The sequence below is a fragment of the Gobius niger genome (genome assembly GCF_951799975.1).
Source record: "Gobius niger genome assembly, chromosome: 21".
Taxonomy (NCBI): domain Eukaryota; kingdom Metazoa; phylum Chordata; class Actinopteri; order Gobiiformes; family Gobiidae; genus Gobius; species Gobius niger.
The window spans coordinates 20,046,393-20,283,858 of record NC_136872.1 but is presented as its reverse complement, the minus strand read 5'-3'; the positions used below and the strand labels follow the sequence as shown (position 1 = coordinate 20,283,858).

General features: G+C 42.0%; 3 protein-coding genes across 4 annotated transcripts in view; all 3 read right to left on the bottom strand.

The window, feature by feature from the left end:
- Positions 1 to 13,597: 13,597 nt before the first annotated feature.
- nhsl2 (NHS-like 2) lies at positions 13,598 to 202,914 on the bottom strand. 2 transcript variants are annotated; one of them, XM_079579864.1, is made up of 10 exons: positions 202,349 to 202,914; positions 79,016 to 79,249; positions 46,781 to 46,926; positions 38,738 to 38,996; positions 26,632 to 26,829; positions 24,384 to 25,311; positions 21,487 to 22,612; positions 20,313 to 20,631; positions 18,371 to 18,488; positions 13,598 to 14,538 (listed from the first exon to the last, which is right to left on the bottom strand). In XM_079579864.1, exons 1-10 carry the CDS (start codon positions 202,632 to 202,634, stop codon positions 14,214 to 14,216), a joined length of 3,939 nt encoding a protein of 1,312 aa, XP_079435990.1. In that variant the 5' UTR covers positions 202,635 to 202,914; the 3' UTR covers positions 13,598 to 14,213. The 2 variants fall into 2 exon arrangements, with proteins under 2 accessions (XP_079435990.1, XP_079435991.1); XM_079579865.1 differs by lacking the exon at positions 202,349 to 202,914 and adding an exon at positions 135,952 to 136,623.
- Positions 202,915 to 214,869: 11,955 nt separating this feature from the next.
- On the bottom strand, positions 214,870 to 220,993 carry rps4x (ribosomal protein S4 X-linked). The gene is made up of 7 exons (XM_079579973.1): positions 220,919 to 220,993; positions 220,290 to 220,367; positions 219,572 to 219,752; positions 218,733 to 218,830; positions 218,139 to 218,310; positions 215,299 to 215,456; positions 214,870 to 215,005 (listed from the first exon to the last, which is right to left on the bottom strand). The coding sequence occupies exons 1-7, from the start codon at positions 220,919 to 220,921 to the stop codon at positions 214,904 to 214,906; spliced, it is 792 nt and encodes a 263-aa protein (XP_079436099.1). The 5' UTR covers positions 220,922 to 220,993; the 3' UTR covers positions 214,870 to 214,903.
- Positions 220,994 to 228,389: 7,396 nt separating this feature from the next.
- Positions 228,390 to 237,466, bottom strand: part of cited1 (Cbp/p300-interacting transactivator, with Glu/Asp-rich carboxy-terminal domain, 1) — a 15,674-nt gene continuing 6,597 nt past the window's right edge. Inside the window, exon 2 of the mRNA XM_079579988.1 lies at positions 228,390 to 229,255. Coding sequence (XP_079436114.1) covers positions 228,691 to 229,242 — 552 coding nt within the window. The 5' untranslated portion in view covers positions 229,243 to 229,255 and the 3' untranslated portion in view covers positions 228,390 to 228,690. The remainder of the gene's footprint in view (positions 229,256 to 237,466) is intronic.

Genomic DNA, 237,466 nt, shown 5'->3' with positions numbered 1-237,466 from the left:
GTTGGGGCTGTGTGGGGATATACTGGCCCGGGGTGGGGTGTAGTTGTGATGGGGGATGTTGGGACTATGTGGGTGATTGTACTAGTCTGAGCATCACATGCCTTTTTTTGGTAATTTTTTATTTTTTTTTTCATTTTTTGTGGTCGAGTTTTTTTGTCGTTGTTTGTATTTTTTGTAATTTTTTTTTTCAATTTTTTTTGTCGTTTGTTATTTTTTGTGATTTATTATTTATTTATTTATTTTGGTCATTTTTTGGTCATTTTTTGGTCACTTTTTTTGGTAATTTTTTCAGCTCGGATCAGGTGGGGGTTAAGAGGTTAACATAGCTTTCAAGTGTCCAGAATTGGCCAATAAACTTCATTATTTCACCCCTCTTTCTCGCCATCCTCCCTTATTAATAACATTTCCCTTAATAATAAATTTTAAAAAATCGAGAATCTTTGGGATGTGCTGGAGAAGGCACTCAGAGCTGGTGGCGTGTTCTCTGCGTTCTCTGCCTTGTGGGTGCCGTCAGCTCTTCCTGTGCTCCGCCGCTCGGTTTGTTTGTGTTTCGCAGATAACGCTTTTCTCTCTCTCTCTCTGACAGAAACAGGAAGACGACCAGAGCCTGCCCACAACTCACTGCTCTCTATAAACAACTGAAGGTAATTATGCAGCGGCCGAACGGAGGGTCATGACCGGCTCCATCTGCAGCTTCACTCACGGATACAATCAAATAGATTAGATTGAAGGGGAATGTTTGATTGAACATTTACAGCAGGGTTCGACTGTGTGGGAAAGTAACAAAGTCAATTCTAGTCAATTTAATACATTCAAAAGTCAAACCATCGCCTCAAAAAGCGTCTGCAGTAAATTAAATGATCTTTTCACAGTCACTACTGCAGTAAAATATCTTGTAAACCTCTGTAGACTTAATTTTTCACCAAGATCTTGTTCTGATGATGGGAGAGTGTGACCAAGCCTCCTCCAGCACATCCCAAAGACTCTCAATGGGGCTAATGGTCCGTTCAACTGGTAACTAAATTTGAAGTTCGATATATTGAGGCAGGAAAGTATTGCGATAAACGATATTATTGACGCTAACAATACTTGATACTGTCAACTCTCAGGTGTAAAAATGACAGCAAACGTTTGTTCTAAAAGTTCTTCATCATATCCTAAAATACCACACAAGCTGCAATAAACAAGAAATATATATTGAAACTCTATTTGCTTCTGTGAAAAATGTAAGTTTTACAAATAAAGAATGGGGAGAAATACGAATAAATATACAGACGATAAGTATCGAGCCCAAAAATGTATTGTTTTTTATCTGTTTCTTATTGAATGATAAGTTGATCGTATTTATCGTGACAGCCGTACTTGGAACACCGCTCAATCTGGTAATTACAGCTTGTGAACTCAGACACCTCGAGTTCGTATACGAGATGAAGACAGTGGTGTTCCTCAAGGGAGCTGCCTTGGTCCACTGCTTTATGCCATCTTCACAAATGATCTACCATTAGTACTGAAATTAACCATGTATGCAGATGATACAGCATCTGCAAAATCAATACCTGAATTGCATTAATCTTAGAAGATGAATTGAAAATTGGTGAGCGATTAAATAATAAATTGATATTAAGCATAAAATAATTGAACAACACTTACAGAGGCAAAGCTTTTAGGCATCTACTGTATCTGGACAATAAGTTTTCTTGGTCAAGACATATTGAATTTATGACAAAAAATATGGGAAAATCTATGTGACTTTTTTGTGACGTTCCATCCCTTCATAGAGCTATGAAGGGATGGAACGTCACAAAAAAGTAAATTATGCACCAATATAAAAAAATTTCCTGCATTAAAAGTTCCATAATGCACCTTTAACCCCTTAACTCCCACCTGAACCGAGCACATTTTCTCCAGTTTGGCTTTACCCCAGTCCAAAAGCTTCTGGAAAAAAGCTGTGAAAATAGCAACAAAACTGAGGCGAAAACAATGATGGAAATGTGACAAAAAAGTGAGAAAACATTGACAAAAAAGTGACAAAAAATGTAGGAAAAAGTGGCAAAAATGTCACAAGAAATTGACAAATATGTGACAAAAAATGTATTAAAACATTTCTAAAAAAATTACAAAAAATTGACAAAAAATGACAAAAAAATGATTAAAAAAATACAAAAAATTGACAAAAAATGACAAAAAAGACAAAAAACAAAAAAGACAAAAATGTGATTTAAAAAAATGAGGAAAAAGTTACAAAAATGAGTTGACAACCCAACAAAAAAATGATGGAAAAAAAATCTGATGACGTGAGGAAAAAGATCCTCTCGGTTCAGGCGGGAGTTAAGAGGTTAAGTAAATGTGTTGCTCCTATTTGGTAAGAAAACGTCTTCCAGCACAGCTTCTGCCTAATATGAACAAAAAATATGCTAAATAATGCGCCCTATCATGGAAAATGTCGTATTGTAACCTGTGGCGAACTGTATCCTGCATCTTGAAGCACATTTGCTGTTGATGTTTTACTAAATATCACCAGTTCATCATTTATAATGCTCACACCGTCCACTAGATGGCCCCATGTTCCTCTAAATAACACATGAACTCTCTTTTCCACTGTTCTGTCAATGTTCCCCATACAAACTTGAAAGAAGCCAGACTGGTTTTGAATACATGCATCTATATTACAAAGTCTTCTTCTTTTCCTCTTGGCAGGTCAATTACGGGGGTTTGTTTTGGAATATAAGCCTCGTCTCGCTGCGTCTCTCGGAGGTAAAAGATAATTATCCGAGCAGCAGCAGCTTCTTCTCGGCTCCACACAAACGGCTGAGTGTGCAAGGCTTTCAACGCAAACAAACACCAATTTAGAGTTTAAGTCGGTCCCATGGGGTGAACTTTACCTTAGAATGAAGACAATACAGTGCAGCAGCGCTCCCAGTGCGTATAGGGAGAGTCCAATACAGAAACACCCACAATATAGTTAGAAAAGCTCATGTTTTTGCACTAAGCCATAAAGGAAGGAGGGCAGATCAGAATCAGAACGTGCAACATGAAACATATAACGCATAAGACATAACTTAGATAAATAATAAACTAACTATAAGGGTATGAGAAGATTGAATTTAAGCTATGATAAAGACAACAACAATTTGACAGCAGATATGAGTGTGGACACACCTGAAATAGAGCTTTGCAAATGGCTGGAACAGGTTATTATGTTCATGAGTCTGATACAGAGTTATTCAGTCTTGTTATCGCTCATGAGTCTGGATGGACCGTAGCCTCCAGTGGTGATGTCACAGCTCTACTTCCGGGTCCGCCAACGTGCGAGAAAGTACAAAAAACTCTTCAATACCACGATCAATATTTCTGAAACTCAACAGAGAGTTACTGAACATACTTATTTATCAGGCCCATTAGCCAAAAATGCTGAACCTACTGCTATAAAAGTAATATTTACCAAAATCGCTACATCCGGGTTAGCGGAGATAAATGCTAACGCCGCAGCAGCTACGCTAACCCCGGAAGTAGTGACTTTAGTAAATGGTGCCTTTATAGCAGTAGGTTCGGCATTTTTGGCTAATGAGTCTGAGAAGTAAGTAGGTTCAGTAACTCTCCATTGAGTTTCAGAAATATTGATGGTTGTTTTTAAGAGTTTTTTTCTCGCATATTTGCCGGTCTGCTAGGACCCGGAAGCGGAAGTTGTGACGTCACACTTCATGTCCAGGTGGAAAAGGGTCAGCTGTGATCTGACCTAAACGCCTACGGGTCCTCGAGTATGAGTGGGTCCCTCTTTTTGTCAATTAACATCATCTTAAGAACACTAAAGCATTCAGATAATTCAGTGATTTTTAAAATTAATGTTCCAATCTTATTTAAATTAAATGTGTGTTTTTAATGATGTCAAAACGTATAAATCAATGGTCAAGTATTTATCTACATTTAAAATCAGCTTTTGTACTGTAAGATCAATCTGTCCAGGGACTACAGGTGGAAATTATCATTTTTGCTATAACCTGGTACAATGCATCTTTCCTTTTGGTCAATGTTAAATTGTGCACTGTCCTTGTCTAAATAAAAAACACACCAAACCATACCATTTTCTGTCTCGCTAACCTCTCTTCTTATTAGTGTTTCTATGTGTTGTGTACATGCACTTCCTTTTCAACTCCTTTTCTTATATGATGTACTTTTAAAGGGGCTAGGTGCAAGTTAGCCATTTTATACTCACTACTGCCACCTCAGGTCATACGTGTAACTGCATCTTCTATATCAAGCTCGTGCATGACGGCACTTTGGACCTGAAGTAGCATCTTTTTGAGTGACAGAGAAGGACTTTAAAGGCAGTTGTGGTGAACAGGAAAACACTGAAGTAGATGCATCACAAAAGAAACAGAGCAGACAATTGTTACATTTGCTTAGCTGACTCTCAAACTTCAAACTTTTAACCTCTTGAGATTTATCCATGTGTTTCTACTTGTCCTCTCTCAAAGCAACGCATTTCCCAATAAACAAGCTTCCTCTGGCATTTCTTGGGCGCAATAACCTATGCTTACATACAGTTTTAGGTAACTTTTTGTCTAACACATGTCAGCAGCATAATGTACTGACTGGAAATAAGGATGTCAGTGTTAAATTATTTATACCAACCTTTGTATTCACTGCAAAAAGTAATTAACTAGATTAGTATAAACATCTCAATTTGAGCATAATAATCCAAATTGTAGTTGTTTTGACTAGTTAAGAAGTTGTTGGGCATTTGTCCTAGATTATTTCACTTGCTCTGAGATGTTTCTGACTCGTTTCAATACATTTCGTCCTTATTTCAGGTAATTTTCTTTGCCAATGGGGTAAGAAAATTGGTCTTGTCTCATTGGCAATTTTACTCTCTTATTTCAAGCGAGATTTACCCTAGAACTGGTCTGAAATGTCCTCAAACAACCAAAGTAAACTTGGTCCGATCAGGAAAAATGTCTAAATTAGTGAAAACCGCTCTAAACAAGATACATTTCCTGATATTTACTTTTTGCAGTGTTGCAGCTCCAACATATTTTGGACCTGCAAACAAGAAAATCATTAAAGCCTTGCTAGCTTTCACCTTGAACATCAACATTCAGAATCAAACACAAAAATGCAGACGTCCCGAAAAATAATTTATTTGTAGGATATAGTCATTTGATCACACGTCAGGCTGTGCAGAGCTCCGATGAAGAGGGCCTCGGCCGTTACATACAATACAATAATACAGATAAAGATGTCTCAGGAAGAAATGACAAAAGTATAACCACTCCAAGAACCTTCTCTGTCTCCTTTTGTGTCTTCATGCGCTGCCGTACTGCTGCTTTGTGTCGAAATAAAGAGTTTTATTTTGCTTATATAAAAAGAAAAATGTCTGTTTAAGTGCATTTTGTGAAATATCTCTCTATAATCTTTAGCCCAAATCTGCGATCATTGTTATATATCTGTTTAAACATGTTATTATCTTTATTCTGTTATATATTATAGAATTCTCTTATAACATTTGCAAACTTTAAAGTGCATGTGACTGGTGTTCATGTGTTTCCAGTTATTGTTTGATCGAACAATGGCAGTGAAGAGGCATTTGTTTTTAAAGAAAAGTTTCAAGGGAATAAAGTTTTAGGTAATTGGTCATTTCTTTAATCCTGTTATTTGTGGCCTGTCATATAAATGAGCTTTGGGATCCTTTCTTTTCTCAACCCGGCTTTGTAATACAGGAAGTCAAGCGGCCCTTGCACTGTTCCCTGTGGGACGCCCATGAACATTTAAGTAAAGCCTTGTGTACTGGTGGTCAAAGTGCTTCATGTCTGGAGTAAAAGTACAGATACTACTAGTCAAATATTTCTCCAATAAGAATAAAAGTATCCCATGACTTGAATGTTTTATTGTAGAAAATACTTAAGGATTTTTGTCATAGATACAGACGGCATCTCGTCATAGAAGGGGGCGTGGCCTCGTCAAGCCATTTTCTGGTGGAATATGAACTTATTTATCACATACAAATAAAGTCAAGTGTAAATTGGGTCCATATAGATATTTTCTCACAGCAGATTGTTCTGTAGAAGTGAAAAAAACGCAGTTGTAGCAAGCGCTAGCTAACGTTAGCATTAGCCCGATGCTAACATGTAGCATCAGGTTAGCATTCTCCGTTTTTTTATGTATTTATGGGCTGTTGAACCACTTTGCTCATCTCCATGTCTTTGTATCTTTATTTAGTAGAAAACTATATTCATATTTCAGCATTTGTTCAAGTAGTTATTGAATAATTAGAGAAAGTTTAGATTTTTTCAAAATTGTTTTCCCCCTTAACTGTTTTCAAACATGACCATATATGGGCGATTCGAGAGATGCCGTCTGTATCTATAGGGACTCATTTCCTAGTTATCCAGAGTGAGTTTTTGTGTTTTACTTCATGCAGTCCTTATATTTGAAAAGTTTAGTGGTGCTAGGCTAGTGCTAGGCTAGTACCAAGCTAGTGCTAGGCTAGTGCTAGGTCTGGTGTTAGTAGTCTAGTAGTCTGGTGTTATAAGTGATTTGCCTCAGGTGCACTGTGCTTGAGTCAGACTGTTTTTAATGCAGGCTACTAGTTACCATAGACATGCGCTAGCCTAGCATTAGCCTAGCACTAGCCTAGCATCACTAAACTCTTCAAATATAAGGACTGCATGAAGTAAAAAACAAAAACTCACTCTGGACAACAAGGAAATGAGGCCCTATGTCAAAAAGCCTGAAATATCCCTTTAAGTGTTGGGAGGTGAGCGCCGACATGGAGGCATTGACAGCACAGCGCCACCTACTGTTCCGGAATGAGCATGAAGCTGGGCTAAATATGCTGCCATATGTGTACTTTTTATTACTTTGGAGGCTTTTTAGAAATGTAGTGGAGTAGAACGTATTACATTTATCTTGCAAATGGCCCCATTTTTTTTTAACTGATATTGCACTATTTCTAAGCTATTGCACGTTACATTTCACAAAAGTGACGTCTCCTTGTGTATCTGTCTATCTGCTGACTAACTTCAGTGCCAGGTCCCGTCAGGTTTCTGCCATACACAGTCGAATTAATTACCGAGCGCGTGTAGAACTCACACCTCTCTGCTTGTGTAAAGCTCTGGGGAGAAGTGTAAAAGGCTCTTAACGTGATTAGAGCTGGAGGAGGAGGAGAGAGAGAAATGACGAATGAGAATAAATGTCAAACGTTTATCCCGGTATTCAGCAAAAGCCCAACTCGACTTCCTCTTTCCGCACATTCCCAAGAGTTACAAGCGCGCTAATATCTGACGGCTTTATGGGCATGTCCTATATCGGATTTTGTTTCTGTCCTTCAAGTACAGGGCCGTTAATTCACACTCTGCATTGATAAGAAAACACAAAGCATTTTGATTTCTCTTATGTTTGGCTGGTTTAGTTTTGGGAAGTGTCTTTCGGTCGTGGAGATGGAATTTTTGGTACAGAAGTGCAAAAAGTGGAGCCTTGAAAAGTAAAAATACCTGGAATTAAGAATATTTTTTCCTGAATTTGAGTAATTCTAACTCACCCAGTTAAGAAATGTGCCATGAGAACAAGTATTTTTGCACATTTTGTCACATTTTGTGGCTATTAACAGAAAGTCAAGCGGCCCTTGCACTGTGCCCTGTGGGAGTACCCTAGCGAGATCAGAAAGAAACCCCTGTATTTGTTTTTTTTTAACAGAGGGATATCAGTCTGGAACACACACCCTCGTTGGCAGCTTCAGAAAACCATAGGCCATGGGTAGGCAACGTCAGGCCCGAGGGCCAATACCGGCCCTCCATCATAGAACCCTAGCCCTTTGAGATATTATTACACAAATCAGAGATCACATGCCTGGTAAAGTTCTCTACAAATGTAAAGAAAAAGAAAAAATGCTGTTTTAACATTTTAAAGTCTTTAAATGTCTTAGCAGAACACCCATTTAGGCCATATATGATGTACAACACAGGCATAGATAGAAAGTGATGCTTTACTCCAGCCTATAATTTGAGGGTCTTGTCTTTGGTGATGAAGAAAATTGGCCTCCACCAAAAAAAACTTAATAGACAGCTTCTGCTCACTCCTCCCTGTTTGCCATAATAACTACGTTCGAAAGGGAAATCATGTCTGATTTACAGACTCCTCCTACCCTGCTGTGCCGGAGCATGTTCCTAAAAAGTACTTAAGGGCGGGATCTTCACTGTAGACTCGGCCCTAGTTCGTAGTTCGGTCATAGCCACGCCTGCACCATTAGCTCTAATGCTAACGGCCTGTCAATCAAAGTCCGACCCTCATTAGTACGTGAGATTTCGAAAACGTTTCTTACGAAAACCGAAATGTTTTTAATAATTTGGCACCAGGCTTTACAGTTGTTTAGAACGTTTCTAAAGTGCAGTGCTTTCTAAAGGAAAACTAGCTTGTTTTGCTGCCGCGGTCTGAAAGCAGTGCAACTAGCGGCCATTGCAGAAAAGTCAAATGATCCTGCGCAATCAGATTATTTTAATTGGAATCGGAAATCCCTTCAAAAACAAATGTAACGGCGCACAAGAGAGAGAGAGAGAGTGAGCTGTTTTCCAATCGGCAGAAAATGACCAAAAATACATCGACAGTATTATAGTTTCGTGATTCATAATCCTGTGCGAATATTAACTGCTAATAACCTTCGCTGATTGGCTGACTCCACTTCCTGTTTGCTTGCGTACGTACCACTGTGGAAATGCAGTAGTTGCCACGGTTACCAGACTTAATCGCTAGTACAGGAAACTGTGGGACGCCTATTTAAGAACAGCCTTGTGCAGTGGAGGTCAAAGTACTTCATGTCCTTACTGGAGCATAAATACAGATACTGCTAGTGGAATATTACTAATAAGATACGGCAAAAGTGCAAAAATACTTGTTCCGTTGACACATCATTTTACTTTGAAGAAGACAATTCTGGATTTGTTTTTGCTATTCTTGTTAAAAGCTTATCAGTAGAATAGAATGATAAACTATAAGACGCAGATTTGGGCATGTATCTATTTGTGCAATTCATTTCAATAAATAAACATTATACATATATAGAATTATGTTATATCTTGGGCGTTTTATATAAAAATGTGGTACTTCTATAAGATCTGGAATAAACAAGCTCTTGGATCAGTACAAGGCAAACCAACAAAGATTTCGATCATTTCCATTGTCTAAATGTTTAAAACAAGCTTTCTTCATATATCTTTCTTAAACGTAATCATTAAAATCTCTTGGACGGTGAACAAATCTGTGATAAAGAGAAAACTATGCACGGTGCAGTTCTGTTTTGTCCCACCAGGTGGAGCTCTGTGTTTATAAGAAGATGGAAAATCCTCATTTGCTTCAGTAAAGTCAGAACACAGTGAGCTCCAAACCAATATCAATACAGTTTTCTATATAAATCATCTCATAAACAACAGTTCATATATCATTTATATCTTGATTTGATTTCTGAATTAAGATAAATTACCATTATTTGAATTATAGATGAAGTTAGGGCTGCACAATTAGCATTAGGTGAAGCAAAACATCAGTAAAAGTCACAAAATATCACAAAATCAGAAGTCTTTTTGCAAATTCGGACTAAAACATAACCACACGGCAACAGTAACAAGTGCCAAAGCTCAGTTTAAGTCTCAATTTTCCCAATTTAGTTCATTTTTTGCCTTGTTTTGGTCCGGATTTAGCATTTCCTAAGCCTTATTTTGACACAGTTATGGATTATTGTGATTTTTCCAATATTGTGCAGCCCTAATTCTTGTTATAGCTCACGAGCCTAGTGTTGTCTTTCTTCTCAAAAATATAGCTAACAGATTATTGTAGCTTTTCCTAAACCAAGTCATCATAAGTTTGGATTTAAAGTGTTAAAGACTGTTTGACTTTTAGGTCCATTCCCTACATACAAACCCTCCCACTTTTGTGCACTGTGCCTCCCTGCCTGTCACCTCGATCTGAAATGAAAAAATGAAGACCAAAAATTCTACTGAGAAAAGTGTCATGAAATCAAAAGCACTGAATGGGAGTTACATTTCGAGCTCTTAAAACAAGCACAGAGTATAGTATTTTTAACAGTCATCCATGTACATTCATACGGTGTTGATGCATAGACTCGATGTTGAGAGAAGGAAACACAGGAGGAAACACAGTGATGGATAAAAACGTGCTTGGCAGTGACAATAATTTAAATCATATATAAATGGATCAAAAATGTACTCAAATGATGGTAAAAGTTGCTAAAAGTACTGTATTTGCTGTAGAAAATACTATTCAAAGTGGAAAGTACAAATCTGTTTAAACAAGCATCTTCTTACTCGCTGTAAGTCAGTAGCATTTGACAGTATGTCTTGCACAGCACCACCTACTGTTCTGGAGGACACACTGTTAGGCTTTTAACATGAGCAAAACACTCAAAATTGCCAATAGATACAGACGGCATCTCGTCATGGAAGGGTGTGTGGCTTCGCCGAGGGGGAAAATAGAATCTTTAGAGAAACACATTTTTTCACTCTTTATTGTCATTTTCTGGTGGAATATCAACTTATTTATCGCATAAATAAAGCCAAGTGTAAATCGGGCCCACATGGATATTTTCTCACAGCAGATTGTTCAGTAGAAGTGAAAAAACAGCAATCATAGCTAGTGCTAGCTAACCGCTAGCATTAGCCTGATGCTAACATATAGCATCAAGTTAGCATTCTCCGTTATTTATGTATTTATGGGCTGTTGAACCACTTTGCTCCTCCCCATGTGTTTGTATCATTATTTACTAGAAAACTATATTCAAAATTCAGCGTTTGTTAAAGTAGTTTTTGAATAATTAGAGAACGTTTATAATTGTCTTCCCCCTTAACTGTTTTAAAAAATGACCGTATATGGGCGAGTCGATGCCGTTTGTATCTATTGGAGACTTTTTAGAGGTGCATCATGTTTATCCTTCAAATGATGTGGAGTAAAAGTAGTAGTTCTCAACACAAATACTACTTGAGTAAAGTACAGAACTTCAAGTAAGTAAAGTAAATTAGCTATTTCAAAGAGAACAACAGTCATGTAGCTTTTTAGCACTGTTACTAACTCCTCTTTTTGTGTAAATGTCTTTTCTGTGTGATAATCTCAGAAACAACTCCTTCACTACATGTTGTTTTCTTTTGTAAACACGCTGTTTTGGGAGATAAAATAAGAGGCAGCCTTTGAAGTGGACATATCAGGCATAATTGCAGCTGATAAACTGCTTTTGGGCGCCTCCGCAGCAAAGATATTTCCCATGATTATGAATCCAAATATGGACAGGACACTTGATCACCAAGGGCAGCGTTGGTTTGCCAAAGCTTGGTTGGAGCACCTTTTGCTGGCAGTAGGGGGAATTAAGCGTGCCAAAAACAAGGATCGGAGGACTCTTAACAGTAGAAGAAGAAACGACCAAAGTGAACAGGGTCACTCAAAACAACTACAGTATGTTTTTGAGGAAGGAGCAATGGTTTAAAGCTCAGAAAATGTTTTGCATGATGTGTCCACTTTAAGACCACAATGGCGTCACATGGCCGAGCCGAGAGAAAGTATGTTTTGGGAATTGCAATGTTTTACTTGTTTGAGCCATTTTCTGTTCTACTATGAACATAATCAGCCGAATGCCCATCTCGACTGCGCATGCGTGGGTCAATCAGGCTCCTAATTTTGGCCCAAACAAACCACACCGCCACTGAAATGTGTGAACGAGTTCAGGTAGCGAAGCGTGAACACTGGAGAGTATTGAGCCATAACCGTGAAGTGTAAGACTTACGGGCATTGGTTTAAAGACTGAAGTCTCAAGTGACATTTCCTGCAAATATTTATGTTGTCAATATCTTGAAAGCGAGGGAAGAGTCAGGACGGCGGCTCCGTAAGCAGGAGTGGACCATAGTGGCCCATAGTGGACCATTGTGGACCATAGCGGACCATAGCGGACCATAGCGGACCATAGTGGACCATAGCGGACCATAGCGGACAGGGGAACGACAGGATCTGGGATCAGCCCGACACAGACAATGTCACTGACATGAGGCCACAGATTCAGATCTGGACTTTGTCCTACATATGAACGGCTGTTCAGTTCTTTCAGTTTCTGTCTATCTCCGTTCGCAGCCCTGGTGTAAAAACAGACTTTAAGCTAATATTGTACCAGCTCCACGGCGACGACACAAACGCTTTAGATGATCAACTTTCCAGCGGTTAAAACGGTCCAAATCAGAGCTTTCTTCGTTGCTTTACGCTAACTATCAAAATTGTTTGGTAGCCAAAAGAAATTCCATTACAACGGGCGACCCGAGATGGGCATTCGGCTTACACACACAAAAAAACAAGTGAAAAATTGTATTGTATTCATGGGCTGTTGACCACTTAGCTCCTAGAAAAATATACTCATAATTCAGCCTTTGTTAAAGTAGTTTTGGAGCAATGGAAGAAAGTTTAGTTTTTCTCCATTGTTTTAGGCTGCTTCAAACATGACCATTTAATATGAGCGATTCCAGAGCGATGCTGCCTGTAACTATGGAAATATTTTTTTTTTTCCACTCTTTTTAGCTGTTTTCTGGCAGCATGTTTAGCACACACCAATGAAGTCAAGTCAAAATCGGGTCAATATGAATGTTTTCACAGAGCAGATTGTCCAGTAGAAGTAAAAAACAGCACTTGAAGTTAGCCGTTAGCTTGTAGCATGAAGCTAATGTTTGAATTCCCCGTTATTTTTGTATTTATGGGCTGATGATCCACTTTGCTCCTCTCCATGTCTCTGTATCTTTATTTGGTAGAAAATAAATCAGTAATCCAGCATTTGTTAAAGCAGTGGAGGAGTAAAAGGAAAGACGCTGTAGGCTATCTGTGCTAATATTATGCTAAACACAAATAGAGGGCACCATTTTTGCAAAGTAAAAATGTAAAACATAATGAATGTAAAAACCAAAGGAAGAAGCAATGAAAACAAAAATGATATGAACATGTTTAATCGCTTGCAGCTTAAAAACTGACTCAAATCTGAATGTACAACAAAGAAAGGCCGGTGTTTCGAAATAAAAGGTTGTAAAAATGGGACACACACACATGCATTTTTAAAACATGCTCATTTAAAACAATCGACTTTCTCTCCCTGCTTCATTTCGGCTTCACTCGTACAAACCCCACACTCGCGCCGCCTTAGGTCCCCTCTGGCTTGCCGTAGCTTCTGAAAGTCCGTTGGTCCCTTCACCGAGGACCTAATTATTTTTGTGGATAAAAACCCTGTTACAAAACCAACCCCTGCTTCATTCTCTCTGGAAAACTCCGCTGGGCCGGCCTACTCTGTTTTTTTTTTTGTTCTTTTACATTTAAAACATAGATTCTTGCATGACGTTGTTTTACATTTTTCCAAAGTTTGTTCCCCTCCGGTGTGAGCGAGTCTGCCGATTGATGCGTTAAGATAGAGCCGAACTTTGTACACGATGGTTTCGATTTGTTGAAGAATGGCAAACATATACTCGGGGGGAAAAACTGTATGGGTAATGTCTTGACATGAAAGTTAGCGTAAACCAACCTCCGATGCCAAAGGAAATGGGGGAGGGGGAAAAAAGTGCTTGGTTTTTTGGGGGGAAATGCTCCATTGGCTGGAGTCTGGTGGAACTCTCCGAAATCCACGGTTGAATCAGCGGCGTCATCGTCTTCGGCGGCGAGAATCGGACAGAAAAGATCACCAAAAATGGACAGAATTTGTAAATCCAGTTTCCTCGATCACGGTTTTGCTATGGTACGGCAACTACCATGTAATCCAAGCCGGGAATTCCCCCCAAAAATAAGGACATACTTGAAAAGGTCCAGTTCAATAGACTCCACGATTACGTCTACTTGGCACTGTTTGTTTTCGCTGATGACTTTTTTTCCCACTCAAATTGATTTTTAACGACTACTTTCTTCACCACAGTCCACGTAGAGACTAGGACGAAATACACTCCTAATTCAGCCAACACTTTCCCAAATTGAGGAAATCCGCCATCTTTGTCAGGACTACCGGGAATACTACACGCTCGTCCAGTTGCAGGGACAGCAGTGCTCCAACCGTGTGTGCGACCATTTTTGCCCACAAGCCCTCCGTTTTTTTCCAATAGGACGTTTTCGAAATGGTCAGTCATCGGGTTGGAGCGCCCGGGCGTGCCCCCCCTTGACGGCGCTGCATCGCTGGGGTTTGCGTCGATAGTAGCGTTTCGTTACTATTGGTTGGTCCCGTTCCCGGAGTCCGCCTCGTCGTTGGGCGTGCCGGAGAACTCCGTGACCCGTCGGGCTAAAGGATTTGTGCTTTTGAGCAGCTCCATGGCGGAGACGCGAGTGCCGCCGCCGGACGATTTGCTGCCCTTCTTCTGCAGCAGCGCCATGAAGTTTTCGTTCCTCGAGCTGCTGGACCGCTGGGCGCCACCCAGGGTGTAGCTGCGCAGGTCGGAGCCGCTGGTGTTGTGCTTTACCGGGGAAGAGGAGAGGTTCTGCCGGCTGCCGAAGGAGTCCGTGGGCTCCTTTCGGCCCAAGACCTTCCTCTTCGATCTGGAGAAAGAGAAAAGAGATATCAAAGACTGCAACTGCAATTTCTCAGTGTTTTTTCAAGAAGAACGAAGTTAGACACATGAAGGAGGTGCGTTATGACCCTGTTGACCATCACTGAACTTCTGCTGTGTATTACTCACTGCCTGAATTAACTAACTTGGGCTGCTACAGTTGGTCAGGTCAAGGTTCAGCAACACAATGTGCCCAAAGAATGAGATCAAGTGAACACCTGGACATCCTGAATGACCAGGGTTCATGGAGGCATCATTTTCACACATGGATCGGTCACTAGAGTCCTGAGAATCTTTGGGATGTGCTGGAGAAGGCTTTGTGGTCACACTTGCCCATCATCAATACAAGACCTTGGTGAAATATTGACAACTCTGGGTCTTTTGACATTGCAGAAGCTTATTGAAACATCACCACAGCGAATGTGTGCTGTAATCACAAATCTGAGATAATTGTTTTTGGCTCACAGACACAAGGACAAAGTGTTATTAGTCACCTTGAGTCTCTCTCTCTTTAAAAGCAAAAAAATCATGGTTGAAATCTAGGAGTAATCGACTTAAACAGCCACATCAAAGCAATAACATCATCCACTTTTTACCATCTGAAAAACATGGCTAAGATCAGAGGAATCAATCACCAATCAAAACCAGACTTAGAGAGATTTATATATGCATTTGTGTCCAGCAGGTTAGACGACTGCAACGGCTGCTCATTGTCAGAGCTGCAGAACATCCAGAACGCTGCTGCTCGAGTCCTGACAAGAACCAGGGAATACAACCATATTAGTCCAATGCTCCGGTCTCTGCACTGGCTTCCTGACACTCAGAGAATAGAACTTAAAACAGCTCTTCTTGTTACAAGTCTTTTCATGGTTTAGCACCAGAGTCCATCTAAGACATGTTGTGTATGAACCATCTCGGGCCCTGAGAACTTCAGGGAGGGGTCTCCTGGTGGTTCCCAGAGTCAATAATAAACACAGTGAGGCTGCGTTTCAGTGTCATGCAGCTAAAATCTGGAACAGTCTTCACGAGGATGTGAGACAGGCCTCAACTCTGACAATGTTCAAATCCAGGCTGAAAACAGTTCTTTTTACCGATGCATATGACTGAAAGTATTTTATCTGCACTCTTGCCTTTTACTGTAATTGATTCATTTTCTTGTAATTTTATGCAACTGGGAAGCACTGTGTATGAATTGCGCTCTGCAAATAAACTTGCCTTGCCTCTAATCAAAGCTAAAAGTGTTCCAACCAAATATTAGAGCGTGTGACCTTTTGTTTTAATCAGGCAGTGTATATTTCAAGTCTTTTTCTCCCCTCTGCTTTGTAGAATCTTTTGTTTGCCTCGTCCTCGAAAAGCCCCTGTAGACTAGAACACTTTTCGGGACGACAGTGGTGCAGTTGGTAGAGCGGGTAGTCTCATGTTCGGAAGGTCTCGGGTTCGAATCCCGCCTCCTGAAGGTGCACTGTTGTTGAATGAGAGTGTGAATGGATGCGTGGTTCTTTGCTGTAAAGAGCTTTGAGTGCCTAATGTACAGTAGTTGAGACCATTTAACATTCACATACAGTGGACCATTTTGTCAAGTACTTTTGGAGTATTTTGAGGTGTTCTTTACTCACAATCACTCAAAGAGGGCCATACTGTACATTTTTTCAGTGGTAGAGGTGAGAACATGCAAACTTGACACAGAAAAGCTCCACACACTCAGTGACAGAAAGCTGTGCAACTACCAAGGTTTTCCTGTTAAATATCCTCAGTGTTCTGGTCATTAAAATCCCAGAGATTACTGTCTAAAACTGTGATTAAAATATGTATACACTACAGCTATATTTTCATATCATTTCCAAACCTCACAGGTGCAGGAGAGACTTTCCTTTCAACCTGCACATAAAACCATTCATTCCTTGTGTGCGTTTCCGTCTATTTTCAGATGTGCATGAGGTAAAATCACGAACACTTGTTGCTTGGAGACTGGGCCGCTCTCGTCCAGACACACAGAAAAACGAATAAAGCCAATGGACGCACACAGGCCTGGAGTAAACGCCGCTGTTGCTAGGGAAGTTTGCTCAGACTCACACCTTTGAACGAGCGCCTGTATTATCGTGTGATCTGGAGCTGCAAAACACCACCAGGCAGAGGTTTGTTTGGGGTCGAAATCAGTGGCGGAGAGGGACTTTTCGCTACTTATAAAATAGTCCATGGATGTGAAATGTGGGCTTTAATAATGACACTCAAAGGGGTTCATTTACCAAGCTTTTTCCTTAGGGGAGGCCTGTTTGTCGCATTGCTTTTTATAGCCATACTAGGGGGCGCTGTGACTTGATATTGATATTGGTATTGAACATCAACTAAATAGAAGCCTCTTACGAGAGACCAACAGGCCCGGGAGGAGCTTGTTGACCACCAGAGGGAGGAGCCATAAGGGGCTGGTGCAATGTGATCACGACCCGGAAACGGAAAAGTGAAAGAAGATGGATGGATGTATGGCCTGCTATGGGTGGGTTTTGCCAATTGATGTTGTGTTAAAAACCGAGAGGTGAGTAGTTTCTGAAAAATTCTATATCCGGCAAAAAGCTTTAGATCAGGGGTAGGCAAGTTTGCATCGTGGAAGGACGATTTTCATCATTGCCGAAACACCAAGGGTCGAATCTCAGCCCGAAGTAAAGAACCATTTTCTGCAAATGCTACTGTTTTACATTATATATGACCTAATGGGATATCCTGTAGGAAAAAAAAAGGACAGCATTTCACACATTTTTAGAGTACTTTAAAGGGACTATAAGGAGTTTAAAAATGTTCAAATTATGTATTTTCCTCCCCCTACCCCCCCTATTTTTTTTGCCATGTTTTAGTTGCGTTTTTGGAGATTGTTCTATTGCGTTCTTGTCCCTTTTTTGTTGCGTTCGCATCCTCGTTTATGTCTCGTTTTCATCGCCATTTTGGCGCTTATCTTCAAGAAACTTCTAGAAGAACAGGGACAACCAACCCCACTCATTGTGACGACCTCCCCACACATGGGGCACATTGTCTCAGTCAAAGACAGGAAGATTGTCAGTTAATAAGTATTTAATGGAGTAGTTACAACTTGTTTACCTTAATAAATCCATTCCATAGTCCCTCTGGGGGTAATACAAGTGTTAATGGGATGATTGAGGGGTCTTTCATCTCCCCCTCTTTCCTGTCTCCGGGTTGGAGGTGCAATAGACACTAATGGAATCACGAACAAGAAGAGAACAGGCTAGCGGGCAAAGCTAACTGTGGGCTAGCACTAATTAAATAGTATTTACAGCCAAGTTTGTTTATTTCCATTGTGTAATTGGATGTACAATATCCCTCTGTCCCTTTGTCTTTTCTGTCAGCGTAGTATTTACTCTCACTGCAAATTAATAAGTAAAGAAACGCAACATGCTACGTCCCCTGCAGTGGCGCTTATGGCCTCTAGGGGCATGAGTTACTTAGTGCTGCTTTAATGCAATGATATTTAACGAAGAAAACAAGACGTACACCAAGCCAATAGTTTAAGCTTTAATTTAATGTACTGTGGCTCTCGTGGGATGTCGTGTTGACGAGCAGTGGACTCTATAAAAGAAAGTGTGATAACCAGCTCCGGTCTCCCCTCGCACGTATAAAACGAACCAGCTGCAGAGTCTCACACAGTATTCTCTCATTTACATATCAGATTCAGGGCCCTCATACTGTAATACAGGCAAATGGTAAATCAGATGCAACATGCCTACAAAACTGCTATATGCTATTGGACTCGCTCTTTAGCACCTGTGTGGGCAGATGACCCCTTCAGTACATTCTTAAAGAAGTGTCTGGACCTGTGAATGATGGTGAAGAGGTCCTCTGTGGTGTGAGTCGAGGCTGTGCTCGTCCGAACATCGTCATCCGCCTCCTCCGCGATGTGCAGCACCGTCTTCTCCCCCAGAGCCGAGTCGTCTGGAAACAACAGGCAAATCATTAATTTCATTCATTATCTGTTAAAAATCTGACTTTTTCCTCCTACATCTCTGTAAGTCATCCTCTTTATAAATAAACTTGATCTGATAATTAAGTCAAAGCAGTAAATGTCACCCTGACTTTTGCAAACAGCAGGAGGCGTAATTACAAAACAGTCGGCCTTGGATTACCTCAAATCACTGAAGCCTCTGCTCTCACAATAACAACAACAAAACTATGATCAAAACTATGCAGAAATCATTATTTGGATGTTTGAAATCAGCATATCACACAGACAGATGTGATTTTGTGTCTGTAGACAATTAATCATCTTCATTACAAAAGAAACATGGGCTGACCCTGAAGTTCAAACCTCAACAAACATGAAATCCATGTGATTCTTGTTTTAGGTTAGTGGTTCATATTTCAGTTTCTCTCAAAGTAGAAACCCATGGACTCATTTCACATGCCACCAGAGGGCACTGCAGGCTAATCGAGCAGCAGAAACGGGCTAAAAGCTAGAGCCACAGATAGAGGAACGAGTTCACAAATGAGAGCTTGAAAAACGTGCTGTCGGGAAAGGCTTGTCAACGGTGCTCAGTTCGTTGCCATGGCGATTGTTCAGAAGTTACACCGAGGACGAAGATTTCAATGGATTTAGTGATTAGGAGTGAGATGGAGAGTTTGGTCTGTACTTTATGCTATAGTTACTGAACTGTTTATGTGACGTTAACATACCAGACTATTTAGTTTGTTGTTTAGCTTCATGTAGCTAACCATCAATGTGTTACGTTAGCATATCGTACGCCTATGACTGTTGTTTGTTTCTTCATTAGGCGATTTTTGGCTTGTGCGTCTTATACTCCAGAGCGACTTATAGTCCGGAAAATACGGTAATGTAAAGAAAACACAGTAAAGAAATAAGAGACTGGGCTGACAAGGATTTCAAATTGGTCTTGAGCGCCCTCTGCAGGAAACAATGTGAATGACTTGTTATAAAGGTTTACGACATGCTATCAAATGTATGGTTCTGTGATTGACACATTTTGAGCACTAAACAAAGGTTCGGTAATGGCTTATCCTTTATAAGAACATGGTTAAAAGCTCAAAGCTTTGCAGAGTGAGTGGTGTGTGGTGTAGCCGGGCCTGGTCCGGTTGGGGACAGAGGATGGAAATTAGCTTGAGCTATAATCCTGCATTTTAAGTATACTGTACTTTGTGTAAATGCATTGTCCCTTTTAAATAAATAAATACACACACAAAAATACAAAAAAAGAGTTTTGCATACCTTTGAAAACCCCATAGAAATAATAGAAATGCATTTAGCTATCTATGCCTTACTTCTGTAGCAAACAGCTATCTCCCCATACAAATGAATGGTGAAGCCAGGCCCTATATTAAAATATGGCGAGGTATCTTTAATACATTTTCTGTGGTTTCTCCATCAGTAACATTTCATAAGTTGATGTTTAGTGGCCATTGGATTTGTATCCAACCCCAACAAAAAGCAGAAACTTAATGGAATCTGAGTTAACATTTAGCTCAGAGGACACTTGTATGCTAATTCCAATTCAAAAGGTCTGACAAGCATCAAAGACTTCTGACGTGGCTTTGACCCCACCGAAATGTGAACGATGGGTTGAAAACAGCTGAAAACACCTGGATCTTTCATAATTTGTGATGTTTGATGGCTAAATGCTAACGGCTAAAGCAAAAATACATTGACCAGGCAAGTGGAAAAGTTTCCCAGACTCACAGACTTACTCACTGTCCGCATTCGTTAGGATCAAACACCATTTCTACTTTTTGCACGGAGAAACCTACCCGCTCCAAACTCCGCGGCGGCCATCTTGTTCTCCAGCTCGGTGAGGGAGGAGTCCTGCAGCGACGACTCTTTGGAGCTGTCGGTCTCTGCCTCGACTCTGTAGATCTGCTCCTCCTCTTCCTCCCGCTCCTCCAGCAAACATTCGGGAATATTCGGGGAGCTGGAGAGGTCTTCGAGAAGAAAAGTCCCGATGGGGGAGCGGGCACACACGGGGCTCTCAGCCAGGGAGGTCGGGCGCTCACTGCCGCCGTTGGACGAAGAGTGGCCCGAGGAAGGGAATAACAGGACATTGGGTTTCTTGGGGACAGGGGGTGGGACCTGGAGAGAGAGGAGTCGAGAAATTACAACTGATGCTCAAACTGGAGTATATTCTCGCTACTATGCTATGGGATTGACTGTACATCTGCAGACAGCACATCATAAGGCTTTTAAATGGGCCATTTGGTACTTTGGTATTGACCACCTCTGTTTGCAACATAATATTGGAGTTCTCTTCAAAAGAATACCATATAACTTTGAAAATCCTGCTACTACGTTTCAAATCCATGTTAGGCTTTAGTAATTCTCTCCAAACGGAGAGAAGTTGGAAGCTACCACGCTCTTCCACGGGCACAAAGACCAGACAGGTACGTATCAACTCGTCTAAGCTCAGGTAAGAACATATCACAGTATGGAAGAACTGTGTGCCCTTGGTCACGCAACAAGACCAAAGATTTTGTTAGCATTTGGCCTCTCCCAATGTATTCCTATAGCTCCAAACGGGGGTGAAGTATCAACTCGTCTAAGCTCAGGTAAGAGCATATCTCAGTATGGAAAAACGGTGGCCTGGAGGGGATATGCTGAGTAACTCTAAAATGATTGGGAATCACTGATACAACCGAGTGGTAGGCGTTTCAAACAAAGATTTTTGCTGGCGCAGATTGTCAATGTGTCCTTGGGAAAGACCCCCCCCCGCCTGTATGAAAATAATGTGTGGTCGGATGATAGAGATTGGCAACCTCGCTTCATTGAGTCTAGCCCAGGGCAGCTGCGACCACAGTGTAGCGCTTTAAAACCTTATCACCACAGGCTTGTAGAGAGCAATTATTGTAAACCATTAATACAATTGATTTGAAATGAAAACATTGTATCATAATCTAAATTACAATACCCTAAGATTGCTACAGTCCATACCTTGGGTTTCTTCTTATCCGCCAGCTCTGCCAGGCAGGGGCCCGTTATCCTCGTGGGCAGCGTTTTGTTCTTGGTCTGTAGCTCTGGCGCCTCCTGGTGACTGCAAGGGGACGGCAGCGACCCGCCATCCCCAGGACGTACCTCCAGATCGGGGTCAAACTCTGGCTCCAGCGCCGGGTCCTCGAGCAAAGGCTGCGGGTCCGGAAGCGGCGGCAAGTCGAAAAGCGCGTGCGGCATGAACTGGCTTTCGTAGCTGGCGTTTTGAATCGTGTTGGAGTTGACGTCGGGAGCTTGCGGAGGCGGCTTCTTGGGTTTGGGCTTTCTCATGACTTTGTAGATGTTTCCGAGCGGGACGGGACGATCCACGGGAGAACCAGGCGGGGAGTCGGTGGAAAGGGAAGTCGATGAAGGGGATGGCGGTTTCAACTGAAGGTTCATCGGTCGCTTTGGCAGAGGAGGCTTGATCGCAACGGGCGGCCTCGGTTTTGGCAAAGTCGGCGGCGGGCTTGGGTTTTCGCCGATATCCCTGCCGATTTCCTCTTCGATCGTGTCGGACGCGCCGTCGGGACAGTCCTCCAGATCGCCGCGGGACACGGAACGAAGGCGTATCGTCTTGAGTTCGTTTTGCGTGACCACGGGCAGCGCTTGAGACGAACTGGGGCTGATCTTCCCGGGTTTCTCCGCCGTAGACGTGTCCGAATGGCGCCGACTCGCCTTCTGCTTTGGTTTGATGGAGGACAACTCGAGATGCGCGTTCCCCGGCATTTCGAAAGACAGTCTGGACCTCGCAGCGGGGTCTTTCGGCGAAGGGAGCGACGATTTCCTCTCTGGGATTTTCGGCCGCATCTTGCAGCCGGTTAACATCCCCGTCCCATGGCCAGTTCCGTGATTGTACGGGACGGTCGGCGTCGGGGCCTCCGATTGGCTGGAGTAACCGCTGGAGGGAGACATGAGTCCGTGGGGTCTGAAAGGGGAAGAGGCTTTGTTTTCGGGTTCTGCGGAGAGCAGTGAGGGGGAAGTGGCGCGGGAGGTGGAAGGCGAGTCCAGAAGAGACTCTGAACTGCCCCGGACCTTCATACATTCAATGACTGTGGTACCTGTGGCCGTGCTGGAGCCAGAGAGAGATCTAGGACAAGGACATAAACAAGAAGATAGTTCAGTAAGAGTGAACCTTTATCAAAACACACGTTGGATTTAGAATTCCAGTTATGATCTTGGTACTAAAATTTATACTACAATGAACAATTAAATGCATATCATAGGAAACTGATACGATTGTATGATATTCACAAGAAGCTGTCCCAAAGATTTACATAAGAAACTGTACCCCAAAAGAGAAGTTGATTACTTTTCCACAAATGGCAGGCATGTTCAATAACTGGATAGAAAAGGTAAAACCATCTGTTTAAACCGGGCTCTATCCATTATTCCGATTTCTACACTGTCTTTCGGAATGCCGTAGATCAATCAGGTAAAGCTATCCTCCATCAAACCAAAGCAAAAGACGAGTCAGCAACATTCAGACAATGTTTTGGTAGAAAATATATGTAATTTTGGCTATTCCCTTAATGGGAAAACTGTGGGGCCTTTCATCTCCCCCTAGTGAAAACCACCCTTACAACTTTCCCTGCACCGGGTCTGAGGCCCCAATACACACTAATATAATCAAGAAGAAGAAGCTAACTGTGGGCTAGCACCACTTAAACAGTATTTACTGCCAAGTTTGAGTGGAAAAAATGTATCTCCATTGTGTAATTGGATGTACATTATCCCTCTCTCCCTTTGTCTTTTCTGTCAGTGTAGTATTTACTCTCACGGGCAATTAATGAGTAAAAAACCGTAACATGTTACGACGCCTGCAGTGGCGCTTATGGCCTCTAGGGGCATGAGTTACTTAGTTCTGCTTTAAATTGAAAGAAAACTTGGAACACATTTGTCCTCATATCATTGTCACTAATCTACAGCAAAAGTTTCAAATTGCTCCCTGTAGTGTCTCACCGCCTCCATAAATAGTTTGCAAAAGAACTGGTTGTCTTCTGTGTAATCCTTTAAGGCATCCTCTTTTGAAATTAGATACAATGGAACTCAAAAGGCATCCATGTAGTTTCCATCTTATAGTCACGGTGTGGACCAGTCCTATTGTGAGTGTCCCTGTAGAACTGTATGCAGGGCTGGACTGGCAGAAAAAATCGGCCCGGGACTTTTGGGTCAAGACCGGTCCTCTAAAAAAAAAAAAAAAAAAAAGATCCCACTGTAGATTGAAGATGAAAACTCACCACAAAGTTATGGAGGTGTGGAGTGAGCATAGAAGTCCCAAAAAGGCCAAAATTTGTAAATCCTTTCAATGGAAACTAGAAGATTTCCAAACTGCACGCACTGACGACGAGGGGCAAGGCGGAGTCACCTGACAACTCCCAGCATGCACTTCTTTGCAAACATTTGTCTAAAATGTACAAAAAATAGAGGTCTATGGTTCTATGGGTCCTGGAGGGTGCTACAATAAACTATTTCCTCTTATATACGCAATGTAAGGGGCATGAGTGTTACGTCCCAGAGGCCCATAGCTCATTATACGAGATTATCTGGGAACCATAACTCAAGAAAGCGTGCCACCAGAGGGGTATAAAAGGCTTCGCATCCCTCTACTGGAGGAGTTGTGTAATTGCATCTATGTAATGATAAATATTCTAATGGATTTTCCCGCTAATTGTGGGCTGGTGTAAGGTATAATGGGCCTGATCTCGGTCTGACTGGGCCAACGGGCCCAAAAGTACATCGGCCCACTGGGAAAACTCCCGAATCTCCCGATGGCCAGTCCAGCCCTGAATGTATGACTCAGTTCCAGATTTTCAAATCCATTCACATTCTTACTCTTAAAAAATAAAGTTCATTTTTACCTGTAGGGGTCGTTGTTGTTCTTCCACTCTCCCAGCTGCCAGTGATTGGGGAAGTCAGTCTCTCCCTCATTGTCCGGAGCTTGTATCTCCAAACTCGGAGGCCTGTCCACCCTCCTCCCCTCTGCCCCATCCCCGCCCGACATTTTACCCGAACTCGGCAGGAGAAAGTCGGGCTGGAAGTCTGTGTACTGCTCCCTGGGAATGTGCAAACTCTTGGGCCTCCCGTCTCTGTAAAGACCCCTCTCGTGGTGTATCCTCCCCTCCGCCTCCCCCAAGTTCTTCATCAACGAAACGCTCCTCACCGGCGGCGGCGGTTTGCGCTTCGACTTCTTCAGCGAAATCGACCGCGAGCGTAGCCTCAGCCTGCTCTCGTTGCTGTAGTCCGAAGCCGCCATGGAAATGGTGTCGGTCGTGCTCGCGCTGTCCTCCGAGCTGCCGCTGGGGTACATTAAGGCGTAGTTTTCGCCCATGCCTAGATAGTTGTTGTGTCTTTGGTCGCTCGTGCCGTTCCCGGTCGGCAAACGTCCGTCAAAACCGAACGAATCCGAGTCGGTCGGCGTGGAAAGCGATCGCTCTCGGAATTTGAAGGCGTTGGCGGCGGCGATGGAGCGCGCCGACCTCTGCCTGCCCCGGCTGGCCTCCCCTCCCTCGGTCTCGCTCCTCTTGCCGATCGGAGGCCTGTGGTCGGAATGGACGGATTGGATGGTCCCTCCGATGATGGTGTGCTGTTTCGGCGGGACGGCAGGGCCCTTGTTGGTGGAAGAGTGGTAGTTGTTGCTGTTGTACGGTTCGTTCCACGCCCCGGGGGAAAACGTGGAGCCCTTGGGTCCGTTCCAGGACGAGGAGGGGGAGGTCGAGCATAGCAGCCCCGAGTGGTCCATCGCCGCTGGGTAAAGGAGCTCCTTGGAACGCCGGTCCGGAGTGTTGTCTGGAGGAAAGAGAGGACATTTGAAGAGACTATATTTCGTAATAACTTTGTTGGCTAGAAAATGCAATATTAATCCAAATACCCGGTACTTTCACGCAATCTCACCATAAGCCCTGCAAGCCCCCTGAAGCTATGGCGAATGTTTTTACTTCACGATCAAAGGATTAAGCTTTGCAAGAGTGAGGAACATACTACTAGGACACATAGGACCTCAGAAGAAGCTTTTTGGGACAGTAACAAAGATAAAAAGCCGTGTCAGGGGCAATTAGATCCCTACTTGTTCATTAAGGAAAGGGCAGCGGGAACAAAACTTTTCTTAAAACGGTTCGTTATGGGCATCAAAAACCGACGCCCAGATGGAAGCAATCGAAACTCTGAATGTAAAGGATGCTCAGTGTCTTTTATGATGCTTCGTGGCATCCTTTCTAACTGTCTATCATGCAGAAAGTCCAAACTGGTCTGAGGCCAATGACTTTCTTTGACCACTTGACCAGCTGATTCAAGGCAGAGGAGCTCCCATACCAGGCGAGGAAAGGAACCAGGAAGAAAGTGAGGGTCGCTTCAATGAACGGCCGATAAAAAAGTGTCATCACAACTTAGTGGATCCTAAGTTGGCCTTTGGGTATCCGGTCTCTGTCATTTCCCTATGAGGTCTTGTCTAAAAAAAAAATAGCTCAAGGTAACACAAGTGCCAATGTAGGGTCCATTTTGAAGTCATGTTTCATTTGCGTGCATAGAGCCTGTACTCCCCCTTCAAACATACAACACACTTTTTGGAATCTTTCTGAGAAGACTGGGTTTTCTCTGGGTCACGCCCATCAACCTAACAGACGCAAACATCACTATGTCCTAGCATGAGGCCTGTTAAATCATATAGGCAACACCATTTCCAGATCAACTAAATTCTCAGACATCCATAGACAACTTGACAAAATCCGTAAATTGATTGTACTTTTTCGTCTACTCTTTTTAGTTAAGAGTTTTCTGGCAGACTATGAGCAGATTAATAAAAACTGGGTCTTTAGGGATGTTGCGGACACTATATAAGCCAAGAAAATTGAACAGATTGTCGAGTAGAAGTGAAAAAATGGCACTCAAAGCGAGCCGAAATATGTTCAGCTGTGGGACCGCTTTGTTCTTCTTAATTTCTCTGCATCTTTATTTGGTGTGAAAGTACATCTATAATTCAGCATTTGCGGCACTAGTTGTGGGAGCAGGAGGTGAAAGAGCAGCTCTCCTCTCTTAAACTGGATTGTTTTCTTCCACAGAAGCTTCGAACCCCTCAAGAGACGCCTCCTCCCCCCCTTTACAAACGCTCACCTGGGTTCAGCACCGCCTCGAGGTCAGAGTGGGTCTTCCTCAGCGGGACGCCCTGGTGCGGGGTGTCCGTGACGGGCTCCAGGGACCGCGGCTGGTGGGGCAGGTCTCCGGGAGAGGGGCAGGGCGAGTGCTGCAGCAGGTCAACGCCGTGAAACTTGGCCCCCCCTCCGCCTCCTCCTCCGACCACTCCAGTTTCACCTGCGGGACGACAAACAGCTCCATTCAGAGACAGGAAGCTTCTTAAGGTGAAAAGTGGGGCAGGAGGTAATTCGAGGACTGCGATTTACTTCCCGGCTCTAGGAAAACTTAGATGCAAATGTGAAAAGATTTGTTTACAGCTGGATACACTGGATCTGAAGAAGAGTTGCTCTGTTAGAGATAAAACAATGGTTTCCCAGAGGATAGAAGAAAAATAGGAAGGAGTCTGGATGTCTTACGCAGGAGAAGTTCATTTAAAGACTCGGGACACTGTGATCGTCTGACCATTCAAGTCTGGCTTTGCTTCCGTACAGAGAGAGATAAGTAACCTCTGGTGTGCGTCATACTGATATGCAAGCCAAAACATACAGAGCCTGAGAGCAGGTGATATGGCTGCACAACAGAGACGTTACGAACAGCACGACCTAATGTAAGAAGTCAAGTCAACTCAAGCACGATTACTGTAAGATTTAGTGAAGGGATTTCATAGGCAAACTACTTGTGAAGGCTCTCATTTGTCCAGGAAGGATTCATCACAGTGAAGGCTTGTGCGAGCCGATACGCGAGGAAGAAACCTGCAATATGTTTTAAAGATTTTATAACTCAACAGCCCAGCACAAAAAAGGCTTTATAAATGTAAATAGAGATTCATGATGTGGGAGGATGAGTGACTTGGTTTTTGTTTTTGTTTTGAGACTTAGTTCCCCAAACACCAAAGAGCTAGTCTCGCCAACCAGACTCCGCTTCTTTACAGAAGAGGGTCTGGCAACACTCCATTGCGCGCTTTCAAAGGAAGTGACGCAGCGATATGGAGCCTACCGACCAATCAGAGCAGCTCCCTCAACGGGCGTCACGTTGTTGCGCCTTTGTTTTGTAGTTTTTCAACACAAGCAACCACTTCACGTAATGCTCCATTATGCTTGTATTCTTAAGTTTTTCTGACATGAACGACATTTACTGAACTCCGTGTGGCAGGAGCGCCATTGTTAATGTCCGAATGATACAACTTTCTTGTTGCTGTTTCTGTCGTCACATCCGTTATGTTCTCATTGGCTGCTATGCGCTTCGGTTGTCCCACATTAGTCCCGCCTCCAGCAGTAGCTTTTCTACGACAGGGTCGCCAGACTAGTCTCCTGTTTATTAATTAATAAACATCGGAGATCAGTCTGGATGCCAGGCTACCAAAGAGCACCTCCCCCCCAAAAAAACACATTTTCTTATTGACTTCCTGAGCACTTTGTGTAGTTTTTTCCTTTCTTGTGTGGAGTTTGCATGTTCTCCTAGTGTCCAGGTTTCCCCTACCTCTAAAAACATGTACAATAGGCCAGGATGAATGATGTGTGTGTGAATGAATGGTGGCCGTCAGAGGCACCGTTGGAGCAGACGTGTGCAGTCGTGACAGCGCTTCTGTCAATCTCCCTCCAGGGGAAACTGAAGATACTTTCATCTGATCTCAGTGGCCGCGTTACATCGGTTGAATTTCAACCAATCATTCAGCGAGCGGGGGAGGCGGGGCTTGGAGGTGATGTCAAGCATTTGCACCGCATTTGCTGGTTGTAGTTTGGAAATGGAGGCGGATACGAAAGTAAAGGAAGCTCTTCGATCCGTTCTGGCTCAGCTCCCAAATATCCAGAAATTAAAATTGAAGCCTTGGAATGTGCAATGAAAGAGTTATGACAGAGTTATGATAAAGTTATAATGGCTGCTTCACGACCAAACGCTAGCGAAAATCAGATCCAATAGTTTCAAAGGAGTTCACCCCTCCTACCTGATAATGGAGCTCAATTGTGAAGGTCCAGACCCTTGTACGAAATGACTATGAGGGTCTGGAAAAAAACAAGGCTAAGTGCTTTGTGACTATGTCTGTGAAAGGGCGCTATACAAATAAACTTCTTCTTTTCTGAATAGAGGCGAAGCGTCCTCATCTCAACCAAACCCAGTCCATTCAACGATTTAACCTTCATTACGTTGTACAAGAACCCAACCAGTGTTCTGAGCTATAATAAAAGTAGTTCCAGGAAAGAACTTCATGAAATTACTCAGGAAAACAGAGGCTTCTTTCCTTAAAAGCTTCTTGACTGCACTAAACCAGAACCCTTTAGCAATTTATACACTGCCTGACCTGAATGACCAGGTTTTTCCATTAATGGATTTCTTCTTCTCTGATGGTACAGGCATATTCCAACATGACAGGATTCATCCGGCCCCAATTAACCTCATTGAGAATCGTTGGGCTGTGCTAAAGAAGGCGTTGAAGCTTCAGTGATGATAAAGTAAGAAAACCATGTGCTCTTAAGCGATATGTTTTTTGTTGTTAATAAATCCACCAACACTAATTTACAAACAAGTTGTAACAGACGGCATGAATCCAACTTCCAACTCGTGTCAAGGCCTGGAATGGGAGAAACCGGGTGCAGCCGCATTGAAACCCAAACAGTATGAAGAGTTCCCATCTGTTCAGCTCCCATAATTGCTCTTTCTATACATATCCACATCAACAATCTGTCATTGGAGTTGATTCCCAGCGTGTCATTCACCCGTCTCCAGCTCCTGCCATGATTGCATACAGCAGGCAGCGGCGTCTGGGCTGTGACTCGACTACAGAAGCTTCCTAATGCGGCTTCCTGTCTGAACACGTATCCATCCGCCACCTGCCGCCGTGTCAATGAGCAGCGCACCCGATGTATAGGGGCTAATTATACAGACGTGCTTTTGCATACGTCCCAGAGCGACCCCCGTGGTTTCATCCTCGACGCCGGAAGAAACGTTTCACATCGAGCATGACATTTCAACCAATAACTTGAATAAGATACAAGCATTTTATTGAAGAAAAATATTTTATATTTACTGTAATATCACCTGGAGAGTTGTGTGGCTTTAAATGAAAAGGCTTTCTACCATCACCAGATCTAAAGCAGGTAAAACATGGGACTAAACCCTGAGTAAAAGAGTTCTAAAGGCCAGACGCCATGGCACATCATCTGATGCGTGTCCATGTGTCACTGCACTTTAAAGGGCTTTTCTCAAAGCGTGCGGCGCTTTAAACACGTAATTTATCCATTCATCACTGATGAAATAAAACACCTCCGCCAGAGCTGAGCAAAGGGTTCTTCTTTTGCATGTTAACAGGTGACAGGCAGGAGTTTACTGTCTGAAGCATGAGTCCTGGTGATTCTTTCATTTATTTAGTTTCAAGTGGGACAATATGCATTAAAGCGGCTCGATGCAAGTTGGCCATTATATACTCATTACTGCCACCTCAGGTCATACGTGTAACTGCACTTTCTATATTAAGCTCATGCATGACGGCACTTCGGACCCGAAGTGACACCTTTTTGAGTGACAGTGCAGGATTTTCTACACCTTAGGACATTGCTGGAACATTTAGGGGGAGGAAAATAAATCATTTTTACATTTTTAAACCCAGTATAGTCCCTTTAATGAACATTAAGACAATGTAAATGTACCCGAATTAGCTAACTCCTCCTCACTTCTCCCCGTTTGCCATAATGACTACGCTCGAGGGGGAAATCATGCCAGATTTACCAGGCTTTAAAGCACAATGCATTCCAATGGGGAACTAGCGGCGATATGGAGGTACTACAGCAATGGCGGCCCCTAGTGTGGTACCATGCCTGAATCCAGTAGATCAGAATCGTGGTCGAGTGTCGTGGGCTCGAGCACTCACCCATATGAGTCAATGAATCTAAACGGCAAACACTGACATTTTTTGGTTATAGTCTGTTTATTTTATTTTTTACCGTCTATACTTTTGTCCCCATAAAGTTCTTCGTAGTCATTGTATATAAGACACCACTATTTTTCACATTCCCTGCCTATTCTGCACACCTCAGTGTTTCTGTGAATGTCTCCCATCTTATCTTAGATCCCAAGAGCCAGATCTTTTCTCTTCAATCCGAGCGCGGGTCACTCCATTACATTAATATAAATGCAGCAGCAGCAGCAGCAGTATCGTTCATTTAGCTCAATAATGAGTGCCCGACTTACAGTATAAACAGTAGACTGGGCACCCTTTGGGGAAAACATAATGTAAAGCACAACAACCACATTCAGAAATATATAGGTCATATAAAATCTTCATACACATATCCTGTCCCAGTTTCTTCCTTTAATGTTCCCCATTAGCCTTCACCAAGTTAGACCTCTACAAACCGAAATACGTGAGATTCCTGCAGTTATTGTGATCAAATGTTCCAAAACACAAAGATTGGAGCTCTCACTGCCGTCTCAATCCCTGTCAGAAACATCACAGTTTGACATTTCTCTAAAATCGTCCAGCCCTGGGGGGGACGAGGACCTTCAAATGATGTCAAAAGAGTCGACCTCATGACCAAAACGCTTTCCCTCTCCTCCCGCTCCTCAGACGCCTCACCATTCATAAAAAAATAAACCCCCCTTCTCCGCCCTTTTCCTGAATCGGTGCGGGGCAGAAAGCGGAACAGCTGTGACAAAATGTTCCCACAACGCGCCCCATTCATTACCGGCCCCGTCTGCCATTCTCAACTCGCCCTCCTCCGCTCCCCATGTTTTATTTCTGTGCTCCTCTTCTTTTTTTTTTTTGTCAATGTGTTTTTTTTTTTCTTTCCTTCTTCTCTCTTTTTGGGGTGGAGGGAAGAGTGCCGTGTTTCCATGGCAACAGCAAGTGGACCGAACGGGAGCTGCTGTACCTGTTCAGTGGTTCAGAGCCGACGAGGACCGACAGAGGCTGAGCAAAGACAGGGGGGGGGATCCAATGTGATAAACAGAACAAGGCTGAAAATGACAATATTTGACCTGAGATTTCAAGGTGTACAGGTAAAGGGTGCCTAAAACAAGTCAGATTTGAATGGGCAGGTCAAATGATCTGTATTTTGGAAAGTAAGCACATAATGCACTTTAAAAAAAAAAAGGATGTAAGTTGTTTTATTGTTAACGTAATTCAGCCTGTATAGAGCTCCACAGTCCCGCCCCTTGCGGTCCTGTTGCTCCGGTCCGGAAGCAAAAAAATCCCTGTCTACACGACCGTCGATTTTCCAAAAATTCGTCACCGCAAAAGCTAATCACCTATGTAGCAATTCGTGACCATAAAATGTTTTAATTCAATCCAAAAAGAAGACATAATGTTGAATAAAAGGCAAAGGTACAAGGCTGTGACATAATTCACTTCCTGACTATAGAAACTCCGTATCCCAAGAACCATTGCGACATCGCGCCCGCTGGTCAAGGCAACCAGGTTTTCAGCAAACACGGCGAGTTTCTTTTACTTTGCAGACAAAAGTTCTATATTATTTCACTATTAAACAATCTGAATCCTGCTCATTGGAATAAAAATGATAGGTGGTTTGTTTAATTGGATCGTTGGGAAAACATTTTTGATCCATCTGACATTTTTCTTACTATCAGTGTTAGATCTGGATAAAACGTCAACTCTCTGCCTGCATTATGTTTTAATACATTGTTTATAATATGTTGTCTACATTACAATAAATAAATACGCGTAGGAACGTGAAGCTCCACCAATCAAAAGCCTCGTAGTAGATCATGGGAAACTGTATTTTTTCGTAAACTAGATCGATCTCATACGTGCTTTTTTCACCTGCATCTGACTTTGCGGTCGCTTTATAACCACAGAGCTGGATTCAGCCCAAGATGACGTAGTCACGGAGTTAAAGACTTTATTCGAAATCAATACGGTCTCAAAGCAAGGGGAGTTTTACTTCCGGACCGGAGAGGAGGCGGGACTGTGGAGCTCTATAGACTCAGAGACAAAAGCATCGATGAGAAAGATTGCCGGTGAAGGGGTGGAGGCGGGTCGCATCACAACTGGGAAGCTGACGAGTCATGAACGCTGGAGCTTAAACGCAGGACTGTGGGGGATGATTGGCTGTGACGAAGATGTGGCTCTGCGCTGATAGGCTGAGGTGGAGGTGTGACCCTCATCATTAGCTGGAGATGCTGTAGGAGATGCTGAAATGAGTCTTCCAGGCTGAAATCTTATTCCATTGGCTGTTTTTTCCTGACTTGTCAGAATTACTCAATTGAAGGTCTTCATTTCTTAATTCCAGACATTTTAACTTGCAGGAAGCCATTTTGCTGCCCAATTGACCTTTCAATGCCTATTTGAGAACATGAGGATTATGCCTGTTGTCTTTTCAGTTATTTTGAAGAAGTAGTACTATTATTTTAATTTGATCAACTTTTATTTTTTTTTTTAAATTTCTATTATTTTATTGAACCTTTATTGTATAACTTTCTGTTTCATCTATGTATATTAATGGATTTATTTACTTGGTTATTTATTATTTTTTGTCTGTTTGTTGTTCTGCTCGTTTTTTTTTCTGTTAGTTTTGATTTATTCACTATTGTTGAAATATTCTATGTTGGTCTGGGTGTGCGCTTGTGAATGTGTGTGGGTATATGTGTGCATTGCATTAGTGTTACTGTTTTTCAGTCTTGTCGTTTGCCAAGAGTTTCATGAGCCGTCGTTGCTGGAACGTTTACTCTTTAAGAGCTACAGGAAGCGGGGGAGACAAAGCCACAGCAGCCTCTCCCTCCTCCACAGCAGGAGCAGGGGCAGACCCCAGACTGGTCACATTTTATTCAATACTGGACTAACATAAGAAAAGATCAACTTTCCAAGAGCTTGTCCACACGACGATGGTGCCTGTTATCTGACAAGTTGTTTTTTGGCTTTGAAAGCGGAGAAACAGGGCACACATCACTACTTTCTATGGCAGAAGATCCGGAGAATGTCTGATAGCAACGTTTGCTATGAGGTATGATCGATACAGACGGCATCTCGTCATAGAAGGGGGCGTGGCCTCGGCGAGGGGGGAAATAGAATCTTTTGGGAAACACAATTTCCACTCTTTTTAGCCATTTTCTGGTGGAATATGAACTTATTTATCACATACAAATAAAGTCAAGTGTAAATCGGGTCCATATGGATATTTTCTTACAGCAGATTGTTCTGTAGAAGTAGCGTTAGCATTAGCACGATGCTAACATGAAGCATTAAGTTAGCATTCTCTGTTTTTTTTAATGTATTTATGGGCTGTTGATCCACTTTTCCCCTCCCCATGTCTGTGTATCTTTATTTAGTAGAAAACTATATTCATAATTCAGCATTTGTTAAAGTAGTTTTTGAATAATTAGAGAAAGTTTTGATTTTTCTCTTCGAACATGACCACACTTCAAAAAGTGAATATCAAGCATTGGCTTAAATGACTTGAATTGAGGAAATGTATCTTGTTTTGAGCGGTTTTCACTCATTTAGACACTTTTCCTGATCGGACCAAGTTTACTTTGCTTGTTTGAGGACATTTCAGACCAGTTCTAGGGTAAATCTCGATTGAAATAAAAAAGTAAAATTGCCAATGAGATAAGACCAATTTTCTCACCCCATTGGCAAAGAAACTTACTTGAAATAAAGGCGAAATGTATCGAAACGAGTCAGAAACATCTCAGAACAAGTGAAATAATCTAGGACAAATGCCCAAGAACTTCTTAACTAGTCAAAACAACTAAAATTTGGATCATTGTGCTCAAATTGAGATGTTTATACTAGTTAATTACTTTTTGCAGCGCATCTATAGGCGATTCCAGAGATGCCATCTGCATCTATTAGACAATGACCGTTTTGGGGGCGGGGTTTTAGACTAGGTCGATTCCATATCCAATGAGAAACTCTTTCAATCTAAACCCAGCGCAGATACTTTTTGGAAAATCGTGTTTAGTTCCACTGAGGCTGCTGTAAGTTATTCATTGAAACTCACATAAAAGAAGTGCAAGTCTATGCATTATTAAAAACCAAACGCTTACATCCCCATGTGATCGTGTTGCATCACCGGCTTTTGTTTACTACTGTTGAGCATTTCCCTCCGCAGACTGGATCGTGCCGCCTTGTTCTTATTGACTTCTCCCATATATTCCCCACCTCCTGCCTTATCTACTCCTCTTCAAACACTTCTCCTCCCTTCACCAGTGACATCTCCGGCGGGGTCCAAGCACCGACGTTCAGACATTCAATAAACTATTCATCGGACGTTATGGAAATTCAAAGCACAAATTGAAGTCACGGGCGATTCGCGATGACTCGATTAGCCCCAATTGCCTCATTACTTGTGCACAGCGTGGGGGCCAGACCGCGGAGCTCGCCATTCTGACACTATACGAGGAGAGGACGAGGGGGGGGGGGGGGCGAAGCAGTTGCTATGCCAAAGCCCCCACACTGGTCACGTACGATCTCCTATAGAAGACGGAGCAAACACGAGAGGAAACAGGAGTGTCAGAGGGATGTGGACCGCAGCATACTAACACGGAGAGAGAGGAGAGCGGCTCCACGTCATGGTTTTCACATCAGAGCCGAGCGAGGGAGGGAGGGAGGGAGGGAGGCAGGGAGGACAGAACTTGCGTCAGAGTCGGAGAAACCTGTGAGTTACAGCTTGTACCGGACAGAAAAGGCAGAGCAGGGCTAAGTGGACTCGGTGTGCCTGGTGTGAAATGTGACCTGGTTCATTGTTTGGTGCATTAAAAGTCTCACTCAACCATGCACAGCAAAAAGTAATCCAGCAATTAGTCAGATTATTCGGAAATTAGCAAATTTGCTCCTGATTTGAGAAGTTCATATCAAGAAATGTGTCTGTTACACTATAAAAAGTAAATATCAAGCATTGGCTTAAATGACTTGATTTGAGGAAATGTATGTTGTTTTGAGGGGTTTTCAATCATTTAGATCTTTTTCCTGATCGGACCAAGATTATTTTGCTAGTTTGATGACATTTCAGATGGTTCTCTGGTAAATCTCGCTTGAAATAAGAAAGTAAAACTGCCAATGTGACAAGACCATTTTTCTTACCCCATTGGCAAAGAAACTTACTTGAAATAAAGGCGAAAAGTATTGAAACGAGTCAGAAACATCTCAGAACAAGTGAAATAATCGAGGTCAAATGCCCAACTACATCTTAACTAGTCAAAACAACTAACATTTGGATTATTATGCTCAAATTGAAACATCTAAACTAATGTAGTAAATTCCTTTTTGCAGTGTATGCACTAACAATTAGAGAAAAAAAACCCAAACAACTTAATTCACTTGAAATAAGATTGATGTAGAAGCGAAGAGTAAAAACATAGATGTCTCATGTATATATGTCTTTAACCCCCGCCTGAACCGAGCACATTTTCTCCAGTTTGGATTTACCCAAAACGAAAAGCATAAAAATAGCGACAAACACGAGGATGAAAACAATACAAAAATGTGATTCAAAAGCAACAAAAGAGCGAGAAAGACGCACCGAAAAAGGAGCAAAAAGACGACAAAAACAAGATGAAAACACGACAAAACCTTTTCAATAATGTGACGACAAAGATGCGATCACTTTTGTAGGTCTTAGCTTTCAAATGAGGCGTTACACTGGTGCTCTCAGGTCGAGAAGATTTTAGATTTGGGTAAAGTCAAACTGGGGAAAATGTGCCCGATTAAGATGGGAGGTAAGAGGTTAAATTAGTTCAAGAAAATCTGACATGTAGATTACATATTACTATTTTGATCCATAGTTTAAAGCAGAACTAAGTAACTTCCCTCTGGGGGTAATACAAGTATTAATGGGATGATTCATCTCCCCCTGGTGTCTCTGGCCAGAAAACCACAATTGTAACACCCCTGCTTCCGGGTCTGAGGCGCAATACACACTAAAAGAATCACGAAGAAGAAGCTAACAGGCTAACGGGCAAAGCTAACTGCGGCCAACGCCACTTAAACAGTATTTACAGCCAAGTTTGAGTGAAAAAAAAAGATCTCTATCGTGTAATTGGATGAACAATATCCCTCTGTCCCTTTGTCTTTTCTGTCAGTGTAGTATTTACTCTCACGGACAATTAATAAGTTAAAGCCGTAACATGCTACGACACCTGCAGTGGCGCTTATGGCCTCTAGGGGCATGAGTTACTTAGTACTGCTTTAAAGAACAGAGATCAGGTCAGATAATTTGACATTATGTATCGTCAATAGCAACAATAAGCAGGATATTCTAGTGGCTATATCTTTTATCAAGGCAAAACAATCCAATATATGCAGCTAAATATGTAAAGAGTTCAAGGTAAGCATTAAAAACAAATCAATGTATGCTTGTAATTCTTCTCTTTGTAGCATCTTTGTAGACAGTGACAGTAAAAAATTGTTATAACATTGAGAGAATTTGACCTTATTTTGAGTCAAGTAAAAAAGATCTGCCACTGGATTGTTATTTTTGCACTTCCCCGGCAGATTTATTTTAGTCGCTTACTCATATCAAGGGCAACTATAATTATTTAAAGATTCTTTTTGCAGATTTCTTGGATTCTTTTTGCAGATTTATTATATTACGATTAAAATATTAAGCCACTTTTTGTTGATCAAATGAACTCGACTTTAGTTTCACTCGTCCACAATATAAATTAAATATCATTCATGGATTTGAACGACTTGAATTGAGAACTAGGGACGTCACAAGCCCAGATTCTCTTCCATTTTCAATTTTAAGTTCCCGATTTGAATTATTATTTCTGTTTAATACAAAATGAATATGCCTCATTACATCCCTATCTTGTTCTCCTCATCTGACCAAGATTGCGTTGCTGATTTGATTACGTTTAGACTGGTTCTAAGGTAATGTAGCTTGAAATAAGAAAGTAAAACTATCAAATTATGTAGGTCAAATGCCCAACTAAATCTTAACAAGTCAAAACAACTCTATGGGGCTCATTTACTAAACGTTTGCTCATGTGAAAAAGTGAATCAGCTGCAGAGTAATTTATGTAATTTTTATTCATGCAGAATTATATCAGATTTGGGGCCCTAAAACTGTAATACAGGCACTTTAAAGCAGTACTAAGTAACGTGTTTACCTTCATAAATGCTTTTCGTAGTCCCTGTGGGGGTAATACAAGTGTTTATGGGATGATTGGAGGGTCTTTCATCTCCCCCTGGTGTCTCTGGCCAGAAAACCATGTTTGCAACTTGACTGCCACCGGACCAGAGTCACCAATACACACTAATGGAATCACGAAGAAGAAGCTAACATGCTAATGGGCAAAGCTAACTGCGGGCTCACGTCACTTTAACCCCTTAACTCCCACCTGAACCGAGCACATTTTCTCCAGTTTGGCTTTACCCTAATCCAAAAGCTTCTGGAACAAAAAAGGTGTGAAAATAGCGACAGAACTGAGATGAAAACAATGATGAAGATGTGACAAAAAGAGAAAAAAATTGACAAAAAAAATGTGACAAAAAAATGACAAAAAATGAAAAAAAAAATGATTAAAAAAAAAAAGACAATAAATGTGACAAAAATGTGACAATAAATGACAATAAATGACAAAAAATTGATTAAAAAGATGGAAAAAAATCTGATGACGTGAGGAAAAAGATCCATTTAGATGAGTTTTGTAGCTTTCAAATGAGGTGTTACACTGGCCTACAGGATTTGGGTAAAGCTGAACTGGAGAAAATGCTCTCAATTCAGGCGGGAGTTAAGAGGTTAAACAGTATTTACAGCCAAGTTTGAGTGAAAAAAACACCTGCAGTTGCGCTTATGACCTCTAGGGGGAAGAGTTACTTAGTACTGCTTTAAAATGACAAATGTGGTGCAAAATAACTACAAACATGTACTATTTTTCAGCTTGCACTCGCTATTTAGCACCTCTCTTGATAAATGACCCCCAAAGAAGAAGAAGAAGAAGAAGAAGAAGAAGAAGAAGAAGAAGAAGAAGAAGAAGAAGAAGAAGAAGAAGAAGAAGAAGAAGAAGAAGAAGAAGAAGAAGAAGAAGAAGAAGAAGAAGAAGAATGTCAAACAGAGCTAAAGCAGCAACAAAAACAAAAAAAGACAGTACATCATTTCTAAATCTGTCCAAAGTCCGGTTCCGTTACCTGTGATGTCGAGCGGGATGAACTGAGCCGGCGTGCGTCGCCCGTGGACCCAGCGCGGCTTCTCGGCGACGGGAGGAGGAGGAGCGGCTGAGGTGGCTGCGCTGCTGCTGCCGCTGCTGTTGTTGTTTGTGCTCCACACCAGCAGGGGGCGGTCCGAGCCGCAGGGGGACGGCGCCGGCGAGGGGGAGGCGTTCGCGATGGACCTCAGCCCGAACACGGAGGAGGAGGTCTCATCCTCGTACAGCTGCTTCGACGCCGGCTGTGGAGGGAACACAGAACCGTCATCTGTACTGGGGACCTTTTCTGTAGTGACTGTTTTTGGTAGGGACGCACGATACAATTTTTACCGATACGAGTGCTTGCCGATACCGAACACCGATACGAGTACAAGGCAGTTTCTTCAACAGATTTTTTGGTTTATAGACTGACTTTTCCACAGCAGATTGTTCAGTTAATTTGCTCATTTACATTTCCTTGAGTAAAGTAGAATAGTTAAGATGAGTTATATCAAGGTTGAACAGATGCTATTTTTTTTTCATTCAATATTATTTTTCATTTTTATTGCACTGTCCATCATAGACAGAACAGCTCATATCCAAAAGCTCCTCAGTGCTTGTGCTTTATTCATTTATCTATAGCCAGTAGCTTCAGAATTTTGATTGTTTCGCTGCAGCTCATTTTGGCTCAATATAAACATGCTGTGTCTCTTTATTTTGGATTTTCGGAGGACTTTTTAGTCGCTGGGTTAGTTTCAGATGAATAAGCCCCTGGATATAAAACGCAGCAAGAATTGCCTGAACTGTTAGTGGTGAGTTAGCGGCTAGTTAGCAACATTAGCAACATTAGCAACATTAGCTTCTATGTTGTAAACACTGCAGACGCTGCAGCACTAACAATATTAAGCTCTGGTTAAATCCAGCACAGACTCTGATTTAGGGAGTGTCGTCTATAATAAAGTCAGCTCTATGTGGAATATTGGATTTACACCAATGGGCGCTGGCTGCTCTGCTTTTTGACAACGACACTCGGGGCCGCCATTGCTGTAGTACCTCCATATGGCTGCTAGTCCCCCATCGGAAAGCATTGGACTTTAGACACGTTAAAAACAACTTTCAATTTTTTTTTTTACTATCTATAGCTAGATATTCCTCTTGTGATAACGCTGGGTTAGTTACAATTAAAGAGACCAGGCTGGTTTTTGTAAGAAATTTCGAAATCTCGTACTTAATGAGGGTTGGACTGTTAGCATTGGAGCAGCGTGAACTACAAGTCACTTAAGGGCCGAGTCTACAGTGAAGATCCCGCCCTTATGCCCTTTTTAGGAACATGCTTCCTCAGAGCTGGGGAGGAGGAGTCTGTAAACCTGCCATGACTTCCCCCTCGAACGTGGTCATTGTGGTAAACGGGGAGGAGTGAGGAGGAGTCGTCTATTATATATACAGTCTATGATTTCCACTAAAGAACTCTCCAGTTTGTTGTTAGAGAAAAGGAGAGAGAAAAGGAGGCCACACATTAAGTGGTATCGGTTTCTGGTATTGGGACCTCATTAATGAGTTCGAGTATGAGTACAAGCATGTGATATCGGTCCGATACCCGACACTGCACAAAGCATGTGAGAACTAGGAATGTATCACTTTTTGAAAATGGTAAAAAATGGACTGAACAACAGTAGAGGGTTCGATATGTTTTAAGATTAAATTAAAAGAGTTTTAAAGTACGATTATGATTTGGAAACCCTCTGACTCTCTTTCTGTACCACAGCAGTGATATCTGACGTTTTACAATTGCAAATAATGTTTTTGTGAAGAAAAGACGAGGGAATAACGTTGTAAAAAGCTGTTTGTACGACTTCTTGACATCTTCTGCTGTCCGACTTTACCACCGCCGTTGTCCAGAAGAATCTATTGATTATTTGTCTGACCGACGTGTGGAGCTGCGAGTGCTTCAGAAAATGCCATTTTGTTCCGATCCCGTCCACACCGGAGCTTTGACACTTTGACAGTTTCAGGCGTTAAAAATGTACGAAATCTCTGCCCCGGTTGTTCGACATTTCGGAAACATTTTGTGGGTTATTTCGCTCCACTCTTTCAGGCCCGTGTTGTTAATGTCTAAAGGCCGATCCATTTCTAAAATTAGTCTATTTCTGCAGTGTCACCGCTTGGCCGTTTTACAAGAAGAACCGCTGTAAATCCAATTAAAGGTGAAATCGATCGAGACAATTCAAGAAGGAGGAGGAAGAGGAGGAGGAGGAGGAGGAGAGGGAGAGGAGGTCATCGACGCCAAAATAGGCCTGTCCCGTTCGCCTGATTCAGGGCAGGGAACGCACAAGGACGCGGAGATAAGGCAGGAGAACATACTTTATTTTTAGGCGTTAGAAAGTTTGGTGGGAAAGGTTGCGGTCACTGGAATCAACAACTAAACATTATCTGTGTTGCACATTATCAGAACGATCTTTGAAATGAAGCTTCAGCGCAAATTCAACCTGGAAGACGTACCTGCAGCCTCATTCATCGCCTCAACATCACTAATCATCCAATCACGGCCCCCCGGCTCAAGCCACACCTTCGAATCAGCCAATCATCGCAGCTGCTTATCCCGCTTCCGCCAATCATCCCCTTCTTAAGCCTCCTGGTCAATTACTCGGCCTTTTCCCAGCCGTCCTGTGACCTTCCTCCACCCCTCCTCTGCTTGGCCTCTCCTCAGGTCGACCGGCCGCCCCGGGTCTCGCCCTCTGACCACCACCAGTGCCACCAGGCTCCGGGGGAAGATTCTGGCCATCATCCATCGGCGCCATACTCCACATCATTAATGCAATTACAATTCACGTTCAATGAAAGCGTTCTAATGCAGTCTGTCTCTGTGACTCTCTTCAGGTTGAAATCATTTTACTCAAGTAGAAAATGTAGACCCAAATAAATACTTACTACATCAATAAATAAACAGTTTGAGTGTAAAAGTCTGATTTATGTCAATGATGAGAAACAAAAATCCTAATATATCTACAGAAAATACCATAAAAATATATATTTCGGAAGAAAAAGGGGCACGAGACACAAACTGCACTTATTTTAGCTCGACATGAAGCTTTTGTAACTTTAGAAATTCACTCACAGCGGCAGAAATAACTATTTTTATTACTGAAGTATGTAAGACTATAAAAATACTTCATTACAATTTTACTTAAAGGAACAGGCCACCATCTTTCCATACTGAGATTTGTTCTTACCTGAGCTTAGACGAGTTGATGCGTACCTGTCTGGTCTTTGTGTGTGCGCTCAGTCACACAAAACGACCAAAGATGTTGTTAGCATTTGGCCTCTCCCAATGTATTCCTATGGCTCCAAACGGGGAGAAGTTAGAAGCGACCAAGCTCTTCCACGGGTGCAAAGACCAGACAGGTATGTGTCAACTCGTCTAAGCTCAGGTAAGAACATATCTCAGTAAGGAAAAACGGTGGCCTGTTCCTTTAAGTAGAAAATACTGAGTGACATAACTATTCAAGTACAGTTTCTTCACAAAGTTACCGAAGTATTTGAGTAAATGTGACTAGAACTACTCGCCTCTGGTCCCAGGGAAGCTCCAAGCAGACACACTTGGAATTATGGCTGTAGAATGTGTCTTAAAGGGGCTAGATGCAAGTTAGCCATTTAATACTCACTACTGCCACCTCAGGTCATACATGTAACTGCACCTTCTATATTAAGCTTGTGCATGACGGCACTTCAGACCCGAATTAACACCTTTTTGAGTGACAGTGCAGGATTTTAGAAGCAGTTGTGGTGAACAGGTCTGGGCTCATTCTACACATTAGGACATTGTTGAAACATGTAGGGGGAGGAAAATACTTAATTAAATCCTTATAGTCCCTTTAAAGGTACACTGTGTAACATTTTGGACTATACTGTTGCCATCAGTACAGAACATGCCCCTAATGACCAGCTCGACACAGAAAATGCTGTTTCTGCAGGGGATAATCAAAGAATGGATCTGGATGAGAACAAATCAGGACTAAAAACACACTTATTAGCATCTACGCCTGAAAAACACCAAACTTAACTGCATAACCATAGCATTAAATGAAGTTATCTCCACTTAATAAAGCCCAAAAGCGGCTTCACAGAACAATAATGACACCCGTTAAAAAAGACTATGTTCATTTCAACGCTATCATCTACTCCAGCACTTTTACAGCTATTCAGACCCAATCCCAGTCCCTTTACAACAAAGAACACACGGTCGTAACGTGAGGCGGGAACGAGCCAAAGTCATTGTTGTGGGAAACGCCGTGAATTTTTATTGAAATGAGCCCAAACAGAGAGAGACAATAAGTTCAGAATTCTCTATAATGGGTTTCCCTGACGTTTCTGTATACGAGCTGTGCCGCAACATCAAGCTAACGACACTTCAGGGAAATAGCCCATTAGCTATTAGCCACACAAGCTAAAGCAAATGCCTTTCTGATTACATGCATTATTTGTTTTATTGGGTGTAAATGTAAAGTACTCAGGTAACGTTTTCACCAATTACTCAAGTGTTTATCGATATTCCCTTCGCACGGCGGTGATTTCCTTCTCACAGTCTGGCTAATTACTTTCACGGAGGCCAACGTCAGATTCCTCCTCGCGTCGGCTGATAATTTAATTTGGAAACTGACACAACTGTACGACAGCAGCGATGACGAGTGTGGGGAAACGGCGTGACTAAGAGCGGTGGGCGTGAGGGCTCCAGAGGCTTTTGTTATGAGACGAGTGACGGGTTTCTGATACGATGACTGAGTGAAACGGAGATAAACCACAACAACAAAAGCAGGAATTGTGAACTGGATGTGCAGCGTGCAGGTCCCATTCTGAACACAGCACTCGAAATTGTGAATTGTAGATCAGGGGTAGGCAACGCCCTTCACCACAGAACCTCTGGCAACCAAGATGATTTTGAGAAATATTATTATGCAAATAAAAGATCAAATACCTGTTAAAGTAAGTCTTAAAATGCGAGGAAATAGTGTCAGTGTTTTAAAAATGTCCTGTCAGAACATCCCTCTTGGTCATATAATGTTAAGCAGTGATTCTCAACTGGTGGGTCGGGATCCAAAAGTGGGTCACGGAACCATTTTCAGTGGGTGGCGAGTCTATAGGGAAATTTTATTCAATATTGTCCGTCTGAAACTGCATGGAAACACTAACTGTGTCTGTTAGAATGAATGTTATTGGGTTGTTTGGATCATAATTTCATGGAAATCTACTGCTTGTTCAACAAAAACGTGTGGAAAATACAACATTTTATACAATATATGACAGATTACAGTTTTATTTGGGTCCTCAGCTTGTCATCCGAGGGTAATGGTGGGTCCCAAAACCACTCGGGAACCACTGATGTAAAACATTGGTATTTGCAGAAAATAGTTCTTTACTTTAGGCGACAATATTGAGGTTCGGCCCTTGGGTGTTTTGGCAATGAGGAAAATTGGTCTCCACGACGCAAACATGCCTATCCCTGATATAGATTGTAGGGACAAAATATCATTTTGGAATATATCGCGATACTTCTTGCCTTTACACCGATACTTCCAATACTTTCATAAAATATGTTCAGTTAAAAGGATGAACTCGTGAAAATAGTCGTAGTTAATGCATTAAGCTGGATTTTTTTGCATTTTCAGTTACAATGTGTGTATGCTGTTCCTCAAAGTTTGTGTTTAGAGGCATTTTTATCTTGCACTCCTTTTCTATTTTTCCAGGAAGTTACAGCACTTTGCTACATTTTGTTGCAACCTCCCTCTCTCTTGCATTTTTTGCCTCTTTCTGCAAGCTGCACTTATGTTTCTGTTCCACATTGTTCCACACTGGATACTTTTTGTGGGGTTCGGTGGATTTTTATTACTGCAGAAACTACATAATATCCATCCATCCATCCATCTATTTTCTTCCACTTTTCCATTTCCGGGTCGTGGGGGCAGTTGTTGGAGCTGCCCAAATCACATTGCACCGGGCCCGACTACATAATAGTCCTTTAAAAGCAAACAAACAGCTAGCTTGTGAGCTAGAGACGTTTGTGACCGACACATTTCTTCTTCTGAGACACTGAAGAGGCACCAAGAGCCCCCCACACCTGCAGCACAGTGGAGGCGTCACAAGAGGAGCTACAGGAAACAAGGAAGGGACAAGCGAAGAGGTATCCGGGCAAGACTCACAGCTAAGCCACACATAACAATAATAATGCCTTACACTTGTATTGCACTTTACAAGCCTGTATCAACAAGTTTCTCAAAGCGCTACAATGTCGTCATTATTCGTTCACTCCATACTCAGTGGTGGTAGGCTGCTGTTGTAGCCACAGCTGCCCTGGGGTAAACTGATGGAAGCGAGGCAACCAGGAAGCCTGACCAGGAAGCCAGTCAGGCAAACGGTCTCCCATCCAAGTACCGACCAGGCCCTTCAGTTTGGGTGCCTTCTATTGTTCTGGCCAATGGACGCTCACTGGAGAATAAAACAGATTAACTGCTAAGCTCTTCCCCGAAGATGGTGAAAGACTGTTGTGGAGCGGAAGGAGCTGCGCAGGAGGAAGAGGAAGGAGGAGGAGCTGACCAGTGCAGGACACAACGCTCTGAAACAGGGACAAACCCGGGAGGAGCTGCACCGTTTCAGAGGATCAGAGGAGACTGAAGGCAGCCAGGCTTCCTCCGGGAGCTACGGTTTCCCTGATCTCCAAAAACATGCTGGTCAGGTTTACCCACAGTGGCGGCTCAGTCGCAGCGGCTCAGGACTAACACCTGAACACTATTGTGCAATGACAAATAAAGCCCTTACTTACTTAAAATGTTTTAAAAATCATGTGTCCAAAGTGCTGTTATTGGAAAAGAAAGGAGTGATGATAAAAATGCCTAGAAACTATTTAAAGCAGGCGGAGGCAAGTTTCCTTGGTGGAGGGCAGGTTTTCCTCATCGTCAAAAGACAAAGGGCTGGACCCTCCAATTGAAGCAATTGAAGTAAAGCATCACTTTCTACATTTGCCAGTGTTGTACATCATACACACTGGAAAAATGTCCACCTTAAACTAGATAAATTATTAAAATTTGCTGAATAAAGTTTTTTTCTATGTTAAATTTGAGTTGGTTTGAACTAATCTAAGATCAGATAAAAACACCAACGCCAATGGAACAAACAGAAATCCCACTGGAAATCAAACAAATTAACTTTTACTGTAAAAATTATTTATTTTTCACTTGAAATTATACAAAATATTCTGAATTTAGAAAAAACGTGTGCTTGTTCCATTGGCAAGAACAGGTTTTATCTGCTTTAAGGCCAAATCTACTCAATCTTTAGATTGAGTAGATTTGAATACTAAGTCATTTCTTAGTATTCTTAGAGCATTCTTTTAGGATTATGGCCTAAAAGGGTGCTCTGCTAAGACATTTTAAGGAATTGACAGTATTTTTCACATTTCTAGAGTACTTTAACAGGCATTTGATCTCTGATTTGGGTCATAATATTTCTCAAAATCAGCTCGAGGGCCAGTGTTTGTTGATATAGTATTACTGCCTGGTATTGCGATATGATCCGATATTTTGTCGCAGCCCTCGTAGGTAAGTTTCATACATAATTATTGTTCTACACAAGTAAATGGAGACTGTGCCCATATTGTGATCCTGATTGGACTTGAGATTCATCTTCTGGCCTTACATTCTCCATCGTGGTCATTATATGAAAATGAAGCGTTGGACCGAGCAGAAAAACCATAACCGTGTCGTCAGAGTAATAGAAAGTATTACCGAGCCGCATTAGCAATTAGCCGAGGAGGTAAATCAGCTTTGTGCAGTGTCATGGACTCTGCAGGAGTTCATATCGACGGCGCCGAGGCCTCGAGACACAAATCGGAGATGATTTTTAATCAAGCAGCGAGCGCACAGTTCAACAGCGCGGCCGTTACTTCTCTCACCGAGACTAATCTCCTCTGATACTATTTTTGAAATGTCTGGGGAGCTGCAAGACAAAAGTCACAGTCTTAACAGCCAAAATGAAGATATGTTTATGTATTTATTACCAAGAAGATGAAGTCCGGCCTCTTGTTGTTGACGGACACTGGCGACCTGCTCAGGGAGGTGGTGGTTTCATCGGAGCTCTGCGACGACGGCGGGTGGCGGAAAGTCTGACCGGTCAGTTTAGAGTCGTACAGCTGCTCCTCAAAATCTGGACAAAAAACAACAAAACAAACCATGAATATGAGAGGAGATTTTCAGTTTCGCCGATTTCTCAAAACACTTATGCATGAACGAAGCAAAACGAGATCTGATGAGTGGACTACGGTATTAGATATGATCAAACATGAAAACCTTCCTATGAAATAAAGGCAAAGATTTACATTCAACAGAAATGGCAGAGACTCATGAGTAACTGCGTAAAAGGAAATCGCTCGATCTGCCCCTGCCCCCTCTGTTAGGAAGGTGATTATTGTCCTTGTGAGAGAATCATGTGCTGTGAGTAAAATCATACACAAAGACAACCTTCTTCAACGTAGATTTCTTCTTCCCTGATGGCACGGGTATATTCCAAGATGACGATGCCAGGATTCATCAGGCTCGCACTGTGAAAGAGTCCTCTGCACAATCGACCAAGGACGCCTCTCGTTCTGCCCATTGTTGGCGTTTCTTATTAATAACTCCATCTCTGCGTCATCTTCCAAGCCTTATCGGCTCCTGGCTCCCCTTTGACTCGAGGACTATTTAAACCCTCTTCTTTGGAAGCATAGTTATACCTGAATGACCAACACCACCACAATGTGTTAACACATTGAGGCTGCGCTGTTTTGGGGATTTAGCTGTAGAGTGCCAACAATCCAGACCATTTTTCATGATATTTGTAGCATCACAGTGTATTCTATGTTATAGCCGTGGACACATGCTGTGGCTTGTTTGAAAGACGAAACTCTAAGCTCTCCATAGGTGGAAACAGTTTAATTTTACGTGACTCGGTTCCTGAGAAATCCCAAGTTAACAGAGGCTAGTTTTGATTTTTTTTCTAAAAACTGAGATATTGTGTGTTTTATGAAACACTCTCCTTTCTGATAACTCCTCTCTCCTCTCTGGACGGACACTAACGTTATGGAAAGAGGCAAATGCCTAAATATCTCTGTTTCAAGTCAATTTTCAAGGAGAACATTGTGATGGATAACACAACCGAGTGTTATCCATCGTTTTTTATGGCGTGTTCATTTAAACAACCTGGTTCTCAGATAAAAGACTTTAACAGGATGTTTCTCAATCGTACTTGGACTGATTTTAACCATTTCAAATCTCAGAGAAATGTTAAAATCTCAACTGTTTCAGTATGTACATGGGAAACCGCTCTGCTTTGTCAACTCAGAGAGCGAGAGAGAAGTGTCGGGACTAAAAAAAGAAAAGAAATGCAATAATATATTTAAAATCTCCAGATCGTGACTTTTCACAAGTTTTTGATCGTCATTTATTTCACTTCTGTTCATCACAGAGCTACCAAAATCTTAGCTTTCAAATGAGGCACTACTGTTGCTCTCCAGTCGAAAAACTTTCAGATTTGGGTAAAGCCGACCTGGGGCTCGGTTCAGGCAACAACAGCAGGCGATTTCTCACACGTTACAAACTCCAATATGAATTCCTCAGACTATTTCACTATGGCAGGATTACGCTGGTCCCTCACACGTCGGCCTTTGAAAGCCCATCGTCCAGACGGCGTCCCGCTGACAGCGCCAACCTCTCACCGGGACGGGGCGGGTGTTGCCCGGAGACACGAGGCCAGCGGCGACGATGAAGAAGAGGATGTATCTCAGCAAACCCGCAGTGAAGAGAGATCTGTTCACCGGAGCCAGACCTTCAGGCACTCGAGCGGATTCCCGTCAAAATATTGTGACATAATCCGGTGGTTAATTACACGGACGCACTAATGAGATGTCAGGCTATACGTGGAGGTGGAGGAGCTTATGTAACGCTATTACATCATGCGGAGTCTGTATAGGAGGAGAGAACAGGGCGAGCAAAGGTTTTCCCTGGATATAACAGAAATGAGAGAATGTACAGGGTTTTTTTTTTCTTGTAGAGAGTGGATTTCAACATTTTCCCCTCAAGTTACAGCTCAAAAACCACTTGTGTGGAGGACGCTCATTGAAAGCTGCAGAGTAAAGACATTGCAGGTGAATGGGAGGGAACAAAATTATGTAGAGATATCGATTTGAATCTTTTGCTGTGTATTACGGACATTAATATGAGAAGAAAATGTATTGCTAGTTTTCTGTCATTTCATGTTTTCATATGTGACGATGCCATAATGTCAGGTGCCAATGCAACTCTATGGGAGAAACACATTTCTTGTAAGAAATGTCCGAAAAGAAAATCGTTTTTCATGCTACGACACCTGCAGTGGCGCTTAAGGCCTCTAGGGGCACGAGTTACTTAGTACTGCTTTAAGATTTCCCCATAGACTTAATATTGATTGACGTCTTGCGCTCACTCCTCCCCATTTACATTAATTACTCCATTCGAGAGAGAATCCCTGATCCTGTGGTTAAAAATATGATACTCATCCCAGTGTTGTCACAAGGGGCACAGCAATTATTATTAGAAAAAAAATGTTCTTTGGAGCCAGGCTTTTCACCTCTTAACCCCCACCTGAACCGAGGACATTTTCTACAGTTTGACTTTACACAAATCTAAAAACTTCTTGAAAAGAGCGTCAACATAGCAATGGAAATGAGGATGAAAATGTAACAAAAAGGTGACAAAAAACAACAATAAAAGCAACAAAGAAGCAACAAAAAACGTACCAGAAAGCAACGATAATACAACTAAAAAGTGACTTAAGAGCGACAAAAACGTGACAAACACATGGTGAAACCACGACAAAAAAGCAACAAAAGAAAGGATGAAAAAGCAACAAAAACACAACCAAAAAAACTATAAAAACATGACATATAAGAGACAAAAACATTACAAAAATGTGACAAAAAAGTTAGGATCAGTACAGGCCTGAGCTTTCAAATGAGGCGCTACACTGTTCAGTCGAGAAGCTTTTTGATTTGGGTAAAGGGTTCAGGCGGGGGGGTAAGAGGCTAAACAGTGTGAGTGGGAGGTGTAACAACTCAATTGGAATCCCTTTTAAACAGTGGCTGTTTGTGGAGTCGCTCCAGGCCACCAGGGGGAGGTATTGCAGGAGTGTCAGCTCCCGGGCCATGAAGACGAAAGAGCAGTGTGTTCCTCACCCACTGCCATGGCTCGTCCTTAATTGCTTTATCTGTCTTTAAAGGGGCTAGTTGCAAGTTGGTCATTTTTATACTCACTACTGCCACCTCAGGTCTTATGCATAACTGCAGCAGCTTCTATATTAACAACCGACCCCAGAACCTCCACACACTTACCAACTCCACACAGTCATAGATCGTCTTGCATTCCCGTTGATATTCACAGTCTACATATTGTAAACCAGCTGTTCGCCTTCAGAACTGTCCCCGTTTCTCGCAGCCGTGCAGGATAAACACGCTGCCTTTATATCATAAGTTTGCCGTGTGTCCGCCCACGCCCGCCCGAGCTCATCTTCCCTCTGTGGCGTTTGGGAGAAGCGCCAATGACACGCTCCCTCGTCTCTACGTGAGGCTTTGAAAACCGCCCAGCAGGAGGAAACGTCCACAGAAAGTCACTTTGTGAGCCGCAATTACTGTACGTCTCAGGGCAGCGGCGGCTTCTGCTCACGCCGCATGGATGTTCCGCCGCGTGAACCGCTTATTTACAAACACACGGACAGCTCGGCCGCGGTTGTGTAAAGGTTACTGTGGCTATAAGGCTGGTACAGACAAGCCCCAAACAGAACTGAATTATAATAGTGTCTTTTCCTTAAAAATGATTGTTTGATAAGCCTAAAAATCCGAAACCATGATAATAATAATCAAAGTGGTCAGGGAGAACCACCTCATGGGAGAACCACCTCAGGGAGAACCACCTCATGGGAGAACCACCTCAGGGAGAACCACCTCAGGGAGAACCACCTCATGGGAGAACCACCTCAGGGAAAACCACCTCAGGGAGAACCACCTCATGGGTTGCTTATGTCGGCACCAAGAGCAACAAACACATATATAAATATAAATAAAGGCTAGATGTCTTAAGGCAGAGTCACTTCCGGCATAACGGGCGGCCATCTTGCCACAGGGAAGCTTTCTGGCGAGCTCAAGTGAAGAAGAATGATGGAACATGTTGAAATAAAGATTTTCTTTTTCTATTCATATGTATGCAGTGTCATACCTACCTCTGAGGTTTATAACAAACCAAGCCGTTTGAAAATAGGTAGAAAATTTAGCAAGTTATGGTTATTTAAAGGTACATGTACCGTAAAACATAATGTTACGAGTGAGCGAGCTCCCTGTGGCAAGATGGCCGCCGTGTGAGACATCTAGCCTTTATATATATCTATGGCAACAAATACCATTGTTGGATCAGAGAAGCCATCGAGATCCGGAAGGGCGCCCCCCCCCTCCCAGACTGTGAACCGGGACAAGGGGGCGTGTCTTTCTGCGACTACAAGCAGGAAGACAGAGCCAAATACTGTTTCAATCAGCTGATCAGACACGTCACAGCAACACCACGTGACGACCTCTGAGGAAGGCCACAGTTGTAGCCGAAACTGTCAAGTATGAAGTCAATATAAAGGTGAGAGGTAGTAAGAGAACATAACAGCATCATCACGAGAAAACCTACAAACTACAGTCATTTTAAGACATTGTTTTTGAAAGAAATGGTTTGTGGGAAAGGCTCACTGTTCGTCGTACTATCTCTGCCATAGCCTTGACTGTGGTGCTCAGACTCTCAGCCTCTGAATGTTTGCTTGTGTATCAGTATGACGCCTGAAAGGGCATTCATCCCTTTTCTGTGGAAGCATAGACAGACTTGAATGGTAGGACTAGCGCAAAGTCTCGAGTTCATGTCCAATGGTAAATAAACTTCTCTTGTATAAGACATCCAGACTGCTGCTTCTTCTTCATCTATTCTCTCAGACACCATTATTAATCTCTAACACTCACGACCCACTGAAACTATTGGGCCACCAGTTAGAAAAGCGTCCTGTTGGAGATCCCTGTTTTAGAGTTTAAAGCATCCAGTATCTTCGAAGTCAATTGTATCGTTTATTGTGATATTTTCCTGCTTCAATACATTAAATCAAACTTCAGAATTTGCTATCCCGCCACGCCTCGATACAATCAGCCCAAACCTCCACCGTCTCCTCATCCTAAAGAGAATAAGTCGCTCAAATGATCCTTCTGAACGGGAAGAGATGAACTGAGACGACTCCAGGATTGAAAGAGAAGAACACACCTCTCCTTGAGCTAATGGATTATATCTTCATCCTGCTTGCATCAGCATCTGAAACTTAAAGTCGCTTATTTCCAGCATCCATCACTAAATGAAACCCCAGAACATCAGGATAGTTTATAAAATACATGACTGGTGTTGTTTTTATCTTTGTGCATGTAAATGTAGCTTCGATCACGTCAGTAGTGATCTCAGAGCGGAGACACAGATGGACGCTGTAAGTTTTGAAGTCGACGCAGAGGAGGAAGTGACTCAGGCTTGTTCTATCTAAAGTCCAACCAATTACCTCCCACTCACACCAAACCAAACGCCATTAATCTCCATGAGGAGGCTCCTCCGCGGACACGGGCAAACTTTCTCCATTCAACGCCAAGAAGTTACACAAATGAGCTCTAAAGTTATAAAAGGAATGTTAAAAATAGCCTGGTGTGATGGTTATGCAAAACACTGCCCCCGATCCATGGGTTTAAAGGGATGTAGAGCATTATAGCACTGCTTTAGAATCGGCAAAGGGTTCACAACCGGAAACAGTAACGGCATGAAAAGGCTTATGTGCAGCCAAACAACATCTCAAACACAAAAATGATTTCAACATAAACTTGCCATTCATTAACCGTTTATAGGGAACTCATCGAATACTTAAAGGAACAGGCCACCGTTTTTTCCATACTGATATGTTATTACCTGAGCTTAGACGAGTTGATGCGTACCTGTCTGGTCTTTGTGTGTGCCCTCAGTCATGCAAACAGACCCAAAGATGTTGTTAGCATTTGGCCTCTCCCAGTGTATTCCTATGGCTCCAAACGGGGTGAAGTTAGAAGCGACCAGAAAGGTACGTATGAACTCGTCTAAACTCAGGTAACAACATATCTCAGTATGGAAAAATGGTGGCCTGTTCCTTTACAATATAGTCCCCCCTTTTAGAAAATCCCCATTTTAATTTTGTGTAATTATACTTTGTAGTGGAACACTTCACGTAACCATATTTAAATAGGGAAAACGTGGAAGAGCTTGGTAGCTTCTATCTTGACCTGTTTTGGAGCTATAGAGGAGAGAGGGAGAGGCTAAATGCTAACGCCGTCTGTGCTGTGTTTACGTGACTGAAGGCACGGGTGAAGATCAGACAGGTCCTGAAGAACTCGTCAAAGCTAAGGTAAGAACATATCTCAGTATGTAAAAACGGTGGCCTATTCCTTTAAGAGTGTTATTGGGGGACATAACACAAGTTTATTTCTGTTCTTGGGGGGTGATGGTATTCAGGTTTTGTGATATTGATGTTTGAATGATCACACCTCATGTGATTGTGCTTTACGTGCAGTGGGCGGGGTCAGGCACCGCCAATATCGTTTGCCTTTTGTCAAGGAAATACTGTAAGTATGAATAACAGGTGCAACGAACTACTTAACTTTAGGTTTCTGTGAACAGGGCGTATGATCAAATATGGTGCCTGCCTTTTTCATGCTGTAATTTCACTAACTTCACTACGTCCTCCAAAACCAACACATACATCATCACTGAGCACAATTATTCACCAATAAAATGTGTGAGTTTCATCAACTTACCAAGGTTAGTTTTGAAGTTATGTAAAGAAATGTATCATGAATATAGCCAGACTTGGGTCTTTTTCAGAAAAACAGGAAGTTGAGAGCGAGACCGGTCTCTGCTGATTGGTCAAATGCTACAGAGGCGGGATCTGTGATGTCGGGTGATCTCTTCTGATTGGCTGAGTGAGGACCACATGCTTCTTTAACGTTACGCCATTATAGGCAAGTTTGGACGTGTTTTTGTCACATTTTTTAAGCGTTTTTGTCATGCTTTTCGTCTCTTTCTTTGTCGTGTTTTTATTTCGTCACCTTTTTGTCGCTTTCTAGTCACTTTTTTGTTGTTTTTTTGTCACTTTTCTGCTTCTCTCTTTTATTGCTTTTTTTTACCTAGTTTTCATCACTATATAGTTGCCTTTTTTTCGAGAAGCTTTTAGATTTGAGTAATGCCAAACTGGAGAAAATTTGCTTTAACCGAGCTTAACCCAAATCTAAAAGCTTCTTCAGTGGAGTTTTAGCCTTTAGGCCAGGGTAATTTGTAATCTAAGGCCTACAAAACTTACTTTTTCATCATATTTTGTTCCTTTTTTGCTGCGTTTTTGTAGCTTTTTTGCGTAAAGTCAAACTGGAGAAAAAGTGCTCGGTTCGGGCAGGGGCTAAGACATTAATTAGGATTCCTTTGTGGTTTACCAAGCGCTCGCTCATGTGCTAAAGTGTATCAGCAAATACAATACTCCATAATCATCCCAATCACTTCTGTTTGTAATATACTGAAGCCCGGCCTGTCAGGGTGTCTGTTCTCTCTCTGTGTGGACCGTAGTCTCTATCGATGGCGTCTCAATCCCCTAATCGCTCCAAATTGATCAGGCGTGATCTCTTAACTCCGCACAGGCTCTTCATCTTTGTTTTGTGCTGAAGCGATTCTGGACGGATCCGTTTTCCAACAAGACGACGCTAAAAGCTACAAAGCGGTTCCACAGTTAAAGGTTAATGAGGTGTTTTTTAAAGGTTTGGGGCGATTACGTTTGCAGACGAGAGTTATTGTTATATATTTACCACAGCGCTAAATGACAGGGCAGAGGTCACCATGGACCAACAAAAACTTTAAGGGCCAGATCTTGTGGTTCATAGCACAGGCTGTAGAGAAGACGAGTACGCAGACGGGGGGCGCTCCTTGCAATCTTCTGTGTCATACCTGGCGCAAAAAGTGGGCAGGACAGGAGGGGGGGACAGACTCTCATTGCGATGTTGTGGTGCCGCCCCCTCCCCATGCTTTCCCCAAACCTGCGGAAGGCGGTGGTTTGCGAGGGGGGGTTCTCCTGTACACGCGTAACATGCTGATGCAGCGCGCATGTTTAATAAAGATTAAAGAAATAAAACTGTCCCTCCGCTGCTGCAGATCCAAGATGAGCAGGCGGGACAGAGAGGCAGCAGCCTCGCGTTGGACACCGTTCGAATGCGCAAAGTTACGAAATGTACAGGATTTAATTGATCAGAAACTGTCATATCGGCTGTGGAGGAGTTGCAGAGTTATGCAGCAGTTGCAAGAAAACTGTAGCGTAATGGAACATTTGCGCTACAGCTGCAGGATTCTTGGAGCGGCTGAATTTGAAAAAAAAAAAAAAGTTGCTATGCGCCCTGAGCTGTGGCTACACAAGGAGCATCATCAGGAGGTAAACACTGAAAAACGATGGAAATGTCACCTTAAAATGCAGATCAGACCTGATGTTGTTGCACTTGAAGGCACGTGTGGTTTATTTATGGAGAACTGTTGTTGTTTTGGTGTTGGGGGTGTGCGCGTTGATCTACTGTAGAAAGTAGGCCCGTGCGTAACCTACGCTCAAACAGACTTTTCAAGGCAATTTTGCTTTTGTTTTCAATTTGACAACGATCCTAAGGCAGACAAGGCAAGGGATGTAAAGAGGAACATAATGTGAAGGTTGCCATAGAAGAGTAGCGCGAGTGCTGCTTGTAATGAACCATGCCTCAGTCGGCCTCTTTTTCTTAAAAAACGTCCTCTCCCTAGCGGCGCAGCAAAACCTGCGTTCAGAGTTGCGCACGGACTGCGTCAGTCACAAGATCTGGCCCTAAGTCTCTGTCTCTTATAGATCCGAAATTATCCACAAAATTCAACATAAAATCCATAAGATAGGTGGACAAACAGGTCCCGCCCCCCTGAGGCATAGGAAGTTGTGGGTTGGCTATTGGCCGATACTGAAAATACCTAAATATCGGCCCTGCGGCTGATACCAGACAACCTTCTTACACAGACAGAACATGCTAACTCCACACAACAGGTCCCATGTGATCCAGGGGTCAAACCCGGGACCTTTGTGCTGTGAGGCGAGAAAACTCACACTAACACACATTCAAGCAGGGATTAAAAACCCTCCTGTAAACTGTGACTGAAAGGACTCTCTAAACAGCTTCAAGCTGTGGGATCAGTCCACAGGGAGGATGGAGTAGCAGGATAGTAGCCCGGCAAGCCAGACTACACACTTTTCCTAGTCCGGGACCGGGCATGATTTCTTTGAGTTTCCAATGGCAACGACAAATACATTAACCAATCAGATCGAGTTAGTGGTTTTACAGTGTCATCGACCTGTGGTTGTGCGGCGTGGTAGCGCAGTGGTTAGCATGTTCTCCCCGTGTCTGTGCAGGTTTCCACTACCACTAAAAACATGTACAATAGGCCAGGATGAATGAGAGTGCATGGGGGACGACGGACGAGCCATGTATGTTCATTAACATGCACTGTCCCATCAAATAAACCCATAAATAAAAAAATAGAGACAAATGTGAACGATCTGTGCCACAAAAACCAAACCAGACACAAGGATTCGGGTCTGAAGTTTGATCATGTGATATTATAACATTGCCCATAGTTTAAACTCTCATCCCCCACATTGTCTCCTGTTCGACTTTACCCAAATCTAAAAGCTTCTGGACTGGAGACTTACCGGCCAGTGTAACGCCTCATTTGAAAGCTAAGTCCTACAAAACTGCACTGCAAAAAGTATTTAACTAGATCAGTATAAACATCTCAATTTGAGCAAAATAATCAAAATCTTAGTTGTTTTGACTAGTTAAGAAGTTCTTGGGCATTTGTCCTAGATTATTTCACTTGTTCTGAGATGTTTCTGACTCGTTTTGATACATTTCGTCCTTATTTCAGGTCATTTTCTTTGCCAATGGTGTAAGAAAATTGGTCTTATCTCATTGGCAATTTTACTCTCTTATTTCAAGCGAGATTTACCGTAGAACTGGTCTGAAATGTCCTCAAACAAGCAAAGTAAACTTGGTCCGATCAGGAAAAGTGTCTAAATGAGTGAAAACCGCTCAAAACAAGATACATTTCCTCAATTCAAGTCATTTAAACCAATGCTTGACATTTATTTTTTGTAGTGTGAGCTAGTTTTTCCGTACATTGTTGCCATGTTGTCGTATTTTTGGCGCTTTTTCTGTCACTCTTTATGTTGCTTTTTTGTCTCGCTTTTGTTGCATTTTTACGTTTCTTTGTTATTTTTTTCCATCACTTTCTTCATCGCCTTTTTGTAATTTTTTTGAGGCTTTTTCCGTCATTTTTTTTGTTTTGTTTTGTTACATTTCCTTCCTTGTCTATGTCTCGTTTTTTGCCGCTATTTTGACTCTTTCTTTCAAGCAGCTTTTCAATTTGAGTGACACCGAACTGGAGAGGAAATGTGAGGTTAAACCGAGGTGGAACAGCAGAAAAGTCCACGTCGGTAACTATGGCAACTGTCAAAATCCAGATTTCTAGTCTAAGTTCATGGCTTATTTGTCTGTACATGAATCAAAAACTGTCACAGAGTCAAAGTCAAGGTCTAATAGTAGAATTAAACTGCCTGTTGTCGTTGGCAGTACCATGAATGAGCCCCTCAAAGGGAATCAGCAGCTGAGACTAAACGGCCGCTGAATGAAAGGACACTAAACTGTTCTGCCATCACCTCCCCCTGCTGTCACGGCCGCTGTGCCCACGACACATTTTGATATATGAAAACTGCCTATTTAGCTGTATTGTTGGCGAAAATAATTGATTTAAAAAGTGCCTGGCTCCCGCTCCTGAACTTGCAGAGTCAGCAGAGGCTCGGTAAACAGCGAGAGGCAGAGAGCCGAATGTAACTCAAGGCGAAAACACTCGGAGCGTTACAGAGGAGTCAGCGAGAGGCTAAACGGGGATAATGATGGAAATACAGCGGAAGTAAGAGAAACCGTGGGATAGATTGAAACTTATATCCTATTTTTGTGACCAGTTTATAGATACAGACACATCTCCTCATAGAAGGGGGCGTGGCTTTGCGAGGGGGAAAATAGAATCTTTAGAGAGACACAATTTTCCACTTTTTTTAGCCATTTTCTGGTGGAATATGAACTTATTTATCACATAAATAAAGTCAAGTGTAAATCGGGCCCATATGGATATTTTCTTACAGCAGATTGTTCAGTAGAAGTGAAAAAACGGCAGTTGTAGCTGGTGCTAGCTAACTGTTAGCATTAGCCCGATGCTAACATGTAGCATCATGTTAACATTCTTCGTTATTTATGTATTTATGGGCTGTTGAACCACTTTGCTCCTCTCCATGTCTTTGTATCTTTATTTAGTAGAAAACTATATTCATAATTCAGCGTTTGTTAAAGTAGTTTTTGAATAATTAGAGAAAGTTTAGATTTTTCTCCAAATTGTTTTCCCCTTTAACTGTTTTCACACATGACCATATATGGGCGAATCCAGAGATGTCGTCTGTATCTATCCGAAAAGGGGAAACATATCAGCTCATCTCACAAAACTGTCTTATCTTTGATCCGTAATCCTTCACAACTGATGTCAACAATTGAGCAATACGCTAAAATATACACAGTAAATAATAACATGGTTAAGTTTAGTTAACTTGGAATAAACTTTTGCTGAATCTTAGACACTTTATTGATCCTCTGGGAAAATTGCGTTGGCTGTACCTCAATAATAATACAAAAATAAGCAATAGAGAAGTTAGGTATTATTGATTAAAATGACGAAAGGTTACAAAAAATGACTGAAATGCGCGATATAAATAAAGTTGCTATTGCAAAACCAGACCCTCTAATACACCTGATGTGTGGTTTTGGGAGCTCTGTGATGAATAGTGAAATAAACGATGATCAAAAACTTGTGAAAAGTCATGATTTGGACATTTCATATATATTATTGCATTTCTTTTCTTCTATTTTTAGTCTGAGGGGGTGTGGTCTAGCGTAGTGAAGCTGTAAACCCGACACTTCTCTCTCACATTTGACAAAGCAGAGCAGCTTCCCATAGACAGATCGAAACAGTTGAGATTTTAACATTTCTCTGAGTTTTTAAATGGTTAAAATCAGTCCAAGGACGACTGAGCAACATCCGGGTTAAGACTTCAATCTGTGCTGTTTAAATGCATAAAAAGCGATTGATCTGCGGCAACACAACGGAGACATTGAGGCATTTGCCTTTTCCCATAACGTTAGTGCCTGTCCAGAGAGGAGAGAGGAGTTAATCAGAAAGGAGAGTGTTTCATCAAACACACAATATCTCAGTTTCTAGAAACACATCTGTGATCCAGTTTGGCTTTGGATTTCTCAGGAACCACATCACGTGTCCACAGCTACAACATAGAAGACACTATGGTGCTACAAATATCATAGAAAATGGTCTGGATTGTTGGCACTCAATGTGTTAATATCTTGTTCCAAAATGTTCTGATTCAGGCACGAACATCACATCACAAAGTAGAGGGAAAAAATCTCTTCAACCAACTCAATACCTGCAAATAATCACTTCACCGTCAGAAAGAAAGCCTCTTTTCATCGATGAATGGCTTTAAATGTGCCTGAATTAAGACAATGAATGCTGATTTCGTGTCATGAAATAAAATCGCCGATGGAACGAGCATTAATCTAAAAAAACTTTGAAATGAGATAAAGTGAAGATGAATCATTCTTCTTCCATTGGAAACCTACTCAAAACCTGCACAAATTCCGATAATTCAAGCACTTTGAGTCATTCTAAGACATTTATCCACTATAGAAAGTCTAATAAAGATCTCAGACACGTACCTCGCCTTATGGCCTCATCCCCAAACTCCCTCCTCCGATAGCGCCTCGTGAACCTGCCCTTTCGGCTCCACGCTCGCCTTCACTTCGCTAACGTTTGCAGAGAGAGACTAACTGTTTGCAGATGCACGTTGTTGATGGAGTGAGCTTCTCTCCGCGACTGCAGGCCGAGTCAAAACAACAGGAGGGGGGGCGAGGAGGGGGGGGGGGGACGAGCCGCCGCCGCGTCATTGGCCGGGACTTATAAAGGTATGTTACTCCCACCCCCTGCCCCAAAACAGAGAAACCACCCCCTGCCCCCGTGCCCTGGAGCCAGACACGCCGGGCAGCCGCTCATGCAGCACTAACCGGGATATTACTGACAAAGGGGGGACTGGTTACATGAAACACCCGCACCGGACGGGTTTGGGGATGAAGTGTTCCACATTTACTGAGGAGGGAAGGTGTGAAGGTGAAGGCGAGAGGCTGCAGATGAACAGGGGGAAAAGATAAGACTTAGATATAAGTAAATCATAGATCAGTGAAGTGAGGGGGGAAAGTCGAGCAAGTTTTCTGTCACTTTACACTGCAAAAAGTCATCTTGAGATAAGTGCTTTTGTCCTTGATTTGAGGGCCGAATTTTAAGAAATCTGTCCATGGAGATACTTATACTTAAAATAAGATAAAACAACGACAACAGTTTTATTTCAAGTAAATTCTGATTTTTCATCTAGTTTTGAGTGCGGTGAGTTCAGTAGTTTTTGTAGTTTCAGCTTTGAGTCAAAAACATTTCTACAAACTCATTCCTAACTTTACTAATATTTGTGCCCTGCAAAAAGTAATTAACTGGATTATCTTAAACGTCTCCATTTGAGCGTCATAATCCAAACGTTAGTTAAGATGTAGTCTGGCATTTGACATAGATTATTTGATAGCACTTTATTTTGATACATTGTACCTAACAAAAATTAGTACAATAGAATGAGCTCTGTAAAAATGTGTAATAACTTGTACCTATGAGTTAGATGCACAATGGAATAATATGTATTTGTAGTATGTAAGAAGACATAACTCTAAACCTAACCATAAGCACTAGCCATAAGGGTCTCGTGTCCTATTACATTACATACCTATGAAGTAATACAAGTTATTCCACTGTGTATCTAACCCATAGGTACAAGTTATTACACATTGTTACAGAGCACATTACACTGTATTAAATTAAGTTAGGTACAATATATCAAGGTAGTGTAAAATAAAGAGATACCGATTATTTCACTTGTTGAGTGACTTGTTGACTGAGATGTTTCTGACTCGTTTCAATACGTTTTGGCCTCATTTCAGGTCATTTTCTTAGTCTTTTCCAATTGGGAGTTTTACTTTCTTATTTTAAGTTTTACCCTAACCCTAACCCTAACCCTAAGAGTGGTGCGCACTGAATGGGTGCTGCTGCCGGATGCTCTCTCATCGAATGCAATTTCTCCATCTGTGAGATCAATAAAGTACCATCTTATCTTATCTTATCTTATCTTATTTTAAGCGAGGTTTACTATAGAACTGGTGTGAAATGTCCTCAAACTAGCAAAGTAAACTTGGTCAGATCAGGAAAAAAGTCCAAATGAGCTGTTAAACGCTTGATTTAAATTTTTGTAGTGCACACTGCAAAAAGTGGATTCTAAGCAAGTAAAAAATGTCTTACTTTAAGAAATAAGTTCTTATTTTTTTCCATAAAAAGTAATAATGTCTTGCCGAGCAAAGGAAATAAATCTAGCCTTTCCTTGTTGAGATATATTTGCTAAAAAACAAGATATTACTACCTCAGGTCATATGTGTAGCTACACCTCCTATATTAAACCCGTGCATGGTCTTTATGGTCATTTTCCAGGGTCACAGAAATGCTTAAAAACTAACCTGCAATTTTATGAAAATGATACAAAGCCTTTATAATTAGAAGCACAGTGTTTTTTGTTTGTTTGCTTACAATATACTAAAGTAGGACAATACAAATTAGGTTGCAATACTAAAAAAATCAGGTATAATGCCTTTAAATGCAGTTATGGCGAAGCATTATAATCCTCTAGTTTTGCTCCTTATTGGCTTGATTTGTTTTGGATTATCTCTCAGTCGAGGTGTCCGCTGCAACAGAACAAAACAAAAACATCCTTATCTGTTTTAAGTATTTTATAATTTGTCCTTGCTCGTCCTTGATCGACTCGACCCGCCCACACTGTATCTTATCCAGGCCTTAAACCCAGCCGTCCTTGAGGATCGTGTCAGATTTGGGTCAGCCTTTTGTTTGGGGGGGAGACGGGACAGTGACAATGGCCCTCTTTCAGCGCGCCCTGTTTGTCTGTATCCATTCAGTTATGCTGTTTGTGACTCTGTGTGCTTCCCATTGAGCAGGCACAATTGATCGCTCCGTTAAAGTCCATGGGAAGAGGCTGAGGGCTGCAGTGACCCATTGGCATTTGGAGACGGGGCACAAGAGGAGATTGGACGTGATTATATCAAGGCAGTGTTTGGCCGTAGATGACTTTTTATCAAGCTGTCACTAAGAACTCTTTACGTAGTTACAGAGAAGGTTTGAAATACCCTGAGTTCTGGCAGTGGAAGCCAGCGGAGGTCACGGAGGACTGGGGTGATGATGAAGAGGGTCGGGCCAAGGACAGACCCTTGAGGGACCCTGCATGCGAAGAACCACAGAACATCCTGACTGAAAGCACCTTTGACTGAGCGAGTGGCCTCTGAGCTCAAAGCTAAATCCTTTTGGTTAAGTTTTCTGCTTTTTGTGGGGTCGGACACGCACCCAGTGGCAACCGGACCTCCTGTTTTAAAGTGTTACTTCTATAAATGTTATGAAGCTGACCCGCCATACTTTCAGACTCGAGAAGCTGCTACATGTTCTCCTGTGCAGTGTTCATTTGGAATCAGAATCAGAATAGTTTTTATTGCCATTGTTTGAGAACAGGCTCACAAACCAGGAACTTTTCTCGGTTCACTCGTGCAACATGAAACATAAAACACAGAATTTAGATAGAAATGAGCTATAAAAACTTTAAAACTACAAGGCTATAAGGGCAAGCATGAAGAATATTAAAATAAATGAAGCAAAAATAAAAAGTTAACTATGATAAGATGACAACAATTTCACATTGAACAGCAGCGGGATTGTATTTACAGATGTGTAGGTGCATAAAGTGAAAGCAGCGGATCCAAGTTAGAATCAAGAATTACCTTTTGACCATAATGTCATTTAATTTTAGTCAAGATTAAGGCCCTGTCCATGCGAAGTCAAGCTGAGGACCAAACGCAAAGATATTCAATCAATCCAGTGTATCGTCCATACGAGCCCGGCGTTTTGGGGGTTTGCAAACGAACATTTTCCAAACTAGTTCCCAGAGTGGAAAGATCTCAAAACGCCGTTCACGTGGCGCTAAAACGATGACATCACAGCTCCAGAGTGGTGTCTGTTATCCATAATCTACTGACTCATGGATCTGTGATGGTTTGACTCCGCTCCTCTTTGCTCCACTGCAGTCCACAAGCCACAGGTGACAAGTAGAAAAACACGAGTCAGTCTGTGTTTTTGGACTGACAGTAAAAGTCACTGACAGGTTTTTCTGCTTTAGTCCCGTTAGGTCTGAAGAATAAACTCTCCTCCTCGTCTTTTCTGTAGATCGTAAATCCTTGAATCAGTTTCATTTTGTTTACATTCCACAAAAAGTTTACTGCACATGCGCCTCTACATCCTGTTCTATCATCTGTGTTAGCATCACAGAGTCGACCCATGTGGACGCACACATTTACTGAGCTGGCTTCATACTTACAAAGAAAGTTTCTGAAAGTGTTTTGTCTTTGTGTGGATCTAGTCAAAATTCTCTTCAATTTGACTTTTAGGCGAATAAAAATTGCAAGTATTTAGTCACATGAGTCTAAGATTAATTCAGCCAACTATACATCTATAACATTATAATCAAGATCCTCTGCTTCATGTTTCTTCTCCCACATAAACAAAGCACAGACCTGCTCCTTTGGCAGAGGATTTAAATTATATGAGGCTCTTTCAAACTGTTATTGGAAGTTTTGATTAGATTTTTGCCTCTCATAAACATGTTAAGTCATAGTTTTTGTCTCATGGAAAACTAATTTTAGACTAAAAATATCACTTTTACTAAAATTATGAAGGAATAGACTTGTTTGCATAGTACAATAAATCATTATGAGAACCGAGTATAGTCATATAGTAGTGATCCTTCTACATTGATGTGGCTTTCCTCCTTTATGCTCGAACAGGAACTCATTACACTCGTAAATGACACTTTTCCTCTAACTTGAGGAATTCATTGGACGGGTATTCTTCTTGAGCAAAAGTATTACCGTAAACACACTCCTGAATACCAGAAAGACCGACATATAAACCTCCTAATGCCTCCAATTAACTTTTCACCATCCTTCCCCTCAATGAGCTTCTCTCTTTTGTATCCGCCAGTTCATAAACAACAAGTCTAAACACTCCAGCTCTGTTAATGCGCAGCCTATTGTCCCGACAGACCTCCTTTATCCTTTAACAGCGCGATTCAACACAGCCATTTGTCCAAATACTCTTAAAGCAAAAGCCTCCAGCAGAACAACTCGCTTGTCTCGTCACTCACTGCATTGTCGATCCAACAAAAGCTTGAGGAAGACGAGAGACAGGCGACATAAACGCGGCGGAGTGCTGATATTCAGACAGAAAACAGTCAATTCAGAAACCAGCGGATAAAGGATGGATCCTATTGGTGCAGAGGATGAACTGTATTTTTGTATCGCGGCGATTGTTCAGGAGCCAATGGGATTAACACTGGCTTTGGGTAAGAGAAACACCGGGGAACAAAAGCTCACTCATTTGCTCAAGAAACGTTCATAGAATTTCTTCTAAGACTTTTTACGGGTAAAGCCAAACTGCTTGACAAAAAAGCCTCCACAAATAAAAGGTCACATGTTCTAATATTAGGTTGTTGCACCTTTAGCTTCGATTACAGCTGCATTCACTGTGGCATTGTGTCAATAAGCTTCTGCAATGTCAAAACTTCCAGTGTTGCATTCTTTTTTTATCAAGATCTTGTATTGATGATGGGAGAGTGTGACCACTGTGCAAAGCCTTCTCCAGCACATCCCAAAGATTCTCAATGGGGTTCAGATCTGGACTCTGTGATGGACAATCCATGAGCGAAAATGTTTCCTGAACTGCTCTTTCACAATGTGAGCCAGATGACTCATTGTCATCTTGGAATACGCCTGTGCCATCAGGGAAGAAGAAACACAATGATCGCCTGGCCCTGCCATACTATTCCCTGTCCAGTCTAAGCCATGAAGATAGTCTGGTAACAGAGCAATTTCAGCAGTTTGAAGGGGCGGGCCTAGCGCGCACAGATTGTCAGTGAAATAAACCAATCAGCTATTAGCGGACGTGAAGACAGCTGTACTCCAAATCACAATACGTGAACTGAATATAAACTCACAAGAACACGGAGGCAAAATCCTCGACTACTTCATGCATGATTAGTTTTGGCTCTTAACTACCGCGCATGTCACTGTTGATAGAACTACAAGTGGTGCAGCGAGTGACGTAACCTTGTCAGTTTTCTGTGACGGTTGTGACTGGTTCGGCCTCAGCCGCCAATCAATCACTTGTTTACCGTCCAGACCACCTTCTTTCACCCAGTAAAGAAGTGGGTGTGGTTTACCAGGTTTATCTTTGTTCTTACACTGAGAGCCGCAGGAGCAAAGTGTCATTTTTGGCTTAAAAAACATGGACATGTCTTCAGTTACATTTCCATTGTTACAAGGCAAACGTGACTTCATTTTGTTCTCGCATTTTGTTCTATGGGTGAGCCTTAAGGCCTATTCATACTCCACAAGACGCAAGAACTTTGAAGTCAGTCAGGATGTTCAGCTGATCTCATTCTTTGGGCTGAACCTTGACCTGACCAACTGCAACCACCACTGACCAGAACAGTTTAATCCAGATCATGACTTTTCTTTTGGTCAAGAAGTCAAGAAGAAGACCGATATAGGGGCGTTTTACAATATCGACTATCAGCGGCTATAATGCTGATTAAAGGCCGATATCTCCGGAACTGAAAGTGATAGATAACACCTTTGGAGCACTTTGACGATATAGTACCCTTTGTTATCCGCTTAGAAGATCAACATGTTTAATTTTGTGTAACTATATAAAACCGTATTTAAATAGGGAGACCGTGTAAGAGCTTGGTCGCTTCTAACTTCACCCCTGTTTGGCCAATAGAGGAGAGGAGCAGAGGTTAAATGCGAACATCATATTCAGTCTTTTTGCATGACTGAGCGCACGCGTAAAGAGCAGACAGGTACACATCAACTCGTCTAAGCTCAGTTAAGAACTCAGTATGGAAAAACAGAGGCCTGTTCCTTTAACAATTTCTTTGTATCGGAAACAGCTCAGTCAGAGCCTTAAAATGAAGCACCTTCTAAACTTGAATGTCCTTAATGAATCAGCCCTTTGCCTCTAATAAAGCGCCCCCTGCTGTCACACTTCAACACATTTTACAGTTTAGAAGCATCACACAGGATTATGTACAAGACATTTAAAAAATTCCCTCAATATCGGCCTTAGAAAAACCCATGTTGGTCGATCTCCAGCTCATTGCACATATAGAAATCCCACACAAACAATTATTAACTGTCCTGTCTTCTCCTGGCTCAGAGTTCTGGCTCTAAAGCACAGCCAAACCTGCTCCACGGCTCGCATCGACGACTGCTAAACCCACTCACACCTCGTGCGTCACCGCCAGCATCCACCACAACAACCCCCTGTCTTTATGAATACGGCCATCCCTGAAAACAACCAAACTCTAAACGGTTTCAGTTTCAGCTCGACTTCTCGTTTTCGCTGATGCAACACAGTCAAGTGTCTTCCGTGGCATTTTAAAAAGTTGTATAGAAATGCAGAAGAGAAAAGGTTGCAGCTAAAGCAATAATGAGGCGACGCGGAGCTTGTTAGAACGAAGAGAGGAAGTGTGTGTTCAAAGTGCGGCCTTGGCTTTGAACGATGAAAACAAAGCATGAAAAAGGATCTAAACTTGTCACAAAAATGTAAATGTAGCTGGTAACAGTTATCTCTCATTGCCTGAATTGTGCTGTAGATGTTTTAGTAACAGTATCACATTGTTAAACTAAACTTCTGGGTGGATAAAATCAACATACACACATGGAGAGGTCACACAAAAATCAGGAGTAGGGAATATTTGAATAACAGTGTGGTTATTTGTAGAATCCGAAAATGACCTTCACATAACCCTTACACCCCTCCTGGAACCGCCACCTTAATGTGGTGGAGGGGTTTGAGCACCTGAATGATCCTGGAGCTCTGTTGTTGGGGGCTTCGTGCCCCTGGTTGGGTCAGAAGCCCCTCATGAGAGACCAACAGGTCTGGTTAATCGTGAGGGCCGTCCTTCTGTGGACCCACCACCTGCAGGAGGAGCCAGAAGATGGATGGATGGATGGATGGACGGATGGATGGATGGATGGATAACCCTAGCACATAAACCTGTTCACCCACTGATTTGTTAGTATCTCCAAACAACATTAGAGCAGTTCACCCTCATGTGTTTTTCCACGCACACACAATCATTTCCATAACATTGTTACGAATGTGCTAATGCTAGTGGCAAATCTGCTCAAAAGTAAGAATGATCTGGAGTTGCTCTTCGCTTTGAACATGTAAACTCTGCGTGAGTCCTGATCTACAGCTCAGGGGACCAGCCCGCTCGCTCCACTGCCTTTGCAAGTCGCTCCCCAAAGGCTTTCAACATTTCTACAGAAGCTCCATGAGTCAAGTTTGATTACAGTGTTGGCAAAACAACTCTTCTTCTCTTCTTTTCTCTCACCAAATGTAGTTATGGAAATGCCGAACGCAATCTGCAAACATGTAGGCAAAGTGAGTTGGTTGAAATGTTGTCTGCTGGGGTCTGGAGGGGTTTGCTTGTTGGGCTGGTTTAGGGGGAGCAGGAGCAGGAGGAAGAGACGCAACATTATCGTAAATTCTGGACTATTGAGCACATCTGAATATAAGCCACACAAACAACACTGGTGCACATTTAAAGCAACATCAGTGCTGGACTTTTCTCTTAGTGCACGTTCTGTTTTACCAAGAGAACGGTGGCCTATAGGTGCATTCACTTTTGTAAGTGTGTTACAAAGTTCCATCCATCCATCCATCCATCCATCCATTTTCTTCCACGTTTTCCGTTTCGGGGGCGTGGGGGCTGTTTGGGCTGCCCAAATCACACTGCACCAGCCCCTTATGGCTCCTCTTGCAGGTGGTGGGTCCACAGAAGGACGGCCTCACGATTAACCAGACCTGTTGGTCTCTCATACGGGGCTTCTGAACTGCTCTCTGTCTGACCCATCACCTATAGGACCTGTTTGCCCTGGGAGATCCTGCCAGGGCCACGAAGCAGCATAACAGAGCCCTTAGGATCATTCGAGTGCTCAAACCCCTCCACCACGTTAAGATGGCGGTTCCAGGAGGGGCAAAGTTACATTATAGTATTCCTTAAACGTGCGTGTGTTCAGTGAAGCCCAAGTGCTCCCGCACAGCGACTCCTCCTCGGGAGTATGGCCGTGTTTAGAGCCGCCCTCCTCGGCCTGTTAGCACACATACTGCCTCGGGAGTGCAGGAGTTTCCCGGTGTTGGAAGCTGCTCTGAGCTGGGTTTGTGGAGACCGGCGTGTCGCTGAACCCTCCATAATATTTCAGCAGTGAGAGAATGCACTTATTTTGCATTCGGAGCCGCTAACGGGCATCCTGCTGCAGACAGATGTGGAGGAACTAAGACAGCAATTGAGTGACACATGGCATGATATTCATTAAGACCATAAAAATCTATAAATTAGGCGCACCATTGTAAGGGTGGGAAAAAGTAGAGGCATTTTGTCGGAAATGACGGTGCATTATGATTTAGATAAGAGAGAATGCACAGGAGCAAAAGCATATACACATATTTAACCACCTGTTTTGGTGATCAGCGTCAAATCTGAGAGAATGGCAACTTAAGCTAAATGTTTAGCAAAGCCAAGCTATTAGCAACAGCTGTTTACAGTCTGGGAATCAGAAGAGACGATGCATCTCTTTTTGGGTTTGTTTGGAAACATTTAGAAAGCATCTACCGCTTGTGAAATCCACTGCTTTGCTAAGATGTAGTAACGAGAAGCAGACACTTGAAATTAATGTAAAAAAAACTTCTCAAAAAGTTCTCACTCTGCATTAACCGGCATGAACGTAGCCCCACAGCGCCTCCTGTTGGCCAATCCCTCAAAGAAACTGGTCACAAGTAAGGCTGCAACTAACGATTATTTTTCTATCGATTAATCTATCGATTATTTTTTCGATTAATCGATTAATCTATCGATTATTTTTTCGATTAATCTATCGATTATTTTTCATGTTACCGATTATTTTTTCATTTAAAATGAAGAAAAAAACATTGATGTTTCCAAATGGCATGGCTTTTATTTATTTATTTACTACTAGTCTATTTTCCCCACTTTTTAAAATGGAAAAAGGCCCATTCTCTCACTTCTGGCCCTGACCCACAGTTTGGGAACCGCTGATTTAAAACTAACTGAAACCTGCACCTGACGGTTATTTCTGTCTGACCGCTGAGAATTAGCCTGTGAGTCGCCCAACTCTTTATAGACTGTGCACATTCAGAGAACCAGAGTTACTGTAAGTTACTGTGCTCGTGTGGATTCAACTCCTCTTTGAGACAAAAAGGCCACGGACACGGCTTTACTCTCGTATATTCATCAAACTACTGTCCTGATTCCCCGCTAGACACAACAAGAAGATAGTTTAAATGAGTGTTTTAGCCGATGCCCCGAGTCCGCGCAGAGAAAACATGAGAGCTGCGCCCGGGACACGGGGACGTGATGCAGCCGCGCATGAGGCGAAACGAGCACCGGGAGACAGACGGCCGAGCGGGACACGAGCGGAGAAGTAGCCTACTCGCGTATTGGGAGAGACGGGGAAGGCGGTCAGTCTCTCCTGCTCATTCACTTCAGCAGACTGCTCCGTTATGGTTTTATTTGCGCCAAAGTAGGCGGAGAGTGCGTGCGCGCTGTCAGAGCCTGTCCCCGTAACAACGCGTTGATTAATCAGTGAAACAACACCGTAGTTTGACTGAGATGCGGGGCCCTTGCAGCCGCGGGTGTTTTCGTTTCACATGTTCGTTCATAGCCGTTGTGCTGTAGCCTGGCTAACGCCAGACTAAAATCACAAGAGATACTGCAGTTCGAAATGATTGGAGCGCACACAGCAGTCTGGCGTTAGCCAGGTTAGTTTTGCTGCTGTGATATGACATTTCCGCTCGACACAGTGTGCAAACAACAACATTATTAGGTCGTTTCTGGAAATACTCCCACACTTTTGACGACTTTTGGCGTGCTTTTTCCCCCTCGCTCGCAGCGTCCGCATTACGCGCAGCCACGCTGGAAGTGAAATGTAAACAAGTGACGCGTCGACGCACAAAAACGGCGTCGACGTATTTACGTAATCGACGACGTCGACGACGTCGACGCGTCGTTGCAGCCTTAGTCACAAGTGTCGAAATGGGGCTTTACAGTACTTTAGCTCCAACCTCCCTTTCCTTCTTCCTTTCGAGAGGCTGTATCGACCAAAACTGAGAGACAAAAAGCAATCAAACGTGCCAATACTATCGGGCCATTCGGGTCTAACTGTAATGCGCGCTAACAGCCTGGGAACAACAATGAAGAATGGAGGCTGGCAGTCAGGTTATCTGCTTTTAAAGAGACCGAATTATCAGTGAGAGGTCGTCAATGCAAGTCTTTGAGAGTCTATTGAGCTGCTGTTACATCCTCCGCAGAGCTAACAGGACGAGATCAGAAGAACAGAGATCCACTGTACTTTATACAGAAGTTCATAGCTGGTTTATTGCATGAAAATGTCCGCAAAAAAATCATTCATAGTGTTCAATAATGTACAGACAATGTGAACCGCCAATTTTGTATTTAACCAACCAGGAAACATTAAGAGAGTTGGGAATTTATCGTGTCAAGCGTCGCAACCTTTGGCAATTGGCGCCCATTTGCTTGGCTGATGAATTTGCACACGACCATTAAATGATTGTCAATTATGCAGAGTTTTCAGGGCGACTTGGCAGGTTCCAGAGCAAGGGACTGTACAAAGTCACTTACAGTGTTTGCTGAATAAGAGATTCACCACGACACTGTTGAAGAAAACAGCAAGAGAGAGAGAGACCGTTAGAGAAACGCTGTTTACGAGAGGCGAGAGATTCATCATTTATCGTTAGTGTAAAAACGGGTCCAAACTCATTCACAACTTTCCAGGTTCAGGATTAAAGGAAAGCTTGTTTCACTATTGTGGTGGGAAGAGGCTTAAGACGTGACACGACAGGGGAAAAGATTGTTATTTTTTTTTCAATGTTGAGATGCTGTGAATGCTAGTTTTGCTGGTTACTTCAGAATTTGCACTGCCGACATTTTCTCTTTATTTGTTATTATTTGCATTCATTGTAAGATACCTTTATTTACTATATAATTGATTGTACATTTCCTGTCTTTTTTTTGCACATCCTGAGTGTTTCTTGTGAGCTGATTTAACAAGTGAATTTCTCCATTGTGAGATCAATAAAGGATTATCTTATCTTATCTTTCTCAAAATGAGGTTTCCTTTACACTCTTGCGACAACATCTTTAGCAGCTCCAACACACTTCAAACTTTCCAGTCTTGGGCTTAACAATATTGAAGACTTTTCAGGAAACTTTTAATATCTTCCTGCCTGGTTTATTAACCTCTTAACCCCCACCTTAACTGAGCAGATTTTTTCCAGTTCAGACAGAGTAACGCCTCATTTAAAAGACCTACAAAACTCATATAATCTGATCTTTTACCTTGCATTTTTGTTGCGTTGTAGTCACTTTTTTGACATTTCTTTTCATTGCTTTGTCACTTTGTTACCACTTTTCTATTCCTCTTTTGTGGTGTTTTTTTTGTTGCTTTTTTGTCACATTTATGTCACATTTTCATGGCTTTACTGTTTTTTTTTTGTCTTTTTTTATGTGTCTTGGTCTCATTTTTGTCGCTATTAGGTCGCTATTTTTTATTTTTCTCAGTGTTTAAGCTGCTCAAGATGATAGCATGCTACCGGTTAGCAACTGTCAATCAATTGTCAGTGGCTTCAACACGATAAAAACATGTGTGGCTCACATCTATGAGGAAATACTACAGTAACAGCTCAGCTCTGACCTCTGTCACATGTTGTATCCAAGGTTTGGAGTTTGGTTCAGGGCTTTCTCTTGGGGAGGTCAGAGCTGAGCTGCTGAAGCTAAATGCTAACCGGTAGCATGCTAACTTCTTGAGCAGCTTAAACACTGACACTGGTTTCTTCACATAAACGTGCGTCTCTGGGGCCATGTTTTTACCTTATCATCTTGAGCAATGATTAGGAGTATAGTCTTCATTTTTCATCCTGAGTAGAGATATAGTAACATTTCGTAGTACTGCATAATTCTACTTCAGTATTCAAAATAGCCGCCAAAACAACAAAAGTCAAGGCATGTATTCGCCTGAAAACAGTATTGAGATTCGAATTGAGTTTGTAAAGTCACGCTGTAGCCGTCTTCCTTGAACCACTCGTGCATTTGTCAGAGGTCCCGCCCTGGCCTTGTAGCGCTTTGATTTCCCCCCGCGCTCCCTGACATCTCTGCCCCTCAGACATGCTCCGATCGCAGGCTCGACATCTGTGACAGCCCCTTAAGGTCCAATCTTGGTTTACGGCCATTTTGACAACACACAGCAGCCTAACAACGGAGAGGCAACGGCTACAAAAACATAAGAAATATATAAATAAGAAATACGCCAGTTAGCTACGACGCCACATTGCTACAAATCTCCCACAGTGGGGTTAGTTACAGCGTGGAAAAACAGCGCGTATGACAGCGAGATTCATAAATATGGAGGGAGCTGAAGGGAGAGAGAGAAAGGATATGAATATTTTACCGCGGCGAGAGGCCGGTGGGAGCGCGCGGCGTGGACGACCAGAGCACAGAGCTGCCGGGTTCAGTGTTATATAACTGCAGAAACAGACGGACAGGTCGAAAACCCGCGCGGACGGACACCGGGGTCGGAACTGTAAACCATTTATACTCCAGTGGCTCTCAAAGAGTAGGAGAGAGCTGTTTATTCGAGGAAAAGACAATATTACAGTAGTCTGAGATGTAGTAGTAGAAGATATTGCATGAAATCAGCAAAAGCAGTAGCCGTAGTGGTAGTAGTGTAATACAAGTACTATTAATGGTAATTCGTCTTAATTTATACAGTGTTTTTCCACCTTCATTCTCCAGCTCGAAGCGCTTTTTCATCAAGGAACTATTCACCACTCACACTCTCATTCATACACCGGTGTTACACATACGCTGGGAGCAAAGTGGGTGGAGTGTCTTGCCTGAGGACACAAAGGCAGTTACACTCGCCGTAACACTGTTTCAGTCAAGGATGCATCCCACACATGGATTGGCCACCACAGAGTCCAGATGATGATGCTTAAAATAAACAAATGTACTCACACCCACACTGCCATAAAGGAGCTTCTTTTGGAGACAGGCTCAGGAATCGATTACACCGATAAATAATACACGTAGGAGACCTGAATTTGATGTTTTAAATGGTCTTAGCTCAATAAGTCAACATTGCTTGAGGTGGCCCCCAAGGATCAGTGTTAGGGTCACAATTGTTTCCGGTTTAACATTACAAATCCAGTTATTTATCTAGGAGAAGAAGGGGACGCTGAGGCAACAAACCTGAACCCCATTGAGAATCTTTGGGATGTGCTGGAGAAGGCTTTGCGCAGCGGTCACACTCTCCCATCATCAATACAAGAGCTTGGTGCGAAATCAATGCAACGCTGGATCTTTTGACATTGCAGAAGCTTATTGAAACAAGAGAATGTGTGTTGTAATCAAAGCTAAAGGCGATCAAATTAAATATTAGAGCATGTGAAGTGGAACATTACAATATTCTAAACCAAATTGGACACAACTGGTAACTTTTTTGGGGGGGAATGGTGTAAAATCTCAGCTAAATGTGTTTTATAACATATTTTTTTCTGTTTTTGATGAGCATATGCAATAAAACTAGTCATGCAATGTCATTATTTTCAAGCAATTTAGATTTAATGCCAGTTGTAATCAAATTTAACAATATATTTAATGCATTGCGGAAACCTCACCAATCATTTGACAATATCAGCTCTACCATCTGTCCCTCTGTCAATGTCACAAACAAAAACACCCACATTTAGTTTGTCCAGTGCTTTGATATTTCCTCTTGACTGGTTATACCATGTTGGAAAGCTGCAACATTACATCTTCTCCTCGTCTTGTACAGTCTGCACTTGAATGTACACAGTGTACGCAGGGAGGAAATAGACAAATCACCAAGGCAGCGCGGTTATTATAACACCAGGCGACACGGAGACGAATGGCCATAAGGACGCTAGCTGTTGTCCACCCACCACTCGTTCATCCATCTTGTTTTTAGCCAAACACAGGATGCCAGCGCGTCCCAGACAATAAGTGCAAACGGGAGCTCGTATGGCGCTTCGAGACGAGACAATGAGAGGCTTAAGTCAAAACACAAATTAAATGTTGAGGTAGTAAATTGTGTTAAGAAGTAGTTAGGAAAGGTTCTTTATCTCTATCTTACACTTTGTTGGTTAAATAATGCTCAATTGATCTAAAACAGCTGAAACAGAACATACGGTTGTTTCACTTCTTGGCTATTAAGCATTGTCTCCGTAATCCCCTCTTCTTGCTCCCCTTTGCTGTGTAGCTGCTTCAATAAAGAGAGGGCTTTAGGACTTTGCGATAAATTAACCTCTTACCTTTTCTCCAGTTCGACATTACCCAAATGTAAAAGCTTCTTAACTGGAACTTACAGCCTATAGGCCAAAGTAACGCCTCATTTGAAAGCTAAGACCTAAAACAACTGATGTAAATGGATCTTTTTCCTCGCACCGGTGCCGTGTTCTTTTTCATCACATTTTTTGCCACTTTTCCCATCGCTTTTCATGTCACTTTTTGTTGCTTTTGTAGCATTTTTGTCTTTTTGTTGTCTCTTTTTCAGCACATTTTCATCCCTTTTTCAGCACATTTTTGTATTTTTTTGGTCACATTTATGTCACTTTATCGTCACATTTTTCTTATCCTTATTTTCTTGCTATTTTCTTTGCTATTTTGATTCTTTTTCCAAGAAACTTTTAGATTTGAGTTGTGCCAAACTGGAGAAACTGTGCTCAGTTCAGGTGGGTGTTAAGGGGTTATTAATTAATCCTAGCATTTTAGGAGAAGCTTTTCGGAAAACAAGAGGAGGTTTTTGGGAGCAATGCTAAAAAAATAGCCAATAGAGAAGATTCAAAGGTGATTCAAAGATGCGTGAGTGGGTTGAAACACAACTACTGGTGTGTTTTTGATGAAAGAACAATATTGCCCCCCTTTATGTCAATCTAGAGGCTACAACAATGCCTTATCACCACCAAGTATGGAGTGAAGTATGGAGCTTTTTTTAATTGGCAGAAGAGTGAAATCCATTTTAGCCCCCTGTGGCCACTTTAAAGTAGGTATGTTGTTGATCTTGTAACTTATCTTATTATGTATTTCACTGTACTACAGTACGCCCACACTCAAACAATCTAAAGATGTCTTCCTGATGCCTCCCGTCACTCCTTCCAATTTGCATGTTAGCTTAAGCGCACCGATGTTTACAAGTTTAAAATCTTTGCCATGTACCCAAGGCTGTTCAGTGTTTATTTACTTAACCAACACTAAAACTAGACAGGTTTTTTGAACGGAACATTTTGTCTTTTTACTCCTTTCCTATTTGTAGACAAGTCCCAGAAGCCATTCAAGTGTGTTCTTGGCGACGTATCAAATGAATTAATCTGATGCTTAAAATAAACTCAGACAAATGTACTCAAACCAGCACTGCCAAAAAGGAGCTGCTTTTGGAGACAGGCTCAGAAATCAAGTCGACGCCGCAATAAACACAACAAGGAGGCAAGAATTTGAAGGTCTTAGCTCCGTAAGTTGAAATAGCTTGAGGTGTCCCCCAAGGATCAGTGTTGAGGCTGCAATTATTTATGACGAAAAAATAAAGGTCAACATTTTCAGCAACAGAATCTAAATTATACTGAGCTAGGTGTGAACTTAAGGTTTACTTTGTTGATATATTTGTTAGTTAGAGGAGTTTTTGGATATCTCTTCCTCATGATATCAGCCTGCAGTGAGATGAGTGTTTCGAGTTCCTGAAAAGGACGTACTGAATGACCTGGTTTACTTTAACTGTTTGCAGAAAATGCTCGTAATCCATGTCAAAACAACCTGATCTTTACTCCCTGCTTACAAAACAATGGCTAAAAATACCCTAATATCTGTTGACTCATGTAACATTATTGCTCCAGGTTGTTGTCTTTACTCCTTTCAAGTGTGTTCTTGGCGACGTATCAAATGAATTAATCTGATGCTTAAAATAAACTCAGACAAATGCACTCAAACCAGCACTGCCAAAAAGAAGCTGCTTTTGGAGACAGGTTCAGAAATCAAGTCTACACCGCAATAAACACAACAAGGAGGCAAGAATTTGAAGGTCTTTGCTCTGTAAGTTGAAATAGCTTGAGGCAGCCCCCAAGGATCAGTGTTGGGGCCGCAATTATTTATGACGAAAAAATAAAGGTCAACATTTTCAGCAACATAATCTAAATTATACTGAGCCAGGTTTGAATTTGAGGTTTAAGAGGGGATTTTGGATCTCTCTTCCTCATGATATCAGCCTGCAGTGAGATAAGTGTTTCAAGTTCCTGAAAAGGACGTACTGAATGACCTGGTTTACTTAAACTGTTTGCAGAAAATGCTTGTAATCCATGCCAAAACAACCTGATCTTTACTCCCTGCTTGGAAAATAATGGCTGAAAACACCCTAATATCTGTTGACTTGTATAACATTATTGCTCAAGGTTGTTGCCGTATCTTTATGCCAGTGTCCATTCAGCTAAAACAGTGCGATAGTTTAATGGATGAGCGGACAAAGGGGTCAGGCACGGAGTGAAGGAGACGGCGACACCTGCAGAGCTCAAACCAACTCCCTATGGACCTGATTTACACAAAACAAAACAGTCGCCCTATAATTGAATAAAACAGGGCGCCTGACACCGCAATGTAAGCACGCCTTTGGACAACCCTGCGCTAATGTCGGGAATTAACTTTCACAAGATGTTAAGGTTTGCAAATATTGTGACATGTGTTTAATGTGTTCATCTCCAACTGCAACTTCTGCTTCAGCGATAGCACCTTTAATGAGATCGTTTATTCTATGTATTGGAAGCATTAAAAATACCACCTCCGCCATATGAGGAAAATGCGCTAATTCCTCTCGAAGCACGACCACCCAGCTCGCCCACCTCACATGTCACATCTAAGTAGTAACATCACATGACACGTTCGCTAATCTCTGGTGGGAAAATCCATTAACCTGCCCAGCTCCACGGATGAAAATGATCCCCCAAGATGTCAGGCTAAATCTGGCATAAAAGAGCTCATTTCATAAAGTCTCCTCTTTTGTCACGTGTGAGCAGGATTTTGGAAACTTTTCGGTCTTCTTTGGAGCATTTAACTTTTTGAAGCAGGTCTAGTTTTTGGATAGGGGATGATATATTAAGAGTTGAAATCTCCAAAATCTAGTCAGTGCGCTTTAACTCGAGGCCTTAATTAGGATTTAGGATTAAGGAAAAAGGAGATAGTCCCTTTTCCTCTTTCAAGCTGCTTTTTTTGCAGTAGCATGTGAGTGTTAGGCTTCCTGATGAGTTAATTGTCTTGATTTGAACACGCTTAACTCAGATCTGGGGGCAATTTTCTGAAAAATGTTCCCCCCAAAGAACTATTAACACTACCTTTAAATATACACGACTGAAGATCTGACGTTTGCTTTGTAAATTTGATACTGCAAAAGTAATTGCCCGTGAAGTACAGACGCAAGTGCTTTTGACTTGAAGTGATGGAGCATTTGGGGGAAAACTGGAATTTTATGAACAGCTAAACTAATATATGAATCACCTGTTTGTTTAGGTCTGAACTTCAAAGTTAGCAGGGGTTTTTTTACATGATAAGACCTCATTTTATTGCTTACAGAGGACATCATATTATAGCCTTTGTGACTGGCTTTGCGTTTCCATTTCAATATCAATTGATCGCCCACGAACACGACCCAAATCATAATCCAGCTTTCCATCGTCACATGAAACAGTTTGCAGTGATGGACTTGTCACACGCCTCCCAAAGGGTCAAACAGCTGGAAAACATCTCTCTATGAAGCCCATGCATTTGCCGAGCTTACACGCCTGATCCGTGTCATCTGCGTATTCGACATGCCCGCTGCAATAACATCTCCGCGGTGCCGTCCGCATGCTAACTCCGAATGACGGCGCCCGACACACACCCAGATCATGCAGTGCGCGGCATGTAAACAGTCTCCCTCCTCTCCCTCGCTCTCTCTCACTGCTCTGCCTCTCAGCTCAGCTCCCGCTCGCGCCGATTCAGCCGTGCACCACCCACCGACGACCAAAACATCACCGAAAAACAGGGATAAGACGGGGACAAAAACGGGGTCTAGAGCCGGACTGAAGGAGGGGAAACAATGACTGAAACAGGGCTGGTTAAGACGCTGGACCAAAGGCGGTACCAAGACTAAACCAGTGTCTAATCCAGGACTAAAGCGGGATTTAAACAGGACTAAGACTGGACTAAATGAGAGGAGTAAAACCAGGACTAAAGACTAGGACTAAATAAAAAACAGGGCAAAAACCAGGACTATAATAGGGCTGAACAAGACACTAAATCAAAGACAACACCAAGGACTAAAGCGGGATTTAACCGTGACTAAGACTGGACTAAATGAGGAGTAAAAAAGGTAAAGACTAGGAGTAAAGCTGGACAAAAACAAAGCGATAACGAGGACCTTATAGGGCTGCTCAAGGCGCTGAACCAAAGGCAGAACCAGGACTAAATCACGACTAAACCAGGACTAAAAAAGGGGCTCTTCTATTTCCATTGATGCATCCGTTCCCTCCAAAACCAAAGCCTTATTATCTGTCAACCTTGAGTGTGCCGATGCATCTTCTTACTGCAAAACATTTCACTTTCAAATCTAAACCCATCTGCGTTCAAGATCATGCTCTTCATTCAAAAACAGAAAAATCACATTCTTCGATAAAGATGTCCCCCTCCTCGTCCTTACCTTGTAGCAGGCTTTGCAGGTTTAGCTGCGCTTGCTGGTGTAGCTCCTCCACGCACTCCGGCCTGTTCCACGAGCCGAAGACGTTCACGCTCTGTTGCCATGGAGACCTGAAGTGCGCGCCGCGGTTAGCGTTGGCGCCGCCGCCGCCTCCTCCTCCGTTGCCGTGGACAGAGTCTCCGTGATGGTGGTGGTGGTGATGGTGGTGGTGGCTTTCTGAATCTAGACCGCTCGTGGCTACGGGAGAGGGAGAGAGAGAGAGGGAGGGAGAGGAGGGAGAGAAGAAGGGAGGGAGGGGGAGATGCAAAGAAGGTTAGAGACATGGAAAGTAGCACTTACACTGAAAAAATGACCATCTTTAATTAGATAAATGACTTAAAACTGCTTGTACAAGGCGAGGCGCTGCAGGTGAATATGGAATCTCTTTACATTCTCAGATATCAATCCTAAACTTTTGCTGTAGATTACTGGCATTAATATGAGAAAAAAATAGGTTTTCAGTGATTTTATGCTTTCATATAAAAATTGTGTATTGTGAACAGAATCTGCAAATGATGTTACGTTTTAAAACAGTGGGGAACATGACGTCTTATCTTACATAAATGGCTTGAAATGTGGTTGAATTAAGACAATTAATGCTGATTTTGAGTCGGTGCAGATCAGATTGTCAATGGAACAAACATAACTTGGTCTCAACCTCTATATTGCTTTTCCACCTAAGGCACTCAAAGAGCTTTACAGCAAGGATCCACTCACCCATTCACTCTCTCATTCATCCACCAGTGTACACAGATACTGGAGGCAAGGTGGGCGAAGTGTCTTGCCCAAGAACACAACAACAGTGTGCACCTTCAGAAGGGGGGATTAGGTAAGACACTTAAAATAAGAGTCAGAGGCAAGATAGTCATTCTTGTTCCATTAGCAACATCCATCCATCCATTTTCTTCCACTGTTCCGTTGCTGGGTCGTGGCGTCCCATTGCACCAGCCCCTTATGGCTCCTCCTGCAGGTGGTGGGTCCACAGAAGGACGGCCTCATGGTTCTAACCGGGCCTGTTGGTCTCTCATAAGGGGCATCTGAACCACACTGACCCGTCACCTATAGGACCTGTTTGCCATGGGAGACCCTACCAGGACCCAGGATCATTCAGGTGCTCAAACCCTTCCCCCACGTTAAGGTGGCGGTCCCAGGAGGAGTCCACTGGCAATGATAAAGTCAAAACGAGCACAAATTCTGATCGTTCAACACTTTTAAGTCACTTTTATCTCATATAAGACAGCAGTTTTTCCAGTGAAATGAAAGAATGATCCAAAATTGTTCTCAAACACGTGTGTCTACTTTCTCACTTGGAACAACAAAGTACAAGTTCAGAAAATAGAGTTCGGAGATGTGACGTCATATCACTAAGCATTATGGGATCAGCAGCATCTTAAAAGTTAAAATACTGGAGTTATAGTTCACATTAAAACCACAGTGAGTTTATTTACCAGCAGTAACTCAGCAGATAACGGAGTCGTTCCACAGCTTTTTTCTCCACCAATGTTAGTCAATGGAAATGTATGCTAACAGCAGCAAAGATGGCCGATCTCCATGGTAACTGTGACTGTAACTTGAACTCTATAGGCTTCAACAAAATGTACAATTGTGCAAAATCTCTAAGAGCAGCTTCTACTCTGCACATATGCTTGGTTTATGAATTCATCTCTTGTTTTAAGAAGTTGCAGAGCATATCATTTAACACCAGTGATTGAAAGTCACATGTCATGTTACTTTGTGTCACGGAAGGCTTCTCGTAAACTTCTCACTCTATAGTTTCCGTCGGTGTGTGTCTTTCCGTCCAGTTACCGCACGCCGCTAAGAAGAAGTGGCGCAAAAATCGATAGCCACAATTCATTCACTCCCATAACCGCACGGACGGGGGTTTTTTACTTTCAATAAAGCCCTTTCCGAAAGCCACCTATTGCCAAAAAAAGGAGGGCTTATCCTATTACGGTAATTTGTTTGGAGATGAGCGGCCACAAGGAGGAGAAAGCAGCGACGTATCGAGGGAAAGGGGGGAGCCGTGATTTATTAGATATAAAACGATTGGCTACGGCAGAACAGCGCCAATAAAACCGCGTTGGGAAATGAACACAAGGAGGCTCGGAGAGACAGGAGGAGAGGAGATCAAAGTGGCGAGGTTCGAGAGAGAGGGAGAGAAAAGTCCCATGCAAATATATGATAAAGCGTCTGAATTTGCATAGCTGATGCAGGGAGACGCGGATTACATAACGCTGTGTTGTCAGGGAGAATATGGGCAGAGGAGGAGGCGGGAGGAGGGAGAGAGAGGGGGGGGGGACGCATGGGAGGGGGAAAAAAAGGAAACACTGTGTTTAATTAGGAACTAGGAAAGATCAGAGAGAGGAAGGAGGAGACGGAGTGGGACAGTGGTGTGACGTGGGAGCCGAGACCTAAATGCCAGTGTTATGTATGTGTGCGGTAGATTCATGGCAGAAAGCTTTGGAGAGGAATAAAAGGCATCGAGTAAAGTGTAAGATGAAATGCTGAAGATACTAACAACAACAACAATACTGAGGCCGTGACCCCGAAAATCCCTCAACCAACAACGCATCTGCAAAATGTAATACACTGTGTTCCAAATTATTATGCAAATTGTATTTTTGTGTCAAAAAGGTAAAAAAAAATAAAAAAATAATGAAACTCATGGATGGTATCGTGTCTCGGGGCTCTATGAATCACTGACATTAATCTCAGAGACCTGGGATGATTAGTTGTCAGGTTAAGCCCAGTTAAGGGAAAAACTACTGAAAAAGGGTGTTCCACTTTATTATGCAGATCATCATTTTCAAGCAATATGGGAAAGAAAAAGGGTCTCTCTGCTGATGAAAAGCTTGAAATAGTTGAATGCCTTGGTCTAGGTATGAAAACCTTCAATATTTCATGAAAGATTAAGCGTAATCATCATACAGATAAGAGATTTGTGGATGATTCAGACACACTCAGGTTTATGCAGATAAAGGCACAATATGAACGGTTTCTGCCAGACAAACACATCAGATTAAGAGAACAGATGCTACAAAGCAGCATACAGGTATTTGAAGCTGCTGGTGCCTCTGGAGTCTCCCGAACATCAAGGTGTAGGACCCATCCAGAGGCTGCAGTTGTGCATAAACCTTCTATCCGGGCCTCCCCTAAACTGTTCATTGAATGCTGATGAACAGAAACGGCTGCAACGGGCTCAGAAATACATGAGGACTCATTTTCAAAGAATCTTGTTCACTGATGAGTGCTGTGTAACCCTGGATGGTCAAATCAATGGAGTAGTGGATAGTTGGTGAATGGCCACAATGTCCCAACAAGGCTGTGACGTCAGTAAAGAGGGGGCGGAGTCATGTTTTGGGCCAGAATCATGGTGAGAGAGCTGGTCGGCCCCTTTACGCCCTTTTAGGCTCCCTGAAGGTGTGAAAATGACCTTTGAAAATTATGTGGAGTTTCTGACTGACCACTGTCTTCTATGCTACAAAATGAAGAGCCGTGCTTTCCCGAACAAAATCCTCTTCATGCCTGACAACGCACCATGTCCTGCTGTAAAGAAAACCTCTGCATCACTGGGTGCTATGGGCATAAAAGGAGAGAAACTCATGATGTGGACCCCATCCTTTCTTGACCTCAACCCTGTTGAGAACCTTTGGAGCCTCAACAAAAAAACACTTCTATGAGGGTGAGAGGCAGTTTTCATCCAAAGGGCAGCTCTGGGAGGCTATTCTGACATCCTGCAAACAAATCCAAGCAGAAACTGTCCAAAAACTCACAAGTTTAATGGATTTAAGAATTTTGAAGCTGCTATCACACAAGGGCTCCTATGGTCAAATATAACTTGACCTGTTAATATTTTTTTGATTGAAATAGCTTTTGATTTCAGTAAATATGACCTCCTAATGCTACACATTCAACAAATGACCATTTTCAGTTAATTACAAGCTTTAAAATGTATTGAAACGATGAGTTGCATAATAATTTGGAACAGTGGATTTTGAGGTTTTTACTATATTTATTTTTGAAAAAAATACCGTTATCACTAGGAAATTTTTTCCACCACATTTAATTGATCCTCTACCAGCTAAAGACTTGAAAATTATGCTGACTCTCATTTGAGTTGACAATTTAGAAAATCTTAGAAAAATGTCATTTGCATAATAATTTGGAACGCAGTGTAAGCATTTATAATAGTTTAAGCTGCAAAACATTAGTCAGTGTGGATACTATGTTTTGATATTTGGCTTAATTTGACTTAAAATATGCCGTCATCAGTCAAAGTAAAACAAATTGAATGTCAGAAATGTTTAAAAAAAAGTATTGTCTCAAATTCATCTTGTGACGCCCACTTCAGCGTCCCGCGACCCCCACTTTGAGAACCGAACCACTGGTCTAAATGACTTTCCAGGTTGCTTATAAAAATTGTGAAAGGGTCAGGTGCCAAAATCGATCCTTGTGGAACTCCCATGATGTTCATAAAGTCAGAACACACATAGTTTCTGAACCACTTAATGACGGTGCAATGCTTTTCTTTTTAATCTGAACATGTAGCTACTAACCAGAGGAGCTGCGCAACTAAGCTGCAAATCATAGATATAATATAATAAACATGAGCGGGTCCCATTCAGCCCCATTCATTGCAAAGGTTACCAAATCCTGTGTGAACCTTAATGGCCGCCCTGTCTCCTCCTACGCAGTCTGTTCCTTAAAAGGGCAAAAAGGCGGGAAGCCCTGCACTCACGGGGTGGGCGGAGCCTCCACAGAGCTCCAGAGCTTGATTGACAGGCTCTGGAGCCAATCAATGCACTGAAAATGCTTCCAAATTTCGGGCTGATAAAACAAAAACTAGCGTGGTTAAAAATATTTCACCCACCCCAGCGTGGTTACATGGGTCATAGCGATTTCAAACGACCCAAGAACGGCTCTCTTTGGAGCCGTTCTTGGGTCGTTTGAAGTCCTATTAGAATCAATGCTTCCAAGTGTCTCTTGGAGTCGCCCCTGGCCACTAGGGGGTGGTATTACAGCAATGTCAGCTCCAAACCATGAGGACCATGAGGACCATGGAGAACCGTGTTCCTCGCCCATTGGTACAAATACAGCATCGCAAAGAAAACACACTCCTTTAAACCAAGTTACTGGTTTACTCCCTTAACGTATAAACTTCTACTTAAAAAATAATAATAGCCTAACTTTTACAATAAGGTGTTTAGTTATTGCTCCGAGTCACAAAGTCTCCAGAGATTTAAATGGGAAATTGTAACTTCAAACACTATTTTCTCAAAACAGCTCCTACAGACACAGAATGTTCCAGCCTGGCACATCTTTCATATATCTAAAGGCAAAAGTAGATGTTTACTTTTCAAAAAGACATAAACAAGATCCCCTCTGAAAACCCCTGCATCTAATGTCAACAAAGTAAATTCACACATTTAAAAGATTACATCAAATGAAAGTATTGAGGTCAGTAAATGGTATTAATTTGCATTGTCGTTGCGCGTCATGTCCATCAAAGCTCCATTTTGAAACCCGTCCCGTGTTTGTTTGTCTCAGTGAGAGCAAAAACAAAGTGTGGTGTGATTTGCGCAAACAGCGTTGAGCCTCGACACGGAGCAAGTGTCATTTTGAATCAGAGCTGACGACTCCGTGATCGAACGTGACACAGCGGCAGCAGAGTCCAGCGGAGAGTTTGAGCTCCTCCGTTTAATCCCGATATTCTCCACAAATACAGAAACTCCATAAGTCAACAAGGTTCAGGCTGACAAAGGCGCTGTGGTCTGTGGAGATGGTGCGGCCTCTTTGTGGGATGTTTTAAGTCGCTCTGAAGCACATTTTGCTCCTCCGCGATCTCTCGACTCTCGGCCTCTTTGTTCGCGCTGAAAGGGATGCATTTGTCAGATGGCTCACGGCAGACGCAGAGTACAGGGAGAGATGCATAAAAGCAAAGAGAAACTGGAAAAACAAGCTCAGGAAAAGTTCAGTCTCTACTCACTCAGTCCTCGAAGTCCAACGACAGACCTGATCTAAATTACAATATACGTAGTAGAGAATTTAGTGGATGGATGGATGGATGGATGGATGGATGGATGGATGGATGGATGGATGGATGGTGGTTTCAGACATGAGAAGCAAATCATGGCACAAGCTGGAGATAAACAACTTGCTCACACCTGAAAGATAAGCACACATGGAGAGGCCATTTTGGATTTGGCCTTCGTGTTTGCCGTATGAATGAGAGTGTGAATGGGTGAGTGGTTCCTTGATGTAAAGTACTTTTAGTGGCTAATGTTGGTGCAAAAGCGCTATATAAATTGAGACCATATAGGGATTTGTCTATAAGATAAATTCATGTATGTGTTTTGTTGAATCTCGTGACTGTTTGGGTGTGTTGGGCGGGGCCTACAGGGTGGAGCCAGGTGAGCGACGGGAAGGGGAGCTGTGACTGTTGACCTGTATTTTGTGGATATCTGTGGACACAAGGCGGATGAATATGTGGAACTTGTTAAGCTTAGAATTCATCTTGAACTGCTCCTGCCTTCACCAAACCAGAAGTAGTTTCGGCCAAATAGATACTAATTAAAGGAACCGGCCACCATTTTTATATACTGAGATATGTTCTTGCCTGAGGTTAGTCGAGTTGATGCGTACCTGCCATTTAGCCTTTCCCAATGTATTCCTATAGCTCCAAACGGTGTGAAGTTAGAAGCTACCACGCACTCCCACGGGCACGAACAAAGACCAGACAGTTACCCATCAACTCGTCTAAGCTCAGGTAAGAACATATCTCAGTATGGAAAAACGGTGGCCTGTTCCTTCAACTATTGCTACTGCCATAGAATTAAAAAGGACAAGCGGCGTACGATCATAACGTATACGGACAGTTAGTATGTTGGGGAGGCATTTCAGAGTCTGTTAGCATTAGCTCGCTCAATGTATTCTCCCTATAGCCTTTAGCACTAGCCACCAAACATCACAAATTATGAACGATCCAGATGTTTTCAGCTGTTGTCAACCCATCGACCGCATTTAGGTCAAAGTCTAGTTAGAAATCATTAATGAATGTACAGCCCTTTTGAGATTTCTATCTAAATTGGCGTATAAAAGTGTCCCCTGAGCTAAAAGCTAGCTCAAATTCAATGAAGTTTCTGCCATTTATTGGTCAGATCGGGAATCTGTGGATCATGAACATTTAACTCCCCTGAAAACAAACATATTAAACCACTACCATATTGTAAGTCTGGACATTCTTTGCTTTACTAACTATCATTTCTGCCACTACAGCACATGCAGTTATTTTCCATTTGGAGGCTCTTATTCTCTGTCTGTGGTAGCGAAATTACCCAAATATTGATTGTCACCTAAATCCCAAGCCTTCTGAGCGCAAAATCAATATATAGAAACACTTAACGCCGTCTCTAAACCTCAAACAATAGCTTAGCGCGTTCCCTACAAAAGCTGTGATTGATTTAGCAGCACAGTGGCGGATCCGGCGGGGTTAGCATGTGCGAAAGTCCTTGTTAAACTGACAGGGACTCGGCTCTGGCGGAGCGGAGAGCTGTGGGAATCACGATCCGCGTCACGCTCCCAGCAGAGGCAGCAGGAACAGCCCGGAGATGGTTAAAAACGCTCTGCCTCTGATCTAAATATAAAGCCTCTCTCTCTCTCTCTCCCGAGGCCCATTTAAGTGTTTAACTACAGCAAAGAGAAACAAAAATATACATCAGGCGGGACATGAGCAGCTTAAGAGGCGGAATTCAATCAACTTGGATCAGGAGCAAAGTAATAAGAAAGTCATTTAAGTCATGCTGCACACTTGCTGGTTTAAGTCACCCTCACAGTGTGGAGTTTATATATGCTCCAAACCGCCCAAAACATGCACAATAGGCTAAATCCTTATAAATCTGGACAGGAACTACCAAGAAAATGCCACGAAAAGCAACTTATTTGTCATTTTTTTACCCCAAAGATGAAAAGCAACTGCTTGTCAACAAATGCATGCCTCTTTCTCTTTCCTTGCTGCGACGTGAAGACAATTTGAGTGCTGAAAGGGTTCAAATATACAGGGGATATACTGGGTTACTGTCATGCAGAGGAATCAAGCATTTGCACTCGAAAGAGGGAGACACTTCATGAACAGGTAAGATCATTGTTGAAGGGGCTAGATGCAAGTTTGACATTTTATACTCACTACTGCCACCTCAGGTCATACGTGTAACTGCACCTTCTATATTAAGCTCGTGCATGACGGCACTTCAGACCCGAATTAACACCTTTTTAATTGACAGTGCAGGATTTTAGAGGCAGTTGTGGTGAACAGGTCTGGGCTCATTCTACACATTAGGACATGGCTGGAAAATGTAGGGGGAGGAAAATACTTCATTTTAACATTTTTAAACTCCGTTTAGTCCCTTTAAGCATCTTAAGTTAGCTACTAGCTTTTGGTTTAGCGTAGTGTTATTAGTTGCCAGGGGTATGTTTGTTAAGTGTGACATCACGCATAATAATGAGCTACCTCAGGGTCCAAACTGTTGAGAGTTCCATAGATAAACACAGCAAAAAACGCAAATTCATCTGAATCTCCTGCTGAAATAACAACAGATAAAAGGGCAAAAACTGTTTTACACCTAATTCAAACAATACAGCTCACCATTTCTCCAGGTAAAATTAAGATATTTTTAGATTTAAGTTGATAATTTATGCCAGAAAAGCATCACTAAAGACAATCAAGAGTAAATGTAATATTTCTTCGTGATCAGATGTTTAAAAAGAGTCTCGTAGTCGGCTCTACAAGAGGTTAAAATCAGCTGAATCCCATCATAGTGAAAAGGACTAAAGCTCCATTGGACCCGGAAGTACAGCGATGACATCATCACTTAACAAACATATTGAATAAAAATGCATAATATTGAAGAAAAGATGCCAGGCTTAGTTGCATCAGGTGGGTTTCCTAAAACAAAGCATTACAATATATCGATCTTGTGTTATATCGCGATATTTTGCGGAACGATACGATACTGATATTATTTGTTGTGGCGATATTAATACTTTTAATGACGTCATGCAAAAATTCTTGAAGAAAAGACGCCAGGTTTAGCTATAGTTCTGGTGGTTTCCTAAAACAAAGCACTAGCGTTCAATGTATACAAAATTATGGGTGTGACAATATATCGATCTAGTGTTATATCGCGATATTTTGCGGAACGATGCACGATACTGAAATTTGTTGTGCCAGTATCGATACTTTTAATGATGCCAGGCATATGAATTCACAGTCAGAACAGGCCAAGAATGGTGAAGAATACAGTCAGAACAGTAGAGGGCAGCAATGGACTGGAACAATTCACAACAAATGTAAATAATAAAAATTAATAACAAATTTTATCGATTATTGTAGTATCGGCGTATCGTGAGGTTATCATGAGCCATGTATCGAATTACAAAACACCAAAAAGGTTGTGGTAAAGCCTCATTTCGCTAAACAAAACAATTACATGCAAGGCCGTGGGAACCCAGGGTGCTGAGGGCGCTGCAGCACCCCCTGTTGGATGGTTTGTGTATCACATCTGCATAAATAACTTTGTTGCTGCTTTATAAATGTTTTACAAATGCTTTGGTGTTTAGCCTCATTATTCTGAGCGCGACAGTTTTATTTACTCCCTCCCAGCCCCGGTGACGAGCGCTTCTCTGTCGGCTTTGCCTTTATCTTTGCCAGAGCATCTCTCAGTCCAGACTCCTCTCCCCGAGTCTGCGGCACATGAAAGAGGCGCGGAGACGACCTGTCACCTCAAAGGAGACGAGACTCAAAGTACGGAAGCCCTCGAGTGCCAAAATGGAGAGGAGATATGTGAGAGGGGAGAGCGGGTGAACTGCATGTTAAACCGCAGTCTGAAGGGGAGATCGTATCAAAACTCCAGTGTTAAACCACATTAGGATTGTTTAAGGCGAGACACGACGGGGGAAAGTATTGATTTTTCACGCAGTGGTCGAACATCCAATATCCCCTCGTTGTTTACGAATATGTCAATAAAAGAAAACCATACATAGACTTAGTACTTAAAGTAGGAGTACGTGGGGTGGAGAAACACACATGACCAATGGTGGTGTTATGTACAACAGACTTTTCCTCCAACCAGACTCCGCAGCGAGGGTGAGGGGTTGTGGGGGAGTGGGGGTGAACATGTGCTTTTGTTTTGGTTGTGTTAACGCAATTACTATAAGAGCTTATAATGCTTAAAGACAGGAGATGCAAGTTGGTCATTCATTATACTCACTACTGCCACCTCAGGTCTTACACGTAACTGCAGCTTCTATATTAAGCTCGTGCATGACGGCACTTCAGATCCAAAGTAACACCTTTTTTAGTGACAGTGCAGGATTTTAGAGGCAGTTGTGGTGAACAGGTCTGGGCTCATTCTACACATTAGGACATGGCTGGAACATGTAGGGGGAGAAAAATACATAGTTTTAACATTTTTAAACTCCGTATAGTCTCTTTAACCTCTTAACTCCCGCCTGAACCGAGAGGATCTTTTTCCTCACGTCATCAGATTTTTTTTCCATCATTTTTTTGTTGGGTATTCAACTCATTTCTGTAACTTTTTTGTCATTTTTTTGTCAATTTTTTATTAGATTTTTGTCATTTTTTTGTCACATTTTTGTAATTTTTTTTGTTATTTTTTCTTCCATTTTTTGTCAATTTCTTGTGATATTTTTGTGACATTTTTGCCACTTTTTCATCAATTTTTCGTCACTTTTTTGTCAATGTTTTCTCACTTTTTTGTCACATTTCCATCATTGTTTTCGTCTCAGTTTTGTTGCTATTTTCACAGCTTTTTTCCAGAAGCTTTTGGACTGGGGTGAAGCCAAACTGGAGAAAATGTGCTCGGTTCAGGTGGGAGTTAAGGGGTTAAGAAAGAACACAAGGCAGAGCGATGTAAACGAGGAAATTAATGTGTTATTGTCATCAGAGACCGCTCTCAGTGCTGCTTGTAATAAACCACGCCTCTCTCTGTTTATAAGACACGCCCTCTCGTGAGAGCTGCTGGCACATAACGCAACAGCTGCAACACTCAGAAGATAACCATAGCGACTGAAGCTTGTGCTGTCCTTGCGCTAGGAACAAGATTGGCCCAATATGTATTGAAACGAGTCAGAAACATCTCAGAACAAGTGATATAATCCAGATCAAACGCCCAACTAACTCTTAATATCGCTTAATAATCTCAAAATAATTACAATTTAAATCATTATGCTCAATTTGAGACATTTGTTTACCTTAATAAAACCTTTCCGTAGTCCCTGTGGGGGTAATACAAGTGTTAATGGGATGATTGGGGGGTCTTTCATCTCCCCCTGGTGTCTCTGGCCAGAAAACCACAATTGCAAATTTCCTGCCTCCGGGTCGGAGTCACCAATACACCCTAATAGAATCACGAAGAAGAAGCTAAGGCTACCAGGCTAACGGGAAAAGCTAACTGCGGGCTAGCACCATTTAAACAGTATTTACAGCCAGGTTTGAGTGAAAAAAGCGTAGTATTTACTCTCACGGACAATTAATGAGTAAAAAACGTAACATGCTACGACACCTGCAGTTGCGCTTATGGCCTCTAGGGGCATGAGTTACTTAGTTCTGCTTTAAAGTAATCTACTGTAGATATGCATTTCTGGAGGGTTTTCCAACAAATTTCCAACAGATTTTGGCCATTATGTGCAATAAAATGTCTTGCATTCAATTTGAAACTCCTGCACTGTTTCCCTAAACCTTAAACTCTTCACATATTCATTTTATTATAGATAAACCAATTAAAAAACGCACGGTCCGCTGGTCTCATCTCCCAAAAAACGTCCCGATTCTGCCGCTGTGCAATCCTGTGCTTGCATTCTCATTGAACTCTTAATACATACTTATTTTTAGCTCTTTGTATGCACTTATTTTTTACCTGCGGAGCCGTTTGTTTTGGCGGATACTTCCCGTCTTTAGGGACACGTCGGTTTCCTTTGAGCTCATATTAATCCTTGATTAAGAGCAGCAGCAGCGGCGGCGGCGGCGAAGGAAGAGGCACAGGCACTATATTTCACTTCACTGACGCGGTTACGTAACGGCCACGAAGATGAAGAAGATGAAGAAGAGTTTGAATCGACTTGTTTAGATTTGGCGGATACATAAATACATCCTCTACATTTCACGGATTGGAGAGAATGTTTTGAAGAAGAAGGAGATTGAGAGGACGAGCAGTGGATTGACTGGTCTTTGAGGGAAAAGGTAAATGTCAGATAAAGACCACTCCGCTGTGAGGCATGTGATGTGAGCCGCTGGATCAGACGAAACGGGGACAAAGGGATAGATATGCCCGAGATATGAGCAAAAATGCCAAGTGTATTTTTAGACGGCGGTGTGTATGTGCTTAGAGGGTCTGGTTAGCGCCAAAACCCAGCAGAACTCGGGATTGTCTGTCAGTGTAAGGTTTCTCACAACGAGGGAAAACACGGTGATATTGAAACTTTGCCACCTAATATTTACAGTGTGTCCAAACCTTTGTTATCCGGGGCCTCTCATATCGATGTGTGTGCAGTGTGGAGGGGCAAGATCGATGGTCAGTGCAGCGTTACATTCACACGGGTGCATTTAAGAGAAAGTCTAAACTGAGCCCAGAATGACCACATACACTTCTTTCTCTTTAGATTTGAAGTACAGTGCTATGGAGACTTTTGAGGACTTTTTCTATTAGAAGGATATACAACCACATTTTGTATTCACTTGTATTATTCTGAAATGCATCACCTTTCGATATGGGGTAGGCACTTATATAAGCTTTCAGCCGACTCATTTTGAGTTGTCATAACTCTCAGTAATAATTTGATTATGTAAATTAAGAATGTAAATTGCTCCAATAAACTACTACTACTAGTACTACTACTAAAGCGGTAATCTCCAGTTTAGAATGAATAGTTTATTTACAGTAGAGGTTTGAGGTTTATAGAGGTTTGAATTGTATGGAATAGTAAAAAGCACTCTCTCTAGGTTTCATGTTGCCAAATTGCACCAAAGAAAATTGCTTGTTTGTGGACCTGTTCACTGACAATGGCAACAAAAGTTAAGTTAAGTTATACTTTAGAAATCTCTGTAGTGAAATTTGTCCTCTGCATTTGAGCTGCCCGCATGGGGACCAGCCCATAACACAACAGCTCCATGATGTGGAGCCAGGCTGGTGGTCAGAGACACCTGGCTGGAGGATGAACCTATTGCACATGTTTTTACTACTAACCTACGCAGACACAGGGAGAACATGCAAACTCCACACAGAAAGGCCCCGTCCAGGAGGGAATCAAACCCGGGACCTTCGAGCTGTGAAGCACAAGCGCTAACCGCTGTGCCACCGTGTTGTAAAACCTATTCTGACTCTGTGTGCCAATTCAACAAGAGGTCTGGGCCACATTTGGCCCCCCGGCCGCACTTTGGGTACCCATGCTCTAATATTTGGTTGTAGCGCCTTTAGCTTTGATTATTTATTTATTTATTTATTTATTGGTTGATTTGGCACATTTGTCTCGTGCATGTAAATACGCCACACCAGATTATAGGCTTGCACTAATTTCCATCTGTCGTCCCTCATGCGCTCTCTCAAACACACTCTCATTCATTCTGGCCTATTGTACATGTTTTAGTGGTAGTGGAAACCGGAGGAAACCTACTCAGACATGGGGAGAACATGCAAACTCCACACAGAAAGGCCCCGTCCAGGAGGGAATGGAACCCGGGACCTTCGAGCTGTGAGGCCTGAGTGCTAACCGCTGCACTATAAATGTGGTTTTGTCTCAATAAGCTTCTGCCATGTCAGAAGATCTAGTGTTACGTTCATTTCACCAACATCTTGTACTGATGATGGGAGACTGTGACCACTGTGGAAAGCCTTCTCCAGCACATCCCAAAGATCCTCAGTGGGGTTTAGATCTGGACTCTGTGGTGACTAATCCCTCTCGTTGCTCCCTGAACCACTCTTTCATAATGTCAGTCTGTTGAAACCTGGCATTGTCATCTTGAAATATATCAGAGAAGAAGAAGAACCCTCTGATGGAATAACCTGGTCTTTCAGGATGTTCAGCTGATCTCATTCTTTGGGCTCATTGTTGTTGAATCTTAAACGACTCCTCAGTGTCTCTGTTTTGACAGGCGCATAATCTCCTCAGTAAAATGCCTTGTTTAGTCTCTCACATAAAGCTTTGAGCCATTTGAATCCGTCATAGACTCACGGTGAAAATGCTTTTACTCCAACATTTATTTATAGAGCAACACGAACGAGACCCCGAGTAACATCACTATATACTTTACGCTGCGTTCTTATAGGAAAACAGCCCGAAACCCATCAGAGTCTGTATCTTTCATGTTACCCAAAACAAACTCATAAAAAACACAACAGCTTTTGTGTTTCCTGACGTCTATATGGGCTTTCAGGAGTTACTTTCCTCCAGGGCTGATGACTAATTCATGCCCCACAGAGCGTCGGATTTAGACCCAGCCTCTGCTTCAAACAGAGACGCCGATGTACAGGAGATGTTTGAGAGGAAAATCGCAACTGAAGCAAAATCGACACGACAACGGCGGCGATTATTTACGTAATAACAGACAGAGAACGAGCCTGTTGTCTTGGGTTTGAAATCGACACTCTATTATAAACAGAGGTGCTCAGTAATTATGCAAATGTGTTTAAGTTTAGTACTTTTTAAGGATCTGTTCTTTACGTGAGTAGTATTTTGTTGCACTCTCTGCTCCACTACATTTCTATAAAGGCTCCAAAGGAACTGCAGGGAAACTTTGTACCATTTACAGACTTTTTCCACAGCAGATTGGTTTGTAATTAGTTAATTTACTCATTTACATTTCCTTGAGTAAAGAGAAGTTATATCAGAATTGAACAGATGCCATTTTTATTCATCTTTTTATTTTTCATTCAATATTATTTCTAATTTTTATTGCACTGTCCATCATAGACAGAACAGCTCATGTCCAAAAGCTCCTCAATGCTTGTGCTTTATGCGTTTATCTATTTTTACTTTAATAAACCCTTTCCGTAGTCCCTCTGGGGGTAATACAAGAGTTAATGGGATGTTGTAAGATGCTACTTATTACTGCAGATAAATGGTCTCTTTTTGTCTTTATTACAGCTCTGTGTAGATTTTCTCATGTGTTTATAGTAACTTATAGTAGCAACAGCATTTTCATTGTTTTGCTGCAGCTCATTTTTGCTTTTTAGTCTTTTTACACTTTTTAGTCGCTGGGTGAGTTTTACAGATGAATAAGCCCCTGGGCATAAAACGGCGTAAGAATCCGCAGAACTGTTAGCCGCCAGTTAGCAACATTAGCAACATTAGCTTGTATCTTGTAAAAGGTGGTTAAATCCAGCACAGACTCTGGTTTAGGGAGTGTTGTCTGTAATAAAGTCAGCTCTATGTGGAATATTGTATTTCCACTAAAGAATTCTCCAGTTTGTTGTTATTTTCTCTCCTCAGTGGAGCTGCGTCCTTTAGGAGCGCCGGCCACATGTCAAGTGGTATCGGTTTCTGGTATTGGGACCTCATGAATGAGTATGAGATATCGGCCGATACTGGTATTGGTGCATCCCTAGTCACTTTTGTTGACCAGTACTAACTTTTAAGCAAGTAATGTTTAGTTTAGTTTATTGGTTTATTTGGTAGGGACAGTGCATGTTCATGATACCGGGTTGTAGCCTTGGGCCATCCGTCGTCTCAAACACACTCTTATTCATCCTGGCCTATTGTACATGTTTTTAGTGGTAGGGGAAACCGGAGTACCCGGAGGAAACCTACGCAGACACGGGTAGAACATGTAAACTCCACACAGAAAGGCCCCGTCCAGGTGGGAATCGAACCCGGACCTTCTAGCTGTGAAGCACGAGCACTACCATGCCGCCAAGAAATCAAGTCGAAAACATTAGTGGTGTGGAATGACTTTTGTTGAAATTGTTCACGAACATTTTCGCAGAGCATTGTATAAGCCGCAAGCTTCGAAGGGTGGGAAAAAGTAGATTGCAAATACAAGCGGCCGAAATGAGTTTCCTTCGCAGGGTGGCTGGGCGCTTCGAGATCGGGTGAGGAGCTCAGTTACCCGGGAGGAGCTCGGAGTAGAGTCGCTGCTCCTTCACAGTGAAAGGAGCAGCTGAGGTGGCTCGGGCATCTGATACCAGGAGGTATCTCCGGATACCTCCTGGTCGGTGTTCCAGGCATGTCCTAGTGGGACAAGGCCTCGTGGAAGACCCAGGACACTGGTGGGACTATGTCTCCGAGCTGGCCTGGTGTCGCCTCAGGGTCAGAACAGCTGGGGGAGGTGTGTGTGGATCGTGAAGTCTGGGCATCTCTGCTGAGACTGCTGCCCCCGCGACCCGGCCCCGGATAAAGCGGAAGAAAATGGATGGATGGAAAATGGAAAAAGTAGCGGCCTATAGTCCGGAAATTAAGATGAATATTCTCAACTCAAATCATTTAAACTCATGCTTGACATTAACTTTTTGTAGTGTAGTTACTTCTTCACATTTGCTTGGGCTTTACATTGTTTATTTGTTTCACTGTTGGTGCAGCTCCTGATGTGATATTGCGCTAAACAAAACAACTTGATCTGACTTGATCCGGTCGCAGACAGAGCCAACCGACCGCGGTCATAAACTACAGTTACAACAATGTTTTTTATGTTTCGTTAATGTGTACACTTGCGGTTAATTAGTGTTGACAAAAGCCCAGACAACCCTCCCACACCACGGGCTCCATCCGTCAGTGGTGCGGACTTAAACGAGTCAGCGGGGACTGTGCGAGATGGATGAACTCAGAAAACTCTCTTAATCGTCGGTCTTCTTTCAAATATCAATGTTCCTGCATCTGAAACGTCACATCCCAAACTCAAATCTCACATAAATCTATTTTCCACAAATCGTTTCCGTTCCACGCGGCCTCGCCTTTGCAACTCTGTGGGACAAAATTTACGAGTTGGAGTTAGCCCGAAGCTCAGCAGCCCCGGTTTAATGCCCCTGTTAAATAAAGCCACGGGAGAAAAAACAAAGTGTTGATACAAGCGCTGCAGTGAAATGGGATTTACGGTCCGGGCAGCGGTCGAGCTAAACGCCGGCGGCTCCAAAGGGGGTCGTTAGCGATCGGGCCGAAGGCTGTAGGAGCAGCAGTTATTTTGGAGGAAGTACAAGGGGAGATGGAGATGGTCCGGCCTCAAAGCAAATGACTCAAACCTGCAGAGGAAGAGAGGAAAGTGGTCCAAACTCAATCCTTACTTTCCTCCATTCTTCACACGATGGATGAGTTGGCATGAAGCAACACTGTCACTGTGGTGTAACCTAGCAACCTGATAGCAACGATTGATGAAAAGGCTTCAAAGTTAAGGTGGATTCACTGGATTGGCCGATGCCGATATTTATGGTAGATTTTACAAAATGTCTCGTCTGTAATCCTGCGTTTGAAGCTTTTTACCGTAAAATATGTCGGTGTCAAACAGTGACAGCAGAGGGCATTTTATTAGTAGGTACTTTGTTTGAAAGACAAAAATCAGCAGATTCCAAAACAAAAAAGCAACAAGTCTCTATCTCTTAAGGTTCTGAAAATGTAAGCAAAAAACTGCAACATAAACACGATCCGAGGTGTAAAAACTTGGGACAGAGGTCTCTTTCACTGGCTACGTTTACATGAAGACCTGATCTGATAATAATCGGATATCTGGAGTTCTCAGATTATTGAAGAAACATGTAAACAGCATAATCTGATACACATTCTCTGATAAAGACATGATCTGATTTCTTTGTGTGATTATTGGGTGATCTGATTACTCCAGTTATCTGATATTTCTAGCCATGAAAACACTGTCAGTTCCGGAGGTATCGGCCTTTTATCAGCATGATATCGACCGATAGCCGATACTGAGTAATACCCACATTGCCCAGTCGACCTCTATACTGTGAACTGAATCTTGATAGCATAACATAAATTGCAAATATAATTCAAGTCAATGACAGAGCAGCCTTTTCTGTACCACTTCCTTCTTCTCCAAATCTTTGACTATCTCCTGCAGCAGCGTGACCTCGTCCCCTTCCCTTTTTCTACACCATTTTCAACTCACGAACCTCCTACAAAACAGTCGCCTTGGCCTTCAAGAGTTCAGCCTTGGCTTGTTTGTCTGAGGCCTTTTCCTGCACGCTCCAGTCCCTCAATTTTCTCCATCAAGGCTTGTTTGTCGGGTTTCTCGGACACCTGGACTGTGCTCTCCATCTTCTCTTGGATCTGTTCCTGCATGTGATCCGTCTTCTGGGCCGTCTCTGCTTTCTGCTCGGCCAACAAGCCTATGTGTTTTTGGTTGTTTCACTGATTTCTTTAACTGTCTCAGGAGTCCAGGAGTTCTGCTTCTCAAGCCCCCACTCCTCGACTCCCTGGTCTGCATCTTCAAGCACCTTCTTCAAAGTTTCTTCCTTTAGGGTGTCTACCTCTTTAACCATCGACTGAATTCACGCACTCTTTTGTGAAGGAAGCTTTGTCCTCTTCAGACTGTTTGAGCCTCTCTGCCATATTTTACAGGTCCATTGTGATTTCCTTTCCATGCTCAGTTTGTCTGCGCTACAACAGCTGAAAGTCCAGAAATGAGAACAGATTTATATCATAGGAAACAAAAGAATGTCAATGGTAAGATCAATCTCTGAAAGTGTGTGATACAGAATCCCTTTAGCTCTGGGAAACATCTCTGTGGAAGTGAAGCAGCCTTTGCCTCGTGATATTGAGTGGCTGAGTGCTGCCCCCTACAGGACAAATGTTGTACGAGCATAAAAACTGCAACACTGCACGTTAGAACACATGCGCTGGTCTATTATTGCAGACTAAAAATAATCTTCTTCTATACGATGTAATAAATGGAAGCAATTAAGCAGGATGATGGATTTTTGTCTTTCTCATTTGTGGTGAAATAAGAAGTGCCGTAGAAAGAGGAGATTACATGGGGGACTTTTTTTTGCTTTGTTTATTTATTCAAGCAGCAGTGCTTTGTTCATTTTGGGGACATAATCATTTAGTTTCAGTCTTTGTCTTTTGGCGAAACGGTGTGAATTCTCAGTTACCGAGTTAGTCAACCGGACTTGGTTCTTTCACAAAAGAGCTTCTGCCACATATATCTGTATTTGAGCCTATTTGAGTCTTGAATATCTTACACTATCTTTAAATCCAGTGTTGCCTAGTCTGACCGTAATATTCCTTTGACTAAAACTATTGAACACAGTTGCTCTGATGAAGTAATCTGTAAAAAATAGTCAGACATTTTGTTTTATAGGACGATGCGGAGGGCGAATGGGGGAAGAAATAAAGTCTTTGAACACGGCGGCTCCGCAAAGTGAGGTGGCAGTGATTAGACCGGGCTGTAATTTACGGCGGCACAAGCTGCAATTCCATCAAGTCTTTTTCTCCTTTCTACTCGGTTTATCCCTCGCTTCCGTGGCCCCTCCATCACCTCCAGCTCCTCCCTCTTCAACCCCCGACAAAATCAACTTTTTTTTGGAGCCTTTAACCAGCAGTTGAAGCCTTAAAGCCTCATTACTGTGGCTATAAGCTAAACACTGTCTGTATATACAATAATGGTAATTCCCTCCAGTGTGTGTCGAATGCTAATTGAAGCGCTGTCATGTTTGCTAACACGAAACAAAGGCGTGATTTTATGCTAATCATCCGCCTCGGCCTCCCAGACGCTCCCACTGTGACGGTTATGGAGACAAAAGTGACTCATCGAAGCACGAGCGCCAGGTTTAAGAGGCAAATGACAAAGTAATGAGGCGGGAGATGAGCGGCGGCCATTTGCAAAATCCTGAGAAATGTGATTATTTATGGGTAATATCCTGTTTGTTATGTGGAAAAGCCTGTTCACTTAACCTCTTAACCCCCACCTGGACATAGCACATCCTGTTCAGCTTTAGCAACATTTTTGTCACTTTTCTGTCACTCTTTTGTGGCTCTTTTATGGCTTTTTTGTTGCATATTTGTTTCGCTCTTTTGGCCACTCTCTCATTGCTTTTTATCACTTTTTGTCACGTTTTGGTTGCTTTTTCATCCTTGTTTTCACCTCATTGTTGTATTGTATTGCATTGTTGATGCTTAAAGGGACTATACAGAGTTTAAAAATGTTAAAATGAAGTATTTTCCTCCCCCTACATGTTCCAGCCATGTCTTAATGTGTAGAATGAGCTCAGACCTGCTCAGAACTGCCTCTAAAATCCTGCACTGTCACTCAAAAAGGTGTTAATTCAGGTCCGAATTGCCGTCATGCACGAGCTTAATATAGAAGGTGCAGTTACACTTATGACCTGAGGTGGCAGTAGTGAGTATAAAATGGCCAAACTTGCATCTAGCACCTTTAAACTGGAGAGAATGTGCTGGGTTCAGGTGGGGGTTAAGGGGTGAAACAGATGCATATTAACATGACAAATATACACTTTATAAAGGTTTTTGCGTACATCCAAGGCAGTATTCTAATAGCCTTGTATAAAGCCAGACTGACTTTATTTATGTATTTATAAATATAAAAGACCGTCTGGAATTGTGGTGATAGGACGCAATTTCCAAATCAAGACTGGAGGCGGGGCTAACGACCGCAGTTTGAACGAGAGCGAACCAATCAAACACAAAGTGACCTCCGCCATGATTGTTTGTCGTCCAGCAGCTTCTGGCTGTGGCTTCAAGGACAAGTCCAGCTCATTTAAAACAGAAGAAAGGGCACTGGTTAAAGATCGTTGTGTCGCGGCCCCCATCTTCACTGTTTTGGTTACAAGAGGAGCACTGGTTGATGGGAAATCCTAGCACAGAAGATGACGCACCATTCAGTCCCGCCTCCTCTGCTATGATTGGCTCGTCTTGGTTTTGCCAAAGTCAGCGAGGTTCAAATCGCACAATTCCAGACTGTGTCCCCATGTATCTCCTAACATGGAGGATCAGTCTGGACAATTTAGGCATTTAATCCTTAATTTTTTCTCCGGATTTTAATTGTAAAAATGGATGAAATTAAGCACACTGATCGTGAACATGATGAGAAATGAGAATCCAGTGAGAAGTTTGTGGCATATCAAAAGATCTTTTTTTTTAAGTCCTTTACAAAAGTAGCATTTATAGCTTTTAGGATTGTGATTATGGTGATGATTTAGGCCAGGGGTAGGCAACGTCAGGCCCGGGGGCCAAATTCGGCCCTCCAGCATAAAACCTTTGGCCCTCAAGAGAATTTTGAAGAAACATTTATTCATAAATCAGAGACGAAATATGTGAAAATGACTCTAAAATGTGAAAAATACTGTCAGTATTTTCACATTTCCCAGCAAAACACTGCATTAAGTCATATATTGTGTGCAAAACGTATATTTGTAGAAAAAAGGGGCTTTACTTTGGGCTACAATTGTGAGTTTCGGCCCTTGGCGTTTTGGAAATGAAGAAAATCGGCCCTCCATGACTTGCCTAACCCTGATTTAGGCATTTCATCCTTGCAGGATTTTAACTGTAAAAGTGTATGAAATTAAGCACAGAGGTAGTGAACATGATGAGAAATAAGAATCCAGTGAGAGTTTTGCGGCACATCAAAAGTATATGTGCCCTCACCAAATGCGGCACATATGGCACAGTGGTTGAATCAAAAGCCTGTGTTCTCGACTGTATCTAATTTCAAATGAAAATGTACGTGCAAATTGAATTGATATTAAGTTGATTGAAGTAAATTAACTGTATTGTAAATGTTCATAAAGTGTGACCAAGAATCGGGAGCACAAACTTGTTTAAAGCCTTCCTTCTCAGTCTCGCTCCCTACATTGTAATGGACCGGCTGTCACTTCCCAGAGCGCGGCCGTAAATCTGGACTCAACTCACAGCCCGGCGTCGTTTATCACGGTGATGGAGCGACACAGCGGCGCCGCGGAATACCACTGAACAAGTCTGACTCGGCACCTTTCTCCTCCGTTTGAGCGCGGACATAAGAAAGTGTCACTCGCCTCGGAGCGAGAGACGAGAAGAATAAAAGACAGGAAGTGACGCCGGAGAGGAAGAGGAAGAGGAAGTGGTGGCACGGGACGGCCAAGGTCAACGGGGTCTGGTTTGAATTCACAAAGGAGGGACATACAAACTCCGAAAGAATAAAGTCTGCTGCTTTTCAGACCCAAAGAGTGATGGGATTCACGGCTCTGTAAGGCGAGACACGGCAGGTGAACACATCCATTTGTCCCTTAAAAATGTTAACATTAAGTATTTTCCTCCCCCTACATGTTCCAGCCAGACCTGTTCGCCACAACTGCCTCGAAAATCCTGCACTGTCACTCAGAAAGTTGTTACTTCGGGTCTGAAGTGCCGTCATGCACGAGCTTAATATAGAGACTGCAGTTACGTATCAGACTTGAGGTGGCAGTAGTGAGCATAAAAATTATCAACTTGCTTCAAGTCCCTTTAAACTCATCTCCACTTTAGCAGCTTCTACAGACTCCACAGTTGTCTTGTTGGATTTTTTAATTCCTGCATGATTTTTTTTTGTATTGCAAAAAACATTAATTCATAAAAAGCAAAACACTGGGAAAAGACCATCGTAACTGAGATTAATGACTCAAAATTGCTGGAATAAAGGTTCTTTGAGTCAGTTTTATTGACCTTTATTTAACCAGGAAAGTTCCACTGAGATTAAGAATCTCCTTTTCAGGGGAGTCCTAACCTGGCTAACACCATGCTGCTGTGTGCGCTCGAATTATTTCGAACTGCACAACAGCCTGGGGACCATGGTCGAAATCTCCGGTGGATTTGGGAACCAATCACAGAGCGAGGAGGGACGGCAAGACGATGACGCGCTATTCGATATATGGAAGCTTGTAGATTATTTACGGATAATAAAAAAAAAGTTTATTTACGGATCCAACATGACAGCAGCAGACACGATGGTATTTTTTGATCAAGCTTTAGACCTTGTTCTAAATAATTTAGCTCAAAAGTTTACAGCGGGTACGTCATACGTCATCTCATACGATGATATGATTGGCCATGGCTACGTGCAGACGCATGAGACTTTTTTTTTTTTTTTTTCGTATCGCCCAATAAACGAGTATGGACGATCGTAAACCACACCTCTCCTACGAGAAAATGAATTGGTGGTCCCCAGACTAAATATCACTTGTGATTTTAGTCTGGTGTTAGCCAGGCTAGGGGAGTCCTGACCCCAGAGGGGAATCTATTGCATATGTTTTTAGTGGTAGGGGAAACCAGAGTAGCCGGAGGAAACCTACACAGACAAGGGAGAACATGCAAACTCCACACAGAAAGGTGGGAATCGAACGCAGGACTTTCTAGCTGTGAAGCTCGAGCGCTAACCACTGTACTACCATGCCCAGTTTGAACCATAGATATCATATACAAGACAAAGCCAGTGATCCTTTCAGCCCCATTCACAGTAATGATCCAGAGACGCCTGTGAAACTAACATGGCTGCTCCATCTCCTCCTACGAAGCCTGTTCCAAAGGGGCAAAAGGGCGGGAAGGACCGGCTCTGAGCCTCCACAGATAGACTCATGCTTCAACTTTTCATTACTGCTGCACAAAAACCAGCGTGTTTAAAAATACACCTAGCCTTGCGCTGTACATGGGTCATAGCAAGTTTTAGACAAAATAACAAAATAAACTCTCGGGAGGCGGGCTTTAAAGCAGTGTTTGGGAAGAACAAAGTTACATAGGAACCCTGTTTACAAAGTCTCTTTTGCAGTCGCTCCTGGCCACTAGGGGGTGGTATTACAGCAATGTCAGCTCCACGTCATGAGGACCAAAGAGAAGGGCTGTCCATTGGTTTGAACGAGATAACAAGATAAAACTGCTAATGCCAATGGAACAAGCAGGAGTCTCACAATCAGACAAATCAACATTTGCTTTTAACAAGATTTATTACTGATACAAAATATTCTGAATTGAGAAATAATGTGCTTGTTCCACCAGCAGTCAGAGGGTTTAACTGATGTAAGACCAGACCAAATCACTCAAACTGTAGGTGTCATATTTTAGGTACTTTCGGACGTATTTGAAGTGGCGCATTCTTTGACCATAACAGTAAATATGGTTTGCTTTTGATCAGGAGAAATGTTTACAACAAGGTGAAAAGACAAACTATAGATCTCTGAAACATGAAAGCAAATTTGAATTTAAACTCTACAAAAACCCATTGTTTCCACATCGCAAAAAGCTGTCAACATCTCGTTTCCCGCGGAGGTTCGCTCCCTGAACGCAGCACGATGTATCAGGTAAACAACACAGCTCCGAGCCTTTGTCTTCACAGCCGAACCGCATGTCGTTTTAACTTTTCATACCGAGAATCTGTGTTGCGGCTTTTGAATATTTGATGGAGCAAACTGTGGCAGACGCAGGCCTCGGCCAAATGACAGGAGGCATTACGGGACCGGAGTCGTTTATGGAAGAGACAAACCGCTCGGGCTGCGGCGCTGAGGCACACGATCGAGTCGCCGTGAAGTGGTTTGTTTCTGGATTAAGAAGTAATTAAGGCAACTTTGTTCTTGGCGGAAAACACCTGGAAAAGGCATTTTACAATCATAACATAACACGTCTGTCGGAAAAAATAATATTAATAAAAAAAAGTCAATAAGCGTCAAAAGATTCAGTGTTGAATTCATTTTCCACCAAGATCTTGCCTTGATGATGGGAGAGAGTGACCACCCCTCCTGGAACCGCCACCTTAACATGGTGGAGGAGTTTGAGCACCTGAATGATCCTGGAGCTCTGTTTTCGGGGGCTTCTTGCCCCTGGTAGGGTCGCCCATGGCAAATAGGTCCTAAGTGACGGGGCAGAAAAAGAGCGGTCCAGAAGCCCCTTATGAGAGACCGACAGGCCTGGTTTATCGTGAGGCCGTCCTTCTGTGGACCCACCACCTGCAGGAGGAGCCATAAGGTAGGTAGATGGGATGGATGGATGGATGGATGGATGGATGGATGGATGGATGGATGGATGGATGGATGGATGGAGTGACCACTGTGCAAAGATTCTCAATGGTTTGATCTGGACTCTGTGTCCATCTCATGCTCTTTCATAATGTGAGCCCGATGATTCCCGATGGATGTGTAGTAGGCCTACGTGTCATCCATGTTGACAGTATTTTCATATTGAGTCTGCATAATGTGCCCAATCCCTGCCCGCAATGGGCCCTTCAAGAGCAGTGGGCCCCAGTACGCTTTTGGTTCATTCACGGGTTCATTTTGTCTTTTTTTTCACTCATTGAACATCCATCCATCCATCCATTTTCTTCCACTTGTCCGTTGCCAGATCGTGGGGGCTGTTGGAGCTGCCCAAATCCCATTGCACCAGCCCCTATGGCTCCTCCTGCATTTGGTGGGTCCACAGAAGAACAGCCTCATGGTTCTAACCGGGCCTGTTGGTCTCTCATAAGGGGCTTCTGAACCGCTCTTTGTCTGACCCGTCACCCCAGACCTGTTTGCCCTGAGAGACCCTACAGGGGCATGAAGCCCCCGACAACAGAGCTCCCAGGATCATTCGAGCGCTCAAACCCCTCCACCACGTTAAGGTGGCGGTTCCAGGAGGGGAGTCATTGAACATTAAAACTAAGATGTTAAGGGAGAAAAAAGGAGCTGTTGTGTCTCGCCCAAACCAAGAAAGTGCCATTCAGACGACGAAATGCTTTCACAAAATGATCATCTGAGCACAGTAGACTTGGATCTGGACTTTCTACAGCGTTTTCGGTTATAGGTGAACTTTATATGGGAAATAATGTGGGAAACTCCACACAAAAAAAAGTTTGCTTGTAAGAAAAGCATCACCTTCTTGCTTTAATAACTGGTTTCCGTGAATTTACAAACTTTAATAGAAATCAGGCCCATGCTTGTCCTCCTGGGAAAAGCCCTTTCCTTTGCTTTTATCAGCCAAACCACGATAACTGCTGATTTATTTGGTGCCCGGCGACAAAACGTATCAAAAGCTGACGTCGAAACATGACTTAAATCTGCTCTTATCAGTTGTTCATGACTCACTGAAGCCGAGATGAAGAAACAGTGAGGGTTATCTGAGCTAATACACAGCGATGGAGCTTCAATCCACTCACAAAGGCCTACAGTGCACAGTTGAAGTGTTCAGCAGGATGTGAAGCTGGTGTTTTGTCAGGCAGATGTTAGTTTTGTCTGAGCGCTGAAATCTGCACGGTTTTGGCTTTAAATGGACGGTGAGAAGCCGCGTTCCCAGACACACCGCCCAGTCGTATAGATCCCACAGAGAATGACTTGTAGAATGTGGTGCAACGTTTGGTTCATGGTCATTACAGAGCAGACAAGCCATATTTGAAAGAGGATTAAGCGATGCATTTTTAAATTGATATATTTACTTTCAATTTAGTGATTTTACTGCTAGAACTAGAACTCTTATAACACTTTGTAGATAGCAAACCCTCCCTCGCGCCTCGTCTTTCCTCTCCTTTTGCGGACTTGTTCTCGCTCCGGCCCTGATCTGTGTCTGCGTCTGGACTAAACACATCGGCTATAGTTCCCCGAGGAGGCGCTGACAGGAAACAGAACCCCTTCTACTTCCTGCTGCAGAGGAAGGACAGACTCCGATAAACGGCAGACGAGACACTGGCAAGACGAAAAACGAGCTAACGAGCCGGAGCCGGAGGGGTTTGTTTGGCTCGGACTGGCACGTCGGCCGATTGGAGGGAACAGGGGGTTGTCTATGTGATATATATATATATATATATATGATAAAAAGCAGCTACAACTTCTCTCTTTAGTTCGGGGAAAGCTGAGCGCTGAGGGACGGGCCCGGTTTGATTTAAGGCTGCGGCGAAACAATGGACCCCCTCTGCGGCGGTGATTTATCCCGACACCGAGCAGAGAGAGAGGCGGGAGGTGCTGAAGGCGAGACACTGCAGGTGGAGAAGAGGAAAAAACACATTTGGAGACGTCAACTCAAATTTGATTTATCATCTGCGACGAAATCTAGATAATGGATAGAGTCAGGTTTAAGTTTAAGATTTTACTTTGTTGATTTATTAGTTGAAAAATCTAGTTTGGTATTTGAATGAACTATTTATAAGTGAAAAAAGTAATAAATCAGGCTGGGAATCAGACATTCAAAAATATCTGATTCCCAAATTAAAACATTTGGAGTCTATAGGAGCGTCTTTACATTTCCTTTAAAGCAGAACTTAGTAACTCATGCCACTAGAGGCCGTAAGCGCCACTGCAGGTGTCGTAGAATGTTACGGTTTTTTACGCATTAATTGTCCGTGAGAGTAAATACTACGCTGACAGAAAAGACAAAGGGACAGAGGGATATAGTACATCCAGTTACACAATGGAGATCATTTATCTCACTCAAACTTGGCTGTAAACACTGCTACAGTGGTGCTAGCCCACAGTTAGCTTTACCGGTTAGCCTGTTAGCTTCTTCTTCGTGATTCCATTAGTTTGTAGAGTAGGAGTGTGACATTGTATCGATTTTCCAATATATCGCGATATTTTGTGGGATGATACGATACCAATCCTTTTGATTCCGACATCGATACTTTTGATGACGCCATGCATATTAATGAGCGATGTAATGGATATTAATGAGGCAGCAGGGCTCCACTGTTTTCAGTCAATACAGGCCAATAATGATCAAGAATTCAGTCAGGCCAGCAGGGGGCAGCACTACAGTTTTAAGCACTTGAACCAAACACTGTCACACAAATACATTACTTTTAATGATTAAGATCAAGATTAATTTGGGATTGTTTTTTTTCCCTTTTGAAATAGGACTGTGGTTTCTTGTTTATTTAAAACAGTAAAAACATATTTAGAAAATAAATGTAAATGATGAATAATATGTATTATGTTAAAATAAAGGCTAAAAGTAGCATGTTGTTTTTATTTATTGTGATGTATCGGAGGTTATTTTTGTGCAATATATCGATTATCACAGCATCGGCGCATCGTGAGATAATCATTATCGTGAGCCATGTATCGCGTATCGAAGGTACCCACAGGTTCCCACCCCTATCGTAGCGGGGGGAGAAGAGAGACCCCCCCCCCCCCCCCCCCCATTCATCCCATTAACACTTGTATTACCCTCAGAGTATGTTGTGTAACCATAGCAACAAACAGACCTTGTTGCATTGTCTTCACCTAAATGTTTATCGAGCGATGGAAGATAAAAGTGGAATCTAAATTAGTGCAGTTTATGCAGCGCATAATTAATTTGCTTTAACAACTTGAAGGTGCAAGAGGGATTGTGAGAGCGAGAAACAGATACAAAAACATTCACAATTTGAACAGGAAACAAAATCAGGCACCTCAGCTTTAATATTAATGCGCAGAAAAAGTACAGAATCACAACTAAAATGACAGATTTTTTTGGCTTATTTGATGAGGAAAAGACAGAGTTTTGCATTATATTAAACAAGTCTAAGTCGTATTTCGGTCGAGGGAACCACTAAAGCAGGGGTCATGGAGGGACGATTTTTATCATCACCAAATCACCAAGCCATGCGTTTTCCAGTTCGGCTTTACCCAAATCTAAAAACTTCTGCAGAGCAACAGTGTAACGCCTCATTTGAAAACTAAGGCCTACAAAACTGTCTTGTCACATTTTTGTGCTTTTTCATGTAGGTTTTTTTGTCCTGTTTTCTCATCACTTTATTTTCGCTCTTTAGTCACTTTTTTGTTGTATTATTGTTGCTTTTCTTCCACGTTTTTGTCGCTCTTTTGTTGCGTTTCTGACGCTTTGTCGTCAAGTGTTGTTGTGTTTTCCTCCACATCTTTGACACCATTCTGATGCTTTTTTTCAAGAAGCTTTTAGATTAGCCAAATTGGAGAAAATGTGCTCGGTTCAGGCAGGGGCTAAGAGGTTAAAAAACGTACTCAAGGTGATTTTTTAATCCAAAATGTATATGAATAGTAACATATTGTATTTATATTATACTGTTTTTACACACTAACCACTAAAGCAAAAACAGGGTAATCTTCCCCCACTCCCCCCAACTTTAGCAGGTATTTGATCTCTTACTTGCTTAATAATATCTATCAAATTCTCTTGGGGCCAAAGGTTCTATGCTGGAGGGCCGGATTTGGTTCCCCGGGCCTGGCGTTGCCTACCCCTGCACTAAAGAAACCCTTATTTGGAGAAAACAGTTCCTACACCTGTATATTCCTCCTGTCTTCGCTGTCTCCTAGAAAGGAAATGACCATATTTGGATCTTGTTCGCTTGTTGAGTTACATGTGGAAACCAAACACGTCAATATCTATGAATTTATGAATGAATAAACGCGGAAAAGACGAAGCACCACTCTTTTTTTTTTTCACTCTGACCTTAAAGTGAAGATGTTAAAGCTTGTAAATAAGCTCCACATTGACCAGTGCGTGACAGATCGATGTTTTCCCTTCACAGAGGCTACACTGTGTTTACCTCCACAGCATGTGCGTGTGGCTGAATCTAAATGAAATGAGCGGCAGTAAATGGTTTTGACCTGACAGTGACTTTCCCCGGAGGATTTTCTAATAACGTCTCGGTGCCCGGACCTTCTGCCACTTGAGCATATTCCATCTAGGTCTATGTTTATGCAGATTAGAAATTACACTCCCTGATTTACCCATGGCTTTGAGTGTGGCTTTATACAAATACATTCTTCTAGTTCTGTGAAAAAGGTTTCCACAAGTAAATGAATGAGCTGAACCCGTCGTCAGAGTCTCGTGAAACAGTTAATGAAGAAACATCAGAGAATTGCTCAGTTTGCTAAAGGTTACACATCTCGCTGTTGTTGTTTCTCTGACAGAGTGTGAGAAAACTTTGCGTAATCTCGAAATAGAAAGACATTTGAAACCAGACCAATCGGTGCTGTGCTCTTGGCAAAATCGCGTTGTTTTTCTTGGACTTCGCTCAGAGCCGATAGCAGGATCCAAATATAAAACCGCGCTTCATTGTAATTGGCCTTGAGTATTCACACCCGCAGTCGATCTAAAGCAGTCCATGAAAAGTCAGTAAGAAAGAGTCAAGTGAAAAAACTAAAAACCAAACAACTTCACAGCAGGAAGAGTCCAGAGTCCAGATCTTAACCCCATTGAGGATCTTTGGGATGTGCTGGAGGAGTCTTTGCGCAGTGGTCACATTCTCCCATCATTAATTAATTATATATGCTAAACTTAAAGCAGTACTAAGTAACTTGTTGACCTTAATAAATCCTTTCCGTAGTCCCTCTGTGGGGAATACAAGTGTTTATGGGATGATTGGAGGGTCTTTCATCTCCCCCTGGTGTCTCTGGCCAGAAAACCACAATTGCAACTTCGCTGCCACCGGACCAGAGCCACCAATACACACTAATGGAATCACGAAGAAGAAGCTAACAGGCTAACGGGCAAAGCTAACTGCGGGCTAGCACCACTTAAAAAGTATTTACAGCCAGGTTTGAGTGAAAAAAAAATATTTCCATTGCGTAGTTGGATGTAGTGTAGTGTAGTATTTACTCTGAGGTAGTTACTTAGTTCTGCTTTAATCTGGAAATAAATGAGGTACAAATGTAGAGCAGTAAAACATATATTCTTTGCTTTTAAAGTATCATTACGAGTATACCGGATCGATTTCAGTATCAAGTATCAATAAGAGTACTATCAATAAAGTAATATAATGAATTCTGCCACCCCTAAAATGTCATGTTAAAGCAATATTATTTTATTTTAACGGGTATTAAGTCAAACGTTTTGGGAATAAGAATGACATTGCTCAACTTTTCTACCACAAAAATTCATCGAAGATACAAAAAAACCCACACTGCAGTTTTGGTATAAATTACAAAGTAGTAGTATCAATAATTCCTGAACAATAACCCATCCCTACTTACACCACCATCATATATTTGAGCTGAAACAACCGAGTCACTTCCTTTAACCCTGTCCCAAGACCAACAGCATCAAAACTTGATCTCTAAACATATATTCTTTCAGTAGTTGCCTTTGATACTTTTATTTTTGCAATACCAGTAGTACCTAAACCTTGTTTTCCACACCATACTGATATATTTTAACAGTACCCAGCCCGATGCCACACTGGGTCTTTTGACATTGCAGAAGCTCATGAAAACAAGGCCATAATAAATGTGCTGTAATCAAAGCTAAAGGAACAACAGAAGTTAATCATGATTTCAAAAGTGTGAATAATCAGATTTTTAAAACAACAACTGAAAGCTCGACTCAAAGCCCGACTGATCAGGGGAAACAACATTGTAGAAAACTCTAAAAAGCTGATTTTCCGTAGTTCCCCCCCCCCCTTTAATAAACATGATTGCCTTCTCCTTATCGCTCCCTATTCCGCCCGTTTAATTCACCATTCACCCCGGCACAGGCACATGAAGCCGGGCCGCCGCAGTCCTCATCTGCATACAGATTCAATAAGACGCCGCTTCTTTCAGTCATAAATTGAGGTCGCGAGATTCAAGAGTTGGAGCGCGTTTGGAGGGAGGAGAGGAAAGAGCGAGATGATTAGACTTTGCATTTGAAAAAGTAGGTTTGGGAAGAGATTGATCGAGTCAAAGTGGCAAGATCTGTGTGATATGTATGAAATAGTGTAGGTCAGAAGGAGGAGAGTCATTTACTTTTATGGCGAACACGACTTTAGTTTTGTTGTTGGTTGTTGTTAAAACTTACTCATAACTTTCCTGAAGCACAACTTGGTTTGGCCCCTTTTCCTTGAATTCCTGCCTTAATGTGGTTGTGTGGCATGGATGTTCTCAGCCTGTGGCACTGCTGGGGTGTTATGGAAGACCAGGATGCTTCAACCAGGATCCAGGATCCGTCTGAGTGTGGAGGCTCTTGATGCACTGACTCCAGCCTCAGTCACTCCTTGTGATGGTCAGGGGCAGATCTAGAGGGGTAGCACGGAGTGGCATCTCTAAGTAAAGGTCTTGCCACTCCATTGATGTCATGTATTGTCTCACATCTACTCTAGAAGCTTGGGTGCTTACAGAGGCTCACTCTCAGAACTTTTTTGACAGGACAAAGAATTAGAACAACTTTATAACTAAAGAAGGAGCCAGGTGCCAACTCCTGAGGGCCCCAAGATGATGATGATTGATTGACTGCGGAATTCTTCCGCAGTCAATTATTGGTTTTCATGTTCTTTATTATTATTCCTCTTCCATCTTTTTCCTGATTTTCTAGAGCTTTCAGCACCTTCATGCTTTGTGCAATTTATGCAAGTTATGCATCAAAATGTTCCGCATGTTGAGGAGAAGGGTGCTATTACTTTTGGGACTTCTGCAACTTATGTTTTTTCCGCAATCGGCCAAAATGTCGGAGATTTTTCCCATTGACTTATAATGGGGCTGCCGCAAATCCATGCTTTTCTGCACTTTTTTCTGCATTTTATGCAATTTCTGCACTTTGTGCATGTTCAGCTTATGCAACTTGTGGGTTTTGAGAAAAAATTGGCCTTCTGCAGTTTTCCAGTTTTTTTATACGAGAGTTTGAAATTTTTGCATTGGTGTGTATGTGCGAATCCAGCCAATGGGGAGACTCCAGGCCTTTCAGCCATTTGTGCAGCTTCTGCCAATCAAGCACTGAGGCCATTTCAACAGTTTGACCAGTTTATGGAATATAAAAGTTTATGCAATATTAACAATTTATGCAAATTAACCACTTTATGCATTTTAAAGCGTTTATGCAACTTAAGAGTTTATGCCATTAAGGACTTATGAATTTTAAAGAGTTTACGCAATTTACATAATTTATGCAAATTAACCCATTCATGCATTTTACCACTTTATGCAGTTTATACAGTTTATGCAACATGACATTTTATGCATTTTACCAGTTTATGCAAAATAGATTATGCAAATTAGGCAATTTATGCAATTTGAACAGTTTATGCAATTTCTGCATTCGCTTCCCGCAATTCCGCAGTCAATCGCAATGGCGCAGCCATTGCATTTCTAGTTATTATCATTATTATTATTTTTTTTTTACAAAAGTTAAAATTTTACCTGAGTTAGAAACCCCCCACTTACATTATGGACAATGCTACTATTTGAATCTAATTTTGTGAGACTAAGCTGGCATCTAAATAGAAAAAATTGCCTTGCAATCAAATCTCCTCTCCAGACTGCACTCATCCCTGCGGCTTGTGCACCTTTTTCTTCCACACTTTTCCTTCCACTTAACTCTCTATTAATGTGCTTTATACAGCACTTCAAGAACATCCAACTTCTTTTGCTCTGACCTTTTGAAGCTTTTGTCAATGATGGTTTTCTGTCAGGTCAGCAGTCTTCCATATGATGGTGAACTACAGAACCAGACTGAGACCCTTTAAAGTCTCAGGGACCCTTCGCAGGCATTTGTGATTCATTATCTGATGAAAGGGACACTTTGAGCTACAATATAGTTCCTTCTGACAATATTCTAATCTTCTCACTCACCTTGAAACAAAGGACACTACATTCAACACTATAATCCCACAGCAGCTAATACACAAACTGCTCCACCTGGGGATCGACACATCACTGTGCAACTGGCAGCTGGACTTTCTAACGGGGAGACCACAGGCTGTACATGTCGGCGGCAAGTCCTCCAGAACCATCACACTGAGCACGGGGGCTCCCCAGGGCTGTGTGCTGAGCCCCCTCCTGTTCACTCTGCTGACCCATGACTGCACTCCAAAGAACGACTCAAACCTCTTCATCAAGTTTGTAGCCGACACAACAGTGGTGGGCTTCATCAGCAACAGAGACGAGTCAAACTACAGGAGTGAGGTGAGCAGTCTGGCCATGTGGTGCACACAGAACCATCTCTCTCTAAATGTGGAGAAGACACTACATCACTGGTCAAGAAAAGTAATCAGTGTCTCTACTTTCTCCGCAAGTTGAGAAGAGCCAGAGTCCTTCCATAATCATCATGTAAAGTGAGATATATCAAGCCTTTATTTGTTATCATTTTGATAACTTGCCCAACACTGTCCATGTTTGAGCGGCAAAATTGACTGTATTTCGAGGGACAAAACCAAAAAGGCTTACGGAAAGAGCCAGGTTTAAATGTATGGGTTTGTTGACATTTGCTCACCCAATGGGGGGAAAGTTATTACTGGTACAGCTGTAATCACCACAAAAGGGAAAAAGTGGCCCTTGAGGTTCAATTTCAAGCATATGGAGAAACTTTGAGCAATACTGAAACTTATAATGAAGATAAGGCAACTTAGGTGAAAGTTTACATATAGGAAAGCAAACTGTCTAAAAAGCTGCTCTTTAGCGTGAGCCCTGGATCTACATGTCAGGAACCTTTACAATGTCATGTAAATGTTAAACTACAGCGAAAGTTATGAACGGACTTCTGCTCGTACATGTTTGCAGAGGTCGTTCAGTGTCAAAGAGTCAAGAGCGAGCGCAGAGCGGTTTTTACAAAGACGCCTCAGAGGGAGGACGAGCTAGCGCGCCGCGGGCTAACACTGGGCTGCCTGTTTGTTTAATGGGAGCGCGCTGAAGCCAAACTGAAGCGCGCTGAAGCTACACTCGAGCGTGACACAGTGTCGGGGGGAAAAAGCAGCACGAGCCCGACCCACTGACCCCGATGTACTTCAGAGTGAAGAGCGCTCCAGAGAGAGACCGGAGAGAGGCCGGAGAGGGCTTTTAGCGGGGGCAGCGGCGGAAGGAAAAGCAGTTGTAGTAAAAGCTTTGTATTTCTAATAGAGCGGCCAGATTTTCAACATTAAAAATCCTCTTCATGTTGATAAAAGTCTATAAAATGAACCAATCAGCAACTGAGGTGATAGACTTTTAGCTATTTCATTGGTTCAGTCACTATGGAAACTGTTGTATGTACACATGGCCAAAAGTCACTAAGTTTCAGGTTCAGGTGTAAACCTTTGGAGAAATCCACTGGGACATGGGACAGAGGGCTCATGACTGGGACTGTCCTGGGTAAACTGTAGCATCTGGTCACTCATTTCTATTTGACAAAAGTGAATACGAGCAATCGCGATGTCGAGCTGTGTTGGCATTTAACGTTTTAAACCAGGGGTGTCGAACTCGTTTGGGTCGCGGGGCACATATATTGTAAAGGACTGTGGCCTCATAAATAACAACATCTCACACTTATTGTGCTTCATCAGCCTGTGTCACATGTTTCTCAAAGAGCTACATGAAGTCATTATTCATTCACTCCACACTCGATGGCAGTAAGTTACTAGACTGACCATTTACCACGTGGCTATAATATGCTGTTTATATGTTATGTCAGTGCCCTCTGCTGGACACGTGTGGAATTATTTCCTTTTTTTTAAATTTAAGCTGCCCCTTAGTGGCTGGAGTGAGCAAACTGGTTATTTCGTTAAAAATCCATAACTCCGCACAGGAATGGGCTAGAGACTTAATTTCTTTTTTTTTTTTTTTCGTCATGCTCAGGAATTCATGCTCCTCAATGGGCCACATTAAATCATCGGGCCTTGATCTTGACACATGTGTTTTAAGCAAATGATAAGAATTCTATGATCGGCAAAAGCAATGTTCATTAACAGGCTATTGCTTCTCTTTCACTGTAACAGATCGATCATTTTATAAAACCGTGTTAGAGGCCTGGATGCATCAGCTGTTTCCTACCATTCACCAAAACATCCGGCAAAACTTGCGGAAGTAAACAATAACAGCGATCGCTCGAATTAACTTAAAGTTACGGAAGCTGGGAAACATACTTGTAGAAAGAGAATCTCAAACAGATTTTTTTCTTTTAAAGGAACAGGCCGCTGTTTTTCCATACTGAGATATGTTCTTACCTGAACTTAGACGAGTTGCTGCGTACCTACAACAACCATAGATGTTGTTAGCATTTGGCCTCTCCCAATGTATTCCCAGTATATTCCTATGGCTCCAAACGGGGGTGAAGTTTGAAGCGACCACGCTCTTCCACGGGCACAAACACCAGACAGGTACGTATCAACTCGTCTAAGCTCAGGTAAGAACATATCTCAGAATGGAAAACGGTGGCCTGTTCCTTTAAAAGCCCTTTTTTTAGGGAAAAAATCAACTAATTTCAATAAAAAAACTGTACACATGATGCCCCCAACTACAAGAGACTGTTCCTCAACAAACAAAACAATAAATCAAAGTGTCAACATTAACCAGTGGAGCAAAGCAATCCTATCGAATCTATTTGACTCCCTATGTAAAGAGTAAAAACATATGCAAGTCAAATATTACATTTATTGATAACAGACGTAATGGTATTTTATTCACAATGAGAAACGAATGAGCTCCACACTTTGCCAGATCCAATGACTAAAACCAGATTAGGAAATGAACATAAAGGGACTCTCTCCTACTATGTGCACTGTCAACATATAAAATAATAAAAACAAGACTTATACTATACTATGGGTAATATAAAGTACTGCATGCAGAGAGTATTAGCCCAAGAACAGCCAAATAATCAAAACAAACAGTCACCAATGAGCAAAACTTCAACTTCAGTTTCCACAGCCAGTTCATTGATGTCCTACAACTCAGGTAGAGTTAATACAGTCGCTGCAGAACCACGGGACTAAATGTCAAGTGAAACATTCCTGAACTTTTTGTATGGCCGCGTGAAACTGTTCCCTGCATCTCTCGCTCTCTCCCTCTGAGCTTCAAACTCTTCAGCCAAACTCAATTCACCTTCACAAAGGGGTGAAACTAAATCTAACAAGGTCGTAGAACTCCTTACCTGGTCTTGCCCAGAAAACTGCCATTTCTGTCTGAAATTCTGGGTCACTGAGTCGCTGTTTAGAAACTCTTGTGGAAAGTTGGAGAGAGTGGAAAGAGGAGCTGGAGGAGGAGGAGGAGGAGGAGGAGGAGGGTAAAGTGAGGTCTGCTGCTGAGAGAGAGAGCAAGAGAGAGGGAGGGAAAGAGAAGAGAGGAAAGAAGAAGAGGAGAAGAAAAAGACGAGGGAGAGAGAAGAGAAAGAGGAGAAAGGGGGAGAGAGGGGGTAGGAGTTGGAGAGAGAAAAGGGGAGAGAGTGGAGAGAGAAATAATGGAGGGGCTGCAGAAACAAAGGGAGTACACGCTGTGGACAGTTCGGGCTTTGTTGGGAGCAGAGAAAAGCAGGAAGCTCGTAGTGCCATGTTTGGCCTTCACACCTCTCATCCTCTTCCTAAAACAATGGCTTCCGCTCCTTTGCTTTTTAGCTTTTTAGAGGAAAACTTCATACAATGTAAAGTAACAGGGGGGTGTGGGGACCTCTAGGGGCACACGAGAACATTGCACGAGGGGACTTTGTTTATTTATTTATCTTCATCCAATTACAATACACCTTTTAAAGAATCTGCTCATGTACAGGAGGTGTAAAGAATTTGTATTTTATTACACAAAATGCATAATAAAATTAATGTGGTTTCCTTTTTTGTATTTTTAGTTTAGTTTGACGTAAAATATTTGAAAACAAACCCCCTATTTTTTTTTTTTAAATGTAGTTTTAAATGCATTAAAGCCTTTTAAGTTTTGTGTACTTGACAGTTTTAGTTAAAATAAATTAAAAATGTTAATAAGAAACGTTTTCTTTTGGGGGGGGGGATTCTACTTATTACTTATTTGAGATTTGATCAGTAAAAACACATTTCCCTTTTAATGGTTTTAAATGCAATAAAACTTTTGTTTTGTGTAATTGAAGGTTTTAGTTGAAATAAATCTAAAATGTTAGCAAGAAACCAAAAGAATGGGGGAGAGTTCTACTTAGTCTTTTTTAGTTTAGTTTGACTTAAAATATTTGAGTTGTTGGTTAGCAAAAACAAATCCCTTATTTTTTTAATGGTTCAAAATGTAGTTTTAAATGCAATAAAAACCTTGTAAGTTGTGTGTACTTGAAGGTTTTATTTGAAATGAATAAAAACTTTTAATGATGAGAAACATACTTTTGGGGGGGAATTCTACTCAGTTTGACTTTGTTTGTTTGTTTGTTTGTTAACTTTATTGTCCCCGTAGGGAAATTTGTTCTCTGCATTTAACCCATCCTTCGATGCCGCTGGGGCAACCCGTAAGGAGCAGTGGTCGACGGCCGTGCCGCGCCCGGGGACCCATCTCCATGATGTGGAGCCAGGCTGATGGTCAGAATCACTTGGCTGGAGGATTCACCTATTGCACATGTTTTTAGTTGTAGGGGAAACCGGAGCACCTGGAGGAAACCTACGCAGACACGGGGAGAACATGCAAACTCCACACAGAAAGGCCCCGTCCTTGGTGGGAGTCGAACCTGGGACCTTCTAGCTGTGAAGCGGAGGCGCTAACCGCTGCGCTACCGTGCCGCCCCTTAAGTTGACTTAAGTTGATAAGTAAAAACAAATTTTCTTTTAATTAATGGTCTAAAATACAATATAGTTTTAAATGCAATAAAACCATTTAAGTTTTGTGTACTTGAAGATTTTAGTTGAAATAAATCAAAAATGTTGATGAAAAGAAACTTTTTGGGGGGACTTAGTTTGACTTAAAATATTTGAGATTTGATTAGTAAAAACACATTTCCTTTTAAATAGTTCAAAATATAGTTTTAAATGCAATAAAACCTTTAAAGTTTTGTGTACCTCAAGGTTTTAGTTGAAATAAATTGAAAATGTTAACAAGAAACCAAAAAATCTACTTAGTCTTTTTAGTTTAGTTTGACTTAAATATTTGAGTTGTAGTAAAAACAAATTTCCTTTTTTAATGGTTCAAAATACAATATAGTTTTAAATGCAAAAAGGTTTTGTGTACTTGAAGGTTTTAGTTGAAATAAATCGAAAATGTTAATGTTAGGAAACACATTTGGGGGATTCTACTTTTTTTTTTTTTCAAATACCGCTTATAAACTCAAATTCTTTTTTAATGTAATCATTTTTATCAATTTATTTGAGTTGTACTAACTTGTCAGGGTTTACAGTATAAGTACACAGTAGCAGTATAGTTGACAGATTTGCACTTTGATTTTGACCTTGACCAATCCTTTCACACCGCTGAGCAGCCCAAAAGGAACAGCCCGTGAACCAGATGTCGAGCCAGGCTCAGAGACATACTCACCTGGCCGGAGGATAGACCTATTGTACATGTTTTTAGAGGTAGTGGTCACCATGTCGCCCACATCTCTGCTAATAGTCGTAGAAGTCCATAGGCAAGGCAAGGCAAGGCAAGTTTATTTGTAGAGCACAATTCATACACAAGGCAATTCAAAGTGCTTCACAGTTGCATAAATATAAGAAAACAAATACAATCAATAAAACATCAACATAGAATTAATCAATTACAGTAAGAGGCAAGAGTGTAGATAAAATACTTTCAGTTATATGCATTTTAAGTCTTGTTTTGATTCGCTCTGTCTTGAGCACTATTTTTAAGTCTTGTTTTGACTCGCTCTGTCTTGAGCACTATTTCGCTCTGTCTTGAGCACTATTTTTAAGTCTTGTTTTGACTTGCTCTGTCTTGAGCACTATTTCGCTCTGTCTTGAGCACTATTTTTAAGTCTTGTTTTGACTCGCTCTGTCTTGAGCACCATTTCGCTCTGTCTTGAGCACTATTTTTAAGTCGTGTTTGGACTCGCTCTGTCTTGAGCACTATTTCGCTCTGTCTTGAACTCTATTTTTAATTCTTGTTGTGACTCGCTCTGTCTTGAGCACCATTTTTAAGTCTTGTTTTGACTCGCTCTGTCTTGAGCACTATTTCGCTCTGTCTTGAGCACTATTTCGCTCTGTCTTGAGCACTATTTCGCTCTGTCTTGAGCACTATTTTTCTTGCTCGTTCAAAAGTAAGTTACCTAACCTCTGTTTTTGTCGCTCCTTCTCCTCTGGACATCAATATAAAATTAATCAATTACAGTAAAAGACGAGAGTGCAGATAAAATACTTTCAGTTATATACACGGGCAAACAGAACTGTTTTCAGCCTGGATTTGAACATTGTCAGAGTTGAGGCCTGTCTCACATCCTCGTGAAGACTGTTCCAGATTTTAGCTGCATGAAACTGAGCTTCACATATGCCCCACATTATCATCATATACAGGTAAAGCTGCATTTAAAATATAACAAGAACACTCTCCCTGCCTCCAACACGGCACAAAATGCAAATGTTCCAGCTCTGAGGGAAAGGGAGGTCAATCGAGTGGCATTTATTCAGCTTATCTCGCGGCGATGTATTCAAATTCCTGCTAATAATAGCCGGAATAGCTCAAGGTAACAAAAGAAACGAAAAAGAAGCAAGTGGAGAAAATCGACAATGTGCCAAGTCAATTCGAACTCGCTTAAAGGGGCCGTTTAATGTATCGCTCAGGGATTCAAAAACTGCTTTAAGACCTGTTTAGAAACTCAAAATGATGTTTATGTGGGGGGGGAAAAGCAACGCAAGACTTTCAAAGAGTAGAACAAACACAAATATGCCAGGGAATTCTGTTTATGCCAGTTTTAGGCCTGATATTGCAACAGTAATTCCACTATGGACCAGATTTCACACTCAGAGCTGAGATCGAGTTGGCGCCGGTCAGGTCTGCGCTGATTGGTCTTGGCCCGGCCTCAGAAAAGTGATGGAAGCTGAATACAAACCGCTTCAAAGTTGACACACTTTTGAGGAGAAGACGTCCCTGCCATTAACGCTTGGCAGAGTTTCAGCGTCCAATTCAAAAACATTTATTGTACGACCGGGCTGCCCTCTGGTGGAGTTTGATCACTTTCCCATTGCCATTAAAAAAGTCGATTGGCTCGCAATTTACATTTATAATATTTCCAGAAGGGACGACCTATTTTGAGGCATTTAGCCTATTTTCCAATCAATTGCTTTACATACAGAAAGCATCTCGGTTTTAAGCTGCCAGAGGGAAAACAAAAGGAGAAATGAACCACTCTTTCAAATACTACTGCACCACTACTTTAACAAATGCTGAATTATGGCTGTATTTTCTACTAAATGAAGATACAGAGACTTGGAGAAGAGCAAAGTGGTTCAACAGCCCATAAATACAGCAATCACGAAGAATGCTAACATGCTACAAGCTAAGGAGCTTAGCTTAAAGCTGAAACAGCTTATACAATATTTATCAATATATCAGACTTCCAAATTTGCTATCATGACAAGCCTAGTAAAAGCAGAGACAAAGTATACTACAAGAACAATCAAGTCACTTATTTAGTCATTCATTTAGTCAGTTGAATAGGACTGCACAATACGACAAAACTATTAATAGCCTATTAATGCAGTTGTATTGCGCTTTACATGGCTGTATTACTAAGTTTCTCAAAGCGCTACACAGTAGTCATTCCACATTCACTCCAGACTGTGGTGGTGCAGCTACTATTGTTGTCACAGCTACCCTTGCGGTAGACTGACGGAAGTGAGGCTGCCAATCTGTGCCATCAGCCCTCTGACCACCTAGCCTGGCACGAGCCAGACTGATCCTCCATGTTAGGAGATACATGGGGATACAGTCTGGAACTGTGTGATTTGAACCGCACTGACTTCGGCAAAACCAAGACGAGCCAATCATAGCACAGGAGGCGGGAGTTAACAGTGCGTCATCTTCTGTGCTAGGATTTCCCATCAACCAGTGCTCCTCCTGTAGCCAAAACAGTGAAGATGGCGGCCACGACACAACAGTGCCCTTTCTTCCAAATGAGCTGGACTTGTCCTTAAAGCCACAGCAAGGAGCTGCTCTGAGGGATTTCAACATTTACTCGACATTTACTAAGAGGTCGCTTTGTGTTTCGCTCTCGTTCAAACAGCAATCGTTAGCCCCGCCTCCAGTCTCGATTTGGAAATTGTGTCCTATTACCACAATTCCAGACAATTCCAACCACTCACTCAGATGCTACATTCATTCTACATTCATTGTACAAAACAATAGGCCTACATGTTTTAAGTGGTGGTTGAAACCGGAGTACTCGGAGGATATCCATGCAGACACAGGAGAACATGCAAACTCCACACAGAAAGGCTCCATCCAGGTGGGAATCCAACCTGGGACCTTCGAGCTGTGAAGGACGATTGCTAACCACTGCCCCACCGTGCCGCCCATTGAACTGCAATATTCGATGACTGTTGATTTTTTGCCATCTTTTACCAAACAAACATTGTATTTTCATTTGAATATAAACAAAAAAATCATGAACTTTTGCAATAATTTAGAACCAAAACGAGGCTCAGATTAAACAAAATGATGAAAACCATGACTGAAAAAAACACTTTTGAACCTCTGGGATTATTGAAATATCGAGAACATTGTGGCTTCTTGCGAGCCTGATTCATGATAATCTGGCGATGCTTTGAGCAGGAGTTAGTTACTCGGTTAGCAGTAATCTGGTTAGCAGTTATTCGGTTAGCAGTAGTTTAGCGCACACACACTCTCTGACTCAGCAGCCGAGCGCATTGATCTCGTGTTGGAGGTTTTTAATGAAATGGCTTCCACAGAACGAGCCCTGAGAGACTCCACAGTCCAGAGTCACTAATGGAGAAGAATGTGCTTCTAATTTTATCCCGCACAAACAGAATGAATGTTAGAGCGAGGGCTTAAGGCAGATGGCGGATAAAATAATGTAGCTGCTTTGTTTCTGTGTGTAAACAAGATTTAATCTCAGTTATTTATCAAGACTGTGGGCCCGAGAGAGGAGCGAGGGCTTAGTGCGTCGTTTACAGAATTTACAAAACATAAGGAGAGGAAATGATCATTCGCTAGGATTTACATTATTTACATTATACCTTTTATTTTATTTAAAGGTTTCAGGATGCTATTTTAGCGACTTTTAACCATTGATAGACTTGATTCAACATCTTCTGAAGGCAGCCGTGGAAATTGCCTGTCTGCGATAGAAAACACAAGCTTTCATTTTTGCTACAGCATGCTAACAAATGCAGGGCGTCACGATAAATGCAGTTTTCGAGTGAGGAAAATGTCAGAACGGGTCCAGTGATATTAAAGGGATTCAGATTCTACTTATTATGCAACAAAACCCAGGAAATGCAGTTTGAAGAGCAGCAGTAAGAATAGGCTGTTCAAAACTGCATGAAGGAAGAGAAACACTGCTCCGGGTTTGCTTCTGAAAAAAGTCAATTTTTAATGATATTTCCCTTGTATATATTGATCTATATTTATGTACTAACCTTTTCTTGTGTATTTAAGTGATTTGTATATTGATTAAACAATCGAAGGAATGCGTCAGACGCCTTATATTGACACAACCTTTCCTTTAGAACAGCAGGAAACCAAAACAACAGCGGCTAATTGTAGCACATACAGGAAAATGTATGTGACGCTTTGGAATTCCTCACATTGGTGATAAAATGTGGTCTGAGCTTCATCAGAATCATAAGAATGAGTAAACAGTGTCTGCTTAAACTAATACCACCCAAACAATTACATTTGATCACATTTGGCGGCACGTTGGCGCAGCGGTTAGCGCTCACGCCTCACAGCTAGAAGGTCCCGGGTTCGATTCCCACCTGGACGGGGCCTTTCTGTGTGGAGTTTGCATGTTCTCCCCGTGTCGGCGTAGGTTTCCTCCGGGTACTCCGGTTTCCCCTACCACTAAAAACATGTACAATAGATTCCCCTCTGGGGCCAGGACTCCCCTGAAAAAGAGATTCTTAATCTCAGTGGGACTATCCTGGTTAAATAAAGGTCAATAAAATAAAATGACATTTTTATTGTCTATTGTCTATTTTTGAGGACTTTAACCGCTTGTCCCCCGCCTTAACTGAGCACATTTTCTACAATTCGGCTTTACCCAAAACTAAAAGCTTCTGCTGGACTGGAGCTTACAGCCTATAGGTATAGTTTTTTTTTTCTTCACATTTTTGCCATTATTTTTTTTTTTTTATATTATTTATATATATATATATATATTTGGTCAGTTTTCGTTATTTTTTTGGTCATGTTTTCGGGTGTTTTTGGTCATGTTTTTATTTTTTTTTGTCTATTTTTTTGTCGTGTTTTGTTTATTTTGTCATGTTTTTGTTGCTTTTTCATCTTTTTTTCCCGTTGCCTTTTTGTCTCGGTTTCCCCACATTTTTATCGCTCTTTTGTTGCGTTTTTATCCTTGGTTTCATTGCTATTTTGACACTTTTTTTTTAGATTTGGGTAAAGCCAAACTGGAGAAAACGTGCTTGCTTCAGCAGGGACTTAAGACACTAACGGGCCTTTGATCTCTGAGTTCTTGCTAAAAACCATCTTGAGGGCCAGAGCTTCTATGCTGGAGGGCCGGATTTAGCCCCCGGGCCTGATGTTGCCTACCCCTGGTCTATAACATGTCAACATTCACAGGACAGGGAGGAAGAAGTAAGTGAACCCAGGGATCTCAGTCGCAGTTCAGTGAGATTCAGGCGGTGTACTTACTTATTCCTCCCTGTCCTGTAAATGTTTATGATACAATGTAAATGTTTGGGTGGTGTTAGTTAAAGCAGACTTTTCCCGACACACGACAAAATCCCACAATCCACCCTTCACAGGTTCAATCCGGTCTCGACGAGAAGAAACTTGAAAAAGAGGCATAATTTTCTGATCAAACTCCGCACTTTCTGATAAATTTCTACCCCCACTCTCGGCACCTGCGCGGGTTACCACGGCAACGGCGCTCTCAGCCCTCGTCTCCCCCTCTTTCTCCCCCCGTCTCCTCCTCCTCCTCCTCCATCATCACCTCCGTTCACGTCCGGCGCCTCACACAGCCCATAAAAACTACTGCACACATAACCGAGCGACTCAGTGAGCAGCAGGAATCCACCGCGGCTCCAAGTCCCGCTTCCTATACAGAGGCTAACAATGTTACAGACACTCACTGGTGGTTGATGAATGTGGTTATGGCCCTTGCTTTTTTTCATTTGGAAATATCAACAAGAAAAATCCACATGTGCTCGAACCTTTAGCATTTATTTGCTTCAGTGGCTCCCGAAGGATGTGTAGAACCCAGCGGAGGATCCATCCATCCAGTAACCTGGTTATTCGGCATATCCTAGTTATGGCAGTGTTCTGGATATGAATTTTACATGCATCCGAGTAACCAGGAGGCTCCAGAGAGGGGCGGAGCTAATGACGGATATGATAAGGAGCTAAATAATTTGCAATGTTGCTAGCGTAGAGCTTTTTTGGACATTTCTCAAGCACAGAGACAAGAACCATCGATGTTTACATGGTACAGTATCCTGGAAACTGTGGGAATATCCCAGTTAGAATATCCTTGTTTTTAATAACGTGGATACTGGCTTATCCAGGAAACTGCAACCAGGATTCTGTGTTTACATGAACCATCTATCTATCTATCTATCTATCTATCTATCTATCTATCTATCTATCTATCTATCTATCTATCTATCTATCTATCTATCTATCTATCTATCTATCTAGAGTGTGTTTACATGCGCTCGAGTAACCTGGTTATTCGGCATATCCTGGCTATGACAATATTCTGGATAAACTACAGTATCCTAGATATTTAGGCTCCAGCGAGGGGCGGAGCAATGTTGTTAAAAGTTTGCACATGCTCAGTACGTCAGCAATGGTGAAAAACCAGGATGCTGTGTTTACATGGAAACAGTGAGAATATCCCAGTTCTCTCTCTATCTCTCTATCTCTCTATCTCTCTATCTCTCTATCTATCTCTCTATCTCTCTACCTACCTACCAGTGTTAATTTCGTCGACTAAAATATTTCATCTTAATTTTAGTCAAAGTGATATTTTTGATGACTAAAATTGGACTAAAACTAAATTTAAAGTTTTTCATGAGACTAAAACTATGACTAAAATGTCCAGATATTTTAGTCGACTAAAATAAGACTAAATAAAAATGAAAGGGAGAGACTAAAATCATCCAAACTTCTATTGAGCGTCTGAAAGAGTCTCAGATCATGTAAATTCACTGCCAAAGGATCAGCTCTGAGCTTTGTTCATGTGGAGCAGCTCCATGAAGCAGAGGAACAAGATTAAACATGATTGTAATGAATATTATAAATGCAAAGGCGACTAAATTGACATGCAATTTTAGTCGACTAAAACTAGATTAAAATTGAAAGGATTTTTTCGACTAAATCTCAAATAAAATTACATTTTAGTCAAAAGACTAAGACTAACTGAAAATATGTTGTCAAAATTAACACTGCTACCTGCCTACCTACGACATTGAGACCATGCTGTGTCCCAAATAAGAAGTAAAATGATGCATTTCCCACAAAGTTTAATCGGATAAAGAAGCCTAGAAACCTGAAATCCTGATTCAAATAGCTCAGTAAATGTCATGTTAGGTGGTGTTTGCTTTTCACAGGAAATGCTCACTGGGAAAGGCATTCGCAGTAGCTAAAAATCAGATTTTTCATGATCCTCTAAATTGTGCGGCCCGACTATACCCATGTATCCGCTGCTGCACATGCCCCTCCCTTTGTGCTCCGGGCTGTAGCTGCAAGCAGATGACGTCACCTCGAGTAAGAAATGCATGAATGAAAGCTTATCGTGAGAGCGCCCCATCGAGACCCCGAGCATCGAAGAGGTGAATAAAACAAAAACGGTTGAAATTGCTTGTGTGTTTTTTCAGTTTTGAGGCAGGTTTTTGGCACAAAGAAAGAAAGAGCGACCGGGTGACGACTGCAGTTGCACGGCAGCGGAGGAAAAGGGGGAAAACTATCATGCAAAAAACATACGCTGCCGCTCGGATCTGTCAATGGGAGGCGGCAATTAGCAAATGGCAAGTCCCTGGCAACAGCGGAGGAGCCACATGATTGGGATAAACTGCCAGAAACGGGGGGGAAAAAAAGCTGTTTGTGAAGCTGAGAATGAGCAGGCAGACACGAGGGAGAGGGTGATAAATATGGATGGGCAGAGATGGGGAGCATATGATTAGTAATGATTGAAATCTGTTTCATATTGACCACAAACACACGTTTAAGCGCTCATGAAGCATTTTGCAAACGGGTACGATCTTGATTCGTCATTTAAACGACATTAACAAATCATTACTCAGCATGTGTGCACATTAGCAAAAACACCTAAACAGCTTGAAATAGGAAACTAATGTATCAAAGCAAGTTTGGGATGGGTCTAAATCAGTCGTTCACAACAGGTGACCCAGGCCCAAAGTGGGTCACACAGATAGGGCTTTTCCACCAAGGTGCTGGTTCTGGGCTGGTTCTGGTGCCGGGTTGGTTCCATACTGACTTGGTTTCCCACCAAAAAGAGAGCTGTGCCTATTGTCATAGCAACGCTTCGGGAAGTCAACATAAAACATGGATAGTAACATCTTACTACAGCCACTTCTGGTTATAAAATACAGAAAAATATGTTTATGTTCCTGTCACAGCAGCCATTAACATTTTGATTTCTTGTTTCTAACTGTTCCCTCTTGTTTTAGCTAAAGAGCATAAAGCAAAACAACAGTTTCCTCCACAGAGACTGTTTTGGCTTCTCCAGGAAGTTATAAGCACAAACTAACTAATATTGATTGTTTGTTGGAGGAGAGAGCCACGCCCCCAGCCGCTGACATCCCGACCGGCACCAGATTTTGGAACCAAGATCCAGCGTTTTTTCAGTGGAAAACGAAAGAACCGGTGCTGAAACTGGAACTGGCCCAGAACCAGCACCAGCACCAGCTTGGTGGAAAAGGGCTTGATGCCGCTACTATAATCTGACTGCCTTTTCAGTAACTAGGGATCATTGTAAAAAGATATTTGCTAAAGGAGTGATGTGACGTACACGACACGAGGACCACGGCACAAGTGTAAACAACAATGGAAGGTGGAGAGAGAGGTGTGGTTTCTCCTTGGAAATACTAAATAGTCAATGTTTTGAGTTGGTTTCAGTTAAAGTTGACAATATTAAGGTTCGTTGTACACTCTGTGCTGACAATAAAGTGTAATCGAGCTTCAAAGATACTACATACGCAGAAGAAACGTTTGGAGTTGACGGCAGATAAAGTCCCACCAGGTGGGGGCAGCAGAGAGCTAATGCAGGAGGAGATGCTTCAGGTCAGTGTCAGTGATATGAGACAAGGGTTTAATCTTGATGGAAACTGCCCTGTCCATATGAAGTGTAATCCAGTGGTACAGACGAGGCTAGCGTTTTGGGTGTCGTTTTGTAAATTAACTTTTTCCAAAGGTCCAGAGTGGAAAGATCTCAAAATGCCGTTTACGTGGCTTCATCACAGCTCCAGAGTGGTGTCTGTTATCCATAACCTACTGACCTTATAATGAGCTTTACTCGTGGATCTGTGATGGTTTGACTCCGCTCCTCTTTGCTCCACTGCCGTCCACAAGCCTCAGGTGACAAGTAGAAAAACACGAGTCAGTCTGTGTTTTTGGACTGACAGTAAAAGTGACAGGTTTTTCTGCTTTAGTCCCGTTTTAGTCTAAAGAATAAACTCACCTCCTCGTCTCTTCTGTAGATCCTAAATCCTTGTATCAGTTTCATTTTGTTTACTTTCCACATAAGTTTACTGCACATGCGCCTCTACATCCTGTTCTATTATCTGTGTTAGCGTCACAGCGCCTCACACAGGCCTGGAGGATGAATTACGCCGTTTTCACAGACCTGAGTCGACCCATGTGGACGCACACATTTACTGAGCTGGCTTCATACTTACAGAGAAAGTTTCTGAAAACATAAGCGTTTTGTCTTCGTGTGGATGTAGCCTGAATCAGATTTAATCAGTTGCAGTAATGCAGCACCCTCTAGTGGTCACCGAACAAAACACTCTTTGTCACTGGACAAAATATTTTAACATTTAATATTTTAATTTAACAACAGTCGGCAGCTGCTGATCGTAACGAATAAAGTAAAGTGTAATTTTACTTAGTTACTGTTAAAATCAGGTAATCAGATTACTTTTTCAAAGTAACCGTGGCAACATTTCAGCTGGTGTCTTTCCCAGGGAGCATTTCTTTCAATATGTATCTACTCAAGAAGCAGCAAAGTCTGATGAATTGACCGTCACTAACTACATGTGCTCATCTGCGATATTTTTAGGGAAAATCCATGACATTATACAGTTCCTCCAGGATTTAAAACTAAAATGCCTGATTTCATAAGCCATTTCCTCAAAGGTCATTCCATTTTAACATAATATATTTACAATGAACTTACACTTCATTATAGGTATATTGTAAGCACTTTTACCACAGCTTATTTCATAAAGCTCGCTTCAACAAAATTGGCATAAAACCCAATATCGTCCGCTCACTTTACGCAGCTGTGAAAGTTTATGAGAATCCTATAGTCTCTCTGTAACGCTGTCCCTTCTCATCGAATTTAAAATCCATGAGAACGAATCGAGCCTCAGAGCCAAAAGATGTGCCTTACAGAGTTTCACCTCTTACAGTAACCAAGACTTCACAACATCCGAAGCCCGTGGTGAGACTCTGCACCTCATTTTCAACACGTCGCTAACAACCAATTATGTTTCCCAGACAACCTCGTCCATTTACCTCCCTGTGCCTGCAAGAGTCACCATCGAGAGCATTCAGGTTGTACCAGGGAAAACAGGGAGGAGTTACACAGGTGTTTAAGGGAGAAAACCTGCTAGTCCTAAACAAATAAGAATGATATCATCCCCTGATTGCGTCTGTTCTTCCCCCTGCAGCCCGTGCTCCTGTCAGCGCCTCTGCAGGTGATGGATCGGTCTCTGGTCTGCTCATTTAAGTCAAGGTCAAACATACGGAGGCTGTCGTGGCGAGCTGGTGATCACAGGTAGCGCCTACAGCTGGATGAAACGCTGTCGGTTCAGATTTGCCCCGGCGCTAGGTCCCTTTTCTTTTTTTTGCAAAGCGGCGCAGAAGGATGGCTGGAGGGAGACAGCGGCGGAGCATATGGGAGTGCGGGTGCTCGGCTGTGCGGCGTGACATTGCATGTGTGACTTGAATGTAGCGCACACCTCTCCCTCGCTCCCCCCCCTCGTCGTTTTCCCCCACTCACCATCGACACGGCAGACGCTTACAGCTTTGTACAGCTAATAATAGTCAACCTGTGTATGAATAATCATTGCAAAACTAGGAATACAATGGAGGAAAAGATACCAATGTCCTTAATATACTGTATCACGCAGCAATTCAAAACATATAGGGCTTTTTCACCTCTACTCTGCACTAAAATCGCTCTAAAGCTGTGGTTCTCAAGCATGTAGCCCAGTGCTTTTGCTGATCACAGGGTCTCAGAGCTATTATTTGAGCAAATGAAGTGGTAAAAAGTCATCAAGAAAGTCGCTATACTTCTCGAAAGCTGCATCATTCAGAATAAACTTTCCAACTTCTATGTAGCTTCTTAGTTTGCCTGTTGGGACCTTTTCATGTCTTCGTGCTCGGGGAAACCTCCATGTTGGCCTGACCGGGCACTTCTCTGATTGGTTAAAGGAATAGTTCACCGTTTTTACATACTGAGATATGTTCTTACCTGAGCTTAGACGAGTTGATGCGTACCTGTCTGGTCTTTGTGCGTGTCCTCAGTCACGCAAAACGACCAGACATGTTGTTAGCATTTGGCCTCTCCCAATGTATTCCTATGGCTCCAAACGGGGTGAAGTTGGAAGCTGCCAGGTACGTCTCAACTCTTTAAATGTCAGGTAAGAACATATCACAGTATGGAAAAACGGTGGCCTGTTCCTTTAACCTGCCTGTCATCAGAAATCACCAATGACGCTGTATGTGCAAAGGTGGAGCTACATTTTCACTAGAGATGCACCGATCCAGCTGTTTTGCTTCCGATACCGATACTGGGGGTTTGAGTATCTCATATTAACCGATACCAAGACACTTTCTAAAAGCAACTGCTGTGAGTAAAAAAAGTGAATGGTCTCCTTTCTCTCCACTGTCAGATCATTGGAGTTATCCACACTAACTATCATTGGGTATAATTATTTTTAACATTAGATTACATTCATTTAAATAACTCTCATAAAGTGATCAGTTATTCTTTAACAGCCTTTCATAAACTAAAATAAAACACTTGCCACTCCAGCAGTAGCTATTTTATTTTATTAAGTGATCAAATCATAATTTCCCGGCTTTGATTAGTTGATGTTAGCATTAGCATCCTGCCGATAGCATTAGCATGCTGTTGCTAGCCACGACATTTCTCCTAAGCTTCAAAATGAGCTTCATAATGCCAATATTCACTGAGATTTAGTTATCAGTTCAGTATCGAATATCCGATACCTGATTCGGATCGGTGATACCTGGATCAGTGCATCATTAATTTTATACTCACGCAACATTTTGGTATTTACCTATTAAACTGTGGAGGCCCTATTATTGTAATATACAGTGTCAAAAGTTTGGAGACGCTTTTTATGTATTAGCTTTCCTTTATTTTCAACACTATTTACATTGTGTGATTCTCATTGAAGACATTAAACTATGAATTATGTAGGAAACTTCAAAATTGCCAGCCTTTATTCTTGGCATTTTCTCAATGAGCTTCATAGCATCGTCCTTGAAATGGTTTTAAATAGTCTGTGAAGTCGAAACTGTGAAGTCTGGTGACGTCATCGTGAAGCTCAGGGAGAAAACTTCAAAAGTGCAAAGCAGTAATCAAAGCAAAGGCAACGTTTTTGAAGAATTTATGTCCATTTTTTTGTGTTTAAAACATATAAAGCCACTTGAGGTCTTGAAATAAAAGGAAAAGCAACACAGCGTTTCCAAACTTTTGATGGGTAATGTCTTTGTTCAGAACATAGGAAAAGCATGTCGTCTTAGAATTGGAGAAGCTCTACAAGCAAAGTTATCATTATGAAGACTTGTGTGTCAAGTAAATCCGCTTTTCCTTCACCCCTGTTAATTGTTCCATGGTGTTTAATCTCTTAACTCCCGCCTGAACCGAGAGGATCTTTTTCCTCACGTCATTAGATTTTTTATCCATCATTTTTTTTGCTGGGTATTCAACTAACTTTTTTGTCATTTTTTGTCACATTTTTGTAATTTTTTTATCACATTTTTGTCATTTTTTGTCACATTTTTGACATTTTTTCGTCAATTTTTTAATCAAATTGATGTCATTTTTTTGTCATATTTTTATCACATTTTTGTAATTTTTTTAATCACATTTTTGTAATTTTTTGTCATATTTGTGTCATTTTTTCATCATTTTTTTAAATCAAATTTTTGTCATTTTTTGTCACATTTTTGTCATTTTTTCGTCAATTTTTAAATCAAATTTATGTCATTTTTTTGTCACATTTTTGTATTTTTTTGGTCAAATTCTAATCACATTTTTGTAATTTTTTTAATCACATTTTTGTAATTTTTTGTCACATTTTTGTCATTTTTTTGTCACATTTTTGTCACTTTTTCATCAATTTTTCGTCACTTTTTTTGTCACATTTCCATCATTGTTTTCGTCTCAGTTTTGTTGCTATTTCCACAGCTTTTTTTCCAGAAGCTTTTGGACTGGGGTAAAGCTGGAGAAAATGTGCTCGGTTCAGGCGGGAGTTAAGGGGTTAATGACTGAATGTGAAACGTACAATCGAACAGAGCCAGATTCTAGTTTCCATCACAGCTCTGATTTCGGTCATTACCACGACTATCACCACCACCACCACCACTAACTCATCCCCATGTCCTTCAGCCGTGCGAGGAGGCCATTAAAAGTGTAGATTTACTATCTGCTGTCAAGTCGGCTCCTTCAAAGATAATTAAAGTGACCACCAGACTAGACTCCAGAGATCACTCAAGCATGCACGGCCAGCGAGAGACGCACATACACAGCTGAATGCGTGCAGCTCGGATGGAAAACTAAGAGTCTCCAGGTCAGAAAGCACGGCAGCGATGATACGCCGAGAGCGAAAAGAGCAATTTGAGCGGCTTCACTCAAATGTTTTCAGTCAAAAGCGAGAGAGATCGGGAGAGAGAGGGTTGCATGTCCATAATAGTGCTTAGACTGTGGCCTTTTGTAAGAGAAATTCATTCAGAAAGTCAACCTCTGGACCTACAACATGAATCAGAGACAGAAATGCCCCGGTGTAAAAGAGAAATCCGATCATTCACGAAGCCTAGAATTCGTCCTGTGTAGTGGAGCCAATCTGAGTGCTGAAACAACTCCGCTGCCTCCTCCAAAGACAGACAATGAAACGTTAATGTGGAAAAGAGCGTTGCAGCCTGGCAGACGTACGTATATCAGGTGAAATTACAGCCTTCCCCCGGCGCATAAACGGCCCCTGCCTGTGATTACCGGCAATAAAAATCACACTAATTAAGATAAATTGCAAAGTCTAATCGAATTGGAAGTTGCTGATGCATCACCGGGGCCTGAGTGAAATGATGATGAAGCGGGTGGAGTGAGGAAGTGTCAGAGTGAGTGTCCGGGCCTGTGATGTGCAGATCAAGTGGTCTCGACTGAAGGTTGTTTGTTCCCTTAAAAAATAATTACTTCAGTTGGTAACACACAATTCAATTAAGTAGATTTTACTTGAGTGTTGCATTAGATTGTAGCAATATGTTGAATGGGAAAAGATATTAAGTTGATTTTCAGTATAGGTTTGCAATAGAGTGAAGGTTTCGTTTTAAGTTGGTTTTCTCATTCTTTTTAAGTTAGAGTTAAGCAGCTTTTTAAGTTCAAGTAAAGCAGCCAGTATCTAAACATTAAGTTGGTGTTCTGATTTTTTTTTAAAGTTAGAATTAAGCAGATTTTTAAGTTGAAGTAAAGGAGCCAGTATCTAAAAATTAAGTTGGTTTTCTGTTCCTTTTTAAGTTAGAGTTAAGCAGCTTTTTAAGTTGAAGTAAAACAGCCAGTATCTAAATATTAAGTTAGTTTTCTGTTCCTTTTTAAGTTAGAATAAAACAGTCTTTTTCAATTGGAGTAAAGCAACAGTATCTAAATATTAAGTTGTATTTCTGATTCTTTTTAAGTTAGAGTTAAGCAGCTTTTTAAGTTGAAGTAAAGCAGCCGGTATCTAAAAATTAAATTGGTTTTCTGTTCCTTTTTAAGTTAGCGTAAGTCAGCTTTTTAAGTTGTAGTAAAGCAGCCAGTATTGAGTTTTCAGTTAGACTAAAGCAGCCTGTCTCTAAATATTATATTAGGTTTCTGTTTCTTTCAAAGTTAGACTAATTTAATTGTGTTACCAATTAAAGTACTTTCAACAACAACACAATTTCAGTGAATGAATGAGTGATTGAAAAGCAATTTAGCAACTCAAAATGACCAAACTATGGATCATAAAACAATGGGTGAATGGGTAAAGAAAATTGCACTAGTCCTATTGGCTTTACCTTGTTCATTCAAGTACAACAAGTCTTAAATGTCACAAAATAAGATGAGTAATCAAGATCGCACTAGGAAACAAAGTCTTAGATGGTGAAAACCACTCAAGAAGATTAATATTCTCTAGCTTTTGCAGTGTAGAGAAGCATTTCACTTCATTCACACAGTTATGTTGTTTTTCTCCCCGTCTTTTCTGGATTTGGTCGTGTTATGCTAGAAATCAATCAATCAATCAATCAATCAATCAATCAATCAATCAACCTTTATTTGTATAGCGCTTTACAACAGCACCCGCTGAACCAAAGTGCTTTCCATAAGTGCAATATAATAAAAACAATTTTAGCACAAAAAAGTTAAGAAAATACATATACATTACACATGTGCAATTAGCAGTCAAAAGCGGCTTTAAACAAGTATGTTTTCAGCCTCGCTTTAAACAGTGTCAGGTCAGTGATGGCTCGTAACTCAACAGGCAGAGAGTTCCAGAGCCTCGGACCAGCCACTGAGAAGGAACGATCACCCCACTGCTTACTTTTGGTCCTGGGGACCTCCAGCAGGTGGTGTCCTGCAGACCGCAGCGCTCTACTAGGCTGATGTGCAACAAGCAGGTCACATAATTAAGAAGGTGCAAGTCCATTAATTGATTTAAAATCAAACATTAAGAGTTTAAAATTAACCCTCGCATGTACTGGGAGCCAGTGTAAGGAGCACAGCACTGGAGTCATGTGACTGGACCGGCGAGTGTTTGTGAGCAGCCGAGCTGCAGCGTTTTGCACCAATTGCAGCCGGTTTAAAGTGCACTTGTTCACACCCACATAAAGTGCATTGCAGTAGTCAATACGGGAGCTAATAAAAGCGTGCATAGCCTTCTCTAAGTCATCCTGACCGAGGAAAGGTTGAACCTTGGCCAGGAGACGGAGCTGAAAAAAGCTTGTCCGAACAACATTGTCCATCTGTTTGTCGAATTTCAGTTGGTCGTCGAACTGAACCCCTAAATTTCTCACCACTGTTTGAGAAAAAGGGGCAAGGGTTCCCAGGTCCAACACAGAGTCCATAAATTTGGGTCCAAACAAAATGCACTCACTTTCACGAAACCACCGAAAGTGCAGTTTATAAACCCTCACTGGACTCATTCTGTCCTGCACTCAAATAAACCGTGCTGCTGATTTGTGAGAATGCTTTTAGCTAAAAATGGTGGCTTGTGTTTTGTTTTTAACACGTTTAAGCCTGTTGAGTCAAGCAGAAGGAACTCAACGCTAAAAAACAAGACGTTATGGAGAGTTCATGAGCCACAATTATGCATGATCCATTTTGAGATTACATCCTACATGGTTCTTGAACATGTTTGAAGGACATGATACAGATTGAGGCTTAAAAAGAGTTCTCAATCATCCGGGGTAACAAATAAACTCGGCTGGACATTCCCAGGCTTAGATTGTCAACCAGCATTTCGAAAAATCATACAATCTTCTTCTTCAAGGCCAGAAAAAACGTCAAAAGATCGAGATCCAGACCCCCCAATGCAGACGTACCACACACCAGATGAATTAGCAACCTTTGGGAATACGCAGAACTGAATCCTATTATGTGGAATAATCCGCTGAGAAAGCATTTAACATGGAGGATGCAATGTCAGAATGTTAGGTAACACATATGCAGCAGACCAGCAGCGCGGTCTGGGGTCTCGGCTGGTCACTAGGATGAGAATACAAAGGTCTACACTCGAGAGGCTTAGAAGAAAACGGCGTTGCAATTTCTGACACGGCAAAATGATTGAGGAAAAATTGACTGAAAGCATTGTCCGAAAGGAAGGGAGGAATGAAAGTCGGTAGTAAATCCATTGTAAAGAGACTGTATAGGGGCTACTATAAGGAGTCTGGGAAGATGGACGCAGGCAGAAGGTGAACGAGGCGAGAGGTGGGAGAAAGGACTTGATGGGAATGTTTGTTGAGAGGAGAATGATTTTCGTACAAAGGAGGCAGCGTTGATCGACAGCCAAAACAAATAAGGGTGACCGCATCGTTCAGCTTTCGAATTAAAGCCACACCAGCTCGGTTTTGAGACATTTAAGAGTCAATTTCCACCCAAAGAATAGCCTGAGTTTCACATATGACAACTGGCATAAAGGGTTTTTTAAAGACTGTGTGTTTTTGCATGGTGTTTCTATAAGGGGTCTTGACTGGTTATGTGGATTCGAATGAGGGAGAGAGAAGAGAAGAAAGCCCTGATTGCAAATGATTTGATAGGATTATGACTTTTTCCTGCACGTTTTGTGATTGACAGGCAGAACGAAAGGACGATCCGACAAGTAGGGGTGACCGCATCGATCGGTTTCCAGATTACAGACGCACCAGCGTGGTTTTGAGACAGGTACAAGCGCTTGAGTTTCACAAATGACAATCGCACTATCAGTCTGCGCCTGATTGTAGACGTAGTGCAGGCTGTGGGCTACTATGGGGGGCATCGACTGGGCAAGTGAATGCAAATTAGGGAGTCGATGAAGACAGGAGAGAAACCCCCTGATTGTGAGTTATTTCATAGGATTGCGACTATATTGTGCAAAGAAAGCGGAATTTTGCATCGAGGTTCCATGACTGACAGGCAAAACAGAAGCGAGGGTGACCGCATCAATTGATTTTCACATCCCCGCCACACCAGCATGGTTTGGAGACACTTTGCAGGTCGTAGTACAGCGGATCGTCAACCGAACCACAGCTTGATGGTGAAGATGGGTAAAGAAAATGCCGTACCTGTTGCCGATTTCGGTCTATGCCTTCCTTTCGGCCGCCGCTGGGAATTGCCCATACTATGCTTCCTGTCCCAAAACATCACCAATTCATTCCTTAGGCACTCGCACGCACGGTTTTCTACAAAGACACTCGAGAAGGGGGAGCAGAAGGCAAGGGTCCGGCGTGAAAGCAAGAGCGGCAACGTTTGGAGGGTAGGATTTTGTGAAGGGGATTGTCAACGGTCAGTGCGTAGGTCTGCATCCCCGCGCGTCTAGCTGCGTGTCGGCGTGCGATTGCGGCTCTGGGCTGTACGTGAGCTGTTGACAAATGTGTGAGAACGTGCGCTACACATCTTCAGCGAGAGGAGAGAGAGAGAGGAGAGAGAGAGAGAGAGGGAGGTGAGCGTCGTCTTGATTAGCCACTATAGCCATCCGGGCGGGAGAGAGCTTTCGATTCATAAAGAGCCAGAGGGAGGGAACAGCCAATCAGCACGCGGGGATGGAGAGAGAGGGAGAGGATTTTGAAGGAGGTAGAGCGAGAAATGGGGGGGATAGATCCGGGATTTGCAGTACGAGATGAGACAGTGAGTGAGACAAACTGCAATGAAGAACAAAGCAGAGAAAATCCACAGCCATTACACACTGGCAGCATCCACGGCTCAAATAGTGTTGTATCAAAAGACATGGTGGAATAATACTAGTAAGAGTAGAGATTAAAAAAGGATACCACCAAGTTAAGAGAGAATCACCGCACTAAAGGGTTCAGTAAATCGCCAAATTTCATCCATTTTCATGCTCGTTTTAAGACTTTCAGAGTCCAAAAGCAAATGCGTCAGCTATTAGGAACCTATCTTCTGGAAATGCAAAGAACGAATTTGATTTCTGGGTTAATGAGTTCAACGTAAGTCATGTTTGGTACCATATACACTGCCAGACCAAAGAAGGGCTGTTATGATGTTGGGTTGCTGCATTGGTCTGGTCTTTAGCAACACTATGTGCCCAAAGAATGAGATCAGCTGATGAAATGAACATTCTGAATGACCATCGATGGGTTCCTCTTTCCTTGATGGCACAGGCATATTCCAAGATGAAAGAGTGGTTCAGGGGCAGGACATGGATTGGTCTCCACAGAGTCCAGATCTTAACCCCAATGAGAATCAAATATTACATTAGCGTGTAGTACCAGTCATTTTCAATAGTATTTAAATTGCATGAATCTCATTGAAAACATTAAACTATGGATGAACACATTGGATTATGGAAGAAACAAACAAAGGTGGAAAATGGTTTACAGTCTGTGAAGTTAACCTGTTAACTGCCACTTTAGGGTTAGGTTTGGGGTTAGGGTTAGGGTTAGGATTAGGGTTAGGATTAGGGCTAGGTTTGGGGAGTATCCCGATGACCTCCCTGTTCATTCCTTAGGGTTAGGGTTAGGAGTTAGGGTTAGGGTAAGAATTAGGATTAAGGTTACTCAAAGTGTATTGACTGGAGAGTTTACAACCTATATGCCAGTGTGATACCTCATTTGAAAGCCAAGACCTTCTAGTTTCTGAAAATATGTGTGAGATCTGTCCGTTCTTAACCCTAATCATATCCTGATTAGGGTTAACTAACCCTAACCCCTGATCTGGGGGGACAGCAGGTAACACGTTAAAACCTTTTCTGGTGACGACATCGTGAAGCCAATTGAGAAAACGTCTAAAAGCAAAAGGCGGCTGTTTTGAAGAATCTATTCCAAAATGTAATTCCATATGTGTTCATTCAAGAAAAAATGCCTTCAGTGAGAATCTACAATGTAAATAGACTTTTGACCAGTGTATATCAAGAGTGCTGGGCGACACATCTACGGATCTTCAGCTATAGGAACTTGGTCAGGAAGACTCCTTTATTGTATATGTTTTAGTTTGATGGCAACAAAAGGAAACCCACCAGGACACAGGGAGACCACGTCAACTCATAGACATAAAAAGGCTTGTGAGGTGTGTTTGTGAGCATCCATACCACCGTTTACCCCGACATGGCCGACTTTGGGATCCCACTAAAGCAAACGCAAAGAATCAAGTACCTCATTCTGCTGCAATCTTAAAGACACAGGACAGAGAAGAACTGAGACAGAAAGAGGGAGGAGGTGGATAGAGGGGTGCCAGAGGGAGAAATGAACCAAAGTCTAGTGAGCTGAATCCAAAATGGAGAGGGAGGTGGCCCATGAACGACAGTGATGGATTACGGACGGTTTTTAGATAGAAACTGACAAGGATGGACGGATAGAGAAGAGCAAAAGATGTTTAGGTTTTGTAAAACATGGCTTGCGAGGAATCCCACGGAACTAAAGATGTCTATTATGTAGCTTGCAACACTTGAAAAATTGATTCCAGTCTTTTATGTCCAAGTAATTCAAAATCCAACCTTGACAAAGTGCATAAAACTGGCTTAAAAGAGAAGAGTGCAGATAAAGTACTTTCACTTCGAACACTGTCAAGAGTTGAAGCCGAGAACTTTCTGGATGCTGAATGAACTCCCAACCACAAAGTCTTGTATCTTTGGAGCCATTTGTTGAAAAATAAAAGTGCTTTCTAGCTGGACAGTTCTCAAAGTGCGGCGTGCGGTACAAAAAGCCTCAGTCCCGGAGTATTTCTCTAGGGTTCAATTACGGAGTTGAAGTCTGGGTCTGTAATGGACAGGAGAGGAGAGGTGAGGGGCTGCGAGGCAACACACACAAAAAAGTAAAAAGGCTAAAATGTCCCGCGGTGCTCTCTCCTCAGTCTACTCTGCAGCTGCAGCCAAGACATTTTAACAGAGAGATTGTTTTGTTTCTTGTCCAAAAACAGGTTTTGAAAATAGTCAGGTTTAAACATGCTGTAATGTAGAGCAGCATAATTGAGCAAAATCAAGAAAATCCACAAATGTTTTGCAAATGCTGTTCACTTTGGTGGTTTCTTCTACAGCTGAAGTGCTCTGATCAGTATCGAAATTAGCATTTGGAAGATATTCAAAATGACAATATCGAGTTTATCTCCAATGTCAACAAATGTGGGGGGAAAAATAGGGAAAAACTAAGAAAAAATTGGGAACAAAAAGGAAAAAATAAGGAAAGATGAGGGAACAATTGGTGAAAGAAAGAAAATCTGAAGAAAATCTGAAAAAATGAAGAAAAAATATGTCTTTTTAATTGTCTTTTTATATATTTATTGGTTTATTTGGTCGGGACAGTGCATGTTAATGAACATACATGGGACTCATGCATGTAAACACGCCACACCGGATTGTAGCCTCGGCTAATTTCCATCTATCGTCCCCCATGCGCACTCTCAAACACACTCTCCCTCATCCTGGCCTATTGTACATGTTTTTAGTGGTAGGGGAAACCGGAGTACCCGGAGGAACTCGCAACTCCTCTATAGGTATTTTTCCAAAGTCGTGTTTGCCTTTCAAAAGCAGACCTTGAAGCATGGTTTCATTTCCTTCTGATTTGCAAAACAGCCTGAGCAAAGTCAAATACAGCAATAAATCACATCCTCATTTGAAAACATTGAACGTATTATGAACGGAAACCTGTTTTGCTTTTACGAACATCCATTATTGTTCAGCGTTAACATACAATTGCCTTTTCATTACAGTTTTCCCACGTCTTTCGTCGCTGCCACGGTCAACTTCCTATTTCATCCATCCTGTCCGTTCGATGGTAATTTGCTGATAATATCAAAATATGAGGGATGGAAAATCGACACTGGCGCCAGCTTTTCTTGGTTCTTTCACCCTTTAGTAGTTTGCTCAACTGTTTGGTAGAGCACACTTTATCGAATTATGTGTTGTTTCTAATTCTGCCTATCGCTACCATTCGGTTGGGTTCGGTTTGGATGAGTATCGGTTGGGGTTGGAATAGTTACGGCTGGTTTATGCTGGTTTAGGGCAGGTTTGGGCCGGTTCCGACCTCGTTTGTACCGGTTTAGAGCAGTTTTGGACTGGTTTATGCCGGTTTTGACAGGTATAGAGCAGTTTTTACTGGTGTAGAGCTGGTTTAGACCTGGTTTAGACCAGTTTAGACCAGGTTTGGACTGGTTTATGCTGGTTTTGACAGGTATAAAGCAGTTTTTTACTTGTTTAGATCTGGTTTAGACCAGGTTTGGACTGGTTAATGCTGGTTTTGACAGTTATAGACCAGGTTTGGACTGGTTAATGCTGGTTTTGACAGTTATAGACCAGGTTTGGACTGGTTTATGCCGGTTTTGACAGGTATAAAGCAGTTTTTTTACTTGTTTAGACCTGGTTTAGACCAGGTTTGGACTGGTTAATGCTGGTTTTGACAGTTATAGACCAGGTTTGGACTGGTTTATGCCGGTTTTGACAGGTATAGACAGTTTTTTACTGGTTTAGACCTGGTTTAGACCAGGTTTGGACTGGTTGATGCTGGTTTTGACAGTTGTAGACCAGTTTAGACAGGTTTAGACTAGTTTAGACCATGTTTGGACTGGTTTATGCCGGTTTTGACAGGCATAGAGCAGTTTTTACTGGTTTAGACCTGGCTTAGACCAGTTTAGATCAGGTTTGGACTGGTTTAAGGCAGATAACTCAGAGGTCTATAAAAAAAGAGAGACAATACAAAAAATGGTTTAGGGAGTAACATTAAAGGGTTAAGGCTTCCGACATTTTCTTTGCTCTGTAAATGTTTTTCATGCCTTTTCTGTTTCTAAACCCAGAAAAACACACATATTTTTTCTCCTAACATGTAGTTTTAATTGGAGACGATTGAAAACTACAACCTGCCAACAGAACAGATCAGTGAAATCAGTCTGGATAGAAATGTCTCCTCTCCTTGTCTTTGTCTGCAGAGGATTAGTCGGCGGTTTCGAGCGCAGGAAGTCGTCGGAGCAGGAAGAGTCTGCTGTAAAACTGAAAAATACGACATCACGGTTGACTGGCCACAGAAGCCGTTCACCGGATTATCTCTCTCTTTATTAGCGGGTTTATTATATAGGACCAAAGGCTTTACAGAGCTGCGATTCACTTCAATGGCCTAACTTCTGCTGTTTCGGAGGCAGGGCATTTTGGATTGTTCATTTTGTTTTGATCTATCTTTATGTCGATCTATTAGAGCCGCATAACATTTCGAGATTGTATTGTTATGTTATCTCAGTATAGGGTGCGTTATTGGAGACACAGTTTTGGAAAGAAATCGACAAAATGAAAGAGTGGTTCAGGAAGCATGAGACATCTTTTTCACACAATGATCGGCCGCCGCAGAGTCCAGATCTTAACTCTATTCAGAATCTTTAGGATGTGCTGGAGAAGACAAAAAAGTGACGAAAAAGCAGCAAAAATGTGACAAAAACTCTACATAACAGCAACAATAATGTGACATGAACGTAACAAGAAAGCGGCAACAAAAGCGATAAAAGTGCTGCAAAACAGTGACAAAAAAAAAAGGAGCTATTGTAGCCACAGCTGCCCTGGGGTAGACTGCCGGAAGCGAGGCAACCAAAGTGTGCCATCGGCCCCTCCTTAGACCAGGCTTCCTGGTGTTGCCAAACGGTCTCCCATCCGAGTACCGACCAGGCCCTTCCCTGCTTAGCTTCCGTGGTCTGACGGGATCGGGCAGAGCGAAGGCGGTGTGGCCTCCATTAAAACAATAAAAAAACAGCTGAAGGCGCAACAACCAAATATCAGAGCGTGTGACTTTCTTTTTGCAGCGACTTTCTTGAAATCCTGATCAAAAACGTCATTTTCATACTTTTTCAGCAGTGTAAATATGAGGCGAATTTTCATAAAATAAACAGCGTGTTGCAGCTTGTGATTCAGAGAATGTAATTATGTCGCTAAACAGGGAGAGTTTATTAGAGAATGATTAAAACCGAGGATGTTTTTCTGAAAACTGCATGAAAAGCCTCTTTGCCTCTTGCAGATTTGTTAGTGAATGAAGCTGAACTGTAATAACTGTATACTGTTTAACAGCAGTTTCAGAAGTTCAGATGCAGCTTGATTGCATTAAAAATAGAACAGAGGCTACACAGTATACATGCGTTTCCAATGACATAACGCACAGTTCCGGTGGCCATTTTGAATACCTAAGTAGCATTATGCAGTACTCCAACATGTAACAATATCTCTACTCAGGATGAAAATGAAAGACAACTGATTGACAGTGGCATTTTAATGCACTTTTTACAGTTTGTCATGTCAACAGAGTCTCAGTCTGAGTCAGTGTTTGAGCTGCGTAAGACGTTAGCATGCTACTGGTTAGCAACTGTCAATGGCTTCAACACGATAAACAAATGTGTGTCTCACATCTATGAAAACTGAGGGAAAACTACAGTAACAGCTCAGCTCTGACCTCTGTCACATGTTGAAGCCAAGGTTTGGAGAGGTTAGAGCTGAGCTGTTGAAGCTAAATGCTAACCAGTAGCATGCTAACATTTTGCTAACAACGTGCATCTCTGGGGTCGTGTTTTTACTGTTTTCTTCATGAGCAATGATTATGAGTAAATAAAAATGCGTCTGTCAATCAGTTGTCTTTCTTTTATATCCTGAGTAGAGATATTGTTACATGTTGTAGTACTGCATCGGTATTCAAAATGGCCGCCATAACAACAAAGGTCACATGCAATCTGTGAGATCAATAAAGTATCATCTTATCTTATCTTATCTTATGAGTGAAAGGCATGTATATACAATATCAAGATCGTAATGAGGTTCTTTACAAGTCACGACCCACACAATAACTTAATGCTCCCAACTCTGGATTAACCACAGTGAAAGATCACATTCTGCTTAAAGCCTTACAGACTTGGGCCAGTCTCTTCCTCAGTCCTCGCTCGTCATCCCAGTAACTCTCCCGCCTCCCTCTCAGAGCCTGTTTTATCTGGAGAATGGATATTTTCTGCTGAGGCCCAGGGGGGAGGCGCAGGAACAGCCCCTCCGCCGCGCCCAAATAAGCAGACGCCACTTTTTCAGGTGATGACATCGATTTCACACAATAGTCTCGCCGCGGGGATTAAACAGAGCAGCCTCTCTTTGAAAACGAAATGAGAGGAGAAACTTTCGGCTGCAGACTCATTGTTTCGTAAGACTAGTTTCAAAAACCGAGGTTCACCTGAGGATTTGAAACAGAAGGATTGAATCAAAGGAGAAAAGCGAAGGTTGTTTAACAAAGCTGCCTCGCGTCACTGCACATTTTTAATTCGACGAGGAAAAGCTACATTACATAGGACCATTATCGTCATTGCAATGTTAGGTGACAAACTTTTTCTGTTTTGTCTAAGGCAGAGGTGTCCAAACTTTTTTCACTGAGGGCCACACACAGAAGAACAACTGGGCCACACTCAGTAGAGGTCAGATATATAACAATGCGTTTTAATTGAATATGCTTAAAGTAAAAACACTGCTTCAACACAGCTTTCTATCAATGGATTTTCATTTATTTTTAACAAAAGAAAAAAGGTAATCCTTAAAGTTGCACTATGTAACTGTTTTATGTGGAAAAAAGACTTGATATTTGATATATGACCTTTTAGTGACTCAGTGGCGTTGTAGGTGCAGCACGGCACCTTTGTTTCCCTCACAGTGGCCTTTATGACACTCCAGGATCAATTGTTTTGGGGTTTTTGGCCCGTTTCTGGTTACGAACCCAAGGTCAAATGTGTGCAATTATCAAGGTTCATTTTTTTTCACCTAAAAAATTGCTTAGTGCACCTTTAAAGAGACTCGATGCAAGTTGGCAATTTTATACTCACTACTGCCACCTCAGGCCATATGTGTAACTGCAGGTTACAGGCACAACTGCCTTTAAAATCACTCAAAAAGGTGTTAATTCGGGTCCGAAGCGCCGTCATGTATGAGCTTAATATAAAGACTGCAGATACACGTATGACCTGAGGAGGCAGTAGTGAGTATAAAATGGCTAACTTGCATCTAGCCCCTTTAACATAAAAGGCCTTATTTTTGCATGAAAATATAAAATGACAGAAAACTTGCAATACATTTTTTTCTCATATTCATGCCAGTAATCTCCAGCGAAAGTTTCGAATTGACATCTCTACATTCAGAAAGTTTCCCTATTCCCCTGCAGCGTCTCGACTTATAATCCCACACAGTGTAGACACCACTCACTTCGCCTCTCTCTCCAAAAGTCTCGGCTCTCACAATATTTACTGTCGTCTTATCTCCCACGTTACGGCCCGACCTTGAACTAACCCAAAGCCATAAAGCCCAACCCAATCTCAATAAAAAACCACAATCGACTTTGAACTGCATGGGGCAACAAAAGATCATTTGGTTTCCCTTTCAGCGCCACATCAGAATGCTTTGTCTGGCGCTTCCTCTTCAAAGACACATCAGAAACCTTTATTTACTTAAGCTTGATCAAACAGCGGCAGGTGCACGGGCGACCTGTTCTACTCGAAGCCATTTTGACGCAAAAAGGAATTCCAAGCATTTTGAAAAGAGGAAGAGCAGGTTTTTGAAGTCGGAGAAAAGTGTTTCCCCAAAGTCCGCTGCGAGGACGCTTTAATCTCGCTTTAAAAAAAATGACTCGAGGTGCGGAGGTTTGTTCTCCGTTTTCGGAGATGGGGACCTCCTGCCGAGAACTGAATTTGCAGTAAAAGGCTTTGATAATGACGCTGCGTCGTGTTTTAGATTGAGTCGAGGAAATGTGGAGAGTTTGCTGAAAATGAGGCGCCGATGTTGACGTCTGTGTATCAAAAACAGAGCTGCACTACTTCTTTATTTATTTATTTATCAATGGGAAGCAGATGAAGTCGGTTAATCCAGCTTTGACCGGCTTTAAGTCTGGCCCTTGGTTTTTAGGTAAATCTTTAGTCGCTCTCTTTAAGGCAGTTCTGGCAAAGAGCCGCTCTTGGCAATTTAGAAAAAAAGATCAGTCGGGCAAAGGGGAACAAGTGCAATGTTAATCTTATGAATACAGTGGTTCCCAAGCGGTCGTAAACTCAGAGCTGCCCAAGATATACAGTGAACCGCTATATAAAAAGACACATACTCATTTTTTTCTCACTGTCTGACATGAAACCAGAATGAACTTTTAATGTTTTAATGTTTTAAATTAGAATTTTAAAAAAATATTTCTATTTGCTAAATGCCAGAAGAATGAGAGATAGAATTTGAGACGCGTTTTTTTTACAAAGCCAAAAGTCTATATACATTTCATTAATATTTTGTAGCCCATCCATCCATCCATCCGTTTCTTTCCTCTTTATCCGGGGCCGGGTCGTGGGGGCAGCAGTCTCAGCAGAGATGCTCAGACTTCCCGATCCACACACACCACAGCTGTTCTGGGGGGACCCCGAGGCGACAGGCCAGCTCGGAGACATAGTCCCACCAGCGTGTCCTGGGTCTTCCACAAGGCCTTGTCCCAATAGGACATGCCTGGAACACCTCCCGAGGGAGGCGACCAGGGGTTATCCAGAACAGATGCCCATGCCACCTCAGCTGGCTCCTCTCGACGTGAAGGAGCAGCGACTCTACTCTGAGCTCCTCCTGGGTAACTGAGCTCCTCACCCGATCTCGAAGGGTGCGCCCAGCCACCCTGCAAAGGAAACTCATTTCGGCCGCTTGTATTCGCGATCTTGTCCTTTCGGTCATTACCCAAATCTCATGACCATAGGTGAGGGTGGGAACGTAGATCGATCGGTAAATCGAGAGCTTTGTCCGGACTCAGCTCCCTCTTCACCACAACAAGACCCTGAGATACTTAAACTCCTCCATTTGAGGCAAGGACTCCCCACCGACCTGAAGAGGAGCATTGCCTTTGGTAGCTTTGCCTTTAAACTGTATAACTTTTTGTATATCCATAAGCTTTGAACAAAGGTTGGCAAATTTATAGGCCACCTTGCGTGCACATGCCTTTTCAACTGGATTGAGATGTTTTCTTTGGGTCATTGTCCATTTGGACCCGTCTGTGCCCAAGCTTTAACTTCCGGGCTGATGTCTTGAGCTGTTGATCCAATATTTCCACATAGAATTCTTTTTTCATAATGCACCAGTCCCTCCCGCAGCAAAACAGCCCCACAGCATGATGCTGCCCCCCTTGTATTGCACAGTTGGGACGGTGTTCTCAGGCTTTTTCCTTCAAATGTGACAAATAAACCATGTAAATACAGATCCCATATCAAAACCAGATTAAATTGGTTTTGCTTGATATTATCTAGTAAGGCTGAGTCAAAATATAATTTTGCAATGTATCACAAATACAAATACAAATACACTTGCAGGTATCTTATCGGAAACTATGTATCAATACTTTTTACCTCAATTATAGCAAATATACTAAAAGGTTTTTAATGTTTTTAACTCAATCTAAAAGCTTCTTGACTGGAGCTTTCAGCCTGTAGGCCAGGGTAACGCCTCATTTGAAAGCTAAGGCCTAGGACACTGATCGTGACTTATTTGACGCTGCATTTTTGTCACATTTCTGTCTAGTTTTTAGGTCATGTTTTTGTCATTTTTTGCTGCTTTCTTCATTGCTTTTTTCATTGCTTTTTCTTGCTTTTCTATTGCGTTATTGTTGCTTTTTCTGCACATTTTTGTCGCTCTTTTGTTGCTTCATTGTCACTTTTTCTGGTGCCCTTTTGTGGCTATTTTTTTGCTTTTTCATCACTTTTCAATCGTGTTTTTGTCGCTCTCTTTGTGTTTTTCATCCTCGTATTAGTCGTTATTTTGAGACTTTTTTCCATAACCTTTTAGATTTGGGTAATGCCAAACTGGAGAAAATGGAGAATGTCCCATTGGCGACACGTCCAAATCTACTGAGTTAATTTTGCAGCTGTTCACAAACATGCATCAACCAAACACAAGGCTCTCCTGAATCGTGCCAAGCAGATGTTTTCATGGTCATGGTCCATCACTGGGAGAGACTTTCCCATTGGCAGCTTCTCCTCTGCAAACAGGTGGCAACGAAAGGAGAAACTGGAAACTGTTGTTCGTCTAAATCAACGAGCTGCTTAGTTGAGTCGTGTTAGAAGGAAATGTTAAGAAGGAACAAGCAGAAAAACGTGGACCTTTATCCTTTCGAAGCGAGAGTTTGGGAATTAATGTTATAAATGAATCGTTGCCATGGTAACAGAACAGGGAACTGGCACGTCTATGAACTAACTTTAAAAACAATATGAAAAAAAAGTAGAGAGAAAAGCCTGGTGGGGAACTTAAAATTAACCTCTTAACCCACACCTGAAACGAGCACACTTCCTCCAGTTTGGCTTTACCCAAATCTAAAAAGCTTCTTGGGAGAAACGGTCAAAATAGCAACGAAAATGAGGATGAAAGTGCAACAAAAATGTGATAAAAAGCTGCAAAAACATGCCTGAAAAGCTCTCCGGTCAAGAAGCTTTTAGGTTTGGGTAAAGTCAAACTGGAGACAATGCACTCGGTTAAAGCAGAACTAAGTAACTCTTGCCCCTAGAGGCCATAAGCGCCACTGCAGCTGTCGTAGCATGTTCTGTTTTTTTACTCATTAATTGTCCGTGAGAGTAAATACTACACTGACAGAAAAGACAAAGGGAGAGAGGGATATTGTGCATCCATTACACAATGGAGATCATTTTTTTCACTCAAACTTGGCTGTAAATACTGTTTAAGTGGTGCTAGCCCGCAGTTAGCTTTGCCCGTTAGCCTGTTAGCTTCTCCTTCGTGATTCCATTATGTGTGTGTATTGGTGACTCCGACCCGGAGGCAGCAAGGTTTTCTGCCTAGACACACCAGGGGGATATGAAATTCCCCGAAATCATCCAATGAACACTTGCATTACCCCCAGAGGGACTACGAGAAGGATTTATTAAGGTAAAAAAGTTACTTAGTTCTGCTTTAAGGTGGGGGGGGGGTAAGAGGTTTAGTTCCACAATGCACAGTTTACAGATAACCTCTAAACCAGCAGCACCTGGGGGACTTATTTGGCCCTTTTTGTAGGGGATTAAACATCTAAACATAAGGTCACCAATGGTTGCACAGCTTGGCTCCTACACAGCTGTTGAATTCTCCGTTTAAAATCTGAACCGAGTGTCTCATGACTCCTTTAAGTTTTTGTTGCTTAAGCGACAGATCGTTCACATTTGTCTCCGCTCTTCGGCCGATGCATCGCAAAACCACTAACTTCCTTGTTTGCATCATACACACGATCTTACCATCTTAACTGAGATAAATGAGCGGTTTGAGCTAATCTGAGGCCAGATCAAAAATGCTAATGCAAAAGGAACAAGCAGAAATCCATCAATCCATTGGCAATGAGGTTTTATCTTATGAAAGACTGGGACGAACCTTCTTAAACTTTAGATTTAATCTTCAAGTCAATTTATGTCATTTCTTCCTTAACATTATTATTCTTTTTCCAATGTATTCAGCTTTTCTCTGATTGGTTAATACGCCTGTCAATCACGCCCATCGGGAAGAAAGAAGAGGACAGGTAGTCAGCTATACCTGCTTCATGTGAACAGTTATATCTCCAGCATTTTGCATTCTCAAAACAGCATTGGTTTATTATTAAGATGCGACAGGAATCCCAGAAATGTACTGGTTATCTACCACTTAAACATATCTTTAAAAAGTAGTAAACATCTCTCTGGATAAATAACATTGCATCATTTCAGCGTTATAAACCAATTTACCAAGCATTCTCTCATGATTGTCACATGACCCAAAGCAAATCTGCCATCTCTTCTGCAAACTTATCTTCCAAGGCCAAGACACCATAAACATTCCAACTCCAAATCCGTCCACGGTTTTGCAGCCGAGAAATGCCCCCAAAAGCACAGTGCATTCAAAACATACTTCAAGTTACAATACCTCACGCAGCTCGAGACGCAGGTTGGTTTGAGAAGTCTGCGACAAGTTTTGGGTGGCTCTGGAGCGAGGGAGTGTGAAATAATGAGAGAAACATGAGAAAGGGGGCGGAGTCGGAGGAGGAGGGGCGGCGGAGGGAGCGACTCTGCTACTGAAAGGACGGGACACAAGGGGAAAGAGGAGGGGCTGGGCGATGAATGGGGGAGTGGAGCAGAATGGAGAATGGAGTGTTTGCAATGGGCCGAATAGGTGTGATGTATACATGCGCTGTAGGTTTGTTAGCATGTTGTTGGGAAAAAATGAAGGCTCGCATGCAAGGGGTATTTCAGGATTTTTGACATCTCATTTCCTAGTTATCCAGAGTGAGCTTTCTTTTCTTTCTTTTTTCATAAAGTCCTTATATTTGAAGAGTTTAGCGATGCTAGGCTAGTGCATGTCTATGGTAACTAGTAGCCTGCATTAAAAACCTCTTCAAAATCATGGGGTCGTCCTCCCAACGTTGCCATATCTGATTTGTAAAAAGCTCCTTTGTGAATTCCCTGTGTAGTAATCCACAGGTAAACAAACTACTGTAGATCCGGTAAGCTAGCAGATCACTCCGCCGCTGCTGTGTAGCTTACAACCAGGAAGCTGATGCTAAATGCAAAATGGTTATATTTACAACATTATTCAGTCGACACAGACATGTATAAGGGTAGTCTGGTTTTATAAGTGATTTGCCTCAGGTGCACTGTGCGTGGGTCAGACTGTTTTTAATGCAGGCTACTAGTTACCATAGACATGCGCTAGCCTAGCACTAGCCTAGCACCACTAAACTCTTTAAATATGAGGACTGCATGAATTTAAAAAAAAAAATACAAAAATCAACAATACTCTGGATAAATGAGGAAGGAAATGAGGCCCTATGTAAAATATCCTGATATATCCCTTTAAGCTCTTACAGGACAAACTGCAAACTGTATCTATCCCACTGTGAGTTAAACACTGTCTGACTGGTCTGGCATTGGTATTGAAGAGCTGTGCACAGAAAACTTGCTGTACATGACATTGCAATTCGCCAGGGGTGTCTGTCCAGCCCAGTCCACTAACTGTGTCCGAAGCTGAACATTTCACAGAGCCCCGTCTGCGCCAAAGCCAACAGTCTCGTTTAGAAACACAAGATCAGGCCCAGGGTTTGTTTCAACTACTTCCTGCCATCTTCATCAGAATGTGGCAAACTAGTAACCACTCAACTATAGCAGGTCACCTTATGTGTGACAAAAGAACAGCTTCAACTAAAAATACAGTGTGAACCCTTTCATAATCTTAAAAGGACTAGATGCAAGTTTATGCTCACTACTGCCACCTCAGGTCTTAAGAGTAACTGCTAGTGACTACTATATTATGCATGACGGCACTTCGGACCCGAATAAACAACTTTTTGAGTGACAGTGCAGGATTTTAGAGATTCTACACATTAGGACATGGCTGGAACATGTAGGGGGAGGAAAATACTTAATGTGAAAATTTTTAAACCCTGTATAGTCCCTTTAACCACTAACCTGAAGGTTCTTAAGCTGTGTTACATTATGCATAGAGATCGAGCGGGTTTTTCTGAGACAGATGGCGATGCAGAGTTTCTGGGATTTGATTGGCCGATGCCGACATGCGCTGGTGACATTTTTGGTTGATTTTTTTTTTTTAAATGTCTCTTTTTTAACTGTGAAATGTGTCAGTGTTGAGCTGTGACAGCAGGGGGCGCTTTATTAGAGGCAGAGGGGTGATTAATTAAGGACATTTAGTAGACACTTCAGAGGGAGCTCGTTTTAGAGAGAAAAATCAGCACAAAAAGGGTTAGTTTCGAAATTCTAAGCAAAAGTCTACAACATAAAATATATAAAACACAGTCCAAGCTTCAGAGGTGTACGAACTGTCTATCACTTTCGGTTCCGGAGATAACAGGCTTTTATCGGCATTATATCAGCTGGGTTTATTGGTCGACCTTTGATTATGTACCTGATTATTGTTCCTAAGTGTAGTAGTAGTGTAGTAGTAGTAGTTTGTTTAGTAAGTACATTAAGAATAGTGTCAAATATAGTGCAAACATACAAATAGCAGCAATTCCTAAATCCTATACTTTTGCTACACTTTGGCTACTCTGCAAAACGTCATTGCAAAATCCGGCCCAGTATATTATTATCATCTCGAAATCCCTGAATCTGAAAGCACTTCACGTCTTTACAATAAACCCGGGGGAAATGTAAGTAACGCTCCCCTCTCCGCTTCATCTAAAGTTTCTCGGGCGACTTCACAAACTCCCGCTGCAGCGAGTGCTTTACCTGGAGACGTGACAGTTCCCACAGAGCAGACATCTGGCCCAGAGGATTATGGGTAATTAACTACACTCGAATGTCCCACGCTGAGAGGGACTCTGACGGATTAAACCGAGCGGGACAAGTGAGGGAAAGATTTAGCGGAGATTCACCTGGGACAGCCCGAAAACTCCATCTGTCGGTCCGTCGGTTTTACCAACACGGCGTTAGCTTTATTTCAAAGAACGGGGGGAAGTTAGTCAGCTCGATAGGCAAGAAGAGTCTTTCAGGCCTTGCAGTTTTAATTCCATTTGAAATAATGTCAGTACAATGAGGGGTGAGTGACTGGGATTTGGCCTGGAGCGCCCCATGCAGGAAGTAGTGGGAAAAACACTTCATAAAACTTTCAGCTATCGGCACAAGGAACACGCTTTGAGCACAGAACAAGTCCAATGATGGATTACGGGGTTTCTGTGCTCCACACTGTTTTACTGGATACTTTTGTACGTATTTGCCATGTTTTTGTGGGGTTCGGTGGATTGTCTTACAGCAGAGAGTCCATAATGGTCCTGAAGAAAGCAGCTTTTTAAAAGGAAAGCAGCTAGCCTAGCTTATGAGTTAAACCCATTTGAGGCCAACAAATTTCTTCTTCTGAGACACTGAAGAGGCACCAAGAGCCCCCACACCTGCAGCACAGTGGAGGCGTCACAAGAGGAGCTACAGGAAACACAACAGGGACAAACGAGGAGCTGGTGAAAGACTGCAGGAGGAAGAGGAAGGAGGAGCTGACCAGTGCAGGACACCACGCTCTGAAATAGGGACAAACCCAGGAGGCGCTGCACCGTTTCAGAGGATCGGAGGCGACAGGTTTCCTCCAGGTGCTACGGTTTCCCCGACCTCCAAAAACATGCTGGTCAGGTTGACCCACAGTGGCTCAGTCACAGTGGCTCAGGACTAACACCTGAACACTATTACGTTGTACACTTGTACAATGACAAATAAAACACTTACTTAATTACTTACTTATTTAAAAACACACAGGACAGTTTTGTGTTCCTAATCCACCTTATCCCTACGCCCCATGAGCACTTGCGTGAATTAAGGGTGGGATTTCTGACCTAGCCTGGCCTTGGCCGTCCGTAAACTCCGGTCAATTATAATTTCCCTACATCTACATGTACGTCTGGGTCTGATCTCAGTGGCCGCGCTACATCGGTTGAATTTCAACCTACCAATCAGCGAGCGGGGGAGGCGGGGCTTGTAGGTCATGTCAAGCATTTGCACCGCATTTGCTGGTTGTAGTTTGGCAACGGCGGCGGATACGAAAGTAATGGAAGATCTTCAATCCGTTCTGGCTTGGCTACAAAATATCCAGAAATTAAAATTGAAACCTTGGAATGCACAAGGAATGTCCCAAGAGTTATGATAGAGTTATGATAGAGTTATGATAGTTATGATAGAGTTATGATAGAGTTATGATAGTTATGATAGAGTTATGATAGTTATGATAGAGTTTGATAGAGTTATGATAGTTATGATAGAGTTATGATAGTTATGATAGAGCTATGATAGTTATGATAGAGTTATGATAGAGTTATGATAGAGTTATGATAGTTATGATAGAGTTATGATAGTTATGATAGAGTTATGATAGTTATGATAGAGTTATGATAGAGTTATGATAGAGTTATGATAGAGTTATGATAGAGTTATGATAGAGCTATGATAGAGTTATGATAGTTATGATAGAGTTATGATAGTTATGATAGAGTTATGATAGTTATGATAGAGTTATGATAGTTATGATAGAGTTATGATAGTTATGATAGAGCTATGATAGTTATGATAGAGTTATGATAGAGTTATGATAGAGTTATGATAGAGTTATGATAGTTATGATAGTTATGATAGTTATGATAGTTATGATAGAGTTATGATAGAGTTATGATAGAGTTATGATAGAGTTATGATAGTTATGATAGTTATGATAGAGTTATGATAGAGTTATGATAGAGTTATGATAGTTATGATAGAGTTATGATAGAGTTATGATAGAGTTATGATAGTTATGATAGAGCTATGATAGTTATGATAGAGTTATGATAGAGTTATGATAGAGTTATGATAGAGTTATGATAGTTATGATAGTTATGATAGAGTTATGATAGTTATGATAGTTATGATAGAGTTATGATAGAGTTATGATAGAGTTATGATAGTTATGATAGAGTTATGATAGAGTTATGATAGAGTTATGATAGTTATGATAGTTATGATAGAGTTATGATAGAGTTATGATAGAGTTATGATAGAGTTATGATAGAGTTATGAGAATTATGACAGACTTATGATAGTTATGATAGAGCTATGATAGAGCTATGACAATTATGACAGACTTATGATAGTTATGATAGAGTTATGATAGAGCTATGATAGAGTTATGATAGAGTTATGATAGTTATGATAGAGTTATGATAGAGTTATAATAGTTATGATAGTTATGATAGAGTTATGATAGAGTTATGAGAATTATGACAGAGTTATGATAGCTATGATAGAGTTATGATAGAGCTATGATAGTTATGAGTTATGACAGAGTTATGATAGAGTTATGACAATTATGACAGACTTATGATAGTTATGATAGAGCTATGATAGAGCTATGATAGAGTTATGATAGTTATGATAGAGTTATGATAGAGTTATAATAGTTATGATAGTTATGATAGAGTTATGATAGAGTTATGAGAATTATGACAGAGTTATGATAGCTATGATAGAGTTATGATAGAGCTATGATAGTTATGAGTTATGACAGAGTTATGATAGAGTTATGACAGAGTTATGATAGAGTTATGACATAGTTATGATAGAGTTATGATAGAGCTATGATAGAGCTATGACAATTATGACAGACTTATGATAGTTATGATACAGCTATGATAGAGCTATGATAGAGTTATGATAGTTATGATAGAGTTATGATAGAGTTATAATAGTTATGATAGTTATGATAGAGTTATGATAGAGTTATGAGAATTATGACAGAGTTATGATAGCTATGATAGAGTTATGATAGAGCTATGATAGTTATGAGTTATGACAGAGTTATGATAGAGTTATGACAGAGTTATGATAGAGTTATGACATAGTTATGATAGAGTTATGACATAGTTATGATAGAGTTATGACAGAGTTATGATAGAGTTATGACATACATCATGACCAAACACTAGCGAAAATCAGATCTGATCGTTTCAAAGGAGTTCACCCTCCCATCTGATAGCGGAGCTCAACTGTGAAGATCCAGACTTATACGAAACGAAGTGAGTACGAGGATCTGGTAAAACCAGGCTGGGTATGAACCACCGTTTATTTGCATGAAGCCTGTTCACTCTTATCCACTTGTCTCCACTCCTGTGGACGTCTTACTCAGACATGGGATTCTTCGGGGTTAGAGAGTGAACTGTCAGCATCCAAATGCAGTCTGGCAGATTTCCAATGCAGCCTGTACAGTACATATTAATAAGGGTTAAGGCTAAGCTTGGATTTAAATGTAATGTGTTGTTATTCATAGCCCCAAACGATTCCTAGACATGATGAAGTGGTAAACAAATGTCAAAAAGGACGAGCGAACACGCAAGAAAAAAAAAACACATAATGTTTCTGTTTCTGTTGCTTCAGGCCAAATTTGCACTTTCTCTGCTCCGTCTACCGCGGTGAACAGTGGAGAAGTTGGCACCGCTTTTGCCTTGGGGTTGTTTTAAGTTTAAAAAATAAAGTTTTCTCGGCTATTTACTCCGGAAAGTTTTCACATTTCCTGCTCGCTCAAATCGTTACAGATCAGAAAGTCAGCGACGAAACCAACGCGAAAAACATAGTGGAGAATAAAACCCGAAATGAAAGCAGATCTAAAAGTACATTTCCTGGATGGCTCCGAGGTTTCCCCCTCCGTCTCTTTGCAGAAATATTTAGTCATGGCTTAAGCCCTCGACCACATTGTCCCAAACCGGAGTTATATAAGGGGGGAAAGTGGGGGTCTGCGCCAGATATTTCATTATGTAACCCCACAGCTCCTCTCCGTACGTGACTCAATCTGATCGGGGGGACGGCGGAGGTTGGCCTCATTTCGTGAGAATGCATTGGAAATCTTCACACACAATGCATTTACGGACTATTGTTGCGGCGTCTAATGGATCCAAAGGCGAAACAAAATTGACTTTTCTTTAGTTTCCTTAGTTTCCTTAGTTCCTCAAGTGTCAGATATTTAGGTTTGACCTCTTAACCCCCGCCTAAACCGAGCACATTTTCTCCAGTTTGGCATTACCCAAATCTGATCAATCTTGAAAAATGAGTCAAAATAGCGGCGTAAACAAGGATGAAAAAGGAACAAAAGAGTTGCAAAAACACAACAAAAAAGGGCAACCAAAACCGGACAAAAATGTGACTAAATGTACTCGGTTAAAGGTGCATTATGCAGCTTTTTATGCAGAAAAAAGAAGTTGCTATTAGTGTGTGTTTGACCTTATAGTATGGCTGGGTGATTCTGGGAAATAAGTCCTTTTCGTAGTCCCTGTGGGGGTAAAACAAGTGTTTATGGGATGATTGGAGGGTCTTTCATCTCCCCCTGGTGTCTCTGGCCAGAAAACCATGTTTGCAACTTGACTGACACCGGACCAGAGTCACCAATACACACTAATAGAATCACGAAGAAGAAGCTAACATGCTAACGGGCAAAGCTAACTGCGGGCTAACGTCACTTTAAACAGTATTTACAGCCAAGTTTGAGTGAAAAAAAATATTTCCATTGTATAATTGGATGTACAATATCCCTCTCTCCCTTCGCCTTTCCTGTCAGTGTAGTATTTACTCTCCAAGACAATGAATAAGTTAAAAAAAAACGTAACTTGCTACGACACCTGCAGTTGCGCTTATGGCCTCCAGAGGCAAGAGTTACTTAGTACTGCTTTAAAAGAAAAAAAAAACATGTGGTCTTTCCTGGACGAGCAAGTAAACAGATGCTGCGGTCAAACTGAAAGCTGCACCTAACTCAGCAGCGAAAACAAACTCTACACTAGCGTCACAGTACAACATCCCAATGTCTTCACTTGGACAAGCAACACACAAACATCTGCAAAGGAGATGCAAAAAATTGGAATGTTTGAAGAATGTCAGAAGCAGGAAACGAGCGCATGTTTGTGGGTGGAGCCTCAAAAGGCCACGACGTCGCAGAGTGAAGCGCTAACAACCTAATATGTAAATAAAGAAATGAGTAAACCAGCTAATCCACCATTGCAGCCTCAAAACAAATCCACATGGTCCAAATAGCATCGATAGTTTTCCTCCCAGTGTGCGTCCTGATCCTCTGAGGCTCCTCACGTGTTTCTGTTTTGCCCTTTAGACGAGTTAACGCAACTTTGTAGCTGATTTTACACCTAAAATCACCAGGTCCTCATGCTGCCGCGTGCATCATCCTTGCTTCCTGTTTGTTTGGGCCGAGTGTTTCCCTGGGATTGACCTGACAGGCATTCGAAAATGCAACAGGACCGGCCAATTCTCCTCGATTAAAACGCATTACGCAATTATCGTGATCAACCTTTATTTAAATCACAATTAGATTAAAATTCCATTAATTTCCCAAATAATAGGCAAGCAAGCACAGCCCCTGATGATAAAGTGTCCAAACAAGAACATTAATTTTAAGTTATGAAATGAAAGGGTTGGGTTAGGGTCAAGAAAAGGTGGATTTATCAGGTTTATACAGGAAGTCCAGTTAGATGATTTTTAATGCCGTTTTAAAGCTTGGACACAATATTTTTAGTACCTGAAGCATGAACAGAAATCTCTACATGTATAAGACAATATCTAAACATGTGTATCTATTCCAATAGCCAGAGGAATGTCGATATAATGGGTATTTAACCTCTTAACAACCGCCTTAACCAGGCACAAGGAAAGGAAAAATCATAGTTCAGTTAAATCCTGTTTTGAGGACATTTAAGAGCTACTTTTTCATTCAAAGACACATCTCCAGGTCTGCTTTTCAATGTCGCAAGTGCATTCATGTTACTTCAGCGGAATCCAGTGCCTCCAATCCAAAAACCAAGACCTTGCCAAAGTTTCCTTCCACAGAATACCAAGTGCCACTCCTTCCCTCACTGTGGCATTCCTTATCTCCCATCTAGTGACAAGCTTTAATCCCTCCATCCACAAACCTGCCTCTCATGTGTCAGACCTTTACAAAACACAGGCTCCTCTCTCCCCCCCCCCCCCCCCACTCCTCCGTCTCCTCCTCCTCCCGGCGCTTTCGGACGGATTAAATTTGAGCGTTTCGGTATTTAGTTCTGCGCTGTTGTTTCCCCCCTTTAATTTCACTCTCCGCCCCGCAGCCTCCCCTCCCTCCCCTCGTCTCTTAATCAAATCCCAATCAGCGTTTGTTGTTCTGTGGTTAAACGTTTAGCTCCAAAAACGGCAACAACACGAGGAGCGACAAGGGGAACAGCGTGTAATGAAATCGGACTCGGAGTGGGGCTTCAGGTGGGTGGACGTTTGGAAATGCAAGGTGGTACAGAGGTTTTGTGAAGAGAGAATAGTCAAACAAAAGGGCTCTTGAGATTTGTGGCTACATGGCTTTAAAGTGGACATAACCTGCATAACTGAGGCCTGAAAACTAACCTCCTGTTGTTCATCAGAGGGTCAAGACCAGGTCAAACACAAAGATATTTTATCAGTCCAGTGTATCGACCTACGGGCCCGGCGTTTTGGGGGTCTGTACACGAACATTTTCCAAACTAGGTCCCAGAGTGGAAAGATCTCAAAATGCCGTTTACGTGGTGCCGCAACTTTTACTAAAACGATGACATCACAGGGCCAGAGTGGTGTCTGTGAGCCATAATCTACTGACTCATGGACCTATGATGGTTTTACTCCGCTCCTCTTTGCTCCACTGCAGTCCACAAGCCACAGGTGACAAGTAGAAAAACACAGAGTCAGTCTGTGTTCTTGGACTGACAGTAAAAGTCACTGACAGGTTTTTCTGCTTTAGTCCCGTTACGTCTGAAGAATAAACTCGCCTCCTCGTCTTTTCTGTAGATCGTAAATCCTTGAATCAGTTTCATTTTGTTTACATTCCACAAAAAGTTTACTGCACATGCGCCTCTACATCCTGTTCTATTACCTGTGTTAGCGTCACAGCGCCTCACACAGGCCTGGAGGATGAATTGCGCCTTTTTCACAGACCTGAGTCGACCCATGTGGACGAACACATTTACGAAGCTGGCTTCATATTTACAAAGAAAGTTTCTGAAAATATAAGCGTTTTGTCTTTGTGTATATATGGCCTTGGAAATAGATTAAGTGTGTGTGTGGTTGGTTGGTTGGTTGGTTAGCAGCTCACGGCGAACATACGCACGGTCGCAGAGTTCAATATGCAGAGCAAACACTGTGGATGCAGCTGCAGGTGCCTGGCGGAGGAGGCTCAGAGTGCAGAAACACCGCTGAAAACTTCTCCCTGAGCAGACACGGAAGTTTGCAAAAGTTTAACTTAATAAATTCCCACCTTGACTTGGGGCATTTCTGTGTGGAGTTTACATGTTCTCCCCTGCATAGGTTTCCTCCGGGTACTTCGGTTTCCCCAACACAAAAAACATGTACAATAGATTCCCCTCTGGGGCCAGGACTCCCCTAAAAAGAGATTGTTAATCTCAGTGGGATTTTCCTGGTTAAATAAAGGTCAAATAAAAAAGAAAACATGCAAACTCCACACAGAAAAGTCCCGTCCAGTTGGGAATCGAACCCAGGACCTTCTAGCTGTGAAGCACAAGTACTAATGGCTTATTCAAGCTCGGCGACTTGTCATTTGCTGCTGAAGTTCTTGCCAAAGTCAAATTAGTGAACGCTTAGGTGTTTAGACGCTGTTTGAGAAGTTGAAATGACAGGCCAGGCTGGTATCCATGGTAACGCGGGTCATGTCACTCATACAGTGTGAGCGCCGCCATCGTGGGTACGGGCTGTCCTTGTCTGCGATTCAGGTGCACACTTAGCAGGCAGAAGTGGGAATGTTACAAAACGGCAAAAGCAAGCTTTCAGTCTCAGCTAATGGCATGCTAGTAAATTAGTGGGGCTGTGATGAACACACTTTGAGCACAGACCTGGGTCCCAGTGATGGATTTCGGGCTTTAATGTGCTATCTATCTATCTATCTATCTATCTATCTATCTATCTATCTATCTATCTATCTATCTATCTATCTATCTATCTATCTATCTATCTATCTATCTATCTATCTATCTATCTATCTATCTATCTGTGCACCGTCCTCCAGTCTGCTGTGAATGTGAGGACTAAGCGTTTGCCGAGCTCCCACTGTTCCTGAATGCGGAACAGAATGGACTGATTTATGCAGATGGGGCACAACAGACTAATTGCACAACAGCGGAACTGTCAGCAGAAAGCTCACAGCCAATTTACATAGAGATTATATAGTTAGCAAATGACCAGCGTGTGACCCTGCTGTCAATTATAGCATCGCGTCAGTTTGCAAAAATAGGCAGCGTCTTGGAGTCCAACTCTAGATCTCGAGGTTTGGTTGGGGATGGAAAATACAAAAACCCACGGCCGTCCCTGCTGTGAGACATAGCAAGTTAATCGGGGAAAATACATTTAAATAGATCAATTTGAAACTTTTGCTGTGGATTACTGATTCAAATATGAGGAAAATGTTTTTATTGTGAACAAAACAAACTGACAGGTTCCTGTAAATATTGGATTATTATACAAACGGCAGGGACATTTCAGTTCACGATCTTTTGTAAACTTCTGTCATGATGCTAAACTGTGACTGTGTTTAGCGTCCTAACTGTTGATGCTTCTGAATTTCTGCTGGTTGTTAGAGAATAAACAGTGGTGTCTGAGGGGATGGAGGAAAAATATGCAGGAGAAGTTTATTTATCAGCGGTGCGGGGCCCAGAGACACGAACTCGAGACATTGCACAAGTCTTAGCATTCAAGTTTGCCTATGCTTCCACAAAAGAGATAAATACCTTCTGTCGAGCGTCATACTGATATGCAAGCAAACATTCAGTGGCTGAGAGGCGCCTGAGCATCACAGTCAAGGCTATGACAGATAGTACAACTGTAAAGCTTGACCCAGATGATAAATAGCGATTTAATCAGGGCCGGCCCTAGGCAAAGGCCACCCAGGTGTCCGTCTAGGGCGGCAAATTTGTTTAACCCAATCCCAGGCTCGAGGTGTCATAGCCGGCCTGTATGTCTGGGGACCAGCCTGGAAGTCCAAGACCCAGGTTTGAGCTCTTAGACCTGGGCTGGAAGTGTTATACCCGGGCTGAAGGTGCCAGACGCGGGCTGGATGTCTGAGGACCGGCCTGAAGGTTCAAGACCCGGGCTGGAGGTGTCAAGGCCAGCCTGGATGTCTGGGGACCGACCTGGAAGTCTCAAACCCAGGATTGATGTGCTCGACCCGGGATGTCTGGGGGCTGGCCTGGAGGTCCAAGACCCGGGCTGGAGGTGTCATAGCCGGCCTGGATGTATGGGGACTGGCCTGGAAGTCCCAGGCCCAGGCTTAAGATCTTAGACCCGGGCTGGAGGTGCCAGACGCGGGCTGAATGTCCGGGGACCGGCCTGGAAGTCCCAGACCCAGGCTTGAGATCTTACACCCGGGCTGAAGGTGCCAGACGCGGGCTGGATGTCTCGGGAATGGCCTGGAGGTCCAACACCCAGGCTGGAGGTGTTAGACCCGGGCTGAAGGTTTAGAACGTCGCCGATTTTCGGACATAGCTTTGGTACGGAAAGTGATAAAGACTTGCGATCTTTTGTGTTGGAAAGCAGAGATTTCAAGCTTTCCTTCTAGGCCTTGGTCAAGAAACATGCAGAGATGTAAATTAAAGAAATTCATTCATTTTGACGCTGTTTTGTTGGGTCGCTATTTTGACGCTTTTTTCCATGAAGCTTTTAGATCTGAGTGGAGGGAGGAAACTTGTCTATGTCCATTTCAAGCCTTAAATTCTATAATAACTGTCCTTTCTAATAAGATTTCTGTAACATTATGCAACAACAGCTGTATGTTTTGGATGGAACTGACAAATAGAAGAACGGTGAGTGGTTAAACTTGACTTTTCCCACGCTTCTCTCGTGTCCTCTCCCTGGCGGCCATGACAGTTCTTCCTGCCTAAAGAGCTAAGGTCCAGAGCGGTACTTTACTGAGGATTATGTGCTTTTTCTAATGACGGCACTGAGGTTTTAAAGGCCAGTTTCGGTTTTAGGAGACTGTCTTGTAAAGTATTAATTTTCACCGTGAGGAAGTACAGTTTTTATTTCAGTACCTCGGAGACCAAAAAAAAGTGTTTCTGGGTTTGTAAGATTTGACATTCCTCCCCAATCTAAGTTCCAGCTCTCCAGCCGATGTGCGCTCAGCTCCTGCCCCGCTCAGGCTTTTTACCGGCAAAAGCGAAGGGATAATTAGTATTGTCAAACATGAGTAATACCGCGAGTAAAAGGCCATCACTGACACAAGCGCGAACAGTAAGTCTCTGTCGCGTAATGGATTTAGTCGGGGATGGAGTTTAATCCTGGGTGGTGGAAGTGGGGCAGTCAAATTTCAGGGAGGTGCTGACTCACATTTAGAGACGCAAATCTGGACTTAAGACTGAAAAAGAAAAATCTTTAGAGAGAGATGATGAATTTGAGAAAAGGCTGGTCTGACTGATGTAACTAAAGAACTAAAGCGCTAAAGAGCAGCCTCATACGGCAAGTTTTAACCCAACTAGGGAACCAGGAAAATCCCATTTAGATAAAAATACTCTTTTTCGTGGGGCCCACACAGAGTTACAACAACAACAAGCCTATAGTGCAAAAACCTATTGACAAAAATGAAAATCTCAGTATTTTTGGGGACTAACTCGATGACAATGATGAAGCCATATTTTTGCAAACCATCAGAAATATGCAATAAAGTGCTGGAACTAGGGCGGACACAACTCATCGATTTACTTGAAGTTTACTCCATCAACACGTCCTCAAGCAATGCTACTTTAGTGTTATGTGATAAAAAATGTTTTCACAGCCAAGTGATTAATCGTGAAAATAATCGGCAGATTAATTGATTACCAAAATAATCGTTAGTTGCTTCTAGTTATTTACATTGCTTTGCTCAGAAAGGTAATTGTCCTGAACAGACGACAAAGACGGTGGTTCCCCCCATGTTTTATAATTATCTTCCCATTCCCAATCCCCCAATTTTTTTTCACAAAACTACCCCTATTTTTAACTTATTTTTTTAATTTCTCCCAACCAACCCCCTCCCTTGTTTTGTTTTGTTTTTTACATTATTATTTTTTACCACATTTTCCTCTTTTTCTTGAAACTGGAGATGAACTCAACACTGCACATTTGAATATCTTCCAAACAGCCATTTTGATATTATCTTATATTGCCCACCTCTGCATCAGCTCTTATTAAAAGTGGTTTGTGAAAACTATCCAGACTTTTAGCACAGCAGCTGAAGCTTACAGCAAAGATAAACAACAGATGATCGTAAAATGACATTGTTAAAAGCCATGTTGAGTTTTGTGCATGTGTGGTAGTGTTTGCTTTGCTTGAGTGTCACTGAATGTGTTGTTCACTTGTAGAGATAAAAGGCTTGTTTTCGCCTTTTTGAACGCACATATCCAGAAACAATCCAGTTTGCAATGTAAGAAGAGAACAGCCTTGGAAAAACAAGAAAGACATACCGTTCACTAGAGGTGGGAAATATGTAGTATGGAGGGAAAGCAATTACAATATCAAGTACCTCGTGAATGACCAGAAGAAACCCTCTGGTGAAGCAGGGAGGGTAAGAAGTGCTGCCCTTACATAGTCTGAGGAGGATTGTTGGAGTAAGTGTCTCGGTGAAAGTTTATAGAAAGAATGGTCCTCCTGTGTCTCTGCAGCTGGATTAGTGAAGGTCACGCTGCAGGAGCTGATCCTCGCTGATAATGAAACACAGTAATGTCAGTGAAACACAACCGGGCGTCTGCACACGATCTACTCTCTCTTTTCTTTACACGCATCAGCAAAATAACTAATGATGAGTTTTCTGTATATATTCACAGCTGCTGACCATGAACAGTCAGCTCCACACCGGGGGTAACAGACTGCTTTATCATGGAAGCAGAAACTGATCAATGCCTAGCTCTAAAGGGCGTCCACGCTGCCCCTGCGGACATAACAAACGCACCCCCTGAGTGTCTGAACTGATGTCATGTTTGCACTGAAAGCTGTGAAGAAGGAGCTCTTTCTAACCTACTCTGGACACGCCTGTTTCTTTTTTCTCACCTAACAATAATGTCATGGAGAAAAGCGATGATGGAGCGACCAGGACAGAGCGGTGAGTCAATCAAAACGCATGTTAGCTTTGTTGTTATGGCAGCCATTTTGAATACCGAGTAGAATTATGCAGTACTACAGCACGTAACAATATCCCTACTCAGGATTAAAATAAATGACAACTATTGACAGTAGCTTCTTTGTGTACTCATAATCATTGCTCAAGAAGAAAACAGTTAAAACACGGTCCCAGGGACGCATGGTTGTGTGAAGAAACCAGTGAGTCAGTGTTTAAGATGTTAGCATGCTACCGGTTAGCATTTGGCTTCAACAGCTCAGCTCTGACCTCTGAACCAGACTCCAAACCTCTAGCATTGGATACAACATGTGAAAGAGGTCAGAGCTGAGCTGTTACTGTAGTATTTCCTCAGTGTTCATAGATGAGCCACACATGTGTTTATCGTATTGAAGCCATTGACTGTTGCTAACTGGTAGCATGCTAACATCTTGAGCAGCTTAAACACTGTTGACATGACAAACTGTAAATATCACAGAGAAAGGTTTTCTGTTTCCTCTTTGATGTGTTAGTTTAGTCTGAGGAGTGAAGCAGATCTTTAGTACATCCTGCTGTAGCTCGACAGACAGAGCTGCTGCGTCTGTGCCACATTTGTTGGTTATATCACAAAATACATGCGTCTCAGGGGCCGTGTTTTTACTGTTATCTTCTTGATCAATGATTACGAATAAATAAAAATGCCACTGTCAATCAGTTGTCTTTCATTTGCATCCTGAGTAGAGGTATTGTTACATGTTGTAGTACTGCATAATGCTACTGTGCGTAATGTCACTGGAAACATATGTATAACTACAGATCCTTTAAACAAAGATTGAAATAAGAACTACTGCATTGGATGTTTGTAGAGAGCTCCAAACTTGTGCGACACTAGACGTTTCCACCTTTGGATAACCCCACTGCAGCCTCTCATTCGCCCAGTCATCACACTGATATCAAAGCCCTGGTCCTGCTCATCAGCCCGGGCCACCTGTGCGTGTTGTAAAAGGTGACATTATGAAGTCCGCAGACCCGTTTGCCTCGTAACTTCACGCTCCATCGGCTTTACACTCAAACCCTGATGATACGAGCGGCCGGAGGGGGGGTGCACCGTCAGCCTATGTCCCGGGGGGTTCATAAAGACAGCCATGTAAACACCGAGACAGTAGGGGAAAAGAAAATTAAACCCATCCCGCAGGAGAGAGAGGAGCGGTGGAGTGTAAATCCAGATGCACAGACAGATGCTGCTGACCACACGGTTCAAACTCAGCCAAAAATGTAAACAACGAGGAGTCAGCAGCAGCACTGGAACGGGACTGCAGTGTTTTCGAGGTAAAGTAAATACTGTAGAGCTAAACATTACACAGGACAATGATTTATTACAACAAGCTCATGTAAAAATGAGTGTCCAGCAAAGGTTCAGAGCTTCAAACACAAACGCATGACTAATATACTGTAAAACTAACATTCTAAACTATATAGAGCTAAATATTGTTCAAAAGGTATTGTCGTATTCAACTTCTTCAACATCGTGGTTGATGCGACTGTCTTGGTTTTGATCTCTGTAACAATGGGCTTTAGGCAGAGCTACAGATGCTTTGCTTTTGATCATAATGCAAAGGTTTAGGAGCTTTATTTGTCATGATACATGACAACAAGCTGTATAATAATAATGAAACTTGCAGTCAAAAGTTCTACGGCCACACACTGCCCCGCTGTGCAGTCTCCCGCCCGGCTCGGAGCCTCAAAGGTCGGGCGGGATGGCTAACCCTGGGAGACCATTTCACAAGCACTGACAGTCTCTGATTATCTCTCTCTGCCCAATACAACTTTAGTGTGTCTGTGTTTTCAACGTGAGAACATCAGCCATGTCAAAAAAGTCCGTAGCCGAGCTGCTAACCGCTCACCTGGAGCGCATAGACCTATGAAAACAAGTATTGTGCACTAATAACGCCAATAAAGCCGGTAACTATATAAAGCAGCCTTTGAGATGATCACACACTGAGTCGGGCTTGACGCATTTGTGGTTTATTGTGAACTTTTCATCAACAATGAGCTGTAGGCGACAAGCTAACGGGGCTAACCTGGAATAACCATTGTCCACAAACACAAAAAATCGTCGTATGGGCTGGATATGAGCTTAAATACTGGGGAGATCCTTGTGTAGATCGTGTGTATAGCTATAGTTGAAGATCCAGGACATGGCAGTAACAGAGAGGGACGAGTTAGCACCAAAAAAGCAGTTATTTTCCAGTCAGGAGCTCCTTCCTACGCTTCAGAACATTTAAAATCACTCTTGACGTCTAAATCAATCAATGGTTTTGTAAAGCCCAATATCACAACAGGAGTTTCAGTTTCCTCACAGGGCTGCACAAACCATTAAGGCAATAAAACAGAACAGAAAAGCCTCCATCGCGTTCGGTCTGAATGCAGTATTCAGCAACAGGAAGTGCGCTACACAACAGTCATTTTTTGATCAAAGCGCCGCTCAGTGGATGATATTTTGGGAGAGAAGAACGCCCGGAATGATGCTGATTAAGATAAGACGCCATTTTTTCCAGTAAATTGTTGTGCAAATGACTTTTTCAGTAAAAGAACTCGCCCGGATCATTTAATTTGTCTTTATGGCGTCACTAAGTGGATCCACAGACTGCAGCTTCTCCATTTCCCCTCCAGTAAAACCCTGCAGCGTTTAACTGTACTCCGAAGCGCCGCTCTTTGACCTATCCGCAGACAGAGACGTTTTTTAACAAAGTGCTGTTGAAAATTGCCGGTGGAGCTACTGGTGCGCGTCGGCTAGGAAATTGAGCCGCTCTCGCAAAAACAATCATCATCGCAGCAGCGGCGTTTTCAACCGAGCGAGTGCGACGGGGACACAAGCCGGGAAACAAGAGGGAGAGCTGTTTTATAGTTCTGAGTCGAAGTAGGACATCAGCAGAGACACAGGCACAAGAGGAGAGTTTATGGTGATTGACGGCCCAGCGGATTTAGCCAAAGGCAAAATCCCCCCCGACCAGACTTCAAAAACCCCGAGCAGTGACTTTGCAAAATGGCTTCCACTTCAGAGGATGGACTCAAGACGATGGACTTTAGGAGTAAACCTTAAGAGAAGAAAGTCGACATGTCGTTCATCACTGAGGCTTTGGGGCACTTCAGCATCGCTCAAATACGCTTTCAAGCAAATGACAGGCAAAAAGTGACTGACAAATGAGCGGGATTTACTTGAAATGAGGAATTTTGTCCTCAATTTGTCCGTGAGGCGAGTTTTCTGAAGGCGAGGTTTTTCATGCAGTGGTCAATGTGGAGATTCTTTGCTAGTTTTCTCCCTTAACGTCTTAATTGCCACATGGTCTCTAGCTCGGCATTAGGCAAATCTAGGCAAGGCAAGGCAAGGCAAGGCAAGTTTATTTGTAGAGCACAATTCATACACAAGGCAATTCAAAGTGCTTCACAGTTGAAAACAAATAGAATCAATAAAAACATCAACATAAAATTAATCAATTACAGTAAAAGGCGAGAGTGCAGATAAAATACTTTCAGTCATATGCATTGGTAAAAAGAACTGTTTTCAGCCTGGATTTGAACATTGTCAGAGTTGAGGCCTGTCTCACATCCTCGTGAAGACTGTTCCAGATTTTAGCTGCATGAAACTGAAACGCAGCCTCACCGTGTTTATTATTATTATTATTATTATTAATAAATCTAAAAGCTTCTTAAAGAAAGCATCAAAATAACAAAGAAGAAGTGACAAAGTGACAAAAACATAATGAAAACACGACCGAACACACGTAAAAAAAATATATATATTAGAAAACACGACAAAAACACTTCAAAAACGTGACAATTTTCAACAACGCAACAAAAAAGTTACGATCACTTTTGTAGGTCTTAGCTTTCAAATGAGGCGTTAGACCAGGGGTGTCAAACATAAAGCCTGCCCTGTAGACCATAGATTCCAGAGTATGTGATAAAACAAAGTAAGTTTTTGTTTTGTTTTGTTTGTTTTGTATACTTTATTCTATAAGTCTCTAGCCCATTCCTGTGCGGAGTTATGAATTATTAAAGAATAACCAGAATGCTCATTCCAGCCTCTAGGGGGCATTAAGTTTAAAAAATGGAAAGAGTTCCACACATGTCCACTGGCATAATAAGAGCTTAGGATATGAGCAACACATTATATAGCCACGTGGTAAATGGACAGTCTGCCCCAGGGCGGCTGTGGCTTCAATAACAGCTTACCACCACCGAGTGTGGAGTGAATGAATAATGACGACTATGTAGCACTTGGGGCTTTGACCAAATCACAGCTTATTATTATTCATTTATTGTAAAAGTTTCCTCTATTATATGCGGCCTGTGACCCAAAATGAGTTTGACACCCCTGCGTTGCTCTCCATTCGAGAAGCCGAACTGGAGAAAATTAGCTTGGTTAAGCAGAACTAAGTAACTCATGCCCCTAGAGGCCATAAGAGCCACTGCAGGTGTCGTAGCATGTTACGTTTTTTACTCATTAATTGTCCGTGAGAGTAAATACGACGCTGACAGAAAAGACAAAGGGACAGAGGGATATTGTACATTCAATTAATGGAGATCATGTTTTACATTCAAACTTGGCTGTATATACTGTTTAAGTGGCGCTAGCCCACAGTTAGCTTTGCCCGTTAGCCTGTTAGCTTCTTCTTCGTGATTCTATTAGTTTCTATTGGCTTGTTGCACGGTGTGGCTATGCTAGCTCCTCTGACCTGAAGGTGTGAGCGCCAGGACTTCCTGTCTGTTTTCTTTTCCTGGAATAATAATCATATTTTCTAAAGATTATGTTGTGGGCGGTGAGTTCCCGGTAGATGATCATTTACTGTGTTCAAATCATTAAGTTCAGATCAGAGACGCCAGTGATCATGAAGGATTGATAGTTTGTCTTGAAGCTAAAGGCTAACATGCTATAAAAATATATATAAAAAGGCACTATTTCAAGTTGTGTAAAGCATTAACCCCTTAACTCCCACCTGAACCGAGCACATTTTCTCGACGAAAACAATGATGGAAATGTGGCAAAAATGTGACAAAAATGTCACAAGAAATTGACCAAAAATTGACGAAAAATGACAAAAAATATGATACAAATTTGACCAAAAAATGGCAAAAATGTGACAAAAAAAATTACAAAAATGTGATAAAAAATGATGGAAAAAAAAATCTGATGACATGAGGACAAAAGATCCTCTCGGTTCAGGCGGGAGTTAAGAGGTTAAATTAGCCTTGAGCTTCAAGACAAACTCTCTGATCCTTACAAACATAAACGTCTCCTCTATGGAAATATTTCTACCAGGAACTCACTGGTCTGAGCTAATCCTAATGGAAATGAATACGAACAGGAAGTGCTAGCGCCCACAGCTTCAGCTCAGAGGAACTAGCGTAGCCACATTGTGCAACAAGCCTATTGGTGACTCCGGTCCGGTGGCAGTCAAGTTGGAAGTGTGGTTTTCTGGCCAGAGACACCAGGGGGAGATGAAAGACCCTCCAATCATCCCACTAACACTTGTATTACCCCCAGAGGGACTACGGAAAGGATTTATGAAGGTAAACAAGTTACTTAGTTCTGCTTTAAGGCGGTGGGTTAAAAGGTTAACGTCTCAGCTTTCAGGTCAGAGAAAAAAAGAGACAAAACCTGTACCCTGTACGAAAGCTTGTTTTATGAGGTTTTGTTCGCTGTAGAAATCCAGGAAGTAACTCCATATATCCTGTGAAAAGTTTACTTATGCAACGACCGCTCCACTATAGTCGCTCCTCCAGACTCCAAACTTTACAGTATTGGACTTTGAAGATTTTATCAGAAGGATTTTTTAATATCTATTTCCCAGTCTGATTTATTGAGCTTTAAAATACCCTCTGAAAAACTAATATGTCACCCAAAAAAAGTGTCTCGCCTTAAAAAAAAAGATCATCACTTTTAAAATGACATAAAATAAATCTTAATTTACGTAGATTTAATATAAAAAGAAAAGGTTATAGATGTTAATGATATATTGTATTGCCATAGTCAGCAGCAGCATTAACTTTAAAGATGATTCTTATGCAAGTCTCTCGTTATTTTGTGATCCTGAGACGACTTCACGAACAAGAAGTCCAGAGCATTAAGATTCTGCAGAGCCGACGCAGAAATACAGTGAAATATGAATCACAGAGAAGAAGAAGAAGAGGAAGCGGGTCTTCAAAGCTTCACACGAGGATTTGAAGAGAGAGAGAGCAGCTGAGGTCAGGAGGAAAAAGCTCATTTACAGGGGCCTGAAAAAGAGAAGTAACACTGCCTTCTAGTGGAGGAGGTCAGGAATTACATCTCCTCTGATCTGCTCAGAACAGGCCTGGTTTATACCATCATCAAACACACGTGCCACATAAACAAGGACAATTTGGATCAGCCACACTGGGCCTGATGCACTTTTCAAAGCACTTCATGTGATTTTAATGCCACAAACACAACAATCTGTTTTGTACAGGTTCTAAACTTATTCATGGTCTGGACAATAAACATCAACATGTCCTCAAGCAGCGGCACTTTAGCGTTATGTGATTTTTTTAAAATGACTAAATAAAATGTTCATACACCATTCAATGTCAAGCGATTAATCGTGAAAAGAATCGTTAGATTAATTGATTAACAAATAATAATCGTTAGTTGCAGCTCTAAAACAATCTGTAATAACTTGTACCTATGGGTTAGATACACAATGGAATAATATGTATTAGTACTTTGTAAGTACATAATGTAATAGGACACAAGACCCTAATCTTAAAGGCCCTGTACCTGATTTTTTGATTGCAAACAATTAAAAGGGGAAGCCACTAAATTAAAATACTAGCTGTGATCCAAACTCATTCGGAACTTTACTAATATATTTGTAGCACCCAAATGCTTTACAGGGACAAGTTTATTGGCACATTTAGCCACTTGCAGGGTCACTTTTACAACATTTCTAGAAAAATAGCCTGAAAGTTCATGAGATTGATACAAATGTTTTAGAATTTGATGCACACCGTTTTCCCCACAAACCTTTAAGTTTACAATACTAAAGGAGGACAAAACACATTTCATTCCATTTCTAGAAGTAAAATCAGGTATAGCTCCTTTAAGAGCTGGGTACAATGTAACAAGGTAGTGTAAATGAGAAAATGTGCCCGGTTAAGGCGGCGGACAAAATGTGAATTCTTTTTCCAGCGTATAGTAAGCAACTGCAAAAGGCAAAACATCTTCCAAAATGTGGTTTGATTGCACAAAGAAGAGAAGATCTTACTACATTTTGAACTGTTGTGTTATTGCAAAATGCAGAACATCATTTTTGGTATTTTCAACAAACCAACGCAGGAAAAAAATCGGGCAACGTCATCATCTTCCAACAAACTTTGATTCGATGCCAGTTTGAACAGTTAGTGACAATCAAGGCCTTCGTGTTTCCGTCTGGACACTCGAGGCACTTTTGCATCGAGGAGCCGCTCACCCGTTCACACAAACACTCGGGCGCCGACAGAAAGAGTCTTGACGAAGATCTGCGTCCTGTAACTCGGCCACATCGAGCAGATGATGAGATGAAGTCCAGATTGTTGGGAGGGAACAGCGAGACAATGGACGAGAATAGAACGTCCGAGTCCAAACATATGTTAGTTTTAGGACAATAAACCGCAAACCCAATCTTATTTCAGTCCAAACCTGCTCAAAATCAGCATTTTCAAGATAAGATGGTCTGTTTTTCCAGTGTATAATATGCCCCAAAACCTGAAAATGAAAAAGAAGTGTCTCCTTTATTTGCATCTTTAAACATGGCAGGATTTTGGCCGAACACAAAGCTCCCATACGAGCGTGACTGAAGGATGGCAGCAGAAAGAAAGAGGAGGCTTTAAACACACTCGGACATGTGGAAGTCGGCAGCCTTTCAGATCAGAAACAGGAATTTGGGGCATTCTCCGTCAGACCGGTCAGTGAAGACAGAGAGAGGCAGAGACAAGGGGGAACATGTGACATTGATTATACAATATTTACTGCTGCGATTGTCTAGACAGAAAGATGTCTGTCCTAGACGTCGCTCAAGGGGAGAGCAGAGGGTATGGGAACAATGAGGAAGACGTCACAGAGTTCTTCAGTTTGACTCGACTTTAAAACTACAGCACCAAAGCACAGGTTAGGAATCGAGGGATTATACAGAAGCACGTGCATTTTAAAGCCGGCGCTCGAGGGTTAAACCCGGGTCGACCTTGGGAACGGGCTGGACTGGAGCCGAGCTGAACCTGCAGAGTCAGACTCATAATGAACAGACAACGGTGTTATTGTTACAGATAAAGCACATTCTCCGTGCTGCTGCTGAGGTATGGGAGGGAGACGCTGCTCTGCACATGTTTACGGCAGAGACGCAGGACTGGCATGTTTTTCACTGTTTGTAATAATGACATGGGCCTCGAGAGAAAACTGGCTGCATTTGCAAACTCAGTAAGGTGACCCTGTGGAACGCTAGATTCGCTTTTGTCCTCATACTCTGGCCACTATACTATGAAAAACAAGTCACTAACCATCTAGAAATTCTGTCAATAGTTGCATGAATGGCCAAATTGTGTCTCAGATCGGATGGCATTGACCTGTGGGGTTCCCCAGGGGTCGATTCTGGGGCCCCTCTTGTTCGATTTGTACATGTTTCCACTGGGGCAATTGATATCCAGTAACAACGTGTCCTATCGTAACTACGCAGACGATACGCAGATCTATGTTTCACTGACAGCGGTGAACATGGGCCTGTAGATCCACCGTGTCACTGTATCAAACAGATTAGTTTGTGGATGCAAAACAACTTCCTCCACAAAAACACAGAGGTTGTCATTGGTCATCTTGAAATGCTCTCACTGGGACCGAAAAGTCAAGTTAGAAACCTAGGAGTAATCATGGACTCAGACCGTCATATTATTGAGTCCATTACATCAGGGGCCTATTACCACCTCAAAAACATTGCTAAAATAAAAAATATAGTGTCTAAGTCAGATTTGGAGAGATTAATGCATGCCTTTGTCTCCAGCCGGTTAGACTATTGTATCGGCCTGTTGCTCAAGACCTGACCAAAACCAGGAAATACGACCATATTAGTCCAGTGTTCCGGTCTCTGCGTATACGTATTAATAAAACCAAGTACTTTGACCCAGAAGGACGTCTGACGATCTGCAGCTTCACTGGGCTCAGTCAAAGTCCACAGCTATAAGATAGATACAAAATGGCATCCACGAAGAGTTCTGAGGCGAAAACCACTGCTGGCCAAAAAACATCTGGATGATTCCCAAGACTTCTAGAGAAATGATCTGTGGACGAGACCAAAGTTGAACTTTTTGTCATGTCTGCGACTCGTTTCATCGACCAAACATGGAGGCGGTCTGGGGCTTCGCTGCTTCAGGACCTGGACAACCTGCTGTCATTGAGGGAATAATGAATTCTAGCAGGATCCAAACATACGAACAAATCCACTCCAGCTCAAAAAGAAGTTTTGGAGAAGCCAGGTCAAAATCCAGACTTAAATCCATTTGAGATGCTGTGGTGTGACCTCTAGTTTCTTATTCAGTCCTAGTTTAGTCCTGGCTCAAAGGCTGGCTTCAATGACTGAAGTGTTAGGAAGTTATAGCTTTCAATCATTCAAACTTTATTTATAAAGCGAAAGGTATCACAAAGTGCTTTACAGATTACAAAATTTAAAACAACACGCCTGGCACAACCTCCCATATATATATTTTATATATTAGGATTAAATAAATAGATTAGTCAGTTAAAAGCTAAGCTAAAAAGGTGGGTCTTGAGCTGCTCTTAAAAACATGAACATTCTCTGCAGCCCTTCGCTCCTCCGGCAGGTCGTTCCAGAGGTGAGGGCCGTAATATTGGAAAGACGCCTCACCGTGAGTCTTTTTGTTGACTTTAGGAATAACTAGGAGACCCCGGCCGGAGGAGCGAAGGGGCCGTGAAGGTTCGTAAGGTAAAAGCAGTTCTGAGAGATAAGAAGGACCAAGACCATTAAGACATTTAAAAACCATTAAAAGAACTTTAAAATCGATCCTGAAACACACGGGGAGCCAATGCAGCGATTCTAAAACCGGTGTAATGTGGTCCCGCCTCCTGGTCTTTGTCAGGACACGAGCTGCTGTAAACCTGAGATCCTCTTTTTGGGAAGACCAGAAAGCAGGGCATTACAGTAGTGGATACGACTGGTTATAAAAGCATGCATGAGCGTCTCCGTGTTGGCCCGAGAAAAAATGGAGCGGACTCTGGCTCTGTTCTTCAGATGGTAAAAACGTATCTTTGTGATATTCTTAATGTGTGGAATAAAAGTCAGCTCAGAGTCAAAGATCACACCCAGGTTCTTCACCTGTGAGGAAGGATTATACTAATGCTTCGCTTCTGCATTTGCGCTGAAGCTGCTCATGAGTTCAGGCTTTTTTAGACTCACTGCGGATCATTTATTGACGTTTGGAGAAAAAAATAACCGATACCGCCCCTTACCGGAGCTTTTTTGTCGGTACCAAGTTTAACGGTACCCAGTCATAGGAAAAGGGCACATACTTTTTCACAGCAACTGCAAACAAATCCATAATTAAACTTTACTTTGGAGTATTACAGTATTTGACCAGCAGTATGTGCACTTTCTCTCATAAAACTTTGACCACCACTACATGACTGACTACAGCAGACAGTAGCGGACATGAAGCAGCTCCATTGGCTCTTAGCAGGTCTATTTTAGTCTAATATAGCGTTAGTTGCTGAGTGTCAACTTCACTTCACACATTTATGCTCATTCAACTCCTTTATGAGAATCCGATCAGATGTTCCACTGTAAACAGAACAGCCACAGCGCCGGGTTCACAGCAGAGATTGTGGGTCAGTGCAGTGGAAGGAACTGAGATAATGATAATAAAGTGATGACAAATGGAGCTCTGGGACTCGGGGAAACTCTGAGGATAAAATCACTTCCGATCTGTGTGTCTTCTGAGAAAACATTAGGGTCGCTGCGGTTTCATCTGTGTCCACCTTCGACAACACTAGCTCTGCTTTTCACGGGCTTTTTTTGATATTTTGTTACGCAACTAACTCCAATAAGCTTCAACTAGAAAACGTCCGAACATTACAACTCCTCTCGGTTCATTTCTGGCGGAGGCTCCTTTGATGCCGGAGCTTTTGTGCGGCTCCAGTTTGTGTAAAGTCTTTCCTGTCCATCTGCCGCAGGGACTTTAAAGAGCGCGTCCAAACCAACTCGCGGAGAAATCCAGCTCTGAGCTAATTGGGTGCGGAGTTTGTTTGAGAAGAGAGAGGGAAAGCCCCAGAGGAGTTGGTTATGTAAAAATAAATACTATGATGACGCCAGAGTGACTAAAGTTGTGAAAACCGTGGAGCGGGATGTGCATTAGTGGGATGATCTTCTCCTCCTGATCAATATGCATGGCTCAGGAGATGGAAATGTGTCCCCAGTCAAAGTCACATTTACATATCTGATGAGAGAGGGGATCGATTGCGAATCATCTGGTCCACGGTTTGCCCGTCTATGGTCCATGCATTGGCTTCAGTAATCGGTTACTTTGCTGGACAGTCATGAGCTTTAGGCAGGGCTGGACTGGCTATCGGGAGATCCGGGAGTTTTCCCGGTGGGCCGATGTACTTTTGGGCCGGTTGGGCCAGTCAGATCGAGAAAAGGCCCGTTATACCTGACACCGGCCCACAATTAGGCTAGCAGCGAGAGCCATTAGAATCTCTATCATTACAGAGATGCAATCACACAACTCCTCCAATAGAGGGATGTGACGCTTTTTATACCCCTCTGGTGGCGCTTTCTTGAGTCATGGTTCCCAGATAATCTCGTATAATGAGCAATGGGCCTCTGGGACATAACACTCATGCCCCTCACATTGCGAATATAAGAGGAAATTGTTTATTGTAACTCCCTCAAGGACCCACAGAACCTTAGACCTCTATTGTGTATACATTTTAGACAAATGTTTGCAAAGAAGTGCATGCTGGGAGTTGTCAGGTGACTCGTGACTAGTTTCCATTGAAAGGTTTTACAATGTTTGGCCTTTTTGGGACTTCTATTCTCACTCCACACCTCTCTAACTCCGTGGTGAGTTTTACCATTTCATCTTCAATCTACAGTGGGATCATTTGGTTGGTTTTGAGAAGTTTATTTGTGTTGCAGTCGCGAGAGGAACTTCATTAACGGAACGCACATTTTAAGATTGTTAAGTAATTTGACAATAGTTCCTTCAAGTTATAAATGACAAGATTTAAGAGTTGAGTGCCATGAGGTGTTAGCTTGAATTTCGTCAGAAACAACATACACCTATTGTCCTCGATTCATAGCTTATACTGTTTTAGTTCAAGCCAAGTGCCTATTGTTTTGCTCATCACCTCAGAATTGAATATGACGTTTGTTTTTTAAAAGTCCCGGGCCGATATTTTCTGCCAGTCCAGCCCTGGCTTTAGGAGTTCACAAAGTCACAAAAATACGTCTTGTGCAGCTCACACTGATCTGTTGGAAGCCACACTGAGGATTTGCCAACAAGGAGAACAATTATTGGTGCTTGTCATGCAGTGTTTTTTGCTTTACATTCGCAAAAAAAAAACACAAAAAATATTAGTTTGAGCGTAGAGGATCTAGTTTTACACAACGTAATGGTTGGCATTTCAGATTCTGATTTAGAAGATTTAGAACAAGAAGATTCAGTAGAAGGAGAGAAGAAGACGAAGGAGAGAAGAAGAGGGAGAGAAGAAGGAGAGACAAAGAAGGAGAGACAAAGAAGAAGGAGAGACAAAGAAGGAGAGACGAAGAAGAAGGAGATATGAAGAAGAAGAAAGAGAGACAAAGAAGAAGAAGAAGGGGAGACGAAGAAGAAGGAGAGACGACGAAGAAGGAGAGACAAAGAAGAAGGAGAGACAAAGAAGGAGAGACAAAGAAGAAGGAGAGACAAAGAAGGAGAGAAAAAGAAGTTGATGTATAAAGACTATACAATACAAAGATTATACAATTGAATCTGTGCCTAAATATGTTGTTTGAAGAGAAAGCAGCAAATGGAAGCACAAAGACCAAGACCGACACGACAAAAAATTCCAAATTGTCCAGTGACTGATGTTTGAATGTGTTAGTGTGAGGCTGGTTTTGAAGGTGGTCGAATGTGTTATTGGCAAAATATCGTCAACGATCCGCCTCAGATCATTTGTTGCTGTTACAGTGAAATGATACTTCAGTTCATGGGCAGTATGTTCTGACTGATGACATCATCACGTGTGCAACAACAGCAGCTTTCTATCATAAAATTCTTTACAAGGTCGGTATCCTTGTGCCGCATTGCTAATGTTTTCAGGAACAGCCCGACACTTTGATAATCCGCTGCCGTCTGTCCGATCCAGTCCTTCTAGTTCAGTGGATCCTGATCTCGAGCCCCGGGGCCAAGTGTCCAAATTCCTTCATGCAACTTATCGGGGTTTAACTGGAGCTAAAGTCGGGACCACACAAACCGGAGCCGAGATCGACGCGCAGGGAGTCATGAATGAAAATGAGGTTTTGATGTATATTTTCAAGTCTGGATCGGTGTCACCAATACACACCAATGGAATCACGAAGAAGAAGCTAGCAGGCTAACGGGCAAAGCTAACTGTGGGCTAGCACCACTTAAACAGTATTTACAGCCAAGTTTGAGTGAAAAAAAATGATCTCCATCGTGTCATTGAGTTGTGGCACAATGTACAATATACTCACTACTGCCACCTCAGGTCTTACGCGTAACTGCATCTTCTATATTAAGCTCGTGCATGACGGCACTTCAGACCTGAACAACTTTTTGAGTGAAGGATTGTAAAGGCAGTTGTGGTGAATAGATCTAAGCTCATTCTACACATGAGGACATTGGAACATGAAGGGGAGGAAAATACATAATTTTAACATTTTTAAATTCCGTATAGTCCCTTTAAAGCAGAAATAAGTAACGTGTTTACCTTAATAAATCCTTTCCGTAGTCCCTCTGGGGGTAACACAAGTGTTAATGGGATGATTGGGGGGTCTTTCATCTCCCCCTGGTGTCTCTGGCCAGAAAACCGCAATTGCAACTTCACAGCCACCGGGTCAGAGCCGCAATACACCCTAATGGAATCACAAAGAAGAAGCTAACAGGCTAAGGGGCAAAGCTAACTGCGGGCTAGCACCGCTTAAACGGTATTTACAGCCAAGTCTGAGTGAAAAAAATGATCTCCATTGTGTAATTGGATGAACAATATCCCTCTGTCCCTTTGTCTTTTCTGTCAGTGTAGAATTTACTCTCACGGACAATTAATAAGTAAAAAAGTATATATATTTAATTTTGTAAACAACATCTTTACAGCTTTAGAACTATCACAAATGAGTCAACACTGTGTACAAAAGCTCAAGGCCTCCGTAGGATCACAGTACAGACGCCTGACTCATCCCTTTCTATCCTATAGGGCTCTATTGTCCATGTTCTGAAGACTTCTGCTCCTCTGACATTTAAGCTCTGAAATGAAACGGTTTGTCCCGCGACTCAAGAGCCGTGTTGTCTGAGAGAAACAGGAAGATACTGGAGATATGATAATTACTGGGAAGTTACTCAACTGAGGCACAAAAACTGCACCAGAAAAATGCGGAATTTAGACTCTTTTTTTTAAGTTGAGCCATCTGCAAATAAAGTGTGATCGAGCCAGAAAAGTCCTGATTCCGAAGAGGGCCGTATTGTATGTTTTTAGTTTGTTAGTTTGCAAAAGGGGAACATGCAGCTCCACCACCTTAACTGAGCGCATTTTCTCCACTTTGGCTTTACTCAAATCTTAAAGCTTCACCAACAACAAAAAAGCATCAAAATAGTGACGAAAACAAGGACAAACAGTGACAAAAAAAAATGGCAAAAACATGACAAAAGAGCAATGAAAAAAGTGATGAAAAAGCAACAAAAAGCCACAAGATGGGACAAAAACTTGACAAAAAAAGTGACAAAGAAGTGACATAAAAATGGGACAGAAATACTACAAAAAGCAACAAAAAAAACATGCTGCTTTCACCAAAATAAAATAGATTTCACCTGGAAACAAATAAATTACCACAGTTACATCAAAAAGCTGTTTGAAATTGCACTGATTCAACGTTTATTGACTCTTACAATTGACTCAAAGCAATGAAAAGTGACAAAAAGCAAGGAAAATATGGCAAAAAGTGACGACAATGCATAGAAAAAGATCCATTTAGATGAGTTTTGTTGGTCTGAGCTTTCAAATAATTGCTCCAGTGTCAAATAGTACATTAGCTCATCGTGTTAAAGGGTCATTGATGATCAGAAATCCCTGCAGTCACGCTAGCACTGCTGAAAACTGTAAGAGAAACTATAGAACTGGCCCCAAACTTTTGACCAGTCGTGTAAATTTTACAGTGTCTGTTTGGTTATTAGTTAAATAAAGTTATTAGTTATTACTAAAGTTTGCATTTCCTTGTAATTATTGATAAAAGTAGGCAAATAACACACCATGTACTTTTATCCAAATCCTGCATAAGACTTGACTCAACACAAACCTTTATAGTTGAGTAAACTCAAAAAAGCTTTGAGCCCAGATGTTTGAATTTTTTTAAAGTTTACTCAACTTCTTATTTTGCACAGTGTAAAGTATGGGAAATTCAAAGGACATTTTTTCAAAATGCATTTTTCTTTAATTGTGGCAATAACAGGTACAGCAAGGCTCACCTTCAGACACCAAATTTTGTCTTGAACTTGTCAGTAATTTTAAGGATTTAGAAAAAAATCCATTACTCTTTTTTGCCTGATTTATTGAATCTATAGGCTTAATATAGACTTCTTTTTTGGGGGGGGACAGTTTTACACATACAAAGCCTCACATTCATCTGAAATTATTAAATGAAGGAAAACTTGCAATCCATTTATTTCTTATATTCATGTCACTATTCTAGAGCAGTGTTTCCCAACCAGGGGTGCGGGCACAAGAAAGAAAGAAGAAAGTAAGTAGACTTTTGACATTACTTTCAATAGGAAGTGTGTAGATAGTGTTTTTTTCAGTAATACAACACATTTTCCACAGTCACTTTTGGGAAATGCTCGAGACCCACTGAAAATGGCTCCATGACCCAGTTTGGGGGCCCGACCCACCCGTTGAGAACCCCTGAAATACATGACACAGTGAGCGTGATACAAGAGCAGAACATGAGTCTGCCATTTTGAGATTTAAGCGTTTTTATTCTCCGATCTTTTAGACACATTTCAGCGTGAATGTCATTATGCTGCACAGCAATTTATTAAAGCTTAGGACCATACGCCATTACAGAAAAAGCAGCTTGAGAAAATTGCCAAAATTACACGTAATTGGTTGGAATGTCATAAAGAAAAGAGAAAATGCTAATGGTGCTGGGAACCAAATCTCACAAGTGAACATTCAGAGAAGACAGCGCGTCCGTCTCAAATCTCTTAACATGAATTCTGGGGGATTAAAAAGATGAAATTGCTGCGGTACCTGGGACAAAGTCAGGTGCTGTTTACAAGCCCAGACCAAAAAAAGGCAGGTTTCCAGGTGGCAGCCTCGAAACACAGCTCCACACGGCTCTCGGCGGGACGTCCTGGCCCCGCGCTGCGTTCAGGACACGCCGTTCTACTGTAAACCGGACGCTCAGCCAAAAAAACACCTCCAGTTGGCTTCACCTCTAAGAAACCCCTCTTTAAATGCTACAATGAAACAATGAAACTTTTCACTTTTGTGCTCATCAAAAACCTTCTTCTTATTAAAGGCCCAATACCTGATTTAAAGGTACACTGTGTAACATTTTAGACTATACTGTTGACATCAGTACAAAACATCCTCCTAATGATCAGTTCAACAAAGACAATGCTATTTTTGAGGTGGGTAATCAAATTAAATCTCAAATTCTGCTGATTTTAGTCACATCTCCATGGAGACGAGCTGGAGGCGGACCCACTCCTGATAAAGTTACTGTCATGTCTTCAGAAAAGGAAACGCACATGTTTGATTATACATTTATGAGGTGTTTTTCAATGATGAAAATATCTGTCATAAAATAAATGCTTGTATTTAAATTCTATTTTATTGGGTAAAATTCTACGCAGTGTGGCTTTAGGCTTTAGAAAGTTGTGAAACATGGTTAAATTCATCACTGTGAAGTTATTGGCATGAAACAAACCGTTCCCAAAGTCCAGAGCATCGTGGCTCCCAATCGATCTCACATCTACATTTATATTGCTTTGTCACTACAAGATGGCAAAAAAACAAAACATTCCCAATCTCATTTGAAAGCTAAGGCCTACAAAACTGATAGTAACTTTTTTGCTGCATTGTCACCGAGTTTTTGGTGCATTTTTTAAGTGTTATGGTCACTTTTTCATTCACACTTTCTGTCGCTCTATCGTGGCTTTCTTGTTGATTTTTGGTTACTTTTTCATGACTCTTTAGTAATGTTTTTGTCGCATTTTTTGTTGTGTTATTGTTGTTTTCCCTGCATTTCGAACTGCACTACAGTCTAGGGACCAAGGCCAAAATCTTCTCATGGATTTGGGAACCAATCACAGAACGAGGAGGGACGGCAAGATGATGACGAGCTATTTGACATTCGGAAGATTGTGGTTTGTTTACGAATTTTAAAAAATACGTTTATTTATAAATCCAACATGACAGCAGCAGACGCGACGCCATCTTTAGATCAAGCTTCAGACCGTGTTCTAAATGGTTTAGCTTGGAAGTTTACATCATAGGGCTGGGCGATATATCGATATTAAAGATATATCGATATATTTTTAAATGAGATATGGAATTAGACCATATGTGTATATCAGGATATTTCAGATACGCTATTAAGTTGACAAAAAGAAACAGGCAATGTCAAGCTGATCTAAAAAAAATATATATATATATTATTCTTAAACTGAGCACTTTATTTTGTTATCTCTTTACATGTAAATGCTGCCCTATTTTATTTTCTAGGCTATTTTCATTTAAGATGTTTTTTTTGTTTGTTTACATTTTATATTGAGCTTTCAATTAAACTACTTAACATTTCATTTCACAGCTCTCACTTTGCGGAAAAAATCTCGACGTTCAACCAATATATATATGGGGATATGACTTTTGGTCCATATCAACCAGCCCTAGTACATCATACGTCATCAGATACAATTGATACGATTGGCTGTGGCTACTCCAGACCATAGACTGTAGAAAATAATGGACGTTTTATGCTCACTCCTCCCCGTTTACCAGATTGACCACGGCCGTGGGGCAATTCATGGCGGATTTACAGGCTCCCCCTCCCCAGGTCTGACGAAGCATGTTCCTAAAAAGGACATACGGGCGGGATTTTCACCGTAGACTCGGCCCTTGCGTGACGTGTAGCTCGCGCTGCTCCAATGCTAACAGTCCGAGCCTCGTTAAATACGAGATTTCAAAAAATCATATTACGAAAACCAGCCTGGTTTCATATATTGTTATTAACCCAGCGTTATCTCAGGAGGAATATCTAGCCTAGTCTAGTGTTGAAACAATTGAAACCAGGCTTTAAAGTAGTTTTTAACGTGTCTAAACTCCAATGCTTTTCAATGGGGGCCTAGCGGCGATATGGAGGTACTGCAGCAACGGCGGAGCAATGGCGGCCCCCACGTTTGTGGTCAAAAAGCAGGGCAGCCAGCGGCCATTGCTCCAGACACATATGATAGACTTCAGCCCAATAAACGACTATGGACTATCGTAAACCACACCTCTATACGAGAAAATGAATTGATGGTCCCCAGGCAACGTTTCTGCCGCATTTTTGTCTTTTTTAATCCCTTTTTTGTGGCTTTTCTGTTGCTTTTTCATCACTTTTTAATCGTCACTTTTTTGTTGTGTTATTGTTGCCTTCTCTGCAAGTTTTTTTTCGTTCTTTTGTCACTTTTTTTGCTTTCAAATTTGGGTAAAGCCAAACTGGAGAAACTGTGCTTGGTTCAAGTGGGGGTTAAGAGGTTAATGATGTTAGTTTGGATACTATATTGTGATATTTGGCTTAAAGGAGGAGCAATGGAATGAAATGTATTTTGTCCTCCTTTAGTATATTGTAAACTCATGTGGGGAAAAACAGTGTGCATCAAATTATTAAACATTTGTATCAATTTTATGAACTTTCGGGCTATTTTTCTTGCATTTGTGTGAAAGTGACCCTGCAAGTTGTGAAATGTGCCTATAAACTTGTCCCTGTAAAGAATTTGGCTGCAACACATAGATTAGGAAAGGTATGAGGTATGAGTTTGGACCACTAACATTACTCTAACTAACATTTTCATTTAGTGGCTTCCCCTTTTATTGTTTGCGATCAAAAAATCAGGTATAGGGCCTTTAAATTCACTACAATACACTGTTTTCAATCCAAAATACATCAAATTCAATGTCAGATATGTAAATAAGGCACACTCTACTTCACTTTTCTTTCTTAATGGTTGTCAACGATGCTTAATAATCTTTCATTGTCCACATGAGTCCACAAGATTCCCCCCCAAAACCCGTGATCCTTCTTCTGTTTTCTCATAACACTGACAGTGAGCGAGAGCAGTCCAGGAAGAGGCCCCTGTGTAACGTTATCCAGCCTCGAGACGGTGAACTCTCCTCCGGGTCCTTTTCCCCCCGCTCTGAAAACACTCCCCATGTTTCCGCCCGGGTCCGCGGTGCGAACACGGCGCGTTGAAAACCAGTGTTCGGCTTTTTCCGTGTTGCGTCTGGAAGCGTCTGTTTGCGGACGGTTTCCACAGGGCAGTGAACGCATCGCGGGCTGTTATTGTTGAGGCGTCCGAGGGCAGATTCCGATCGAGCGGCCGGAGAGGAAAAAAATGTGGAAGAAGTGAGAGGGGAAACATTGAAGGGCACGGAGAGTTTCCAAGACAGTGCATTGTGAGGCTGCAATGTTTCTGACAAGCTTTGCAATTGTATGTCAGAATCAAGGCTCAAAGAATACATAGAGGTATAAATATGAATGTACTGCAAGTTTTCTTTCAATGAATATTTTCATATTTCTCTAAGCAATGCCCTCAGGCGACAGGCGAAAGTGCTGGCACACTGTTGTTTGTATGCAAGAGAGATCTGGCCCTTAAACTCGAGGGCACATGAGTCAAGGTCAAGGCCTGATGATGATTTAATGTGGCCCTAAGTCTCTAGCCCAGGAGTAGAGGCCGAATTTCATCATTGCTAAAACACCCAAGGGCCGATCCTCACCAGTGTAGCCTAAAGTTAAAAAACAATTTCTGCAAATGATAATGTTTTATATCTGTGGTTCTAAAGTGGTCCGGCTCCGAGACCCGCCATTACCTTAATGACAAGCTGCGACCCGAATAAAACTGTAATTTGTCATAAATCTTATAAAATATTGCATTTACCGCATGTTTTTATTGAACAAGACGTATATTTGCTTTTAAGACTGAAATTTATGATCAAAACAACCCAATAATATTAATTTTAATTGACTCCAGAGTGGTTCCGTGTAGTTTCAGATGGAAAACATTGAAAAAAGTTCCCTATAGGCTCGCGACCAAGTTTTGAGTCCCGACCCACCAGTTGAGAATCACTGTTTTACATTATATATGAACAAGTGGGATGTTCTGTGAGGACATTAACAAATACACAATAAAAACACAGCATTTCTCGCATTGTTAGAGTACTTTAACAGGTATTTGCATAATAATATTTCTCAAAATCATATTGGGGGCCAGAGGTTCTGTGCTGGAGGGCCGGATTTGGCCCCCGGGCCTGACGTTGCCTACCCCTGCTCGAGCCCATTCCTGTGCAGAGTTATGGATTATTAACGAAATAACCAGTTTGCTCACTCCGGCCACTAGGGGGCAGCTTAAATTAAAAAAGGAAAGAATTCCACACGTATCCAGCAGAGGGCGCTGACATAATAAGAGATCAGGATATAAACAGCATATTATAGCCACGTGGTAAATGGTCAGTCTGCTCAAGGGCGGCTGTGGCTACCAACTTTATGTAGCACTTTGAGAAACATGTGACCCAGGCTGATAAAACGAAATAAGTGTAAGATTTTGTTATGTTTTTGTTATATTTTTCTACTAGACCTGTTTGCAATAAGCCTAGGCGTTTCAATTCAACCTGGGAGACTAATCTCAGCCTCACCTCCTCCAGCCAATGATCGCTTCTGAGAGGGCCACACCTCCACCTCAGCCTATCAGCGTACAGAGCCGCACCTCCGTAGCAGCCAATCATCGCCCTCGGTCATGGATCCTTCGCTTCCCAGCTGGGCTGCGACCCACCTCCACCCCATCTCCACCTTTTCTGCCCACGGCTTCTCCCTGCTGCTTCCTTCACCGGTCTCCTACACCACCACCAGTGACCAGGCTCCAGGGGAAGACATCCCAGAGCATGGAATGAATGCAAAAGTCTCTCATGTAAAGCTTCTTCTTCTTCTTCCAAGCTGTTCATCCATACTGACTTACACACATCGATGTCTATGTGTGGGTCTGACTGATCGCCAAAACTAATAAACATGTCAATACATTTTCCTAATCGCTGCTTTTGTTTGTTTGAGTCCATCCAGGTTGAATTGTCTTGTGTTTCGACGTGTCCCTGAACCAAAGATCAATCCTCACTTCACGATAAAATCTATTACATTCCGAAACCAGATTCAAGCACAGACCAGACGACCACCTACAAAAACCTCTGCTGTACAACTAAGAACCTCTGGCAAACATCTAAACTACTACTAAACAAACCATTGTGGAAAAAACGCAAACATCCAATGACCAGAATCAACAGTGAGTGAATTCTTCCTATGTCTATGTCAGAACATAACTGTACAGATTTCTAAAGAACTTCCATTTACAAACTCGGCTTCCACATTTTCCAAAACACGCTGACGCTGCACTGACCGTTTCCTGTCTTACTCAATACACCACCAACGCAAATTACACCGTAGTAAAAGTTACAATAATACAGGCTCTGCACGGACATAAATGTTGAAGCCTGAGAGTCTATTTCCTCGTTTGTGGTTTGGTCACGTGACCGCGGCCGTTTTATTATCCACACATCAGCTTTTCCAACACGCTAAGTACTAAAGAGGCTTTATTTGTGAGTCTCTTAACAGGACTGGTGGTGAGTAGCCACATCTGCCCTAAGGCTGACTGACAGAGATGTGGCTTTCAAGGACCACCAACCATCTTTCACTAAGGCAGTGTTTTTTGTCGATTTATGCGTAAAAATTGCCAAAATTGCCTATATATTTTCAGCGGCAAAATCTAAATGGATAGCGCCAGGTTTATGTTTTGATTTTATATATATCAGGGTTTATACAGGCAGAAGAAAGTCACATTTAACCTCTTAACCCCCACCTGAGCTGACCGCATTTCCTCTAGTTTGGCATTACCCAAATCTATAAGCTTAGAAAGAAGAAAAAGTGTCACAACAGCGATAGAAACAACACAAAAATAATGACGCAAACACACAAAAATTAACTGGTCTATAGGCTGTGAGCTCCAGTCGAGAAGCTTTTAGATTTGGTAAAGCTGAACTGGAGAAAATGCTCTCGGTTAAGGCGGGAGTTAAGAGGTTAAGGGCGGAAACTAGCTGAAAACGTGTCATTTTCACCTCAAAGGGATATTTGCTCGGTTTGTTAATTACTGGATATATATTTACTTCATGCAGTCCTTGTATTTGAAGAGTTTAGTGGTGCTAGGCTAGTGCTAGGCTAGTGCTAGGCTAGTGCTAGGCTAGTGCTAGGCTAGTGCTAGGCTAGTGCTAGGCTAGTGCATATCTATGGTAACTAGTAGCCTGCATTAAAAACAGTCTGACCCAAACACAATCACTTATAACGCCAGACTACCCATATAAATGTCTGTGTCGACTGAATTATTCCTGAAAAATAACCATTTTGCATTTGAAATAACTTATATTTGAGCAGCATCAGCTTCCTGGTTGTAGCTACATAGAGGCGGAGTGATCTGCTCGGTTACCGGATCTACAATTTACTTGCAGCCGGCATTACTACACGTGGACTTCACAAAGGAGCTTTCTACAAATCAGATATGGCAACGTTTGGAGGACGACCCCATGATTTTGAAGAGGTTTTTAATGCAGGCTACTAGTTACCATAGACATGCGCTAGCCTAGCACTAGCCTAGCACCACTAAACTCTTCAAATATAAGGACTGCATGAATTAAAAGTATATATATATCTACAGAAATCAACTACACTCTGGATAACTAGGAAATGAGGTCCTATGTCACAAATCCTGAAATATCCCTTTAAAGCTTTTCTTATCTTATATTTAGACTTGGGGGAAAGGGAGATCAGCTCTCATCTTTATATTCTAATACATTACGAGTTATGTGTGTGTAATGTGTTATTTAGACGGAGCAGTAAATTTAGGCCTTGCTGAGGTGTGAACTCCTCCTCGGTGCGTCCTACATGAGCTGAATCAGAGGGCAGCAGCGGGAGGCAGAGATTTATTTTTGATCGTTCTCCCACATCACATGTTCGGGAGGAAAACCGTTGGCGGATTTTAAAGAAGGTTTTTTAGCGAAATTATTTATGAAACTGAAACAAGAAAGCCCAGATTGGGGTAAAAGTGGCTTGAAAAGACGTTGATGGCCCTAATCATTCACTGTTTGAAGTTGTTTTAGTCGGAGTGTTTGGGGTAATGTGCACTTCAGGCGGCTACTCGGGCTGGTATTCATTCATAAATATTGACATGTTTGGTATCCACGTGTAGCACAAAAGGCTACCGAGATGGCGTTGTAATCCAAATATGGTCATTTCCTTTCTGGGAAAGAGCAGCAGCTAAAGATACAGTATATACAGGCACATGCACAGATGTTTTCTCAAAATTAGGTTCTCTTTACACTCTTGCCACATCTCCGCTTTAGTCGCTCCTACAGACTTCAAACTACAGATTTATTTATTTTTAATTATACCATGGTCTGGATATATACTCAATTCTGATTGGCTAATAAGTGGCATGCGTTAAAATTGTATAATGCAGTGTTGTGGTGCGTTCCACTTGATCTCGGAAGTCAAAATTTCCGAGTTCCGACTTGGAAATTTCAACTGGAATGTGCACCAACTCCGTAATTCCGGAAATTCGGAAACTCGGGACAGAATCAGTCGACCCGAGAGGGAAGCACCTGAAGATGGCAACGCCAGACGTGAGATGTAACGCTTCAATAAACCACGTTATTTGGCAGATGTTTCCCTAATAAACTTGTTAGATGTCAACGCAAAACGGATAAACTTTACTCTGTTGCTAGCGTCTTATTAACGGCAAAAACAAAACAAAAATAGTGCTAAATTATCACTTATCACAAACAATTATTGTCTACCTCCGATGTTTCCGACCTGGACAACTGGAACGCTACAACTCGGAGATAACGTTTCATCCTGGTCGGATTTTTCCAACTTCCAACATAAGTGGAATTAAATTATGTTCCATATCACTCCACTGCAGCTGTAACGACAAACATTTGAGCTGGAACTAGCTTCAGGTAAAACAGCCTTAACATAATAACGGTGCGTTCATGTGCACAGCGGTGCTCGTTTCCCGAGATGTGACGTCATTGTCCCCGGTTGGTTTGTGTTCATGTGGTTTTTATGTGGGAAAGTGGGGATTTTGATGTCATCAATTAAAAACGGTCTTTTATCATTGAATAGCGCAGCTCAGATAATCATTTAAATGTGCTAGCATTTTATGACCAGAGATCAGTGAACAGAATTGCCCATTGGGATGAATTTAGTTGTTTTGATTTGATTTGATTGATCTCAAAAGCTAAACGTTCATTTGTTAACTTATAATACATAATAAAATAACTTAAATTTACTTTTTGCTAACATTGATGTCAGGCATTTCACTTGCAATTTTGATACTATGAGGAGGACGACAGCTCACAGTAAACTAAAAAATGTAGTAGGGTTTTCTCATTGAGCGAGCGTTCAGGTGAATTCCCCAACTGGGGAAGTCATTCGCTCGAGTTCCCGAGGAGCACATGAACGCACCATAACTCCTGCCCCGGACTTGAAAAAAAGCAAATAGGCCACAATGAACAGTTTCAATTTGTGTGACTATGGGATGGAAACTGTATAACACACGTCTCCTCGTTGTTTAATCCTTACTTATAAATAGCTTATTCAAAAACTAAATATGAACCAAAATCTCTTCTTCTTTGTAACTAATATTTCAGCAAAATAAAACCATACATTTAAACCCATTATTAAGATTTTATCCATTTATCGATAAACAGCAAAACTTTCAAATGGATATTATTTTCCCTTCTATTCACCTGCAGCGTCTCGCCTTAAGAGATTAGCTCTTTGTAAATTGAACCTGGCATTTTGCTCCGGGGGAAACCTTGGGGGAATTACGGCGGAGGGGCCTCGCGGCCTCGTGAGGTGTGGGCCGTGCGTGGGAACAGACCGAAACCGGGATTAAAACCAGGTCTAAAGGAATTCAGGTCCCTGTGAGTCCAGCTGCTCCTGGTTTGGATCCTGCTGCAGATCCGACAGAGAGCGAGCGACGGAAAATGATCCCGGCTGCGTCCTGTACCTGAGATGCAGAAAGCGGGAAATGCGTGAATGAGCGATTATTTTGAGAAATGCTTTGTCGTCACAGCTTGGATTGATTCACTTCCTTTCCGTTTGTTTCAATAAAAGTCTTGTGGCTACACTGTGTCTAAAACCTTGCCTTAAATAGTGACATCGAACTTCCCGAATAAGTTGAATATAGAGTCCATACACAGACAACGCAGATACAACGGGGGCCAGGAGGCAAAACACAAAAATGAAACCAACACTTTTTCACTGCCAATAAAATCATTAGGTCTCATTCTCATTCTCGCCTCCTTTTTCAATAAAAATGTCTCTATGACTCTAAAATTGTTCAAATTTAAACTTGAAAATAAGCTACAGACTTACACAGACATGAAATCTTGTCGAACCACTCGTTCTCGACTCTACAGAATCCACACAAGAACGCATTATTCTTGCCCTAGAGACTCGTGCCCCTAGAGGCCATAAGCGCCACTGCAGGTGTTGTAGCATGTTACGTTTTTTTACTCATTAATTGTCCATGAGAGTAAATACTACGCTGACAGGAAAGACAAAGGGAGAGAGGGATATTGTACATCCAATTACAAAATGGGGATAATTTTTTTCACTCAAACTTGGCTGTAAATACTGTTTAAGTGGCGCTAGCCCGCAGTTAGCTTTGCCCGTTAGCCTGTTAGCTTCTTCTTCGTGATTCCATTAGTGTGCATTGGTGACTCCGACCCAGTGCAGGGAAAGTTGAAATTGTGGTTTTCTGGCCAGAGACCCCCCAATCATTCCATTAACATTTGTATTCATAGATATATATATATATAAAGGCTAGATGTCTTAAGGCAGAGTCACTTCCGGCATAACAGGCGGCCATCTTGCCACAGGGAAGCTTTCTGGCTCAAGCAAGTGAGTGTAAATCCCTCAAGATTTGAGCAAGATATGAGGATTTGTCTTTGTGCTGATCAAACGGTTTGGTTTCTTACAAACATTAACGCGGCTATAATTCTGAATGTTGGAACATGTTGAAATAAAGATTTTCTTTATCCATATGTATTCATATGTATGCAGTGTCATACCTACATGTCTGAGTTTTATAACAAACCAAACCGTTTGAAAATCGGTAGAAAATTGAGCAAGTTATGGTTATTTAAAAGTACATGCACCACAAAACACAATGTTATGAGTGAGCGAGCTCCCTGTGGCAAGATGGCCGCTGTGTGCGGACGTCGACCTCCATTGGCCAGCAGCGTGCATGAGACATCTAGCCTATATATATATATATCTATGCTTGTATTACCCCAGAGGGACTATGGAAAGGATTTATTAAGGTAAACAAGCTACATAGTGCTGCTTTAAACATTTCTTAGCACATGCCTCTCCCACTCTCTTTTGGATGTTGTCACTCAAACACCCTTGAACTCCCCTGATTCCATGGAGCTGCATTTCGCCCAAAAAACGGCTCAATTTCCTGCTATAAAGGGCAGAAGGAATGTTTCCCCAATTTGTATTATTTTTTAACGAAATGTTCCCAATTTTTCCCTACTTTTACATGACTTCCAACCAGTCCAGCCAGACGATATATTGCCCACCTGTATATTGGCCATATAGACTAATGTGGCCCATAATGTTCCTGCTCTTTCCACAGCGCGGCTCTAAAACAAAAGCCACATGTCGCCGCGTGTCCCCACAGAACGTGAAGCTGCAGCAGGTGGACGGCGTCGAGCGGCCGAGAGGAAGCACCTGCCGTGAGCTCAGACGTCAGAGGACCTCCGCGACCTCCTCCAGGAGCACGCTTTCCCATTCGATATCCCCCATAAGATTTCAATCAAACTCCACATCTGCGAGTGCGGCGCTCCGCAGGGACCCGACGGCACCGGAATCATTACCAGAGAATGTGGTTTCACTGGGACAACGAAAAAGGAAAGACAGCGCTTCGGTTCTGACTAACGACAGGAAATTGAGCAGGTTTTTGGGAGAAATTCAGCTCCAGTGGAATCAGGGGAGTTCAAGGGTGTTTGAGCGACAACATCCAAAAGCAAGTGAGTAAACAGAAGAACATTGTGCAAACGTTTAAGTGGGAGAGGCATGTGCTAAGAAATGTTTAAATCAGCGGCTCTGAATGTTCTTGCTTGCATTTCTTTTGCTTCTGTTGGACATAATTGCAGTAAATGTTCAGTTTAGGCCAAGGATAATGCAAATAATAATGCATTCTTATGTGGATTCTGTAGAGTCGAGAATGAGTGCTTCGACAAGGTTCCAGGCCTCACAAAAAAGTCAGCTTTCACACAAAAAATGACAAAATACAAACTTAGAAGTCTGGGTGAATCCAGGGTAGAAGAACAAAGATGGTGGCTTGTGCTCTCGCTTCATAACAAGAAAGTCCAGGGTCCGATTCCCCAACATTTGAAGCCTTTCTGTGAGGAGTGAGCATGTTTCGCCTGTGTCTGGATAGGTTTCTTCCACCATCAACCCAAAATATGCACAATAGGCTTCCTCCAGCTATAGGTATTATGTCGATATATGGGTATTTAATTTAATTTGTCATTTCTATGTAGGCTTTCAGTCGTACAGGAGTTGTCCATCTTCAATGAAAGCTCTTGAGTCATCTTCTGTACTCTGTAGTTGAAGTGAAGAACGTTTCGCCTCTTCATCCAAAAGGCTTCGTCAGCAACTCTATAGTTTAAGCTCAGGCTGCAGACTACATTTAGACCACAGGGAGGAGTTTAGCTTGGCTTCCCCCTTATTAAAAGCTACTCTCACCTGTGGGTAAACACTTTTGTAGTTATAGCTCTTTGTAGTTCTAAGTCCTAACGACCTAACTCACACTTAAGTTTCAGTCTGAACGGCCCTACGCTCAGCTGATCACTGCTAATTATCTGCCTATTGATCTGTCCTGGGCTCAAAAACATCGGCGGTGACTATCGGCATCAGCCAATCAAAATCCCCAAAAGTCGACCTCTAGTCTGGAACCTTCGACGTCAAACAGTCATTTTAAAGGCACACTGCGTAACATTTTGGACGATACTGCCAATACAAAACATGCCCCTAAATCTTATTTTTTGCAGTGGGTAATCAAAGAATGGATTTGGAAGAAGACCTCATCATATTTAAATCTCATATGTGGCTGCATTTGGTCGACATCGCCATGGAAACGAGTTGGAGACGTCCCGCTCTCAGTGGAGTTCAAGTTTGTTGGCATTTTTTGGGTGTTTTTCAACCACAAAAATAACTGTAATGGAATAAAAGCTTGTATTTTATTAGATTTTTGCTATGCGGTACGGCTTTAATGTAAAATCCAAAAAAGTCTATAGAGTTTGGGAAATTCCACAGTTACCATGGAGATCTGCCATCTTTGCATCTGTCAGCATACATTTCCATTGACTAACTAAGCTAAGCTAAGCTAAAAACTGTATAAAAAGTGGAGAAAAAAGCTGTGGAACATCTCCATTAGCTGCTGAGTTACTGCTGGTAAATACATCTAACTCACTGTGGTGTCCAAGTTTTTTAATGTGAACAAGAACTCCAGTATTTTAACTTATAAAATCTCCATTAGTTTACAATTGCTGCTAATCCCATAATGCTTAGCGATATGACGTCACATTTCCGAACTCTATTTCATTTTAGGAAACGGGCTTGAATACAGACTCAAGTATTAACTGGCCAAGTTTTAGTCATAATTTGCCATTGCGAGACAGGAGCAGTGCCTTGGCAGAGGTCTTTCTGAATGTTGTAAATACTAGAGTGCACGTTTTCACCCCTGCGAGTTCTAGGCCACACGTTTCTGTCTCGTAAATCACCTCGGATCACTGCGCAGTATCGTGCGCTGGATAATGTTGCATCATTTCCTGAGCGTTCACAGCCAGAGCTCTCGAAAGCGAAGAGAGATCTGACTCCAGAACAAACCCTCGGCTTCTTGGAAAAATCCCGCGGACATGTGTTGAACTTATGCAACGGTGGAGGAAAAGTTTGGCGAGAGACGAGAGGGGGCTGTGACTGTCAGTGTCAAGACCATGTTTTTGGAGGGAGAAGAGAGCAGCTTTTTCATCACGGTAGAAAAAAGTATTGTAATATGTTTGCATAACTTTCTCTTCCTTTTTTCCTCTTCTAGAGCAGTAAGAAGGTCCCAGGTTCAGTTTCCAGACAAGTTTGGCAACCTGTTGATTGTCCAAAACTCTATTCAGCTCTAAATCCAGAATTTGCTGGTAATGAGGTATGACAAGATAAATCTGTTCCATATTTAGCATTATGTTTAGCATCCAAAGTCAATATCATTCCAACATGTATAGTCAAAGGAGAAAGGAAAAAGGAAATGCATTACTTTTTTTCTTAACGTACCACTACCTCTTAACTAGCAGATGGCAGTTATTATGGTATAGTCGATAAATAGCATTGTTGCAAGGAGACTATTTTTTTCACAACATATCTTATCAGATTTGCAACGTGTAAAGGGAAAAGTAATTTTTAGCAACCACAGATATAAAAGGAGATGGGGCGTTAGCAAGTCGGCTAATCCGGGAAACTTTCTGTGTTCGTTATCCTGCTCAATGCATTTTCTCCTATAGCCGTTAGCATTAGCGACCAAACATCGCAAAGCATGAACAATCCAGGTGTTTTCAGCTGTTGTCAACCCATCGACCACCTATACGTTTGTTAAATGGTGATGTCACAGCTCTACCTCCGGGTTCACATAGACCGGCAGAAGTGCGAGAAACTACAACAAAACTCGTCAATGCCACAATCAATATTTCTGAAACTCAACAGAGAGTTACTGAACATACTTATGTTCAGTAGATACTTATGTTCAGACTCATTAGCCAAAAATGCCGCAGCTGCTGCTAAGAAAGTAATTTTTATTAAAGTCACTACTTCCGGGGTTAGCGTAGCTGCTGCGCCATTAGCATTTATCTCCGCTAACCCGGATGTACCGATTTTGGTAAATATTACTTTTATAGCAGTAGGTTCAGCATTTTTGGCTAATGGGCCTGATTAATAAGTATGTTCAGTAACTCTCTGTTGAGTTACATAAATATTGATTGTGGTGTTAAAGTGTATTTTGTAGTTTCTCGCACATCTCGGGACCCGGAAGTAGAGCTGAGACATCACCACTTAACAAACGTATAGACTCTTTCACTGCTTACATCATCAGTGACAAATAGATAGAAATCTCGCTTCCCGCCTACAGCTAAGCTCGGAATGTTTACAAAGGGTCAAAGTCTGGTTAGAAATCATTAATGAATGTACAGACCTTTTGAGATTTTACGTTGGATACTAATTAGCGTCTAAAAGTCATCAGTGAGCTCAATGCTAACTCATATACAGTCAAGTTTTTGCTTTTTGTTTGTCAGATGTAGAAATCACAGAAATGCCTTTAGCTACCTGAGCCTGTTCCTGACTAACAAAATGCGCACATTTTGTTAATCGTCGAATCCCGAACCCGATTTGACTTGAATATTCCACCCCCATACAAATGAATAAGGAAGCCCAGCGCAACACTAACGTATGGGGAGGTATGTTTTGTCCTTTTCATGGCATTTATATAATTTCTGCTGTTTCTTTATCATTAATATATTATAAGATGATGTTTAGTGGCCACTGGATGTGTCTCTGACCCCAAAACAATCAGAAACTTAACTGAATATGAGTTAGCAAAAAATCTCAAGAGGTCTATACACTCATGAATGATTTATAACTAACTAGGCTTTGACTTGAATGTGTTCAATGGGTTAACAACAGCTGGAAACATCTGGATTGTTCAGAATTTGAGAAGATTCATGGGTTATGCTAAACGTTAGCATAACCCATCAATCATTTTAGCAAACACACAAATAAAAGGAGAAGCGGTGTTAGTAAGTCGGCTAGTCCGGTAAACTTTCTGTGTTCGTTAGCCGGCTCAATGCATTTTTTCCTATAGCCGTTAGCATTAGCGACCAAACATCGGCAGACAGTTAGCCAACTCGCTAACAGTCTGCCGCTTCTCCTTTGTATTTCTATGAGATACACATCCAATGATCACTAAACATCGTCTTATGATAAGTTAATGATGGAGAAATGACATTAAGCCATTAAACGGACACATCATACCTCGCTATACTTTAATATAGGGCCTGGCTTCACCATTCATTTGTATGGAGATAGCTGTTTGCTACTGAAACAGGCTCAGACATTTTCCTATACGAGCGATCGCGATTTCGTCACATCTGTTGGCCGTGGTAGGCATTTTGCATTTTCATATTTGATAAACATTTTATTAAAATCCTATAATCAGCACAAAACAATGTCCATAAACAGGGCATTGCTTCTCTTACGCTGTAACAGATCTATCATTTTATAAAACCGAGATAGAGGCCTGTATGCATCAGCTGCCTACCAAACATCCGGCGAAAATTGCGGAAGTAAACAATAACAGCGATCGCTCGTATGGGGACAATGAGCTACACCATAAAACCAGATTTTACTCTTCCAATAAGAATACACTATTTAACACTATCTAGCAATGTCATTCCTAAACACAACGGGTGTTCGTCAAATATGGGATTGAAATCGGCACATTCCTCGTGTAAACACGGCTACATAAGACACTACATACTGCATGACATTGTGTTTTGTTTTTGGTTGTGGTGGTGAGGAGGAGGACGAGGAGAGGGAGGAGGAAGATGCTCGTATTGATTCTTGTTGCTGAGCCAAAAGCCCACACAGTCCACACAAGCGAAAGAACAGAAGAACAGGCCACAACCAACTGTAGGCTGTACCTCCGAAAAATATGTCCAGGGCGTGTGCGATATGAATAATGACTTAAAAATACGATACGAAACAGCGGAGAATCGAGCCGCTTCAGAGTTTTAGAAGTTGAAACTGGCATTACCCACAGACTGTTGTATAATTTGAGTGTTTTGCGTTGCATAAACTCAGCTTATTCTTCTGAAATATTGATGCGGCGCTGCAGAGATGGACTTTCTCTTTGGAGGAATTTAGTCAAGGAGAAATTAAAAAGAAACGAAGAAAAACAGTTCTTGGTCGGCAGAAGTCATTTAAAGTTGTACCCAAGGAAAAGCACTTTTACTTCCAAACAGCAGGAGACAAGTCCAGTCAATTAGAAACAATGTTATAATAGGATGCAGTAGATGCAGTAGTTTAGTCAAAAAAGTCAAAGGGAAGGGGGAGAGTTCAGCTTCCTCGCAGCCTGGTGGATGCTCAAGCAGAAACTTCCCTCTCTCTTGGTACAGATGTGTTTTTGCATTTTTGAATTGCATTTGTAGTTTCTATTTTCCACATTGTTCTACTCGATACTTTTGTACATCTTTGCTCTGTTTTTGTAAGCTAGTGTTAGCTTTAGGGCTGAAGCGACTTATCGATTAATCGACGACTAATCGATTATTGAAATAGTCGACAACCATTTTAGTAATCGATTTATCGTTTTCTGGTTCACACAGACTCAAATGGAGCAAAAATTAAATTAAAAAATGCAGTACTTTTGATGAAAACCTACTGTGTTTTTATAGTTAGGGTCAGTAGTGTTCATTGTACATTGTAAATTTCATGAATAGAGCCTCCAACAAACATTTCCCTTTGTTTACTCCATCAACACATCCTCAGGCAAGGCCACTTAAGCTATATGTGATAAAAAGAAATTGAAAAAATAAAATATTCCTACACCATTCACAGCCAAGCGATTAAGCGATTAAAAGTAAGCCCAAGTTAGCTTATGAGCTAAAGACATTTGAGACCTACAAGCTTCGTCTTCTGAAACGCTCCCCACACCTACAGCACAAGAGGCCCTACAGGAAACAAAAAAGCGATCAATGAGGAGGTATCCGGGTAAGACTCATAGCCACACTAGCCTTCTATCCTTATATTGCTCTGACTAATGTACATTCACTGGAGAATAAAACAGATTATATCATAATCATAATGGATTACACTTGTATTGCACTTTACGAGCCAGTATGACCAAGTTTCTCATATTCATTTACGCCACACTCGGAGGTGGTAGGTAAGCTTCTGTGGTAGCCACAGCTGCCCTGGGGTAGACTGACGGAAGTGAGGCAATCGGCCCCTCCAACAACCACTCACTCACTCAGGCTTCCTGGTGTTACCAGACGGTCTCCCATCCAAGTACCGACCAGGCCCTTCCTGGCGGTAAAGGCGGTATGGCCTGTGAATATATATATACTGTATATATATATTAGTCTGGTCTTCCCAGAAGATGGTGAAAGACAGTTGTGGAGCGGAGGGAGCTGTGCAGGGGGAAGAGGAAGGAGGAGGTGGAGGAGCTGACCAGTGCAGGACACCACGCTCTGAAACTGGGACAAACCAAACTTAAGGGAGTACTCTGGTTTCCCCTACATCCAAAAACAACTGTACAGTGACAAATAAAGCACTTAGTTACTGATTTATTATGTATAAATTACCTAAAGTGCATTACATTGCAGATCTGCACACTCCACTATAAGCTACTGTCGAAGTCACAGCTGTCCTTGGGCTGACTGAAGCAAATCTGTGACTCTGACCGTCCTGACTTACACACCATATTAACAATTGCTGGTTTTGCTGAAGATCACCACACCAGCAGTGCAAATACAATGATATCTTGATAAGCTATAAAAGCTTGAATTAAAGAATTTTGACTTAAAACCCTACACCTGATTTCTTTCTTCTTTCCTTCTGCTCATTCATCTAATTCCGCAAAAACACAAAAACCCACTGACTTTTCCCCCTTTGTTTCTAGTTTAATTGCAACATTGTGAAAACTCTTTAGCACAACATCTGTCTGGAAAATATGCGAGAAAATTGGTCCTAAAACTGGTTTACAAACTCCTCTGCAGCGGCTGTGATCTCATCCTCTGTCACAGCGTAAACTCCTCTATCTGCGCTGCATCTGCTTTGTGTTTGGAGAAACTTTCTTATCAGAACTCGTCCCGACAGCTTATAAACGCGTGAAAACCCGGCCCCAGAAAGTCCCTGATCTGTAACGAACCGTGTGTCCTGGAAACATGAGGACGGGAAGAGTGAATGAGTGAGTAAATGAAGTAATGAAGTAATGATTTGTAGTTTTTGAGCTTTTCACCGTGTTACAAAGTTGTTCCATCTCTAGTAAAACATCTCTAGTACTACATTATTTCAAGCTATAAAACTAACTATGTAACTATGGTAACTGTCAAAATTTGGTTTATGGTCACAAAATCCACTATCAACATGAAATACAAACTACTTAGGGTGAAAAGTAAAGTATTACATTAGAAAAATGTGAATAAATGTACAGATGATAAATATTGAGCCCAAACATGCACAGGGCTGGGAATGATGCCAGCTTGGTATCGAGAAAAAAAAAAGTTTAGGTACTACAGGTGTCGAAAAAAATAAAAGTATCAAAAGCACCAAAAAGAAATATGTAATCTTGATATTCAAGTGTTGATGCTGTTGGTCATCGAAATGTAAAAGAAATGTAAAAAAAAGTGACACACAAGTTGAAAACATTTTAGAAAAAAAAGGGGGAAATTGAGGGAAAAAGGGAATTTTGGAAGCATTTGGGGCAAAATTTAGATTTTTTTAACACATAGAAAACTTTGGAAAAAATATGGAAAAATTGAGAAAAATAAATTTTTAAAAAATGGGGGGGAAATTTGGGACAAAAATGGGGAAATTTTGGGAAAATATAGGTGAAAAATTAGAAATAATGGGGGTAAAATTGAGAAAAAAATTGAAAAAAAAAAAGTTTTTTTTTTCTGCGCTTTTGTCGCTAAAGGTTGTTTCACTTCGCTTCTTGGTTGTTTCACCTCAAATAATTAATAATTAAATGAAAGGAAAAGGAATGAATTAACATTATTAATCTGTTTTATGGTTCTATATGACAAATAATAACGTATAAGTATCGGAAGAAGTATCATTCAGGTGTCCAAGTATCGTTAAAGTACTGGTATCAAAAAATTGTAACGTCACTCAGCCTTAAAAATGTATTGTTTATTTGTTTGTTATTCAATGATAAGTCGATATACTAATTAATGTAACAGCCTTATATTCAAATCAAACAAAAACAACAGTTCAAAGTTTTCTCTCATACAAATGAAATAAGGATCCATGTTTTTCATAAAGGCGTCTGAAAGTAGTGCCTAAGTCTCAGTCCCGTTACATTTGATACTTGAGTCTTTTGATTGTATGGTTTATTTGAGCTAAAACAACTGAGTAACTTCCTCTGTGCTGTCCCGGGACCAACAGGCATCAAAACTTATTCTCTAAAGAAACCTTTTCTTATCTCTACGAGCCGCCTCTGTGGATAAACTCGGACTCCAACTCTCCTGAAAGTGTCCAAACTCCTCAGACTCTGCACATGTGTCCAGTCCGGCCGCTAAACCTCAGCTGAGCCGCTCCGTAAATCACAGAGACCAGGCCAAACGTGCAGATTCTAGGTTTGATTTTGGAGGTGACACGCGGGACACATTCCTCTCCCTGAACACTGCGACGCGTTCAGGGACCACAAGGACAACTGGTGGGAAAAAGAAAAGTGAACAAACTTGTTTACAAACGCAGCACATGGAAACGATATATTATGTAATGGATCAACGTCGCCAACACTTAAACTGATCATTACGAAAGGCTTCAGCTTTGACCCGAGGGGGAAATGAAATCCTTAAAGGCAAGTGTGATGAGATTATCGACAGTATTTTAAAGTTATTTACTAGAGTAGCAAAGTAGTCAAAGGTACTTCATGTGTTTTGAGAAACCATTAAAGCAATGATTTCTGTGACTTATATTCTACTTGTTATGTAATCTGGCACATAGCAAAGTGGCATAAGAACCAATTAGATTACTTTTAACGTAAATTAGAGTATAATAATGAAGTGTCCTCATGCTTTTAGATGTTTATAGATCTTGACTGCTTTTTTCCAATGTTGTTTTGACTGTTTCATATTGTGATTAACGCATTTCAAGTCAAACATTTGTCAATCCTTAATAAAATCTTATCTAATCCACTTTATCCAGTGACTATTGAGTAATTTTGCAATATTTTGAAGCTGAAAAAAACATCTTTTTACAGGAAATGTAGAAAAACAACCCAAAACTACAACGTTTTGGGAAAATACGGACATCATGTTGCGTTAATAATGTGTAACGCAAAGAATATTGTGGCACATTGACGGTTCTGTGGAACACAAGACGTTCTCAACCTCGAAAAACTAAGAAGAGCAGAGCTAAACAGCCCGGCTTCCTCCTTTTTTAAAACTAAAGTAACTAGTAATCAGTATTCAGATTACTTTTGAAGTGAAGTAGTCAAAGAAGTAGCTAGATCACTTCGAGAAGGAGAAATCAGTAGTTGGATTACTTTATGGAGTAATCACAACAACACTGCTCCTTGGCACGAGGGCGGCACGGTGGTTAGTGCTCGTGCCTCACAACTAGAAGGTCCCGGGTTTGATTCCCACCTGGTCGGGGCCTTTCTGTGTGGAGTTTGCATGTTCTCCCCGTGTATGTGGTTTCCCTACCATTAAAAACAAGTAGGGAAGGTTCTCCTCTGGGGCCGGGACTCCACTGAAAAAGAGATTCTTCATCTCAGTGGGACAATCCTGGTTAAATAAAGGTCAATATAATCATTGTATCCACAGCTACCCTGGAGTCGACCAGTGATCCACAAACTTTTTTGTCTTGCTATCCCTTGAGTCGTTGGTTTATATTCCACCTTGAGGTTCCAGACAATATCATTACAAAGCGATCAATGAAACTCTGAATATTCCGTATTTAATAGAGTGTTGCGTTTGATATGAAGCTAAAATACTCTCAAATCCAAAACCTTTAACTGAAAAGTATCACTAAAATAAACCTTCCTTAATCTAAAATCATTCCAAGCACCAACAGGTAGTCTGCATGTAAGTGGTGTCCCTGTTCCCCTGGTTGGGAAACACTGGGGTAGACTAATGAAAGTGAAGCTGCCAAACTGTGACATCGACCCCTCCACTGACCACCAACCACACACTCACACACTGCCTTCACACATGCAAGTGAAGTGTCTTGCCCAAGGACACATCCACAGTCTCCACCTGCGGGAGTCAGGATACAAACCTCAAGAGAACCCTGCTCTGCCATCCGAGCTTCTTCACAAAATGTTACTAGAGCAGATTCACTGCCTCCCAGAAATAAAAATGTCCAACGCTCCTGCAATGCCAGAAGATCCAGTGTTGCATCTCCACCAAGATCTTGCATCAATGATGGGAGAGTGTGACCACCTCTCAAAGCCTTCTCCAGCACATCCCAAAGATTCCCAATGGGGTTGAGATCTGGACTCTGTGGTCACCGATCCATCTGGTGAATCCTGACATTGTAATCTTGGAATATGCCTGTGCCATCAGGGAAGAAGAAACCCATTGATGGAATAACCTGGATGTTCAGCTGATCCCACTCTTTGGGCACAAACCGAGACCTGACCGACTGCGGCGGCTCCAGATCAGAACAGTTAGTTAAATCCATGTTTTGTTTTGGGTCGGGCAGAGAAAAAAACACATCTGAAAATGTTTACAACCGAAGGAACACATTAATCACGTGACGCAGCAACACCCTCAGCATCAGGGCCGGACTGGGACTGAAAAACAGCCCTGGACTCTGACCAGCCTGGTCCAAATTAGCGTAATTGTGACTTCCACTAATACATATTTTAACCTCTTACCCCCCGCCTTAACATTAACGAGTGCATTTTCCCCAGTTCGGCTTTTTATTATCATTTTTTTGATTGGTATCATCAGCAAAAAGAACGGGAAAGGTGGTCGTAGAAACAGAAGCCAAATCATTAATATAAATAATAAATAATAATGGTCCCAAAATTGAACCTTGTGGTACACCATACTCCACGGAATTCCCTTTAGATTCATGTTTTTTTATACTGGGCTTTACCCAAATCTAAAAGCTTCTCGACTGGAGAGCAACAATGTAACGCCTCATTTGAAAGCTAAGACCTACAAAAGTGATGGAAACTTTTCGTTGCGTCGCCACATTTTTGTCATATTTTTGTTGTTTTTTTAACTATTTTTTCTATCATTTTTTGTCCATGTTTTTCTCATGTTTTTGTTGACTTTTCATCCTCTCCTTGCTTTTCTTTTTAGCTTTTAGATTTGGGTAAAGCTCGGTTGAGGCGGGACTGGTGGCCCCAGAGCCAGTGGCCCTTCTGTGCTCTTCCAGAATGGACATATGGCCAGTCCGCCCCTGCTCAGCATCACACCTCCCATCACAAACTTTGGCACCGAAACGTCAACTCAGATCAACCAGTTCAATCGTAAAACTTAAAAAAAAAATGAAGTTTCATCATTTGGGAAGATGAGGATGAAGAAACAACATAGTAGAAACATCTCAAAGTTTTTGCCAAGTTGCCCTCGCGCTCCATCCCACCCCCCCTCACTTCACCCCACACTGCCTTACCTCTCGGCGGGGGCTTGCTGACCATCACCGTGACGTGCCGCTGCAGCCGGAGCGCGCGGCTCTCGAGCGCGGCGGAGCGGTGCACCACGGACGCCAGCTCGCCCTGCAGCTCCTCGAGGATGCCCACGCCGTGCCGCGAGACGTCGGCGAGCTGGCGCAGCACCGAGCACAGCGTGAACCCGCACACGTCGCCCAGGTGCACGTACAGCTCCTCACGCGGGCGCGCCTCCCCGTGCAGGGGCTTGCACACGTCCCTGGGAAGTATGGTCCGCTTGCAGAACGGCATCTCCTCCTCCTCCTCCTCCTTTCCGCGAAATAATAAGAAAAGAAACAAAATAAAGAGTCGTAAAATCGATGGCAGAAAGTCCTCAGGTAGTTTGTTGTGTCCGCGCGGGGGGGAAACGGGAAATTCCGCCGCTGCCACAGTTGGAGTCGGATGGAGCGAGTTGCGAGTCGTGCGTCCTCATTGTTTTGGGCTGTGGAGCTGTTTTTTTTTTTTTTTTTCTTTACACTGAGGAGAGGAGACTCAGCTGCTCCGGAGACAGCGGTCAGAGCAGACACGCGCAGCGCAAAGGCTTCCGGGAAATGGCGAGAAAATAAAACGTGCCAAATAAAGCAGAGCACGTCATTCATATAAATAAGTAAATGAAAAATCTATTGAGTGTGGAAATAGCTTTGGTAACGCCTTTATACATTTGTTTTGAAAAGTGATTAGAAAAAAACTGCCAGCGGAGAAAGAAGCTTTTTTTTTTCCAACTTTAAAGCTGCATTATGCAACTTTTTATGTGGGAATAAAAGTTGATATTTGTGCCTATTTGAGCTTGTAGTGCCCCAGTGGCTGTATGAGTGGTCATCATGGCATCTTTACTTTCCATCACAATGGTCTATCCAACGCTCCAGGATCAATTGTTTGGAAGGTTTTCACTGCTGACGGAGCCTCCCACCAGAAAACCTACAAAACAAGCGATACTGGAGCATTGTAGAGACCACTGTGATGGAAAGTAAAGATGCCATGATGACCACTCATACAGCCACTGGGGCACTACAAGGTCAAATATCAACTTTTTTTTTTTTTTTTTTCGCATAAAAGTTGCATAATGCAGCTTTAAAGGCACAATACCGGGAATGGAGCGAAATTTGTTTTGTTCTCCTTTAGCCTGGTGTGTTGTAAACTCAAGCAGGTTTACAACACTGCTAACTGCAGGAAAAACAAAATGCATCTAATTATAAAACATTTGTATCAATATTATGAACTATTTCTGTAGAATCTTTGTGAAAATTACCATGAAAAGTGACCCCTGCCAGTTGTGAAATGTGCCTATAAACTTGAATTTGGATGCCACGAATATGCTACAAAAGCTAGGAATGACTTTGGACCACCACTAACATTTTAATTTCACTATTACTACTAAAAATCAGGTATAGGGCCTTTAACATACATACATACATATATTGACATATATCAAGGTAATTTGACTTGGGCTATTTGTAGATTACTTTATTCTGTGTATAAACAACATTTAGCATATTGCCGCTGCTTACTGCAAAAAAAAACTTCTTGGGGGCCCCTTGGGATTTTTGGATTTATAGGGGGCCTCTTTGAGATATTTTTTCCTTCCTTGTGCAATTTTGTATTTATGAACCTGTTGTAAAATTGTTTTTTTTTTTAAATATATATTATTCATAATAAGCAGGCCCGTTCTTAAGTGTCTTGTGCACTGCAGTAAACAAGATTTCATTGGTGGGCCCCCATTTAACCGATGCAAAAAGGATCACGTTCATCCGGCCCTGTTTGCAGTATTGTCGTATTGGAACATATAGTGCAGACATTTTAGCCTCTTGAAGTCTGAATTTTTGCCTGGTTTTCTCATCTTGACAAATATATTCCTGCTTTTCTTCCTCTGCTTCATCTGTCCTTGATTCAAGAGCACAAACACCCGATAATCAACATTTTACAAACTTATATGAAGCTATGAAGTTGTTTCTTTCTTGCTATGCTTTTATTTTGAAACTCTGCTTTGTGTAAGTGCGCGTGGCTTGATGCCTCCGGAGCTGGAGCAACAGTGCGGTGTTTCCCAGAGAAAGGGCAAACCCGACTGCTCGAACTTACTTCATCTGAGGAAGAATGAAGCTGCGCAAAAGAATGTGCGGCAACGGAATACGCGCAAAGATCGTGTTTAAAGGGAAGGAACGGAAAGCAGTTTATGCGGGTCCCTGAGTCCTGCAGGTTCTTATTCAGGAAACAAACGTGACTCCAAACAAGTGGGTAGATTAACCAAATAATGAACTCAACTAATGGATTCAAACAATTTTACTCAAGCCAGATTAATAATAATGCATTGGTTTCAGTTATTTTCAGACATTCAAAGACACTTTACTTTCAAGGTTCATCTGGTCAGACACTTGGATTAGAGATGTTGAAATCTTTACCTTTATGTGTTTCAGCCCAAGTGTCACTTATCAGCTGTTCTTCCGTCCGAGGCGTGGCCCGTCTGACGGTCCTGACGGGTCCACTAGACCAGAGGTTCTCAACCTTTTGGAGCCGCGACCCCCATTATAACTGTTGCAGGGTTCGTAACCCCCACCCGGGTCACACCGTGAAAAATCAGAACATTAGCCTACATAGTTCTTAAAAAACAAAGAAAAAAACAAATGGCTAAAATAAAACTCATCAAATAACATATAATGTCACTCTGGTAAAATGGCACACACATGCGACAATAAAATATTCAAATACGCTAATAAAAATATGTATATTTTATCTACATGATCTGGCGACCCCCCAGGTTGAGAACCAATGCACTAGCCTGACAGTGTTGGGGGTAACGTATTACAAAAGTAACAAGATAGAAATATATAATACTTTTTCCAGTAACTAAGAAATATTACATATTATATATACAAAATACGAGAATATATTAGTCATTACAATTCAAGTAACTTGAGTTACAGGAGCATTTAAAGGAACAGGCCACCATTTTTCTATACTGAGATATGTTCTTACCTGAGCTTAGACGAGTTGATGTGTACCTGTCAGGTCTTTGTGCCTGTGGAAGAGCTTGGTCGCTTCCAACTTCTCCCCCGTTTGGAGCCATAGGAATACATTGGGAGGGGTCAAATGCTAACAACATCTTTGGTCATTTTGCGTGACTCAGGGTTAGCACAAAGACCAGACAGGTACGCATCAACTCGTCTAAGCTCAGGCAAGAACATATCTCAGTATAGAAAAACGGTGGCCTGTTCCTTTAAATTTATGGAAGAAAAAATGCCAAACTCCCCCCAAATAAAATGCCGACATCAGAGCTCCAGGATCATTCGGGCGCTCCAACCCCTCCACCACGATAAGGTGGCGTTTCCAGGAGGGGACATGGTTATTCCATCTGTTGACTTCTTCTTCCCTGATGGCGCGGGGATATTCCAAGATGACAACCAGGATTCATCAGGCTCACATTGTGAAAGAATGAGACGGATTGGCCGCCACAGAGTCCAGATCTGAACCCCAATGAGACTGTTTGGAATGTGCTGGAGAAGGCTTTGCGCTGTGGTCACACTCTCCCCTCATCAATACAAGATCTTGGTGAAAACTAACACTGGATGGAGATGAATCTTTTGACATTGCAGAAGCTTAATGAAGCAGTGCTGTAATGTAATATTGTATTAGAATGGACTTTTCTCCTCACGCTCATGTTTCCGCTGCAAAAACACATTAATGATTTCAGATCATGAACAGACAATAGATAGTAAAGATCTGTACTGTTTATTTTTCAAAACAGAGCAGACTTTGAGTTGTTATTGTCTCAAGCAGCTGAACAGTCAATAAAGATAGAAAAAGGCAATGCGGTGACAGCGCAGATTTATGTGAGCTGCGGGGATGGAACAAAAGTCCATTGTGGCGATTTTCTATCAGTGTAAAATGAAGACAAATGTTTCTGTTTTAGGTCAAACGGACGTGATTGTAAGACGCCACGTCACCTCTCGCTCCTCACTCCTCTCCACTGTGCACTTGTTGTCATTCTGTGGTCGGGAGGAAAGCGTCGTCTGCAGAGGTTCGGTGGCGGCGGTCGGACCAAAGGAATGTGGATCGGGCCACCAGAAAGCAGGAAAATGGACGTCAATCAATCTCCCACAAGGCAAATAACAAAGATGTCAAGAAGAGCTCGGCGTTGTTTCCTTCTCTGCCCAAAGGCTTCACATTTTTCATCTGTCAATCCACGTCTAACAAAAGAAAACACATATAGCAGTGAGCTTTGATTGAACCCTGGAGCTCTGTGGAGGCTCGTTGCAGCTCAGTTTCCCACCTTTTTGTCCTTTTTTGGAACATGATTGAGATTGAGCAGCCATCATGAACTCTCTCTCATATGGAGTAATTCATGTCAATGAGGAGGAAGGAGCAATTACAGTCTATTAAAACTAAGTCTATGACCTCGGACCCCAGACCATGACAGTAAACTACATCCAAATGTTGACCTGTTCAAAAGTTCTCCGACGACTCCGCCATCGTGGGCTGTGTGTCTAAGGGGAACGACCTGGAGAACCGGTCAGTCATCATAGACTTTGTGGACTGGTGTGAGCGCAACCACCTGTGCTTGAACACCAGTAAGACGAAGGAGATGGTGATCGACTTCACGAGGAAGCCACTACCGCACACACCGCTGAACATCCAGGAGGAGGACATTGAGGAGGTGGACAGTTTCAAGTACCTGGGTGTTCACCTCAACAATAAACTGGACTGGTCCCACAACACCAACTCCCTGTACAAGAAGGGCCAAAGTCGCTTTCACCTTCTGAGGAGACTGAGGTCCTTCGGAGTGAGCAGGCCTCTGCTCAGGACTCTTTATGACTCTGTGGTGGCCTCTGCTCTCCACTACGCTGCCGTGCGCTGGGCCCCGGGCCGCACAGAGCGGGACAAGAACAGACTGAACAAGCTGGTCAGGAGGGCCAGCTCCGTCCTGGGCTGCCCCCTGGACTCTGTGGAGGAGGTGAGTGACAGGAGGGTGTTAGCCAAGCTCAACTCCATCATGGACAACACCTCCCACCCACTGCACGGGACTGTAGAAGAGCTGAGCAGCTCTTTCAGTGGCAGACTGAGACACCCTCAGTGCAAGAAGGAGCTCTACTGCAAAGCCTTCATCCCCACTGTTAGACTGTACAACAAGACTGTAAAGTAACATGTGCAATAACCCCCCTTGCCAAACTACGTGCAATAATCTCTGTATCAGCTGCACTTTGGTCCCTGTACCAGCATCACTTATTGACAACCTGCACTAGAATTTTGATCCTATTTTTATTTATTATTATTCCCTTATTGTTTTAACTCCGCCCCCTAAGATTTTTGCTTTACTTATTGTACATAAGATACCTCGTTTTCTACTATTGAACTGTTTGCACATTTCCTGTCTGTTTTTGCACACTCTGAGTGATCTTATTGAGCCGATTGCAACAAGTGAATTTCTCCGTTGTGAGATCAATAAAGGATTATCTTATCTATCTTCTTTTTGGGTCCAGCAGTGTAGGTTATTAGCCATCTCGGGACGCAATTGTGACTTTGTGATCACTTTGTGTGGCTGATCTTTCATCTGTGGACAAAGTTTCTTTCATTCTTGCAGCAACTGAATTTTTTATGAAAGGAACTCGTCCAAAGGCGCTCGATCGTCCACTTTTGCAATGTTCCAATGCATTCCTCCATTCACTACCATCTTCTGAAACTACACCAATGACAGAGTGTCCAGAAGTATTTTTAAAAACCCAACTTCAGGCCATTATATTGAACATTTACAACCGAAAAACTACATTCTCGTCCTATGCTTTCTGTAGCTCTCGCCCTGCAGCTTAATTGCGATGACGTTTTCGCTTCACAACGCCGTCCAAGTCCAAGTCTCCGGAGCATTTTGAAAACTCCCCTTCTTTTCGCTCCAAGTTTCGGACCCCCCACCCCTCCTCCTCCTCCGCCGCCGCCCCTCTCCCGGCCCACATCTGGATCTGGGCGCCCCGTTCAGGACCCCTCCCAGAAGTGAACTTGGCCCACCTAAATGTTTTTGTTCCGCGATGGGGGGATGGACGTGTGGAGAAAGACGAGGAATTTGAACATAAACGTGGGGCCGTTATTGACTCAATTGAAAACATCAACATGGGGAAGGTCCTCGAGTCGAGCGGAGAGAGCGGGATGTGAAGTAAGGCGGGGGAGCGGCTCTCAAGCTGGGGTGCGGGGCACGGCGGGTGTTACATTGGAGGTTTATGTAATTCAAGTTTTGTTACATTTTGATGTACGGAAGAGACAATCCTCCACTTTTCACTCGATTTAATGTTTGTTTTTTCATATTTAATTCCTTGACTTTGTCCAGCTGCACGGTCACATCAGCTTTTCAGCATTTTAATTGTGTTAATTGTGTTTAACTGCACCAAAAAGCAGTGTTTAATTTGTCAACTAAAATACTTTGTCAGAGTCATGGTCAAAAGGATCTCTGTGGAGTTTGCATGTTCTCCCCGTGTCTGTGTAGGTTTCCTCTGGGTACTCCGGTTTCCCCTAATCACTAAAAACATGTACAATAGGCCAGGATGAATGAGAGTGTGTTTGAGAGTGAGTGTGGGACAACGGATGCAAATTTGCCCAACAATCCGGTGCCGTGTATTTACATGCATGAGTCCAATGTGCAATGTTAAATGAAATATAAATAAAAAGAAAAAAGTCTTTCAAATGGAAAAAGCTCCATATTGTTTAATTTGAACAACTGCTTTGATCAAAGAGTAGAAAATCCAAGAAACCGTGCAGTTTCATTCAAGAAACTAGATGCAAGTTGGTCATTTTATACTCACTACCGCCACCTCAGGTCTTATTCGTAACTGCAGCTTCTATAAGCTCGTGCATGACGGCACTTCAGACCCGAAGTAACAACTTTTTGAGTGACAGGATTTTAGAGGCAGTTGTGGTGAACAGGTCTGAGCTCATTCTACACATTAGGACATTGCTGGAACATGTCTCCATATAGTCCTTTTAAATCATATAAATGTGTCCAAATCAATTCTAGATCAAGATTTAGATTAATCTGAAATTTCTAAACTAAAAATTTACCTTTTTGACCCAATTGAAATTTATTGTCACGATTATCACTGCAAAAAAGCGAATGTAGTGTGAGAGTGACTGAGTGGTGGTGGTCGGAGGGGCCGATGGCGCAGACTGGTTGCCTCGCTTCCGTCAGTCTACCCCAGGGCAGCTGTGGCTACAATAGCAGCTTACCACCACCGAGTATGGAGTGAACGAATAATGCAATGTAAAGCGTCTTTGAGTGTCCAGAAAAGCGCTATATAAAACCAATGCATTATTATTATTATTAAAAAAGTCCAACTGAGATTTCAGTTTCTTTTTCAGGGGTGCCCTGGTCCCTGAGGGTACCCTATTGTACATGTTTTCTATGGTAGGGGAAGCCTGTGCAGACACAGTGAGAACATGCAAGGTAAGGCATGTTTATTTATACCGCGCATTTCATACACAAGGAAACTCAATTATTTTCCGTAAGGTTCTGTGTGTTTGTGTGGAACCTGGAAGCCATTTGAATGCTTTTTAAATGACATGTAAGGCCTTAAAGGGACTAGATGTAGGTTGATTATTTTTAAACTCACTACTGCCCCCTCTGGTCTAACGTGTAACTGCAGTCTCTATATTAAGCTCGTGCATGACGGCACTTCAGACCCGAATTAACCACTTTCTGAGTGACAGTGCAGGATTTTAGAGGCAGTTGTGGTGAACAGGTCTGAGCTCATTCTGTAGGGGGATGAAAATACTTAATTTTAATATTTTTTAACTCCGTATAGTCCCTTTAAGTATTGGCATAACTCATTCAATGACTTTTAATGCCCTGCGGAAACTCTGTAACATATGAGGAGTCAGGACTGGACAGTGCAGATACAACTAAGACCATTGAGTCCAGGTACAGAGGCTGGACCATGAAAGCTAACTTCTCTTCTGCAGGTGCACACTGCCTTTGTTTCCTTGGGCAAGACACTTCCCCACCTCTCCTCCAGTGTCAGTATCCGAGTGTGAATGGGTGAGCGGCTCCTCGATGTAAAGCACTTTGAGATCCTGATGTGCGTACTACCTTTGCGTCCTCGGGCAAGACACTTCTCTCCCCTCCGGCCGGGTCACTCGCGCCGCGGGCCGATCGCAGACTCGAGGCGGGGCCGTCAATCACACGCACGTCATTGATTAGAAGCAGCTGTCCACACCCAGCGCTGCGGCGGGAGATGACTGAGTTCATTGTTCCAACGGAGCGGCCCATTTTCTCCAGAAGAAGAAGAAGAAAAAAAAAAACACTATTACAACACACGAGTCTCAGCTTTCACTTCTCTGCGTCCCACATTTCTGCAAAGTTCATGGATGCTTCCTTAAACGGATGACGACATTTGTAAAGATTTAAGTGCGAGAAATGATCGAGAAACGGCGCTGACGGGGAAGAAGTGAGAAGAGTGTGTAAATATTCAAAACCTTGTGTGCATTCCTGTCAATTAGTTTTGTTTTGAGGAATTCACATAATCTGGGGGCGGCTGTGGTGCGGTCAGGTCACGGTTCAGTCACACTCACAAAGACTGAGATCAGCTGACTAGAAGATCCAGAATGACCAGGTTATTCCAAGATGACAATGCCAAAAAGGCCAGATGACAAAAGGAGACGCACAACTATACTAAATACTGAATCATTTGAGTTTAGTTGATCGTTTTGTAAAATAAATATTGGCAGGATCCATGAGGTCGGTGGTAATGAATGAACAAGTCAATGAGAAAGAAAAGCCTGGGAACCACTGGATTACAGCTGGCAGTTGTTTCAATACAACACAATACAATAATTACAATAGATTTATTGCCATTGGCACAGGTACAAAACAGGACAAGCACGTTGGAATTCGTGTGCCTTTCTCTGGAGTAAATTAAGAGTTTAAAACCTCTTAAAGGAACAGGCCACCGTTCTTCCATACTGGGATATGTTCTTACCTGAGCTTAGACGAGTTGATGCGTACCAAAGATGTTGTTAGCATTTGGCCTCTCCCAATGTATTCCTATAGCTCCAAATGGGGGTGAAGTTGGAAGCTACCAAGCTCTTCCACAGGCACAAAGACCAGACAGGTACGTATCAACTCGTCTAAGCTCACGTAAGAACATATCTCAGTATGAAAAAACGGTGGCCTGTTCCTTTAACCCCCACATGAACCGAGGACATTTTCTCCAGTTTATTTTGATTTATTTATTGGTTTATTTGGTCGGGACAGTGCATGTTAATCAAAATACATGGGTCTCATGCATGTAAACACGCCACACCGGATTGTAGCCAGTTTAACAATAACGCAGTAAAAAGGCGACACAACACAACTAAAGAGTGATTAAACGGCGACAAAAAGTCAACAAGAAAGCCACAAATTAAAAAAGACAAGAACACAACAAAATTATTTCCAAAATGTGGCAAAAGAGCGGCGAAAAAGTGCTGAAAAAGCAACTATAACGTAACAAAAAAGTGACAAAAACACAACAACAAAAATTACGATCAGTTTTGTAGGTCAAATGAGGCGTCAAATTGGTCTACAGCAGGGGTCTCCAACCTTTTTTAGATGGACTTCACCCTGGAGAATTGACTTGAGTTTAGTCCTTATACTTCACAATATTGACCAAACTGTTTGCAGATTGTGCTCAGCAAGTTCAGAACAGAAAATGCATCTAAAATTTGAGTTATCAAGCGTGTAGCGATGTAGAAAGTCTTTGGCGAGCTACTGGTTGGAGATCCCTGGTCTACAGGCTATAAGCGCCGGTCAAGAATCTTTTAGATCTGGGTAAAGCTGAACTGGAGAATATGTGCTTTGTTAAAGGAACAGGCCTGAGACATGTTCTTACCTGAGCTTAGACGAGTTGATACGCACCTGTCTGTTCTTTGTGCCCGTGGAAGAGCGTGGTCGCTTCTAACTTCACCCCTGTTTGGAGCCATAGGAATATTCTGGGAGAGGCCAAATGCTAACAACATCTTTGGTCGTTTTGCGTGACTGAGGGCACACACAACGACCAGAGGGTTACGCATCAACTCGTCTAAGCTCAGGTAAGAACATATCTCAGTATGGAAAAACAGTGACCTCAAATAACCTTAAAAAATCCAGCGATGCATTTATTTTTCACCAAGATCTTGTGTGACCACTGTGCAAATCCTTCTCCAGCACATCCCAAAGATCCTCAATGGGGCTAAGACCTGAATGTAAGCTCAATGAATTCTAGCATTGTCATCTTGGAAAACACTTCTGCCACCAGGGAAGAAGAAACACATTGAGGGAATAACCTGGTCATTCAGGATGTTCAGCTCAGTATTTGGACTCATAGTGTTGCTGAACCTCGACGTGACCAACTGCAGCCACCCTAGATCAGAACAGTGAGTTAAATCCAGGTGGAGACTGTGTTTGAGTCAAAAAGGGTCAAAACAGGCTCATCTGCTCATTACTGTTGCGTTTTCGTAGGTCTAGAAGCCAGATCGTTCTCAGCATCTTCTTCTTCCTCTGCGGTCTGTTCGGTGCAGGACCAGCAGCCCCTCTTCGTGACTCATAACGCTGCCCCGCGGCTCAGACGAACCCACATGCCTACCATGAAAATCACACGCAGGTGGAAGAGAAGGCCAGAGCTCAGGCCACGCCAGGTTTCTGCAGAGAGGAGCAGGCCGCCCCCCCACCGCCGCCATATGGAGCTCCTCACTGAAGCCTCACCAGCAGAAACAGAGCGCTGCGGCGACAGGAGCGAGGGATTAGCAGGCATCGCAGAAGAAACCAGAGGATTAGGGGGGAAAGTTATTTTAGGAGATGGAGGGAAGATGCAGAGATGGGGAGAGACGGTCGGCTTCTAAATAGAGAAGTGTTTTCCTTTACAGACGCATTTTGGTTAGAAATAGAGGAAAAAAGGAACCACCGCTGAGCTTGGTTTGTTAGTGAAGCTCAATGACATTTTCTGGGATGGCAACGAGTAGCAAAGTGTAGAGATGGCATCATTAACTTATGCAAACTGTGTCCAACCCGGCATAGAGAACAGTTCTGGAGCAGCTAATAAATAAATCATAAACATTCAAATCTTTAAACATACATATTTGTAATTTTCTATTTGTCGTTATTTATTTTATCTTTTTTTTAACCAGAAAAGTCCCACTGAGATCAAGAATTTCCTTTGCAGGGGAGTCCCGGCTCCAGCAGAGGGGAACCTATTGTACATGTTTTTAGTGGTAGGGGAAACTGGAGTATCCGGAGGAAACCTACAGAGACACGGGGAGAACATGTAAACTCCACACAGAAATGCCCATCGAGCTCTAACCGCTGTGCCACCCATTACGAGGTTGAATTAAATCAATTTCAGGCCAAACACTTCCAACGAGCCCGGAAAATGACACTTGGTCATTTAACCAGGACCTAACCTGGGCATAGGTGACCTAAGCGGCCACATAGGGGCAGGGGTTCCTAACCTTTTTTTGTCTGGGGCCCCAAAAATTTACATGTTGACAATTTTGGGTCCCCCATTGTAAGATATCGCATCCTATGCTTCTTTAGGACAGATTTTTTTTTTTTTTTTTTTAAAGGAACAGACCGCCGTTTTTCCATACTGTGATATGTTCTTACCTGAGCTTAGACAAGCAGATGTGTACCTGTCTGGTTTTTGTGCCCGTGCAAGAGCTTAGTAGTGCTTGGCCAAATGCTAACATCTTTGGTCGTTTGGCGTGACTGAGCACACGCACAAAGACCAGCTCAGGCAAGAACATATCACAGAATGTAAAAACTGCTGGTGGCCTGCTCCTTTAAGTGAATATGTATTTAATGCAAGCATTTCAATGAAATTCACAAATATGCCGTTTGACTCTAAAAAAATAGTTAAAAATATTTTTTCCTTTTTATTTAATCTTGAAACCTGTCCCAACCCCACTTTGGGAATCACTGGCATTAGGGCACCATCTGCTGGAGGGGGCGCTGAAGTGCACTTTGATCTTTACAGTCCATGAACGGCCATTTATGGGGATTTTGGATGTTTAGTTTTTGATTAAATCGTTTAAGTGGAAGAAAATGTAGATAAAAAGGCTTAACAAATCTGGCTGGGAATTATATTCTTTAAGATTAAGACCCCTGGAAAAAAAGCTCCAAGTACAAAACAAAAAGAACAAGAATGTTTGTCTGCAAAAGCGATTAAAGTGGAGATGTTTAAGAGTAAAGAAAACTGGTCTTAAAGTTTAGGCCACGGACGTCTCCCGGAAAGTGAGAACATTTGGATTACAGCTTCATCTCGATCACCATTCATGTTGAACACAGGTACAAAATACCTCAATATTTGTGGGAACTCGGCCAGTGACCACAGTGTCATGTCTGGGAGACGTTATGGGACAAACTCGCCAAAATTCTCAACATTGACCACTGTTTCACTGGCCGTGTCTCACCTTAAATGGAAACTGACTTTCATTAGGTTCATTTACAACCTCTCTGCGCTTCATATCCGACTGTAGCACCAGTAAAAAGACAGATGAACAGGTGTTTTGTAAATAACATTTATTTGAAAACCATTGGTTTAGCTGCTGCCCTGTTTGGCCGCGAGCCTCTTGTCTCTCTCCTCGGCGATGGTCAGACGGATGCCCTTTCCTCTGGGCATAGACACCCACGGCTTGGTGCCCTGTGGGGGAAACATGACACAACATGGTCAATTACAGAACATTTTACAGATTAGAAAAGAGATGCACTTTGTAGTCGTTTGAGCTCAGAACTTCTTAGAGGAATTGTTGAGTGGTTTCATTTGTAATCAAACGACAAAACGTCATCATTGCTCCAAAGGTAGTAAAGGGAATGATCTGTTTAATAATGAAAATGTGCAATATGAAACTATTTTAGTGCATAAATTACTAGTCTAATCGCTGCAGACAATAACCAAGAGCCAAAACAACGATACAAATGTGCCTGACGCGTTACCTTTCCGATGACAAAGATGTTGGAGAGCCTGGTGGCGAAGCTGTTTCCGGTGGTGTCCTTAACGTGCACCACGTCGAAGGATCCGGGGTGACGCTCCCTGTTCGTGATCACGCCGATACGACCCAAGTTAGCGCCTCCGGTCACCATGCACAGGTTACCTACAGGGGGCAGCACAGAGGAGAGGAGGGTTAGAGAAAGTAGATTTCAAATTCTCCATTTGGTGCCATTCTTCCACAATAAAATGTATAGTACACTGACAAAATAATCCTAGAAACAGCAGAATATTGTTTGTAAGTTTGTTTTTTGCATTTGAAATTATTCTAAATTTTCCCCCAGTACTATGGATCTGGGGTTAACTCGATCATACTTAGAGCAGAGCTAAGTAACTTGCCACTACAGGCCATAAGTGCAACTGCAGGTGTCATAGCATGTTTTGTTCACTCATTAATTGTCCGTGAGAGTAAATACTACACTGACAGAAAAGACAAAGGGACAGAGGGATATTGTTCATCCAATTACACAATGGAGATAATTTTTTTCACTCAAACTTGGCTGTAAATACTGTTTAAGTGGTGCTAGCCCACAGTTAGCTTTGCCCATTAGCTGCTTCGTGATTCCATTAGTGTGTATTGGTGGCGCCGACCCAGAGGCAGCGAAGTTGCAATTGTGGTTTTCTGGCCCACAGACACCAGGGGGAGATGAAAGACCCCCCAATCATCCCATTAACACTTGTATTATCCCCAGAGGGACTACGGAAAGGATATAAGTTAATAAAGTTACGAAGTTCTGCTTTAAACTTCACGTCCGTGCATCGTTTGATTTGAAAATGACAGACTACAGGTTCTGGGAATTAAGACTTAAGGCCAAACAAACATCTTTTTAAGTCTTAGTATCATTGTGATGCCACAAATATAAAAAAAAAGATTTGGAAATATTCAAACAGACAGAATTATGAAGGGAAATTTGAAATACAAAAGGAAATTGGACACAACAGGAAACTTGAGCAAAAGACAAACATTTCAGCCACAACTTCAACCAAATTAGTTTAACTTTGTTGTTTTGTCAAATGCAGTAAAATTGGTTGCGCAACGTCATGGAGAGAGTTCTGTCTCCAAAGAAAAGACATTTCCTAAGAAGTCCATTATAATGACTTTAAGGCCCTGTGGAAACCCTGAGAATATCACATTGCAATACTAGAATCAAAAGCAGCCACATTATATCGCAGAATCACTTCATCTGACTGAGAAACATTTCTTTTAGAAAGGCGAGGAAAAAAAAGTGTTGAATCTACTGTATGAATGTGCCACGGTTCAGTTTTAGGTATAATTTTCCAGGTTTTGTCCCAAGTGTTACCAGGAGATTTAAACATTGTTGTAAACCAGCCACAACAGAAAATACAAAGTACGTAATCGCTCTGACTGAACAGCTTTATATGGATTGTAGAATGAACCCTTTTCAATTCAATCTTTAGGGACAAATGTCGCCGACCTACAAAGGAAATGTGCAATTCCGCTTCCATTTATAATAATTAGGTTTATAGGTTGATCATTTCAATTCTGTGAGATTGAAAAGCTGCACACGGGATTCTTACCAAACCAACCTGGTCAAACAAAGGACTGGAACATTTAAATGGCTTTAGATTTGAGGAGAAAACAAACTGCACAATTTGGTCAAGTGAAATAGTGAATAATAGGACTCAAACTATTGGGTAACGCATGAACAGTTTTCTGACTTTTGATTGTACGTTTTGCTACATTTGAATACAAATGGAAAGCAAAGTGTATAATTTTACTGTTAAAACAAGACTTTTACAGAGTGATAAAAAATAAAATGGGTAAAATAACTGGAACTAAACCTCTGCAAATTCTCAGGGTTGTTTACATTTTTGCCTTGAGCCGTGTTTGTCAAAATGTAAATCTCAGAGGGAAGGCAACAGCAATTTGACAAAACATTAAACAAAGCCCAAAACAATACACTGAACTTCTGCCCTGACTGAACTTAATCTAAAACCTTTTTTCTTCAAGTTGTCGCCGAGTTTGTCGTTGAGTTTCTCTTTTAGTCATGTTTGTCACATTATTGTTGCTTTGTCACTTTTTTACATTTTGTCTTTAACCTTTTAGATTTGGGTAAAGCCAAACTGGAGAAAATGCGCTTGGTAAGGTTAAAATTTTGCTAATTGACTTCAAATCCTAACGACGCCGCCCAAGAAGTGACTTCCTGTTTCGATCCAGCACGCCAAAATAAAAGCATACAGCTCGACTTTATGATTAGTTCAGCAGATACTTACATTACAAGAATATGATTAAATACACACGTCAAGTGTTTTGTCTCTTAATAGTTAGGCAGAAAGAAAGTTGGACTAATGAATAAGATGGTGCTTTTATTTTGGCGTGCTGGATAAAACAGGAAGTCACTTCTTGGTCAGCGTTAGGATTTGAAGTTATGCAGAGTCAATTGTGTTCCATTTCAGTCTCTTTTTGATCCTGATTTAGTCTTTTTTTAGGTGTTTTAACATAAACTGCTGCAAAACAAATTCACAATTTATATTTACGCTGGAGAACAATTTTCAATGAAGGTTCTTGAAAGACTCAAGAACCTTCATTGAAGATGGACAACTCCTGTATGACCGACACTAGAATGTTGACTATTAGCAGTCTTGCACAACTGTATCACAATGTTCCAAACAATCGCGCAGCCCTATTACTGTGATAATAATGAGACTTCTATTGTACAGCTCCAACATCACTGTCAAATTTGATAAAACATCCATAAAAAGTCAGATTGAGCCGCCGTAGTCCTAAACCTGTGTCATTTCTACTGATGGCAAACCGAGAACTTACCGGTGTCAAACTTGATGAAGTCTGTGATCTTGCCGGTCTCCAGGTCGATGCGGATGGTGTCGTTGACCTTGATGAGGGGGTCGGGGTAACGGATGGTGCGAGCGTCGTGTGTCACCAGGTGAGGGATGCCCTTGGTGCCAACCATGAGCTTCTTTACTTTGCACAACTTGTACTGAGGACACAAACACAGCAAAGATTAATTTTTATAGTCTACAAAGCCAATGACAGAGGCAGTAGTGAGTCAACTGGGCAAAATGTTTCTCTGTCAACTTCAGGGACGGCAGTTTAATTCCCCTCATTGGATTTGTACAACATTTCAGAAGTTTATGTTTACTTTAAGTCCAATTATGTCCCTGACGATACTTAATCCATTATTCTCTCGGAAACACTGCTTTATTCACTTTGTCCTGCCTTCAGGGAGGAGACTGCAAAATCTACAGGTCAGTTCCAGTCAACTGAAGAACAGTTGCATACACAAGGCCATCGGGAAGCTGAACTCCCTGCCCTCCCTCCCTCCCACCCCTCCAATATCAGGGATAAGAGGAATATAATTTATAATTGACAAATAAAACAATCTTGAATCTCTTGACTCACCTTGGCCTCCTCTGCAGTGATGCGGTGCACTGTGAAACGTCCCTTCACATCGTAGATCAGACGGAAGTGCTCTCCAGTCTTCTCAATGCTGATCACATCTGAAGAAAATTAAATGTTATTTAACTGGATATGGAATGTAAATTGCCCAGAGCATTGCCAATCTAAAACCACTGATAATCCAACACTATTCTACCAGAAAAAGGATGTTGTGAACACAAAGCAACATGGATATAAAGCAGCAGCACAAACATTTTTTGTTTCTGATATTTGACTGCATCACTAACATCTGCAGTTACCCAAGATTAGTATCAAGTTCAATATAAGATTATGGGCGAAATACTGTATAGATACAGATACATATATATTTCAGTGTAGCAGAGTGTGAAACAGATCAGTGTCTTTTGATGTTTAATGCTAAAGGAACAGGCCATCATTTTTCCAAACTGCAATATGTTCTCACTTGAGCTTAGACGAGTCGATACATCAATGTCTGGTCTTTGTGTGTGCCCTCAGTCACGCAAAACCACCAAGGATGCTGTTAGCATTTGGCCTCTCCCAACATATTCCTGTAGCCCGAAACGGGGGTGAAGTTGGAAGTTACCAAGCTCTTCCACAGCACGCATCAACTTGTCCAAGCTCAGGTAAGAACATCTCAGTATGTAAAAATAGTGGCCTGTTCCGTTGAAATGTTATTAACTGGAGCTCAGAACTTCTTAGAGGAATGGAATGTTTTGTTTCAGCTTCATGCTCAAACCATAAAAGTCATCAAGGCTCCATCACACATGACAGTTTCAGTACAATGTAACTGTTCTGCAGAAAAGAAACCACAAGGGACTGACCCATGAAGCCAGCGGGGTACGTGATGTCGGTGCGGACTTTGCCGTCGATCTTGATGAAGCGCTGCATGCAGATCTTCTTGACCTCATCTCCAGTCAGAGCGTACTTCAGGCGGTTCCTCAGGAAGATGATGAGGGGCAGGCACTCCCTCAGCTTGTGGGGACCGGTAGACGGACGAGGAGCCTGCGGGAGGCGGCATGGTCAATTACAGAGCATTTTACAGATTATCCTCCATAAAAACAAACCTATACCATGACCTATATTTAAAGGAGGCGTAAGGAGCAGAGACACATTTCAATTGACTTTGAAGGAGCTCAGCACTTCTTAGAGGAATATTGAGTGGTTTCATTTGTAATCAAACGACAAAAAGTCATCATTGCTCCATAAATAGTAAGGGGAATGATCCGCTTCATCACATCGCCGTGTGGTCATGATGAGAAGCTTGCATGGTCATTTAGCAAAATAGTTTAAGGCTTGATTGATAGTGAAAGAGATGGATACAAAAAAAAGTATTATATATTGTGCACTGCAGAATATACACATCGAAATACTTGTCTTTGGATTTTCAAAGCAGTCAGTACGATTTGCCCAGGATAACAAGTGATGCTTTACTGGAAAATCTAACACGTTGTTGCCCAAAAGCAGCATCACAAATTAGAAAGTCATAACTTCTCAAATGGTTTAACGTTGCAGTTTCCTACTGAGGACAAGGTTACTTACAAACACTCCAGTGAGCTTGTCAAGCATCCAATGCTTGGGCGCCGCAACGCGCTTCAGGTGCTTCTTCGGTCCTCTTGCCTGGAGAATGGGGAGACAGGTTCAATTTACAATGTGAGAAATGGTCATAAAGCGTAACAGTTTCAAAGACTTGGGCGCAAGCGCTTATGAAATGCGCTATAATGTGATAGTACGTCTCGCGTAGCCGGCGGTGTTAGCGGAGAATGCTAACATGCTGAATATGCTAAACCCGGACGGGGCCTGGACGAGCAAAGCGGAGTTAAAAACAGCCATTGAGGCAAACATATCGTTATAGTGGCAGATATTATCACTCTTAAAATCTAAACAACGCTGCAAGGAAACCCAGACTCTGCATTTCATAGCAGAAACAACGGCTAAAGGCGTTAGCCACTGTGAAGCTAACTCCTTTCCCCATACAACCCCAGTGCGGGATTCGTGACATTATAACGTCAATAAAAACGTTTCATCCGCGTTTATAATCTTAATTTCAACACGTATCGACTTTAAACATGTAATCGTTTGCGTCTTAGGGTTGATGACTGTTGCATTAGTTGGGAATAAAGCGATGTTTGTTGATAATTTCGGAGATGAATTGTGGAGAAATAGCTCACCATGTTGGAGTCTGCGGGGAAAAGGACCTCCGAACTTCCGGTATGGAGTGATAAGGTTTTGAACGGCACGCTGAGAGGGACAAAAGGGGCGAAAGGCGAAATTTTATTGAGCACGAACATGACACAAGGATAAAAAGTAATTAAATAACTTCCAAAAAAGTATTTCTTATTTACATCATATGTAATGTTTCGGGCATTGGCCCTTCCTGGTGAAATATGTAGCGTAGTAAGTAATAAATACTTTTTTTGGGAGCTATTTAGTTGTGCGGACACTTTTACTTTGATCCTGCACACTATTCAGACTGGAAGTGCGTGTTTTTTGTTTTTCTAATGCACGAACATGACACGAACATACAGTTGGTATAAAAATATTATTTCGGAATAATGTCTTTGACTTGACTGATATTAAATTTTGAACTATTTTGGAGAACAAGAAAACACAGGTAAATGTGTGTACACAAATGCACATTTGGTGACACTAAACCTGCGTTTATTGTCTTTCTAAAAGAGCTACTATCTCTGAAGGACTTCTTAAAACTCTGTAATTCCAAGAAGGGCTAATAAATATGATGCCATGTCTTTTAACCCTATTGCACCTTAATGTTGTTGGCTTTTATCTATTATAGAAAACGCTATCTCAATGGCCGCCGCCTGGGCGCCGCCATGTTTATTTCCCATACCGACTTTGAAGCTAAGCAGGGACGGGCCTGGTTAGGACTGGGATGGGAGACCGTTCCTCCGAAGCTAAGCAGGGAAGGGCCTGGTTAGGACTGGGATGGGAGACCGTTCCTCCGAAGCTAAGCAGGGACGGGCCTGGTTAGGACTGGGATGGGAGACCGTTCCTCCGAAGCTAAGCAGGGAAGGGCCTGGTTAGGACTGGGATGGGAGACCGTTTGGGAACATCAGGAAGCCTGGCGACAGTAGTGAGTTTGTGCGTGGTGCCGGCCCCCACGTTGCGGTCCCGCCGCCCGAGGGCATTGACCACGGGTCCATATGGACCGCGGTGCTGCTGTCCGAGGACAACCCGCCGTCACAACAACGCGAATGCACGCGATCTGACTGCCGTGCGTGTGCGCGCATCCACACAGGGCGATGTGTGTGTGTGCGCGCGTTTGTGTGTGCGTCGGTGCGTGTATGTGTGCGCGCGTGCATCACAACAGGGCGGTGTGCGCGTGCGTGTGTGCGTGTCTGTGTGTGCGCGCGCACACAGGGCGATGTGTGTCATTTGCTTTCACGTATTGTGAGCCCAGAGGTACATTTGATTCTCAAGCTGCTTTGAAAGCATTGCCAATTTTATTGTAAGGTTATCAATACTGTCTAACAACGATCATTAGGCTATTTTAGTTCAAAACCAACTTATTATTTTTTTACATTGTACACTACCGTGATGCACCACACCACGGGTCCTGCACCGTGAACCAAACCGTTAGAGCTGAACCCCTAATATTGATCCATGCTTATTCCACTGTCTCTTGAATTCTACTCCCTTTTAGAGAACATATTGTGGTTGTAGTTTATAAGAAAAGAGTACGGGTGCATCAAGCACTCAAATTGCAGTTTGTTTTAAATTATTTTTAGCATTAATTATTTTAAACATTTGTAGTGGCCATAGTTTTTGGAATGGGTTGGGAACCACTGGTCTACAGCTGAACTGTGTGACGGGTTGGACATTTCTTTGTAATAACTCATAATCTCAGACTATCAAATGTGGAAACTAGCGAGGCCCGGCCGAAGGCCGGGTCTCAGCTAGTAATGTAATATTCTGTATTTGCAATATTGTTTGTTTTACATGCTCAGTGTGCAATTGTCTATTTGAAAAATGTAAGCCTGTAAGCTTTGTTTGTAGCAATAAAACAAAACAGCTTAGTTAGCCTAGTAACACCTAATTTGAAAGCTAAGACTTACAAAACTAATCTAAATTGATCTTTTTCCTTGCATTGTTGATGTCACCTTTTTTTTTTGGTACTTTTTTTTATAATCACTTTTTGTCACTTTTGTTGCTTTCTTTACCACTTTTTCATTGCTTTTTTCCCATCACATTTTTGTCACTCTTTTGTCACCTTTTCCTCGCTTTTTTGTTGTCTTTTTTTGGGCATCTTTTCTTATTTTCTTTTCAAGAAGCTTTTAGATTTGGGTAATGCCATACTGGAGAAAATGCGGTAAGTTCAGGTGGGGGTTAAGAGGTTAAAGATGGACCGTCATGTAGCTGGTGCTCTTACAGGAACACATTTTTTCTCCTTTATAGCTTTATAAAAGATTTGACTTGAATGTATCCACCTTGAATGGAATTATTTTAAAAACGAAAGATAACCAAAGTAGAAGTATCATTTCTGCATTTGTGAATCAGGCAAACTTATAAATTTGCATAAGTAGCTGAGGCAGGTCTGGTATTCTATGGACCCTGCCACAAGAGGGCGCTACAAGACTATATTTCTTTTCTTGTGATAATTATTCAGTTCAGAGATACATACATTAACAACATACAGAAGACAAACACCAGGTAAAGATTTTTTATTTTTTATTTTTAATTCTCTGTATCCGAGATGTAACAAAAATACAAGTATTTTTACAATAGGATCTTAGCATTTACATATTCATAGATGTACAAAGAGAGAGAGAGGTGACAGGCGTAAATCATCTTTTATATACACTTCATTAGATAAGGAGGAAATGACGACGGACGAATCAGTGCAGAGGTTTTTAGTGTCCAAGGAATCAGAGAAAGTGAACATATGAGCATTTACATACAGGCTTTGCAGGGTCAAGGATACGGTTTTAGTGTTTGAAGGATTCTTGAAGTTCAGAAACGAGCCAACAAAACGATTCAAAACTGATCTTTTTCCTTGTGTTGTTGCCATGTTGTCAGTTTTTTTTTTTTTACTTTTTTGTTGTTGCATTTTTGTCATATTTTTGCCACTTTTTCCATCACTTTCTTGTCATGTTTTTGTTGCTTTTTTTCCAAGAATTCTTTAGATGTGGGTAAAGCCAAACAGGAGAAAATGTGCTCAGTTCAGGTGGGGGTTAAGAGGTGATTCAAACTGGCATTAAATCTAAATTCACTGGAACATTATGACATCAAGTTTATCGAAAACACCAAAATGATGATCTAAAACATGTTGTATGTAGTATTCGGGCATTAAAAAGCTTAATGACTTGAAATTAAGCCAAATATCAAAATGCAGTGACCAAACTAACATCATTAAACAAGATTGGACATGCTTTGCACCAGCAGTACTAAGTAACTCATGCCCCTAGAGGCCATAAGCGCCACTGCAGGTGTCGTATGTTGCGTTTATTTTACTCATTAATTGTCCGTGAGAGTAAATACTCCGCTGACAGAAAAGACAAAGGGAGAGAGGGATATTGTTCATCCAATTACACAATGGAGATCATTTTTTTCACTCAAACTTGGCTGTAAATACTGTTTAAGTGGTGCTAGCCCGCAGTTAGCTTTGCCTGTTAGCCTGTTAGCTTCTTCTTCATGATTCCATTAATGTGTATTGGTGACTCCAACCCAGTCGCATTGAAGTTGCTATTGTGGTTTTCTGGCCAGAGACATCAGGGGGAGATGAAAGACCACCCCAATCATCCCTTTAACGCTTGTATTACCCCCAGAGGGACTACGGAAAGGATTTATTAAGGTAAATACTGTGTAAGTGGCACTAGCCCGCAGCTAGCTTTGCCGGTTAGCCTGCTAGCTTCTTCTTTGTGATTCTATTAGTGTGTATTGCGCCTCCACAGGAACTAAGGAAAGGATTTATTCAGGTAAATACTGTGTAAGTGGCGCTAGCCTGCAGTTAGCTTTGCTCATTAGCCTGCAAAACAAGATTTATTAAGGTAAACAATTTACTTAGTACTGCTTTAAAGACTACGTATATAACTTTGTCCAATAATTCTTGTACTAAAGATGTACGTTTTACTCCCAGAAAGGCTGATACTCAAAATGTACTAAACTATCGTCCCAAACGTCTGGGTGATAATCCTTGATATCCAGAAGTCGCAGAGGAGCGGAAATGAAAGCCCCTGGACAATTTGAACACTTGACATTGACCGCGTCTTAGGGGGAATATAGAGCGGATTCTTTTGACTTTGAAACATGCATAAGTAAACAAATACAAGCCTGAGATTTCAAGAAGGAGCCATGTTGCTTTAGCCCAAATAGAGACGAGACAAGGGAGTCTACGTTCCGTCAAGTGTTCGCGGTTTCATTAGATTTATTCGAGTCCAGGACTGAAACACGAACTCCTAATCAAGATTCTTTGCCATTACTACATCGTCGGGTTTTCATTACCGAGAGACTTGGCTGATGTTGCCAGATAGAAGGAGCGTTTACAGTCCGGCGGAGCGTGAAAGTCGAGACGTCTGTGTCTAAATAAATGAACGAGGCTTAAGTTCCACCGGTCACTGTTCGGAGGCCGCTCAGAGTTTCCTTCCCCTGAACAGGACACTCGAGGAACAGTGAATTACTTTCTTAACTACAGTGCGAGAAACTTCAAAGGCATCGCAGTAACATCGCAGTAACATCCATCCATCGTTTAAAACAGCTTGTTCATTCATGTTTTTGTCTTGTTTATTCCGGGTTCTCGTCTAGCCAGTCATAAAATTTGCCTCCATCGTCCCAAATGCTCATTAATGCTCATTCGCTAAAGTCAAAAGCAGGTTGCTAACTGTAAAATGAGGTGTTTCCCTCACTCATTACTTGGTCAACAATAATGGACTGATTTTCTCCAGTTTGGCTTTACCCAAATCGGAAAACTTCTTGAAATAAGTGTCAAAATAGCGACGAAAATGTAGCAAAAGAGTGACAAAAGTGTCTTAGCTTTCAATTGAGCTGTTACCCTGGCCTATAGGCTGTAACATTTTAGATTTGGGTAAAGCTGAACTGGAGAACATGCACTGGGTAAGAGGTTTAAAGCAGAACTAAGTAACTCATGCCCCTAGAGGCCATAAGCGCCACTGCAGGTGTCGTAGCATGTTACGTTTTTTTACTCATTAATTATCCGTGAGAGAAAATACTACCCTGACAGACAAGACAAAGGGACAGAGGGATATTGTTCATCCAATTACACAATGGAGATCATTTTTTTCACTCAAACTTGACTGTAAATACTGTTTAAGTGGCGATAGCCCTCAGTTAGCTTTGCCCGTTAGCCTGTTAGCTTCTTCTTTGTGATTCCATTAGTGTGTATTGGATCTACTGGCCAGAGACACCAGGGGGAGATGAAAGACCCCCCAATCATCCCATGAACACTTGTATCACCCCTAGAGGGACTAAGGAAAGGATTTATTAAGGTAAACAAGTCACTTAGTTCTTTATTTAACTGATAATTCTCGTAATTTGACTGGATCTTGGATAACAAAAACAACTAACTTTATATTCTTTTTGTGTCTTCAAAGCAACACAATGCTTTCCTAATCTGTCCTTCTCTGTTATTTGGCACAGATGTTGTTTTGGAGATACATAGCAGGTGCGCCAGTTCTGTTTATAAAGCCTTTCCTTCCCGGCGAACAAGCGTTTCAGCTGGAAAAGCGACTGGTTTCATTTAAGATGTCGGGCTTTTATCCTGTAGGTCAGCGGATTCCAAAGTGGGGAAACCGATAGTCGCTTTTAAAAGCAAGAAAATTGACAAGAATAGATGGAAAAAGCCGATGCTGGTTTACGTGGCTTGTCAACTGAACATCCAATCAAGTTTGAAAGACTTATAAACACATTTAAGAGTTAAAATCTCATCTTATTTTACTGAAAAGCACTGACAAGGAAATATGTTGTAGGGAGGCTTAAGGAAGTGGCCAATTAAAGTATATGTCCTCCCGTTTGCTGCTTCGAGTCATCTTCAAACACAAAAACCAAGCGTTGTTTCATCCTCAAACGTCCAAAATGCTGTAAATCCAGTCCCAAATCAAAGCAGAGACCAGCAACGTCCACTCCCGTAACCACTTTGGGTCATTTAACTCAACCGTGCTATTAAGAAAAGGCACTTCTCTTGATTCAATTGAGTTCATTGAGGAGGCAGGATAGATGGAGATCAAACAGTGTCTTGAATAACGTGACTTGATTTCAGTACATTTGGGACAAGCCGGGTCACTGTAAAGGTTCTATTTTGTGCATAGAAGCCACAGTGCCAAAATTAGGCCCCTTCAAAACTAAAATGTCTATCCTTTGAGGAGTCAAGAGTCTTCAGAGTGGTACAGAGGCTAGTTTGACTTTGGAGTGAAGGAATAATTCAATTTAAAGCACTTTGAGTGAGACGTTTTGCCCCAAAACAAAACAAAAATCCAACATTTACAGTAAAAGTAGACTAGATACTTGATGAAATAGTGACTTTTATATGTGAAAGAAAAGGATTAACACATTAGCTGTGCCTAGGGTTGCCAAATTCCAGAAATTTTCAACGTTGGAAGAAGGGAATTCATTGCTTCTTTACGGACAGATGTAAACTGCAGCATAAGAATCTGATTTATAAGACAATGAAGAGACTTTGAAGAGGACTGTCTTTTGGGTTTCTGGCCTCCTAGACAAAGAAATGCTTTTGGAAGTGAAATCATTCCAAACCTGTATTCACCTGGTTTATATCATAATGTTTAAAGAGTCTGTCAGAATAGATGTGACTGACAGACTCTCTCTACCGAGTTTTACTGCTCAGAAACACCAATTAATGGGGACTTAATAGTTCACTAAAAAGGCAATAATAGAATGTTTTCAAAAACTAGGGCTGCAAGGTTTATCGATATCGAATAACCTAAACTTACCGGTGAAACTCGGAAAATTAGAATATCGTTAAAAAGTGCATTCATTTCTGTAATTGAACTTAAACTGTGAAACTAATATGATGCCGCCACCTTAACATGGTGGAGGGGTTTGAGCGCCCGAATGATCCTGGGGGCTCTGTGGTCGGGGGGCTTCCCCTAGTAGGGTCTCCCATGTTGGGAGGTCTAGGTGATGGGTCCTTCTGTGGACCCACCACCTACAGGAGGAGCCATAGGGGCGGGTGCAATGTGATATGGGCAGCTCCGAAAGCTGCTCCCACAACCCGGCAACGGACAATGTGTAGTCTCATATAGTCCCATATAGTCAATGAATGAACTTCTGAACGATATTCTAATTTTCCGAGTTTCACCTGTAAAAGGCTGAGGTTTTTATTTCCTTCTGTCTGTGGCATTTGAGTGATAGAAATTCACCGATCAGACTTGTGGAGCCTCTGATCTCAGTTTCAGCTGCAACAGATTAAAGGTCTGAGTTTCCATAAAGCAGATTCTAAATTGCTTAGATAGATGCTAAGTGATTCCATCAGGGACTTATTTTAGTCTCGTAGCTGTCCCCCAGAGGTACTCCGAGTGTCGAGGAAAGGTGGAAGCATAACTCCTCCAGCAGAGGGCGATGTCCACATGAAACCAAATGTGGGGTAATTTGAGCAAGAATATGGTGTGTTTCAATGTCAATATTTGTCCCAAAAGAAAATCGCACTTAGTCAAAATTGTGCAGCCCTATCGAAAACGCCCAAAGTTCCCAAGCTACAGTTCCAATTGAAAGTTTCTGGAATATTATCGGGTATTTTCCACCTCTTTGCAACCCTAGCTCTGCCCTCCATAGACTCCAAGATATGGAAATTACTGAAACAACAACAAACTCCTCTGCACTTCCGTTTCAGGGCGAGTAAGAACCCAAACGTGCGTATGTCCAATGTCTCTTCGATGTAGAAAAGCATCATCGACAGCAGGAAATCTGCCGTTCCCTCTTCGAGTTAACCAGAGTCTTTATATCTGTTCCACCCTCAGCATCCGGCGGGTACATCTGACATAAAGTCAAACTCGTTTTGCCCGAGCCAGAGTTCCGGCAGCTCGTTGTTCCGATCCAATCCGAGCTCCACGACCAACGACATAAGCACCTCCTCGTCGACCACGTCAAAATCGATCACCCCCTGGGTTTGCCCGGCCATCCCCACGCCGATCCCGCCCCCCACTCCGCCGCTGGGCCCCAAAATCTGAGCGTTTTGCGAAGCAGGGAAGCCCCGCTGCTGCCCCGCTTGGTGCACCTGGTGTCCGTTCAGAGTCTGGTAGTGCGAGTTGAGTTTTTGGAGCTGCATGCTGGCGATGAGGTGGGGTCCCGACTGGAGGCAGAAGGCTGGAGGTTTGTGGTTGGACCCCGGGGCGGTGGTGACGGTGACGGCGGCGTTGGGGGCGTGTCCCGGTGAAGGGGAGAAGGCCGTGGGGGAGGAGGAGGAGGTCTTGGAGGCGGTCTGGTAGTGGAGCAGCGAGGAGAGAGGAGACGCGGTGAGGTCCTTCATGATGGCGGAGGTGGAGCACGGGAGGAGCAGAGAGGTCATCACAAGGAACCGCCTGGAAGACAGAGTCAGAGAGATGGTCAAGGCCCTGATTTTTGTCCTGGAATGACATTTGTTTTGTCTCAGTGTATCATTAAAGTAGACATTTCATTGTGCATTTTAATCAAGAGCTAGCAGTTAGCATCTTCATGACTTTGACCCAGAAGAGTGACCTGAGTTTTTACCGTTTTTCCTGCGTGAACTTCATACGACGTCAAACCAGAGCGTGACCAGCCTTATTGCATGTAAACTGAATCGATTAAACCCCCAGGGGAGCGTTTTAGGGCCCGCAGTATATCATAAAAGTAGACATTTCATTGTGCATTTCAATCAAGAGCTAGCAGTTAGCATCATCATGACTTTGACCCAGAAAAGTTACCTGGAAAGTTGTGAAACCTGCTTATTAACTCATCCCTGTGAAGAATAGGATTGGTATAAAGGTTTTAGGAAAGGAACTTTACCAACAATTTTTCTTCATCCAGATTAAGGTATGTTACAGACAATATACAATGTCTACTGAAATGTATTTAGAATTGATCAAAAGGTTTCGGTTGGAGAATCCTCTGAACTTACTGTCTGGTCTTTGTTTGTGCTCTTCCACGGACACAAAGACCAGACAGGTACGTATCAACTCGTCTAAGCTCAGGTTAGAACATATGTGGAAAAATGGTGGCCTGTTCCTTTAACCTCTGCACCGAGCACATTTTCCCAGCTTTACCCAAATCTAAAAGCTTCTCAACTGGAGCTTTTAGCCTATAGGCCAGAGCAATTAGACCTATAAAGCTGTCACATTTTTTATCACTTTTTACACTGATGATGATTTTGTCACCGTTAACACATTTCTCCACTTTATCGTATTGGCTTCTTGTCACAATTTTATGATGTTTTTTTGGTTTTTTTTTGTTTATTTGTTTTGTTCCTTGTTTTTGTCTTGTTTGTGTCACTCTTTTGCCACTTTTTTGTCGCTTTTTGCCACATTTTTGACGGTGTGCTGCTTTTGCATATTTTGTTGTGTTTTCATTCCTGCTTTCATCTCGTTTTGTTGCTATATTGACACTTTTTTTTCACAAAGCTTTTAAATTTGGGTAAAGCCAAACTGTAGAAAATATGCTTGGTTAACTGAGTGCATTTTCTCCAGTTCAGCGTCACCCAAATAGTTTAGCTTAGTGGATGCAGAAAAAGAATACCAGAGTATTGTTGATCCATTTGGCAAGAAAAAGCACAAAAATGGATCTCTTATTAATATAAAATTATTATTATTCAAAGGCTCAAAGAAATGTAATTGTCATAGCAAAGGAATCGGACCTTAAAGTTCTGCCCAGAGAAGAAAACCCAAGAAACCTGAAATTCTTTGAAACTGATAGCACTCACTGAAGTTGTGATGAGCAAATTTCAAACATTAAAAAAGCTAGAAGTAGGAAAAGAAAGAAGAAGAGAAAGCTGTAGACAGTTTAGCTCATGAAAGAGGAGTTATCAGATCAAATGTCATTCAGGACTTGAGATCTGGCGATGTTGGAAACGTGAAACGGTTTCAGTGGAAAAGAAACATCTGCCGAAGCCTCGCACACCTGGCGCCCACATGAAGAAGACCGTTTTTACTGCGCGAACTTCACACGACGTCAAACCAGAGCGCGACCAGCCTTATAGCATGTAAACTGAATCGATTAAACCCCCAGGGGAGCGTTTTAGGGCCCGCAGTCTTCACGTCACTTCTAATCCGTCTGATGGAAGTTGACACAGAGTGGTTCAGGAACGGAACATGGGAACAGCATAAGTCTGGGAGCAAATGATCACATGTGTGGTTATGTAATAGGTGTAAAATGTGGAGTTATTAAAACATGGAAAGAGCAAAACCCACCGGGACGTGAAGACAGTGCGACCCAGTTAAACTTTCCTATAACCTTCAATGGTCTGGTTTTTATATGTGTTATGTTCCGATTATGTGGAATTTGTTGGGGAATTTTACCATTACCTACTATATTTAGCAGTGGCCAACAAAATACAAGTCACCATCGGAATTTAACTGTTCTGATCTGGTGTTGCTGCAGTCGGTCAGGTCTACAGTAGGTTCAGCAACACTATGAGGCCAAAGAATGAGATCAGCTGAGAATCCTGAACAACCAGGTTATTCCATCCATGGATTTCTTCTTCCTTGATGGCACGGGCGTATTCTAAGATGACAATACCATGATTCTGGTACCAAAGTTCTGCTCATCACCTACAAAGCCCTCAACAACCTGGCCCCCTCCTACAACGCCACCGCCCATCCCGTCGCCTCCGCTCTGCTGACTTAAACCTCCTCAAACCCACCCCTAAATCAAAGCACCGAACCTTGGGGGACCGAGCCTTCGCCATCGCCGCCCCCACCCTCTGGAACTCACTCCCCATCCACATCAGACACTCAGACTCACTGGCCACCTACAAAAAACTGCTCAAAACACACCTTTTTCAGCTCACCTACAACCAACAATAGCTCTGCCATCTTTGTTTGTTTGTTTGTTCGTCCCATTTGTAAAGCGTCTTTGTGTCCCCCGAAAAGCGCTATATGAGACTTATGCATTATTTATTATTATTATTCATCAAATGAGACATTACTTTCACACATGTTGGCCGCCACAGAATCCAGATCTTAACCCCTTTGTCAAAATTGTCCAAATCTGCTCTAAAATCATTGGAGTTCAACAAAGGGACCTACAGTCTCTATGGGAGGAGCTAAAGAAGGCTAAATGTATCTTGGGTCGGCCTCTCCTTGCTCTGTCCTCAGAGTTTTCGCTCATGCCTTCGGTACCTTTTCGGAAAACTAATTATTTTTCCAAGTCTTTTGTCCCCTCTGTCACTGAACTGTGGAATGTGTTTATTAAGTAACACAGACCTTTTGAAATGTGCCCTATTTTTATTGTTATGGACTGTCTCTTGAGCATCTATGGTCTGAACTGTTGGGAGTGACTGTTTGTGATGTGTTTGTGCAATGTTCCGGTCTGAGGTTTGCTACAATTTAATTGCCCTTTGGGACCAATAAAGTTATCTGAATGTGAATCTTGGTGAAAACTGAATGCAACACACAGTTTGCAACAGCAGTTTGTTGAAACAATGCCACAGCGAATGTGCTGTAATCAAAGCTAAAGGCACCAAACAAAACCAAAAAATCAATATTTTTTGAAGATTCCATCAAACAGAGGAACGGGGGGCTAAAACTGCGGTTGAATGAAGACCTTTGTTTTTGTACTTTCAACCATCTCAAATGTAATGCTTTTAATGGAGTGGGATTACTCAAAAGTGCTACATAAGGGTAGTTTTTGAAAGGGATCAGTGTATGTGCTTGCAGCTAAGGCAATTTAATGGCTCACCGCGTAGAATTTTCCCCAAAAAATCAAATTGAAATCCAAGCATTTATTTTATGACAGATATTTTCATCATTGAAAAATACCTCATAAATGTACATACAAACATGAGCTTTTGCTGTGAGCGGTTCAGCTCAACTAAGACATGACTGTAACTTTACCAGGAGTGGGTACGTCTGCGCAGAATTTGAGATTTAAGGGGAGACACTACAGGCAAAACTCAATTTTTTCAGTTTTGGGCCAAATTGGTCTCTGAACATACAAGCTTTCACCCGGAAACCAAAAACATACCTAATCTTCACAAAAACATGTTTAAATATTGCGCTTATTCAATGTTCCCCCATAGACTTATATGGGACAATGCAATTTCAAGGGCCTTTTTCTCAAAACACATTTTTCTGTCATTGTGGCGACACTATGTTCACGTCAGTCGGACCTAAAGACTTCAAATTTTCCAGCCTTGGACTGAACAATACTTGGAAGATTTTTTCAGAGGGATTTTTTATTATCTAATCCCTAGCCCCATTTATTGAGTTTTGAATATCAAAAAATAAGGCAAAAATTTATTTTTTTACAAAATGTCCCACTAAAAAACAGCTTATTTTAAAACTAAAAAAGAAATCCAAAATCCCCTCTGAAAAAGTCATGGCAACTCATTTATCAATAAAATGAAACAATAAATTTGAATGTAGCTCTATCCATTATTCAGATTTCCTCGCCGAAAAGATGGGAAATTTGAGGAATTTTTTGGCATAAAACACCTTGTTCTTGACAGAAAACTTGCAATGTATTTTTTTCTCACATTTATGCCAGTGATCTATAGCAAAAGTTTCAAATTAATATCTGTAAATTTAAATTTTTTCCCTATTCGCCTGCAGTGTCTCGCCTTAAAGAGTTTAGGCCCTCATCCAAATCCACTCTTTGATTATCCACTGCAGCAATTGCATTTTTTGTGTCGAACTGGCATGTTTTGTACTGATGGCAAAATGTTACGCAGTGCACCTTTCAAGCACTGAAATCATCACAAAGAGTCATGCAAAGACATACCCTATACCGTCCGGGCTTATATACACAGACGACTGACTTGTCACATGGCTAAATCAAATTTCAAACCCACTTAAGTCTCTCCGCATGCAGACGTAGACGCTGCGAGACATGTGGCCAGTTCCCAAAGCCTTTACATTCATCTTAATTCGCCTCGTGACCAATCGGCGTCAATGGCACTTTGTTGTGTGTGGAGCGTTTGAAACATACGCACGGATTATCCACACGGCCGACCTCCGGAGCAGACGGACCGCTTCACGGGTAATTAGCCGCTCAATGGGTCACTGCCTCGTTCCGTCATGTGGCCGTCCGGACGCTTTCCCACTCGTCAAAGACTGCGCCCGAAGTCGATAATGTTTTCGTTGTGGTGCGAAGTGTTGGCTCTGCACCAATCGGAGGAAGTTATTTCGCTATAGTATTAAAGGTTATTCGTCAGTCTGAGCTGTGTGGACTTATAAATCTGCTTTATGGAGCTGCAGCATTGATATTCTGTGTCATAACCTAAAATCGAGGACATTACTACAGAATTGGAGAATAAAAATCACACAGTTGGAGTTTTTATTGACCTTAAAAAGGCCTTTGACACGCTCAATCACGGTATATTGATATCTAAATTACAGATGGACATAATTACAGTATGGTATTAGAGGTGTAGTATTAAACAACAAATAACAAATAGTGGATAGTAATGACAACAAGGAAGTGGCAAGATGGCAGAATATGAAGTCCAATATGACTATAATATGAAATCGGACATTCACTGATAATGACAAGAATGAAAATTGTTTTGATAAATAGCAATAACTACTAATCACATTTATTACTATCTCTTATTAGCATGCTGTGTTAATGATATGAAATGGTAAAACCTCCTTGTTTGCCAGTGCTGCAAAAGTCTGTTGATTGTATGTTGACAATTGTAACAACAGTAGGATAAAACTTAACTCACAAATACATATAGGTATATATTTGTGTTCTGACACTGATATAGAACACTCAGAAAGGATTGTATTTTGTTTATTTAATGTAAATGTAAAAGTAATGTATAACTGTAGCATCATGAATTGCAAAAGTAATGTACATGAACAAGGGGTCGGCACTTATAAGCTTTTGCTTCAGTCGACTCCCTTTGAGCTTCCATTAACTGTATGATTGTGAAACTCTGGAGAAAGAGAAAATGTTAATTGCCATGAATTTAAGTTAGATACAATACAGTGTGGAGTCCCTCAAGGCTCTGTGCTGGGGCCTAAACTTTCTTACTTTATATATTAATGACCTCTGTGAGCAATCAAAGACTTTTACGTTTTGTTCTTTTTGCGGATGATACTAATTGTTTTTGTTTCGGGGAAGAACTTAAGAACATTAATGAAAACTATTGAACAAGAAATGGCCCAACTTCAGAAATGGTTTAATAAAAATAAATTGTCGTTATGCTGTTTACAAATCAAAAATGCCCTGAAAGTGTTAATTTGACTTTAAATGGAACAAGTATTGAGAAAGTGTCAGAATGTAGGTTTTTAGGAGCACTCATTGATGAAAAATCGAAGTGGAAGTCACACACAGCTTACGTAAGAAATGAAATTTGTAAAAAAACATTGCCGTTTTGAGTAAAGTAAAGTTTATGTTGAATCACAAGGCAATGAGAATCCTATATTGCTCCTTTATTTTGCCATGTATTGTTTAATAATAATAATAATAATACCAAAAAAAAGTTAAAATCGAAATTTGATTACATCCGGTGTGTGTATGTGTGTATGTATATGTTTTTGCTTTTTTGTTGTTTTTATTTACATCAGTTAGGCCATCTAGTTTGTACGTTTTTTTCAAGAATGGGGTAGGAGTTAATAAGATTTTTTTCTTCATCCTACACCTGTCCTTCTTTTCATGGAATGTATTGTTGGTTTATTTTACGTTGCATTACCATGAAAAAAGAATAAATAAAATGAAATGAAATGAAAACAATGTCCGTGTATGGACGGGACACAGATCTCCAAGGCTCAGAAATTGGTTCAGCGATGGCTTTAAGGGGTTTAAAATTCGCCTTAAACACTTCTGGGTTTGCTCTTTTAGCCAGAAAAATCCATGGAAAACAAGTCAGAGAAGTGGAAGAAGCAAACGAGGATTACCTAATGTCGGAAAATACGACGGTATGTTGTGTCTGACAAGGGAACAACGTTACAAGCTAAAAAAAGTCACCCTTTGTATGTTGTTCCTGCTGCATGAAAACACACCCGACGTTCACACCTATTCAGTCGTCCTTTCAAGAGCTCAAAACACTCTGTTCCACCTGATGATGTCATGGCGTGGTGCTTCAGACGGCTTCATTTGACTCTTTGTGATCGTTTCAGCACTTGAGTTCCCTTCAAAGCAAGATCTTGCCAATAGCAGCAGGTGTTCTTCTCTCTGCTCTGTGTTGAATTGCTTTACCTTGTCTCCTTACTGTGTTAAGAAGACATACCGTGCTACATTTTTTTTTAGCTTTAAATCATGTTTTTTCGCTCTTTGCTCATCGAAAACAAACCCGGATTCGCATTGCAACACCCACAGCAAGCTTAGAAATGTGCAAAAGTTTTAGCCATGCAGGTCCGGATTTAGCCTCGATTTCACATGATTATGCACAATTACGTTTGAATTAAATGGAATAAACTGTGTTGAGATGGTTTTGTTATGTGCTGCAATACAATCACTCAAGACAATGTAGTTTTTCCTCATATCGTGCAGCCCCTGTTTGTCATAAGCAAGACACCCACACATGCAGCCACTAGATAGGTTCCTACAACAATACGGAGCCCCTATATTAGCATTCATATCAATCTAATGCCGCAAATCCTTTGTTATCTTCCATTTTAAGCCCGAACCCCGAGGTCTGGTTCCCCCTTTTATCCGTCCCCATCTCATTAGCGGGGCGTAATTGCGGAGTGGCCCGAGCTGCAGCTGCACTGATAGAGCCAAACACACAGCTGTCAATGGAGCCTCCTGTTTGTTTCATTATCCGTTCGGTGATTAGGGACTGGCGCACGACGGCGAGGCGCACATGGCCCTCAGCGCGTTCGACGTGTAAATAAACTGGAGGAGGCCGGTCTGACGAGGCCGCATTGATTAGGACGGGTCTGGGTTTTGAGGCGAGACGCTGCAGGTGAAGCTCCCATGGCGAAAACGGAACATTTGGGACAAGTTTTCACCAAGGTGGACGATGAACTTAATCCGAACGTGAGTGCTCTTTACCAAAACCAAAGCACCTGTCCATAATCCAGTCCAATTTAGTCCTAGAGCAGGCCTCCATTAGCTAATAAACATCAGTGATTGAGTTTTGGAGAGGGTGGGAATGAGGTTTGGCTAGAATTATGCAGACTCTGATGACTTTATTCATCCCACTTGAAGAGTCAATTTACTCAAGCTGCCATTAAAATAAGCAAAGAGTGGTTTATTCGAACCGGAAGGCAATAATTCATACACTGCCGACCCGGGTCATCTGCAATTTTAACATTTTCCTTAAAGATCATGAATTTATGTTTCAGCAATGAGTTTAAGTGAGGTGTTTTTCTGGTTTAGACACATTTCAGTCCAATTAAGGTATATTTTGCATCCTTTTTTGTCCAGATGTGATGTTGTATAGGCGTGATTGTGCTTAGAAGGTGAAATATTTTATGAGACGGTACTTGGTGCGACAAGTTTGAGAGAAATTGATCTGTATATGTTTTGTTGCTGTAGAATAGACCACGACCCAACGCTTGATTTCCGAGGAGCCAACGACACAAGATATACTTTGCACATGAAGACTGTGGGCCCTAAAACGCTCCCCTGGGGGTTTCATCGATTCAGTTTACATGTTATAAGGGTGG

Bases quoted from the DNA above. Each gene is read 5' to 3' on its own strand.
- nhsl2 (XM_079579864.1), bottom strand. From the start codon at position 202,634: ATGCCGTTCTGCAAGCGGACCATACTTCCCAGGGACGTGTGCAAGCCC. The intron at 25,312-26,631 runs GTGAGCGTTTGT...TCTTTCCTCCAG, and splicing joins CGAGGCGGTGCTGAACCCAG to ACAACACTCCGGACCGGCGT. The intron at 18,489-20,312 runs GTAGGTTTCTCC...TGTTGTTTCCAG, and splicing joins CGCCGCGGAGTTTGGAGCGG to ACGACTCGGCTCTGGGGGAG.
- rps4x (XM_079579973.1), bottom strand. The intron at 219,753-220,289 runs GTAAGTAACCTT...CGCCTCCCGCAG, and splicing joins ACAAGCTCACTGGAGTGTTT to GCTCCTCGTCCGTCTACCGG. The intron at 218,831-219,571 runs GTCAGTCCCTTG...AATTTTCTTCAG, and splicing joins GTACCCCGCTGGCTTCATGG to ATGTGATCAGCATTGAGAAG.